We start from the raw sequence: 288,358 nt of genomic DNA on the forward strand, positions 1-288,358 counted from the left end.
GACTGGTGTGGCAATGACCTCAAGAGCAGCCATTCGCCATTTGACAGCTCCAACGCAGAACACCTGTAACATCGCCTAAACAAAAACAATTATATGCAATGCAGTCTGTCGGTTATTGCAGGTTAAGGCGAATCTGATTGAATTATGCTTGATTTTTACGACATTCTCCAAGACTACTTCTATTTTCAGTCCCCAAACAGTCATTCTGGCCACTATGAGGAAACCAAGTAAAAGTTATAAAAAGTGTACAGATATGCCATATATACATAAATATATTATAATTACAAATGCTACACTGTACCAATTCTTACTGTAGTAATTTAAATTATTTTTTATTTATTTTTAAGTGTGAATTGTAATATTTATTTAAAATGTTCAATGCAGCATCTGTGGTGTCTTGTCATTATTATAACTGTGCTCTACTCTATAGCTTAGCTTACCAATTACCCCAAACAATCCCCAAAATACCAGAGACAACCAAAAAACAGCTTCCCCAAAATACTAGAAACTTGCTACACGAAAACACTAGTTGTTTTGGGTAATTATTAGGACATGGTACAGTTATGGTCAACAGAAAGTTAATGTTTCAGTATTGTCAGAACGATCGTTGGAATGCATGGGTAACTGTACTAAGTATTTTCTTTCATTTAGGGATATATTTTAACAAATCAAACGTAATGTTTGAGGTGACTAAACTGCTTGGAGTAACCCAGAACTGTAAACTGCCATGGTCAAAACTAATGGATACAACAGTAGCTAAGATGGGGAGAAGTCTGTTCATAATAAAGTGTTACTCTACCTTCTTAACAGCACAATCAACAAGGAAGGTGCTACAGGCCCTAGTTTTTTCGCACCTGGACTACTGTTCAGTCGTGTGGTCAGGTGCCACAAACAGGGACTTAGGAAAATTGGAATTGGCTAAGAACAGGGCAGCACGGCACATAGAGCAAATAGAGCAAACATTAATAATATGCATGTCAATCTCTGCTGGCTCATAGAGGAGGAGATATTGACTTCATTACTACTTGTAATTGTGAGAGGTATTGACATGTTGAATGCAAAAAGCTGTCTGTTTGAACTACTCGGACACCCATGCACACCCAGCTCGGATACCCATGCCTACCCCACAAGACATGTCACCAGAGGTCTCTTCACAGTCCTCAAGTCCAGAACAGACTATGGGAGGCGCACGGTACGACATGACTACGGTACTACATGACTACATGGAACTCTATTCCACATCAAGTAACTGATGAAAGCAGTCAAATTAGATTTAAAAAACAGATAAAATAGACCTTATGGAACAGTGGAGACTGTGAAACAACACAAACATAGGCACAGACACATGCATACACACACATGATAACATACGCACTATACACACATACACATGGATTTTGTGTTGTAGATATGTGGTAGTGGAGTAGTGGCCTGAGGGCACACATTGTGTTGTGAAATCCGTTATGAATGTATTGTAATGTTTTTAAAATGTATAACTGCCTTAATTTTGCTGTAACCTAGGAAGAGGTGCTGCTGCCTTGGCATCCATAATAAATACAAAGAGGTCAAACTTTAGCACTGTTCTGTGGCACTTTGGCCATAGGGCATTTCAGAAATATTTTTCCGTTTGCACAGCTGGAATAAAGGGAGCAATACCTGGCGGTGGTGAAAAAGGGCTGGTGTTTTGATTAATGAATACGTTGGAGGTGTAGCGAGGGCTTGGTGACTCACTGGCCAATCAACTAGCTTCATCGCATAAAGAGAGACTGTAATGGCTGATTTCGACTCGGTTTTCCGCCTCCTCATGAAATGTATATATTTTTGTATTTAAACTGGGAACAATATACATTCCCCGCCATACTGTATGTATTTGGACAGTGAAGTTAAAATGTTTTATTTGTCTCTATACTCCAGCATATAAGATTTGAGATCAAATGTTTTATTTGAGGGTATTTTCATACATATGTTTTATCATTTAGAAATTAAAGTACTTTATATACGTTATCTAGTCCCCCCCTATTTCAAAAAGTCATGAGTGATAATTTCACTTATAGTGTATTACAGTAGTCAAAAATGCAGTATTTGGTCCAATATTCCTTGCACTCAGTGACTACACCAAGCCTGTGACTACAAACTTATTGGATGCATTTGCAGTTTGTTTTGGTTGCGTTTTTAGTTATTTATGTTTCTGAACACTTCTACATTAATGTGAATGCTACCATTATTATGGATAATCATGAATGAATAGTGCATAATGATGAGTGAGAAAGTTACAGAGGCACAAAGATCATATCCCCCAAAATGATAACCCCCCTGCTATTGGTAATGGTGAAAGGTTAGCTTGTTTTGTTGTAGCCTTTGTAAAATTCTCACTCATTATTATTCATGATGAGTGAGAAGGCTGTACCTCATGAGTACCTTAGGGATACATTTTCCTTTTTTTCCATTTTCCATATTCTCCTTTTCCTGTCCAAGCCATGGACATGTAACCATTGGGATCTGATACAATTACACACATCAGAGCACCACTCACCCTCACCGTGGGACCTATGCACCAGGAAAAGCTTCCCTTCACCACCACACCCGTACACAAAGTAATCCTCAGCCTCCCGTTGCTCCAACTTCATAACCCCACCATCTCCTGGTCGAGGGTGATAATCACCACCTGGGCACCAGGATTCCGGAGGACCTGCTTTCCTGCATCCTGTGGTTCCATGTTGGTGGAGTGTCCTGTGAGTGCACTTCAGCCTATCAATGTTGTTGTACCCGCGAATCGTTGGCCCTGTGTGTTGGATGTAGATGTGGACATACGCCAGGCTCTGGAGAGGGAACCCACTCCTGCTATCTGCCCTCCAGAGCGCATCTACATCCCCAAGGGGGTGAGAGATTGACTGTTGACCTGGACACAAACATCCCTTGCCACTGGACACACAGCTATCACCCGCACCATCCAATCTCTCTCTCTGATAAATACTGGTGGCCCACCTTGGCGCAGGACGTTGCCTACTATGTCAATTCATGCATCTAATCCAAATCTCCCCGGCACGCTCCAGCAGTGAAACTCCTTCCCATTCCCATGCCTCAGCGACCTTGGCCACATCTGTCCACAGACTTTGTAACTGATCTGCCCCTTTCTGATGGCTTTGTCACTATTATAGTCATTGTTGACAGATTCTCTAAATCCTGCCGTTTATCCCTCTCTCTGGTCTACCTACCACTCTCTAGGTTGCTGAGGCACTATTACAGCAGGTCTTCCGGCACTATGGCCTTCCAGAGGACATCATTTCCGACCGTGGTTTCTGACGTTGCGGGCCTGGAGAGCCTTGGAGAAGCTGGGGGCCATGGTCAGCCTCACATCCGGGTACCGCCCTCAGTCCAATGGGCAGGTGGAAAAGACAAACCAGGAGCTGTTGAGTTACTGCCAGGACCGGCAGGGGGAGTGGGCCCGGTTCATTCCTTGGGCAGAATACGCCAAGAACTCGCTTGTCACTCCTCCACTGGGCTGACTCCCTTGGGAGTCCTGGGATATCTGCCGGCCCTGGCGCCATGGATTCCGAATCAGATCGAGGCCCCTGCAATGGACGAGTGGTTCCGACACGTAGAGGAGGTGTGGAACACCACTCACGTGAGGTTCCAGCGCTCTGTCCGCTATCAGAAGGATCAGGCGGACCTCCACCGCAGTGAGGCTCCCGTGTTCCACACTGTTGATTGTGTCTGGCTCTTCACCAGGAACCTCCAGCTCCGCCTACCCTGCCGGAAGCTGAGCCGTCGGTTTGCTGGGCACTTCAAGGTCCTATGGAGGGTTAATGAGGTAACTTACTGTTTACAACTCCCCATCAACTACCGGATCTCACCCTCTTTTCATGTTTCCTTCATCAGGCTGGTGGTTCCTGGTCCCCTTGCTGATGCCATCCCCCGCAACACCCATCCTCCTCATCCACCCCTGAACCTCGATGAGTCCCCTGCCAATGCCGTCAAGACCCTACTGGATTCCCAACGTCGTGGGGGTCGGCTTCAGTACCTGGTGGACTGAGAGGGGGATGGCCCAGAGGAACGCTGTTGGGTTCTGGCGGCTGACATCCTGGAACACAAAATTGTCTGGGTTTCCATCTCTGCCATCCGGACTGGCACACTCCTCGCCCACGGGGCCGTCCTCCTGGCCGACATCCCCCTGTGGCTGGAGCCACACGTCGGGGGGTACTGTCACATGTACTCCCTTTCACTCTCTCCAGCGCTCAACATCGCCGATCTACTAACCACCGGTCCTGGCAACCCACATTACGCACACCTGGCAGCCATCATTACACATACCTGTTCCCCATTGTTATGCACATCTGGACTTCATCATTACCTTGATTACTTCCACTTTATTTAGCTCTCAGTAGCCTCAGTCTTCAGACAGTATTGGTTTTGTTCACAATCAGTATGCTTCTCCTGATTTATTTATCTGCTACTTCTCATTATGAAATTCACATTCTGCACCTGCTTCCTGACTCTTAGCATATACAATACATCAGCTGTGTGTCAGGGAATGCTGATGTGTGGATCACGTGTAGTAATTACTTCCAAGTTACGAACCGGTGCATGAGAGACACAGCATACTGCATATATTCTGCATACTGTATGTCACTGTTTCTAATCAATTGAATTAATGGTTCACCCCTGACATTTTTGTACATTATGCAATGTTTGGAATATTATGCTAAAAATGAGTGGGGGTGTCAGTTCAGAAACCATAACCACAGTATTGTCAACACAGGTTGTCATGAATCTTGCCCTGGAGGCAGCTCGGCAGAGTGGTCACTAGCTGGCAAAGCCACAAGTACTTAAATCAGATTTTAAACATAACCCTAACCTTAACCACACTGCTAACCCTAGCCAAATTTGACTTTCCAGCTGGCCCATCTAGCGGAAATAGGCCTATTTCTATTTTGCCCTGTTTATCAAAAGTGTTGGAAAAACTTGTCAATAATCAACTGACTGGCTATAGTAATCTTGCTGGTATGCAATCTGGTTTCCGCTCAGGTTATGGATGTGTCACTGCAACCTTAAAGGTCCCCAAAGCACACACATCCCTGGGTCGCTCATCTTTTCAGTTTTCTGCAGCTAGTGACTGGAACGAGCTGCAACAAACACTCAAATTGAACAGTTTTATCTCATTTTTTTCATTGAAAAGACTCAAATCATGGACAGTCTTATTGACAGTTGTGGCTGTTTTGAATTATGTATTGTTGTCTCTACCTTCTTACACTTTGTGCTTTTTTCTGTGCCCAATAATGTTTGCCCCATTATTTGTGCTTCTACCATGTTGTGTTGCTACCATTTTGTTGTCATGTTGTGTTGCTGCCATGCTATGTTGTTGTCTTAGGTCTCTCTTGTAGTGATGTGTGTTTTGTCCTATATTTGGTCGGCCAACACTGTAAATAAGAATTTGTTCTTAACTGACTTGTCTAGTTAAATAAAATAAAAATAGCTATGACAATCGGTTTGCATTGCTAGTACTCTATGGATTGGGATTATGGTTCATTTTTTAGCTAGTGTTAGAATTTGGATATGTAGACGGACGAGTCGGTCAAGGATCGATTCAGACAAGGTGGTAAATTGTATGACAAGCTACAGTTTATTCAGAGTGAAGATATCTAGAACAGCGTAATTACGGCTCTCCCGCTGGTTCGTACGGAAGCGCAGACGAAGAAGAGGCCGATACAATCAGTACACCACTTATATATAGAACAGAAAGTAGGTTGATTCTGGAAGATCGGATCTTTGGATTGGTTCAGCTGGGGTGTAGTCTGTAGTCTTCCGCCATTGGCTCAGTAGTCTGTCCGTCATCGTAGAATCCTCTTCGGGCATTCAACTTTCAGCTACAACGGAGATCATGTGTGTGTGCGCTGGTTTTGGCCATTAGTGTAATGCGGGAGCTATCCTGTAGGGGACCCCACAGGCTCAACTCTGAGTTGTAGCCCTTTATCAACAATAGTTTGGTCACCTGCATAAGAAATAGCATTTCTCTACAAAACCCTCTCTTCACGTCTCACCAGAGACGTGACACAACCTAACTGGATCCAGACACAAAGAGAAACTTCTCCCAAGGGGACTATGAAATAAGGCACAGTTTTAAACAGAAATAGATATATATGTATTACATCATGTTCTCCATTCAATCCCACTATGTACTAAGTTGGCTACCAGCCACCTAGGAACTTACAACCCTCATTTTACAGAGCGGAGAACAACAGCTCAAAATAAAAGTAAATGCTTGTCTACATAAGCCAACTTTTTTCCCGCAGGAAAAAGTTGTGATTCCCTCTCTTCACATCTCCAAAGAGATTGGCTACCAGCCACCTAGGAACTTACAACCCTCATTTTACAGAGCGGAGACAAAGAGATGTGACTTAAACTAGGCAAGTCAGGCGGAATGATCCACTTGCATAACACATACATACATCCCCATAAGGCAACAGCAGATATAATGTAAACCTAAATAGGCACTCTCCTCCTCATCCTCGAATTCAAGTAGGTCTTTATCCAGCAGAGGAAACATCTGGGAAGGGGAGGAAGGGTCAATGGCTCTAGAGATAACCCTAGTGGCAAGGGAACGGATGCATGGAATGCAACAGCATCCACAGAGAACTAAAATGGCAGCGAACACCGAAATGGATACCAAAATGGAGGACACCAGGGTTTTATATTTACCAAACGCACTCATCCAGGAGTCCCACATCGAGGTATCCATCCCAGAATGAGATTTCATTTTACCATTAAGCGTCCTCAAACCTTCTAGGGCCATGGTCAAGCTACCATCGGAGGCTGTGTTACTAGGGATGAAAGTGCAACACTGTTCACCAAACATAGTACAAGCTCCACCTTTCTCCGCCAGTAGCATATCTACTGCAATGCGATTCTGGAATGTCATAAGAGAAGTTGCAGCCAGGCTCTCATGCTCCATACCGTTATCACGCACCTGGCTCCTGTTATCTAACAAAAAACCGCTTGTTCTCGCAACCCCACGCTCTGAATGTGCCCTCCCTTCTGTATATATATTTTATTTTCCGCATGAGAAAGTCCCCTGGCCCTGACACTTTTAACAATGTTTCAAGTCAGCTATGTTGCATAACACTTGCATACATCAACACAAACCAACAGCAGATAATATTCAATCATATATATGGTAATGGCTATAATGTAAAACACAGGAACCAATAATCCCTCTTTTTCACACCCCCCAGGGTGTGAACAAAAATTCAGCAATGAATCATATAACAGTCACAGAGTTTAAAATACCTTCATGTCAAAAGAGAACAGCTCATTCAAAAACAGAACAAAAGAAAATGGTGTGAAATTTAAGTCCCCCTTTTGACACCCACAAGGGTGTCACTTAGCAAAAACAGGATAACACTTTATTGTTTATTGACATGTAAGATACCGGATAAAACTTTGGTCATGGAAAACAGAGTAAAGCAAAGCATTATTATAAACCATCTGGTCCTCTCAGCTACTCCTATCCTGCACCAGTTGGGCTTCATGCCACCCAGGGACTCAAAACCTTCACAACAGGGAGAACAAACATACTGGAAAGAAAACCCATCATAAAGATGTATAACAAGGAACTGTGGTGGTGTAAGATTTATTCTACTACCTCGCCCACAGCATACCATGGGTCATCCTCAGTCAGTCTCATCCTCCCCTGAAAGCATGCTTCAGTATCAGCATCTCCAACTGGAGCATCAAGCAAAGGCATCATCATGCCTGAAGCCTTCACCACATCTGTAACAGACTTCTTGAAACACGGTATGATGCAAGCAGCACACTACATCAAATAACAAAAATACAAAAATTAGGGTCAGAAATCCAGTAACCACCATTCTAGTGTACTTACCAAAATCAGGCTCCCACTCAAGAGAACAGGCCAGACTCCTCCACCCCCGCCATGGTCCTCATCTCAGCAGATAGTGCATCAAGCCCACTAAGGGCCTCTGGACTGGTGTTATTAGGAATATACGTGCAACATTGTTCACCGAACATCTTGCATACGCCCCCCTGACTGGCAAGAAGCATATCCAAAGCAAGTCTATTCTGTCTGCCAACCCTAGATGTGGCCTCAAACTGTTCAGACATACCAGTGAGTGCATCACGGGGGTAATTAACAAAACGCTGTTGATCATAGTAGATGTAATGAATCCATGCAGTCTGTCTTGCATCCACCATGGCTAGACCTATAATCCATCATTCCTGCCCAAGGCCTGAAGCTCATGAGGAACCCCCACCGGCACTCCCAACAGGTTAGTGTGTATGTCAACTACATCCTCTGTCCATGGAGCACTACTTCTATGTCTCCCATGGGATGGAATGTTTTCAGGTCCCCTGGATACAGAACCCAACAGCTGTTCAGCAGTAACATCAACAATGGTCAGTGGAATTATCAAACTGGTCAGAGCACACGTACCTTGCCAGTCTCCTCTAAGAATGGGTCTCAGCACTCTTTTGGGTCCACAGATCCACCACACATCAGCCAGACCACTAGTTTGGTTTAGGCCTGTAACTGGCCAAGTGGAATTAATGGTTATGTTACTACTGCAATCAGCTTCAGGCAATCTCCCATAATCAATGCCATTACCTGTACCCGTGATGCAACTGTAATTGCCCTCATATGCCTCAACACCCCAAGGGGCCCGATGAGGAGGTACTGTAGGAAACACAAGGCTCAGAGGAACAGAGAGTTGAATTGGCCTCAACCAGGTAAAAACCTCTCAGAATACACAACCACCCCTCCTTTTCTCCTATAGCAAATGGGTGTGTGGCCAGAACAGGTCTATCATGACCAATGTTTCATGTAACTCATGTAGTCCTTTCTTTTCAGGGTCTTAACTGTACCTCATATAAGAAAGCCACAAATTGTCCCTACCAATAACACCAGTCTCAGTGCCTAATTGATCAATAGCTGAATAGTCTAACATTAATTACCTGAATGGGATTTTTAACACAGTGGTGGCAGGTTCGGTCCAGGGGTGGTAGAGGAGTGTGTCTGGCCCTGGTTCATCTGGGACCTCTGGTTTTGGCAGCACCTTAATAGAAAACACACCCATCGTGTCTGTCCCGGTCCTTTGTAGTCCGAGGGTGTAATTGCCTGCATCAGAGAGCTTAATAGTTTTGATGGTTAGCAAGATTTCATCACCTTTACAAAGTTCAACAGTGCTCCCAGGTTTTCCCATATCATGGAAAACCTATCCACCTTTGTGGGATCCCATATGCTATAAGGGTACCCTCTCTTCCAATCCCAGAACTGTCCCAAGTCGGTTATCCTGTAATCCCCATACGGACACCCTCCCAATTTAATATAATTTCATTTATAATTTTCGTCCACTTGTTCTGTAGACATACATTCAGCATTCCACGGGTCAGAACCTGGAATCCGCTGGTACATCACCATCGATTTCTCCAGAGTCCTGGAAATAAGGCCTCATACACAGGGAGTTAGACAACAGCCCCATAAAACTAAAACAGTCACACAGGTGAATGTAGCCCATAGTACAGTGATCATAATATTTTCCCCATTTTCTAAACATACTATCAAACCCCATTAATCAGAGAAGTATCCACCCCAGTGTTTTCTGTCAACCCGTGAGCCAGGGTGGTCAAACCAGCTGAGGCTTCGGGTACTGATTCATCCGGAGCTGTGTTATTTGGGATGTCACCCACGATAAGACAGCTCAGACAAACAGCTTCCATGTGAAGCCCCACCCTTTCCCCGAGAACACATCACTTAGCAAGAGCCAGACACATCTTCACTTCTATGAACAAAAACAGGGGTGACAGGACAGGGAGGATTTTCTTCATTCGAGAGATGGCCCCCGGAATTCTGTTAATTCCAGTTCTCCTCTCGAACACTGTTTATTGTTCGATAGTGTCAGTGTGTCTTACCCTCCCGCCGTGCGATATGAATCCGGGTAGCTCTTTCAGCTAGCTGTCACCAGGAGACCTTGGTATGGTCCCCCCAACAAGCCTCTGGGACTGGATTGAGTGTCTTCACCTGCAGTTCACCTATAATGCATAAAATGCTGGACATACAGGCTTGGTTAACAAACAGTTTCTCATGTTTTATCTGATTCTATCTTTAACTTCTATGCCCATTTGTTATGGATCCAATAGGCCCCATCCTATCCTAGACCACAATTTACCTATCCCCCTTTTGATACCTGGCTATGCCCAGGTAACAACCTTACCTACTCTAAATAATGACTTAGGTAAGATTAGTATATTATCCTTCTGTTCTGACATTATCATGTAGGAGCGCCCCTTAAATTTCCCACATGTCCAATTCTCCCTTTTGTCTCCACTCAGTGACTGTTATCTACACACTCCGTTATCTTTGCTCGTCCTGGCTCCCTTCTAAAACTTCTCCTCTCTGCTCTCCAACCGTCAAGGTCTCTGCAGTGCGGGGGAGGGCTCATCTGTCTGCCTTTTCCCATGTTTCCACATTTTAACTAAATGTCTCACTGTTTGGCTTTATCTAAACTCATGGATTTTTATTTTTAGAAAAACATGTCTATGGTGGCAATTACTAAAGTCTTTATATAGGTTAAGTAAACTCCACTATAATTAAGTTACCTTAAAAAATTAAATTTCAAAAAACTTTAATTATTATTATTATTATTTTTTTAAACAGTATTACCCATGACCACAAATGTATTATTCAAATGGCACCCCCTTGTGGCTGATCAGACCACCCGAGAGAGCCATGAAATCCGGTCACGGGTTACACCATCCCCCCCCACATTCGTGTTCCATACCATATTAGACATATTAAAGAACCCTTTATCCTTAAAATAAAATAAAAATCGCTTGTGTAATTAAAACTCATAAAATAAAAAACTCATAAAGGTTCCATATGTGAGCGTGCCTCTTTAAAATATCATGTCTCTGGGAACATGGAAATCCCCTTAACCCAACCATTTACTACAAAAACAAAACCTAATAATTATGATAATCCCCTCAAACTCAAATAATTTGTCTCGATGTTTCATGTCTTATTCGTGTTTCTCCAAATTTTCTCCCAAAAATACTTCTTAAATACCCAGCCATTAGACAGACACACACAACTGTGATAAATGTGCACTGTCCCTTTAACATAAAAACCTCAGCCTGCAATCCACTCTGCGGGCCTTTCATAGTTCTCCATAATGAAAACAGATTCTAATGTTAGTATACCTTGACCTCCTGTTTAATTTCAATGATGTTATCTGAACAATCAAACCAAAATCAATACCCGGGAAGTACTTGTGTAAATGAATTAAAATAACTAAATAATTTGGTTAGAACACCACTCCCGTCTTACATCGACCACACCCTTCGCCCCGTACCTAGTGTACAGCTTATCTATTACTCAGTGGCTCAATTAATGTTTAACGTAAGTATGTTCAGATGTTGATTATGTAATTCTACAACATTAGTATAGTTCAAACCTCATAATATAAATCCGCAAAAATAATTTTGCGTTAATAGAGTTTAACACTCTTTCCAACAGTCATGCACCCCCCTCAATATTCTATGATATAACTCTCATCAGCAAGCCTGCGACTTTTTCAACATTCTCACCGGTTCCAGCTCCAACTGAAACACCTCATGTACCACACTCGCTTTGTCCCCGACCTCATTCATATCGATATTAGTCCCCGACTGAATATCAAGCGTGTTTCATGCACAGGATTTGATTCTTACAAATCTTCATTTACGCCAGTAAGCAGACCAGTGGGAGACGCAATGGCCCCGCCTTCTGTTCATTCTCTGTTTGGTCCCTTGGTTCTTAAATACATGGCTTTTATTTCTTTCAACTTCCTTGTCTCTGGCCTCCTGCTACGTCCCTCTCAACTCACATTCCATTGTTTTCAGCTGGGCCCCTGTTGGCGGCCACCCCCCTAGATAACCTGCTTGTGTCCATTTTAACTTCAATCCCTCCCAAACTTTCTTTATAGGCGTCCATCGTTCCTTTCCCCCTGATCTATATTCAATTTTTTGTTCTAGGAACTCATTAAACCTCAGCTTTGGAGTATTGGGAGTCGCCATTGTGAATTTGCTTTAAACGTAATTTAATTTAATTCAATCGGAATTTAATCGTAGTTTTAATCGAAATTCTCTCCTTCTATCTGAATATAGTTAGCATATACTTCGCCCGACGTTGATTAATACCCACGATGTATTCGAAGAGACACTATTGCTCGTACTCTGCCTTATCTCAGAGCTTCTCCTTCGTATATTCAGGTTGAGAAAAAACGCATGGGTTTGTATAGCATTATGGAGCGCACAACCAAGGGATCTATTCGACTATTTAGTCTCAATATTTAAATATTATATTCAGATATTATTTCAATTATACATCAGTCATTTCATTCCTGATTATACATTTATACATGTACCTATTAACATAGGTACATACAATATAGAAGTTTCGGATTTATCCAATATCCCTTATTATAATTCTCTCTCTCCCTCTATCTAACCACCAACAATCTTAATGGAAACAATTACAACCACATTGCATTTTAACATAACATAACATAAACAGTTACAAATAGACAAAACAAGACAAAACAGCACGTTATATCTCTGACCCCTGAAAGCCGATCCTTATCAGTGAATTTATATCAGACTGTGCTGACCGGGTCACGGGTCCCAAAATTACAATTTGTCCCCTCGGCGCCAGAGTTAATGAATAGTAATTAGCTATCCCCTACTGATCTCTATTCCTGATCCCTATCGAGCTGACCCCTATCAGAATTATTACACATGTCCGACCCCTATCGGTGAATCTCTATCAGACTGAACCATACCGGGTCACGGGTCCCAAAATTACAATTTGTCCCCTCGGCTGCAGATTTAATGAATAGTAATTAGCTATCCCCTACTGATCTCTATTCCCGACCCCTATCGGAACTATCAAAGACAAAACAGTGATCACTCATCATTGAAAGCTAGCAGACTGTGCTGACCGGGTCACGGGTCCCAAAATTACAATTTGTCACCTCGGCGCCAGATTTAATGAATAGTAATTAGCTATCCCCTTACTGATATCTCATCAATGATTTAAATCACACCGGCCGTCGCCGGTTCGTTACTACATATGTTCACATACACTGTTATTTCGACTCGTCAGCAAATTATAAATTTACACAAGAATTCATACTTACTCGGAAAAACTGATAAAATTTGGACAGACTACGACAATATGCAAAGTTTGATTTAACAGGCTTTTACTTACCTTATTTTTTTTTATGGTGCACCTTGAAATCAGTTTTCCGAGTTGAGCAGAATTGTTGCCCTCCCCCGAAAGTCTTCACCAGTCTTTTTTATTTATTTAATGAATCGTCCTTTCACCAACTCGCCCCTCCCCACACCCAAATCAACTCACTTCGACTGGATCGTTAGTAAACTATACTCTGCTACCATTTCTGTTAGAATTTGGATATGTAGACGGACGAGTCGGTCAAGGATCGATTCAGACAAGGTGGTAAATTGTATGACAAGCTACAGTTTATTCAGAGTGAAGATATCTAGAACAGCGTAATTACGGCTCTCCCGCTGGTTTGTACGGAAGCGCAGACGAAGAAGAGGCCGATACAATCAGTACACCACTTATATATAGAACAGAAAGTAGGTTGATTCTGGAAGATCGGATCTTTGGATTGGTTCAGCTGGGGTGTAGTCTGTAGTCTTCCGCCATTGGCTCAGTAGTCTGTCCGTCATCGTAGAATCCTCTTCGGGCATTCAACGTTCAGCTACAACGGAGATCATGTGTGTGTGCGCTGGTTTTGGCCATTAGTGTAATGCGGGAGCTATCCTGTAGGGGACCCCACAGGCTCAACTCTGAGTTGTAGCCCTTTATCAACAATAGTTTGGTCACCTGCATAAGAAATAGCATTTCTCTACACTAGCTAGCTATCTAACTAGCTACAAATCTAAACAAAATACCCCTAGTTAAAGCTGACTGTTAGCTAGCGAGCTGACGTTAAATAGCTGACTCGCTAGCTAACATTACATTTATGATCTGTGTAGTAATGTTGTCAGAATGCCATTTCGCATTGCTAGTTATAACCTAATGTTAGCTAGCTAACTAGCTAATATTGAACCTATTTGGTTAACTTTAGCTAGCTATGACAATCGGTTTGTACTGCTAGTACTCTATGGATTAGGATTATGGTTCATTGTTTAGCTAGCATGACTAAACAAAAGACTCCACTTCGCCAAATGATTTACATGACCCATGAAGTGAGCCAGGTGTGTCTGACAGTGTATAATAATTGTATAATAATGCCAAAATGTTTGTATCTGGAATTAGTCTTTCAGCATCACCTGCCTCTCCTCCACTCGTCATACAAGGAGAATGGTCTAATGCCTCCGAGAGCTGTCCTAAGCAAGCACAGGTTACACCTGAAGCATGAGGACTTGCAATTGAGTCGTGAACTTCATCAAAAACTACGCAGAGGATAATGCAATAGTATTACCAGGACGCCACTCAGGCCAAACAATTTGGTGGAAATCTGCTGCCATCCCATGTGACAAAAGCAGCATTATGGGGTCTCTACAAGGAATTGATGACAACACTTGGTATGTAAAGCATAAACAACACGTTTTGATTATTTAATTGACCTACAACATGATTGGCACTACTTTTATTGATCTCACATTATTTCTGTATTTTCCAGAGGTACGTGTGGTCGTGTTTTATCATTTTAACTTCCTGTTTCCAAGATTATGTTTCTGTATGCAGTGCTGCTGCTCTGCACATTTGTAGGTAAATGGAACTTACCTAATAATGATGCATTTAAAAATGATATGATTTAAGTTACATTATCTTTTCATTTACTTATCTTAATGTTATTGTGTTGTTTGCAGGTGCACTATCCTTCTGACCCCACGCAGCCATGTCCCATCTACTTTTTAAGTCCTCGCAACTGCAGTGGCCAAAACAAGAGCAAGTTTGTGCTCTGGTATTGTGCCTGGCGGACCATGCACAAGCTGCACCACAGTCTGGACCTTCACATCCTGATGACAGGCCACACCAAATTTGCCCCTGACTGGTGCTTCGGCCTCATCAAGCAGCGCTTCAGAAAGACCAGAGTGAACACTTTGTCTGAAATTGCTGGTGTTGTGAAGGACAACACTGTGACAGGGGTCAACATTCCACAGTTGGTTGGTCTGGAGGATGGTACGGTGCTCGTGGAAAGCGATGGCTGGCAACAACACCTGACTCCGTACCTCAGGCTGCTGCCACAGTTCAAGCAGTACCAGCACTTCAGGTGAATATAATTTTCATTGCATTGTATGAGGTTATTCTTCTTATCTAAACTTGGGAGATGAATTGATGTTGTGCAAGGTTGTAATGTCTTCTAAAATGTTTTTGTTATTTCCTGTTTTACAGCTTTGATGATCTGGAGCCTGTTGTTGTTGTCGCCAAGGAGTGTGCGGAGTCAACGCTGATATCCTTCCTCCCTTAGATGGTCTGCATGTACAAGCACCACGTGGACTGGACACAGCTAGACAAATGTATGTTTTTGAGAAGATCAGTGAGTTTAATGACGAAGAGGCTATGGACATCACATGCACCAAAGTGAAGGGCAGGACAGAAACAGGCTCTCCGAATATAGATTCCCTTGTTCATGCGGACCGGTCATCAGCACTATCTGCAGTGCCTTTATTCAAATGACTGTCTCCTAACACACACCATACGTTGCTGCTATTTTTTTTCTGCTGCTCAACCACTTTACCCCTGATAGTATGCATATTACTACATCACCTATATCGTTATTGGTATTGTTCTGGTACATACAGTATATTATTTGATTTATATTGAAACTATCCATTTCTGATATTGCAAGTAACCATTTACAGCCATCCACTTGGCAAGACTTTATTTTTTATTTTTACCAGGTAAGTTGACTGAGAACACATTCTCATTTACAGCAACATCCTGGGGAATAGTTACAGGGGAGAGGAGGGGGATGAATGAGCCAATTGTAAGCTGGGGATGATTAGGTGACCATGATGGTCAGATTGGGAATTTAGCCAGGACACCAGGGTTAACAACCTTACAATAAGTGCCATGGGATCTTTAATGACCTCAGAGAGTCAGGACACCCGTTTAACATCCCATCCGAAAAATGGCACCCTACACAGCGCAGTGTTCCCAATCACTGCTCTGGGGCATTGGGATATTTTTTAGACCAGAGGAAAGATTGCCTCCTACTGGCCCTCCAACACCACTTCCAGCAGCATCTGGTCTCCCATCCAGGGACTGACCAGGACCAACCCTGCTTAGCTTCAGAAGCAAGCCAGCAGTGGGATGATGTGGCTGGGGGTTTCTTCCACATGACCCATCAATTTATTGTATCTGGTTAAATGTCATCTAATATTTATAACATTTTTATCTGGACACTTTCTGTTTACCTGGACTTTTTCCTTATTGTAGGTTACTACTTTTAACACTTTTAGTCTTAATCTTTACTACACAACTCACTGTTGAGAAAATGACCTCACATGTGAATCCTTAAAAGAGATGACCTGGTTCTTCACAATCACCCAACCTCAACCCAATTGAGATGGTTTGGGATGAGTTGGACCGCAGAGTGAAAGAAAAGCAGTCAACAAGTGCTCAGCTTATGTGGGAACTCCTTCGAGATGGTTGGAAAAGCATTCCAGGTGAAGCTGGTTGAGAGAATTCCAAGAGTGTGCAAAGCTGTCATCAAGGCAACTGGTGACTAATTTGAAGAATCTTAAATATAGAATATATTTTGATTTGTTTAACACTTTTTTGGTTACTACATGATTCCATATGTGCTACTTCATAGTTTTGATATCTCACTATTATTCTACCATGAAGAAAATAGTAAAAATAAAGAGAAACGCTTGAATGAGTAGGTGTGTCCAAGCTTTATACTGGTACTGTAAGTATTCAGAACCTTACTCAGGACTTTGTTGAAACACCTTTGGCAACGATTAAAGCTTTGAGTCGTCTTGGGTATGACACTGCAAGCTTGGCACACCTATATTTGGGGAGTTTCTAATTTTCAAGCTGTCAGGTTGGATGGGGAGCATTGCTGCACAGCCCTTTTCAGATCTCTACAGAGATGTTCAGGTTCAAGTCCAGGCTCTGGCTGGGCCAATCAAGGATGTTCAGATACTTGTCCCGAAGCGACTCCTGCGTTGTCCTATTGGAAGGTGAACCTTCGCCCCAGTCTGAGGTCCTGAGTGCTCTGGAGCAGGTTTTCATCAAGATCTCTCTGTAATTTGTTCCGTTCATCTGTCCTTCGATCCTGACTAGTCTCCCAGTCACTGCTGCTGAAAAACATCCATACAGCATGATGCTGCCACCACCATGCTTCACCGTAGGGATGGTATTGGACAGGTTTCCTCCAGACTTCATATTGACACTTGACATTCAGGCCAAAGAGATCAATCTTGGATTCATCAGACCAGAGAATCTTGGTAGTTCCAAACTTCTTTCATTTTAGAATTTGAGGAGCTGAAATGCTGTAGGCATTTTTTTTGGTAACCTTCCCCAGATCTGTGCCTCGAGATCTAGGGAGAATTCCTTCGACCTCAATACTTGGTTTTTGCTCTGATGTGCACTGTCAACTTTGGGACATTATATAGACAGGTGTGTGCCTTTCCAAATTATGTCTAATCAATTGACTTTAACACAGGTGAACTCCAATTAAGTTGTAGAAACATCTCAAGGATGATCAATGGAAACAGGATGTGCCTGGTTGCTTTATCATTATGGGGTATTGTTTGTAGATTAAGGAGGAAAAACAATTGAATACATTTTTGAATAAGGCTGTAATGTAACAAAATGTGGAAAAAGTGAAGGTGTCTGAAAACTTTCCGAATGTACTGTAATGCACTGTAACATCAATTTACAGTTGAAGTCGTTAGTTTACATACACCTTAGCCAAATACATCTAAACTCAGTTTTTCACAATTCCTGACATTTAATCCTAGTAAAAATTCCCTGTTTTAGGTCAGTTAGGATCACCACGTAATTTGAAGAATGTGAAAAGTCAGAATAATAGTAGAGATAAGTATTTATTTCAGCTTTTATTTATTTCATCACATACCCAGTGGGTCAGAAGTTTACATACACTCAATTAGTATTTGGTAGCATTGCCTTTAAATTGTTTGACTTGGGTCAAACGTTTTGGGTAGCCTTCCACAAACTTCCCACAATAAGTTGGGTGAATTTTGGGCCATTTCTCCTGACAGAGCTGGTGTAACTGAGTCAGGTTTGTTGGCCTCCTTGCTCACACACGCCTTTTGAGTTCTGCCCACAAATTTTCTATGGGATTGAGGATTTTGTGAAGGCCACTCCAATACCTTGACTTTGTTGTCCTTAAGCCATTTTGCCACAACTTTGGAAGTATGCTTGGGGTCATTGTCCATTTGGAAGACCCATTTGAAAACAAGCTTTAACTTCCTGACTGATGTCTTGAGATGTTGCATCAACACATCCAAATAATTTTCCTCCCTCCTGTTGTCATCTATTTTGTGAAGTGCACCAGTCCCTCCTGCAGCAAAGCACCCCACAAATATGATGCTGCCACCCCCGTGCTTCATGGTTGGGATGGTGTTCTTCAGCATGCCTTTTTTCTCCAAACATAACGTTGTTCATTATGGCCAAACAGTCCTATATTTGTTTCATCAGACCAGAGGATAAAGAACAATCTTTGTCCTCATGTGCAGTTGCAAACCGTAGTCTGGCTTTTTTATGGGTGTATTGGAGCAGTGGCTTCTTCCTCGCTGAGCGGCCTTTCAGGTTATGTCGATATAGGACTCGTTTTACTGTGGATATAGACACTTTGCACCTGTTTCCTCCAGCATCTTGACAAGATCCTTTGATGTTGTTCTGGGATTTATTTGCACATGTCGCACCAAAATACGTTCCTCTCTAGGAGACAGAATGCGTCTCCTTCCTGAGTGGTGTGACGGCTGCGAGGTCCCATGGTGTTTATACTTGCGTACTATTGTTTGATACAGATGAACGTGGTAACTTCAGGCATTTGGAAATTGCTCCTAAGGATGAACCAGACTTGTGGAGGTCTACCATTATTTTCAGAGATCTTGGCTGATTTCTTTTGATTTTCCCATGATGTCATGCAAAGAGGCACTGAGTTTGAAGGCAGGCCTTGAAATACATCCATAGGTACATCCACAGGTACACCTCCAATTGACTCAAATGATGTCAATTAGCGTATCAGAAGCTTCTAAAGCCATGTTTTCATTTTCTGGAATTTTCCAAGCTGTTTAAAGACACAGTTATCTTAGTGTATGAAACTTCTGACCCACTGGAATTGTGATACAGTGAATTATAAGTTAAATAATCGGTCTGTAAACAATTGTTGGAAAAATTACTTGTGTCATGCACAAAGTAGATGTCTTAACCGACTTGCCAAAACTATAGTTTAACAAGAAATTTGTGGAGTGGTTGAAAACGAGTTTTAATGACTCCAACCTAAGTGTATGTAAACTTTCAACTTCAACTGTATGTAATTAAGCCTTTGCATGTGTAATTTTGGTCTTTCTAATAAAAAATATAATTAATTTGTGGAGCACATGTCACACGCTCAATGCACATGTGAAGGTTGTTGGTGCTTGCTTTGGTGTACAAATCATTTGACCGCCCTAATTTGAGATTATTCCCTTTTATTTATGAAAAGCTGAAACTGCCTTTTATTATTTATGATTTATTTCTGAAATTTTTGCTTAATTAAATTGATTTATATTATAGTGTTTCTGTTTCCCCAAAAACAAAAATGCATTTTCCAGTAGCCTATGTATTGCCTACCTAAAACATCCATTAATACATTTCAAGTCCTTCAAAATAGAAACTACATATCTGTCACGCCCTGGTCGAAGTATTTTGTGTTTATCTTCATTTATTTGGTCAGGCCAGGGTGTGGCATGGGGTTTTTGTATTGTGGTGTGTTGGTATTGGGATTGTAGCTTAGTGGGGTGTTCTAGTTAAATCTATGGCTGTCTGAAGTGGTTCTCAATCAGAGGCAGGTGTTTATCGTTGTCTCTGATTGGGAACCATATTTAGGCAGCCATATTCTTTGAGTGTTTCGTGGGTGATTGTCCTTAGTGTCCTTGTTCCTGTCTCTGTGTTATTTTACACAAGTATAGGCTGTTTCGGTTTTCGTTACGGTCATTACGTTCTTTGTTTTGTAGTGTTTGTAATTGATTCGTGTTTTACGTTTGTTTATTAAACATGGATCGCAATCTACACGCCGCATTTTGGTCCGACTCTCCTTCACCACAAGAGAACCGTTACAGAATCACCCACCACAACAGGACCAAGCAGCGTGTCAACAGGCAGGAGAAACATAATAAGGATTTCTGGACATGGGAGGAAATCCTCGACGGGAGAGGACCCTGGGCTATACTAGGGGAGTGTAGCCGCCCCAAGGTGCAGCAAGAGAAGGAATGGACATGGGAGGACGAACTGGACGGTAAAGGACCCTGGGCTCAGCCTGGAGAATATCGCCGCCCCAAAGAAGAACTGGAGGCGGGGAAAGCTGAGAGGCGCAGGTATGAGGAGGCAGCACTGCCCCCCCAAAAAAAATGTCTTGGGGGGGGGGGGGGGGGGCTCACAGGGAGCATGGCTACGCCAGGTAGGAGACCTGCACAAACTCCCTGTGCTTACCGGGGGGCTAGAGAGACCGGGCAGGCACCGTGTTATGCAGTGGTGCGCACGGTGTCCCCAGTGCGGGTGCATAGCCCAGGTGGGGTACATTCCAGCTCGGCGTATCGGCCGGACTAGAGTGGGCATCGAGCCAGGTAAGGTTGGGCAGGCTCGGTGCTCAAGAGCTCCAGTGCGCCTGCACGGTCCGGTCTATCCAGTACCACCTTCACACACCAGCCCTCCGGTGGCAGCTCCCCGCACCAGGCTTCCTGTGCGTGTTCTCGGTCCAGTACCACCAGTGCCAGCACCACGCATCAGGCCTACAGTGCGCCTCGCCTCTCCAGCGCTGTCGGAGTCTCCCGCCTATCTAGCGCTGTCCGAGCCTTCCTCATCTCCAGTGCTGCCGGAGTCTCCCGCCTGTTCAGCGCTGCCGGAGCCTTTCTCCTCTCCTGCGCTGCTGGAGTCTCCTGCCTGTTCAGCGCAGCCAGAGCTGCCAGCCTGCATGGAGCAGCCAGAGCTGCCAGCCTGCATGGAACAGCCAGAGCTGCCAGTCAGCGTGGAGCAGCCAGAGCCGCCAGTCAGCATGGAGCAGCCAGATCCGTCAGTCTGCCAGGATCCGCCAGTCAACCAGACTCTTCCAGATCTGCCAGTCAACCAGACTCTTCCAGATCTGCCAGTCAACCAGACTCTTCCAGATCCGCCAGTCAACCAGACTCTTCCAGATCCGCCAGTCAACCAGACTCTTCCAGATCCGCCAGTCAACCAGACTCTTCCAGATCCGCCTGAGCTTCCTCTCGGTGCCGAGCTTCCCCTCGGTGCCGAGCTTCCCCTCGGTGCCGAGCTTCCCCTCGGTGCTGAGCTTCCCCTCGGTCCCGAGCTGCCCCTCGGTCCCGATCTGCTCCTCAGTCCAGTGGGGTTCTGGGTGAGGACTACTAGGCCATGGTCGGCGGCGAGGGTGGACTATCCAAGGACACGAGGAGGAGGGACTAAGACATTGATTGAGTGGTGTCCACATCCCGCGCCGGAGCCGCCACCATGGACAGACGCCCACCCGGACCCTCCCTATTGTTTTGAAGTGCGTCCGGGAGTCCGCACCTTAGGGGGGGGGGTTCTGTCACGCCCTGGTCGAAGTATTTTGTGTTTATCTTCATTTATTTGGTCAGGCCAGGGTGTGGCATGGGGTTTTTGTATTGTGGTGTGTTGGTATTGGGATTGTAGCTTAGTGGGGTGTTCTAGTTAAATCTATGGCTGTCTGAAGTGGTTCTCAATCAGAGGCAGGTGTTTATCGTTGTCTCTGATTGGGAACCATATTTAGGCAGCCATATTCTTTGAGTGTTTCGTGGGTGATTGTCCTTAGTGTCCTTGTTCCTGTCTCTGTGTTAGTTTACACAAGTATAGGCTGTTTCGGTTTTCGTTACGGTCATTACGTTCTTTGTTTTGTAGTGTTTGTAATTGATTCGTGTTTTACGTTTGTTTATTAAACATGGATCGCAATCTACACGCCGCATTTTGGTCCGACTCTCCTTCACCACAAGAGAACCGTTACAATATCCTAATGTTAGAAAGTATAACATAAACAAGATATATACTATTATGGGTGGGGTAGGCTAAATAATTACAACCGAATAGGCATAAAACACTGTCAATTAATAATCATATCAATGGATAGAATCAGTGAATGAATGGTTCCAGCAACCATTACACGACCTGACAAGCTGCATAACAGATGAGGCCTAATAGAGACAAAACACCAATTATGTCGTTCAAACGACAGTTACGCTTTTTTTTCTTTTTATCCTTGGGTTTCAGGGCTTCCGTAAGATCTGCAGAGAGGAAGATCCATTGCTTCAAACTTGTGAGACAACAAGAAAAGTGTGTCACGCAGTTTATATTAAAAGATAGCAAAGGGGTAATTCACTACATCACACAACACAGCTTGTTAGTACTGCAGGAAATTCATTTAGTATTTTTCATATTTACACATTAAGTGACAACCAAACAAAGAAATCATAAATATCTCTTTTAGTTAACTTTACAACAGTTATATGTGACCATTATTAAATAACTGGCAGCAACCCTATCATTTACAATGTTTGGAAACACAGTGGTTAAATAATCCAGCAAAACAAAAATGTTCTTCTCCAGTGAGTAATATTAATACAAGTAAAAACAATAATGAAATCCCTTTGTACAAAATACTCTCTATACAACAAAATCAACACAATATATTTGACAATTTGTCTGCTTAAAATGCATGGTAAAATCTGTACAGCTTAGAAACCTTCGCTGAGTGGGTGGGATTCTGTGTGTTAGCGTAGTTAATGATTGAAGCATTGGTCAGATTGATGCGTCTGTGATCCAACCATCAGAGACCTCAGGTAAAATAGCTGCCAAGACCTTCTCTCATTGGCATCAGTGCTGTGGAATTCCTGTCTAGCAGCAAATCAGCATGTTGCTGAACTTGAAGTTACTTCAAGATACATGGTTTTGAGAACTCAAACTGATATCTGTCCAGAGCAATGCTCTATTTCCCACCCTATGCATTTCCATGACAGATTGTACAGTACAAAACAATGTTAAATCTAAGGGCTAAATTCAGTCCGTAATGCTGAAGATCCGCACTACAGCGCGATTGAAATGTAAAGGCAATGTTCCCAAGTTCACGGAGACTGCATTCAAGGTAAACGCTGCATATGTAATATATATTGTTTTTATTTGAATAATATGGATGGTTCCGTAAATTACCAGTGGTATATTCTTTGTCTAAGGTAACACCTCTGTGATATATGGTTCATGGTAATCTCATATACTGTACGGTGCATTCGAAAAGTATTCAGACCCCTTGAATTTTTCCACATTTTTATGTTACAGCCTTATTCTAAAATATATTCAATATTTTTCCCCCCTCAATCTACACACAATACCCAACAACGACAACACTAAAACAGTTTGACATTTTTGCAAATGTATAAAAAAAAACTTAAATATCACATTTACATAAGTATTCAGACCCTTTAATCAGTACATTGTTGAAGCGCTTTTGGCAGTCTTCTTGTGTATGACGCTACAAGCTTGCCACACCTGCATTTGGGTAGTTTATCCTATTCTTCTCTGCAGATCCTCTCAAGCTCTGTCAGGTTGGATGGGGAGCGTTGCAGCACAGCTATTTTCAGGTCTCTCCAGAGATGTTCGATTAGGTTCAAGTCCGGGCTCTGGCTTGGCCACTCAAGGACATTGAGACTTGTTCCAAAAGCCACTCCTGCGTTGTCTTGGCTTTGTGCTTAGGGTCGTTGTCCTGTTGTAAGGTGAACCTTTCCCTCGATCCAGTCTAGTATCCCAGTCCCTGCCACTGAAAAACATCCCCACAGCATGATGCTGCCACCACCTTGCTTCACCGTAAGGATGGTGCCAGGTTTCCTCCAGACGTGACGCTTGGCATTCAGGCCAAAGAGTTCAATCTTGGTTTCATCAGACCGGAGAATCTGGTTTCTCATGGTCTGAGAGTCTTTACGTGCCTTTTGGCAAACTCCAAGAGGGCTGTCATGTGCCATTTACTGAGGAGTGGCTTCCCTCTGGCCACTTCCATAAAGGCCTGATTGGTTGAGTGGTACAGAGATGGTTGTCCTTCTGGAAGGTTCTCCCATCTCCACAGAGAAACTCTGGAGCTCTGTCAGAGTGACCATTGTGTTCTTGTTCACCTCCCTGACCAAGGCCCTTCTCCCCCGATTGCTCAGTTTGGCCGGGCGGCCAGCTCTGGGAAGAGTCTTGGTGGTTCCAAACTTCTTCCATTTAAGAACGATGGAGGCCACTGTGTTCTTTGGAACCTTCTTCAGATCTGTGCCTCGACACAATCCTGTGTCTGAGCTCTATGGACAATTCCTCCGACCTCATGGCATGGTTTTTGCTCTGACATGGACTGTCAACTGTGGGACATTATAAAGACAGGTGTGTGCCTTTCCAAATCATGTCCAATCAGTTGAATTTACCACAGGTGGACGCCAATCAAGTTGTAGAAACATCTCAAGGATGATCAATGGAAACAGGATGCACCTGAGCTCAATTTTGAGTCTTATTGTAAAGGGTCTGAATACTTATGTAAATAAGGCATCTGTTTTACATTTTGTATAAAATGTGCAAACATTTCTAAAAAACAGTTCTCTCGTTGTCATTGTGGAGGTTGGTGAGGGAAAAAAACATATTTAATCAATTTCAGAATAAGGCCGTAAAGTAACAATGTGGAGAAGTCAATAAGTCTGAATTCTTTCCGAATGCACTGTATGTGCATGTATGTATATTTCACAGAGGGCAACCTTGTCAAATGACATAATACACTGAAGCTTATTCTATAGTTTAGACTAGAACAGTGGGCACTAAGTGTACAGTGCTTTACAGGTTCAGAGATGACAGATATTTGCCTTAATCAGAACAGCTAAAAGAATGTCAAGCACATTTTACGAACTCCAAGAGATATCAAACTGAGGAAAGAAAAAAATGTTTGGCACTTATACTTCATCGAGAATGCTATTCCACGAGGACCAGAAATGGTTTACTTGCAGTTTACTTTAGATTTTTAAAATTAATGGATTTCAACGATTGTTAATGCAGTTTCCAGTACCAGTCTAGAGTACCCATTTCCAGTACCAATCTAGAGTACCAGTTTCCAGGACCTGTCTAGAGTACCAGTTAAGAGAGACCAGATAGATAAGTCCATGGTTGGTTTTAGAAGAGGAGGTATACAATGTGAAACATGTTTGAAACAGATTGTCCCATTGCTGAGCTCTCCCATAGGTAACTGTCTGTCTGTCTGTCCTTTACGTGGCACATAGCCTATAAAATGTTATTCTAGTATAAATGTAGACGTAGCGAAGCTCCACCCTTTGGCACATAAATATAGAGGTTTGAATGACTGGGTCATACTGTAATACAGATCTACACAACACTCTCACCATTCTTTAAAATCAGTAAAAACCAACTCAAAGAACAAAAAGTTCATAAATAGAGTTCATAAGGACATGGTATATGATGAGTGGCATTATAGAGAGAGCGAGCAGTTTGTTACATAGTCTCCTGCGGGAGTATATCGTTTTTAGCTTTGTCAAAAACTTCACAAAAAATGCAATGTAATATACTAAGCGGTCCTCACCTTGAGGGGTTGCATTCTTTAAAAAGGCTCCAGATTTCTCTGTTTGTCATTTCTTTTCTCAAAGTGTATTTTTTTGCTTTCTTTTTCCAGCATGCTTGTAAATTGTAATTCAGTCTGTTGCCTGAAGTGGGTAGTGGTGAGTCAGTTTGTGGTTGTGAGAGGGTGGTGGTAAGAGTGCGGATGTGTGTGTGTAGGACGAAGTCCAGCGGGCCGAGGAGATGCCAGATTTGTATGCATGCATAAATGTGTGTGTAGCATGAAGTATGTATGTGACTGTAGTGTTTGTATGTACCACTTATCTGTGTGAGTGTCAGTTTGTGTATGACTCACTGTGGCCTGAATCATAAGTACGTATCGTTTACTGTATGTATGTATACTGTATACAGGTGTGTGTGTGTGTGTGTGTGTGTGTGTGTGTGTGTGTGTGTGTGTGTGAAAAAGGGTGTGTAGTTGAAGGGATCAGGAGGACTAAGGGTAAAGAGTAGGAATAGGGAGGCAGTGAAGCAAGAGGCCTCCCTTACACCTCGCTCTCGGTGGAGGGTTTGCGTGCGGGGGTCCAGCCGGTGTCGGGCAGGCTGTGTTGGGGGTGGCGTTGGGGTGTGACGGTGACGGGCGTCAGCGTGTTTATGGACGAACACTCCGACGTCTCCTCTTGGAGCAACTGCTCTGTCTCGCCGTCGTCCAGCGAGGCGCTGCTGGCCTGCAGGGACACAGTGTCCGTGCGCATGCATGTGTGCAGACCACCACGTGACGGCTTCAGCTGCTTCAGGTCCTCCCAATACAGCTCCTCGCTGGAGAGGAGACACACTCCTTCCACAATGCGGATCTTCTCCTTGGTGTAGCCACTGTCCCCGCCCCCCTGAGGAAGGAGAAAGAAGACACAGTAGAAGGGTTAGCTGTGCGCATGACGTAGACATCAACCACAATCACACATCTAGGGTCAGATGATCATATCCCTAAAAGCATATGAGGGGATGAAGAATATCTGACCCTACATAAGTTGTTAGTGGAAAACTAATCCTGTATCAGTGGTTAGAGAGCAGCCATTTTGGAACAACTCATCAGAAAACAACTACAAACACTCCAGAGCAGGATGTTGTTGTAAATCTCTACCCATGCACAGTAGTAGTTTCCTTTCAGTGAGATGTCCTCTGGTCTTTCAGTTAGTTTTGTCATCAGTGCTTATGCGTTGAGTAGGGAAACTATGGAATATCAAATGTGTCATCTCTTTACTGCATTTATGGAGAATCAATTTGTTAGATATTTTTGTGACTGGATTTTTTTGTGACTGAAACTGCTCCAGGTAATCAAAAGGTTAGAGTTGGGCTCAGGACTACATATGATAAACAGTGAATTCCCCCAAAATAAGACTGTGTAAAATGTCAGACATACAATACATAAAGCGAAACAAAGAACAGACTTTTCAATACCTCATCATTTGATATTATTAGGTCCATCCAAAGCCATAGATAGAGAAAGTGCATTCCAAAAGTATTCACACCCCTCAACTTTTTCCACGTTTAGGGTTATAAGGTGGAATTAAAATAGATAAAATTGTCATTTTTTTGTCAACGACCTACACAAAAATGTTGTATTATTTGCATATTATTTATTTTTTAATTCTCCAAACTGTCAAGTTGGTTGCTGATCATTGCTAGTCTTGCCATAGATATTCAAGACTATTTAAGTCAAAACTGTAACTAGGCCACTCCGGAACATTCAATGTCGTGTTGGTAAGCAACTCCAGTGTTCACCTGCATTACTTGCTGTTTGGGGTTTTAGGCTGGGTTTCTGTACAGCACTTTGAGATATCAGCTGATGTACGAAGGGCTATATAAATACATTTGATTTGATTTGATTTGATACACCGGCTTGCGAAAGTGTTCACCCCCCTTGGCATTTTTCCTACTTTGTTGGCTTACAACCTGGAATTACAATAGATTTTTGGGGGGTTTGTATCATTTGATTTACACAACATGTATACCACTTTGAAGATGCATTTTTATTTATTTATTGTGAAACAAACAAGAAATAAGACAAAAAAACTGTTTCACCCCCCCCCCCCCCCCCCCCAAAGTCAATACTTTGTAGAGACACATTTTGCAGCAATTACAGCTGCAAGTCTCTTGGGGTATGTCTCTATAAGCTTGGCACATCTAGCCACTGGGATTTTTGCCCATTCTGCAAAACTGCTCCAGCTCCTTCAAGTTGGATGGGCTCCGCTGGTGTACAGCAATTGGATTGAGGTTTGGGCTTTGACTAATTCCAATACATTTAAATGTTTCCTCTTAAACCACTTGAGTGTTGCTTGAGCAGTATGTTTAGGGTCCTTGTCCTGCTGGAAGGTGAACCTCCGTCCCAGTCTCAAATCTCTGGAAGACAAACAGGTTTTCCTCAAGAATTTCCCTCTATTTAGCGCCATCCATCATTCCTTCAATTCTGACCAGTTTCCCAGTCCCTGCCGATGAAAAACATACCCACAACATGATGCTACCACCACCACGCTTCACTGTGGGGATGATGTTCTCGGGTTGATGAGAGGTGTTGGAATTGCGCAAGACATAGCATTTTCCTTGATGGCAAAAAAGCTCAATTTTAGTCTCATCTGACCAGAGAACCTTCTTCCATATGTTTGGGGAGTCTCCCACATGCCTTTTGACAAACACCAAACATCTTTGCTTATTTTTTTTATTTTAGCAATGGCTTTTTTTCTGGCCACCCTTCCACAAAGCCCAGCTCTGTGGAGTGTACGGCTTAAAGTGGTCCTGTTGACAGATATTCCAATCTCCACCGTGGAGCTTTGCAGCTCCTTCAGGGTTATCTTTAGTCTCTTTATTGCCTGTCTAATTAATGACCTCCTTGCCTGCTCCATGAGATTTGGTAGGCGGCCCACTCTTGGCAGGTTTGTTGTGGTGCCATATTCTTTCCATTTTTTTAATAATGGATGTAATGGTTCTCCGTGGGATGTTCAAAGTTTCAGATATTTTTTTTTATAACTCAACCCTGATCTATACTTCTCCACAACTTTGTCCCTGAGCTGTTTGGAGAGCTCCTTGGTCTTCATGGTGCCCCTTGCTTAGTGGTGTTGAAGACTCTGGGGTCTTTCAAAACAGGTGTATATATACTGAGATCATGTGACACTTAAATAAAAATACACTTGTGTGGGCTCTTTGCTTGACATCATGGGAGAATCAAAAGAAATCAGCCAAGACCTCAGGAAAATAAATTGACCTCTACAAGTCTGGTTCATCCAGTTCATCGACGCGGTGGGCCTTTACGGCTGGGACTGCATATTTGTGTTCCTTTTTTTGGGATTCCGCGAGCGCTAGCTGCCTGTACTACAGACACCTGTCGTTGTCGTGGGAAAGACTCATTGTTATCTTTTCATAAAACAACTGATTGCAGTAAAGAGCCAATCTGGATACCAAGGAGACCCTGAGGGAAATCGCTGAGTACCAGCAGCTTTACGCTATGGAGGAACAACATACTCCTTCATGGAAAGATCCGACCACCTCACAAAAAAACTTCAACCCAACAAAAAAATAAAAACAGATTAATCTACAGATACGGACGATATACTTACCATTGCGGTAGAGGCTAGTGTGAGGAGGTAGCAGAGCTGAGTGGGGGTTTGGAGTTCAGCCAGAGTAAAATTCTCACGCTCCAAAGAGAAAACATGACACTCATAGCCAAGGTAAAAATCCACGATTCCAACATGGATTGTCTACTCAGGGAAAACAGGGTGATGAAGGAGCTACTAGACATACAAAGTCGTAGCATTCGTGAAAATACATTTTTCCCGGTGATTCCTGAAGACGCAGCCAATAATCCAGAGGGTGCGATCAGAGAATTCATGCAATCTGCCTTGAAACTTCCCATAGAGACTGTAAACAAGGTGGCTTCCCACGAGTACACAGACACAAAATTTGAACGCTACCAACAAAAGTGGCTGATCAAAAGCAGAGGAAGGGAGCTTAAAGGGATCAAATTCGGTCTCGATGACCAATTTCCAAGAGAGATAAACAAACACCATAAGAGACTGTATCCGTTACAAAGACAACAAAGGAAGGATGGTAGGTGTGCCTTTATCATTGTGGACAAACTCTTTATAGATGGACAGCTATTCCGAGACAGCTCCATAACACCGTTGCTGTACTAAATTTTACAGAGATTTCAGGTTACGAAAAAAAGAAGGTATGGGAACTGTAAAATTATCTGAACATTATCAAGTGGATATGAACACACACGTACTCAATTACATGCTTGCTTACACATAAGGACACACCTGATCTCGCACTCCTCTCTCACTCTTCTCTCTATTGTCGAGAACTCTTTTATAATTGATTGTGTTTATCGTTTGTCTATCTTTTTAGGTATTTGTCTACAAGTTTATATATGTTTACAACAAGCAGGAGGAAGATATCAGAATAGGGGAAGAATAACATATTGTATGGAATACATTTGTTCTGTTGTGAAGTCGTCTCTAGAGTAATGCAAGGTCTCTCATGATCATGTGAAACGTCAATTGCTATGGAAATGCTGGGGATGTGTTTTTCAATTATGTTAAAGGTAATTATGATTCAACTATGATGGTGATACGATATGGATTACAATTATCATCATGAATATGTTACACACAGACACTCAACCATGCAAATTGGCAGAGTTATTATTTATTTGGACATCACACATTATAGTCTTACTCTTATACAGACATCATACACACTCACTATATCACATCCAATATCATACACATCAACCTACTCAGATTTGCTACACACATAATATCTTGTCTCAATTTTCTAACATCTGTGGTATTGGCTCACAGGCAAACAGGCAAGGGAATAAAACACATATTTCTAGAACCTATTTCTTGAATTCTAAATATCAAACATTTGAAAGCTCTAGTTTTGACCTTCATAATACCTCGAATGGCAGTAACTTTACAAGCACTAATTATGGTCAATTTGGACTGAGAATAGTATCTAGTTATCGTAAGGGGTGAAATACGTATAGCCAGTTATATTGTAATCGTTTAGCAGATTATAAAAAATAAGATCAGTCTTTAAGAAAAGGAATATAACATATACATACTGTTTACAGGAAACTCACTCTACATCCTTAGATGAAGTTGTGTGGGAAAAGGAATTGGGTGGTGAAATAATTTTCCGTCATGGACAAAGGAACTCAAAGGGTGTGATGATATTAATTAACAAACATTTCGATCTGAATGTGCAAATAGTCAGGAATGATTCGCAAGGAAGGTGGATCATTTTGAATATGAAAGTGGACGAAAAAGAGATTTGACTCATTGAGTATACTACTAGCCAACATCCAGTCTCTTGACAACAAGGTAGATGAAATTTGAGCAAGGGTTGCCTTCCAGAGAGACATCTGAGATCGAAACATTTTCAGTTTCATGGAAACATGGCTCTCTCGGGACATGTTGTCAGATTCGGTTCAGCCACCGGGCTTCTCCATGCATCGCGCCGACAGAGATAAACACCTCTCTGGGAAAATGAAGGGTGGGTGTATGCTTTATGATTAATGACTCATGGTGTAATCATAACAACATACAGGAACTCAAGAGACTTCTGCTCACCTGATCTAGAATTCCTTACAATCACAAGTGCCGGCCATTTTACCTACCAAGAGAATTCTCATCAGTTATAGTCACAGCTGTGTACATTCCCCCTCAAGCAGACACCAAGACGGCCATCAAGGAACTTCACTGGACTATATGCCAACTGGAAACCATACATATCCTGAGGCTGCATTTATTGTTTATTGTGGGCAATTACCGTCGACCACTGCTACTCTAACTTCCGCGATGCATACAAAGCCATCCCCCACCCTCCCTTCGGCAAATCCGACCGCAACGCCATCTTGCTTCTTCCGTCTTATAGGAAGAAACTCAGAGGATGTACCGGTGACGTGAACCATTCAATGCTGGTCCAACCAATCGGAAGCCACACTTCAAGAATGTTTTGATCATGCAGACTATGATCATGCAGACTGAGTGTTCCGGTCAGCCTCAGAGAACAACATCGACCTATACGCTGACTCAGTGAGTGCATTTATAAAGAAGTGCATTGGAGATGTTCTACCCACTGTGACTATTAAAACCTACCTTAACCAGAAACCATGGATGGATGTCTGAATATAAACAGTGTAGCTATTCCCTCCGCAAGGCAGTCAATCAAGCGAAATGCCAGTGCAGGGACAAAGTGGAGTCGCAATTCAATGGCTCAAACATGAGACGTAAAATAAATCCAGCAATGTCACGGACCCAACGTCACTCTTCCAGACAAACTAAACACCTTCTTTGCCTGTTTTGAGGATAATACAATGCCTGTCGTGGTCCACTAACAAGGACTGCCCCCTGCCCCCCGTGGCTGACATGAGTATAACATTTAAATGTGTTAACCCTCACAAGGCTGCTGGCCCAGCTGGCATCCCTAGTCTGCACAACGCATCACTGGTGGCAAACTACCTGCCCTCCATGACACCTACAGCACCCGATGTCACAGGAAGGCCAAAAAGATCAACAAGGACATCAACCACCCGAGCCACTGCCTGTTCGCACCGCTATCATCCAGAAGGCGAGGTCAGTACAGGTGAATCAAAGCTGGGACCGAGAGACTGAAAACAGCTTCTATCTCAAGGCCATCAGACTGTTAAACAGCAATCACTAACTCAAAGCTGGGTACGAGAGATTGAAAACAGCTTCTATCTCAAGGCCATCAGACTGCTGAACAGCACTCACTAACTCAGAACAGGCACTTGCCACATCACAAGTCACTTTATACAATGCACTCTAAATAATGCCACTTTAATAATGTTTACATATCTTACATTACTCATATCACATGTTTATACTGTATTTTATACCATTTACTGCACCTTGCCTATGCTGCTTGGCCATCCATATACTTACATGTACATGTTCTCATTCAGCCCTTTAGATTTGTGTGCATTAGGTCGTTGTTGGGGAATTGTTAGATTACTTGTTAGATATTACTGCACTGTCGGAACTAAAAGCACAAGCATTTCGCTACACTCACATTAACATCTGCTAACCATGTGTATGTGACAAAAAAAAACTTGATTTGATTGTGTGTATGCCAGTGACACACAATCTTAATGTAATCAATTTTAAATTCAGGCTGTAGCACAACACATGTGGAAAACGTAAAGGGGTGTGAGCATTTTCTGAAAGCACTGTTTGTCTCTACATTTTAAAAATCATTAGTAAAGTCAGTCATCAGAAAGAGTCAGTTGTCACACATGACCAAGCAGAGCAACAATAGTAGACACATGAGAGAGAGAGAGCATGTACACATGTTAGGTGAAGGTGGGGACAAGAGAAAGAGACAAAAGGAGTGGGAGATACAAGAGGAGTGAAAAAGAGAGTGATAAGGTTGATTGATGGAGGGATTCCCCCATGGTGTGTGACTACCTCTGCGCAGGACAAAACAGGTCAAAAGAATAAAGGAGAGAGGCTGTTGTAAGGATGAGAGAGCTGCAGTGAAGGAGAGGGGAAGAGAAGAAAAGAGAGATGAGTGGTAGGGTCGGCCACCACTTGTGCCTCTTCATGTTTGGTTATAATAAAACTACTGTAAAGCAATCTATCTACAGCATAGGAGATAGAGACACACATTGAAAACTAGTATTTGTCTCAATGGTTACTTCTAGCCAAACCTTTTGAAACCCGGTCATAATAGGCATACAGAATCCCAATGGATTCACATAAAATGTATCCATTACTCTATTAAAACATTAGGTACTTTCTGATTCTCAACAAAGTCTGAAGTGAGTGCAAACGTTGCATGTTATTATATAAGAATAACATACATTTCTGTTTCACCTTCAAATCATGATTTCACATTTATGCTTTAGACCCTCCAGAAAAATATCTGCTGCAAATGCTTGCACATGAAAAAAGCTAGACTAGAACTCTGTCGTCATTTTCTTGAAATACTAAATAGGCCTGGGTAGTTACCTCTTTCTTATATCGTAGCTGGTTGTAAATGGGCGGCTTTTGAGAGGTCTCAATCTTGACCTCTTGCGTTGACGTCCTATATGAGGGGTTACTGTAGGTCAGGTTGCTCACCCCGGGGTCAGCAAACTTGGACTTTTTGTGTCTGAGGATAGAAAGATGGGTAAACACATTGTACACACAGTCCACTGGATAAAACTGTCCATGGGGTGGCTATCTAGGTTAGCTCCCACAACAGACAAATGTCACAGGTCTAATATAGCTTCCTCTCTGTGTGATCTTTATCTGCACTGACATGAAACAACAAGTTACATGACAGTAACATTGGCCAAATCTATTGGTGCTAAAATTGTTTGCACCTAATCACTTATTTCAGATCTGGGCAGATAAAGGGATAGAGAATAGACATATATACACTACCGTTCAAAAGTTTGGAGTCACATAGAAATGTCCTTGTTTTTGAAATAAAAAATAAAAATAACATCAAATTGATCAGAAATAGAGTGAAGACATTGTAAATGACTATTGCTGCTGGAAACGGCATATTATTATGGAATATCTACATAGGCGTACAGAGGCCCATTATCAGCAACCATCACTCCTGTGTTCCAATGTCACGTTGTGTTAGTCAAGTTTATCATTTTAAAAGGCTAATTGACCATTAAAAAACCCTTTTGGAATTATGTTAGCACAGCTGAAAACTGTTGTTCTAATTAAAGAAGCAATAAAACGGACCTTCTTTAGACAAGTTGAGTATCTGGAGCATTAGCAAGATCACTATGTAGATATTCCATTAAAAATCACAGTTTCCAGCTACAATAGTCATTTACAACATTAACAATGTCTATACTGTATTTCTGATCAATTTTATTAGATTTTAATGGACAGAAAATGTGCTTTTCTTAAAAAAAGGACAAAAGTGATCCCAAACTTTTAAACGGTAGTGTACATATACTTTTTATTACTAGCACTAACTTTGTTGATGACTTCTTAATTGAGGAGCATTTTACTTACTATGACTAATGTAGTTGTCTCACCTAGCTACTTTAAGATGAATGTACGAACAATAAATGGCTCTAGATTAGAGCTTCTGATAAATTACTCGAATGTAAATGTCAAATGACAGGAATTTTGAGTATTTAGAGAGGACTTGGTCTTACCTGTAAATAATGAAGGCAGTGATGATTATCAGGATGGCCAGAATGGTCAACGCTCCTCCAATCACATAGCTGATATGAAGCCCCTCCCCTGTGAAAGAAGCGTTGCAGATGAACAAATCAAATTGTATTTGTCACATGTGCCGAATACAACAGGTGTAGACCTTACTTACAAGCCCTTAACCAACAATGCAATTTTAAGAAAATACCAACAACAAAAAGAGAAGAATAACAAACAATTAAAGAGCAGCAGTAAATATCAATAGTGGGGCTATATACACGGGGTACCAGTACAGAGTCAATGTGCGGTGTCAAGGTAATTGAGGTAATATGTCCATGTAGGTAGAGTTATTAAAGTGACTATGCATAGATAATAACAGACAGTAGCAGCAGCATAGAAGGGTGGGGGGCAATGCAAATAGTCTGGGTAGCCATTTGATTAGCTGTTCAGGAGTCTTATGGCTTGTGGGTTGCAGCTGTTGAGAAGCCTCTTGGACCTAGACTTGGCCCTCCAGTACCGATTGCCGTGCGGTAGCAGAGAGAACAGTCTATGACTAGGGTGGCTGGACTCTTTGGCAATTTTTAGGGACTTCCTCTGACACCTCCTGATATAGAGTTCCTGGATGGCAGGAAGCTTGGCCCCAGTGATGTACTGGGCCATAGGCACTACCCTCTGTAGTGCCTTGCGGTTGGAGGCCGAGCAGTGGCCATACCAGGCAGTGATACAATCAGTCAGGACGCTCTCGATGGTGCAGCTTTAAAACCATTTGAGGATCTGAGGACCCTTGCCAAATATTTTCAGTCTCCCGAGGGGGAATATGTTTTTTTCATGCCCTACTCGCGACTGTCTTGGTATGTTTGGGCTATGTTAGTTGGTTGGTGATGTGGACGCCAAGGAACTTAAAGCTCTCAACCTGCTACACTAAAGCCTCGCCGATGAGAATGGGGACATGCTTGGTCCTCCATTTCCTGTAGTCCACGATCATCTCCTTTGTCTTGATCACGTTGAGGGAGAGGCTGTTGTCGGTGATCAGGCCTACCACTGTTGTGTCATCAGAAAACTTAATGATGGTGTTGGAGTCGTGCCTGGCCATGCAGTCATGAGTGAACAGGGAGTACAGGAGGGGACTGAGCACGCACCCCTGAGGGGCCCCCATGTTGAGGTGTTTCTGGCATAATGGTGTTGATGTGAGCCATGAACAGCCTTTCAAAGCACTTCATGGCTGAAGAGTTGAGTGCTACGGGTTTGTCGAGGTTTAGGCAGGTGACCTTAGTGTTGTTGGGCACAGGGACTATGGTGGTCTGCTTGAAACATGTTATTACAGACTCAGACAGGCAGAGGTTGAAAATGTCAGTGAAGACACTTGCCAGTTGGTTAACGCCTGCTCAAAGCACACATTCTAGTAATCTTTGTGGCCCAGCGGCCTTGTGAATGTTGACCTGTTTAAAGGTCTTTTCTCACATCGGCTGCGGAGAGCGTGATCAAACAGTCGTCCAGAACAGCTGATGCTCTCATGCATGTTTCAGTGTTACTTGCCTCGAAGCGAGCATAGAAGTTATTTAGCTCGTCTGGTAGGCTTGTGTCGCTGGGCAGCTCTCGGCTTTGCTTCCCTTTGTAGTCTGTAATAGATTGCAAGCCCTGCCACATCTGACGAGTGTCGGAGCCGGTGTAGTACGATTCGATCTTAGTCCTGTATTGATGCTTTGCAAGTTTGATGGTTCGTCGGAGGGCATAGCGGGATTTCTTATAAGCTTCCGGGTTTTAGTGCCAGTAATCCATGGTTTCTGGTTGGGGTATGTACGGTATGCAATTATTGATAAAGCCAGTGACTGATGTGGTGTACTCCTCAATGGCATTGGAAGAATCCCAGAACATATTCCAGTCTGTGCTAGCAAAACACTCCTGTAGTTTAGCATCTACTTCATCTGACCACTTCTTTATTGACCGAGTCACTGGTGCTTCATGCTTTAATTTGTGCTTGTCAGCAGGAATCCGGAGGATAGAGTTATGGTCAGATTTGCCAAATGGAGGGAGAGGGAGAGCTTTGTACGCGTCTCTGTTTGTGGAGTAAAGGTGGTCTAGAATTGTTTTTCCTCTGATTGCACATTTAACATGTTGATAAAAATGAGGTAAACTGATTTAAGTTTCCCTGCATTAAAGTCCTCGGCCACTAGGAGCGCCGCCTCTGTATGAGCGTTTTCCTGTTTGCTTATGGCGGAATACAGTTAATTGAGTGCAGTTTTAGTGCCAGCCTCAGTCTGTGGTGGTATGTAGACATCTATGAAAAATACATATGAAAACTCTCTAGGTAGGTAGTGTGGTCTACAGCTTATGAGATACTCTACCTTAGGCGAGCAAAACCTTAAGACTTCCTTAGATATCGTGCACCAGCTAATGTTTACAAATATGCATAGGCCCCCGCTCTGTGTCTTACCAGAGGCTGCTGTTCTGTCCTGCCCTGCCGATAGTGTATAATCCGCCAGTTGTCTGTTCTTAATGTTGTCGTTCAGCCACGACTCAATGAAACATAAGATATTACAGTTTATAAATGTCCTGTTGGTAAGATATATACGTGCTTTCAGTTTGTCCCATTTATTCCCCAGCGATTGAACGTTAGCTAGCAGAATGGAAGGCAAGGGCAGATTAGACACTCGTCGCGTGATCCTCACAAGGCACCCTGATCTCTTTCCGCAAAACCTCTGTTTCCTTTTCCAGCCAATCATGGGGATCTGGGCCTGGTCGGGTGTCTATAGAAGCATATCACTCCCGTCCGACTCAATGAAGAACTCTTCGTCCAATTTGAGGTCCCAGTTCTGATGTCCAGAAGCTCTTTTCAGTCATAAGAGACGGTAGCAGCAACATTTTGCACAAAACAAGTTACGAACAATGCGAAAAAACTAACAAAATATCATGGTTGGTTAAGAGCTGATAAAAACGGCAGCCCTCCCCTCCGGCGCCATTTTCCTCCAACATCAACCAATGAGTGGATTACACTGCTATGACATCTAAACAATTAGATATAGCCTATAAAATCAACACTGTACATTTGAAAGTGAATAAGTTATTATGATGATGCAAAGTGTGATGAAGATGCTACTGAGGGTAATAACCATGATAATGATGGTGAAGCTGACTGATCTTTATCTTACCGTGAGGAGCCGTCACCACGTTGCTCTCTAAGCAGCCCTCCACACTCAGGCTCTTGTCTGTGCAGCTACAAAACGGGATGTAAAAAAGACCAAACATTTACCATCAAACTGAGCCTATACTTTCTCACAAACTGAAGATATAAAAGTAAAGCATAGTGATACAAGGTATTTAGTCAATATTCATATAAGACAGCACTCATTATGTATCAATATGACCCTTCAGGTCATGGCCAATGAGGTAAAATGTCAGGCCTGTTGTTGTCATACTTAATCAGTGGGGGTCCTTGCTGAGGCGTGTCCGTGGGGGCTTCGGGGATCTTGTTAGGGGCTGGGGTGCTGGTGGTCTCTCTGTCTGGTGAGGTTGGCACATAACCTGAGACTAAACAGAGGAACAATGACTAGTGTTTTAAAGATAAATAAACAGATCACACACAAAACTGGAATGTTGCTTATCAAAACAAGTTGTTTCTCACACGCATGCAAGTACACACACACACACACACAAACTCACTTGTGGAGCAGGGCCTGCTGTCTGGTTCATCAGGGCAGGCACAGACAAAGCTGTTTGTATTAGCGAAGCAGAGATGAGTACATCCTCCATTATTCACCCCACAGTGGTTAGTGCCTGCATGGAAAAGAAAAGGCTTACTTTAACCTGTTCAACTTTTGTGCCATTTTCACAACGGCACATATAAATCAAATAACATTTTATTGGTCACATACACACTTAGCAGATGTTATTGTGGGTGTAGCGCAATGCTCGTGTTCCCAGCTCCAACAGTGCAGTAGTACCTAACAATTCACAACAATTCACAAATCTAAAAGTACAAGAATGAAACTAAGAAATATATAAATATTAGGACGAGCAATGCTGGAGTGGCATTGACTAAATACAGTAGAATATAATATATTATATACCTATGAGATGAGTAAAGCAGTATGTAAACATTATTAAAGTGACTAGTGCTCCATTATTAAAGTGGCCAGTGATTCAATGTCTATGTATATAGGGCAGCAGCCTCTAAGGTGAAGGGTTGAGTAACCGGGTGGTAGCCGGCTTGTGATGGCTATTTAACAGTCCGATGGCCTTGAGATAGCTGTTTTTCAGTCTCCTGGTCCCAGGTGTAATGCACCTGTACTGACCTCGCGTTCTGGATGGTAACGGGTTGAACAGGCAGTGGCTCGGGTTGTTGATGTCCTTGCTGGCCTTACTTTGACATCGGGTGCTGTAGGTGTCCTGGAGGGCAGGCAGTGTCCCCCCGGTGATGCGTTGGGCAGGCCACACCATCCTCTGGAGTGCCCTGCGGATGCGGGTGGTGCAGTTGCCGTACCAGGCAGTGATACAGCCCGACAGGATAATCTCAATTGTGCATCTGTAAAAGTTTGAGGGTCTTAGTGGCCAAGACGAATTTCTTCAGCCTCCTGAAGTTGAAGAGGCACTGTTGCACCTTCTTCACCACACTCCCTGTATGGGTGGACCATTTCAGATCGTCTCCACTGTGGTCCCATCGATGTGGATAGCGACGTGCTCCCGCTGCTGTTTACTGAAGTCCACGATCAGCTCTTTCATTTTGTTGACATTGAGGGAGAGGTTATTTCCCTGCCAATGCTCCACCAGGGCCCTCACCTCCTCCCTGTACACTGTCTCGTCATTGTTAGTAATCTGGCCTACTACTGTTGTGTCATCTGCAAACTTGATGATTGACTTGGAGGCATGCGTGGCCATGCAGCCATGGGTGAACAAGGAGTACAGGAGGGGGCTGAGCCCGCACCCTTGTGGGGCACCTGTGTTAAGGATCAGCGAAGCAGAGGTGTTGTTTCCTACCTTCACCACCTGTGGGCAGCTCGTCAGGAAGTCCAGGACCCAGTCACACAGGGCAGGGTTTAGATCCAGGGCCCCGAGCTTAATGATGAGCTTGGAGGTTACTATGGTGTTGAAGGCTTAGCTATAGTCAATGAACAGCATTCTGATGTAGGTATTCCTCTTGTCCAGATGGGATAGGGCAGTGTGATGGCGATGGCCTTGTCTGTGGATCTATTGGGGCGGTAAGCACATTTAAGTGGGTCTAGGATGTCAGGTAAGGTAGAGGTGAGGTGATCCTTAATTAGACTCCCAAAGCACCTCGTGATGACAGAAGTAAGTGCTATGGGGCGATAGTAATTTAGTTCAGTTAACTGTGCTTTCTTGGGTACAGGAACAATGGTGAACATCTTGAAGCAAGTGGGGAAAGCAGACTGGGATAGGGAGATATTGAATATGTCAATAAATACTCCAGCCAGCTGGTCTGCGCACGCTCTGAGGATGCGGCTAGGGATGCTGTCTGGGCCGGCAGTCTTGTGAGGGTTAACACGCTTAAATGTCTTACTCAAGTTAGCCATGGAGAACGAGAGCCCACAGTCCTTGGGAGCGGCCTGCGTTGGTGGCACTGTGTTATCGTCAAAGGGGACGAAGATGATTTTCAGATTGTCTGGGAGCAAGACGGTGTCCGCAACGTGGCTGGTTTTCCTTTGTAATCCGTGATTGCCTATAGACCCTGCCACATACGTCTCGTGTCTGAGCCGTTGAATTGCAACTCCACTTTGTCTCTGTACTGATGTTTTGCCTGTTTGATTGCCTCATGGAGGGAAAAACTACAGTCTTTGTATTCAACCATATTCCCAGTCATCTTGCCATGGTTAAATGTGGAGGTTCGCACTTTCAGTTTTACGCAAATGCTGCCATCGATCCACGGTTTCTGGATTGGGTAGGTTTTAATAGTCACCGTGGGTGACATCCCCTATACACTTCCTGATGAACTCTGTCACATGTTTGTGAAACATCAATGTTATTCTCAGGTTACCCGGAAAATATCCCAGTCCGCGTGATCAAAACAATCTTGAAGCATGAATTCCGATTGGTCACGCCAGTGTTGAATAGACCTTAGCACAGACCGTAGCACGATAAGGAAGGGAGGAGCAAATTGAGTCATGATCTGATTTGCTGAAGGGAGGGTGGGGAGGGCCTTGTAAGCATCTCGAAAAGGCACGTAGCAGTGGTCTAGTGTTTTTCCTAAGTAACTACAGTCAATGTGTTGATAGAACTTTGGTAGCTTTTCCCTCAAATTTATTTTGTTAAAATCCCCAGCTACAATTCATGTGGCCTCAGGATATGTTGTTTCCAGTTTGCATAATGTTCCTTGAGGGCCGTTGTGGTATTGACTTGAGGGGGAATATACACGGCTGTGACTAACATATATTTTATGCTTAATGAAAGACATTCATATTTCAACCAATACATGCTTAGTGCTATTAGAAATAGCAACAATGTGACTATTACAGAGCCAGAGCAACAGGAGGCAAAAGGAAGTAAAATGGTCCGTTTTGAAAGTCTAGGTTTGAAACAAAATATACCAAAAGGATAAAGAAAACAAAAAAACAAGTCAGATCTTTTACCTAATAGTGGCACTACAAACACGCATAAATTCCCCTAGAAACACAGCCATTTGAAAACAGCAGGAATTGTGCAACGGCTCCATTTTTCAACATATAGGAATAATATACATATGAGAAGCAAACTGACGTTGCTACCTTTCCACTAACGTAATTAGATTTCCTGTCTGATTCCCAGTTCGTCCGCTAAATAGCAGCTGAAGATCACGAGGTCTCCCGGCCACCTGAAGCCAGATGCGTCTGGTTGGGCAATGAGCTCAGCGTCAAAACTGAACAGATTTTGACACCTGACATCTTAAAACGAGTCAGATATAGCAATGGTACATACTGGAGGATACATGCAAGGTAATGAATTGAGAATGAAATGCATTGCATTATGCATTAACATTTTACATTTCAGTAATTTAGCAGATGTTATTTATCCAGATTTAACAGACACTCCTATCCAGAGCGACTCACATCTAGTGCACCTGAAGACAGCTATGCTTCGGACATTGCCAGCAGTAAGATTTGAGGTTGTTTTACGAAAAGACAATTGCTTTCGAATGGTATGTCATTTTGTATTTTTTTTTTACCGTAATTGACGGAATGGATATCCCTTAAGCTTTAACGGACATTTTATAGCAGGTGTACTCAACAGATGAAGAAGAGTTTGTAGAGATTCGCAATACAATGTTGAACACTTTTACTGTTGTTGAGTAAAAAAAAATGTTTACCTCCGCTCTAAACAAGGCATGTATTACATAACACACACTGTAAATAACCATCCTTGAATGTGACCAACAGTATAAGGTGAAAGCTTGAAAAACGTAAAAAACATCCCGAAATGCCTCGCTACCACTCAGTCACTGTGGCGACACCACAATGGGGGTTGAATCTGGCTCTAATCATCTTGGATCAGATTACCCTCAATTCTAATCTACGCCATAAGAAGATGAACTAATACTTGAACCGGTATCAGTAGTTAGGGGCAACTTACCGCTCGCTCAAGGGTGAAGATTCACCTTCGGTACAGGTCTAGGATCAGCTTCCCCTCCCCAATCTTAACCATTAGTCGTGAAAATGCTAAAATGACTCAAGATCAGCGTCTAGGGGCAATATCTCTCTGCTCCCTTACCGCTCTGCCTCTGTGGCGAGACTATGATGATGTCCATGAGGCCCTCCACATTGGCCAGGACCGTCTCCTTGCTGCGGCCAGTGTGTTTGTCTACACGCTGAATGGACTTAGTCTGCCAGTCCGTCCAGTAGATCCAACGGTCTTGCTGCGAGAGTCGGGAGAAAGGGGTTAGAGGGGAGGACACCGGCTTCAACTGGGGGAACAAAGTAGAGAAAAAGAGAGGAGAGAAAGAAACACAGACGAGGAAGAGAGAGAGGGAGGAAGAAAATGAAGGTCAGAGATGGAGGGAAGTAGAATGGTTCAGTTTTATGGTTCAGTATGAGTGGAGCAGGAGGGAGAGCAAGTGAGGCAGTGAACAAATAATTGAGTGACGGAAGAGTGAAAGAGCAAGTGAGTGGACATGGCAGCCAGGGGGAGGGGTCAGGTAGTTGATTGACAGCTGGAGGGGATACCTGTGTGAGGGCGAAGGGGTGTGACACAGGGCTGATGAGGATTTGCCGGAGCTTTCCGTTTAGGTCGGAACTCTCAATGCGGTCCAGGTGAGCATCCACCCAGAAGATCCTACACACACACACACACACAGGAGTTAAACACACACAATCATAGTACATATATATACTAGGCAAAATACTTTGCAGAGATATTAGACCGAGATGAGAGGGATTTAACAGGAATTGACATCAAAGCTATTTATCAAGAGGCTAGAAAACTCCTGTACTGTACTATGATTTACTACACACAGGATTCCCACACCTTCTTAAACATTAAATTCAAGGACTTTTCAAGGACTTTCCAGACCCAATTCCCTCAAATTCAAGGACCCAACATGGCATAGTTTGAGACACGGATCAAGGTTAATTACTGTTCCAACACTGTGAGAGCTAGCAGGCTTTACAGAAGCTCACAGACAACAATTAAAAAGAGAGAGGCTTGAATGTGTGAACACTTCTCAATTGTTCTGTGTTACAGTGATGGCAGACTATGTGGTCTCTTGCTTTCTCTAACACAGCAAAACAACATCTTGTGTAAGTTGAGCGATAGAGACAGAGACTTATTTACAAGTTGAAGAGCTAAGTAACTCCTCCTCCTTTATTTCATTAGCACCAGCTTAACACAAAACATGTCGCAGAGTAAACAAAAACACATGACCATGAATAAAAGGTTTGGAACAATAAAATATTAGATGAAAATGATAAATAAAACCTTTCCCCAATAAGACATTTCCCAGACCATTGTGTTCTGGGGTTGTTGGCCTTTTTGGTTCATTTGCTTTTTGTTGTTGTTGATCACTTACTCATTGAGAAGTGTTTTGCTCCTTCTCAAACTGTTAAAACAGTGCCTAACCCATGCTTTTTGTTGCTATACCCCTTCATTTGCTTTTCAGGACATTCACTTTTTTCGTTGAGTAGTGTTTCTATTTCAGCTATTTGTGCTTTTTTTTTATCTTCAGCACCCTTTCTCAGGCTATTAGACTTGGCAATAAGAGTGAGGTTTCCTGTGCTCTCCGCTTTGAGTGCAAATTTGTCTGCTGCGGTCTCGAGAGCATTTATGTCATCTGTCATTTATGTCATTCTTTTCTTCCCTTTAATTAAGTTAATCTATTTCGTCTTTTCTCTTTCTGTTTTTTTTGCTCATCCATTCTTCTCTGTCTGTTCTTCTTGATGTGTCACATACCTCTGCCTTGCAGATGCAAGGTGAGAGTAAGATAGTAAGAGGAGTTGGTGGCAAATTCTCCTTGATTTCTGAGCTCTCTGTCCTTTGACATATACTCGTAAAAATGTGTCCACGCTGTCTTGGACAGTGAGAGACAGAATAAAAACAACAAAAATCCAGAAAAACGCATTTCAAAAATGTTATAAATTGATTTGCATTTTAATGAGGGAAATAAGTATTTGACCCCTCTGCAAAACATGACTTAGTACTTGGTGGCAAAACCCTTGTTGGCAATCCCAGAGGTCAGACGTTTCTTGTAGTTGGCCACCAGGTTTGCAAACATCTCAGGAGGGAGATCTAATATTTCTGATTGGAGGGTAAAATACTTATTTCCCTCATTAAAATGCAAATCAATTTATAACATTTTTGAAATGCTTTTTTCTGGATCTTTTGTGTGTTATTTTGTCTCTTACCGTTCAAATAAACCTACCATTAAAATTATAGACTGATCATTTCTTTGTCAGTGGGCAAACGTACAAAATCAGCAGGGGATCAAATACTTTTTTCCCCCCTCACTGTACATAGCATGCAGTACACTGTCAGCTTTCCACTCTGTTTCTTCCACTCCCTTCTGAAATGCTCCTTGTACAATATGGAGACGGCAACTGCCAATGTTTATAAGGTGTACATTAAAATCTAGGAGGGCCTTCTCAACCTTTGAGTAAAATGACTGATTTACATTTGGTCCATCCAGGAGATCTGAACCATGTTTTCCTTGGTAGATCTTCGGTGCTCTTCTTATAGACCGCTTTAAGGTCCAATGTCCCATAAATTTAGAATCATAAAATCTCATCCCAACTTTGTCCTCATCCCATAAACGGACGTGAAAGTCACACTGCTTTGACTGAGTTTTTCTGTTCAGGCTCATCAAAGAGAAGTACATAGTCCTCCTCCCCAGCAGCCAGTTTTTTAGACAACAAGTGCTTGAAATGAGGAGCCAAGCTATGCACACACAGCTGGACTTTGCTGCCCTGCATGCGAAGGTCTTGGCTATTGCACTGTCTGGGAACATCGCTGAGAACAGCACACCTAAGAGTAAAAAAGAAGAAGTGAAACCAAACACTTATTTATGTTTATAGCCTGTATGTGAACCTGTGTGTGTCACAGAGAGAGAATATGAAATATGAAAACAAACATAACATGTTCCTAAAAAATAATTTAATGTTACAGTTGACAGTTTATAAACCATGTCACTCACCCCCATCATATTCAAACACCACAATGTCTCAGCCCTCAATTTGTCCTCTTTGGGAATGCCAGTTATTATGGAGGTGGTGACTGTGGTAGTAGTTTCAAGATTGAAGATTGTCTAGGTGGTGATGTCAATGATGACTTTTTCACATAGATCAATTGAGTGGGAGCTGTAAGAAAATAAGTGTCCAAGTCTGATGAATGACTAGCTAGCTGGCTAATGTTAGCTAGCATTAGTCATGAAACGTTGTCACTAACAACTCTAGTGAACGTCCTATAACTAAATGTAAACTTCACCTAACGTCATTTATTTTAAATGTTCACTGTCCAGCTCTGCTTGCTGCAAGTTGGCTAACGTAATGTTAACAAATTAGCTAACTTTAGCAAGCTAGCACTATTGTCAGGTGTGATTCTGTGGGAGAACTGACTGAGACATCTAGATAACGGTAGCTAACAACAACATAGAAAACGTTAATTTGACCGAATAATTCTGTAACGTTAAAGTTAATTTACACAACCATGAAGAGACAGAATAATCTAGCTAACTAATTAACGTTAATAACTAAGTATGGTTGTTGTATTCCTTTCTACATTACCAGGGGTAGGACCTACCTGCTTTTAACTTGCAGATGGCCGTCCTGTGTGATGCTCCAGCAGCATGGCTTGTCACAGCTGCTTCGTCCATGGCGTGAACTTTAATTGATTTGCTGCAGGCTCTGCATCGGGCCATATGGATGTCCCACTGATCATTAACAAGCCAGTCTTTGTAAATGTCTTTGGTGAGCCACGAGGCCTGGAATTGACATTTTCCAGGCATAGCTGAAGGTTCGCTTAACATTACATGGAAGTCAAACTTGCTGCGAGCGTGTGCCATCGTGCATACATTTATTTTGTCCCCCCACACCAAACACGATCACGACATGCAGGTTAAATTATCAAAACAAACTCTGAACCAATTATATTAATTTGGGGACAGGTCAAAAAGCATTAAACATTTATGGCAATTTAGCTAGTTAGCTTGCACTTACTCGCTAATTTGTCCTATTTAGCTAGCATGCTGTTGCTAGCTAATTTGTCCTGGGATATAAACATTGAGTTGTTATTTTACCTGAAATGCACAAGGTCCTCTACTCCGCAAATTAATCCACACAAATAGTTTCTAGTCATCCCTCTTCCTTCCAGGTCTTTTCTTCTCTTGACTTTATATTGCGATTGGCAACTTTCATAAATTAGGTACATTACCGCCACTGACCTCGTTTGTCTTTCAGTCACCCACGTGGGTATAACCAATGAGGAGATGGCACGTGGGTACCTTCTTCTATAAACCAATGAGGAGATGGGAGAGGCAGGACTTCCAGCGCGATCTGCATCAGAAATAGAACTGATTTCTATTTTAGTCCTTGGCAACGCAGACGCTCGTTAGCGCGCTCGAGCATTGTGGGTGCAATAATTGAATAACATAGATTTCTACGCTTATTTTGCAACTCTCGCACACGCGACGCGAGCAGTGTGGTCAGCCTGTTAGGTTTCTCGCTTGCTTGCCGCTGTTTAACCTGGATCATTCGACTTCAATCACTTATGCACGCAAGTGCAGACAGTTGAAGCCTAAAAAAAATTCAATTTCTATTCATGCACAAATTATATAAATTCAAAATAACCTTGATTTTTTCTCTCAAATTCACAAACTTTCAAGGATTTCAAGGACCCGTGGGAACCCTGTATACAAAACAGAATTTTCTGCAGAAAATAATTTGATTTTCTCGACTAAGATCTGCTTTGCATGCTGTTAGTTCCTAATATTTTCAGTCTTTCTTTCCCTGTCTGTCACACTCTTCCTCCCGCTCCCTCTGTAGGTTGACATTTATTGGGATGAGTCTTGTCCTGGAGGCAGAACTGAGCAATTTCTGCTAGATGGGCCAACTGCAATGTCAAATTTGTCTTTATTGTAAAAATTTATGAAAACAAAACTTTGCTTTTTGGTCTTAATTTAAAGTTAAATTAATTTAAGGGTTAGGCATTAGGGTTAACAGTGTGGTTAAGGTTAGAGTTAAGGCTAGGCAGATAATATGACTTTATGGCTGTGCCAGCTAGTGACCAAGGCTGCCTCCAGAAAAAGATTTATCATGAAAAACACTAACCTGCGCTCCCTCTCTCCCTCCCTACCATTCCCTCTCTCTCCTATATATCTGTCTGTCATTCCCTTATTCCCTCCCTACCACTTTCTCTCCTTTATCTCTGTCTGTCATTCCCTTATTCCCTCCCTCCCTACCACTCCCTCTCTCTCCTGTATCTGTCCCTCCCTCCCTCCCTTCCTCCCTCCCTCCCTCCCTCCCTCCCTCCCTCCCTCCCTCCCTCCCTCCCTCCCAGTCCCCTATTCCCTGCCTGTCTCCATTCCCCTCCCTTCCACTCTCTCGCTCTAACCTGCGTGTGTCGTAGTCCAGTGTGAGTCCGTTGGGCCAGCCCAGGTCTGTGTTAATCAGAACTTTACGGTCTGATCCGTCTAGGTGTGCCCGCTCAATCTTAGCAATGTGACCCCAGTCTGTCCAGAACAGGTACCTAGGGAGACCAATGAAACAATGACAAGCCAGTTCCCACACCCCCCCCCCCCACACACAAACACACTTACAAACACCCACAAAACCAATCTCTTCCACTATACCCTTCCACCCTCTTTCCTCAACCTTAACACTTCCCCACTCTATTCCTCCTTCTCTCCCCCTCTCACCCTTTGCTGGGAAACACAGCGATGGCCCTGGGTTCATCCAGGCTGTTGTTGACTAGTACTTTGCGGCTGGTCCCGTCCAGTCGGGCCACCTCAATGGTGTTGCGACCTGTGTCCGTCCAGTACATATTCCTGGTCACCCAGTCCACAGCCAGACCATCAGTAGTCTTCAGACCCTGGCTTATCACTGTCTCCATCCCTGTACCATCCAGGTTGGCCCGTCTGACCAGCACAGGAGAAGTTAAGTCAAACAATGAATCAATCAATCAGCAAATCAATTAGTTATATAATTTATTAAATCAAATCCTATTGCTCAAATACATTAATTGCAAAGAGTTAAAACCCCAAATAGTAAGAAAAAGTGACAGTGACAAGGATGAATTCCATGTGTGGGAATGCATGCGTGTGTGATTAAGAGTGTATTTATGGTGTGTGTGTATACACTGAGTATATAAAACATTAAGAACACCTCTTTACATGAAATAGACTGACCAGGTGAATCCAGTTGAAAGCTATGATCCCTTATTGATGTCACTTGTTAAATCCACTTCAATCAGTGTAGATGAATGTTTAAGAAGGATTTTTAAGCATTGAGACATGGATTGTGTATGTGTGCCATTCAGACGATGACTGGGCAAGACACAATATTTGAACGGGGTATGGTAGTAGGTGCCAGGCGCACCGGTTTGAGTGTGTCAAGAACTGCAACACTGCTGGGTTTTTCACGCTCAACAGTTTCGTGTGTACCAAGAATGGTCCACCACCCAAAGGACATCCAGCCAACAGCTGGGCAGTGGTCAAAAACAGGTCATTGGTGAAAGAGGACAAATGAGGCAGACACGAATTGTGCAGAGCAACAGACGGACTACAGTTAGTCAACTGACAGTTCAGTACAACATTGGTCCCCAAAGACCCATCAAATAATGCACAACTCGTTGTACCTTGACACGAATTGCGTATGGCAGCCGAAGACCTTGCAGAGTTCCACTTATTTCAGCAAAAAACAAGAAACCGCGGTTGCAGTGGGCTAAGGGACAAAAACACTGGAGAGTTAAAAAATACATTGCCTGGTCTGGTCTGATGCATCCATCATGCTGCTTTTTAACATTGCAGGCTGGTGGTGGTGGTGTGGGGTGTGTTTTCATGGCACACATTGGGTCCCTTGCGGAGCTACGTTTGAATACCACAGGATATCTGAACATCATTGCCAATCAGGTACATCCCTTCATGGCAGCTGTGTATCCATCTGCCCCATGCCACAAGGTTAGGATTGTCAAGGAATGGTTCCACAAACATGACAGTGAATTCAGCTTACTGCAGTGGCCTGCCCAGTCACCAGATCTCAATCCAATTGAGCATCCATGGGATGAGATGTAACAATCTATTTGGTGTAGAGATACACTACCAGCCAACTTGACACAACTGTGGGAAGCATTAGGCCAGCATCCCTGTGGAACACTTTTGACACCTTATAGAGTCAATGAATTGAGGCTGTTCTGAGGGCAAAAGGAGGTGCAACTCAATATTAGGAAGGTGTTCCTAATGTTTTGTACAGTGTATATTGTGTGTGAGCGTGTCTTTTTAGCATACCGGATAACATCAAGGCTGACATCGGTGTAGTACAGCTTCCCATCCACGCTGTCGTAGTCCAGTGAGATGACGTTGTGCAGCTCAGGCACGGGCACATGCACATCTGTGTGGTCATTTGTGTCCAGGGAGATGCGTCGCACGCTGACCCGGTTGGAGAAGAGCAGGTAGGTCTCGGGGGAGTCGTCACATGACCTGGCATCCCCCTTGAGGAGGATGCCGGTGGGACAGGCACAGGAAGTACCGTTGGGGCGGGGCAGACATAGGTGGCTACAGCCCCCGTTCCTTCTACCACACTTATTGAAACCTGGAGGGGGGGGGGTGTAAGAGAGAGAGAGAAAGAAGCAAACCAAGTCAAACTTTTGTTGCAGGTACACAAATAGGGGTAGCAGCAGCATATTTATGGGTTTCATTACATTGCCATTACATACAGGCAACTGATTCCATTGAAAGTGAAGTGAGAGAGGGAAGACTAACAATAAATAGATAATACAGGGGATAAAGGGAGGACAGCAAACATGTAAGTGCCACGCAATTGCAAACACACACCAACCAAACAACCTTCCCAGATTTTTCATTTAAAATGAAACGATCACAAGTAAGGTCACTCCCATATAATTCTATGGTCATGCCCACTAAGGCCAACTTTGAATGGTTGATGTACCAGGCTTTTATGCGACATGCGCAATAGCCTGGGGACGAGGTTAAACCAATGCGAACCCCTACCCACACCTTCCTCTCTGCTGTTCAGAGGCCAGTGTGCCATTCGTACACTCACCCAGTGGCTTCTCTCTATCCACGGCCTGTATGTCCATGAGCCCGGGCAGGTTGCTGCGCACGGTGATGGTGTTGGCGCCGGTGGTTTTGTCAGCCCGCTGGATGCTGCGGCTCTGCCAGTCGGTCCAGTAGATGTGTGGTCCTAGTAGGGTCAGACCGTACGGGTGCTGAACCGGGGATACCAGGGTACGGCGGTTCAGCCCATTCAGGTCTGCCGCCTCGATGCGCTACGGGAGGGAAAAACTTTGTTAATTCATTGACTCAATAGGCCGGTTTTCCAGACACAGAATAAGCCTAGTCCTGGATTTTTAAAACTTCTTCAATGAAGATTCTCCATTCTTCTTCTCCAATAAGAACACAGAATTGTCATTTCAGTGGCAAAATGCTTTTGCTATGGTGTGTTCTACTTTAAACATGACCCAGCTGTGGAACAAAAGCCTGCACACTCTGTATCTCTCAGGATTGGTTGACCTCTGCTTTAGCTTTTCGGGACAGGGCGACTGACCTCTGTGTGTGCGTCAGCCCACAGTAGCTGTGAGCCGGCACTGTCGATGGCCAGTCCGTTGGGCCAGCCAAGGTTGTTACTGATCAGAACCAAACGGTCTGAGCCATCCATCGCTGACCGCTCCAGCTTAGCATGCTCCCCCCAGTCTGTCCAGTACATATACCTGGAGGAGAGCGAGAGAGAAATGAATGTCACACCGGAAGTCATTAGTAGACTGACAAAGGAGGGCTAACTATTTCCCAATCTAGGCTGTTTAGAAAGTAAATTCCTTGGGTGTAATTCACGACGGGTCAACTTTTATTGACCTGCAAACAAAAATACCTAAATACCTAAAACACACAGGAACTAACTCTCTCACAGTCTGCATATGATTATTCAGTACATTGATAGTAAAAATTACATTTTAATTTAAAAACAAGTGCATAATCAGCACTTTGAGCTAAACACACTGCTGTGCACAGTGAACCTGTTAGTCTAACTCCTTACCCCATCTCGTGGTAGAGGGCGATGGCTCGCGGGCTGTCCAGGTTCTGCCAGATCAGAACCTTCCTCATGGAGCCGTCCAGGTTGGCCACCTCGATCCGGTTCGTTCCGGTGTCCGTCCAGTAGATCTTTCGACCCACCGCATCCACCGCCAGACCATCAGTGGTCATCAGACCTGGAGAGCGAGAGAAAAAGAGAGGAAGAAGGAAGAAAGGAAAATAAAGAAATAAAGAAAGAGTAGAAGAAAGGAGCGAATGAGATAAAGTTAGGGAGAAGAGAGAGGATTAGAGGAAGTGAGAGAAGGGTATGTAGAAGAATAGATGTTGAAATATTTCAGTGCTACAGGTAATTTGTTTTACAATATAGATGAATATTCCTCTGTAATACAGCAGATAGACAAAAAAGACACTAGCCTATCTGTAATATGATTCAGATACTGTATGTTTTGATTTATGAAATAAAGTTGATTGATTATTTCCCTCACCTGTAGCGATGATATCCTCATGAGCCGTCCCATTGATGTTAGCTCTACTCACCTTCTTCAGTGTGCTGTCTGACCAGTACACTTTACCTGCAGGGGGCAGTAGACACACACACATCAAGGTTACAAAGACATACTGTTAGTCACTGTTTCACCTCCACATTAGTGGAGGCTCCTCAGAGGAGGAAGGGAAGGATCATCTTCCTCAATGAAGTTCATAAAAATGTATATAGTGAAGCATTAAAAAGTTATCCATTATAGATAAAAGTATACTAACTATATTTACGTCACCAGTGAGGTGAATATAGTTAGTATAGTTTTTAATTAATAGTTCTAATAATAATTTAAAACACACAATGCAATGAAGGTCTACAGTCGCCTCAGAAGTACTCTCTGGGGTAGTACCATGGTTTAGCCGGAGGACAGCTACAGTAGATTCCGTCCTCCTCTGGGAACACGGACTTCAATTCAAAATCTAGGAGGCTCATGGTTCTCACTCCCTTCCATAGACTTACACAGTAATTATGACAACTTCTGGAGGACGCCCATCAACCTATCAGAGCTCTTGCAGCAAGAACTGACATGTTGTCCACCCAATCAAAGGATTAGAGAACAAATATATTTCTTCATAAATTAAGGAGAATTAAGAGAGCGAGCTAGCTATATTTTGTTGTATTTTTTTCCACTTTCTCAGCTAATGAATGCAGCTAGCTAGTTTAGCCTACTCAAACACCCGGCTCAAACAGAGGAGGATGCTATGTTAGCTTGCTGGCTATGGCTATCCAACACTGGAACTCTTCTAAATCAAGATAAGCTTTTGGTTTTATAAATGTATTGCCACCGGGACCCAGTGTAACTGCTAAACTGCGTGATTGTAGCATGTTTACTAACGCGTTAGTTCTATTAGCTATGTTGACTATGACATTAGCTAATATGGTGACAACGATGTAGACTGTGTGTCCCGATTAGCGTTAATGGTATGAAGGTTTGACTTGGAAAGGTTTTTTCACCTGGTCACAGACAGCTAATGTGTTGTGCAATGAAGTCCACAAGTGAAGGGAAAAGGAGACAGGAAGACAGCGTAAATGAGAGAAAGAATTATACAACGAGCAATGTGATCATGCTGTTTGTATGTGGCTGCTATGAAAGTGAACTGTGTGTGCGTGCGGGTGATCAGGGGTGTATTTTATTCTGCCGATTCTGTTGAAAAAGGTTTTTAAACAGAAGCAAACAGAACAAAATGGGGATCAACATACCTGAATTTGTCCAATAGAAACTCTTATTTGCAACTGCTTGACAAGTGATTACACCCTAGATCAGCTAGATGTAGGGAAGAGTGTGCAAGGCAGTATTGAATGTCATTCACTGTCTGTCACCTTGATTACTAAAACATTTATCTCAACCTATGTGTGGTAAACTTTCATTCATAGGATACATTGTAGCAACCTCATGATGGCTATTGGTAACATTTTTGTATCATGTACTAGCCTAAACCTATCGATGTTAAATTGAGCTGGATGAATGAAATATGAATGACAGTTATCCAATACACTGTAATAGAAATAAGGCCATGCTCAATGAAAAAATGTTTTGCTCCCTCATCTTAAATGGCACTGACCACTACTGGTGCACATTCAGATCACAATAAAAAAATGACACTTTTTTGTCAAAGGACACTGATGATGAAGCCTTTTCGGGCGAAACGTCTGGTCTGAAAGATTGAATACATTTGTATTTATATTTACTGCAAAACCTAAGTGCAGACCTTCCTCATTTTCCTGTTCATACCACAGAGATTACAGAAAACACACATACACACCCTCGATGTTAAATTGAGCTGGATGAATGAAATATGAATGACAGTTATCCAATACACTGTAATAGAAATAAGGCCATGCTCAATGAAAAAATGTTTTGCTCCCTCATCTTAAATGGCACTGACCACTACTGGTGCACATTCAGATCACAATAAAAAAATGACCACAGAGATTACAGAAAACACACATACACACCCTCTTTAGGGTCCACTCCGATGGCGATGGTGTTTTTCATGGATCTGTTGACAGCCAGCACCACATCAGCAAAGTAGGGGATGTCCAGAGAGACCATCCTGATATCAGTCCGCCGTGCAAAGATCAGGAAACTACTCATCCCTACAACCAAGACACAACACTGTCAGTATGGAGAGTACAGGTTATGGAATAAAACCACCTTATATTTTGGATTATGATGAGGTTATACAGTTGAACTAAGCTTATGAGGCATTTGTATGTGATATTCTTTAAGAATCAACGGGCTGTAAATATTGTATCGCAGCTTGGGCCTTGACGGTGAAGGTAGTAATTAAAGGGATGTCAGCAGTAATGTTTTCAAGATAGAGCACTTACAGTACAAAGAAAAGAGTGTGATGATAATGCAAAACACATTATTATCACAGTAAGACTTTTACTGAAAGTGCTCCATCTTGAAAACTTTACTGCTGACATGCACACTTGTTGGGACCATATCAACAGCGTACTAATGAACAAAATACTAAACTATGTTTTTTTTCTTCTCTCCTTTAAATCAAGATGAGACTATTTTTATTTTTTTATTATCAATCTTTTATCAATCTACTTGTGGTATCTTGGAAGACATAGTTTATTTACATCAATATCTATGTGGTTAATTGTGTTAAGGTGATGAGATACATGGTATAGTTTTGCTTTTGTTCTTGTTTTTTTTAACCTTTATTTGATCAGGTAGTCATACTGAGACCAAGGTCTCTTTTAAAGAGCCCTGAATTTCAGAAAATACTAAATGCAAAAGAAACAGAACAAGGTCATAAAACATAAACAAATTCTTCAGTAATAAGGTCCTCAATCAGGTGTCTAAATTGCCTGTGGGGCAATAAACATTAGAAAACATTTAAAAAACATCCAATGTACCATGGGTTGTTGTACAATGGGTGCTAGTAGTATAATAATATTATATTGTTGCTATGCTACCGTGTGTGCAGGTCTTTCCGTCCAGCTGAAGGTTGATGCCAGTAGGACAGGTACAGCTGGAGCCTTTTGTGGGTGGAGCCAACAGACACAGGTGACTGCAGCCCCCATTATTCACCGCACAAGGTGTCCGCACTAGAGAGTGAGGGACAGAGGGGGGAGAGAGCGCAATATATAATTATTCAACATAAAAACGTAAGATGATAGTATATGTTGCCCACTCACAAACTATTGCAACAATGACATATGTGTCTCACTCATTTAACAGTTGAGAGTTTAAAAAGGATCTCAAACACATGGCCATGGGTTCTGTGCAGCAGGCTGAACGTTTGACATCCATACTTATCAGTGCTTCTTCAGCCTGGTATGAGCCCCAGGTGCTTTTTGCCCTCTGAACCACATATCTAGGATCAGTTTACCTGGCCTCTAATCTCGCTAGCAACAGGGAGGGACACAGGTGGGTGGGGGTCTAGTATCTTGTCACAAAATACTCAGAGGGCCAAAAGGGCGCATGCACACACACACACACACACACACACACCGGTGGTGCGGTAGCGGTGGAACATGTGAATATCCATGAGGTTCTCCAGGTTCTCGGCGAGTGTCTGTCGTCCCAGGCCAGTCATTTTGTTGGCACACTGGATGCTCTTTGACTGCCAGTCTGTCCAATAGAGCTTCTCCTCATGCAGAGTCAGCCCAAAGGGGTGGGGCAACTGACTGCCAATCAACACCTGGACACCAATGGAGGGGCGGGGGGAATAAAAATATTAGCCAGTCTTCTGATTCACAGAGTAAAAAGTCTCACTTGATTAAATACCCATCCAACATACAAAAATAGTGTGAAAATAAGCTAAAACTTGTAAAGACTATCCCTTCAAGACCACCTCACCTGTCTGTCTGAGCCATCAAAGTTGCCAAACTCGATGGTCTTCATCCCGGCGTCGGCCCAGTACAGGCGCTGTGTTTGGTAGTCAATTGCCAGGCCGTTAGGCCATGTCAGGTTGGAAGAGATGATGACGATACGGCTGGATGCGTCCATCCCTGCCTGCTCTATCTTAGGACTCACACCCCAGTCTGTCCAGTACATATATCTATAGTACTCAGGGAAAATCATGTATCAGTAAACTGTACATGTATGTGGTATGCACAATTCATCTGTATATTGTATGTTCAGATAAGTTGTCAGTAAACAACAAACTTTTTGGGAGGACTCTATTGAACTACTGGAAAAAAAGGTGTGTTTACATGCTACTCTGTAAACTACTGTCAGAGGTGTCATTGGATATCTGACGCCTGATATTGACCCTTGACTTCTAACTCACCCTCCAATTGGGTCAACCACGATGTCCCTGGGTCGGTCAAGATTCTCCCAGATCAGAACAGTACGCATGCTCCCATCTGCATTAGATACCTCGATACGATCTGTACCTGATCTCACACACGCACACACACACAAGAACGCACACAGTCACACAATTAATTATTGTTTGTACAACAAATTACTCAATAAAGACTAGTCAAAAAAGACTTCCTGGTAGTCTATAGCTGACATGATACACATGGTACAAGCTTCAGTTTGTACCCCTACCCTATAGTAATTTAAATCTAGAACACGGGTACAGTTAAGGTTTCTTACCTGCGTCGGTCCAGTAAAGTTTGTTGGTCACCCAGTCAATAGCCAGACCGGCTGGACTTTCCAGACTGGTGTCCACCACAACCTGACACACAAAATAACAACTAATTTCAATACAGTACAGTAACTTAATTGAAATACTCCCCCATAGCAAAAGAAGGTCAAACAGCTGTAAAATGAACTGTGATACCAGACTCTAATCAATAGGTGGCGACATTTGGTTAAAAGTAAAGTGCAAGGGACTATAATCAATACTCTGATCTCATCAGCTAAAATGATTCCCCCAAACAATTGTATCTTACCAAGCATTAGACCAAACATCCACCACTATAACACTAAACTGTTTTCTTCTCTATTACTAGCTATTTTATTTGTAATGATCTTGATGGGTGGTTGTCTCACTTACTTTAGTTGAATGTACCTTCCATTGTACAGTAAGTGGCTCTGGATAGGAGCATCTGCTAAATTACTAACTAATAAGGGAAATAATATTGGGAAGAACTGACCTCCTGCCTTGAGCCGTCCCATTGGGCCCGGTTGATGGAGTCGGTGGTGACGTCCGTCCAATAGATGAAGCCATCCTCGGCATGCCAGTCCAGTGCCACGGCGTTGCGTACGTCTGCCAGCGGGATGACATCATCCGACATGTCCTCGGTGTCGAAGCTGATTCGTCGGATGTCCGTCCTTCGGGCAAAAAGCAGGAACTTGTCAAGACCTGATCAAAGACCAAAGGTCTTCTGTCAGTGCTCTAGGTTTACCAACAGGGTCATCACAACACACCAACATACACCAAGGCTCTGTTCCAATTATCCACACTAGCGTACCCCTTAGGATTAAGCAATGTATTGGGCATTCTAGTGTGGATAATTGGAACCTAACTAAACTAACACATGCTATTAAAGAGCAATTCTGCCACCTTTCAACCTCATATTCGTTACCTCCAGCACCAAACCAGTGTCTACATATGTGAAAACAGCTAGATAAGAAGCTAGATAAGAAGAAAGGACCTAAAAAATAAAAATAAATGCTACTCTGTGACTTCACAGGGTAGGATTAAAAGTAAGAAAAACGAGCTTCTAGCAATGTTTTAACTATTTTTTTTTATATAAAACGCAAAAATATGCCGTTTTCACATATGTAGACACTGGTATTGTGCTGGGGATAATGAAAATTAGGTTTAAAAGTGGTGGAGTTGCCCTTTAACATTAGCTAACTGGACTGAAAATGTACTTAGCAAACATTGAGTTTATATTTAGAATGAAGCAATACCTAAATGAACACAAAAATATTTACATTGAAATGTCAACAAATATTCTAGCATTCTACCTAGAGTGTGTTCATGTAGGCAAGTAAGTATACTCACTCAGCGCACAGTTATGCTGGTCCACTTTCTTGAAGCCCGTGGGGCAGTCGCAGGTATAGGTCTTGTTGCCAGGGAGACAGAGGTGGCTGCAGCCCCCGTTGTTGGTCCCACATCGGTTACGCCCACCTGGAGAAGAGGGGGAGAGGTTAGAAGCACTCTGTGAGTGAGTGTGCAGGTGTGTTACTGACTAACAGAGTGCACCTGTGGGTGGTGTGTGTGTGTGTGTTTGTATGTGTGTGTGAGTGCGTTTGTACGTGCACGAAGAAGCATGTGTGTGTATTAGATTGGATGTGCGTTCATGCATGCGTATCAGTGTGTGTTTGTGTGTGACTGACCTGCGGGCTGTCTCTGCGGGTGCAGTGTGTGTATATCCATTGGGAAGTGCAGCTTGTTTCTGATGATCTCCTGGTTCTTGCCTGTGAACTTGTTGGCACTGTTGATGCTCTTGGTGTGCCAGTCTGTCCAGTAAAGGCTATCCTCAAATACCGTGATGGCAAATGGATGGGGCAAGCCTGGATGGAGAGAGAGTTAGACAGAGAGAGAGAAAGACAGAGAGAGAGAGAGAAATAGACAAATATATGTATTTAAAGAAGCATATGTTGTCCTTATTACTGAAACACAAGAATATAATTGGAACATTCTCATTGACCCTTTAAAGGAATTAGACCAAGTGGTATAGAATGAGGGGGGGTTACATGATTTCAAACAACAAGCACCCATTGGAGCAGCAACAAAATCAACACACAGCCACACACAAATCCCTAAACAGTTCCTCCACAAACTAAAACAAAATACCAAATAAAACCAATCTGGAGTAAAGGAACAATTATCTTCAAAGCAAAATAGCACAAAGTTGGACAAGATCTGCTTCCTCACGCCATCAAATGAGGACGAGTTAATGTTGTTGTCTTTTCAATTGTGTCCCCTATTGTATTCAGCCTTAATCAGAGCTGGTTGGAGTTAGCCTGTTTCTTATTAGCCACTCGCTAATGACATAAGCTTTGGGAGTTAAATGCTAGCTCTATAGATTTCTTCTGAGAAGAAGTCCCTGTTTGACTACTTGAAGAAAGGAGGGAGGGATTGATCAAAGAAAGGAAGGAAGGGAACAATGATTTGGTCTTTAAACAGGGCCACAGTCTTGGTGGAGAACATATGTGGAACACTTCCATACCATTGTCCCTCTATTCATTCATTAGCCCAGCTGAAGTGGCCCTATTGGCCAGATTGCCTACATTTTTGGCGAAGCACAGAGAACCTCAGAGAGTGCTGAATACGCTCAGCTGATGGATGGAAAGAACATCGTTTTCACCTTGTTTATTTCTGTTGGTGGTGCACAGTTTGTAGTGAGCTTGCTGCCATAAAGGTCTTACACAGGTCTAGTATTTTATACCAGGGTTTTACAGTGGGGTGTAAATGAAGAGGGGTGAAAGACCAAACCTGGGGAGAGAGGAGAAGATATTATCTAACTCTTAATGTAAACGAATACTCAGATACATACTTAAAGTATCATACCCCTCAGAAAAAAAACGAAATAACATTAGCTTCAGGGAAAGATTGGTATTTTTCTCTCTCTCTCTCCTGTTTCTCCATCTGTCTATCTTTTTCTTTAGGTCTCCAGGTGTGTGTAAGATGATACTTGGTGTGTGTGTTACTGATGTTATCTTCAAGGAGACACATGGTTAGACATGAGTGTGAAGGGGAGTCCGAGTTGGGTTGACACTCTCCTCTCTCTTTCAAGGGCAGATAGCAGGAACACTGGTGGTATGTGGGTCTACTCTCTCTTTTCTGTCTCTGGTCTAAGGGATAGCTGGGCCAGCAGCTGTAAGGCAACAGGGAATCTCCCATGGGGGTCTACCCACCCACATGTAACCTCTCCCCTTTCTGTCCCCACTCTTCTCCTTATCTCCCTCACTCACTCTATTGTGTCCTTCTCTGTCTCTCCTCTACCTACTTTTCACCCCCCCCCTCCAAAAAAGCCCACATTTCTATCCCTCTCTGTCCCCACAACATCCCTCGCTATACACCCCTCTCCTATTGTCTCCTTTACTGCCCACCCCCACCTCGCCCCCGAAGGTGCACAGGTGTGCTCAGAGGATAAGGGTGTCACCCACATCACTCACTAGATACCATGACAAAGAACTGGCATGTCTCCAAATGTTTCTCAAATGACCACACACACAGAGATGCGCACATGCACACAAAAAAGGCATGCATGCGTTCACACACACACACACACACACACACACACACACACACACACACACACACACACACACACACACACACACACACACACACACACACACACACACACACACACAGGCATACACACACAGGCATACACACACAGGCACGCGTCCCATTTGTTCTGCCTGTTGTCTGAGCAAACAGAGGGCCTAGTGGAGGTACAGGGCCAATTACGGGTTTTTATCCCGAGAGCACACATCAATAAAGGCTGCTCACACAGGGCTGGACGGGCACCCTCTACACCCCTGTCCTCCTCCTCCTATCACCCCTCACGCACCCCTCCTCCTCTAATCAAACACTCACACAGGGCAGTGGGAAACCCTCCCTTTCCTCTCCTAAAAGACATTCCTTCTATTCTCCCCCCCACTAAATGCCACTTCTTCCTGTTTTTAGCTGATAGGAGTTGACCCAGGTGTAGTTGTTCGCGGTAATAGCCCATCCATGACAAGGATCGCCGAGTTGTGCGTTCCGTGATGCCAAAGTTGCTTAGGTCACAAATTTTTCCTATTCTAATGTGTTAAATAATTAAGACAGACAAATGACTCAAGAGGGAGCCAGAGATCAAGATAGCCTAACCAGAAGAAAAAAACCTGTTCCCGACCCTCCTCCTTCACTACTGCTGGCCTTTGCAGATTCTGCCATTAAGCTCCTGAAGTTGCCGGTAATAGGCTACACCAGGGGTCGGTAACCTTTTCCATTTGGAGTGCCAAGCTATCTTACCATTTCGAACCGATCTGCGTGCCAGTTACGATTTTCAAATGCACATTTTCATGGAACAGTTTCATTTCATTTATAATAAAGTCTTCGTATCTCAAAATCATTATCATGTGTTTGATCAAAATTCTAAAAGTAAATTCTATTGCCATTGCCAACTCTGTAAAAATATCCTACATAAAGCCCAAAAATAAAAACATTGCAGCCTGCAGGTAGAAAACATCCTGTATAAATCCCATATTGGCTATGCATTATATCAACTATCAACTTTGTCTGGACTGAACCTTGCACTAAAAAAACTCTTCTGGGCCCTCCGAGTTTTCTGCGCCAGTGAGCTCCGGACAGACACAGCTGTAGGCTATTTGCGCAACGGATAAGTAATCAAATCAAATCACATTTGATTTGTCACATGCGCCGAATACAACAGGTGTTACCGAGTCAATGTGCGAAGGGTAGAGGTTAGTCGAGGTAATTTGTAAAGTGACTATGCATAGATAACAATCAGCGAGCAGCTGTGTAAATAGTCCGGGTGACCATTTGATTAACTGTTCATAAATCTTATGGCTTGGGGGTAGAAGCTGTAGACAAGGAGCCTTTTGGTCCTAGACTTGGCACTCGGTACTGCTTTTTGTGTGGTAGCAGAGAGAATAGTCTATGACTTGGGTGACTGTAGTCTTTGACCATTGTTTGGCCCTTTCTCTGACACTGCCTAGTATATAGGTCCTGGATGTCAAGAAGCTTGGCCCCAGTGATGTACTGGGCCGTACGCACTACCCTCTGTAGTGCCTTACGGTCAGATGCAGAGCAGTGGCCATACCAGGGAGTGATGCAACTGGTCAGGATGCTCTCGATGGTGCAGCTGTAAAACTTTTTGAGGATCTGGAGGCCCATGCCAAATATTTTCAGTCTCCTGTTGTCGTGCCCTCTTCACAACTGTCTTGGTGTGTTTGGACCATGACAGTTTGTTGGTGATGTGGACACCAAGAAACTTGAAACTCTCAACCCTCTCCACTACAGCCCTGTCGATGTTAATGGTGGCCTGTTAGCACCTCTTTTTCTTATAGTCCACGATCAGCTCCTTTGTCTTGCTCACATTGAGGGAGTTGTTGTCGTCTCTTACCTCCACTTAATGATGCTGTTGGAGTTGTGATTGGCCACGCAGTCGTGGGTGAATAGGGAGTACAGGAGGAGACTAAGCACACACCCTTGAGAGGCCCCAGTGTTGAGGATCAGCGTAGCAGATGTGTTGTTGCCTACCCTTACCACCTGTGTTGAGACCCGTCAGGAAGTCCTGGATCCAGTTGCAGAGGGAGGTGTTTAGTCACAGGGTCCTTAGTTCAGAGATGAGCTTTGTGGTAGGCCTATTTTATGACATTTCCACCGGATCAGAGCATGACATTTTTTCCCCTTTCACAACAAGTAGAGAATGGAGTGGTTATCGAAAGAGAGCTTGAAATATGTTTTAAATAGGCTACGTTGAGGAACTATTGTAATTCTCAATGGATGTAAAAACTGACTTTGTTTACTTGCTGTTTGAGGTGAAGAAAAAAAATACTTTGATAAGATCCACAGTGGTGGTGAGTTAAGACAATCAGAAATACTATCAGATCCCCAAATGGGCACATTCATAGGACTACATTTGTAGTCTAGTCTATGCATAATCAGGAGTGCGTCCTTACTCAACATTGACCGGAGCCTTACAAATAAAATGCAATGAATAAATTGACAACTCGGAAATTAAATATATTAAAACTTGTTCCTCACAAGTGTAGCCTAGGTTTTGCAGTCCGCAAACAACGTGTCCACTCCGACAATGAGAATGGTAAAAGTGGTAAAATATTGAATGCATTAACAGAAATGACCTTAACCAAACAAACATTGTAGATGAGAAAGTATGGGAATTAACAACGGTAAATGTACTACTGGTGATACTGGTGTGCCATCATGATTAGCCCACTGAGACATGCGAAAATCAGACAGGTGCCATCAGAAATATATATATATATATATTTGCTACTGCTTGACTAAAAAATCTTGGTCGACAAAAAGCCTATCGACGAAACAACCGACCAGTCGACTAAATGGGGTCAGCCCTAGCCTCGATGCCCATCTGCCTGCATGCTTTATAGAACAAGCCACAGCCACACTGAACCTAATAAACTGGTCGGCGAGTGTATATGTCATTTAGGAAACACTTTTAACCAAAGCAACTTACAGTCATGCCTGCATACATCTTTTGTATGGATGACCCCAGCGAGAATCTAACCTACAGTCCTTGGCGTTGCTAACTAAGCCATACAGGACCAGGTTGTGACAACAAGCAAACATACCTATCTATCGCCTCTGTTTTTAGATGGACACTGAGGACACTGAGGAGGACCTCCACTCCAGTCTCCCTTTGTTACATCGCTTCAAGACTGTTTGATTTGCCTCTGCAGAGCTGGAATTCTCTCTGCCCAGTTGGAATACCAAGTGGAATTGTGGCTGTGGTGAAGCCAATGGCTATGTCCCAAATCACGCCCTATTCTCTACATTGTCCACTACTTTTGACCAGATTCCAATGGGGGAATTAGGGTGCCCTATATAGGGAATATGGTGCCATTTGGGACAAAGCTCATGGTTCCCGCTCACCCCATAAACAGAGGGTAGCTCAGCTTTGATTTCCAGATCGGGTGAGCCAGCAACGCTAGGCCCAATCAGCAGGCCGGGGGGAGGGTGAAGTGTGTCGGGAGTGGTGATGATCCACCACTGATCTGCACTTGTCATAATGTCTCCCACGGTCTTTCACACACACACACACACACACACACACACACACACACACACACACACACACACACACACACACACACACACACACACACACACACACACACACACACACACACACACACACACACACACACACACGCACACACACGCACAAACACCCACACCCTTGGTTCCAAGTCACAATATTTATGCATTCATTGCTGTGTGGATGTGAGTGTGACGTTTTTTTTTTGTACAATTTAATGGAAATTATTGATTAATTCCACAAGGTATGACAGAGCACTAGTTTTCCTCATCTATATCATTGCTGTTTGAACTGTCTGATTACTAATTTATTTTTGTATTAAATTATTTCCACCAAAGAAAACAAGTGATTGACAACAATACAGATTTTTTAAATGTTTTTTAAATAATGTGTGTGCAGGTGTGGTTGGAAGCCCAAAGGCTTATATGAAAACCACACCACAAAAAAACTATATACAATACAAAAAAAAAAAAAAGGTTTGTTAAAACTATTTATAAATGTATAAATTAATTGATCAGTAATCATGAAAAAAATATATATATTTGTTTTGTTTAAATGTGTGTGTGCATGAGAGTGTGTGAGAGTTAGGGTATATGGAGGAGATGACTAAGTAATTTGGTTCATCAGTCTTTACTTGAAGTTAGTTATTGAGGGATGATGATGTTTTGGCAATGTGAAGATAAGAATCCCAGAGTATGGTACCTCTATATCTGATGAAGAATTGACTGTGAGGTGTGGCAGTGGGGAGGGTGAAGGTTATTGCAGTGTCTTGCATTATATAGATGGATTTCAGAATTAACCTGGAAGAATCCATTGAAGGCTTTAGGTAAACTGTCTGGGAGGTATGACTATTTGTAGAAAAAAGTGCATAATTGGTGTACATTAATGTTGTAAATAGACAAGATATAGAGTATATTAACAAAGGTGCAGAGGAGTAATTTGTGTAGGTAGGAGCAATGTTCCCTCTAAGCTGCGTGCGTGCGTGGGCACAGAAGAAATATGAGCCTGCGCAGAGAAGCACGAGATTCAACTTCACTTCAACTTCGCTCTACTGTGGGAATTGTTATCGAATCTATGCAATATTAGCCACTTTCAATGTAATATACCGAAATAAAACGATCTACGCAAGACTTCGTATACAAAACTAACTGTACAAGAGATTTTCTTGTAGGCAGAGCGCATTGGAGTAGAATTCTACTGCATTCTCAGGCCCATACTCTACACAGACCAGTGTGCCATAACCAATCAGAGCTGCAGTAGGCCTATATGCAAATAACCATATGTATATGGATCTGTGCAATTCACTTTGAACTGGACTGTGTTTAGGCTACAGTATGAGTGGTCATGAGTAGATGCGCTTGTTTTGAGATTAGTGAGAGCTGCATGTAGCCACATGTTCACATTTGTTCATATTCTTTGCAAGTGAGTGAGTTATTACCCCAGTTATAGCTAATTTCTAGTCAACAATTTGGGAGTGGTTGCTTCCAACAAGAGCACAAAATGTGTGCATTTCTAGCCATCTAAAGAGCTTTTTTATGTCTTAAAGGGGAAGTGTTGTATTTCGAGAAGGTCTTAAATGAGATAAGTACCGAATAGGCAGAACGTAGCGTAATTTGTCTGATTCTTTGTAATAATGGTATGGGAATAATAATGAATTTTATTTTGTAGAGTGGTTTCTTCCATCAAACATTTTCAGTCCCCTTCTTGTCTGAAGGACAAGTGGATAAGCAGGTTAATGTCAAGCCCTGCATGTTTTTTTCCCCTCCAAAAGTCTCATGGAATGTAGGCATTGAACACAACACATTGGCTGCTACTGTAGGCTGAATGAGAGAACAGCTATTTCCATGTTGAAATGTTATGGCGTGCATTTTTCTCCATTGTTTTTTAAGGTAGGCCATTCAGGTAGGCCTACATGGTGATCAAATAGCCACAGTAGCCTACTTGACCACTTAAAACTGTAACTTAAAGTGGGTACAACCTCAGTGTTCACACTAAGCGTGTGCAGGGCGTTGCACAACATTTTCACAACTTTCAGTGCCGAAACAAATCTGAGGGACATTGGGTAGGAGGCATATGTACTTGCCCAGACAATATTACATAAATAAGATATGGGTAAATGAATCTATTGTATAAAGTTAGGAAGCAAGCCTGAAGAACCAAATCACTAATCTTTCTTATGATACCAACAGATTTGATCACTTTGCATTGGACAAATTGAATATGATCTTTCCAGGATAACTTTCATCAATTAGAACTCAGAGGAATTTAGTGGATGTGACTGGTTCCATTTAATTCACACACATTTTTTATTTTACAAAATGTATTATTCTTACTAGTGAATAGAATAAAGTTGGGATTTATTTTTACATTTAAAGATCATTTGTTTATCTGGAACCATTCAGTAAATATGACATTGTTAATTAGTGAGATAAAATTATTGTGTGATAAAATCAAATTGGTATAATCAGCAAAGAAAATGGGAAGTACAGTAGAAAACACAGCAGCAAGGTCATTGACATAGATTAGAAATAACAGGTCTAATTATTCAACCATGTGGCACGCCACAGGATATCATGGCCCTGGTAGATGCAAAGCTCAATGCATAACCAAATTGTTCACTATCATAAACTTAACTATATAGCCAATTACATGTATAATCATGAAAACCGTATTAATGCAATTTAGAAAGTAATATTTCATGATCAACCGTGTCAAACACTTTGGATACATTTAAAAAATATGCCGAGAGCGTATTCATTGTTGTTCAGGGCTGTAAAGATTTTATCCACAATGATGACGATTTATGTTAATTGTCAGTTAATTGTCAGTTACACGATTATATTATTATTGTGCCTGCCCTACTCCGCTACTTTCTCTTTTCTGTACCAGCTGCTAAGGCCACTTTCTATCACTATCAATTTCAAGCTTCTGCCTCCAACCCAGGGAAACACTTCTCCGACCTCCATAACCCTCTTTGCAAACAACTTTGAAAACAAAAGGCTGACGACGTCCACTACTCATTCATGAGCCCAAGGATCCCACTCACACAGAACTACCTTAGGCCTTGACCTCTTTCTTGCCTCTCTCCAGATGAAATCCAGCGACTAATGATATCTGGCCGCCCAACAACCTACCCACTTGACCCAATCCCCTCCTCCCTTCTCCAGACCATCTCTGGAGATATTTTCCCATTCACCACTTCCCTCATCAACTCATCCCTGACCACTGGCTGCTTCCCCTCTGACTTCAAAATGGCCAGTCGCTTCCCTCCTTAAAAAAACAACACTTGAGCACTGACTTCAAACTACAGACCGGTATCCATTCTTTCTTTTGTTTCCAAAACACTTGAGCGTGCTGTCTCTGACCAACTCTCTTGTTATCTCTTTCAGAACGATCTTATTGACCCTAACCAGTCAGGTTTCAAAACGGCTCATTTAACTGAGATCACTCTCCTCTATGTCAGAGGCTCTCTGCTATGCCAAAGCTGACTCTCTCTTCTCTGTTCAAATTCGCCTAGATCTATCTGCTGCCTTTGAAACTGTGAACCATTAGATCCTCCTCTCCAACCTCTCAGGGTTGGGCATCTCAGGCTCTGCACACTCCTGGATTGCATCCTACCTGGCAAGTCACTCAAAGAAGTGACTTGCTCCTGCAGGTTCATGCTCTGCAACATCCGTAGAGTACAACCTTTCCTCACACAGGAAGTGTCGCAGGTCCTAATCCAGGCACTTGTCATCTGTCGTCAGAGACCTGGCAGTGTGGTGCCAGGACAACAACCTCTCCCTCAATGTGAGCAAGACAAAGAGCTGATCGTGGACTACGGGAAAAGGCGGAACAGGCCCCCATTAATATCGACAGGGCTGTAGTGGAGAGGTTTGAGAGATTCAAGTTCCTTGGTGTCCATTTCACCAACGAACTATCATGGTCCAAACACACCAAGACCGTCGTGAAGAGGGCAAGACAACAACCTTTCCCCCTCGGGAGACTGAAAAGTTTTGGCATGGGTCCCCAGATCCTCAAAAAGTTCTACAGCTGCACTATCAAGAGCATCCTCACCAGTTGCATTCCCGCCTGGTATGGCAACTGCTCGGCACCTGACCGTAAGGTGCTACAGAGGGTAGTGCGTAAGGCCCAGTACATCACTGGGGCCAAGCTTCCTGCCATCCAGGACCTGTATACTAGGCGGTGTCAGAGGAAAGCCCATAAAATGGTCATATACTCCAGTCACCCAAGCCATAGACTGCTCTCTCTGCTACCGCACGGTAAGCGGTACCAGAGTGCCAAGTCTAGGACCAAAAGGCTCCTTAACAACTTCTACCCCCAAGCCATAAGACTGATGAACAAATAAACCCCCCCCCCACCCCTTTGTTTTTTGCTGCTACTCTCTGTTTATTATCTACGCATAGTCACATTACACCTACCTATATGAACAAATTACCTCGACTAACCTGTACACCCGCACATTGACTCGGTACCTGTACACCCTGTACATAGCCTCGTTATTGATATTTTATTGTGTTACATTTTATGATTTTTTATTTTATTTGGTAAATATTTTCTTAATTCTTTCTTGAACTGGTTACAGGGCTTGTAAGTAAGCATTTCACGGTAAGGTCTACACCTGTTTTATTCAGCGCATTTTACAAATAAAGTTTGATTGGATTTGTGAGAGTGTGTGTGTGTGTATGAATGGTGGGTAGCAACCCAATTGCACATTAGATGACGCTTTGGCAGTATGGATGAGCCTAGTATGTTGATATTTATTGCTTGGATGTTTTTCCTAAACAATATATGATTAGTTCACAGTATACACTTTTATTAAGCTGTAGGCAAGAACAATTTCGAACATGGCCTGTGTGTGTGTCTGTGTTTGGTTCCCTGGTGTCCTTACCTTGGCTGATGACGGCCTTACGGTTCCGTCCGTCAAGGTCAGCTCTTTCGATGACGTGATGCTTGGCGTCCACCCAGTACATACGGTGCCCGGCGTAGTCGATGGTCAGCCCGTTGGGCCAGAACAAGTGGGTGTCGGCGATGACGCGGCGGTTGGAGCCGTCCATGTTGGCATACTCGATACGAGGAGTGTTACCCCAGTCCGTCCAGTAGATCTTACTGATGGGGTGGGAAAAAGTCAGGGAAACTTAGGGTTAGGTTGTCATTGTCCAACAAAAAGATAGGTCACAAATCACAAGACAAACACTATTCAGACCTGGGATCAAATAGTACTTGTTTTCTTTTAAATAATTTAGCTGCTCTATAACAAGTTTTCCTGGCGCAATGGAACCAATGCAGTAGTCCCATAAGTGCAAACCCCGCCCATCTGTCACCCCATGCAGGCTTATCAAACTACGTTCAAAGTGATTTCCATGTGGAGTGGAAAAACATCAACAAATAGGGAACTGACAGTTCTCAGTGTAGCTAGCTAACATGCTAACCTTAGCGAGCTGTTTTGCTAAACTTATGTTTTTTTTACTACACCGTATTAAACTTCACCACAGATGGAACAAGTATCTTTGATCTCGCCATCTATTGTTATCTGCACATTTTTGACATCTTCCACAACAGACAAGCATTTTTCTACATTGTAATGGACACAGTGTAACATTTGATAAGCAGGCTTCGGGAGAGGTACAGCAAAGCCAAGTCAGCCCGTGCTCATGGTTCTCACAGGGGAAGTTAAATGATAGGCTATAATGATTTTGCTCATGATGCACGTTGCATCGGACACGAAACACCAATACAAATGTAACAACCGCACAACAAAATACAAAAACAAGTTCCTTGAATTTTCCTTCACGGGTGCCTGTTCATTATAGGACAGACACTGGTGGTTTAGCTGCACCAATCAAAGCAGTGAAGCATGTTGTGAAGCTAGACTTTAGTGGCAATAATATCACCCAATTATACCATTCATAAAATGGTCATGTATATACGTATATATACAGTACCAGTCAAAAGTTTGGACACACCTACTCATTCAATTTTTTTATTATTTAAAAAAAACTATTTTCTTATAATAATAAAGAGATCAAAACTATGAAATAACATATGGAATCATGAGATAACCAAAAAAAGTGTTAAACAAATTAGATTTTAGATTCTTCGAAGTAGCCACCCTTTGCCTCGATGACAGTTTTGCACACTCTTGGCATCCTCTCAACCAGCTTCACCTGGAATGCTTTTCCAACAGTCTTGAATATGTTCCCACATATGTGGTTGCTTTTCCTACACTCTGCGGTCCAACTCATCCCAAACCATCTCCATTGGGTTGAGGTCGTGTGATTGTGGAGGCCAGGTCATCTGATGCAGCACTCCATCACTCTCCTTCTTGGTCAAATAGCCCTTACACAGCCTGGAATTGTGTTGGGTCATTGTCCTGTTGAAAAACAAATGATAGTCCCACTAAGCTCAAACCAGATGGGATGGTGTATCACTGCAGAATGCTGTGGTAGCCATACTGGTTAAGTGTGCCTTGAATTTTAAATAAATCACTGAGAGTGTGACCAGCAAAGCACCCTCACACCAACACACCTCCTCCTCCATGCCTCACTGTGGGAACCACACATGCAGATATCATCCATTCACCTACTCTGTGTCTCACAAAGACAATGAGGTTGGACCCAAAAATGTCAAATTTGGACTCATCAGACCAAAGGACAGATTTCCACCGGTCTAATGTCCATTCCTCGTGTTTCTTGACCCAAGCAAGTCTCTTCTTCTTATTGTTGTCCTTTAGTAGTGGTTTCTTTGCAGCAATTCGATCATGAAGGCCTGATTCACACAGTCTACTCCGAACAGTTGATGTTGAGATGTGTTTGTTACTTGAACTGTGTGAAGAAATTATTTGGGCTGCAATCTGTGGTGCAGTTAACTCTAAGGAACTTAACCTCTGCAGCACAGGTAACTCTGGGTTTTCCTTTCCTGTGGCGGTCCTCATGAGAGCCAGTTTCATCATAGCGCTTCAAGGTTTTTGCGACTGCACTAGAAGAAACTTTCAAAGTTCTTGAAATGTTCCGCATTGAATGACCTTCATGTCTTAAAGTAATGACGGACTGTCGTTTCTCTGCTTATTTGAGCGGTTCTTGCCTTGGTCTTTTACCAAATAGGGCTATCTTCTCTATACCACCCCTACGTTGTCACAACACAACTGATGGACTCAAACACATTAAGAAGAAAAAAAATGCCACAAATTAACTTTTATCAAGGCACACCTGTTAAGTGAAATGCATTCCAGGTGACTACCTCATGAAGCCGGTTGAGAGAATGCCAAGAGTGTGCAAAGCTGTCATCAAGGCAAAGGGTGGCTGCTTTGAAGAATCTCAAAAATAAAATAGATTTTGATTTGTTCAACACTTTTTTGGTTACTACGTGACTCCATGTGTTATTTCATAGTTTTGATGTCTTCATTATTATTCTACAATGTAGAAAATAGCAAAATAAAGAAAAACCCTGGAATGAGTAGGTGTGTCAAAACTTTTGACTGATACTGTATACAGTGCCTTGCGAAAGTATTCGGCCCCATTGAACTTTGCGACCTTTTGCCACATTTCAGGCTTCAAACATAAAGATATAAAACTGCATTTTTTTGTGAAGAATCAACAACAAGTGGGACACAATCATGAAGTGGAACGACATTTATTGGATATTTCAAACTTTTTTAACAAATCAAAAACTGAAAAATTGGGCTTGCATAATTATTCAGCCACCTTAAGTTAATACTTTGTAGCGCCACCTTTTGCTGCGATTACAGCTGTAAGTCGCTTGGGGTACGTCCCTATCAGTTTTGCACATCGAGAGACTGACATTTTATCCCATTCCTCCTTGCAAAACAGCTCGAGCTCAGTGAGGTTGGATGGAGAGCATTTGTGAAGAGCAGTTTTCAGTTCTTTCCACAGATTCTCGATTGGATTCAGGTCTGGACTTTGACTTGGCCATTCTAACACCTGGATATGTTTATTTTTGAACCATTCCATTGTAGATTTTGCTTTATGTTTTGGATCATTGTCTTGTTGGAAGACAAATCTCCGTCCCAGTCTCAGGTATTTTGCAGACTCCATCAGGTTTTCTTCCAGAATGGTCCTGTATTTGGCTCCATCCATCTTCCCATCAATTTTAACCATCTTCCCTGTCCCTGCTGAAGAATAGCAGACCCAAACCATGATGCTGCCACCACCATGTTTGACAGTAGGGATGGTGTGTTCAGGGTGATGAGCTGTGTTGCTTTTACGCCAAACATAACGTTTTGCATTGTTGCCAAAAAGTTCAATTTTGGTTTCATCTGACCAGAGCACCTTCTTCCACATGTTTGGTGTGTCTCCCAGGTGGCTTGTGGCAAACTTTAAACAACACTTTTTATGGATATCTTTAAGAAATGGCTTTCTTCTTGCCACTCTTCCATAAAGGCCAGATTTGTGCAATATACGACTGATTGTTGTCCTATGGACAGAGTCTCCCACCTCAGCTGTAGATCTCTGCAGTTCATCCAGAGTGATCATGGGCCTCTTGGCTGTATCTCTGATCAGTCTTCTCCTTGTATGAGCTGAAAGTTTAGAGGGACGGCCAGGTCTTGGTAGATTTGCAGTGGTCTGATACTCCTTCCATTTCAATATTATTGCTTGCACAGTGCTCCTTGGGATGTTTAAAGCTTGGGAAATCTTTTTGTATCCAAATCCGGCTTTAAACTTCTTCACAACAGTATCTCGGACCTGCCTGGTGTGTTCCTTGTTCTTCATGATGCTCTCTGCGCTTTTAACGGACCTCTGAGACTATCACAGTGCAGGTGCATTTATACGGAGACTTGATTACACACAGGTGGATTGTATTTATCATCATTAGTCATTTAGGTCAACATTGGATCATTCAGAGATCCTCACTGAACTTCTGGAGAGAGTTTGCTGCACTGAATGTAAAGGGGCTGAATAATTTTGCACGCCCAATTTTTCAGTTTTTGATTTGTTAAAAAAGTTTGAAATATCCAATAAATGTCGTTCCACTTCATGATTGTGTCCCACTTGTTGTTGATTCTTCACAAAAAAATACAGTTTTATATCTTTATGTTTGAAGCCTGAAATGTGGCTAAAGATCGCAAAGTTCAAGGGGGCCGAATACTTTCGCAAGGCACTGTATATACAGACTAGCAAATACATAAGCGAAACATTTACAAAATAAGCAATTGATTATGTTAATTTTCTAGTAAAAAAGTTTCCCCCCGCCTAATTTAATTGGATCCATGGCTCAAGTGTAGGCTTCAGTGAAAGGCTGTTTGGCTCAGTTGCGACTTCAAGAGGAAGAACCTTTCAGGTTTATTAGCACATCATATAATAGGGGAAACACAAGGCATCCCCCACAATATGATACTTTGACTAAAATGATGACTTATTGACTTCAATTGTTGTGCAACAAGTCTATCACAGTGCCATCCGTTTTGTCACCAAAGCCCCATACACTACCCACCATTGCGACCTGTACGCTCTCTTTGGTCGGCCAAACCCACTGGCTACAGGTTATCTACAAGTCTCTACTAGGTAAAGCCCCGCCTTATCTCAGCTCACTGGTCACCATAGCAGCACCCACTCGTAGCATGCGCTCCAGCAGGTATATCTCACTGGTCACCCACAAAGCCAATTCCTCCGTTGGTCGTCTTTCCTTCCAGTTCTCTGCTGCCCATGACTGGAACGAATTGCAAAAATCTCTGAAGCTGGAGACTCACATCTCCCTCACTAGCTTTAAGCACCAGCTGTCAGAGCAGCTTACAGATCACTGCACCTGTACATAGCCCATCTGTAAACAGCCCATCTATCTACCTACCTCATCCCCATACTGGTATTTATTTATTTTGCTCCTTTGCACCCCAGTATCTCTACCTGCACATTCATCTTCTGCCGATCTACCATTCCAGTGTTTAATTGCTACATTGTAATTACTTCGCCACCATGGCCTATTTATTTCCTTAACTTACCTCATTTGCACTCACTGTATATAGACTTTTTTGTTTTCTTTTGTTCTACTGTATTATTGACTGTATGTTTTGTTTATTCCATGTGTAACTCTGTGTTGTTGTATGTGTCGAATTGCTACGCTTTATCTTGGCCAGGTCGCATTTGCAAATGAAAACTTGTTCTCAACTAGCCTACCTGGTTAAATAAAGGTGAAATAAATCAAATAAAAAACATCATGGGTAAGCTCTTTGTTAAAAAAAAGTGCATTTCCACATGTGGTACTGTAAGGCCGAGATAAAAGTGAAATCTGCACTTAGTTAAATAGTTGTTCCAGATATAAAGTGCCAGAGTCTAGCATCTAATCCCAAGATCAAGTCCCTGGTTTATTTTCCATCAACATGAAAACTCAAGGCTGCTACTGCAACCAGCAGAGCATTTCATAAGCAAGGAAACAAATTCAGACCTGCCAACCCTTAGCAGTTTCACTTTAGTGCTGCACCCCTAGCCCCGGACCCCACGACAGCCCATGTGCGACATTAACACTGCTCAAATCATAGGCAAATGCACATTTTATTTTTGCCTAATAATGATGTTGGCAGAAGACTGGCTCAGTAGGAATGGTAGGCTATAGACTGCTATGGGTACTTGGTAATTGGCTGCTCTTTAGTAGCTAACTAGAAATACACTTAAAGTTGCACTACGCATAAATCGCTCCACCATTTCCTGGTTGCTAAAATTCTAATAGTTCACCTAATTTCCATTTATGTGACAAAATAAGCTAGTATAGTGTAGAGAATCATTGTACCCTCTAAACCGCTGTGAAATATATTTTCCATAATCACAAATATTGTTGTTTCATCTGTTTGAAGCTGGTGTACATCGCCGAAGGTAAAAGACGCAAAAACAAGACTTAAGATCGGGAAGCATAGAAGTAGCACACATAGAAAAGATATACCGCTTAGACTTGCCTTCAAGTAGAATGCTAGATCTATAACTCACATCTCTATGTGAAATTGGTCAGGTCACCCAAAAAGTTACATATTGCCACTTTAAATGTACAATCAGGGCTCTCCTTAGGCTTTTCTGACCAGGTCATGCTGATGTAGGCCTAAGTTTGAGTAGGAGAGAGGTCTGGAAGTTGTGAAGTTGGAGAAGGAAATTAGAGCATTTAGCTTATTTTATTATTATTTTTACCTGTAACTGCCATTTACTGAAACCTTAAATGATATTAAACAATGCCGCCAGCAAAGTAGTCTAGTGTGTGATCCTAAATTAAATTCAGGTGGTCTCAATGACTCTCAAATTTTTCTAGCTTAAATTTAGGGGTAATGATCATTCTAATTCATAGGTATCTTAATGTGGAAATTCTAGTAGAAATGTAAACTGGCTTCTTCTTAATTTGTAGCTAACTACCTGTTTTGTATTGACACATTAGTTAATAAGCTATCTAAGAAATAATATTCATTCAGTGCTTAAATAACACATACAATTTTGGAAAACGTATTTGGCAAACAGTCCGTTCTCAATTTACCTCACACATCAGTGGTATCAACAGACGAGTGGAGAGGTGCCAACCAGCTGCAGGGAGGAAAATAGTACTACGACTACGGGGGGGGCGGGGAAGGCCGGAGTGGAGAGCTAGAGATTTTTTCTTCTCGTCCGAGTCCTATGATTGGTTCAGGTCCAACTTCAGACGGTTGAGTTAAAAACCACAATGTGCTCAGAAGTCTATTTTGGTCTATTTTAGGGTAGTTTTTTGTACCAGCGTACTTTGACCTGATATTGCGTGTATGGTACACAAAATGCGTGCAGGTTGGTAGGTAGGGATAGAGAAGAGAAAGAGAGAGATCCTACTTACCCCTCTATAGGGTGCAGTGCGATGGCTCGGGGTTTCTCCATGCTCTGCCATAGGAGGACCTTGCGGTGGGTTCCATCCAGATTGGCCACCTCAATACGGGACGTCCCTGAGTCAGTCCAGTATAGCTTGTCATGGATCCAGTCTATAGCCAGACCACCTAGAGGGAGAGACCAGGGTCATGTTCATTAGGTACCAAACAGAGGAAAATGGACTGAAACCGGGAGGGACCGTCTTGACTTGTCCAATTAAAAACACCATTTTTAGTTTTCCATTGCAAAAGTTTTAAAACATGTTATGTTGCATGCCCTAATAAAAACAACCCGGGAAGTCAACAGATGGTAATTTTAAAATGTGGCAAAATCATTTGGGGAAAAGTGTAGAAGCTAAATTCACATTTGGGATTAGAGGGTGGCAGGTAGCCTAGAGGTTAGAGCGTTGGGCCAGTAACCGAAAGATTGGTAGTTCGAATTCCTGAGCCGACTAGGTGAAACATCTGTTGATCTGCCCTTGAGCAAGGCACTTAACCCGAATTGCTCCATTAACCCTAATTGCTCCAGGGTTGCCGTCAATAATAGCCTATTCCTGGCCGTGATCCCACTCTCTGAGGGTGTCTCAGGGGGAGTGGGATATGCAAAAAAAAAACATTTCCATTTCACACCACACACAAGTTACACAGAACAAATATAAGCCCCCCTCTAATTGACCTTTTTGGATTAGAAAATGCCATCCATTTGTCTTCATCAGCATGGCCAGATTGTGTTGACTCGTCATTTGTCCTAAACCTTGAATTATGACTGTTGCAGTGCTGTACATTCTATATTGATACATGTTCTGACTGTAGTAAAACCATGTGTGGTCGTAGTTATAACTGGGCTTTCCTTTACATAATTGTGAGTGCACAGAATGTAGCATGAGCACTTGTGATTGTATCCATGCTGGTGGAAACCACCTGCTATGCATTCTACTGTGTGTGTTTTGACTCGAGTTAGACCATAAATGGTCATGTGCATACCTGGACTCTCTAAGCCAGTGGAAACCACTTCCTCCACATTGCTCCCGTTTAGGTTAGCCTTCATGATGCGATCGAGCGTGACATCAGACCAGAAGACCAGCTCCTGGTTGTGGTGGAAGTCCAGAGCGATGGCATTTTCCAGGTTGTTCAGCAGCAGAGTGTACTCTGACCGGTGGGGCAACACCTGGCGGATGTCTATACGGTTCGCAAACAGCAGCACTGGCTCAGGACCTAATGGAGGGGTATAGAGAGGAGGGAGGGAAAGGAAAGAGGGAGGGTAGTGACAAGAAAAATGAGGGGTTAAGAGAGTGAGAGAAAGAGAGAGAGAGGAAAAGACAGGAAAAACTCAGCTCTTGCAGAAAACTCCAGCCATCACTTTCAATAAGACCCAACATTAATATTATTCAGTCAGTCAAGTACATCCCCTGGGCACTGGAACCCAAGCAGAGATGCTTGAACGGGGTTCACCAGTGATACACATCAGATTTGAGGGGTGCTGTATTGGCAATGTAGTGGACCCTAGCTCAATATCCATATCTAAATCTGTAACAGACCAGGCCTGCCTTTTAAATGGCTCCCTATTGCTTTATAGTAAACTACTGTAAGATATAAGGTGGCATTTCGGATGCGACCAAGCACTTGCATTTCTGACCTTAAACCATGAGCTAACCTCAGCCACAGTCCAACTCCCCCAAGCTAAGCAAGGGATACGGTTACAATTAAATGCAGATGAAACATGTTTGCATGTTTTAAACACAACTATGACGCATATGGGTCACCCGCTACCCAGGGCAGAGTAGGGAAAATGGTTTTAATTCAATGCAGGCAAAACACGTTTAGGTAAACAACTTCCCCAGGTGCCCACAATCCCTCCACATGTTGAAGCCAAAGGTCTTAAATTGAAAGATTGTGAGTGAACTCACCCAGCGCCTTGCAGCTGCGCTTGTCAGGCCTCAGCTCATAGCCCTGCACACACCAGCACTGGAACCCTCCCTCTGTGTTGGTACAGCCCTGGCTGCAGTAGCCCTCCTCTGCACACTCATCCACATCTGGGAACGGTCCATATAGACAGGTGGGTGGGTGGGGGAGGGGTAAGAGAATATATGATGATGCGGCATGTGTAACCACCTCAAATATATACATTTTCAATCAACTCATTATAAAATCTGCAGAGCTCATATACATTGAATTTTTTCAGTCTCTCATCGCAAGCACACACACACGGGGTGTAGTCTCACCCTGGCAGGCCCTGCCATCCTCCATCAGTCTGTAGCCAGTATGACAGGTACACTGTACCAGACCTCTGGCCATCTGACATTTCTGAGAACAGCCTCCGTTATTCAGGTTACAGTTGCCATCACTGGACCGCGGGCCTACACTCAAACACACAGACTTGTTAGAGAGATGTTATGATGTGGAGCCTTACAGAAGTTAACGAATAAGTCCCCAAACACACACACGGCACACCCACCCCACACCCTTCCCCTTACAGTCAGACATAACTCACGGCAGTCCTGGTGAGGGTGTTCATCAGTCCCATCTCCACAGTCGCTGACCTCATTACAGACCTTCCTCTGGCCAATACAGCGGCCGTTACCACACAGAAACTGGTCTGGAGCACATGGAGGGGTGTCTGGTGGGGAGATAGATGGAGAAAGTTACAATGGCCTGGAAAAAAGCTGTGAAGAACAATGAACAACATCTGAAAACTCATTTGGCTGTGTCTCAAATGGCACCCCTTGGGTCCTGGTCAAAAGAAGTGCACTATATAGGGAATAGGGTACCATTTGGGGATGTAGCCTCTGACTTTTGAAGGATAGACACAAAAGGACTGTGGGGTAATGGTAACTGTTCTTTAGATTGACTGAATCTAGACTCCACCCTGGGTGGGGTGATCATCCAAAATCAAATCAAACTTTATATGTCACATGCGCCGAATACAACAGGTGTAGACCTTACAGTGAAATACTTACTTACGAGCCCCAAATCAATAATGCAGTTTAAAAAAATACCGCTAAGAAAAATAAATAAAAGTAACAAGTAATTAAAGAGCAGCAGTAAAATAACAATAGCGAGACTATATACAGGGGGGTACCGGTACAGAGTCAATGTGCAGGGGCACCGATTAGTTGAGGTAATATGTACATGAAGGTAGAGTTAAAGTGACTATACATAGATGACAACAACAGAGGTTAACAGCGGTGTAAAAGGGAGAGGCAATGCAAATAGCCTGAGGAGCCATTTGATTAGGTGTTCAGGAGTCTTATGGCTTGTAGAAGCTGTTTAGAAGCTTCTTGGACATAGACTTGGCACTTCAGTACCGCTTTCCATGCAGTAGCAGAGAGAACCGTCTATGGCTAGGGAGGCTGGAGTCTGACAATTCTTAGGACATTCCTCTGACACCGCCTGGTATAGAGGTCCTGGATGACAGGAAGCTTGGCCTCAGTGATGTACTGGACCATTCGCACTATCCTCTGTAGTGCCTTGACGCCGGAGGCGGAGCAGTTGAAATACCAGGCAGTGATGCAACCAGTCAGGATGCTCTCGATGGTGCAAATGTAGAACCTTTTGAGGATCTGAGGACACATGGGAAATCTTTTCAGTCTCCTGAGGGGGCATAGGTTTTGCCGTGCCCTCTTCACGACTCTCTTGGTGTGCTTGGACCATGTTAGTTTGTTGGTGATGTGGACACCAAGGAACTTGAAGCTCTCAACCTGCTCCGCTGCAGCCCCGTTGATGAGAATGGGGGCGTTCTCGGTCCTCATTTTCCTGTAGTCCACAATCATGTCCTTTGTCTTGATCATGTTGACGGAGAGGTTGTTGTCCTGGCACTACACAGCCAGGTCTCTGACCTCCCTCTGGCGGCCTCGTAGTTGTCGGTGATCAGGCATCGGCAAACTTAATGGTGGTGTTGGAGTCGTGCCTGGCCGTGCAGTCATGAGTGAACAGGGAGTACAGGAGGGGACCGAGCACGCACCCCAGAGGGGCCCCTGTGTTGAGGATCAGCGTGGCGGATGTGTTGTCACCTACCCTTACCACCTGGGGTCGGCCCGTCAGGAAGTCCAGGATCCAGTTGCAGAGAGGTGTTTTGGCCCGGGGTCCTTAGCTTAGTGATGAGCTTTGAGGGCACTACGGTGTTGAACGCTGAGCTGTAGTCAATGAATAGCATTCTCACATAGGGGGAAAGGGCAGTGTGGAGTGCGATTGAGATTGAGTCATCTGTGGATCTGTTGGTGTGGTATGCGAATTGGAGTGGGTCTAGGGTATCCGGGATGATGGTGTTGATGTGAGCCATGACCAGCCTTTCAAAGCACTTCATGGCTACAGACTTTAGTGCTACGGGGCGGTAATCATTTAGGCAGGTTACCTTCGCTTCCTTGGGCACAGGGACTATTGTGGTCTGCATGAAACACGTAGGTATCTCCCCGTTCAGGGAGAGGTTGAAAATGCCAGTGAAGACAATTGCCAGTTGGTCCACGCATGCTTTGAGTACACATCCTGGAAATTCGTCTGGCCCAGCGCCTTTGTGAATGTTGACCAGTTTAAAACTTCTTTGGGATAGGGGGCAGCATTTTCACTTTTGGATGAATAGCGTGCCCAGAGTGAACTGCCTCCTACTCAGTCCCAGATGCTAATATATGCATGTTATTATTGGTATTGGAAAGAAAACACTCTGAAGTTTCTAAAACAGTTTGAATGATGTCTGTGAGTATAACAGAATTCATATGGCAGGCAAAAACCTGAGAAAAAATCCAAACATGAAGTGGTGAAATCTGAGGTTTGTAGTTTTTGAACTCAGCCCTATCGAATACACAGTGGGATATGGGTCAAGATGCACTTCCTAAGGCTTCCACTAGATGTCAACCGTCTTTAGAAACTTGAATGAGGCTTCTACTGTGAAGTGGGACCGGATGAGAGCTCTTTGAGTCAGTGGTCTGGCAGAGTGTCACAGCCTCATGATGCGCGGTCACGAGAGAGTTAGCTCTCGTTCCATAGCTTTTCTACCGACAATGGAATTCTCCCGGTTGGAACATTATTGAACTTTTATGATAAAAACATCCTAAAGATTGATTCTATACTTAGTTTGACAAGTTTCTTCGACCTGTAATATAACCTTTTGAACGTTTCGTCCGACTGGACCAGATCGCGCGTTTGGATATGTTTACCAAACGCCCTAACAAAAGAAGCTATTGGACATAAATGGACATAAATGATGGACATTATCGAACAAAACAAGCATTTATTGTGGAACTGTGATTCTTGGGAGTGCATTCTGATGAAGATCATCAAAGGTAAGTGAATATTTATAATGCTATTTCTGACTAATGTTGACTACCCAACATGGCGGATATTTCTCTGGCTGATTTGGGCTCTGAGCGCCGTTCTCAGATTATGCTTTTTCCGTAAAGTTTTTTTGAAATCTGACAAAGTGGTTGCATTAAGGAGAAGTGTATCTAAAGTTTCATGCATAACACTAGAATTTTCATCAATATTTATAATGAGTATTTCTGTGAATTCATGTGGCTCTCTGCACAATCACTGCATGTTTTAGAACTACTGAACTACTAATGCGCCAATGTAAAATGAGATTTCTTTATATAAATATGCACTTTATCGAACAAAACATACATGTATTGTGTAACATGAAGTCCTATGAGTGTCATCTGATTAAGATCATCAAAGGTTAGTGATTAATTTTATCTCTATTTGTGCTTTTGGTGACTCCTCTCTTTGGCTGGAAAAATGTCTGGGTTTTTCTGTGGCTTGGTGGTGACCTAACATAATCGTTTGTGGAGCTTTTGCTGTAAAGCATTTTTGAAATCAGACACTGTGGCTGGATTAACCAGAATGTATCTTTAAAATGGTGCCTAATACTTGTATGTTTGAGAAATTTGATTTATGAGATTTCTGTTGATATGTATTTGGCGCCCTGCAATTCACTGGCTGTTGGCGAGGAGTTCCGCTAGCGGAACGGGGTTAGACAGGTTAAAGGTTCTAGACAGGTTAACTTCTTCGATATAGGGGGCGCTCTTTTAAAAACATTCCAGTTTTAAACAAGATATTTTGTCACGAAAAGATGCTCGACTATTCATATAATTGACAGCTTTGGAAAGAAAACACTCTGACGTTTCCAAAACCGCAAAGATATTATTTGTGAGTGCCACAGAACTGATGCTACAGGTGAAACCAAGATTAAATTTCAAACAGGAAATTTTGAAGGCGCTGTGTTCCAATGTCTCCTTACAGTGCCTTGCAAAAGTATTCGGCCCCCTTGAACTTTGTTGCCCTTTGCCACATTTCAGGCTTCAAACATAAAGATATAAAACTGTATTTTTTTGTGAAGAATCAACAACAAGTGGGACACAATCATGAAGTGGAACGACATTTACTGGATATTTCAAACTTTTTTTAACAAATCAAAAACTGAAAAATTGGGCGTGCAAAATTATTCAGCCCCTTTACTTTCAGTGCAGCAAACGGGATTGCTCGACGCAAGAAGTTAAAGGTCTTGCTCACATCGGCTACCGAGAGAGTTATCACACTGTCATCCAGAACAGGTGGTGCTCTCATGCATGCTTCAGTGTTGCTTGCCTCGAAGCAAGCATAAAAGGCATTTAGCTTGTCTGGTAGGCTCGCGTCACTGGGCAGATCACGTCTGGGTTTCCCTTTGTAGTCCATAATAGTCCTGCCACATTCGATGAGCGTCAGAGCCGGTGAAGTAGGATTCATTATCCTGTATTGACGCTTTGCTTGTTTGATGGTTCGTCTGAGGGCATAGCGTGATTTCGTATAAAAGTGTCCGGATTAGTTTCCCGCTCCTTGAAATCAACACCTTTAGCTCGTTGCGGATGTTGCCTGTAATCTATGGCTTCTGGTTGGGATATGTACTGAGGTGGTATACACTTCAATGTCATTGAATCCCGGAACATATTCCAGTGTGTGCTAGCAAAACAGTCCTGTAGAGAAGCATCCGCGTCATCTGATCACTTCCGTATTGAGCGAGTCACTGGTACTTCCTGCTTTAGGTTTTGCTTGTAAGCAGCAATCAGGAAGATAGAATTATGGTCAGATTTGCCAAATGGAGGGCGGGAGTGAGCTTTGTATGCATCTCTGTGTGTGGAGTAAAGTTTTTTTCCACTCTGGTTGCACATGTGTTATGCTGGTAAAAATGTGGTAAAACTGATTGAAGTTTGCCTGCATTAAAGTCCCCAGCCACTAGGAGCACCGCTTTTGGATGAGCATTTTCTTGTTTGCTTATGGCCTTATTGAGTTGCTTGAGCACGATCTTAGTGCTAGCATCGGTCTGTGGTGGTAAATAGACGGCTACGAATAATATAGATGAGAATTCTTGGTAGATAGTGTGGTCTACAGCTTACCTCAGGCGAGCAACACCTTGAGGCTTCTTTAATAGTAGACATCGCAACCCAGCTGTTATTGACAAATAGACATATACAGAGGAAAAGGCAGGTCGGGATGCCTCCTGAGAATCCGTAGGCGAGTGAGAGAACTCACACTGCCATCCGTTCTACTGGCTAACGTGCAATCATTCGAAAATAAAATTGATGACCTACGATTAAGATTATCCTACCAATAGGACATTAATAACTGTAATATCATATGTTTCACCGAGTTGTGGCTAAACGACTACACAGATATTATAGAGCTGGCGCGATTTTCCATGCACCGGCAGAACAGAGAAGAAGCTACGTCCAATGATTGCACGGTAGCCAGTAGAATGGATGGCATTCTCTCGCTCACCTACGGATTCTCAGAAGGCAGCCCGACTTGCCTTTTCCTCTGTCTTTTCTTCACGCAAATGACCGGGCCTGTTCCTGGGGCCTGTTCCTGGGTAAGCATTATCTCCTTCTCGTCGGATTCGTTAAAGGAAAAAGCTTATTCCAGTTCGAGGTGAGTAATCGCTGTTCTGATGTCCAGAAGTTATTTTCGGTCATAAGAGACAGTAGCAGCAACATTTTGTACAAAATAAGTTTAAAAATAAGTTACAAACAACGCAAAAAAACTAACCAAATAGCACAGTTGGTTACGAGCATGTAAAACGTGCCAATATGCTTTCCCTCTGACAGTTTCCTCTCAAATTATGCTTTTCAGCATGGAGAGTTGTCCTGCAATTGTTATCATGGATAGTAAACTATAGGGTGCCTGTCTGAGGTGTAAGATTTAGCTCATAGCCCGCAGATAAGAACTAAGTCCATGGAGCTCTTTCTTTCTTTTCACGCTTTTATTTAATTTTTACTGTCTAGATTAGATTGATGCCGATCTGCACACACGTACCAGTCTTCTCACAGTCATCTTCATCGCTGCCGTCAGAGCAGTCATCCTCTCCGTCACATCTCCATGACAACCTGACACAGCGTCCCGATGCACAGCGGAACTGATCCGCAGTACACATGGAGGTGGCTGGAGGGAGAGGACAGGTCGGTTAGACACACACACGTACACAATCTACATACATTATGTACACAAACACATATACACAAGCAGATACTTACTGCAGTTCTTCTCATCTGATTGGTCATCACAGTCAAACTCCCCGTCACACCTCCAGCCAGCGTTGATGCACATCCCACTGCTGCACATGAACTCCACAGAACGACAAGGCTGGTGGGAGGCTGCAGGACACACACAACCAATACCGTGAGATAAAATGAAAACTTTAATCATCCCTGACAGTGTAAAACAATTTATCTGAAGGTAATATCTGGTCATACAAAGATGCTTTTACAGGGACAAAACAGAAATAAACATTTGGGGCAGGACATGCATGTTTCAAAAGAATCAAACATATCTATCCAAGACCAAACAAACCCACACGAGCACACACACACTTTTATTAATGATCTAACAATAAGAGCCTGTTCACATGAGGTTGAAGGGCTGAGGGTAAAAGATAAGGACAGAGAGGTGAGGAATGAATAAAGCGAGGGAGAGTAAAAAAAGAGATAAAGCGTGAGAGAACAAGTGCTGTAGAACACCGTGTCTGCATGTGTCTGTGTGCAGTGTTATGAGTTAGACAAGAAAAGGGAACAGGGCCAATAGCACAGAAGAAAGGGAGAGAAGAATAAAGCAGTGCTGTGTGTGATGAGGGGATGATCAAAACACCAGGTGGTGAGAAAGAAATACACAAACACACATATATACACAGACATATATATATACACACACACACACATATATATATAGAAGCAGTGCGGCACATATATAATATATATATATATATATATAGTTGAAGTTGGAAGATTACATACACTTAGGTTGGAGTCATCACAGTTTTGGCAAGTTGGTTAGAACATCTACTTTGTGCATGACATGTACTTTTTCCAACGATTGTTAACAGACAGATTATTTCACTTATAATTCACTGTCTCACAATTCCAGGGGGTCAGACATTTACATACACTAAGTTGACTGTGCCTTTAAACAGCTTGGAAATGTCCAGAAATGGCTGTCATGATGTCATGGCTTTAGAAGCTCCTGATAGGCTAATTGACATAATTTGAGTCAATTGGAGGTGTACCTGTGGATGAATTTCAAGGCCTAGCTTCAAACTCAGTGCCTCATGGGAAAAGCAAAAGAAATCAGCCAAGACCTCAGAAATGAAATGGTAGACATCCACAAGTCTGGTTCATCCTTGGGAGCAATTTCCAAATGCCTGAAGGTACCACGCTCATCTGTACAAACAATAGTACGCAAGTATAAACACCATGGGACCACGCAGCCGTCATACCGCTCAGGAAGGAGACACGTTCCTAGAGATGAACGTACTTTGGTGCGAAAAGTGCAAATCAATGCCAGATCAACAGTAAAAGACCTTGTAGACATGCACAAAAGTATCTATATCTGCAGTAAACAAGTCCTATATCGACATAACATGAAAGGCCGCTCAGCAAGGAAGAAGCCACTGCTCCAAAACCGCCATAAAAAAAGCCAGACTACAGTTTGCAACTGCATATGGGGACAAAAATCGTACTTTTTGAAGAAATGTCCTCTGGTCTGGGGAAAAACAAATATAGAACTGTTTGGCCATAATGACCATCATTATGTTTGGAGAAAAAATGGGAAGGCTTGCAAGCCGAAGAACACCATCCCAACCATGACGCACGGGGGTGGCAGCATCATGTTGTGGGGGAGCTTCGCAAAATAGATTGCATCATGAGGAAGGAAAGTTCTGTGGATATATTGATGCAACATCTCAAGACATCAGTCAGGAAGTTAAAGCTTGGTCGGAAATGGTTCTTCCAAATGGACAATTACCCCAAGCATACTTCCAAAGTTGTGGCAAAATGGCTTAAGGACAGCAAAGTCAAGGTGTTGGAGTGGCCATCACAAAGCCCAGACCTCAATCCTATAGAACATTTGTGGGCAGAACTGAAAAAGCATGTGCGAGGATGCCTAGAAACCTGACTCAGTTACAGGTTTGTAACTCAGCTCTGCCAGGAGGAATGGGCCAAAATTCACCCAACTTATTGTGGGAAGCTTGTGGAAGGCTACCCAAATCACTTGATCCAAGTCAAACAATTTAAAGGCAATGCTACCAAATACTAATTGAGTGTATGTAAACTTCTGACCCACTGGGAATGTGATGAAATAAATCAAAGCTGAAATAAATCATTCTCTCTACTATTTTTCTGACATTTCACATTCTTAAAATAAAGTGGTGATCCTAACCGACCTGAGACAGGAATTTTTTACTTCGATTAAATGTCAGGAATTGTGAAAAACAGTTTAAATGTATTTGGCTATCGGACATCGGGCCCTCATACCACCCTCATGGAGTCTGTTTCTGACCGTTTGAGCAGAGACATGCACATTTGTGGCCTGCTGGAGGTCATTTTGCAGGGCTCTGGCAGTGCTCCTCCTGCTCCACCTTGCACAAATGCGGAGGTAGCGGTCCTGCTGCTGGGTTGTTGCCCTCCTACGGCCTCCTCCACGTCTCCTGATGTACTGGCCTGTCTCCTGGTATCGCCTCCATGCTCTGGACACTATGCTGACAGACACAGCAAATCTTCTTGCCACAGCTCGCATTGATGTCCCATCCTGGATGAGCTGCACTACCTGAGCCATTTGTGTGGGTTGTAGACTCCGTCTCATGCTACCACTAGAGTGAAAGCACCGCATTCAAAAGTGACCAAAACATCAGCCAGGAAGCAAAGTGGTCTGTGGTCATCACCTGCAGAACCACTCCTTTATTGGGGGTGTCTTGCTAATTGCCTATAATTTCCACCTGTTGTCTATTCCATTTGCACAACAGTATGTGAAATTCATTGTCAATCAGTGTTGCTTCCTAAGTGGACAGATTGATTTCACAGAAGTGTGATTGACTTGGAGTTACATTGTGTTGTTTAAGTGTTCCCTTTATTTTTGTAGGCAGTGTATATATATGAGAGAGAGAAATGGAAAGAAACATTAAATGGACAGTGTTCTCATGTTCAAAACCACTTATCAGCTGGTACCCTGTCGCCCACATTGACACCCACATACACAGAGAACTGTTTCATCTGCTTGTGTGTGCCCAACTCTCAGAATACAGACACACACCGAATACACAGATATATACATACACACACACCACTAAACACACAGAGAATCGTTTGATCTATTTGTGTGCCCAGATCTCTCTCCATTCTGAATACACAAGCCATGCCCATCTGAGAGTGTGCCAGTGTTTTTCTATCAAAGCGTCCAGCATACAGTCTATGCCAAGAAATGCAGTGAGGATGGCTAGTCTTATTCCTCTCTGGTATGTCTCCTCTCCCAGCTATAGTGTAATATCTTCTTTTCCTTTTTTTTTATCTCTGTCCTTGTTTCTTTGATGCTTTTTCCACTTTCCCAAAAATTCTAAATATCTCCAGGCAAGAGGGCAATTATCAAATCAAATCAAATTGTATTGGTCGCATACACATTTTTAGCAGATGTTATTGCGGGTGTAGCAAAATGCTTGTGTTCCTGCTGGAGGAAGGAGGGAGGAGAAAGGGATGATAAAGGAGAAGAAGAGGTGGGAGGGGGGACGAAGACATGCAACTAACATGACCTTACTGATCAGTCAGTCATGATGAAAGCCTTAAATAAAAGTTTATCACCATTGAAGACAACATCAAAGAAGAGAGGAGTTTGAGAATCACTGCTCTCTCTCCTCTCATCCTACTCCCTAGTCTGATGCATGCTAACAGAGCCCCATATACAGGCATTTGTGTGGGCTACCATGACAGAGAAAATGAGAGTGAGTGAGAGAGTGAGTGAGAGTGAGAGTGCGAGAGTGAGTGCGAGAGAGAGAGAGAAAGAGACTGTGGGACAGAGAGATAGTACAAAGAGAGACATGAAAGCCTGAGATAGAGATAAATTAACAGAAAGAAAGGACGTGAAAGCAGCGAGGTCTTAGCAGTAGTCTAACAGGGTATATTCTCTGGAGTGATGAAGAGAAATGTGATAGCCTGTGCTAATCGAAACACTGGCAAGCTTGTGTGTATTGGAAAGAAAAGGATGGGAAATGTTTTCCAATGCACGCAGACATGCACACACACAAGTGTAGTGTAGTCACACCGCGGAGCAGCAGGCTCTAGCACGACAGCTGTCAGCAAGGAGAGTGGGACAGGGCATTCCAGGAATCTGTGTCAGGGAACGCTCAGAGAGCCATAATGAGTGAGGGAGACAGACTTCTGCAGTGTAGCCATTTAACATGTCACTGCTCAGTGCTCAAGCTCAATCATTGCTACAATGGTAACAGCTGGATCTGCCATCACCAACTTGTCTCAATTCTGTTCAACCTCAGCTGAACCTTTTTATTTTTTACTTGTTCCATTTTTCTCCCCAATTTCGTGATATCCAATTGGCAGTTACAGTTTTGTCTCATCGCCAGAACTCCTGTACAGACTCGGGAGAGGCGAAGGTCAAGAGCCGTGCGTCCTCTGAAACACAACCCAGCCAAGCCACACTGTTTCTGGACACAATGCACGCTTAACCCAGAAGCCATCCACACCAATGTGTCAGAGGAGACTCCTTACACCTGGTGACCGTGTCAGCATGCATTGCGCCCAGCTGTGTCAACAGGAGTCGCTAGTGCGTGATGGGACAAGAACATCCCTGCCGGCCAAACCCTCCCCTAACCCAGACGACGCTAGGCCAATTGTATGCCGCCCCATGGGTCTCCCGGTCGCGGCCGGCTGCGACAGAGCCTGGACTCGAAACAGGATCTCTAGTGGCAAAGCTAGCTTGTCTTTTTAAGGCTTTGTCAGGTGAAAGCAATAGTGTCAACTGCTAGACCACTGCTCCACTCGGGAGGCCAATCTCAACCGATCCTATCCTTATCTCTTTTCTTTTATGTATACTTGACTGGAAGTATTGACACTATTGCTTTCACCTGACAAAGCCTTAAAAAGACAAAGGTTGTCAGTGCCACTTCCCAAACACTGAACTCTCTCACTCCCGTCCCTCATGATAAAGTTGTAGCCCAACTGCAATCCTCCCTGCCCCTAACCTACTAACCCCTTTGTTTACATTCCACTTGAGAAATAGGGTGCTTGGCATTCTGGGTAGAATTCCAACAGGCAGTCTGGCCACAACAGGTTCTGTGTGTGTGTGTGTGTGTGTGTGTAGCAGAGGAATTTGAGGTACTATATGTGTTTTCTGCATGGCAGTGTAGCAGCCTCTGATGTAGCATGTATGGTTCTGGCGTTAGTGCTGGGCGATATGGCCAAACCATCATATCTTAATATAGCTGGTATGATGGCATTTGACAGTATTTTATGTTTTTAAATTATAACATTTCTAAATTTGCTTTATAAGTAGTGCATGAACTCAGGGTGGCAACACATACATTCTAAGTGATTTCAATGGGTCTTTCTCCATTCTGATTGTTTATACTGTTCAATTCAACTTTCTTGAACTCATTTGAGATCATTTCCACTCTGCCATGTAGGGCTGCATGATATGGGCAAACAACAAAACCTTATTTTGAACCAAATGTTGCTGTAGCGATTTGACTTATGATTTAGAGCAAAACACTTGGGTCAAATGTTGGAATCATGGAAATAGAATGATTATTCCAATTCTATAATTAGAATATGATAGTGGGCACTTTAAACAGTGTTGTTTGACACAAAAATGAATAGAAATGCCAAAGAGGAGTGAAAACAGCATTGTTGTTATCAACATTGTTGCATATGCTGCATTGGCCATGCAGACTGAACGTAAGTGTCTTGTGGTTGAAGAACAACAAATGTGCTCCTTGAGTGAGAGGGGGTGGGGCTAGGTCTGGAGAGAGAGAGAGAGCGGAGAGATCTGGAGAGAGAGTGAGCGGAAAGAGATGACTCAAGTAGCGAAGTAAACTATAAAATTGGACGTTAAACGCGGCGTATCACATTTAACAAACCAAACATTCAAATACCGTTATAGAAGGTAAAGTAAAAACCTAAACCGGTCCATGCATCAATACCGGTATATTGTAAAATACAGCCTGCAGATGTTAATGATTAGCCACCTGAATCCGATGTGTGTGTGTACTTACAGCAGTCGGACTCATCAGACCAGTCTCCACAGTCGTCATCTCCGTCACAGTGGTAAATGTCCAGAATACAGCGTCCGTACGCACATTGGAACTCTTCAACACTACAAGTGGCCGTCATTACATCAGATGCTACAGAGAGAGAGAGAGAGAGAGAGAAAGGGAGAGGGGTACATATTTAACACACATTCTCTTTCACCCCCAAACTTTTCTGTCATAAACTATAAAGACAGTGTGTGGTTCTGATGTAACAGTATAGCTTTCGTCCCCTCGCCCGACCCGAGCACATCAACAACAGTCACCCACGAAGCATCGTTACCCATCGCGCCACAAAAGCCGTGGCCCATGCAAAGCAAGGGGAACAACTACTTCAGGTCTCAGAGCGAGTGACGTCACCGATTGAAACGCTATTAGCGCACACCACCGCTAACTAGCTAGCCATTTCACATCGGTTACACTCACCCCCCTTTTGACCTCCTCCTTTTCTGCAGCAACCAATGATCCGGGTCAACAGCATCAATAACAGTCCGTCCCCTCGCCCCGGGATCAAACCAGGGACCCTCTGCACACATAAACAACTGACAACCACGAAGCATCGTTACCCATTGCACCAGAAAAGCAGAGCAAGGGGAACAACTACTTCAGGTCTCAGAGCGAGTGACGTCACCGATTGAAACGCTATTAGTGCGCACCACCGCTAACTAGCTAGCCATTTCACATTGGCTACACTGACATTCAGTTTGTTTTACACTAGGGCAGTCAAAATAGGTCAGGGATGAGGAGAAGTTGGGAATGTTGACACACACACCCCTTGACAACAAAGGGACGATAAGGCTCAGAGTGTAGAGTCGTGGCCGAAAGATTTGAGAATGACACAAATATACATTTTCACAAATCAGTTTGCATGATGGCAATTTGCATATACTCAAGAATGTTATGAACAGTGATCAGATGAATTGCAATTAATTGCAAAGTCCCTCTTTGCCATGCAAATTAACTGAATCCCTAAAAACATTTCTACTGCATTTCAGTCCTGCCAAAAAAGGACCAGCTGATATCATGTCAGTGATTCTCTCGTTAACACAGGTGTGAGTGTTGACGAGGACAAGGCTGAAGATCACTCTGTCATGCTGATTGAGTTCAAATAACAGACTGGAAGCTTCAAAAGGAGGGTGGTGCTTGGAATCATTGTTCTTTCTCTGTCAATCATAGTTACCGGCAAGGAAACATGTGCTGTTATCATTGCTCTGCACAAAAAGGGCTTCACAGGCAAGGATATTGCTGCCAGTAAGATTGCACCTAAATCATCCATTTATCAGATCATCAAGAACTTCAAGGAGAGAGGTTCAATTGTTGTGAAGAAGGCTTCAGGGTGCCCAAGAAAGTCCAGCAAGCGCCAAGACCGTATCCTAAAGTTGATTCAGCTGCGGGATCGAGGCACCACCAGTACAGAAATTGCTCAGGAATGGCAGCAGGCAGGTGTGAGTGCATCTGCACGCACAGTGAGGCGAAGCCTTTTGGAGGATGGCCTGGTGTCAAGAAAGGCAGCAAAGAAACCACTTCTCTCCAGGAAAAACATCAGGGACAGACTGATATTCTGCAAAAGGTACAGGGATTGGACAGCTGAGGACTGGGGTAAAGTCATTTTCTCTGATGAATCCCCTTTCTGATTGTTTGGGGCATCCGGAAAAAAGCTTGTCCAGAGAAGACAAGGCGAGCGCTAAAATCAGTCCTGTGTCATGCCAACAGTAAAGCATCCTGAGACCATTCATGTGTGGGGTTGCTTCTCAGCCAAGGGAGTGGGCTCACTCACAGTTTTGCCTAAGAACACATCCATGAATAAAGAATGGTACCAACACATCCTCCGAGAGCAACTTCTCCCAACCATCCAGGAACAGTTTGGTGACAAACAATGCCTTTTCCAGCATGATGGAGCACCTTGCCATAAGTCAAAAGTGATAACTAAATGGCTCGGGGAACAAAACATCAATATTTTGGGTCCATGGGCAGGGAACTCCCCAGACCTTAGTCCCATTGAGAACTTGTGGTCAATCCTCAAGAGGCTGGTGGACAAACAAAAACCCACCAATTCTGACAAACTCCAAGCATTGATTATGCAAGAATGGGCTGCCATCAGTCAGGATGTGGCACAGTAGTTAGTTGACAGCATGCCAGGGCGGATTGTAGAGGTCTTGAAAAAGAACGGTCAACACTGCAAATATTGACTCTTTGCATCAACTTCATGTAATTGTCAATAAAAGCCTTTGACACTGATGAAATGCTTGTAATTATACTTCAGTATTCCCTAGTAACGTCTGACAAAAATATCTAAAGACACTGAAGCAGCAAACTTTGTGGAAATTAATATTTGTGTCATTCTCAAAACTTTTGGCCATGACTGTACACCTGTGTGAGGCCCTTTGAAATCCTGCTGCCAATCCTTTATCTATACTATTGAAATCCCCCTCGCCAGAGAGAGAGAAGAGAGAGAGTGTGGACAAACGTACAGTACGTGTCTCAGGAGGTTTTGGGATATGCAAAAAAACAAACCATTTCTATTTCACAACATGCGTATATATAATACGAGTCTGATGGTCCTTAATACTGAATAGTGTCTGTTCCAGGCGTGTAGGAGTCAAAATAAGAATACTGGAAGAGATGGAGACCCACACACTGTAGAAAAAAGGAATACTTTCAAAACTGAGGCTTGAATGCAATTACTAAAACATCATGGTGGCTGAAAAAATCATGTGAAAAGTGAAAACAAAAACGTTTTATGCAGAAACGTTTGTTTTGTTTTCACCTTTCATTTATGCACTGTTGATTTTTTGGGCATCAGGATGTTTTAATAAACATTTTTATTTTGTGTTTAAGCTTTAGTTTTGGATTAATTCCTCAGTTTTAGATGTATTCCTCTTTTGACAGTGTCAGGGTCTCCATCTCTTGTCCATGTGTGAAACAGGACAAATATAAGCACACACACACACACACACACACACAGGGCAACTCACGGCAGTTTTCCTCGTCTGATCCGTCCTTGCAGTCAGTGTCTCCATCACAGTACCAGTGTTCAGCAATGCAGCTCCCATCTGTACAGCGAAACTCCTTATCGGAACACTTACGCATGTCTGTGTGAGAGAGTGAGTGTGAGTGAGTGAGTGAGATAGAGGGGAGAAAGAGAGAGAAATTAAGAGAGAGGGAAAGAGAGATATTGAGTTATTAAAGTCAACGGATTGAGTTGTGACAAAGACAATAACTTTCTGAATATATGTGTATACTGTAGGAGTGAATGTATGGTGTGCATGTGTGTGTTTGTGCATGTGTAGCTCACCACACAGCTCGTCACTGTTATCCCCACAGTCATTGTCCCCATCACAGTGCCACAGGCTGCGGATGCAGTAGCCGTTCTGACAATGGAACTCATCCTCTTCACACTCTCTAGGAGCTACAGACAAAGAGAGAGAGACAGGATGTCAATGAAAGGACAAATCCCACAAACAACATCCTATACACCACTTGTATGATGTACAAGTGTGCACACACCGCATGCTCGCACACAACAGCTTAGTAACATTTCTCTTACATAGAAAATAGCTGTCTATTAACCTCCAGTGGACAACCTCCCATCAAATCAAAGTTGATTTGTCACATGCGCCGAATACACCACGTATTGACCTTACAGTGAAATGCTTACTTACAATTCCTTAACCAACAATACATAGTCTTATGGCTTGCGGGGTAAAAGCTGTTGAGAAGCCTTTTAGTCCTAGACTTTGCGCTCCGGTCTATGACTGGGGTGGCTGGAGTCTTTGCCCATTTTTAGGGCCTTCCTCTGACATCGTCTGGTACAAAGGTCCTGGATGGCAGGTAGCTTAGCCCCAGTGATATACTGGGCCTTGCAGTCGAAGGCTGAGCAGTTGCTGTACCAAGCAGTGTTGGAACCAGTCAGGATGCTCTCGATGTTGCTGCTGTAGAACCTTTTGAGGATCTGAGGACCAATTCCAAACTTTTTAGTTTCCTGAGGGGGAATAGGCTAGGGAATAGGGAATAGTGCCCTTCGGTTGCCTTTGTGTTCTTGGCCACAGGGACTATGGTGGTCTGCTTGAAACATGTTGGTATTACAGACTCAATCAGGGACATGTTGAAAATGTCAGTGAAGACACTTGCCAGTTGGTCAGCACATGCCCGGAGCAACCGTCCTGGTAATCCGTCTGGCCCAGCGGCCTTGTGAATGTTGGGCAGCCCGCGGCTGTGCTTCCCTTTGTAGTCTGTAATTGTTTGCAGGCCTTGCCACATCCGACGAGCATCGGAACCGGTGTAGTACAATTCAATCTTAGTCCTGTATTGGCGCTTTGCCTGTTTGATGGTTTGTCTGAGGACGTAGCAGGATTTCTTATAAGCTTTCAGGTTAGAGTCCCGCTCCTTGAAGGCGGCAGCTCTACACTTTGGCTCAGTAGGGATGTTGCCTATAATCCATGGTTTCTGGTTGGGGTATGTACGTACAGTCACTGTGGGGACGACGTCATTGATGCACTTATTGATGAAGCGGAACATATTCCAGTCTGTGCTAGCAAAACAGTCCTGTAGCTTAGCATCAGCATCATCTGACCACTTCTTTATTGACCGAGTCACTGGTGCCTTCAACTTTAGTTTTTGCTTGTAAACAGGAATCAGGAGGATGGAATTATGGTCAGATTTGCCAAATGGGGGGCGAGGGAGAGCTTTGTATGCGTTTCTGTGTGTGGTGTAAAGGTGGTCTAGAGTTTTTTTTCCCCTCTGGATGCACATTTCACATGCTGATAGAAATGAGTTAAGACTGATTTCAGTTTCCCTGCATTAAAGTCCCGGCCACTAGGAGTGCCACCTCTGGGTGGGCGTTTTCCTGTTTGCTTATTTCCTTATACAGAGTGCGGTCTTAGTGCCAGCATCCGTCTGTGGTGGTAAATAAACAAACAACCCCAAAAAATATAGATGAAAACTTTCTTGGCAAATTTTGTGCTCTACAGCTTATCATGACATACTCTACTTCAGGCGAGCAAAATCTAGAGACTTCCTTAGATTTCGTGCACCAGCTGTTACCAGCTGTCATATTATATATATATACACAGACCATGTTCCCTCATGCTGTTCTATCTTGCTGGTGCAGCGTACATCCCGCCAGCTGAATGTTATCCATGTCGTCATTCAGCCATGAATTGGCAAAACATATGATATTACAGTTTTTGATGTCCCGTTGATTGGATATTCGTGATCGTACCTCATCTATCTTTGGCAAGTAATATTGATGGTAAAGGCAGATTCCCCAATCGCCGTCGGCGGATCCTTACAAGGCACCTCACCCTGTGTCCTCTATACCTGCGTCACCTTCTCCTACCAATGACGGGGATATTGGCCTTGTCGGGTGTCTGAAGTACATCCTGTGCGTCTTTCTTGTTGCAGAAACAAATCTTTGTCTAATCCGAGGTGAGTGATCACTGACCTGTTATCCAGAAGCTTTTTTTTGACATAAGATACGGTGGCAGAAACATTATGTACAAAATTTGTTACAAATAACATGAAAAAAACCACATAATAGCACAATTGGTTAGGCGCCCGTAAAACGGCTGCCATTTCTTCCACCGCCATCTTCACACTGATGGTTAACCTCTGATCTAAAATACATTGTCATATCCACCACAACAACCCCCCAAAACCTCCTTACAATAATTTATCTGATGTTATCATTAGTTCCACTTACTAGCTCTCTTAGGCCTACAACAATAGTCCTGGCTAAAGGAGGGACAGGTAAACAGGTTAGTATCAGAAGGAAGTACCATGATTTCTGCCTGAATAGCCCCAGACCGGGGGTGATATATTATTTCAAGCATGTTGTTTGTGTGCATGTGTGTGTGAGGTGGTTTGCTGCCTTAGAAGGTTAACTAATTATGAAATCTACCTCAATTATACATGGACTGCGAATAAAATGCATACAGAGGCTCAGTCAAAGAAATCCACTTACAAATGTGACGGCAGTTCAGCGGAATAGAAAGACAGGAAAAAAGGGACGGCCGCAGAAATGTTTGAGGATAAAATTCTTATTTTTCATTGAGACTGTACTTCCTACCTCAGTGACTATTGCGACGGAACGTGACCCATATCTACTACCTCTCATCTCTTTCTCTTGTTTTCTCACACACAGGTATCCTGTGCTTTATGACCCAACAGAGTCCTCAGAACAGAAAAGACGAGATATATTCGTATTTTTATTTAAGATTACTCTCGCCCCTCTCCTATTCAGATGCAACAGAGTAGGAGAAGGACCCGGAACGGGAGCACAAGACAAAGCTAGCCCCTAGATTAGTCTTTAAACTACAAGTCTATTGCTGAATCTCATTCCAAAAACTCACTTGGCACACTTAGTAGAATTTAATGGAATCTCTCATCTGTCTCCCTCTTTCCCTCCCTCTAATTCCTAAGCCAGAAAGTTCAGAAGTCACGTGTCCTTAGGCAGATCATCAGTCAGAGAGTGGGCAGAGGATAGAGATGAAAGGTCACTGTGATTCATTACCAGGGTCATTATGCATTGAGGTGTGTTTGTGTATGTGTGAAAAAATAAATAAAACTAAATATATTCATTTTATAACTCGTTTTTTCCTTGAGTATTACCTATGCATTTTCAGGATTTGCCTTCCCTCCTTGCCCCTGCCTGCCTTGCATCCTCCTCTCATCCCATGTGTTGACATAGAAAAGAGCATAAGTTGTGAACAATCCCATCAGACTCCAGTCCTACCTACCTACCTACAGGTTATAAAAAAGAGCAGAAGCTCTGAATAGTATTTTAACCTAGGTCTGGTGTGTGATAACACTGTGGATATGTAGTTATGGGTGTTCTGCTGAATGTTTGACAAACAAACAAAAACATGATATGAACGTAGGAACACACCCATACCGGCACACTCACTCACTTTCTCACACACTCACTCACTTTCTCTCACACACACACACACACACACACGTCTCTTTTTCCAGTTTTGTTGTCTGAAACTTTGACAAGTCGCTAAGCTCAAGTGGAGCATGACGGATTTTCCCACGTCTTTCTCCTTTCTCTTCCCCTTCTCTCTTTAAATAATGGAATAAAACAACAACAGTGGTGGGAAAGAAACTAGGGAGGGGAACAGAAAGACAGAGAGAAAAAGGTCTGAAATAATAAGTAGGCCGAGGAGCGACGGAGGGGGAAATTTACAGGGCTGGGGCATGAAGATGAAAAATTAATGGCTGGCTCACGGCAGACGGACCCCCCATCAGGATGGGATTCTACGTCTGGCTCCTGAAATATGGGTCAGACAGGAGAGAGGGAAGCAGGGAATGAGAGAATCGGAGCGAGCGAAAGAGCGAGAGAGAGAAAATCAGAGAAAGAGAATCAGAGAGAAAGAAAGCCCACCTCTATACAGAGTTATCTGGGGAAAAAACGAGGGAACGAGAGAATCTGAGAAAGAGAGAAAGGATGAACTGAAGTACAAGCTGGCAGGGTTAGCTTGGATCAATTACATCAGAAATTCAGGAAATTCAATCCATGGAGTTGGAAATTAATCGTACCAAGTTTCTCATTCCGATCTATGTGGTGATCTCTGATAATGACTTAATGGGTGCAGAGGTGTGTGGACTGAAATCTATCTCAACCACAGGGTACTTATTGTGACACATTATTGTAATAGACAGTTGTGAATGTGTGTGTGCAAGCACAACCTTATAAATCCCTTTAAGCATTTAAAAATATGTTAATGAATCCAGAACATTATTTTGAAGGCTCCATCAAGAGCCATAGTATAGTTGAAATAATTTCCCGGCATACATTTCCACTCACTACACAGGGTATATAGCAGTATGATCAGGCCAATGGAAATACTCAGCCTCTACATGGATTATATTGGACACTTTCAACCCAGTGAGTCACTCTGGATCAAAGCAGTTGGACAAAGTCTTCATTTAGACTGACCACTAACTACATCTCAACCCAGAAACAACTCTGACACTGACAGCTGGAGTGGATAGGGAAACATCAGTACCCTGTGTATGGCTGCTTCCCAAATGGCACCCTATTCCATAGGGCTCTGCTCAAAAGTAGTGCACTATATAGGGAATAGGGTGCCATTTGGGATGAAGCATATAAGTACATGTAAGTAAAAATATGCACCAATTCCTGACGTGTGTAAGTACATGGCGATATAAATATGAGTGTATAAATATACACACTACCACTCTCTCGATGCCTTTCTACTGCTGCCAGCCAGCTGAAGCCTTTTCCAGTTTCTTTCCCCGGCACGTGCACACACATGCATACACAAATGCACACACACACACACACAGGCAACAGGAGAAAGCATGTGAACGGTAAGGTAAAAGGTCATCCTCAGAGTCAGGTGTGGTTGCCATGGGAGCAGTGACCTCCCTAATGGGAGTGTGTGTGTGTGTGTGTGTGTATACATACATACAAAGACACACACACACACACACACACACACACACACACACACACACTATTGGAAGAAAAGGTTCCATATCAGTGGATATCTTTACATTCCATGTTTATGATATTCTAGAGCATACAGACCATTTCAAATCAAATCTAAATTGTATTTGTCACATGCGCTGAAAACAACAGGTGTAGACCTTACTGTGAAATGCTTACTTACTTACCAACAATGCAGTTTAAAAAAAAGAAGTAAAGAAGAGACTGATAAGTAAAACTGATTTAAGTTTCCCTGCATTAAAGTCCTAGGGTACTAGGAGTGCTGCCTCTTCAGCCATGACACCGTGAAGCATAAGATGTTACAGTTTTTAATGTCCGGTTGGTAGTTTAATCTTCCTCGTAACTAGGCGATTTTATTGTCCAAAGATTGCACGTTTGCTAACAGAATGGAGGGAAGTTGGGGTTTATTCGATCGCCTGTGAATTCTCAGAAGGCAGCCGGACCTTCAGCCCCTCTTCCTCCACCTCCTCGTCACGCAGATCACGGGGATCGGGGCCTGTTCCAAGGGAAGCAGAGTATCCTTCACGTCGGGCTCGTCAGAGTCGTGAAAGGAAAAAGTGTCATGCCCTGGTCTTAGTATTCTGTGTTTTCTTTTTTAGGTTGGTTAGGCCAGGGTGTGACATGGGTGATTTTTGTGTCTTGTTTTGTCTAGGGGTTTTGTAGTCTATGGGGTTGTGTTCAGTTGAGTGTTCTAGGTAAGTCTATGGTTGCCTGGAGTGGTTCTCAATCAGAGGCAGGTGTTTATCGTTGTCTCTGATTGGGAACCATATTTAGGCAGCCATATTCTTTAGGTATCTTGTGGGTGGTTGTTCCTGTCTGTGTTTTGCACAAGTTAGGACTGTTTCGGTTTTTCCACGTTTTCATCTTTCATTAAAGATGTTTATAAATAACCACGCTGCATTTTGGTCCTCCTCTCCTTCCCAGGAAGAAAACCGTTACAGAACCACCCAACCATAACAGGACCAAGCGGTGTTGTGACAGGCAGCGGCAGCAGGAGCAGCGCAAGGAGGAATGGACATGGGATGATGTGTTGGACGGCAAGGGTTGCTACACTTGGGAGGAGATCCTGGCGGGAAAGGATCGCCTCCCATGGGAACAGGTGGAGGCAGCTAGGAGAGCAGAGGCAGCCGGAGAGAGGAGCCGGCGATACGAGGGAACACGGCTGGCAAGGAAGCCCGAGAGTCAGCCCCAAAAATGTATTGGGGAGGCACACAGGGAGTATGGCGAAGCCAGGTAGGAGACCTGCGCCAACTTCCTGTGCTTACCGGGGGTCTAGAGAGACCGGGCAGGCACCGTGTTATGCTGTGGAGCGCACGGTGTCCCCAGTGCGGGTGCATAGCCCGGTACGGTACACACCAGCTCCTCGTATCGGCCGGGTTAGAGTGGACATTGAGCCAGGTGTCATGAAGCCGGCTCTACGCATCTGGTCTCCAGTGCATCTCCTTGGGCCGGCGTACATGGCACCAGCCTTACGTATGGTGTCCCCGGTTCGCCTGCACAGCCCAGTGCGGGCTATTCCACCTCGCCGCACTGGCAGGGCGACCGGGAGCATTCAACCGGGTAAGGTTGGGCAGGCTCGGTGCTCAAGAGCTCCAGTGCGTATGAACGGTCCGGTCTATCCAGTACCACCTCCACGCACCAGCCCTCCGGTGGCAGCTCCCCGCACTCACCCTGAGGTGCGTGTCCTCGGCCCAGTACCACCAGTGCCGGCACCACGCACCAGGCCTACAGTGCGCCTATTCTGTCCAGAGCTGCTAGAGTCTCCCGCCTGTCCAGAGCTGCCCGTCTGTCCTGAGCCGCCAGAGTCTCCCGTCTGTCATGAGCCGCCAGAGTCTCCCGTCTGTCCTGAGCCGCCAGAGTCTCCCGTCTGTCATGAGCCGCCAGAGTCTCCCGTCTATCATGAGCCGCCAGAGCCACCAGTCAGCCAGGATCTTCCAGAGCCGCCAGAGTCTCCCGTCTGTCATGAGCCGCCAGAGTCTCCCGTCTGTCATGAGCCGCCAGAGTCTCCCGTCTGTCATGAGCCGCCAGAGTCTCCCGTCTGTCATGAGCCGCCAGAGTCTCCCGTCTGTCATGAGCCGCCAGAGTCTCCCGTCTGTCATGAGCCGCCAGAGTCTCCCGTCTGTCATGAGCCGCCAGAGTCTCCCGTCTGTCATGAGCCGCCAGAGTCTCCCGTCTGTCATGAGCCGCCAGAGTCTCCCGTCTATCATGAGCCGCCAGAGCCACCAGTCAGCCAGGATCTTCCAGAGCCGCCAGAGTCTCCCGTCTGTCATGAGCCGCCAGAGTCTCCCGTCTGTCATGAGCCGCCAGAGTCTCGTCTATCATGAGCCGCCAGTCAGCCAGGATCTTCCAGAGCCGCCAGTCAGCCAGGATCCGCCAGAGCCGCCAGTCAGCCAGGATCCGCCAGAGCCGCCAGTCTGCCAGAGCCGCCAGTCAGCCAGGATCTTCCAGAGCCGCCAGTCAGCCAGGATCTTCCAGAGCCGCCAGTCAGCCAGGATCCGCCAGAGCCGCCAGTCAGCCAGGATCCGCCAGAGCCGCCAGTCTGCCAGGATCCGCCAGAGCCGCCAGTCTGCCAGGATCCGCCAGAGCCGCCAGTCTGCCAGGATCCGCCAGTCCCGAGCTACCCCTCAGTCCCGAGCTGTCTCTCAGTCCGGAGCTGCCCCTCAGTCCAGTGGGGCCCTTTGTTAAGGTTACCAGGCCAAGGTCGGCGGCGAGGGTCGCCACTCAAGGGACGCTAAGTAAGCGGACTAAGACTGTGTTGGAGTGGTGTCCACGTCCCGCGCCAGAGCCACCACCGTGGACAGACGCCCACCCAGACCCTCCCCTATGGGTTTAGGTGTGCGGCCGGGAGTCCGCACCTTTTGGGGGGGGGGGGGGTACTGTCACGCCCTGGTCTTAGTTTTCTGTGTTTTCTTTATTATGTTGGTTAGGCCAGGGTGTGACATGGGTGATTTCTGTGTCTTGTTTTGTCTAGGGGTTTTGTAGTCTATGGGGTTGTGTTCAGTTGAGTGTTCTAGGTAAGTCTATGATTGCCTGGAGTGGTTCTCAATCAGAGGCAGGTGTTTATCGTTGTCTCTGATTGGGAACCATATTTAGGCATCCATATTCTTTAAGTATCTTGTGGGTGGTTTTTCCTGTCTCTGTGTTTTGCATCAGTTAGGACTGTTTCGGTTTTTCCACGTTTTCTTATTTTGTATAGTGTTCACGTTTTCATCTTTAAATAACCACGCTGCATTTTGGTCCTCTCCTTCCCAGGAAGAAAACCGTTACAGAAAGAGGATTCTGCTAGTCCGTGGTGAGTAATCGCAGTCCTGATGTCTAGAAGTTATAAGAGACGGTAGGGGCAACATTATGTACAAAATAAGTAAAATAATAAGTTACAAACAACGCAAGTAAGTGAACAAAAAACAAATCGGCTGGGGGCACGTAAAACGCCTGCTATCTTCTCCGGCGGCATCCTGCGCCTGCCATCCTCTGAATTGCCTTGTTGATAGTGTTAAGGCAGAGCAGAGCATTATTATGGTGAGACTTCTCCCCATTTTAGCTACTGTTGTACCAATATGTTTTCACCATAACAGTTTACTACAATCCAGGGTTATTCCAAGCAGTTTAGTCACCTCAACTTGCTCAATTTCCACATTATTCATTATGAGACATAGTTGAGGTTTCGTGAATGATTTCTCCCAAATACAATGCTTGCTTCCTTGCTACACATTCCGAAACGAACTGCAGCTCTTTGTTAAGTGTTGCAATCATTTTAGTTGCTGTAGTAGCTGACGTTACTCAAAGACAGTGGCAGGTCTTAACAAAAGACTCCTCTATGCAAGTAATCATTTCAACAGAATGTTAATGTCACTACGAAAACTTGTGTAGCAAAATTTGAAATTGTGTTTTTTACATTTGATAAAAGTAGAGACTTGGAGCTAGAAAATGGTTTATCATATTCTACGGTTGAGGAACAATGGGAAAGTAATTCTGCTTTGAAAGTTGTTAAAGTTATAACCTCACTTTTGAGAAAATGGTCTTTGAATGTTTTGGTACTACTACTGGAAAGCTCCTCTTTGTCTTCACCCATTCAGCATCGTTCACACCCTCTTAAGCTTTAGCCCCACCCATCTCTTTAAGGGTTGATCTGAGCGTTCTGTCCTAACAACAGCAGTTGTTGGCTAGCTTGCTAGCTATTTCCAGACACAAATGAGAGAACAGCTCACTGACCAAGTTTTCTCAACTTTACTATCGGGCCATAACCATGTCAATCAACGCTTGAATTGAAACATAGTTCCCACCCTGGATTCTGATGCCAATACAGTCCCAATTGTTTTCATTGCAGCCTTGTTTGAATGCCACAATTACCCACATTTGTAAGGAATGGGGTTAGTCAACAGTAAATGCTAACTGGTAGCCTAGCTAGCCAACAAATAATGACATTGCTATTATTTTACCCCCTATCAAGCTATGTGGTGACAGCTAATGTTTTAAAAGGTTTAGCCGTATTTTGTATTACAGGTTAATATAAGCTAGCTGGCTAACTCAGTAACTTGGCTAGCTAGCAACTTGGTTAGCTAGCAACTTGGTTAGCTAGCAACTTGGTTAGCTAGCTTGTTCTCGTCATGAAGGAAGCAGGTAGAGCAGCTACCTTGTGGTATGGTTAGTGAAATGACAATATTTTCTTTCAATATCGACACAATATTGATTCATGATTTATGCATTGACAGTTTGAAGTGGATCACAGACCAACACTACCACCACGTTGAGTCTGGACTGCGAGGGACCGCCGCTGACAACCAAATCTTGACCCATCATATCCATCGTCTATAACAAACAGGGCGGTCCCTTTTATCAGACATACAAGGATGAATATTACATATCATGTACGGATAACTATTGATTTTTATACCATTTTTATTATACAGATACCTGCCGGGGTGGCAGATAGCCTAGTGGTTAGAGTGTTGGACTAGTAACCAAAAGGTTGCAAGATCGAATCCCCGTTCTACCACTGAACAAGGCAGTTAAACCCACTGTTCCTAGGCCGTCATTGAAAATAAGAATTTGTTCTTAACTGACCTGCCTAGTTAAACAAAGGTAAAAATAAATAAATAAATTGATCAGGTAATGACTACAGGTATGAGACATTTCTGAAAGTATGTGGATTCGTTCATGCCCAAGTATAAAGGCTTAGATATGTCAGCATGTTGACACATATCCTTCCCGGAGTAAAATTATTCTACAAATATGTAAGCGTGCATCAGGTCTTACATGTATCTCACCCCAGATATCTCCCTGCACTCACATGATAGCAGGAAGATTTCTGAGGTCAGGACTGGATGCATGTAGAATTGTTTTATTTAACCTTCATTTAACTAGGCCAGTCAGTTAAGAACAAATTCTTATTTTCAATGACGGCCTACAGAAATTGTGCGTGTGTGTGTGTGTGTGTATGTGTGAGACTTACGACAGTCCTGTTCGTCGGAGTCATCCTCACAGTCGTTGTCCCCGTCACACACCCAGGAGCGGCGGATACACTTCCCATTGTCACAGTGGAAGTCCAGTGGAGAGCAGGTGGGTAGCACTACAGAGGAAAACACCAGCCATTAACACCGCCGAAGCAAAGCACGAGCATACACACACAAATGCATGATAGCGAACATGGCCCCATGGTCACAGCCAATACACAGAGTATACAAATGACATAGACTGTCCAGGTGAATCCAGGTGAATTCTAGGATCCCTTATTGATGTTACTTGTTAAATCCACTTCAATAAGTATAGATGAAGGGGAGGAGACGGGTTAAATAAGGATTTTTAAGCATTGAGACAATTGAGACATGGATTGTGTATGTGTGCCAGTCAGAGGGAGAATGGGCAAGACAAAAGGCAGGCACACCGGCATGTGTCAAGAACTGCAACACTGCTGGATTTTTCACGCTCAACAGTTTTCTGTATGTATAAGGAATGGTCCTCCGCACAAAAGGACATCCAGCCAACTTTGCACAACGGTGGGAAGCATTGGAGTCAACATGGGCCAGCATCCCTGTGGAACGTTCATGACACATTGTAGAATCCATGCCCCAACAAAGACAGAGACAGAATGAGAACAGAAAGTATAGGAAATAAGCAAAGACAAGGTGATGGCAGGGAAATACACTGGATGGAGGGGAGGTTGGTTATTTATTATCCCCCATATCCTATTCTATGTGTCCATTCCCTGAGTCCAGTACTCAGTGCATTCCTCACTAACTGCATATCCGCTGAGTCTGCTGTACCCATCGCAGAATGACTGGCTCTTTGTCATCAACAGATAATGAAATTACCAAGGAGAGGGGGAGGAAGAGGAGGAGGATGAAGAAGCAGAAGAGTTATCTTTCTTGTGGGCCTTCCGGCCACTAATATATACACACAAACACACACACGTACATGCCTGTTGATATGAAGTATGAAATATTGACCGTCCAACATGGACTACATGAAAAATGCATGACTTCACTGAGTAAAGCAGCCCATGCGGCAGCCAGCTATGAAGTCTGAACTGACTGAGTGAAGTAAGAACGAATAATGTGTGTGTGTGTGTGTGTGTGTGTGTGTGTGTGTGTGTGTGTGTGTGTGTGTCAGAGGCATTATGGAGTAACTGGGTGAAGAAAGCCCCACTGACCCATATAGTCCTGTATTATTAACAGAGAGAGAAAAAGAGAAAGCGAGAAAGAGAAGAAGAAATTGGAAATACAGACATTGTCATCCTACAAGAAACATGGTATAAAGGAGACGGACCCACTGGTTGCCCTCTAAGTTAAGAGCTGGTAGTCCCATCCACCAAACTACCAGGTGTGAAACAGGGAAGAGACAGTGGGTATGCTAATGTGGTATAGAACAGACCTAACCCACTCTATTAAATTAGTTAAAACAGGAACATTTTACATCTGGCGAGAAATTAATAAGGAAATTATCTCATCAGACAAAAATGTCCTCATGTGTGCTACCTACATCCCCCCAATAGAATCCCAATACTTTAACGATGACAGCTTCTCTATCCTAGAGGGGGTGGAGAAGGGATATGTACAAGTCTGTGGCAACCTAAATGCCAGAACTGGACAAGAACCCTCAGCACACAGGGGAACAAAAACCTACCTGGAGGGGACAACATTCCCTCCCCCACATGTCCCCGCCTGGACATAACTATGACAACATAACCAACAAAAACTGGTCACAACTCCTGCAGCTTCACAGGAGAGCTGTTTGAATGTAAAACATGTTTTGTTTGTTGCAAAATGCGTTTTTTGGCAGAAATGCCTTTTCGAACAAGTGAACTTTCATGTGGCTTAATAACAAACGTGTACACCATCTGTAAATACGAATACAACTCTTAAATTACAAGCCTTGTTGGTCAAGCCACAGAAAAAGCCAGCAACCTTCCCACTAGCCATGATTGGCTGAGATAATGAGTGGGCTGGACATGCCGAGAGAGGAGTTCGGATTGGTCTGCCATATAGAGGGCTTCAGCTTCAGTCTATTTGAGCTGGTCAGTCTGTGTTGGTAATGATATCGAACGCAGCTTTTTAAATATACACTGCTCAAAAAAATAAAGGGAACACTTAAACAACACAATGTAACTCCAAGTCAATCACACTTCTGTGAAATCAAACTGTCCACTTAGGAAGCAACACTGATTGACAATAAATTTCACATGCTGTTGTGCAAATGGAATAGACAACAGGTGGAAATTATAGGCAATTAGCAAGACACCCCCAATAAAGGAGTGGTTCTGCAGGTGGGGACCACAGACCACTTCTCAGTTCCTATGCTTTCTGGCTGATGTTTTGGTCACTTTTGAATGCTGGCGGTGCTTTCACTCTAGTGGTAGCATGAGACGGAGTCTACAACCCACACAAGTGGCTCAGGTAGTGCAGCTCCTCCAGGATGGCACATCAATGCGAGCTGTGGCAAGAAGGTTTGCTGTGTCTGTCAGCGTAGTGTCCAGAGCATGGAGGCGCTACCAGGAGATAGGCCAGTACATCAGGAGACATGGAGGAGGCCGTAGGAGGGCAACAACCCAGCAGCAGGACCGCTACCTCCACATTTGTGCAAGGAGGAGCACTGCCAGAGCCCTGCAAAATTACCTCCAGCAGGCCACAAATGTGCATGTCTCTGCTCAAATGATCAGAAACAGACTCCATGAGGGTGGTATGAGGGCCCGACGTCCACAGGTGGGGGTTGTGCTTACAGCCCAACACCGTGCAGGACGTTTTTCATTTGCCAGAGAACACCAAGATTGGCAAATTCGTCACTGGCACCCTGTGCTCTTCACAGATGAAAGCAGGTTCACACTGAGCACATGTGACAGACGTGACAGTCTGGAGACACCGTGGAGAACATTCTGCTGCCTGCAACATCCTCCAGCATGACCGGTTTGGCGGTGGGTCAGTTATGGTGTGGGGTGGAATTTCTTTGGGAGGCCGCACAGCCCTCCATGTGCTCGCGAGAGGTAGCCTGACTGCCATTAGGTACCGAGATGAGATCCTCAGACCCCTTGTGAGACCATATGCTGTTGCGGTTGGCCCTGGGTTCCTCCTAATGCAAGACAATGCTAGACCTCATGTGGCTGGAGTGTGTCAGCAGTTCCTGCAAGAGGAAGGCATTGATGCTATGGACTGGCCCGCCTGTTCCCCAGACCAGAATCCAATTGAGCACATCTGGGTCACTCCATCCACCAATGGCACGTTGCACCACAGACTGTCCAGGAGTTGGCGGATGCTTTACTCCAGGTCTGGGAGGAGATCCCTCAGGAGACCATCCACCACCTCATCAGGAGCATGCCCAGGCGTTGTAGGGAGGTCATACAGGCACGTGGAGGCCACACACACTACTGAGCCTCATTTTGACTTGTTTTAAGGACATTACATCAAAGTTGGATCAGCCTGTAGTGTGGTTTTCCACTTTAATTTTGAGTGTGACTCCAAATCCAGACCCTCCATGGGTTGATAATTTTGATTTCCAATTTTTGTGTGATTTTGTTGTCAGCACATTCAACTATGTAAAGAAAAAAGTATTTAATAAGAATATTTCATTCATTCAGATCTAGGATGTGTTATTTTAGTGTTCCCTTTATTTTTTTGAGCAGTGTATATATGTATATATATGGTGTAGTGGAGCTGCATAGCTAAGTGTTGCTCTCTACTCTCTGGAAGATCAAGTTTTGAAATCAGTGGAATTAGAGTATGATAGCTAAAGAGATGGAAACATGAACACACTCCTAGTGCCATACTTCAGGCGCCGACAGAGATGGCCGCCTCGCTTCGCGTTCCCAGGAAACTATGCAGTTTATATTTTATTTTTACGTGTTATTTCTTACATTTGTACCCCAGGTCATCTGGTTTCATTACATACAGTCGAGAAGAACTACTGAATATAAGAGCAGCGTCAACTCACCATCAGTACGACCAAGCATATGACTTTCCCGAAGCGGTTCCTGGGTTCTGCCTTTCACCCAGGACAACAGAATGGATCCCAGCTGGTGACCCAAAACAACGACTTCATAAAAGAGGGAAACGAAGCGGTCTTCTGGTCAGACTCCGGAGACGGGCACATTGCGCACCACTCCCTAGCATACTTCTCGCCAATGTCCAGTCTCTTGACAACAAGGTTGATGAAATCTGAGCAAGGGTAGCATTCCAGAGGGACATCAGAGACTGTAACGTTCTTTGCTTCACGGAAACATGGCTCACTCGAGAGACGCTATCGGAGTCCGTGCAGCCAGCTGGTTTCTCCACGCATCGCGCCGACAGAAACAAACATCTTTCTGGTAAGAGGGACGGGGGCGTATACTTTATGGTTAACGAGACGTGGTGTGGTCACAACAACATACAGGAACTCAAGTCCTTCTGTTCACCTGATTTAGAATTCCTCACAATCAAATGTCAACTGCATTATCTACCAAGGGAATTCTCTTCGATTATAATCACAGCCGTATATATTCCCCCCCAAGCAGACACATCGATGGCTCTGAACAAACTTTATTTGACTCTTTGCAAACTGGAATCCACATATCCTGAGGCTGCATTCATTGTAGCTGGGGATTTTAACAAGGCTAATCTGAAAACAAGACTCCCTAAATTGTATCAGAATATCGATTGCGCAACCAGGGCTGGTAAAACCTTGGATCATTGCTATTCTAACTTCCGCAACGCATATCCTTTCGGAAAAGCTGACCACGACTGCATTTTGTTGTTCCCTGCCTACAGACAGAAGCTAAAACAAGAAGCTCCCACGCTGAGGTTTGTTCAACGCTGGTCCGACCAATCTGATTCCACGCTCCAAGACTGCTTCCATTACGTGGACTGGGATATGTTTCGTATTGCGTCAAACAACAACATTGACGAATACGCTGATTCGGTGAGCGAGTTCATTAGAACGTGCGTTGAAGATGTCGTTCCCATAGCAACAATTAAAACATTCCCAAACCAGAAACCGTGGATTGATGGCAGCATTCGTGTGAAACTGAAAGCGTGAACCACTGCTTTTAATCAGGGCAGGTGACCGGAAACATGAGCGAATACAAACAGTGTAGCTATTCTCTCCGCAAGGCAATCAAACAAGCTAAGCGTCAGTATAGAGACAAAGTAGAATCGCAATTCAACGGCTCAGACACAAGAGGTATGTGGCAGGGTCTACAGTCAATCACGGATTACAAAAAGAAAACCAGTCACGGACCAGGATGTCTTGCTCCCAGGCAGACTACATAACTTTTTTGCCCGCTTTGAGGACAATACAGTGCCACTGACATGGCCCGCTACCAAAACATGCGGACTCTCCTTCACTGCAGCTGAGGTGAGTAAAACATTTAAACGTGTTAACCCTTGCAAGGCTGCAGGCCCAGACGGCATCCCCAGCCGCGCCCTCAGAGCATGCGCAGACCAGCTGGCTGGTGTGTTTAGGGACATATTCAATCAATCCGTATCCCAGTCTGCTGTTCCCACATGCTTCAAGAGGGCCACCATTGTTCCTGTTCCCAAGAAAGCTAAGGTAACTGAGCTAAACGACTACCGCCCAGTAGCACTCACTTCCGTCATCATGAAGTGTTTTGAGAGACTAGTCAAGGACCATATCACCTCCACCCTACCTGACACCCTAGACCCACTCCAATTGGCTTACTGCCCAATAGGTCCATTTTCATCTGGATCTTCACAACTAGCTAACCGCAATCCCGGATGACTACTCCTGGCTAGCGTTTCCATCCCCGAGCAAGCACCAATTTAACTTGAAGCTAGCCAGTGCTCCTGTTCTACCACCGAAGCATACTCCTGGGCTACAATATCGGCCTGCTAGCTACCTAGAGCTACTTGGAACCCTACTAATTCCACGACTGGTCTATCAACGTCACCGCACGAAGAGGAAAAAAACAGACTTACCCCCATCGCAACCCCCCCCCCCCCCCAAAGGCAAACTTTCTAGCCCCTGCTATCTGCTTGCTTGCTAACCCGGTCTGCTAACTGCTAAACTGCCGGGCCCTGGTCTGCTAACCGTTAGCTTGCCTTCCCAGTCTGCTAACTGCTAGCCCTTGCTAACTGCTTGCTTGCTAACCAGATCTGCTAACTGCTTCCTTGCTAACCCGGCCTGCAAACTGCTAACTTGCCCTGGTCTACTAGCTGCTAGCTTGTTTAGCTCCGGCCTACTAACTGTTAGCTTGTTAGCCTGCTAACACGGGAACAGTCATAGATATCATCCTAACTAATTCACCCTCCAAATACACCTCTGCTGTTTTCAATCAAGATCTCAGCGATCACTGCCTCATTGCCTGCATCCGTAATGGGTCTGCGACCAAAAGGACCACCCCTCATCACTGTCAAACGCTCCCTGAAACACTTCTGCGAGCAGGCCTTTCTAATCGACCTGGCCGGGGTATCCTGGAATGACATTGACCACATCCCATCAGTAGATGATGCCTGGCTATTCTTTAAAAGAGCCTTCCTCACCATCTTAAATAAGCATGCCCCTCTCAAGAAATGTAGAACTAGGAATAGATATAGTCCTTAGTTCACGCCAGACCTGTCTGCCCTTGACCAGCACAAAAACATCCTGTGGCGTTCTGCATTAGCATCGAATAGCCCCCGTGATAGGCAACTTTTCAGGGAAGTTAGGAACCAATATACACAGGCAGTTAGAAAAGCTAAGGAAAGCTTTTTCAAACAGAAATTTGCATCCTGTAGTACTAACTCAAAAAGGTTCTGGGACACTGTAAAGTCCATGGAGAATAAAAGCACCTCCTCCCAGCTGCTCACTGCTCTGAGGCTAGGAAACATCGTCACCACCGATAAATCTACAATAATTGAGAATTTCAATGAGCATTTCTCTACGGCTGGCCATGCTTTCCACATGGCTACCCCTACCCCGGTCAACTGCCCAGCACCCTCCACAGCAACCGGCCAAAGCCCCCACCATTTCTCCTTTACCCAAATCCAGATAGCCGATGTTCTGAAAGAGCTGCAAAATCTGGACCCCTACAAATCAGCCGGGCTAGACAATCTGGACCCTCTCTTTCTAAAATGATCTGCCGAAATTGTTGAAACCCCTATTACTAGCCTGTTCAACCTCTCTTTCGTATCATCTGAGATTCCCAAAGATTGGAAAGCTGCCGCGGTCATCCCCCTCTTCAAAGGGGGAGACACTCTAGACCCAAATTGCTACAGACCTATATCTATCCTACCCTGTCTTTCTAAGGTCTTCGAAAGCCAAGTTAACAAACAGATTACTGACCATTTCGAATACCACCATACCTTCTCCGCTATGCAATCTGGTTTCAGAGCTGGTCATGGGTGCACCTCAGCCACGCTCATGGTTCTAAACGACATCAAAACTGCCATCGATAAGAGACATTACTGTGCAGCCGTATTCATCGACCTTCGACTCTGTCAATCACAACATTCTTATTGGCAGACTCGACAGCCTTGGTTTCTCAAATGATTGCCTCGCCTGGTTTACCAACTACTTCTCTGATAGAGTTCAGTGTGTCAAATCGGAGGGCCTGTTGTCTGGACCTCTGACAGTCTCTATGGGTGTGCCACAGGGTTCAATTCTCGCGCCAACTCTCTTTTCTGTATACATCAATGATGTTGCTCTTGCTGCTGGTGATTCTCTGATCCACCTCTACGCAGATGACACCATTCTGTATACTTCTGGCCCCTCCTTGGACACTGTGTTAACTAACCTCCAGACGAGCTTCAATGCCATACAACTCTCCTTTCGTTGCCTCCAACTGCTCTTAAACGCAAGTAAAACTAAATGCATGCTTTTCAATCGATCGCTGCCCGCACCTGCTCGCCCGTCCAGCATCACTACTCTGGACGGCTCTGACTTAGAATACGTGGACAACTACAAATACCTGGGTGTCTGGTTAGACTAAACTCTCCTTCCAGACTCACATTAAGCTTCTCCAATCCAAAATTAAATCTAGAATCCTATATCGCAACAAAGCATCCTTCACTCATGCTGCCAAACATACCCTCGTAAAACTGACCATCCTAACCATCCTAGACTTCGGTGATGTCATCTATAAAATAGCCTCCAACACTCTACTCAACAAACTGTATGCAGTCTATCACAGTGCCATCCGTTTTGTCACCAAAGCCCCATACACTACCCACCATTGCGACCTGTACGCTCTCGTTGGTTGGCCCTCGCTTCATACTCGTCACCAAACCCACTGGCTGCAGGTTATCTAAAAGTCTCTGCTAGGTAAAGCCCTGCCTTATCTCAGCTCACTGGTCACCATAGCAGCACCCACTCGTAGCATGCGCTCCAGCAGGTATATCTCACTGGTCACCCCCAAAGCCAATTCCTCCTTTGGTCGTCTTTCCTTCCAGTTCTCTGCTGCCCATGACTGGAACGAATTGCAAAAATCTCTGAAGCTGGAGACTCACATCTCCCTCACTAGCTTTAAGCACCAGCTGTCAGAGCAATTTACAGATCATTGCACCTGTGCTTAGCCTATCTGTAAACAGCCCATCTATCCACCTACCTCATCCCCATACGGATATTTATTTATTTATTTTGCTCCTTTGCACCCCAGTATCTCTACCTGCACATTCGTCTTCTGCCGATCATTTCAGTGTTTAATTGCTATATTGTAATTACTTCGCCACCATGGCCTATTTATTTCCTTAACTTACATCATTTGCACTCACTGTATATAGACTTTTGTTTTCTTTTGTTCTACTGTATTATTGACTGTATGTTTTGTTTATTCCATGTGTAACTCTGTGTTGCATGCTTTTGTGTGTGTGTGTTCTCAAACAAGGAACAGTTGCGCTCTGATGTTGGTGGGATTTGGAGGATGATGGAGGCAACAGGGGAAAGCGCCTCAGATCCACAAATTCCCTTCCACCAGGTGGCTGATGAGATACACTACCGTTCAAAAGCATAGGGTGACTTAGAAATGTCCTTGTTTTTGAAAGAAAATCATTTTTTTTGTCCATTAAAATTACATCAAATTGATCAGAAATACTGTGTAGACATTGTTAATGTTGTAAATGACTATTGTAGCTGGAAACGGCTGACTTTTTTATGGAATATCTACATAGGCGTACAGAGGCCCATTATCAGCAACCATCACTCTTGTGTTCCAATGGCACATTGTGTTAATTTTAAAAGTCTAATTGATCATTAGAAAACACTTTTGCAATTATGTTAGCAAAGCTGAAAACTGCTGTTCTGATTAAAGAAGCAATAAAACTGGCCTTCTTTAGACTAGTTGAGTATTTTTCTTCTTTTTTCTTTTTTTTGTACCTTTATTTAACCAGGCAAGTCAGTTAAGAACACATTCTTATTTTCAATGACGGCCTGGGAACAGTGGGTTAACTGCCTGTTCAGGGGCAGAACGACAGATTTTGTACCTTGTCAGCTCGGGGGTTTGAACTCGCAACCTTCCGGTTACTAGTCCAACGCTCTAACCACTAGGCTACGCTGCCACCCCAGTATCTGGAACATCAGCATGGTAGTGTCAATTACAGGCTCAAAACGGCCAGAAACAAATAAATTTCATCTGAAACTCATCAGTCTGTTCTTGTTCTGAGAAATGAAGGCTATTCCATGCAAGAAATTGCCAAGAAACTGACGATTTCGTACAACGCTGTGTATGACTCCCTTCACAGAACAGCACAAACTGCCTCTAACCAGAAATGAAAGAGGGTTGGGAGGCCCCGGTGTACAACGGAGCAAGAGGACAAGTACATTAGTGTCTAGTTTGAGAAACAGACACCTCACAAGTCCTCAACTGGCAGCTTCATTAAATAGTACCAGCAAAACACCAGTCTCAACGTCAACAGTGAAGAGGTGACTCCGGGATGCTGGCCTTCTAGGCAGAGTTCCTCTGTCCAGTGTCTGTGTTCTTTTGCCCATCTTAATATTTTTATTTTATTGGCCAGTCTGAGTTTTGGCTTTTTCTTTGCAACTCTGCCTGAGGTAGATTGCTGCTATACCTTGATGACCCTTCACATACCAAACTATTTCTTTGGCTCTCTTGTAGATTGTATCCATTGTTTTCAGTGCCATGATGTCCTTGAGGAGCAGATTCAATGCATGCATAGCACAGCCAATGGATGTGATGTGAAGGTAGGACTCCACCACTTTAGACCAGTGCAAACACCAGTGCAAATAACTTCTGTGGTCCAAGGTCATTGATGACTGACTAACCTTTATTTAACTAGGCAAGTCAGTTAAGAACAAATTCTATTTACAATGGAAAGGAAAAAATATATATCGGTATCGGCCAAAAATGTCATATCGGTGCATCCCAAGTATTTAGTCAACAATCCCCTTCTCCCTCCTCTACCCAGAACCATCCCTTCTCTCTCCAGAATGATAGGATGGATAGTGGTCACATCTGTGCAGTGGTGGTAGTGTCAATTACAGTGAGTTGAATCAGTGACGTGGAGAATGAAACAGTTCAGTCACAGTTCAGTGAAGAGCTGTGTGTTAGTGTCTTAACAAGAGTTTGGAGAACTTGCCCGAACCACTGATACAGGGACAAAACTTTTTTAGCCTTTATTAGTGAATACGGTTAGGATAGGGTGTCGGGAAATCTGATCCAAGGGCTGTGTTTAGGGGCAACTTCTACCATGAGATTATTTGTATTAGCACTCTAGCACAGTCTTTGAGCTAGCACCGAACACTGAATTCCCCTTTCAACTTCGAATAATTCTACTGAATTGGCCGTCAGAGATCGCAGTGTAAATACACACGTATGTAGGCAGGGCACCCACAAGCATAAGTTAAACAAAGAACCACATCGCCATAAGGAATAAAAACCATTTGTGCTCACACAAACATGAGCAATCACACACAAACAATGTTGTAGTGGGGAGTAAATGCACACAAACAGCGCTTATGCAATGTTCATATTTTGTGTGTACGTTTACCCACCGTTTGCAGAAATAAGCATTGAAAGTGTTGCTTTACTCTCCCACCAATTTTTTTGCACTACATTACTGCACACACACATTTGAGAAATCTAACACACACACACCATGTCTTGGTTGTGGTATCAGATGGATCAGTTGGGAGTTGATGAGGTCTCCTCCTAATGCTTCGATGCCTGCTCAGCTCCTCTCATCCCACTACATTCCAAGCGCGCACAGGCACATGCACACACAAATCCACTTTTGCTCATCTCTCATCTCAGGTCTAAGAAGCAGAACGTGCTTCAACTTCACCATCTTTCCCAGGGTGTCGGAGTGTAAGCCACACACTCTGACTTTGCCTTTCCCAAGGCTATTCCTGGCAGAGCCACAGGATTCAAACTCACATTCCAACCAGTGTTCCCACACACCTGCCATTCCCATCACCACTATGCGCAGACATGTGCAAACACACGGGCCACTTGGTTTATGGTGTGTGTGAGTGGCAGCGAGAGAGAAATACTGTAGATAAAAAGGAAAGGTGTGTACAAGAGTCTCTTTTTCTCCCTCTCCGACCCTCTCTCCCCCTCTCCTAAGGAAGAGGGGGACGTTTTATGATATGAATGTAGGAGGTTTTTGGTGGCTTGGAGGAGCAAAGTTAATGGGCTCTCCTTTGCTGGAACAGAGCTACATCAAGTACCCCTAATGGGACCAATATACTGTCTGTGAAGAAAAATGTGGCTTTTCAATCACATTGTAACTACTTTACCTAGACCTATTTTATGTACCGCAAGAACATAATTGACTTTGTGTATTTAGAGGTAGAGGTTTATAGGTCATCTCAGGTGGCTGGCTCACCTGAGAAATGTCAGAATACCTGCAGGGACGGTCTCTTTGCCTCCGACTTGCTCTCTCTCTTCCTCAAACAAACTGTCTCGCTTTCTCAAACTGCCCTTCTCACTTTCTCTGTCTCACACATACAAGCCCTCTCTCTTACTCTCCTTCCTGATAACCGTCTCTCTCAATTCAATTCAAAGGGCTTTATTGGCATGGGAAGCATATGTTTATATTGTTTGTCTATTCTATTCTATTTGCTTTGGCAAAAGGGAAATAAACAATCAGTAAACATTACACTCACAAAGCATAAAGACATTTCAAATGTTATATTATTGGCTATGTACAGTGTTGTAACGATCAATGTACACTCTCAATTGAATTCAAGGGCCTTTATTGGCATGGGAAACATATGTTAACATTGCCAAAGCAAGTGAAGTCGATAATATGCAAAAGTGAAATAAACAATAAAATGAACAGTAAACATTACACACAGAAGTGCCAAAATAATAAAGACATTACAAATGTCATATTATGTATATATACAGTGTTGTAACCATGTACAAATGGTTAAAGTACAAAAGGGAAAATAAATCATCTTAAATATGGGTTGTATTTACACTGGTGTTTGTTCTTCACTGGTTGCCTTTTTCTTGTAGCAACAGGTCCCAAAATCTTGGGGCTGTGATGGCACACTGTGGTATTTCACCCAGTAGATATGGGAGTTTATGGATTTGTTTTCAAATTCTTTGTGGGTCTGTGTAATCTGAGGGAAATATGGCTCTTTAATATGGTCATACATTTGGCAGGAGGTTAGGAAGTGCAGCTCAGTTTCTACCTCATTTTGTGGGCAGTGTGTACATAGCCGGTCTTCTCTTGAGAGCCTGGTCTGCCTACGGTGGCCATTCTCAAAAGCAAGGCTATGCTCACTGAGTGTGTACATAGCCTGTCTTATCTTCAGAGCCTGGTCTGCCTATGGTGGCCATTCTCAAAAGCAAGGCTATGCTCACTGAGTGTGTACATAGTCAAAGCTTTCCTTAAGTTTGGGTCAGTCACAGTGTTCAGGTATTCTGCCACTGTGCACTCTCTGTTTAGAGCCAAATAGCATTCTAGTTTGCTCAGTTTTTTTGTAAATTTTTTTCCAATGTGTCAAGTTGGACACTACTGGATAACTTATTAGTATTGCTTTTAATCTTTTTAAATGAATTTATCTTATTAACACTTTGTTCTAGCTAGCTATTTGTGTAGGTAGCTATCAAGTAAACGCAATGATAATATCCATAATATCCATCCACTATTATCATTGCGTTTACTTGATAGCTACCTACACAAATAGCTAGCTAGAACAAAGTGTTAATAAGATAAATATCCATTATCTATTTGTTCTCTCAAGATTTCGTTGGGTCTAATTGTGTTGCTGACCTGGGGCTCCGTGGGGTCTGTTTGTGCTTGTGAACAGAGCCCCAAGACCAGCTTGCTTAGGGGAATCTTCTCCAGGTTCATCTCTCTGTAGGTGATGGCTTTGTTATGGAAGGTTTTGGGAATAGCTTCCTTTTAGGTGGTTGTAGAATTTAACGGCTCTTTTCTGAATTTTGATAATTAGAGAGTGTCTGCCTAATTCTGCTCTGCATGCATTATTTGGTGTTTTACGTTGTACACAGAGGATATTTTTGCAGAATTCTTCTGCATGCAGTCTCAATTTGGTGTTTGTCCCATTTGTGAATTCTTGGTTGGTGAGCGGACCTCAGACCTCACAACCATAAACGGCAATGGGTTCTATGATTGATTCAAGTATTTTATTTCCAGATCCTGATTGGTATGTCGAATTTTATGTTCCTTTTGATGGCATAGAATGCCCTTCTTGTCTCTCAGATCGTTCACAGCTTTGTGGAAGTAACCTGTGGCGCTGATGTTATAGTTCTTTGTGTGCTCTAGGGCAACGGTTTCTAGACTGAATTTGAATTTGTGGTCCTGGCGACTGGACCTTATTTGGAACATCATTATTTTGGTCTTACTGAGATTTACTGTCAGGGCCCAGGTCTGTCAGAATCTGGTTGGTGACAGTAGCACCAGATCATCAACAAACAGTAGGCATTTGAATTCAGATTTGAGTAAGATGAGGCCGGGTGCTGCAGACCGTTCTCGTGCCCTCGCCAATTCGATGATTTTGACAGTTGAAGTCGGAAGTTTACAAACACCTTAGCCAAATACATTTCAACTCAGTTTTTCACAATTCCTGACATTGAATCCAAGTAAAAATGACCTGTCTTTAGTCAGTTACGATCACCACTTGATATTAAAAATGTGAAATGCCAGTGGTTTACAAGTTTACATACACTCAATTAGTATTTGGTAGCATTGCCTTTAAATTGTTTGACTTGGGTCAAACGTTTCGGGTAGACTTCTACAAGCTTCCCACAATAAGTTGTGTGAATATTGGCCCATTCCTCCTGACAGAGCAGGTGTAACTGAGCCAGGGTTGTAAAGGCCTCCTTGCTCACACACACTTTTTCAGTTCAAATGTTCTATAGGTTTGAAGTCAGTGCTTTGTGATGGCCACTCCAATACCTTGACTTTGTTGTCCTTAAGCCGTTTTGCCACAACTTTGGAAAAATACTTGGGGTCATTGTCCATTTGGAAGACCCATTTGAAACCAAGCTTTAACTTCCTGACTGATGTCTTGAGATGTTGCTTCAATATATCCACACAATTCTCCACCCTCATGATGCCATCTATTTTCAGCAAAGCACCCCCACAACATGATGCTGCCACCCCCATGCTTCACGGGTGGGATGGTGTCCTTCGGCTTGCCAGCGTCATGGTGTGGATGTGGCTGGTGGTGTTGTGGTCTGGATGTAGGTCCTCTCGGCGAGGGTCCTCTATGTGTAGGTCCGGGGAGGGGGGGTTCCCGCAGGTCTGGGAGTGTCTCGGCAGGGTGTCTATTGATCTATTCCTGTGTGAATTGTTAGGGCTGCACTTGAGAGCGATGTCCTTTAGGGTCTAGACGAAGGTGGGTACTGCTGCCTTGTATAGGTGGACCTGGCCATAAAGGCTGTTCAAGTCCAGGGTGGAGTGGTGGGCCAGGTAAACATTTGGTTTTGAGGCACAGACCCTGGAAATACTTGCGTTTACTGTATGGTAGCAGGGTGGAAATATTTTCCTGGTAACAGGGTGGATATAACCACTTGTGCATTGGGTAAAGTAGAAGATGCTTTATCAATCACTCCCTTGAGGGCTGTGACCACCCTTTCTTGCTATGCTCTCAGATCGTTTGTGCCTGTGTGTATTATTATGTGGCTGGGTGAATCTAGTTGGTCCTCAGACATAAGGTGTAGGACACCAGATTATAGACCTGAGAGCATAGCAGGAACAGTTTTTTTTTTCTTGTATATATTTCCTGTTTGAGTCCATAAGGAGTACAATCTGTGTCTTGTGTATGTCCTCAGTGGGTGTGGGGGGGTTGTCAGGAGGGCTATCAGGGTGGCTGACAGGGGGGGTGCTCAGAGGGGGTGAGATCCCCTGGGCGTGGGGTTCGTCATTTGTCTGTCCCACTGTGATGTCGACGCTATGATCAGGGTCTAGGGTGGACTGTTCTGCTGTGGTGTCGAGACTTTGTCGGGAGCTGAGGTGGGCTGTTCTGCTGGCTTCTCTGCGGGGGTGGCCACCTCTCTAGTCGGTTGTTCTCTGTCACACGCCATCCCCCTCATCCTCTCCTCCAGCAGTCTGATCCTCTCTAGTGCTCTGTTCTTCTCCTGCTCCTGCTTTTTATCCTGTTGAAGTTGTCTCACCACAGTCCAGAGTGCAGATATGTCTCTCTCCAGTTCTCCGGGTCTGGTTAAAGGGGTGTTGTTGTGCTGGACTGTTGTCTGGGTCTGTGTTGACTGGAGTGTAATCACCTGCTGTTCCAGTTCCACCTGCCTTACCTCCAGCTGGGTGAATTCATCCCTCATTTCAATGAGGGAGTAGTACTCGGTGTTGGTTGACTTTCCGCTTGGGGTTGCTCGTCTGTGGGGTTATTTTATCAAGAGGTCTGGTCTGACACGCTCGGGGTGGGGGTATCTTTCTCTTTGGAGAGCTTCTCCTGTTGAGCCAATTCTTTGATTAGGTGAAAGTCCAGCTGAAACTGTTTGGGGTTGCCCTGTACCAATACTGTTCCAGACTTATAAAGATGTATATTAGCTAACTCAGAGTCCTCATTGTCTAATATCTTGAGTTTCCACCTCCCCCCTACTCCCTCTTAACAGAGGGATAGTGTGGTAATATAGCACTGTGCCATGCCAGGGTATGGTCTGTGTGGAAGATGAGGTTGCTGATGTTCCCATTTCTATAATAGTCAGCAAAAAGTATCTCTTGATTTTCCATAAGGAGTTTCATTGTGTGCTCTTTTCGTGTCGTATCATTCTTTACATACACAGGGTACTGTATTTTAATTACTTCTGAAAAATGGGAAGCAGCTTCTACGGCCTCTCCATTTGGTTGGCGTAGACTGCCATTGTTGGGCTAAAGGGCTTTGACACCTCTCACTTGACACTTCAGTGCTAATTGTAGTTGTATCAAGCTTGATCGCCTTAACATAGCATTCAGTCCATATAAAGTAATATAATGTATTTTTCTTCTTGGTTTTTGGAAATAAAATATACATTCAGACTAAACATTTCTCACAGTTCCAGGTTGGATGGTGTTTTCAGGTTTCTGTTATTTTCCGGAACATTTTCTGTATAGCTTTGGAAAAATTATCTTTGGTAGTTGTAAACCTTCCATGTGATTCTGTAATTCTGTCCAAAATCAGGTTGTAGGTTTTAAGTTTTGATTTGGAGTGAAGGTTATGTTGTAGAGGGTAGCATCCTGTATATGTCCCTGACAAAAAAATCTTTATCTAACAATAAATCTATTTTTAAGAACATCTGCTCAAGACCTCTCTGCTCTCTCTCACCCCCACCCCATTTACCCCTCTCGCTTTGTGTTTTCCTTTCATAACCTATACTGACAGAGGTGGCTTATGTGATTCTTGGCATGGCTCCGACCTAGCACATCATTTTATACCATCAGCAGAGAGCAGTGGTGCAGCAAATATAGTTTGTCTTGGCAACAGAGGCAGCTGTTGTGCCCGTCAGATATTCAACATCAGTAGGCTGAAGAAATTTGTCTTGTCACCTAAAACACTGACAAACTTTTACAGATGCACAATCGAGAGCATCTTGTCGGGCTGTACCCCTCCTGGTATGGCAACTGCACCCGATGTCACAGGAAGGCCAAAAAGATCATCAAGGACAACAACCACCCGAACCACTGCATGTTTACCCCGCTATCATCCAGAAGGCGAGGTCAGTACAGGTGCATCAAAGCTTCTATCTCAAGGCCATCAGACTGTTAAACAGCCATCACTAACATAGAAAGGCTAATGCCAACATACAGACTCAAATCTCTGGCCACTTTAATACAGTTAATATATGGATTTAATAAAGACATCACTAGTCACTTTAAATAACGTCACTTTAATAATGTCTACATGTCCTACATTACTCATCTCACATGTATATACTGTATTCTATACCATCTACTGCATCTTGCCTAAGCCGCACGGCCATCACTTATCCATATATATATATATATGTACATATTCTTATTCATCCATTTACATTTGTGTGAATAAGGTAGTCGTTGTGAATCTGTTAGATTACTTGTTAGATATTACTGCACTGTTGGAACTACAAGCACAAGCATTTCGTTACACTCGCATTAACATCTGCTAACCATGTGTATGTGTCAATGGTGGGTGCAGCTGGTGCATGGAAGTCAGGCGCATAATACAGAACACAACCACGTCACAAAACAAATGCCCAAGGAACAAGTGAGGCAGCAAAAAGTACAAAACACAAGTACAAAGTACCGGCTGCCAGAAAGCACGGGCATAAAACAAAACCCGGCGCAAACCAGCCGGAAGCGTGCCAACCTTGACAAAATAAACAATACCCCACACAGACATGGAGGGAACAGAGGGCTAAATACACATAGTAATGATGATATGTAAACCAGGTGTGCAGGAAAACAAGACAAAACAAATGGAAAATTAAAAGTGGATCGACGATGGCTAGAAGACTGGTGATGTCGACCACCGAACTCCGCCCGAACAAGTAGAGGAACCGACTTCGGCAGTCGTGACAGTATTTGACCAAGACGATTTGATAGGATCTTTCTTGGCCTCCTCAGCCCCACTACAGTAAATAGGCCTACAATGCTATCGAGCCGACATGCTCAATACGCTTTGACGTAGCACAGTGTGATTGAAGTGCTACTAGAATGGAGACCCGTGAGGAGTGTGGGTACTTGTGTGTACCAAAAGTTTTGAGAAAGACACAAATATTTTCAAAGTCTGCTGCCTCAGTATGTATAATGGCAATTTGCATATACTCCAGATGAAGAGTGATCAGATGAATTGCAAAGTTCCTCTTTGCCATGCAAATTAACTGAATCCCCCAAAAACATTTCCACTGCATTTCAGCCCTGCCACAAAAGGACCAGCAGACATCAAGTCAGTGATTCTCTCATTAACACAGGTGTGAGTGTTGTTGAGGACAAGGCTGGAGATCACTCTGTCATGCTGATTGAGTTTGAATAACAGACTGGAAGCTTCAAAAGGAGGGTGGTGCTTGGAATCAATGTTCTTCCTCTATCAACCATGGTTACCTGCAAGAAAACACGTGCCGTCATCATTGCTTTGCACAAAAAGGGCTTCACAGGCAAGGATATTGCTGCCAGTAAGATTGCACCTAAATCAACCATTTATCGGATCATCAAGAACTTCAAGGAGAGCGGTTCAATTGTTGTGAAGAAGGCTTCAGGGCGCCCAAGAAAGCCCAGCAAGCGCCAGGACCGTCTCCTTAAGTTGATTCAGCTGTGGGATCGGAGCACCACCAGTACAGAGCTTGATCAGGAATGGCAGCAGGCAGGTGTGAGTGCATCTGCACGCACAGTGAGGTGAAGACGTGGATGGCCTGGTGTCAAGAAGGGCAGCAAAGAAGCCACTTCTCTCTTATATATATCTTATATATATATATATATATTTGTAATAGAGAGTTGATAGGCTTGAAGTCATAAACAGCGCAAGTGACACAATTTCTCTAGTTAAAAGAAATTCATGTCAGCAGGCAACATTAACTAAATATGCAGGTTTAAAAAATATATACTTGTGTATATATTTTAAGAAAGGCACTGATGTTTATGGTTAGGTACACATTGGTGCAACGGCAGTGCTTTTTTCGCGAATGCGCTTGTTTAATCATCACCCATTTGGTGAAGTAGGCTGTGATTCGATGATAAATTAACAGGCACCGCATTGATTATATGCAATGCAGGACAAGCTAGATAAACTAGTAATGTCATCAACCATGTGTAGTTAACTAGTGATTATGTTAAGATAGTTTTTTATAAGATACGTTTAATGCTAGCTAGAAACGTACCTTGGCTCTTTGCTGCACTCGCATAACAGGTAGTCAAGCCTGCCACGCAGTCTCCTCGTGGAGTGCAATGTAATCCGCGTCCAAAAATGCTGATTACCGACTGTTACGAAAACTTGAAATCGGCACTAATCAAATCGGCCATTCCGATTAAATCGGTCGACCTCTAGTCTTAGGGGTTTGTTAAAAGTGTCCAAAAAAAGAGCCAGAAGTATACAGAAAGGTTTCGTCTGCGTAGAACTGGCTCAGAGAATCACCAGCAGCAAGAGCGACATCTGTATACAGAGAAAAGAGTAGGCCCGAGAATTGAACTCTGTGGCACCCGGTGTCATGCACAAAGTAGATGTCCTAACCGACTTGCCAAAACTATAGTTTGTTAACAAGAAATTTGTGAAGTGGTTGAAAAACGAGTTTTAATGACTCCAACCTAAGTGTATGTTAACTTCTGACTTCAACTGTATGTGCAAAAGTACTCTCGATGAAACCTTCACTCTTGCGCAGACATATAGAAACAAAACATGCCGAGTATCCTGCCTTGGCAAAGCTCGCTGTTAAGACACTGATGCCCTTTGCAACCACATACCTATGTGAGAGTGGATTCTCGGCCCTCACTAGCATGAAAACTAAATACAGGCACAGACTGTGTGTGGAAAAAGAACGAGACTATCTCCAATACAACCCACAATGCAAAGTTATGTGCATCCTTTCAAGCACACCCTTCTCATTAACCTAAGGTGAGTTATTCACAATTTTTGATGAACAAATAAGGTTTTAGATCTAAGATGGCAAAATAAACAGCAAAATTATTGATTATTATTATATGTGCCCTGGTCCTATAAGAGCTCTTTGTCACTTCCCATGAGCCGGTTTGTGACAAACTCACATTCATTCTTATGTTTAATAAATATATTGTATAGTGTGCGTGTGTGGAATGCTTACAATGATAGCAAAAAACAACATTTGAGAGTGCGCTGACCCTGGTGCTAGAGGTGGTATGCAGCTGGAGATTGAATATTTGAAGAGGTACAGGACTATAAAATGTTTTGAAACCACTGTATAAAACATTACCCTTTTACAGATCATACTGAAATGGGAGGGGAATGAGTCAGTGGTCTGGCAGAATGCCATTTCCTGGTTATGCAGATGTAGTCATAATATCGCCTGCGTTCCATTACTCTGTAGATAAAAACGAATGCTCCGGTTGGAACGTAAATTGGATATATATGAAAATAACATCCTGAAGATTGATTCTCTACTTGGTTTGACCAGTTTATTCGACCTGGATTATAGCTTTTTTAAGTTTTCATCCGAGTTTGCCTGGACCAGCGCCAGCTTTTGGACATGTGAACTAAAGGTGCTAGCAAAAGCAGCTAATTGGACACTAGTAATGGATATTATGGAACAAAACAAAGATTTATTGCGGAACTAGGACTCCTTACACTGCATTCTGATGAAAGATCATCAGAGGTAAGGGAATATTTATGATGTAATATCGTATTTCTGTTGACTCCAACATGGCGGAGAAATATATTTACGTCTGAGCGCTGTCTCAGATTATTGCATGGTATGCTTTTTTCGTACCGTTTTTTAAAAATCTGACACAGCGGTTGCATTAAGAACCAGTGTATCTTTAATTTTATGTAAAACATGTATCTTTCGTCAAAGTTCATGATGAGTATTTCTGTTATCTGACGTAGCTCTCTGTAATTACTCCGGATATTTTGGAGGCATTTCTGAACATGGCGCTAATGTAAACCGAGATTTGTGGATATAAATATGCATATTATCGAACAAAACATAAATGTATTGTGTAACATGATGTCATATGAGTGTCATCTAATGAAGATTATCAAAGATTAGTGATTCATTTTATCTCTAATTCTGCTTTTGTGACTATCTTTGGCTGGGAAAAATGACTGTGTTTTTTGGGATTTGGTGGTGATCTAACATAAATATATGTTGTGTTTTCGCTGTAAAACTTTTTAAAAATCAGACATGATGGGTAGATTAACAAGATGTTTATCTTTCATTTGCTGTATTGGACTTGTTAATGTGTGAAAGTTAAATATTTAAAAAAAATATTTTTGAATATCCCGTGCTGCCTTTTCAGTGGAATATAGAGGATATACCATAGACAGTAAACTTTTCAATGAATTGGCAGTCTTTTGTACTGTATAACTGGACTAGAAAGGGAGGGGACATTTGGCCAATAACCTTGCAAGGATAGTGGGGTGGAGGTACCGCCCTGCTTCTGCTCCCCGTTCTAGTATATTTTCTCATTTTGCCCCCAGAACTTAAATCGAGCATCTGAGGAATATTCCTCAATATTTTAGTTCTGGGTTTCTGCGATTAGGGAATGGCTAAAGAGTTATCTAGAAAAACAAGTACCGTACTAAATGAGGGAGGCCCTGTTCAGATCTCTGTATGTGTGCGAGTTCGTGATCCAAATACAACACAACTAACTAAACCTACACTATATATACAAAAGTATGTGGACACCCCTTCAAATTAGTGGAATCGGGCTATTTCAGCCATACCTGTTGCTGACAATTTAGCACACAACCATGCAATCTCCATAGACAAACATTGGCAGTAAAATGGCCTTACTGAAGAGATCAGTGACTTTCAATGTGGCACCGTCATACCTTTTCAACAAGTCGGTACTGAATCACACTTCATCATCTGGGAGTCCGACGGACAAATCTGGGTTTGGCGGATGCCAGGAGAATGCTACCTGCCCCAATGCATAGTGCCAACTGTAAAGTTTGGTGGATGAAGAATAATGGTTCGGGCTAGGCCCCTTCATTCCAGTGAAGGGTGATCTTAGTGCTACAACATGCAATGACATGCTAGATGATTCTGTGCTTCCAAATTTGTTGCAATAGTTTGGGGAAGGTCCTTTCCTGTTTCAGCATGACAATCCCCCAGTGCACAAAGCGAGGTCCATACAGAAATGGTTTGTCGAGATTGGTGTGGAAGAACTAGACTGGCCTGCGCAGTCCTGACGTCAACAGCATCAAACACATTTGGGATGAATTGGAATGCCGACTGCGAGCCAGGCCTAATCGCCCAACATCAGTGCCCGACCTCACTAATGCTCGTGGCTGAATGGAAGTCCCCGCAGCAATGTTCCAACATCTAGTGGAAAGCCTTCTCAGAGCATCTGGGAAGACTGTTATAGCAGCAAAGGGGGGACAAACTCCATATTAATGCCCAAGATTTTGGAATTTATTTACCTTTATTTAACTAGGCAAGTCAGTTAAGAACAAATTCTTATTTTCAATGACGGCCTAGGAACAGTGGGTTAACTGCCTGTTCAGGGGCAGAACGACAGATTTGTACCTTGTCAGCTCGGGGATATGAACTTGCAACCTTTCGGTTACTAGTCCAACGCTCTAACCACTAGGCTAGAATGAGATGTGCAGGTGTCCACCTACTTTTGGCCATGTTGTGTATGTGTGGATGAACCTGATAAAGACCACAAAACTACCCCTATAAACTAAGACTTCTTTAAAGTCCAGCTTCATTCGGCCCCACTGTTTCTAGCTCCCCCCAAAAAGCCTGCTGTTAAAGAAAAGCCAAAAGCAATGAGTTCTTTCTCTCTTTTTGTCTCTCCTCAATAACTCACTTATCGTGTCCCTTCTACCCGATCCTTGAGTCAGGGAGTAAATATTTAGGAAGGAGGGCAGAGGAGATTGGATCTCAGTGCCTTAAGAGGGTGGGCCCCAGCTAGAGTGAGAAAGTTGGAGGATTATGCTGTTTTGTCTGGACGCAAACAGAGAGATGGAGGGAGGGAACGAAAAGCAGAGGTGGTAGAGAGATTGAAAGGAGAGAGAATGAAGAAATGAAAGGATGAAACCAAACTACAGAAGGATAGAAATGAGAGAGAAACAGGGCCTCAGAGCGAAAGAAAGAGAATAAAGTTCATTCTGTCACTGCAGGTCACCCTGGTGAGCAGGCAGATATAATGTGGACTGGATGAAAAGCTCCCTCTAGATAGAGAGATAGAAGGAGAGAGCAAGTGGTGTTCTAATCTCTTCCTCTAAGGCCTGTTTTTGTCTCATGCTGTTCAACTCATCTCTGATTGGCTAGGACCGGTGACAACAGAGGATTATTGGGTGGGGGGGGGGGGGGGTAAAGTTTAATTTGGGGGGACGCCCCCTCAGGTAAAAACTTCCCCACAAGCACAAAACTCTGAGGTGGAGAGGAGGTGGTGGTGGGTATATCTCAAGCCACATTTTCAATCACTCCCACATTTCCTTTACAGCCCATGCCCACCAGCTACCTCAGTAGACAAACAACAACCTCCCCCCCACCCCAGAACCTGAGCCTTTCAACTCAGCAGGAGGCTACCAGAAACGTGTGTGTGTGTGTGTGTCTGTGTGTACCAGCTCATGTCCCGCTGGCCTGAATCTAAGCTGGCCAGCACAGAGAAAACCGAGGGATGATGAGAGAGAGAGAGGGGAAAAGGGATAAAGAATAGAAGGAAGGTAAGGGATGTGAGGTTGAGCAGTGAAGTGAGGGAGAAGAGCAGAGCAGATGGGGGAAAAGTCCAATAGAAATGGATAAGGAAGAGATGAAAGAAAGAGATGGAAAACTAATAAAAGAGACTGCCTCAAAAAGGAAGGAAATGTAGAAAATATTGATATTTAGGAGAAAGTGGTAGAAGGAATAGCTAATAGGATGGACTACACTTACGGACAGACAAAACTAACTTTCATCAAACTCTCCCTCCTCTTTATATCCATCCATCTCTCCTGCTCACCCTGTCATCTCTAGATCTCTCCTGTTCACCCTTTCACTACCTCTGTCCCTCCATCTCTCCTGCTCACCCTGTCATCTCCCTCTGTCGCTCCATCTCTCCTGCTCTCCCTGCTATCTCTCTGTCCCGCCATCTCTCCTGCTCACCCTGTCATCTCTTTATATCCAGCCATCGATCTCTCTCCTCTTCCTCCTTCCCTCTCTATTCTTCTTATAATGTCCATTACACCTACAGTATGTGCAATAGAAGATTCATATGGTTTAACCTTGCCATGCTTTCTTTAGTGTGTGTGTAGCTGCCCTCTCCCGCCCATCTAAGCCAGCTTCACAGCTGTACTGACACATCAGACATAGGAGTGGCGCAAACATACACACACCTTCACGCACACAAACTTTGGTGTGGAGGAGTGAAGCGTGGAGGAATTTTTTTGTCCGGTTCCAGCGAACACACCCCCGACAGAGCTTTAGCCCAAAGGCATACTATGAGAAGCTGTGCCCTACAATTTAATGAGCACACACATACAGCATAAACACACATAACCAGACACACACACACGCAAACACACTGTTTTTCAACATGCACATTGATGGACACCCCATGAGGACCACAGAGGTCCGCTCCCATAAACATTATTTGGCATCCACATGTGGGGTTCAGAGGAAGACTTGATGGGTGCTAAGTGCATTTTCTTATGTCATTTTCACCTTCCTACTGTGATAGAAAAATTCTGTATTTACCTGATTTATTCTATATTAACCTGATTTATTCTATATTAGAGGTCAACCGTTAATCGTAACGGGCTGCAATCCCGTTAACGGGATGATATGACAACAGCCAGTGAAAGTGCAGGGCGCCAAATTCAAAACAACAGAAATCTCATAATTAAAATTTCTCAAACATACATGTATCTTATACCGTTTTAAATGTATTCTTGTTGTTAACACCACCATAGTGTCTGATTTCAAATAGGATTTACGGAGAAAGGACCACAAACGATTATGTTAGGTCACCACCAAGCTACAGAAAAACACAGCCATTTTCCCAGCCAAAGAGAGGAGTCACAAAAAGCACAAATAGAGATAAAAATGAATCACTAACCTTTGATGATCTTCATCGGATTACACACATAGGACTTAATGTTACACAATACATGTATGTTTTGTTTGATAAGTTTTCATTGGCACTTTACATTCACTAGTTCCAAAAACATCCAGTGATTTTGCATAGCCACATCGATTCAATATAAATACTCATCATAAATGTAGATGATAATACAAGTTATACACATGGAATTATAGATATACATGTCCTTAATGCAACCGCTGTGTCAGATTTCAAAAAAACTTTACGGAAAAAGCTAACCATGCAATAATCTGAGACGGCGCTCAGAACAATCAAGTCAAAATAGCCACCATGTTGTAGTCAACATAAACCATAAATGACATGCTAAATATTCCCTTACCTTTGATGATCTTCATCAGAATGCAGTCCAAGGAATCCCAGGTCCACAATAAATGCTTGATTTGTTCGATAATGTCCGTTATTTATGTCCAATTAGCTACTCTAGTTAGCGCGTTTGGTATACATATCCAAACGCTCGTTCTGGTCAGTGTTACGTCAGACAAAAACTTCTAAAAGTTATATTACAGGTCAAAGAAACATTTCAAACTAAGTACAGAATCAATCATTAGGATGTTTTTAACATTAATCTTCAATAAAGTTCCAACCGGAGTATTCCTTTGTGTCTTCAGGAGCCATCGAACGCAGGTAGCTAGCATGTGCAATGCACGTGACCAGAAAATGAATGACTGCCAGACACCTGATTCATTCTGCTGTCATTCAGTCCCACAACACAGTAGAAGCCTCATTCAAATTTCGATAGACCGTTGACATCTAGTGGAAGCCCTAGGAAGTGCAACATCATTAATATCTCAAGGGGTTTTCAATGGGAACTGTTTTGAATACATCCCAGCCTCAGATTTCTCACTTCCTGTTTTGATTTCACCTCAGGTTTTTGCCTGCCATATGAGTTATGTTATATACATCATTCAAACAGTTTTAGAAACTTCAGAGTGTTTTATATCCAATACTAATAATGATATGCATATATTAGCAACTGAGACTGAGGAGCAGGCCGTTTACTTTGGGCACATTCATCCAGGCTACTCAATAATGCCCCCCAGCCATAAGTTAATTAGGGCCGATTTCAAGGTTTCATAACAATCTGAAATCGATATTTTTGGACACCGATTTGGCCGATTTAACAGTGAGTTCACTTTTTTTTTTACACCATTATTTAATCTTTATTTAACTAGGCAAGTCAGTTAAGAACACATTCTTACTTTCAATGACGGCCTAGGAACGGTGAGTTAACTGCCTTGTTCAGGGGCAGAATGACAGATTTTTACCTTGTCGGCTCGGGGATTCAATCTTGCAACCTTACAGTTAACTAGTCCAACACTCTAACCACCTGCCTCACGAGGAACCTGCTTGGTACGCGAATGCAGTAAGCCACGGTTAGCTGCTAGCTAGCATTAAACGTATCTTATAAAAAACAATCAATCAATCATAATCACTAGTTAACTACACACGGTTAATGATATTACTAGTTTATCTCGTGTGTCCTGCGTTGCATATAATTGATGCGGTGCGTATTCGCGAAAAAGGACTGTCGTTGCTCCAATGTGTACCTAACCATAAACATCAATGCCTTTCTTAAAATCAATACACAGAAGTACATATTTTTAAACATGCATTTTTAGCTAAAAGAAATCCAGGTTAGCAGGCAATATTAACCAGGTGAAATTGTGTCACTTCTCTTGCGTTCACTGCACGGAGAGTCAGGGTATATGCAACAGTTTGGGCCGCCTAATTTGCCAGAATTTTACGTAATTATGACATAACATTGAAGGTTGTGCAATGTAACAGGAATATTTAGACTTATGGATGCCACCCGTTAGATAAAATACGGAACGGTTCCATATTTCACTGAAAGAATAAACGTCTTGTTTCCGAGATGATAGTTTCCGGATTCGACCATATTAATGACCTAAGGCTCGTATTTCTGTGTGTTATTATGTTATAATTAAGTCTATGATTTGACAGAGCAGTCTGACTGAGCAGCAGCATGCTTGTAAGAATTAATTCAAACAGCACTTTCGTGCGTTTTGCCAGCAGCTCTTCAAGCATTGAGCTGTTTATGACGTCAAGCCTGTCAACTCCCGAGATTAGGCTGGTGTAACCGATGTGAAATGGCTCGCTAGTTAGCGGGGTGCGGGCTAATAGCATTTCAAACGTCACTCGCTCTGAGACTTGGAGTGGTTGTTCCCCTTGCTCTATATGGGGTAACGCTGCTTCGAGGGTGGCTGTTGTCGAGGTGTTCCTGGTTCGAGCCCAGGTAGGGGCGAGGAGAGGGACGGAAGCTATACTGTTTCACTGGCAATACTAAAGTGCCTATAAGAACATCCAATAGTCAAAGGTATATGAAATACAAATGGTATAGAGAGAAATAGTCCTATAATTCCTATAAAACTTCTTAAGTGGGAATACTGAAGACTCATGCTAAAAGGAACCACCAGCTTTCATATTTTCTCATGTTCTGAGCAAGGAACTGAAACGTTAGCTTTCTTACATGGCACATATTGCACTTTTACTTTCTTCTCCAACACTTTGTTTCTGCATTATTTAAACCAAATTGAACATGTTTCATTATTTATTTGAGGCTAAATTGATTTTATTGATGTATTATATTAAGTTAAAATAAATGTTCATTCAGTATTGTTGTAATTGTCATTACAAAAAAGAAAGGCAGATTAATAGGTATAATCTTTTTTTTTGGTCCTCCAATAATCGGTATCGGCGTTGAAAAATCATAATCGGTCGACCTCTATTCAATATTAATGGTTATCAATTCATATTTAACTAATAGTAAGACATTTCTGTCCTACTAGTGTCTGTGTTTTTATGGTCTCCACTCTAGTTCCCTGCAGCTAGTCTGGGTGTATGTTCACTAGAGATGGCTTGAGCTGACAAAAATGAGTTAGACTGCATTACATAGACAATAATGTGTTTTACTAGAGATAGCTTAGGAGTAGAACAATCCCTAATTGTCTCAAAATCATCCTTGCAACTGGGAAACTAAGCCAGGGTGGGGTTAAGACAACAACCCCGCGCAGATAATGACCGGATGAACCCAGAGTGCCTTATGATGCCTCTTGGTCTGCATGGGAGGGGTGGAACCAACCATGACGAAGCATTTTTAGTGTCAGCTATATATAGTACTCTGCATTTGTGTAAAGGTTAGGTTACTCGGTCCAACACTCAAGGGTGTGGAGTCGACCAGCCTCATTATTGCAATAATGAATCAATATTTTAAAAAGCTGAGTGTTTGAAGAAATGACAAAGTCTCTCTCAGTATGAATTTCCACGACACTACCCCTGCCTCTGTCCCACCTCTAAGATGATACCATCCACATTGATCAAGGTCAGTTTTGAGTCCTACATCCTAAAACTTATATACATGGATCCTTAAGGCGTCCGCATCCTTCTCAGCGGAAACAGTTCGGAAGAGTTCATGCATATATTATGACAACATTTTGTGAAGTTTTTGTTTGTTTTGGGCTGTTCAGGCACACAACATTTTTTTTCTGGAGTCAAGCCGAAGTTCAGAACTGAAGTTTACACCCCTTCCTCGGTCGGTATTCTTCAATAAAGTCTGTTGTCATTCAATGAGAGACTACTCGTTTTCATGAACATTTTTTCCCTTGAGAAATACTGCACCAAACATCGTAGTTAGACTTAAAATTGAATGGCTACTGTAAGATCTTCTCTGCAAAAACTTCAACATTTCTGACAGATTTCTGGAGTCATCGGAGATTAATTCGGACTATTTTGAGGACGTGTATACTGGCTTCGGTGTCTCAAAACAGACAAACAGTACTACTGCCACTTTTTTTTCATTTTTCAAGTGATTGTCTTTTAAGGGAGTACGCAAGCACACTCGTTCGTTTTGGCTAGGTGCCAGCCGAACTGAAGCATGCTGATGGCTTTAGTCTCTCCTACAGATGCCCTAGTAGATGGAAAGGTAATTAAAAGATAACTACAGTCCTCCAATTTCCCGGCGGCATCTTGTGTGGCCGTAAGGCCTCACCAAAAAACCCATGCCTTGCAGCTAAAGTGACAATTGTGCCCTTGGCCTGAATATGATAATTATAATTCCCTTCTGCCAATTGTCGTGCTCCGAAGCATCTCTCACTCACATGGCTCTCTCAGATATCTCAATTCTTCTTAACTAATGCCCGTCACGTGATCGGGTCCTTCTCACAGTGCCGAAGTACAAGTGAAGACAGACACATCGGGATGCAACGACATGCGTCCCTTATCGAATTCCGAGGCGCACTCTGAAGATGTTAGAAGAACTGTCCACATTTACTTTTCCTCAGCCAACAAGATGAGTAACGAACTGCAAAATCACTAGCTTATGTCAATCTACTATCCCCCATAGTAGAAAGGATGACCTATTCTATTGGTCAGCTTGTTGTTCTGTGCAAGAAATAAATATTCCAAACAGACTCTGGCACAGTTGTGCGGCGTATATGCCAAATTCATACAACCACTGTAGCCTACAAAAACAAAGCAAATGAGGCAACAGATAGATGGCATAAGGAAGTGGTATAAGAATCATGATTATTTGCATCAATCCAGTGGCCACTTGTTTTGAAAACACCATCAGAAGTGTGCTACTGAAACACCACTAGCCAAACACAACAGGCTGTTTGGTGCACACCTGGATTAAAGTGTTACTAGACAAAAAAAATCTAAATTTCTCAGATTTTTCAAGACCTCAAAAATGGTCCCCTGATGACTGGTTTAAGCATTGTATTGGATTTAGGGGGGGAATGGATGTTCTATTAATAAAAAGACGTGTGATCTTGAGAACCTCAAGTTGAGGGAAATCACAGTAATCACAGTACTCCCTGTTTGTATTTTTTTGCCGTGGTATTGTTTTGATCTCAAGTTGTGTTTTCAAATTCTGCCTTATTGTTTTTGCAGAAAATTACTCATGGCACTTAGAAACCTGCGAGAAATACATTTTGCACTTTATTTTAACATTCTCTTGCTTTGCTGTTTACAGTAAATCTATCCAAATCAATGTTAGAACATGAGGGCATCCTAATTTAAAAGATGGCTAGTCATTATTGGCCTGGTTTTGTACGGAATGCAGGCACATTATGGGACACAGGCCATGTCATTATCAATTATCTAAGGAAATATATAAAACAAATTGGTGCGACTAAATCATGTGCTGGTGCAACAAGAGTTAGTAGCACCAGCACCACCAGTTGAAAAAAGTTACTTTAAAACCTATTCATCTGGCATCCAAACATTTGCCCAGAAACGCAAACACTCAGCCCAACTCTGTCCCTTGGTCCCTGTGCTCGAAAGAAACACTATACGGGCCACCCTGTCCAGACAGACAGACAGACAGAGACACACACACACACACACACACTGGTGTTCTAAATTCCAGACCTTAATTAGATCAGGAGGTTTACATGGAATACTCTGACACAAACTGACCACATACACACACACCCACTCCTGCACAGAAAAATGTACTTTGCATGCCATTTCCAGGACAGAGTACTCTGCTTTCTCTGTAAATTGCTCAATTGATATAAATTGTGACTGGCTCCTCGTGGGGCTATCAGCACACACTTAAGTAAACCACTGCAATTTGTGTGTTTGTGTGTGTGTGTGTGCGTGTGCGTGTGGTCAGGATGCACTCAGCCACAGTCTACACCCTACAGCTGAATCATGGAATTCCATGTGTGTGTGTTCATTCAGATAATTCACCCAGCCAAACAGTATCCCCTATGCTACGGCAACATGTACAGTAATTCATTTGTGGCCCTACCCTGAGAGAAACTGACTCCATGAATTCAATTATTTGCCCTGTTTTGAGAATATTTATTAAAAAACATAACGTTGTTTTTTATAAGCCCGTCTCCACAAGCGCTCAGAGTTAATAAAATGTGTGTAATGGAGGCCCGGATCATATAACCTACACTTTCCTCCATTACCCACAACCCCATGCCATTTGATCTGCATTCTATTTAACTGCCTTCTCTCTGAATGGAAGAACATCATTATTGGCATGTCCAGAAACAACCCATAGCCCTTACTTCCTTGGGCAATTCAAATAGATGTGAAATAATGGGAAAAGTGTAAGCAATGTGGTTGTAGCTTGCTCCACCTTGCCCTCTGAGTTTTGTCAATAACATTTTTGATTTATTTTTTTATGCATTATTTCCATATTGCATATATACACAACTATTTAATTCATATCTACACATGCCTAGGGGTTGTTTCCGGACAGGGACATATCTTAGCCTATATGTTTGTGATAGACAAAACTCAGGTTCATAGGTTCAGTGTTGGATAGGAGTAAACTGATCCTGGAACAGTGCTTATGGGCAGCTTTACCTCAAGCCAGCCTCAGTGATCACAATGAGCGATCTTCCTTGGATCGATCAGACAGGGCTAAATGGATTGAAGAGGGCTAATTGAAAAGGCTAATATCTACTGCCTGCTTACATGTGTCTGCTTAAATGATCTCAGTACCAGCGGAGGGAGTATAGGGAGTGATCAGACTCCACACTGATTCAACTGGCCGGGATCAATAATGCTTAGTGCCTGGGGCAAGGCATCACCAATTACTTCCCTCCTCCCTTCCTTACTGGGAATGAGGTGGACAGATGAGAAGAACCGTACACGCACCTGTATGCATTATCACACACACACACATACATGCAAACATGCGCACACACACATCACCACCAACAGCTCTGGTGCCAGTGCTTCTCTCTGAAAGCTTAGCAGAGGCCAAAAGTCACTCAAGCATCCGTTAGTGAGCACAAAGAATATACACAGTCAGAGTGGACCACCAAATGTTATGGTTCTCCATTTCTGACCCAATGGAGCTCATTTCAGTGACCCGGTCACAGCAAGGCCAGGTGCTTATTGACTCCACCTGGACTAGGTTGGTACAAATGAGTACATATGGAACCAATGAGATCGATGATTGCCTGAATGACCCAGTGCTATGTGCCAATGTGGAGCTGTGGTATAGGGTGATAAGATCAGCTGTATTTAAAGAGTATGTCACTGACTGGGGGAAGTAGAGGACACACGTTTATTTATTTATTTAACCTTTATTTAACTAGGGAAGTCGGTTAAGAACAAATTCTTATTTACAATGACAGCCTACCCCGGCCAAAACCTAACGACGCTGGGCCAATTGTGCGCCGCCCTATGTGACTCCCAATCACGGCCGGTTGTGATACTGCCCGAAATCGAACCAGGTTATGTGTGACGCATCCTGCACTACCATGCAGTGCTTTAGATTGCTGCAACACTCGGGAGACCAAAAATCTGATTTTGACTAGCAAAATATACCACACATCTCAATCCTAAACCTTGATAGCAGTCTAAATACATATCATGTGATTGTTCAACAGTTTTAGTGCCATCACTTGGCCATCTAAAGCAGTGTTCACATTGGCAGTTTGAAGTGACTCAAATCCTATTTATTTCCATATCCGATGTGTTCTTTTTCCTGCAGTCTGAACATCCAAAAAGCACATGGAATCTGATATTTCATGTCACATTTCAAACCACCTTCATATCTTGTTGCTTGCTAGCTACTCTGTTGACAGTTTAAAAATAACATGTGGTAGCAAACTAGCTGGTTAATTGTTTACAAATAATTTACTGAATGTGCTAGAAAGCTTAATGGCTACCTAGCTAGCTAGTTGACTGCTGTGGCTAGCCAAAAATGAAAGTTACTTTGAGGCTTTAAACGTGTTCTTACCCTATGATTTTTAACATTTAAAGCAACTGGGAAACATCCATGGCAGGCATTGTTGCCACCATAGCTTGCTACAAACAGAAACTTCTGAGTGATAGGAAACACAAGCACCACCACCAATCAGCCTAAACCACTGAGCGCACACCAATCATTACTATGACAACTAGCATAGCTATGCCAGCAAATGACTGCTGTCTGAACACACACACAAATACGATTTGGTCACTTGTAACTTGCTGTTTGGACAGTCAGTAGTCCAAAACTGATTTGAGCAATAAGGCCTGCCGTATGAGCAAGGATTTACCAGAGCACAGGCGCCAAACTCATTCCATGGATGGCTGAGTGTCTGCAGCTTTTCACTCTTCCCGTGTACTTGATTTGTCCATTAAGGTCACTGATTACTTAAGAACTCCCCTCACCTGGTTGTCTTAGGCCTTAATTGGACACAAATTGAAAGGAAATAGCAACAACCAGCAGACACTCGGCCAGCCATGGAATGAGTTGGACACCCCTGAACTAGAGACTATCACCCTGCCCAGAGAAAACCCTTAACCCCTAGACCCCTTAACCCCAGTGTAAATCTCAAAATTGTAACTGCAAAGGATTGGATAGGTGTAACTGACCTGCTACATCAGACGCTAACTTTTCAGAGTGTGAGGTTGAATAGAGCTACTCAACAGTCATGACATGGGAGTTGGACTTGGGGAAGTCCCGGGGTGGTTTATTTACGCTCTGTATGGAGTTGCAATTTATAATCCAGTTCACCTCCTCCAAAAGAGGTCAACGACCAGAGAGCTAGGTATCAAACTATAAGACACATCTATTGGACACACGCACAAACAACCAACCAAAACATGTTTCAGAGTCAAGATGAGAAGTACTTTAAAATGGCAATAATGGAAATTTGTCCTCCATGCTAACTGATGGACAAATCTGACGATTTTCTTGTTTATATTCTTCAAAGCGTACGTGAATTACTGTACTAAATTTAGTCTCTGGACACTTGGGACATCAACATTTTGGAGGGTCTTTTTTTTTCAAAGTCATGAAAAGACATGTTCAAATGATCTGATTTTAATAATTTGGTATACAGATTGGTTGGACAAAATATCTACAAAAGGGAATATAAAAGGCATGAGCGATACACAAAAAAAAAAACACTCAAAAATAGTTTTTCTTGTGTGTGTGTTTGGTGCACGTGTGTGTGGATTCTGAAATAAATATTGCCTTTTGTAGATATCGGTCCAGCATAAATTCTGAAGATTTGAAGGGAAAAAAACTCCAAAAGATAAATAAATGGCCCATGTGTCCACAGACTAGTTGTCTATTCTATGACAATAATAAAATGTGTATGAGGCCTGTATAGCCACTTGTACTAGCTGTGCTAACACCACATTTAATTTACACCCAACAGCAAAAAAATTATGTGGCACATTTCGATATTGTACTAAATATAGTAAAGGACATCAAGCGAAAGTGAAAGACAAATGGAGATATTTAGGTGTAACTCACTGCATCCATCCTCGTCGCTGTGATCTCCACAGTCGTTGTCCCCGTCACACTGCCACTGGGCCGGGATACATGTACACTCCCCAAACGCGCTCACTGCACACGTGAAGTGGTTGCGCCCGCATGAACACTCAGCACTGCCCAACACGCCTGGAAAGAGACAGAGAGAAGACAGAACCGGGTTAGGAAAATGCTAAAAGAATACACTTAGAGGACATGCTTGTATAGCAGAGGTGGTTTGTTTGACTATCCCCTTGCGATGAGTAACCTTGCCTGAGATCTGGTTTCCCATGTACAGATTAAGCCTAATCCTGGGTTAAAAAGCATGTTCAAAAGTGAATCTCCAATGAAATAGATTTTTAGTCTGGGACTAGGCTTAATCTTTGTCCGGGAAACCAGCCCTAAGAGCTGTGGCCCTCGAGCCAAAAAGTATGCCCACCACTGCTTTAGTTAAATAGGCTAACACAGCCTGGAGTCAAACCATAACAACAACAAAAAAGTTACCTACTGCTCCTATGAGCACAGACCATATCAAGATCAATATATCGGAAGGAAAATATGCCATAGCAGAGCTGTGAGATATGCGTATGAAAGCCTCAGCAGCCTCATTCACTCATGTAGTCTGACTGTCATAAACCCAATGAGCTGTATGTTATAAGCCTGGTAGCCAAGACTGGTGCATTTATACACTTCATCTATCCTGAACACACACACCAAATAATGATATTACGCATACCAGAGGAGGATGTGTGTGTGTGTGTGCGCGCAATGGATATGTTTTCAGCTGGGACTGAATCACAGTCTTGTGTTAAAGTAGTACAATAAATATATCTGGCCTTCATTTCACTGGCTTCCATTATGTTAAGGCGTTTTGTGTGAACACTGTACGCAAGTGAGAGTGTGTACCCATGCGTTGTGTGTGTGTGTGTGTGTGTGTGTGTGTGTGTGTGTGTGTGTGTGTGTGTGTGTGTGTGCATATGGACATGAGAGTGAGGCTGCGATGCCTCCTGAGATGCTTTTAGCCCCTTTGAAAGAGGCTGACAGCTTCAATGAGAAATGGGTGAAGTGTGTGTGTGAGATGTTTTCCACTGTGAATCTTCAAGAGTGTGTGTAGTAGGCTACACTAAACAATATTAAGCAACAAAAAAAATACCCCAACTTTATATGAATCTCAGCAAATCGGGTCCAATTACAGGGAGTGAAAAAAGCCTCCCATTTCTATCTCTCTTTGAACTCAGTTAAAGACTGTGTGTGTGTGTGTGGTTGGTTCCTGGCCTCTTCACAAAGGCATCAGTCAACCCAGGAGAGCCTGGCACCAAACACACACTAACCTTCAGAAACCTCCCACAGCACTAAATTAATGGCCTCTCTTTTCATTTCTCTCCCTCTCTCCCTTCCTCTCTCCATTTGCCTACCCTTCTCTTCTGTTTTCTTTTCCTTCATTCTCGGTCTTGCTCTCCCACCCTCTCTTCCCAAAAGCTTCTAACACGACAAAGACAAAAAATGTCTGGCTCCTTCTCTTTCTAATCTCTCCCCTGAGGCGTGTGGTCCCTCCTTAGTGTCTCCAGTCCCTGTCCCTTTCAGACACATAGAACAATGGACCAAGCTAGAACTAAGGCCCTAATGACTGATGACAAAGACAGAAAGCCTGAAAACACTGTTCCTTTCTTACCCCTTAGAATCTAGATCAGACAAGGAATTATCTGGAGCATCATACAGACACACACACACGCTCACGCACACAGACACTACTCCTCTTAGACTTGATCAGGTCGTAACTAATACTGTTCATTTGGGTTGGTGCATGCCGATCAACAATTGAATCTATGCTAAATCTACATGAGTGTGTATGGGTTTCCATGAGCAGGGTTGTATATGCAGGTCTATATGAATGGCTTTCTAAGTGAGGGTTTATGTTGGACTAAATTAGACCCTTGTGTCTAGAGTTGGCAGAGCAGTCATGTCACATGGAGCCACATGAGAGAGGCTGCATTTGTCAAACATGCTTTAAACAGCACAGGCCACTTGCACTGAGAAGACCTATAAAATGACAGGGTTCAATACAAAAACACACACAAACTTGCGTGTGTTTTTGAATACACACACACACACAGAAAATGAAACCACAAGTTGAGTGGATTCATTAAACTCAAACCATATGAGTGAACCGTAATAGCTGTGGATAGACCTACAGGTAACTGCAAAAATAAAGAAAACACCAACATAAAGTGTATTAATAGGATGCCAGAACAGCTTCAATGCACTTTGGCATAGATTCTACAAGTCTCTGGAACTCTATTGGAGGGATTCTTCCACATGAAATTTCATTATTTGGTGTATTGTTGGAAACACGGTCTCAGGCGCTGCTCCACATTTGTTCAACTGGGTTGAGATCTGGTAACTGAGATGGGGCATTTGGTTTACATCAATTTCATACTCATCAAATCATTCAGTGACCACTTGGATGGGGCATTCAGTGCCCTGTGGATTGGGCATTGTCATCCTATGGGGGCATAGCCAAGGTACACAAAATAATGGCCTGCCCAGCATTTTTATATATGACCCGAAGCATGATGGAATGTTAATTGTTTCAATGTATCAAGTTTTGTATGTCACATGCACAATTACAGTGAAATACCTTTGTTTCAAGTTCTAACCCCAACAATGCAGTAATCAATAACAATGTAATACTAAAAACAACAAGGTAGAACAAAAACACACAATATATAGAAATAAGAAATTAAAATAACATGATAAAATAAGTAAGCATATTATATACAGGGTCAGTCAGTTCCAATACTATATTTACAATGTGCAGGGATACTGGAGTGATGAAGGTAGATATGTATAGGGGTAAGGTGACTTGGCATCAGGATATATAATAAACAGAGTAGCAGTAGCCTATATGATGATTGTATGTGAGTGGCATAGGGATAAAAGCTGTTCAGGAGCCTGTTGGTGTCAGACTTGATGCACCGGTACTGCTTGTCGTGTGGAAGCAGAGAGAACAATCTTTGGCTAGGGTGGTAGTAGTCTAACGATTGTCCGGGCCTTCCTTTCACACCACCTGATATAGTGGTCATGGATGGCAGGGAGTTCGGCCACAGTGATGTACGGGGCTGTCTGTACCACACTCTGTAGCGCCAAGTGATCGAGGGCGGTGCTATTGCCATACCAAGCAGTGATGCAGCCAGTCAAGATGCTTTCAATGGTTCAGCTGTAGAAATGGTTGAAGATTTGAGGGCCTATGCCATACCTTCTCAACCTCCTGAGGGGGAAGAAGCGCTGTCGTGCCTTCTTCACAGCTGTGCGTGTATGTGGACCATTTTATGTTCTTAGTGATTTGGACACTGAAGAACTTGAAGCTCTCGACTAGCTCCAATGCAGCCCTGTCAATGAGGATGGGGGCCCACACTGCCAGGTCACCGACCTCCTCCCTGCAGGCTGTCTCATCGTTGCCGGTGATCAGACCTACCACCATTGTGTCGTCAACAAACTTGATGATGGTGTTGGAGTCGTGCGTGGCCACACAGTTGTGGGTGAGTACAGGAGGGGACTAGGCACACCACTAAGGGGCCCCCGTGTTGAGGGTCAACGTGGCGGAAGTGATGTTGCCTACTCTCACCACCTGGGGTCCGGGCCGTCAGGAAGTCTAGGATTAAGTTGCAGAGGGAGGTGTTAAGTCCCATCGCCCTGAGCTTGGTGATGAGTTTGGAGGGGAAATTGTGCTGAACGCTGAGCTGTTGTCAATGAGCAGCATTCTCACATAAGTATTCCTTTTATCTAGGTGGGTGAAGGCAGTGCAATTAAGATTGTGTAGTCTATTGATCTGTTGGGGCGGTCGCAAATTGGAGTGGGTCTGGGACAGTAAAGTTAATGTGTGCCATAACCTGCCTCTGAAAGCACTTCATGATTACAGATGAGTGCTACAGGGTGGCAGTCATTGTGGCATAAAGCTTTCGAGTTCTTGGGAACAGGAATGATGGTGGTCATCTTAAAATGTTGGGATTACAGACAGGGACAAGGACAGGTTGAAAATGACTGAATATACCTGCCAGCATTTCTGCACATGCTTGGAGAACGGAAGTTTACATACACCTTAGCCAAAAACATTTAAACTCAGTTTATCACAATTCTGACATTTAATCCTAGTAAAAATTCCCTGTCTTGGGTAAGTTAGGGTCACCACTTTATTATAATAATGTGAAATGTCAGAATAATAGTGGAGATGATGTTTTATTTCAGCTATTATTTATTTCATCACATTCCCAGTGGGTCAGAAGTTTACATACACTCAATTAGTATTTGGTAGCACTGCCTTTAAATTGTTTAACTTGGGTCAAATGTTTTGGGAAGCCTTCCACAATAAGTTGGGTTAATGTTGGACCATGCCTCCTGACAGAGCTGGTGTAACTGAGTCAGGTTTGTCGGCCACCTTGCTCGCACACGCTTTTTCAGTTCTGCCCACACATTTTCTATAGGATTGAGGTCAGGGTTTTGTGATGGCTACTCCAATACATTGACTTTGTTGTCCTTAAGCCATTTTGACACAACTTTGGAAGTATGCTTGGGGTCATTGTCCATTTGGAAGACCCATTTGCAACTTGCTTCAATTTATCCACATAATTTCCCTGCCTCATGATACTATCTATTTTGTGTGCACCAGTCCCTCCTGCAGCAAAGCACCCCCACAACATGATGCTGCCACCCCCGTGCATCACGGTTGGGATGATGTTCTTCGGCTTGCAAGCCTCCCCTTTTTCCTCCAAACATAATGATGGTCAAACACTTCTATTTTTGTTTCATCAGACCAATGGACATTTCTCCAAAAAGTATGATCTTTGTCTCCATGTGCAGTTACAAACCGTAGTCTGGCTTTTTTATGGTGGTTTTGGAGAAGTGGCTTCTTCCTTGCTGAGCGGCCTTTCAGGTTATGTCGATATAGGACTCGTTTTACTGTGGATATAGATACTTTTGTACCTGTTTCCCCAGCATCTTTACATGGTCCTTTGCTGTTGTTCTGGGATTGATTTGCACTTTTTGCACCAACGTACATTCATCTCTAGGAGACCGAATGGGTCTCTTTCCTGAGCGGTACGATGGCTGCGTGGTCCCATGGTGTTTATACTTGCGTACTATTGTTGTACAGATGAACGTGGTACCTTCAGGTGTTTGGAAATTGCTCCCAAGGATGAACCAGACTTGTGGAAGTCTACAATGTTTTTTCTGAGGTCTTGGCTGATTCATTTTAATTTTCCCATGATGTCAAGCAAAGAGGCACTGAGTTTGAAGGTAGGCCTTGAAATACATCTACAGGTACACCTCCAATTGACTCAAAGTTTGTCAATTAGCCTATCAGAAGCAACTAAAGCCATGACATCATATTCTGGAATTTTCAGAGGTGTTTAAAGGCACAGTCAACTTAGCGCATGTAAACTTCTGACCCACTGGAATTGTGATACAGTGAAATATATGTGAAATAATCTGTGTGTAAACAATTGTTGGAAAAATTACTTGTGTCATGCACTTGCCAAAACTATAGTTTGTTAACAAGAACTTTGTGTAGTGGTTGAAAAACAAGTTTTAATGACTCCAACCTAAGTGTATGTAAACTTCCAACTTCAACTGTATTTAGCAGATGATATTGCAGGTGTAGAGAAATGCTTGTCGTTTAACCCGTAATGGACTGTAGCCCCTACCACATGCGGCAGGCCTGTGTAACATGATTCTTGCTTTTTCCTATATTGTACTTTTGCTCGTTTGATGACTCTGCGGAAGTCATAGCAGGACTTCTTGTACTTGTTCCTGTCCTCAGCCATAGCCTCAGGGTTGTCTGTGATAGCCCTGTGTGAGGTAGCCCTATTCTTTAGTTTAGCGTGAACCTCAGTGTTGATCCAGGTCTTTTGATTGGGGAAGCTTAACTGAGGGGATAACGTAGCCGATACAATTCCGAATGAAGCCCGGTGAGTGAGGTTGTTAGCTCGATGTTATCGGCGTTGTCCCGAAACATATTCTAATCAGGGCTAACAAAGCAGTCCTATGGGATAATCTCTGATTCTGGAGACCATTTCTCAACGGAGCAAGTTATGAGCAATTCAGGAGTACGGAGTCATGATTAGGAGTTCAGGAGTACGGAGTCATGATCTGATTTGTTGAATGACGGATGAGGGAGGGCATTGTATACTTGCTTGTGGGTAGAATAACAGTGGTCTAGGATTGTATCGCCCCTAGTAGCGAGGGAGACGTGTTGATGGAAGTTCAGGCATCACGTGTCAAATGATGCAGAATTCAAATTGCCAGTAACCGGAAAAGCAGCCTCTGCATGTTTTCCTGCTTGGTTATAGCCTCGTACAGTTTGTTAAGTGCAAGCTTATTTTTCTTGTCCTTGTGGAATTTATACAACAGTAACAATAAGAGCTGAAAACTCCACTGGGAGGTAAAAGGGTCGGCATTTTTCGGTCTCTCGATGTGCAAAACTGATCGAGACATACCCCAAGCGACTTACAGCTGTAATCGCAGCAAAAGGTGGCGCTACAAAGTATTAACTTAAGGGGGCTGAATCATTTTGCACGCCCAATTTTTCAGTTATTGATTTGTTTAAAAAGTTTGAAATATCCAATAAATGTCGTTCCACTTCATGATTGTGTCCCACTTGTTGTTGATTCTTCACAAAAAAATACAGTTTTATATCTTTATGTTTGAAGCCTGAAATGTGGCAAAAGGTCGCAAAGTTCAAGGGGGCCGAAAACTTTCGCAAGGCACTGTATATGATAAAAACATCCTAAAGATTGATTCTATACTTAGTTTGACAAGTTTCTACGGGCTGTAATATAACTTCTGAACACGCGTTTGGATTTGTTTACCAAACGCGCTTAGAAGCTATTTAGACATAAATGATGGACATTATCGAACAAAACAAACATTAATCGTGGAACTGGGATTCCTGGGAGTGCATTCTGATGAAGATCATCAAAGGTAAGTGAATATTTATAATGCTATTTCTGACTAATGCTGACTACACAATATGGCGGATATATTTTTGTCTGCTTTGTTGACTGAACGCTGTACTCAGATTATTACAAAAATCTGACACAGCGGTTGCATTAAGGAGAAGTATATCTCTAATTCCATGTATAACACTTGTATTTTCATCAACATTTGTGATGAGTATTTCTGTGAATTGACGTGGCTCTCTGCACAATCACTGCATGTTTTAGAACTACTGAACGTAACACGCCAATGTAAAATGATTTTTTTTTATATAAATATGTACTTTATCGAACAAAACATACATGTATTGTGAAACATGAAGTCCTATGAGTATCATCTGATGAAGATCAGCAAAGGTTAGTGATTCATTTTATCTCTATTTGTGTTTTTTGTGACTCCTCTCTTTGGCTGGAAAAATGTCTGTTTTTCTGTGAGTTGGTGGTGACCTAACAATCGTTTATGGTGCTTCCGCTGTAAAGCATTTTTTAAATCAAACACTGACTGGATTAACGAGAATTGTATCTTTAAAATTGTGTAAAATACTTGTATGTTTGAGGAATTTTTATTATGAGATTTTTGTTGTTTCGAATTTGGCGCTCTGCACTTTCACTGGCTGTTGGCGAGGTGGGACGCTACCGTTCCACATATCCCAGAGAGGTTAAACTGTACTTCAATCATATACCTTTGAATAATATATAATAATATAATTTTGGGGGGGATCGAAACATTTCTAAAATAACGTGTCGAAACTGTAATCTTTAATGGTGAAACTGCCACGTCCGTTTGGGCTATTACCACAACAAAGTTATTGAAAACAACAAACACTTTTTTCTCCGACATCATTGCACGCACGATAGAACAGCAGAATATGCACTGCAATTTCGTATTTTTTTTCTCTGCACGACACCTCACCGCTGTTTTGTCAACAAAACAAAAACAATAAAAGGTGCTGGGCAAACAGTGGTGCTGTTTCCCCTAATGTGGATTCCATCTTTAGAGGCGATTGTAAGATCAATACCTGAATAAACAGACTAGATGACTTTGTAAAAGACAGAAACCTCTCCAGGAACTTATCTTAAAAGGGAACACGCCATTCCCCCACAATTCATTGCCAGCCAGGCATTGTGGCACTGGTCTTTCAGAGGCACTGCCATGACAGACAGGACACAACGATCAGAGAGAGATAAGAGCTCACCTGGCTCTATGTGTGAGAGTGTTTGGGGGGTAAGCCAAACCCTCACTTCCTTCCAGGTAGTGAGGGTTTCATCTTTGCTGCCAAACGATGGGGTGTGTGTGTGTATATGTGACCTCCTGCAAAGAGAAAACAGACCACTGACCACACACAGCTTTGTCCACACCTTTGAACGTGGCGTGCATGTGTGTATATGAGCATAGAACCCCATAGGACCCTCAGCATGGCCAGAGCTAGACAGGTGGTCCTCCAGGGAAAACAAAACCCATCACACAATCTACCACTACCTACAGCAGTCCACTAACACATAATGGGCTATTCTAGAATTGGCTATTTCATCTTTGGTGGGACTACAAGTCAAGAAAAAAGTTATTTCTACGACCACCTGTTTTCTTTCACCAGCACCCAATGTTAACTCATTTACCTTCTAATGTACTACTATATACAGTAGGGCAAAAAACTATTTAGTCAGCCACCAATTGTGCAAGTTCTCCCACTTAAAAAGATGAGAAATGCCTGTAATTTTCATCATAGGTACACTTCAACTATGACGGACAAAATCAGAAACAAAAATCCAGAAAATCACATAGTAGGATTTTTAATGAATTTATTTGCAAATTATGTTGGAAAATAAATATTTGCACAATTGTTGGCTGACTAAATACTTTTTTGCCCCATTGTATGAGCGTATGTATGGGGAAATTACAGCAGAGCCAGCACCCGCAGGTCTACACCCACACAGGATCTTGGAAAGCTGATCATTGTAATATAGGGTCAACACACACAAACGATAACCCAACCCCCCAGGAGAGATAGAGAAAGGCATGGGCTTGAAAGATGGGCTTGGCTGAGGAAGGAGACAGAGAGATGGGCTTGGCTGAATTGGCTAGCTGAGTATGAACATTATGTGTGTGTGCGTCCGTGACCGATGTTTGGGGTGTGGAATTCTGATTCCAGCGGTCTTTCTCCACAGCATACAAGGAATGCTGCTGAAGCCACAGTGTTTAGGTGTATGTATGTGTGTGTAACCCTATCGTCTGGCCCAAGTCCAGTCCAGCACAAGATCCAGTACAGTAGTCTGCAATATAAGCCTCCTGTCTGGGCCAAGCCTCTGAACCCCTACGTGCAACCCAAACCTCTTCGGAGACTAGGGCCCCTCTCTGTGCCTTATCGATCACCCACTCCCCCTGCCTCAGACACGGACCCTGAAAATGAGTACACATGCTAACAGAGGGAAATCCACTCCAGCTATGAATCAAACAAGAATGAGGTGAAAGATGAGTAGAACTGGAAAGCGAGAGAGCCATGGCAAAATAATTGTATTCCTTTCTGACTGATGATTGGAGAACAGTCTGGGTGCATCTCAATAGTCTAGTTGATTCCTCTTCTACTCTCCTTTCCTTCATTGTACTGATATAAAATAACCTGGGTATGTACAGTTGGTGCATCCAGTAGGCATGACCCCACTATACCTTGCTCCACTTTCCTGTCTTTGTGGGTCAGCACACATGAAGGAAATAAGGAGACGAGGGGAGAAGGCTACTTTAGGCCATTGAGACATGTCCCCTGCCTATAGCTGCCAGTTGTTCACTAGCTCTGAACACTGCAAAGCACAGTGTTCTTGAACAGCCTCTAGGAGCAGTGTGGGTTGACAGATCCTTCCTCTGGCCTAGCCAGTCACTCTCAGCCTGCTGAGTCTGTGAATGTGATCTCAGACTGAAGGGATACGTGTAATAAAATGGGATTACTCCATCCAGGCAAGCTGTAACTCACTTTATGGGCTCAGAGTGAGGCTGGATGAAAAGAGCAGATAGGAAGACCCACACAGATCCAATATCCACCATTAGAGCCATAAAGAAAGCCATCTATAGGGTTTAAACATTTATAGTAAAAATAATAACTGGGATGCATCTTGTCTATTCTCAATGGCTTTTAGGGATGGGCATGGTTAATAGAATATCCAGATATCCAAATGGATGTTAATATTCATTTGTAAATCATTTTTGTAGGCCTATTTTAACAATGCAAAAGCTTTGTCTCAATGAAATGCAACGCTTATGTACGGCGCTCTGAGCTACTGCTGCTTAAGATGTCACGTGGCTTTGACAGTACATTGTTTATAGTTACTGTAAGTAACGCACAAAGTGGTTGTATTATTTCCAAGCTCATTTTCTCTCTCATGGGCTACGGGATATGGGTTGCGTTTTACATGAAAAGGCATTTTACTTTCATAGCCCATTTAGCCATCTAGTCAGCCCTGACAACTGTATACCATTTTCCACACTTTAAATAGCAATTGGCCTAGTACAGGCGCGCACCAATGGCGGGTCCACAAGACCTGACACAGATCAATCCAAAACACTCACCAGAAAACATATTTTTAAACATTTAAACATCAGACCGCTCTTTCACTGTTCCTGTTAGCCTAGGCTACTGTTAGCCAAAGACTACCGATATAGCACCCTGAAAACAACTGTGCACTGTCTGTCTGCTGTTGTGGCATTTCATTTTTTTCATTACTATCTGGATATCTGGAAAAAAAATGCAGGATATTATTCGAATAGCTAAATAATTTCAAATACCCATCCCTAATGACTTGTAATGAAAAGTGCAGAATGGCCATGTAGAGATAGAAGAGTAGAAGAGTCAGCAAGTCCACATATTCCATAACAATAAGACTTTAGTTCACGACACGTTTGCTAATATGAGTAGAGTTTGTATTTATTCAATCTTTATTTAACTAGGTAGGCCAGTTGAGAACAAGTTGTCATTTACAACTGCGACCTGGCCAAGATAAAGCAAAGCAGTGCGACACAAACAACAACACAGAGTTACATATGGAATAAGCAAACATACAGTCAATAACACAATAGAAAAGTCTATATACAGTGTGTGCAAATAAGGGAGGTAAGGCAATAAGTAGGCCATAGTGGCGAAATAATTACAATTTAGCCTTTTACACACTGGAGTGATAGATGTACAGATGATGAAGGTGCAAGTAGAGATACTGGGGCGCAAAGGAGACAAAAAAAATAACAGTATGGGGATGAGGTAGTTAGATGGGCTTTTTTAGATGGGCTATGTACATGCACAGTGATCTGTGAGCTGCTCTGACAGCTGGTGCTTAAAGCTAGTGAGGGAGATATGAGTCTCTAGCTTCAGTGATTTTTGCAATTAGTTCCAGTCGTTGGCAGCAGAGAACTGTAAGGAAAGGTGTCCAAAGGAGGAATTGGCTTTGGGGGTGACCAGTGAAATATACCTGCTGGAGCGCGTGCTACGGGTGGGTGCTGCTATGGTGAACAGTGAGCTGAGATAACGCAGGGCTTTATGTATGGCTTGCAGTAGGGCACTGCTATCAGTCCAACACTGACCTATAAAATAATTGTCTCAAACAAGCACACATACACAAACACTTGAGCACACACACACATCCTGTCTGTTCTGTCTTGTTCTGAAGAAGACCGCTCAGCAGAATGTTACTGGCTATAAGACGCCACCTTACAATGACCAATTTGTCATCATCCACCATGTTGTCACCCTGTCCTTTCTCCAGACACTGGAGAACAACATCTTAGAACTTGATAGTAGTTCCTAGAAGAGTTTGGGCCTGGGTCAAACACGTGTTTCAGCCAGGGAAGATTTTTAGAGTGACTCATTCTGTCCGCAAAACAGTTTTCACAGTGCGTTAAGTTGGACAATAGATGGCTGTTTTGTAGACAGATGATGTGACACTTAGTAGCTCAAGATTGATTGGTGTGGGTTTTTAGAGTCACAAACGCACCCACTCAAATGTGCAAAATTGCACGTGTGAGACACAACAACAAAACCCACATTAAATTGTTGACTTGAAGGCAATACCATGCTAGAACCGAGGCGGACACCTGTGGTTGTGGTTGAATTCTCTCTCTCTCTGGCTCCTTTTTGGAAAGAGAATAAAACAGAAAACACAGACTCCTCCATTCAGTGTGATTTATCCGTATGGCCGAGCCTTCTTTACCGGCTGCAAAGGCCCCCTTCCGGGGTGCCCAGCGGGATGCCTGAAAGTGGTGTGTGAACCTCTCCTGTCTCCTTTAGCTGAAAAGGGAGGGATGAACAATGGCCCTCGCAAGGCACTCACTCTGAACAATCACTCTCTTCGCTCTTTTTTTCCTCTAGCTCTCCTTTTCTTTCTTAAAACAACCCAATGCTAGAAAAGCCCCATATTACTCATTCCTCATACCTCACTCCATCAGAGTATCATAGTTAATAAAACTACTTCCTTTGCTTCCACCACCCTCTCCCTTCTTTTTGTCACTCCGTATCTCTCCTCTCACTGGTTCTTTCTCCTTTCCCATGTCCCACTCGCTCTCCTATGCCACCCTTTCTCCTCTCTCCCTGCTCCCACTGCCTTTCGTTGGCAATAGCGAGGAAAACAGACTGAATCGAAAGGAGGAACAGGATAATAGAGGAAGGAGAGACTATGAGAAAGCTGCGCCTCACATTTTTCGGGGTTCTCAGGACCCCAAATGACCCTCCTATTTCCCAAATTGTCAAAAAGTGGATGACCACCCCTCCCCCACAAGCTCCATCTGTCCTACCCGATCCAGTGAAAAGGATTGGACCGAGCAAACAAGCGAGAAATATTATAGAGAACTAATAACATAATTGTCATTGCTGCAATAATGACATCAAGGTTGATTTACAATGAGGCCCAATGTGCGATTTTAATTTATGGAATCAATCAACTAGGCCTACAGTGTGGACGCAGAGTTGGCTGTATGGATCATGATGGTCCACATTCACATCTCTCCCTCAGTGCAGGAGCTACTAGTGACCGCACACTGTCTGTGTGGAACGTGTAGCTAATCTGTTAGAACGGCGCTCTCACAACCAGGACAAGCCAAGAGACACAAAACCAAAGGCACCCATGCACGGGTAAGGGCACACACACACCTGGCATCAACAACAACCATTACTTATTTTAATTCTCCCCTTATATCACTGCAATCCTCACTTGGCCCCTTCTGTTGAAGGCTCCGGTGAGAGGACAGTTTAGACACAGGAAGTTACCACTGGAGGCCATTTTGTCCATTCACCGCTGGCTCCTACAGAGCTATTGAGCATTCACTCCGCACCTCCACATCCCCGACAGGCGCAACAAAAAGCATTTTAACGAAAACCCTCCCTGTGGTTCCCACACTATTTCACCTGTCAAACACTCACAAAACAGGAGGGGAATGCCAAACACTCCTCTGGGGCACCTCAAGCGCACCTCCCGCCAGCCCGGGACCAATAGAGACATTGTGGTCCCTCTTTCAGACCAGGGACACTATATCTTTGGACCGCCATACCTCCCTTTTCTCCAGGGTCCAAACAGCAAGGCCTGAAAGGGGCAAACGTTCTTTAGCACCGCTGTGAAGGGCATGACCACAACTGGCAGGATGTTGGGGGGAAGTTGGTGGGAAGTAGTTATTTCCAAATAGAAAAGGATGAAAGAATAAGAGTCTTCTGGAAAGAGGGGTAGAATAGCTTTAGTGGGCAAACATTCCAAATACAGGAATGCCTATGTACGACGGGAGAGAGATCGTGAAGAAGGAGGAAGCAAAGCAGGATATCTCCGCTGTTTAAGACAGTTCAGTAATCCCCTGCAAAGTCCAGGTCCGTCACAGATACTGTGTGTGTGATCATTCCTTTAATCCCAAAGAGCTTCAAAGCATATAGAGTTACCTGGAAACACATCCCTAAAACACAGCACTGACTTTAGAGAGCCATTTTCACAGAATCTCAGTGCAATCAGTACTAAAATAGAGATTACAATTTGTTCTATTTGTCCTTCAACTAAGGTTGGGCGATGTCAACCTTTGATTTAAGTTTTCCCTAAATCACGATAGGACAAAGTTAAATCAGTTTTACCAAATTTGTACCGGCATGTCACATGTGCATCCAGGGGGGAAAGAAATCCTAGACCACATTTACTCCACACATATAGAGATACATACAAAGCTATCACCCACCCTCCATTTGGCAAATCTGACGACAATTATATCCTCCTGATTCCTGCTTACAAGCAAAAACTAAAGCAGGAAGTACCAGTGACTCGCTCAATACAGAACTGGTCTGATGCTGCGGACCCTAAACTACAGGACTGTTTTGCTAGCACAGACTGGAATATGTTATTCAATGGCATTGAAAAATCCACCACCTTAGTCATTGGCTTCATCAATAAGTCCATTGACGACGCCGTCCCCAAAGTGACTGTACGTACATATCTCAACCAGAAGTCATGGAATACAGGCAACATCCGCATCGAGATAAATGCTAGAGCTGCCGCTTTCAAGGAGCGGGAGACAAATCCGGACGCTTTAAGAAATCCCGCTATGCCCTCAGACGAACCATCAAACAAGCAAAACATCAATACAGGATTAATATTGAATCCTACCACACCGGCACTGACGCTCGGCGGATGTGGCAGGGCTTGAAATCTATTACGGACTACAAAGGGAAATCCAGATGCGAGCTGCCCAAAAGGAGCAAAATGCCTTTTATGCTTGCTTCGAGGCAAGCAACATTGAAGCATGCACGAGAGCACCAGCTGTTCTGGATGACTGGGATAACGCTCTCGGTAGCCGATGTGAGCAAGACCTTTAAACAGGTCAACATTCACAAAGCCGTTGGGCCAGACGGAAGAACAGGACGTGTACTCAAAGCATGCGCGGACCAACTGTCAAGTGTCTTCACTGACATTTTCAACCTCTCCCTGACCGAGTCTGTAATACCTGTAATACTACATGTTTCCATCAGACCATCATAGTCTCTGTGCCCAAGGAAGCGAAGGAAACCTGCCTAAATGATTACAGCCCCGTAGCACTCACGTCGGTAGCCATGAAGTGCTTTGAAAGGCTGGTCATGGCTCAACATCAACACCATCCTCCCGGACACCCTAGACCCACTCCAATTCACATACCGCCCCAACAGATCCACAGATGACGCAATATCAATCGCACTCCACACTGCCCGTTCTCACCTGGACAAAAGGAACACCTATGTGAGAATGCTGTTCATCGTACAGCTCGGCGTTCAACACCATAGTGCCCACGAAGCTTATCACTAAGCTAATGACTCTGGGACTAAACACCTCCCTCTGCAACTCGATCCTGGACTTCCTGACGGGCCGCCCCCAGATGGAAAGAGTAGGCAACAATATGTCTGCCACGCTGATCCTTAACACTAATGCCCCTCGGGGCTGTGTACTTAGTCCCCTCCTGTATTCCCTTTTCCCCCACGACTGCATAGCAAAACATGACTCCAATGCCATCATTAAGTTTGCTGATGACACAACAGTGGTAGGCCTGATCACCGACAACAATGAGACGGCCTATTGGGAGGTCGTCAGAGAACTGGCAGTGTGGTGCCAGGACAACAACTTCTCCCTCAATGTGAGCAGGACAAAGGAGCTGATCGTGTACTACAGGAAAAGGCGGACCGAACAGGCCCCCATTAACATCGACGGGGCTGTAGTGGGCGGGTTGAGAGTTTCAAGTTCCTTGGTGTCCACATCACCAACGAATGATCATGGTCCAAAATTACCAAGACAGTCGTGACGAGGGCACAACAAAACATTTTCCCCTTCAGGAGACTGAAAAGATTTGGCATGGGCCTCCAGATCCTCAAAAGGTTCTTCAGCTGCACCATCGAGAGCATCCTGACCGTTTGCATCACCGCCTGGTATGGCAACTGCTCGGCATCTGCCCATAAGGCGCTACAGAGGGTAGTGCGAATGGCCCAGAACATCATTGGGGCCAAGCTTCCTGCCATCCAGGACCAAAATAGTAGGCGGTGTCAGAGGAAAGCCCATGAAATTGTCAGACTCCAGTCACCCAAGTTATAGACTGTTTTCTCTGCTACCACACGGCAAGCGGTATCGGAGTGCCAAGTCTAGGACCAAAAGGCTCCTCAACAGCTTCTACCCCCAAGAAATTTAACAGCTGAACAATTCATAAAAATCACTACCGGACAATTTACATTGATTCCCCCCCCCCCTTTCTACACTTCTGCTACTCACTGTTTGTTTGTTACCGATGCATAGATCACTACACTCCCACCTTCATGTACAGATTACCTCAACTAACCTGAACCCCCGCGCACTGACTCAATAACGGTACCCCCTGTATATAGCCTCGTTATTGTTATTCTTATTGTGTTACTTTTTATTGTTACTTTTTATTTTAGCCTACTTAGTAAATATTTTCTTCTTCTTGAACTGCACTGTTGGTTAAGGGCTTTATAAGTTCGCATTTCATGGTAAAGCCCATAAACATGACTCAGTTACACCAGCTCTGTCAGGAGGAATGGGCCAAAATTCACCCAGCTTATTGTGAGAAGCTTGTGGAAGGCGACCCAAAAATATTTGACCCAAGTTACACAATTTAAAGGAAATGCTACCAAATGCTAATTGAGTTTATGTAAACTTCTGACCGACTGGGAATGTGATGAAATAAATAAAAGCTGAAATAAATAATTATCTCTACTATTATTCTGACATTTTACATTCTTAAAATAAAGTGGTGATTCTAACTGACCTAAGACAGGAAATTCTTACTAGGACTAAATGTCCTAGTAACATTCGAGGTAAAAATTCCCTGTCTTAGGTCAGTTAGGATCACCACTTTATTTGGCCCACATGGATCATTTATTTCTTAATAAGCTTAAAACTTGATAAAACTTGTCATGAGATTTTTCTGTAGGCTATTGATACTGTTTGTTCTCTCATTATTAGTCCCCTGGCTACCTTGTGTTTTTAGGCTCTATAAACAACTTGTTGAGATGGAACTTCACATTGATTGTTTGATCGGGAGAAAGACATGCATAAAACTATGAAAGCGTAGCCTATAGCCCAAAGCCATATTCATAGCCTATCGAAGGGAGAGAAAAGGAAATATGAGCTATGTATGTATTTTTTACAGCTAGAAACAAGATAGTTAAGGAGTGTCTGTTAAAAAAAGATTGACAATAGCCTATCGTAATTTTTATGAATTTATTTCAAATCTTTAACAGCTGCCTTCAAAAATATGTGCATTTGTTGCACCTTGCACTTAAAAGTGCCTCTAGACAGTATTTGAGGTGTTTTTCCAGTCTCGCTGCATAATTATGAGTGATGAGACAGTGTTTCAGACATATTTATTGCTGTATTTTAGATGAATGAAGTCATTGGTTGATTGAACCTGCTGTCCAGTGTTGTGTTCGAGACCACCTAAAACGAGACCGATTCAAGACCAAGACCAGAGCAAATCGAGTTTGAATCAAGGCGAAGACTTGATTAGACCATAATTCTAATTGTCAAATCACCACCATAGTAAGAGTTCAGGCCTTCTTCAGGCTACAGATTTATAAAATAATTATAATAATATTGATAATTATTATTATTATTATTTTCAATTATGTTCTGATTTAATCTCTTCAGTTTTTGTTGCAAAGGAATGGGTAACACTGAAGTCTCTGGGGAGATAAATCTAGCTAGCTAAGTCAGCCATTGGCTAGGCCATCAGAAGCTAAATGAAGGCATCGGTCATTCAACTGTATTAGGGCAACATTTTGGAGTGACAGTGGAATCAACTAATCACATTTTGACTTAATGGGGAGGGACCATTTTTACAAAAAAGTATGGAAACTTCTGCCTTCTTGAAGGCCAACAGGTCACTGCGCAATAGCAATCAGTAGTTTTCCCACTAGCTTTTGTGTTGTCGGCTAGTTTGCAGCGGAAGCAGCAGGTGTTATCAAAGATGATGTTGTTGCTAATTTGTTAGCTTCTCCCTTTAAGAATAACTTTCAACAAGAAGCTAAGTTTTAAATGATCATCATCTGGTGAGTGGAACTGTTTTGTTATTGCAGTGCGTGTGCTGTTGGCAATCTTATTGAAAATAACTTCTGTGTGAAAAGTTGTTGTATTTAAAGTGGAACTGAAAGCATTCTAGCAACATGAAATCTTACTAAAATCTGGTAATTTACATCCCCAGGAAGAATATGACACTTTATTAACTTCTTATGGGCAGGTCCCACCTGGCCAACATCCAGTGAAATTGCAGAGCGCGAAATTCAAACTACAGTATTATAAATATTTAACTTTCATAAAATCACAAGTGTACATCAAAATAAAGCTTAACTTCTTGTCTTAACTTCTTGCCGCTGAGTCAGATTTCAAAAAGGCTTTACAGCAAAAGCACACCATGCGATTATCTGAGGACAGCGCCCCGCATACAAACACATGAAAAACATATTTCAACCAGGCAGGTGCGACACAGAATAAATAAACTTTTCCAAACAAGTCAAACAACGTTTATAATCAAACGTTAGGTACCCTAATACGTAAATAAACGATCAAATTTAAGACGGAGAATCGTTATTGTCTTTACCGGAGAAAAATACCAAAACGTCCACGCGCTTGGAAACACTACAGCCAAAATGGGAGCCACCTAGAAAAACTACAATTTCTGGCTCATTTTTCCAAAAACCAGCATTAAACTCTTTCTAAAGACTGTTGACATCTAGTGGAAGCCCTAGGAACTGCAATCTGGGAGGATTTCACCTTATAATAAAAGTGATAGCCATTGAAAACAGTGGTAGGCTGAACATTTTTTTTTTTGGGATGGTTTGTCCTCTGGGTTTCGCCTGCCATATCAGTTCTGTTATCCTCACAGACATAATTTTAACAGTTTTAGAAACTTTAGAGTGTTTTCTATCCAAATCTACCATGCATATCCTAGCTTCTGGGCCTGAGTAACAGGCAGTTTACTTTGGGCACGCTTTTCATCCGGACGTGAAAATACTGCCCCCTACCCAAGAGAGGTTAAACATTTTCTGACAAGTGACCACTTGGATATGGTCATTTTCATAAATCCTTAGAAAGTTTAGGAATTATGTATACTAAGGCATTTGTGAAAATTCTATAGCAATAGAGAGTGGGAAAGCAGCCGTTTGGGGAATAGACACTGCAACAAATAAAACCGAGTCTACACAGACCAGTGCCAATCAGAGCTACAGTAGGGCTTTATACAAACAATTATGCACATTAACAATTAATGCTAGCCAAAGCAAGATGAGCTAAACTCTAACAAAGATAAAAGATATACCCTCTCAAACTTTTTCAGCTCATTGGCCATCAAAATTACATTGCTAAACGATGGGGAACAGCGGCCTCTCGTTTTTCTGCAGCTTACCTGCCAATGCATGCTCGTCCCAACCAAGCAAACTGGCTAAAGTTGGCTAGCTTACTAGATAGCTACTTCCAAAACCACGTGAGAGAACACCATTTTACTCACCGCAGCAGAGCTGGTAAGGTTGTTTACATGTTATATAGAGCGTTCTTGACTAACTATCAATTTTTTTGCCTATGTTTACTGACACTAGTCATATTCAGCGGGTGTTGCGCATTCGTAAATTCATCAGTTTTACGCTCTGGCACAATCAGACGAGATTGCTCTAAAATCGGAGTAGATAGCCAGAGTGAATTTGCAAATGCAAGAGATATTCTGACTGGATAATAGTCGTACAAGTTCTTGCTAGCTAACCAAATGACACCTGCATCTCTGGCTGTATATAGCCACCGAAAAATTAAGAGGAGAAAGTCAGTCACTCACCCACTCCTCCAATGGCATGATATCCTCCAAGCAGCTAACTAACGTTAGGCTCCACCAAGACTCTTCCTAGAGCTGGCCGCCTGACCAAACTGAGCAATCGGGGGAGGTGATCAAGAACCTGATGGTCAATCTGACAGAGCTCTATGGTTCCTCTGTAGCGATGGGAGAACCTTCCAGAAGGACAACCATCTCTGCAGCACTCCACCACATCAGGCCTTTATGGTAGAGTGGCCAGACGGAAGTCACTCCCCAGTAAAAAGGTACATGAGAGCCTGCTTGGAGTTTGCCAAAAGGCACCTAAAGACTCTCAGACCATGAGAAACAAGATTCTCTGGTCTGATGAAACCAAGACTGAACACTTTGGCCTGAATGCCAATTGTCACTTCTGGAGGAAACTTGGCACCATCAGTACAATGAAGCATGGTGTTGGCAGCATCATGCTGTGGGGATGTTTTCCAGCAGTAAGGACTGAGAGACTAGTCAGGATCGAGGCAAAGATGAACAGCGCAAATTACAGAGAGATCCTTGATGAAAACCTGCTCCAGAACATTCAGGATCTTAGACTGGGGTGAAGGTTCACCTTCCAACAGGACAACGACCCTTAGTACACAGCCAAGAGAATGCAGGAGTGGCTTTGGGACAAGTCTCAATGTCCTTGAGTGACCCAACCAGAGCCTGGACTTGAACCCGATCGAACATCTCTGGGAGAGACCTGAAAATATCTGTGCAGCAACGCTCCCCATTCAACCTGACAGAGCTGAGAGGATCTGCAGAGAAGAATGGGAGAAACTCCCCAAATACAGGTGTGCCAACCTTGTAGCATCATACCCAAGAAGACTCAAGGCTGTAATCGCTGCCAAAGGGTCTGAATACTTAAGTACATTTGATATTTTAGTTTGTAACTTTTTAGACATTTGCAAAAATGTCTAAAAACCTGTTTTGATGGGGTATTGTGTGAAGATGGATGAGGAAAAAAATACAACTTAATGCATTTTAAAATAAGGCTGTAATATAACAATGTGGAAAAAGTCAACGGGTCTGAATACTTTCTGATGGCACTGTATATAGTGAAATGGAGCAGCGGTTAAATTTCCCTTTACGATCATTTGACTACACCCAAACCAAATAAAAAATTGCAATCTGAGGAACAGTGTGGTATTGAACGGTAGTGTTGTGTGTGTAATGTAATAATGTAGGCCTAATAATAGATTGAGCACAGCGCTCCTCCTTCTGTCTGGTCGGTATTAGAGATATGACGCTTCAGTGACTTTCTCTGTTACTGCTCTCTGTCTGATTAGCTAGATCTGTAGCACACGCACACTTCCCATTTTCCACTATGGGGGTGGGGAGTGTGTATGTGTTTTATAGACTAGTAGCGCTAACTGAACCTACATCGAAGAGAGGACAAAATACACTGCCGAAAGCTTACCAGCTTTACAAATTAAAAAACATATTCAAACTTTAACAGCACTGCAAAACAAAATATACACTTCAGCTCCTCTCCAAACCCACATTAGCTAAACACTCCCACAGTATTGGGGCAGAAGGTGAGTTCTCACTCTGTATTCTGACTGACTTTCTATACCATTTACTCTAACACAGCCTTTCAAAATGACTCTACAGCTGACACCAACATGCATTCAAACACTGTTTCAAAAGGATATTAGTGTTCAGTGTTTGTCTCTAGTTGCTAGTGTTATGATCGAGATTTCATGTCACGATGATGATCTCCACACACTCGATGTGAGGGATAATTTACATTTGTATGTCATTATGACTGTTTAGAGAATAGAAACATCTATGAGGAGATCGTTACACACTGCTCATTAAAAGTTGCATTAGAGACCTCAGCCTGCTAATTATTTAGTCATACCCTTCCTATAGCCCTAACCCCACAAGCCTCATCAAAATGATCTTACAAGACAACCAAGATCAGTTTTACCAGCTTTTTGTGGGTATGTGTGTGTGTGTGTTACAGGTCAGTTTGGAGACAAATGTGTGTGTGTGCGTGTGTGTGTGTCTTCCATAAGGCCTTTTCTCATTGGCAATCTGGTTGAGCCATTAATAACATGAATCAAGATTATAACTCAATGGAGGTAATTTGGCCCACGGCATTATGGTCATCCATCATTGTGTGACGTGTGTCATTGTAGAGCTTTACTATGGAGAAACACCAAACAGAGAGAGGAGGGTGGAAAGCAGTAGGTAAATGAAGAACAGCAATGTTAATCACAATTTTTATTCAGAACTTTTCACACACACACACACACCTGTCATATGAAATCCTTGACTTGTATAAAAAAAAAAAATATATATATATATATATATATACACACACACACACACACTGCTCAAAAAAAGGGAACACTAACAAAACAAAAAGGGAACACTAAAATAACACATCCTAGATCTGAATGAATGAAATATTCTTATTAAATACTTTTTTCTTTACATAGTTGAATGTGCTGACAACAAAATCACACAATTATCAATGGAAATTAAATGTATCAACCCATGGAGGTCTGGATTTGGAGTCACACTCAAAACCACACTACAGGCTGATCCAACTTTGATGTGATGCCCTTAAAACAAGTCAAAATGAGGCTCAGTAGTGTGTGTGGCCTCCACGTGCCTGTATGACCTCCCTACAACGCCTGGGCATGCTCCTGATGAGGTGGTGGATGGTCTCCTGAGGGATCTCCTCCCAGACCTGGACTAAAGCATCTGCCAACTCCTGGATAGTCTGTGGTGCAACGTGGCATTGGTGGATGGAGCGAGACATGATGTCCCAGATGTGCTCAATTGGATTCAGGTCTGGGGAACGGGCAGGCCAGTCCATAGCATCGATGCCTTCCTCTTGCAGGAACTGCTGACACACTCCAGCCACATGAGGTTTAGCATTGTCTTGCATTAGGAGGAACCCAGGGCCAACCGCACCGGCATATGGTCTCACAAGGGGTCTGAGGATCTCATCTCGGTACCTAATGGCAGTCAGGCTACCTCTGGCAAGCACATGAAGGGCTGTGCGGCCCCCCAAAGAAATGCCACCCCACACCATGACTGACCCACCGCCAAACCGGTCATGCTGGAGGATGTTGCAGGCAGCAGAACGTTCTCCACGATGTCTCCAGACTCTGTCACATGTGCTCAGTGGCGAATTTGCCAATCTTGGTGTTCTCTGGCAAATGCCAAACGTCCTGCACGGTGTTGGTCTGTAAGCACAACCCCCACCTGTGGACGTCGGGCCCTCATACCACCCTCATACCACCCAGTCTGTTTCTGACCGTTTGAGCAGACACATGCACATTTGTGGCCTGCTGGAGGTCATTTTGCAGGGCTCTGGCAGTGCTCCTCCTGCTCCTCCTTGCACAAAGGCGGAGGTAGCGGTCCTGCTCCTGGGTTGTTGCCCTCCTACGGCCTCCTCCACGTCTCCTGATGTACTGGCCTGTCTCCTGATAGCGCCTCCATGCTCTGGACACTACGCTGACAGACACAGCAAACCTTCTTGCCACAGCTCGCATTGATGTGCCATCCTGGATGAGCTGCACTACCTGAGCCACTTGCGTGGGTTGTAGACTCCGTCTAATGCTACCACTAGAGTGAAAGCACCGCCAGCATTCAAAAGTGACCAAAACATCAGCCAGGAAGCATAGGAACTGAGAAGTGGTCTGTGGTCACCACCTGCAGAATCACTCCTTTATTGGGGGTGTCTTGCTAATTGACTATAATTTCCACCTGTTGTCTATTCCATTTGCACAACAGCATGTGAAATTTATTGTCAATCAGTGTTGCTTCCTAAGTGGACAGTTTGATTTCACAGAAGTGTGATTGACTTGGAGTTACATTGTGTTGTTTAAGTGTTCCCTTTATTGTTTTGAGCAGTGTATATATATATATATATATATATATATATATATAAATTATTTCAGTCAGACACACACTTAACCAACCAATCAAATCAAATCTTATTGGTCACATACAAATGGTTAGCAGATGTTAATGCGAGTGTAGCGAAATGCTTGTACTTCTAGTTCCGACTGTGCAGTAATATCTAACAAGAAATCAAACAATTTCACAACAACTACCCTATCCACACAAGTGTAAAGGAATGAATAAGAACATGTACATATAAATAAGTGCGGCATGGGCAAGACGCAATAGAATACATTATATACATATGAGATGAGTAATGTAGGGTATGTAAACATTATATAAAGTGGCATTGTTTAAAGTGACTAGTGATACATTTATTACATCCAATTTTGTTTTTATTAAAGTGGCTACAGATTTGAGTCCATATGTTGGCAGCATCCACTCAACGTTAGTGATGGCTGTGGTGTTAAATGCTGAGCTGTAATCGATGAACAGCATTCTTACATAGGTATTCCTCTTCTCCAGATGGGTTAGGGCAGTGTGCACTGTGATTGCGATTCCATCATCTGCGAACCTACTGGGGCGGTAAGCAAATTGGAGTGGGTCCAGGGTGTCATGTTTTTGATAAAGGTGACCAAGACATTTCCTAATTTCTTGCCATCTAAATAAAAAAGGTTTAGACTTATGAACACATCAACAGAACTGACTTAATTCAAAGTGCCACACTATCCCCTTCTCTTTAACCCTCTCCCCTTTCTTTTTGTAGAATAGAACCAATCCCTCCTCCTCTATCCCTCTCCCTCCATCTCTGTGGTCTATCCTCGCCCCAACAGTGATGCCCCAAAGGTGATTAACAGCTCTTCCCGAGCCAGGCTGATGTTTACCTCCTGTCTGTTCACAGGCAGATGTGATTAAAAGGCTAGGCCTGTCTTTGTCTGCCTGACACACACACACGGCTCACCATGCGGGCAGAGCAGACACCCGTGGCAAGGCAAGGAGATTAGAGAGAGAAGACACACACACATAGGGAATGGCTGAGGTGTGGGTGTAAACACTGAGACACTGTGCTCATGCTTAGGGCCTGTTAGGACTCGTACCTAGGCTACCTAGCAGACACTACAAGCGTGTAGGTATAACTACGACCTCAGGGAACCCAAGTCCTAGGCCCCTGGGTGAGGAGTGAGTCTGGGTATTTTTATGTTTCAATTCAACCTTCTTTGATACAATCACTTAATCAACCAAAGAAATCCATTTACTTTCCGAGACAGGAAATCTAGAGGCACGATACTAAGGTTTGAGGAGAGGGAGGAAGATGAGAGCAGAGACTAATTTGATAGAAAGAGGGAAGCGGAGGTCGATCCAGTGGTATTGACAACCATAATAGAATTTGAACGTACACTATACAGTTGAAGTTGGAAGTTTACATACACTTAGGTTGGAGTCATTAAAACTTGTTTTTCAACCACTCCACACATTTCTTGTAAACAAACTAGTTTTGGCAAGTTGATTAGGACATCTACTTAGTGCATGACACAAGTAATTTATCTAACAATTGTTCACAGACAGATTATTTCAGTTGTAATTCACTGTATCACAATTCCAGTAGGTCAGAAGTTTACATACACTAAGTTGACTGTGCCTTTAAACAGCTGGGAAAATTCCAGAAAATTATGTCATGGCTATAGAAGCTTCTGACAGGCTAATTGACATAATTTGAGTCAATTGGAGGTGAACCTGTGGATGTATTTCAAGGCCTACCTTCAAACTCAGTGCCTCTTGGCTTGACATAATGAGAAAATCAAAAGAAATCAGCCAAGACCTCAGAAAAATTGTAGACCTCCACAAGTCTGGTTCATCTCTGGGAGCAATTTCCAAACGCCTGAAGGTACCACGTTCATCTGTACAAACAATAGTACGCAAGTATAAACAACATGGGACCACGCAGACGTCATACCGCTCAGGAAGGAGACGCGTACTGTCTCCTAGAGATGAACGTACTTTGGTGCGAAAAGTTAAAATCAATCCCAAAACAACAGCAAAGGACCTTGTGAACATGCACAAAAGTATCTATATCCACAATAAAACAAGTCCTATATCGACATAACCTGAAAGGCCGCTCAGCAAGAAGCCACTGCTCCAAAACCGCCATTAAAAAAGCCAGACAACGGTTTGCAACTGCACATGGGGACAAAGATCATACTTTTTGGAGAAATGTCTGGTCTGAAGAAACAAAAATAGAACGGTTTGGCCATAATGACCATCGCTATGTTTGGAGGAAAAAGGGGAGGCTTGCAAGCCGAAGAACACCATCCCAACCGTGAAGCACGGGGGTGGCAGCATCATGTTGTAGGGGTGCTTTGCTGCAGGAGGGACTGATGCACTTCACAAAATAGATGGCATCATGAGGGAGGAAAATGATGTGGATATATTGAAGCAACATCACAAGACATCAGTCAAGAAGTTGAAGCTTGGTCGTAAATGAGTCTTCCAAATGGACAATGACCCCAAGCATACTTCCAAAGTTGTGGAAAAATGGCTTAAGGACAACAAAGTCAAGGTATTGGAGTGGCCATCACAAAGCCCTGACCTCAATCCTATAGAACATTTGTGGGCTGAACTGAAAAAGTGGGTGCGAGCAAGGAGGCCTACAAACCTGTCTGTCTCAGTTACACCAGCTCTGTCAGGAAGAATGGGCCAAAATTCACCCACCTTATTGTGGGAAGCTTGTGGAAGGGCTACCTGAAACATTTGAATTTAAACATTTTGGATTCGGCTGTTTCAGCCACACCTGTTGCTGACATACAACTGAGCGCACAGCCATGCAATCTCCATGGACAAACATTGGCAGTAGAATTGCCTTGCTGAAGAGCTGTGACTTTCAACATGGCATCATCATAGGATGTCACCTTTCCAACAAGTCCGTTGTTCAAATTTCTGCCCTGCTAGAGGTGCCCCAGTCAACTGTAAGTGCAGTTATTGTGAAGTGGAAACGTCTTGGAGCAACAATGGCTCAGCCGCGAACTGGTAGGCCACACAAGCTCACAGAATGGGTGCGCTGAGTGCAGAAGTGTGTAGCGCGTGAAAAACGTCTTCTCGATTGCAACACTCACTACTGAGTTCCAAACAAAGAAACGTTAGCACAATAACTGTTCGTCGGGCAATGGTGTAAAGTACTTAAGTAAAAATACTTCAGCATACTACTTAAGTAGTTTTTTGGAGTATCTGTACTTTACTATTTATATTTTCGACAACTTTTACTGTACTACATTCCTAAAGAAAATGATGTATTTTTTATTCCATACATTTTCTCTGACACCCAAAAGTACATATTACATATTGAATGCTTAGCAGGACAGGAAAATGGTCAGATTCATGCACTTTTTTAAATGTATTTTATTTCACCTTTATTTAACCAGGTAGGCCAGTTGAGAACAAGTTCTCATTTACAACTGTGACCTGGTGAAGATAAAGCAAAGCAGTGTGACAAAAACAACAACACAGAGTTACACATAAACAAACATACAGTCAATAACAAAATAGAAAAAATAAAATAAAAAAATAAAAATCTATGTACAGTGCGTGCAACTGTAGAAGAGTAGGGAGGTAGGCAATAAATAGGCCATAGAGGTGAAATAATTACAATTTAGCATTAACACTGGAGTGATAGATGTGCAGATGATGATGTGCAAGTAGAGATACTGGGGTGCAGAAGAGCAAGAGGGCAAGTAATAATATAGGGATGAGGTAGTTGGGTGTGTACAGGTACTGTGATCTGTAAGTTGCTCTGACAGCTGATTTTTAAAGTTAGAGGGGGAGCTATAAGACTCCAGCTTCAGTGATTTTTGCAATTCGTTCCAGTCATTGGCAGCAGAGAACTGGAAGGAAAGGCGGCCAAAGGAAGTGTTGGCTTTGGGGATGACCAGTGAAATATACCTGCTGGAGTGCGTGATATGGGTGGGTGTTGCTATGGTGACCAGCGAGCTGAGATAAGGCGGGGCTTTACCTAGCAAAGACCACCTGGAGCCAGTGGGTTTGGCGACGAATATGTAGTGACGGCCAGCCAACGAGAGCACACAGGTCGCAGTGGTGGGTAGTATATGGGGCTTGGGTGACAAAACGGATGGCACTGTGATAGACTACATTCAGTTTGCTGAGTAGAGTGTTGGGGGCTATTTTGTAAATGACATCAAGAGAACATTGATCACTGTAATATAAGGGATTTTTTATGATTTACACTGTTACTTTGATACTTATAAGTATATTTTGAACTAATACTTTTAGACTTGTACTCAAGTAGTATTTTACTGGGTGAATTTCATATTTATTTGAGTAACTGTCACGTTCTGACCATAGTTCTTGTGTATTTTCCTTGTTTTAGTGTTGGTCAGGACGTGAGATGGGTGGGCATTCTATGTTGTGTGTCTAGTTTGTCTGTTTCTGTGTTTGGCCTGATATGGTTCTCAATCAGAGGCAGGTGTTCGTCATTGTCTCTGATTGGGAACCATATTTAGGTAGCTTGTTTTGTGTTGGGGTTTGTGGGTGATTGTTTCCCATCTTTGTGTCTATGCACCAGATAGGACTGTTTGCGGTTTTCACATTTGTTGTTTTGTCATTTGAAGTGTTCAGTTGGGATTTATTATTAAATAAGATAAACACTCGCTGCGCTTTGGTCCTCTCTTTCCCAGGAAGAAAGCCGTTACATTAACTTTCTATTAAGGGATCTATACTTTTACTCAAGTGTGACAATTGGGTGCTTTTTCCACCCCTGTCGTCGGGAGCTTCATGAAACACGTTTCCATGGCCAAGCAGTCGCACACATGCCTAAGATCGCCATGCGCAATGCCACACATCGGCTGAAGTGGTGTAAAGCTCAACGCCATTGGACTCTGGAACAGTGGAAACGTGTTCTCCGAAGTTATCAATTACGCTTCACCATCTGGCAGTAAGACGGATGAATCTGGGTTTGTCAGATGCCAGGAGAACACTGCAGAGTGCAAACTGTAAAGTTTGGTGGAGGAGGAATAATGGTGTGGGGCTGTTTTTCAAGGTTCGGGTTAGGCCCCTTAGTTCCAGTGAAGGGGAATCTTAACGCTAGAGCATACATTGACATTCTAGATGATTCTGTGCTTCCAACATTGTGGCAACAGTCTGGGGAAGGCCCTTTCCTGTTTCAGCATTACAACGCCCCCATACACAAAGCGAGGTCCATACAGAAATGGTTTGTCGAGATCGGTGTGGAAGAACTTGACAGGCCTGCACAGAGCCCTGACCTCAACTCTATCTAACACCTTTGGGATGAATTGGAATGGTGACTGCAAGCCAGGCCTAATTGCCCAACATCAGTGCCCAACCTCACACATGCTCTTGTGGCTCAATGAAAGTCCCCGTAGCAACGTTCCAATATCTAGTGGAAAGCCTTCCCGGAAGAGTTGAGGCTATTATAGCAGCAAAAGGAGGGACCAACTCCATATTAATGCCCATGATTTTGTAATGAGTTGTTTGACGAGCTGGTGTCCACATACTTTTGGTCCTGTAGTGCAGCTGTAATTATACTGTGAAAACGGAACAATGTTCTGTGGTCTCCTTCGGAACAGAACAGCCAGCAAGTCATCACTGCATGAAAAACTGTCAACAATAAGTGTAAGTTATAAGTTCCCAAAAAAACTTTGAGAAGAAGTTACACTCCGTGTGAACAACAAAATATAGAATAGAATGGCGCTGGGAGGAAATAGCGTCCGTTTTACGGGCTCCTGACCAATTGTGCAATAGTTTTTAGTTGTTTTACATAATGTTTCAGCCATTGTTTCTTCTGGACATCAGAACAGCTATCACTATCCTCAAATTGGACGATGACTTCTACTTCAATGAGTCAGAGGCGAAAGACATTGATTATGCCGGACCAGGTCTCAATCCCCGACACTCGAAGGAGGAGGCGGCGGCGCTATAGAGGCCAGCATGCGGGACACCTAATGAGACTATGTCGGCGAGTGGATAAATCACCTCCACCCTTAGTTCTATTGGCGTGCAATCACTGGAGAATAAACTGGATGAGCTCAGTTCAAGACTATCCTATCAATGTGATCTGAAGAACTATAACATCCTATGTTTCTCTGAGTCATGGCTGAACAAGGACATGGTAAATATAAACATAGCTGGCAGGACAGAACGACAGCATTAGCCCCAGTGGTGAGCTGATTTTATTTAATTTCTATTGTTGGGAAGAGCCTGTAAGTAAGCATTTCACTGTTACTCTACACCTGTTATTTGAGGCATGTGACGAATACAATTCTCCAAACTGGATCATCTTCTCTCCCCCAAAGTCCCCTGCCTCACTGTCTTCCACATCCTGATCCACTGAAGTTTAATACCACTATGCCTTTAAAAAAAAGAGTGAGGGAGGGAGGGAGAGGACCAGAAACAGAGAGCAAGAGGACGAGAGAGACAGAAAGAGAAATGGAGAAGGGGATGCAGAAGGAAAAAAGAAAGAAAGAGAGAGCTAAACTGTCCTGCTTCTGAGAGAACCTCTTAAGGATTGTACCCTTCTTTTTTTGTTGCCTAAAATGACATACCCAAATCTAACTGCCTGTAGCTCAGGACCTAAAGGAAGGATATGCATATTCTTAATACCATTTGAAAGGAAACACTTTACAGTTGGTGGAAATGTGAAATGAATGTAAGAGAATATAACACCTTAGATCTGGTAAAAGATAATGTATAGAAAAAAACATGCGGTTTTCTTTTTTTATAATATGGCTTTTAGATTTTGGCCACTAGATGGCAGTGTATGTGCAAAGGTTTAGACTGATCCAATGAAACATTGTATATCTGTTCAAAATGTTGTATCAAGTCTGCCAAAATGTGCCTAATTGGTTTATTGATACATTTAAGTACATAACTGTGCATTCTCCTCAAACAATAGCATGGTATTCTTTCACTGTAATAGCTACTGTAAATTGGACAGTGCAGTTAGATTAACAAGAATTTAAGCTTTCTGCCCATACCCTAAGAAAAGTTCTTGTTAGTTACGTCACGCTAATCACATTAGCGAATAGTAGCTCAACCGTCCTGTAGAGGAAGAGAAGCACTCCCCCCAATAAATAAATAAATAAATGACGGAATGCCACTAACGGAATATTCCAGACTTTGATTAAAGAGGGATCAGAGAGGACTCCCCCACCATCCCTCCCTCATGCTCTACTCCCCCTACCCCAGTTAGAGTTTACAGGGTGGGGGGGGTGCCAGCCCTTTAGAGATGAAAGAGGAAGGCTTTCATGACATGGCATTAGAGCAGAAGAACGTGTGGCACGCCGATTGTTGTTTCTTAGCAACGGCGTGGTAAAACAAGGTTAGGAGCAGGCACTAGGTAGAGCAGGAGAGGCAGACAGAGAGAGAAAGGAGGAGGGGACGGAGGGTAATAAACTCACTTTCTTTCAATGCGCTTGTTGTTCCTTTTCCTTCCCGAATGAGGCCTTTCAGAGATATTTTTGGAAAAGCAGCTTTGAAAAAAGAAAGAAAATAAGAAAAAAACGGGTATGCTTCAGCAGCATGGTAGCTCCAGCAGTAGTTGTGCCACAGCCTCCCTGGCTCATTGTAGCTGTGCTTCTCTCGCCCTTTCTCTCTCACACACACACACACACACACACACACACACACACACACACACACACACACACACACACACACACACACACACACACACACACACACACACACACGCGGCAGTGTCTTTAAGATCAGGAGGGAACAATTAAACGGGATGTGATGTAGTGTGAACTGCCCGCTGTTCCTTCTCGGGCCTCCCCCCCCCCTAATGGCCTCCTAAAGAGAGACAGATCAAGCCTCAAAGCTTTAGAGAAGTTCCCGGCTCCCCCCTCTGACATATCAGATGAAGAGGAGCTGTAACAAAAAAAACATTGTCCACGCAAGATAATTCCTTAACTTAAGAGACACCTAGTTAGGCTACTGTGCTACTGCAACTATGAATGAATGATGGAGGGCCTTTTGTTGATCATATGCAGATTGGGGGATAGAGTCGTTATTACTGGACCTTTCTTACTCGTCTGTCCGTCAAATCTTTCTGTCAGTCTCTTTTGTCTGTCAATCTCTCACTTTATCTGCCTCAAAGTATTTTCTCCATCTCTCCCTGTGCAGTTGTCCCTGGAGATGCTGATCTTGGGTTTAGCATTTTCCCCACTAATAGTTAAGTTTCTATTCGGGGAAGAGACGTTCATCCTAGATCTGTACCTATGGGAAACGTAGACAGAGAGCCATAGACAGGCCTCTCTTTCTTTGGGTGAATAAGTAAAGTGAAGTGGTTTCTGTTAAGAAGGGAGGGAACAAGAAGACTAGGATGTCTATGGTGTAGTCTTCATATGACATTGCCACTGCTGTTGAACATGGAGAAAGTCCAGTATATGAAGGGATATCGTAAAAGGAAGTTCAGGATTTTGGCAATGAGGCCCTTTATCTTCTTCCCCAGTCAGATGAACTCATTGATAGCATGCTAGCTATTCCTGTAGGCTTCCAGTCATTGCGCTAACGCTAGTTAGAAGTGGCTCGTGAAACTACCTAGAACTTTCTTCATACTAGACCAGATACATAAAAATGGTATCCACGAGTAAACTGACTATCAGAGCTGTTCCAAAGGTTCAACGATTCTTTGACTCACATACCGCTATCCCTCACTCCCTCCTCAGGGTTTTGTATGAGTGTGTGTGCTGTACAGTAAATAGCTCACATTATCAGCTGTTGGGCTGGCACAGTGTTTGCTCATGAGAATGTGTGTCAAAGGACAATCATGCACACACGTACACTAACACACACAAACGCTAAAATGGACAAATACTGACATTTCTTCAGGTCTAGATCACGACGATCTCTGGCACATTGATCCCACAATATTGGTATTGCCAGTACTGTGCTCTAACCAATTGAGCCATATGGAAAACACAAGGCAACAATATCTCTTGCACTCGCACACACACATATAGTGCCTTGCGAAAGTATTCGGCCGCCTTGAACTTTGCGACCTTTTGCCACATTTCAGGCTTCAAACATAAAGATATAAAACTGTATTTTTGTGTGAAGAATCAACAACAAGTGGGACACAATCATGAAGTGGAACGACATTTATTGGATATTTCAAACTTTTTTAACAAATAAAAAACTGAAAAATTGGGCGTGCAAAATTATTCAGCCCCCTTAAGTTAATACTTTGTAGCGCCACCTTTTGCTGCGATTACAGCTGTAAGTCGCTTGGGGTATGTCTCTATCAGTTTTGCACATCGAGAGACCGACATTTTTTCCCATTCCTCTTTGCGAAACAGCTCGAGCTCAGTGAGGTTGGATGGAGAGCATTTGTGAACAGCAGTTTTCAGTTCTTTCCACAGATTCTCGATTGGATTCAGGTCTGGACTTTGACTTGGCCATTCTAACACCTGGATATGTTAATTTTTGAACCATTCCATTGTAGATTTTGCTTTATGTTTTGGATCATTGTCTTGTTGGAAGACAAATCTCCGTCCCAGTCTCAGGTCTTTTGTAGACTCCATCAGGTTTTCTTCCAGAATGGTCCTGTATTTGGCTCCATCCATCTTCCCATCAATTTTAACCATCTTCCCTGTCCCTGCTGAAGAAAAGCAGGCCCAAACCATGATGCTGCCACCACCATGTTTGACAGTGGGGATGGTGTGTTCAGGGTGATGAGCTGTGTTGCTTGTACGCCAAACATAACGTTTTGCATTGTTGCCAAAAAAGTTCAATTTTGGTTTCATCTGACCAGAGCACCTTCTTCCACATGTTTGGTGTGTCTCCCAGGTGGCTTGTGGCAAACTTTAAACGACACTTTTTATGGATATCTTTAAGAAATGGCTTTCTTCTTGCCACTCTTCCATAAAGGCCAGATTTGTGTAATATACGACTGATTGTTGTCCTATGGACAGAGTCTCCCACCTCAGCTGTAGATCTCTGCAGTTCATCCAGAGTGATCATGGGCCTCTTGGCTGCATCTCTGATCAGTCTTCTCCTTGTATGAGCTGAAAGTTTAGAGGGACGGCCAGGTCTTGGTAGATTTGCAGTGGTCTGATACTCCTTCCATTTCAATATTATCGCTTGCACAGTGCTCCTTGGGATGTTTAAAGCTTGGGAAATATTTTTGTATCCAAATCCGGCTTTAAACTTCTTCACAACAGTATCTCGGACCTGCCTGGTGTGTTCCTTGTTCTTCATGATGCCCTCTGCGCTTTTAACGGACCTCTGAGACTATCACAGTGCAGGTGCATTTATATGGAGACTTGATTACACATAGGTGGATTGTATTTATCATCATTAGTCATTTAGGTCAACATTGGATCATTCAGAGATCCTCACTGAACTTCTGGAGAGAGGTTGCTGCACTGAAAGTAAAGGGGCTTAATAATTTTGCACGCCCAAATTTTCAGTTTTTGATTTGTTAAAAAAGTTTGAAATATCCAATAAAATGTCGTTCCACTTCATGATTGTGTCCCACTTGTTGTTGATTCTTCACAAAAAAATACAGTTTTATATCTTTATGTTTGAAGCCTGAAATGTGGCAAAAGGTCGCAAAGTTCAAGGGGGCCGAATACTTTCGCAAGGCACTGTACAGACTTAGATGTTCAGATGTTTATGGCCCCTCCTAGGATAATCCCCCTCCTCATGTCCAGATATACCACTCCTAAGGATTACCCACACAAAGCAGAGAGCTCTTTTATCCTGCAAGGCTCTACCCTGCCCAGTCCTGTACAGACAAACACACACCGCTGTAGCTGGAAGCAATTAGGTGTGTATTTCTCTCTAGTGGGACACACACACACACATATATACTCTCTGCCCACATACGTGGACACACACGCACCTCACAGCTATCCGATTACATTTTGGGATAGGGATTATGGTCAGGGGTTGGTTGCTGAAATGCACCTAACAGAGAGCAAGGGACACCTCTCAAACTCTTTAATTACTGCTCCTCCCTCTCACCTTCACTGCCCTTCGCTCCGTTCTTCCCCCTCTACCCCACACCGGAAACCGCACTCTCTTCCCAATGAACTTGAGCTGAAGCTAAACGCATGGTCGCTCTAATAGGCAGCCATGGTTGTGTGTGATCACTAACCACAACAGCCCATCCCCCTAAAGTTGCTCTCCTCTTCCCTTCTTTCCCTCCCTCCTGGCATTCCGAACTCAGAAGGGGACATCTTGGGCCACTGGGCTGGGACTGGATAAACAGCATCTCACTCACACACACACACACACACACACACACACACACCTCACTGTCTGAACATTGCAACATAATAAGTAGGGATGCAGCGTTTTGACATTTTTGGCCGATACCGATATCCGATATTTTCCTTGCCAAAAAAACAAACAATAACGGCATAAAAAAAATTGTGGCCTTTTAAGCATTCTAGTACAGTTAAATTGATAACACACACACAAACAGATGCAGCGGTCGAAGACACTGCATTTCAATGCAAGGGCATCACTACAGTCCCTGGTTCGAATCCATGCTGTATCACATCCAGCCGTGATTGAGAGTCCCACAGGGCGGCGCAGCGTTGTCCGGGTTTGGCCATCATTGGAAGTAAGAATTTGTTCTTAACATCCAGGATTTCATCATACATGTCAAGCAGTGAAGTTTCAGCTCTGTCTGTCCGTGGCCTCTCTTCCTCGGTGCGCACTGTCGCTGTGTCCGTTTCCATCTTGTCCAGCTGTGTATGTAACATTTCACATAAACCCTGTTTCTTGTCTGCGGTCCTTGTACCTATTATCGAGAATGCTGGCGACACAGTAAAGAGGCTCAGAGAGAATGCCACCGAATCGCTCGTTCACAGCTTCGAATAAATTTTAACCCTCACGGTCTGTGTCGGCAATTTTGTTGAGCAGGCGTTTCAATGTCATGACAGAGGGTATCACGTCTGCTGCAGATGCTGTTGATGAGCTTATTTCTCGAGTCAGTTGTTCGAATGGCGCTAGGAGTGTGTTCATGTTTCCAAGTTTCAAACATGTTCTCAAATGCCATTGAAATGACAGCAGTGGTATGAGAACCAGCACCTGTGTAATGATCATGCTGTTTAATCAGCTTATTGATATGCCACACCGGTCAAGTGGATGGATTATCTTGGCAAAGGAGAAATGCTTACTAACAGGGATGTAAACACATTTGTGCACAACATTTGTGAGAACTAAGCTTTTTGTGGGTATCGAACATTTCTGGAATCTTTTATTTCAGCTCTTGAAACATGGGACCAACTATTTACATGTTTGCATTTATATTTTTGTTCAGTATACTTCTATGCAAATTAAGTTGAGTAGGTTTTTCTTAAAAATTGTGTATGTTTTAGCACCACAAGAGAGACAGGACGCTCTAAAGCTGCTGCCAGCTGCCAAACGAAAGCACAGTGTATTGTGTGTTGCGCTTAAAACTCTCCGTGCAGAAACACACTATTGGGAAAAAAAACATTTTATGCGATTAAATGCGGAAACTTTTTTTTAAAGTTAAGTGTAATTAACGCGTCAACTTTGACAGCCCTTGTATATAGACACCATATTAGAATCCTCTGACAGTCTATCCAGATCCAGTTCTTTATATGATCCTTTACTGGATTCCAGTCTCTAGCGTCCCCTCTGCTAGGTCCAGTTTTTCCCACTGCTCAGTGCCTGGCTGGGGTCCTTGGAGTCCGTGTTTTAAGCTCTGGCCCTTTCATTTGTCAGCCTAGGCAACTGCTGGGCCCACAGCCTTTCTCACAATCCATTGCTGCTCTGCACCAATCCCACAATGCTCCGCAGGGGACCGCAGGACCCAAACAAAAGCCCCTGGGCAGCCCGGACCGCAGTTAAACGTGTTAAAAAAATAAAGAGTGGAGAATTGTTCCCTTCTTTTTTATATCCCGGCTTCCTCCTCCCCATCTACTCACTCACTTCACAGGAGGGAGAAGAGAAGAAAAAAGCCTACCCCAGAGATATGGAAGGAAGAAGAAAAACAGGCAGAGAAAGAGACGTTTTGATTGATTAGAGTCTGGGTCAGAAGAAATGCTACTGTCTCGCATGAAACACTGAGATAGAGAGAGACAGGTCTTTCAGTCAAGTTTAGGAGGTTTCTTAAAAGCCAGCCAGCCTCTTTATAGACACACCTCTAGAAGGCACTCTGTCAATGATTCAACAGTGTGCTTTTCCGTAAACAGTTGCTGTGTCCCAAACATCCCGAACCAGTGTCTGCCATCGACCAAGAGAAACAAAACACACAGCGATGCTAGTGAGTCACTGTGATTGCAGGAAAGCACCCAATCCACTCAGTTTTCCCCCTTTTAGTTGATCATAACCCAATGAACCCTTAAAAGGACAAAGTACTTATGCGGGCGAGACCTTTACGCTACACCTAACCATAACTACTTGGGTGCAACACTGCTTTTGAATGTCTCAACACAGGGACAACAGAAAATTGTGAAGTTAACCCTGGCCCTGTGCATTGGTGATGACAGAGGCGTGCCCCCACTCTCCCCTCCGCCCTCTTTCCTCCCCGCTGCCTGTCGTCCCCTTTTGATGATGAAGGAATGGGAACAGGTGGTGCAGTGGCTCCAGACACACAGACACGTGTGTAATTGTCATGACAGAGGGATTACTGGGCCTGGCCGTGTCACCTGTCGTTGAAACATTAGCCCCCATGACTCATACTGACTGGACACACACCAGACACTGGTCTGAAGACATATTGGACACACACACATACCATACACTGGTCTAAAGTGCATCCTTTTCTGAATCTCCATGGCTTACTGTGATGTCCATGTGAGAAGATTTGCCTGCTTGCCATGATCATGTAGCACAGTATTTCTGAAGGATATTGCTGACAGGTTCCTCAATTTAGTCATTTCTCAACTTAAGTGTTAGTTTTATGTGGCCATCCAAGAATGAAGAACCATCGCTTGTCAGTACCTGTATCAAACCCTTGATAAACCCTGATGTAGTACATATACACCAGGGAATATGCTTCACAACCAGATATCTGCAGCAAAGAGTTATCACCAGGACTCTATCCCATAACCTGTATCCCCCATCTAGTGTAGAGCTCTGGGGGTCTGTAAGCACTGCTAACTGAGATGCCAGAGATCTTGTATAATCCGGTTTGCAGCTAAAGTCCAGCTTTCCCTCTACTAATAGCCCTGCCAGATAACCACCACCTATGTCTATTAGCCTAACCCTTTTCCTCAATTTCTCACTCACTCCATCTTTTCTCCTTCCGTCCCTCACTTCTGTTCTAACACCTTGCCTTCCATCCCAACCTCTCAATCTTGGTTTCTCTTGTCCTGTCTCTCATCTGTTATCACACTTCTACCGCTCGGTGTTCATTTTTCCTCTGCCTTTCACTTCGCCTCTCAATCTCTGTATGCCTCTCTCTCTCTCATCTATGCACACCATTTTCCTGCTGTGGATGATTTCTTTTTTTACTCTAGCTGCTCTCTCTCTCTCTAACACACACACAGAACAGACAATTATTAAACCAGAGCCCAACAAAAATCTGCCTTCTTTACAAAGGAAGCCAGTTTCCTCTGCTCAACTGGACTACATGGGCCATAGAAATAGAATTACTAGAACGGACATTCTCAATTCATTTCCGCAATGTGTGGACTGGCGGCCATATCAAGTGTTCCCATAGGGTTAAAGCAGCAAGTAAAACTGCATTTTTATAAAATAGGGCAATTCATTTACAAGTCTTTTCTACAACATTATATTTATAAGACATCAAAAACTATACCTCTGCCTCACTCCTGTCCTGGTGCTTTGGAAGGGGACAATTATGTTTTTGTAATGGAGATATAATAGTGTCATTTGGGGGAGGACCCAGAGGCTGAAAGAACAGCCTGATTGTATGTGATGTTGTCGTCTATCATGTCTATTCCTGTCCACAATATCTATATCCTGTGAGGTGAATGTGCCAGGTTAGGGGTGAATCTCAGATTTATTGGTCAGGTACACAGATTTGCAGATGTTGTTATCGCAGGTGCAGTGAAACGGTTGTGTTTCTAGCTCCAACAGTGCAGTAATAATACAAACAAAATCCAAAAGTAAAAAAGAAAGATGTTAAGAAACATCCGAATGAGCAATGTCAGAGTCTGGAATATACAGTACATAAGGGCGGCTGTTGAGCATGAAAAACCCAGTAACGTTGCAGTTCTTGATACACTCAAACCGGCGCGATTGGCACCGACTACCATACCCCGTACAAAGGCACTTAAATATTTTGTCTTTCCCATTCACCTTCTGAATGGCACATAAAAATGCATTCCCAAATTCAACTGCATGCTTACTCATCCCCAGAAAATAGATATGCATATTATTAGTATCTATAGAAAACACTCTGAAGTTTCTAAAACTGTTTGAATCATGTCTGTGAGTATAACAGAACTTATTTAGCAGGCGAAACCCCGAGGACAAACCATTCAGATTTTTTTATTTTTAAGTCACTCTCTTTTCAATGGGTTTTCATTGGGAATCCAGATTTCTGGGACCTTCTTGCAGTTCCTTTCGCTTCCACTGGATGTCAACAGTCTTTAGAAATTGGTTGAGGTTTTTCCTTTGTGTAATGAAGAAGTACGGCCATCTTGAACGAGGGTCACTTGAAGTGTACTGTTAGATAGAGGCGCGTGACCAGAAAGCTAGCTACAGTTTGTTTTCCTCCTGTATTTAACACAGATCATCCCGTCTTCAATTTGATCGATTATTTACGTAAATAAATACCTAAAGCTGTATTACAAAAGTAGTTTGAAATGTTTTGGCAAAGTTTACAGGTAACTTTTGAGATACTTTGTAGTCACATTGAGCAAGTTGGAACCAGTGTTTTTCTGGATCAAATGCGCCAAATACATGGACATTTTGGATATACATAGACGGAATTAAATCGAGCAAAATGACCATTTGTGATGTTTATGGGACATATTGGAGTGCCAACAAAAGAAGCTCGTCAAAGGTATGGCATGAATTATATTTTTATTTCTGTGTTTTGTGTCGCGCCTGCAGGGTTGAAATATGCTTCTCTCTCTTTGTTTACTATGGTGCTGTAATAGCATTGTTTGCTTTCGCCGAAAAGCCTTTTTGAAATCTGACATGTTGGCTGGATTCACAACAAGTGTAGCTTTAATTTGTTATCTTGCATGTGTGATTTAACGAAAGTTTGATTTTTATAGTAATTTATTTTTGAGCTCTGCATTTTCCCTGGCTTTTGGCCAGGTGGGACACTAGCGTCCCACATATCCCAGAGAGTTTAACAAGGAACACCAAAAAGGGATCATAGCGTTCACATGGATTCACCTGGTCAGTCTATGTCATGGAAAGAGAAGGTGTTCCTCATGTTTTATGTACCTAATGTACCTAATAATGCAAAACGGTTGACATAAAAATGTGAGCGTGGTATGAACATCTGTGCCAGGTGCACCGTTCCAGAATCTCAGAAACTGGCAGGCCTCCTGGGCTTTTTAGGCACAGCTTGTTGATGAGAGGTCGAAGGAGAATGTCAAGAATTGTGCAAGCTAACAGGCGGGCCACAAACAGGCAAATAATGGTGCAGTACAACAGTGGTGTGCAGAACAGCATCTCGGAACATACAGCTCATCGGTTCGGTCACGGGTGGGCTATTGCAGCAGACGACTACACCAGGTTCCACTCTTATCAGCTAAATACAAGAAGAAGCGGCTCCAGTGGGAACGCGATCGCCAACCCTGGACAATTGAAGAGCGGAAAAACATTGCCTGGTCCAGTTCCGGTCGCGTCATGCTGATGGCAGAGTCAGGATTTGGCATAAGGAGCATGAGTCCATGGACCCATCCTGCCTGGAGTACAGGCTGGTGACAGTGGTGAAAATAATGTTTTCCTGGCACACGTTATGTCCTTTGATACCAATTGAGCAACGTTTAAATGCCAGACCTTGTAGAATTAATGCCCCAAAGAATTCAGGCTGTTCTGGAGGCAAAGGGGGGTCCGACCCAGTACTATATGGGTGTACCTACTAAACTGGCCACTGAGTGTATACAGTGGTGTGAATAGACAGTATATGAATAGGGTGGTGATCCAAGAAGGAAGGACCATAGCTGTGGCTCAGAGCACCTGCCTCCGGACACAAGAGCACAGGGACTTTAACCCTGATCTTATTTACAGGCGCACAAAGGGTCCTTCAGCTGGGGCTGTTCAAACAGAAGGCCGGTGCAGAATGCCCTTTGAGTGGGGAGGGCTGCATTGACTCTGGGGAAGAGAGAAGGGCTGACAGGTCAGTCTTAAAGCTAAAAAAATGGGGCCAGGATCAGAAGGAACTGAGAGAGGGGGACTAAACACCCCCTGTGCCCCTCCCCACTCTCTCCTCGGGGAATAGCATTTTGTAGAGACAATGACCCTCTGCTGTTGACTTGAGGGAAGAGGAGTGAGAGCTGGCTAGGGGGAAGTTGAGGGAGAGAGGTGAAGAAAAGGGGGGGCTCTCCCAGCTGTCACAGAGCATAGCAGAAGCGTGCATCTCTCTTCCACCTCTTGCCCCCATCCCCACTGGTGGAGGAAAAGGTGCTAAATCAGGGAATTATACAGCCCCGTTCTGAGCTCGGGGGCCAGGGGGGATGATGGGGGATCAAAGCCCTCCGGAGGGGAACACAACAGTTTCATCCAGCTGGACGCTTCCCTCTTGTTAGCTCTTAGAAGGGGTGGAGGGGTATGGGGTACAGGCAATGAGAGGTATGGCAGAGTAGGGGGTAAAGTCAGATGTGATGCTGTTTGAGCCAAAGAGCAGATCTGTCACGCCTGTCACGGTTGCTTAGGGATGAGGCGGACAGAGAGGAGCTGATGAGCTGAGAAAGAAGGAAAGACAGAATACTAGCTACAAAGAGAGCTGAGGAAGGAGACAGGAGAGGACTGGAAAGTGTCAAGAGAAAAGGACAAAGGGGTAGAGGTGTAAAAGGGTAGAGAGAGGCGTGAGTGTGTGTGTGTGTGTGTCATTGCACGTGTGTGTTGTGTGCACATTTGTGTTTTCAGACCCTGTGCAGACTGACCATCAGACTTCAAACACCATTAGAACAGCAGGAAAAAAAGATGCCCGGTCATCCAATTTATGGTCGGCTTGACCCCGCCATGGCCTTTCACTCCTTGTCCACTGACCTGGATGTTATGTCCATTTGGGGCGGCCATTTCCTGACTATAAAGCAGGGAGCGGAACTGAGGGAGACTAAGGGGTGTGCCGGGGTGGGAGATGGAGGAGCAGAATCATCGGCTACCAACAATGACCACAACTGTTTCCAAGTACAGCTCAAACCTTCACAGAGGTCAAACTCTGCTCCGCTCATAAAGACCCCAAGCCCTTCAGCCCCCAAACATAATGTTTTTTATTCTCCCTTTATTTTACCAGGTTAGTCTCATTTAGATTAACAATCTATTTTACAAGAGACACCTGGCCAAAATATCAGCACACAAAATTGCAGACACATTTACAATATAAAACACAAAGCACAACAGTTTAAAAAACATACATTTACACATTGAACAGCAAGATGGTTTGAGAAATTGTGGTGCAACTAGGGGTCAAAACATTGACAGACCCCCACTTCATTTTCCAGCATAGTGCTTAACCTATCTTTAAATTAATGTAAAGGGACAAGCTCCTGTAATTTCAGGACCTTTGAAAGTGGTTCCAAGTGGAAGGGGAAGAGAACTGGAAACCTTTTTGCTCTGTATGGGCCTTAGGCACAATCAACAAAACACAGTCATGTGAGCGCAGGCTATAGTTTTCATTTGTCTGCGGGACAATGTAGTTACACAAGTAAAATGGGAGCAGTCTCAATATGGCCTTATGAATAAAAACGTACCAAGGATTTAATCTCCGAAGAGCTATGGAAGACCAGCCCACTCTCAGATAGAGTACTGTGATGAGTGAGGGCTTTGGAGTTAGTAACAAACCTCAGCGCCCAATGGTACACGGTGTCCAGCCTACATAATGATGCCACAGGGGGATACATGTACACGATCTTACCATAAATCAATTACAGGCACAAAAGTACCTTATTACGGGAAAAAAAAGCTTTTTCACAAGACCTTCGGGGGGTTTAAGGTGACACTAGTCTATCAAGAAACAAGTACTTGTAAGTTGCTACTCTTTCTATTTGCTTATCCTGCATAGTGACTACAGTCGTAGCCAAAAGTTGAGATTGACACAAATATTATTTTCACAAAGTCTGCTGCCTCAGTTTGTATGATGGCAATTTGCATATACTCCAGAATGTTATGAACAGTGATCAGATGAATTGCAATTAATTGCAAAGTCCCTCTTTGCCATGCAAATTAACTGAATCCCTAAAAAACATTTCCACTGCATTTCAGCCCTGCCACAAAAGGACCAGCTGACATCATATCAGTGATTCTCTCATTAACATAGGTGTGAGTGTTGACGAGGACAAGGCTGGAGATCACCCTGTCATGCTGAGTGGGTGGTGCTTGGAATCATTGTTCTTTTTCTGTCAATCATGGTTACCTGCAAGGAAACATGTGCTGTCATCATTGCTCTGCACAAAAAGGGGTTCACAGGCAAGGATATTGCTGCCAGTAAGATTGCATCTAAATCAACCATTTATCGGATCATCAAGAACTTCAAGGAGAGCGAAAAGTCCAACAACCGCCAAGACCGTCTCCTAAAGTTGATTCAGCTGCGGGATCGGGGCACCACCAGTACAGAGCTTGCTCAGGAATGGCAGCAGGCAGGTGTGAGTGCATCTGCACGCACAGTGAGGGGAAGACTTTTGGAGGATGGCCTGGTGTCAAGAAGGGCAGCAAAGAACCCACTTCTCTCCAGGAAAACATCAGGGACAGACTAATATTCTGCAAAAGTTACAGGGATTGGACTGCTGAGGACTGGGGTAAAGTCATTTTCTCTGATGAATCCCCTTTCCGATTGTTTGGGGCATCTGGAAAAAAGCATGTCCGGAGAAGACGAGGTGAGCGCAACCATCAGTCCTGTGTCATGCCAACAGTAAAGCATCCTGAGACCATTCATGTGTGGGGTTGCTTCTCAGCCAAGGGAGTGGGCTCACTCACAGTTTTGCCTAGAAGTTAATTGACAGCATGCCAGGGCCGTTGTAGAGGTCTTGAAAAAGAAGGGTCAACACTGCAATATTGACTCTTTGCATCAACTTCATGTAATTGTCAATAAAAGCCTTTAACACTTACGAAATGCTTGTAATTATACTTCAGTATTCCATAGTAACATCTGACAAAAATATCTAAAGATACTGAAGCAGCAAACTTTGTGAAAATTAATATTGGTGTCATTCTCAACTTTTGGCCACGACTGTACATGGAAGAGTCAGTTATACATCTTAGATGTTGTGAAAACCATCAACGTTGTATGTTCAGCATTAAAAATCAACTTCAGCTGATTGAACCGAGTATGGACAATAGTAAATGCTCTTCAAAGGCCTTATTCAGTGTTGCTGCACAACAATAAATAACTGTCAGCATAACCATTTAAACTAGCATTTGACAAATTTCTACCAACATTATTAATATAGACAGTAAACAACAGTGGTCCAAGAACTGAGCCCTGTGTCACCCCATTCTGGAAAGTTAACATATCAGATGACTTGCCTTCAGTTCTATCTGACAGGTAGTTTTTGAACCATGAGAATACCTGACCATCCAATTCTTTGATGGCAAGTCTTTGAAACATTGTCATAATCAATGGAAAGGGAAATGGAAAGGGGGATAGGGGAACAGTGGGTTCAAATGCCCTTGACAGATCGATGAAAGGGCAGACACAGTGCTTTTTCTTGTCCATGGTATCAATTATATCATTCACAACTTGTGTTGCTGCAAAAAAAAAGTGCCATGCCATTTTCTGAAACCTGAATGAAACTGAGATAAAATGTAATGATTGTTCTCCCCACTGTATATTGAAGCAACAATCTCAAGACATCAGTCAGGAAGTTAAAGCTTGGTCGCAAATGGACAACAAAGTCAAGGTATTGGAGTGGCCATCACAAAGCCCTGACCTCAATCCTATAGTAAATGTGTGGGCGAGCAAGGAGGCCTACAAACCTGACTCAGTTACTATACTAATTGAGTGTATGTAAACTTCTGACCCACTGGGAATGTGTTGAAAGAAATAAAAGCTGAAATAAATAATTCTCTACTATTATTCTGACATTTCACATTCTTAAAATAAAGTGGTGATCCTAACTGACCTAAGAAAGGGAATTTTTACATGGATTAAATGTCAGGAATTGTGAAAAACTGAGTTTAAATGTATTTGGCTGAGGTGTATGTAATCTTCCGACTTCAACTGTATCATGTAAAAACCCTTGTTCAGAGAAGTGTTAAAAAAATGGGGGAGAAAACAGGGCCTGGTCTTAGGGACCTTAGTGTTTCTTAACATAGTGGTTACTCACAACATTAGAAAAGTCACCAATGGCAACATATTTGCGTGGGACATTAGTCAAGAAGAGCTCAATAAGGTTGATTTCTCAGGACACTACAGATTACGGCATGTCAGGGCATTTATCAATTGAGTTACACAGTAAGCCTTGACATTGTCAGAGGCAGGCTTTTACCAATCCCAGTCTAGATCCCCAACAATAATTATTTCACTGTACTTTAGGTTTTCCATGCAGTTTGTGAAAGATACCACGGTCTCGCTCAGGAACAGCTCCTGCACTGTGTAGACTGGTGCCTACTCTATAGGATGAGCGTAGGAGATAGCTCAAAGAAGCAGGACTTGGCCCAGGTATCAGCAGATAGCCATCCAGGCCCAAAGTTCACAGACGGGCCACATGAAAGTACACTGGAAATTTCAGAATGTTTTTGTAGCTCTTTCGACTCCTAGTTTTCTTGCCAAATCAAGACCATGGGATATAGGCCTCATTCAGTGGTGTGTTTCCATGTGACTGCATTCAGCAAAAAGTCCAGGAAAAAAATGTTTTGTCCGTCTTGGCCTTTCAAATGTATAAAATATATTTCTACCCTCTACAATAAAATACAATTTTGGGTTAGGGTGAGGCACTTTAAAACAGACACATTTTACTTAAACACCGGACAACGAACATTCCCACAGACAGACTGACAAACAGTCCGTCTGTGTGATAAAAAACACATCTCCCTTAGATTAGCTGAAGACAGACGGGGCTGAAAAACAGCTGGGCCTGTTCACAAACAAAAATAACCAGGGTCCTGGGTAAAATGGGATACGATATGGAAACATGTAACCACAGAGAGGAAACTACTTCAAGTGATGTTTTCTGACCGGATATGTAGGCTACACCATACTAGTTTCTTCATCGTGCCATTGTTATCAGTTCCAGGCACTCTGTGGTTTCTAGTCTAGCTCCAGGGGCCATCGGAATAGTGGTACCCATGAGACAGAGCTCTAAACTGGGCACGGCTGGATGGCACAGTGGCCCTAGTCTGGAGCCGGTCTGAAGCCTGCCGTCATTTTAGGCTTTGATCTCGAATCCTGTCAAGGTCAGAGTGGGCGACCAAACAGAGAGTCAAAACCAGAGATGGAGAGAGAACCAGACAACATGTAAAAATCAGGGAGAGAGCATTTAGAGTGTAGGTGAGTGTTTGGGAGCCTTCCAGTATCACGTGCCCTCCACCCTTATCTTCCAGACCCATATCAGCTCCCCATAATAGAGCCTCCAAAGTTCAGCCCAGGAGATAACACTCATGCCACACTATCATTGGAATGGTATCAAATACATCAAACACATGATTTCCAGGTGTTTGATGTCATTCCATTTGCGCCGTTCTCCCCTCAGCAGCCTCCACTGCTGGACACACATAACATTGGTATCCACAAGTACATCTGACTCTGAGGAAATAGATAAAGGGTCTCACTTCCAAAATCCTGAATTATTCCTTGAAACAAGGGCAACAGTGTGATTTACCAATGGAACTGTGTGTGTGTGTACACGTGTGTGTGTGTGTGTGTGTGTGTGTGTGTGTGTGTGTGTGTGTGTGTGTGTGTGTGTGTGTGTGTGTGTGTGTGTGTGTACACATGTGTGTATGTGGTGAATTACAGGACTATTTCATTGGATGTGGGAGTGTGGCCTTCACTGGAGAGAGTGATTGGGTGAGTGAGTGGGTGGGTGACAAAGACCAGTGAAAGAGTGATTAGATTCACACAGGAAAACACTGTCTACTGATTGTCTGGCTCCTTCTACTCCACTCTCTTCTCCTTTTCTTTTCTTCTCCTCCCCCCTCTAGAAACATGTCTATCCTGCAGGACATGAGCTCTGTAAGTGAGTTGGATGTCCCCCTGGTCCCCACTGAAGCCTAAGAGAGACTGGAACTTGGTCCATGATTGAGACTCAAGTTTATTAGATCCAAGTGTAAGCGTGTGTGAGTGGACTCACTTTAGTAGATAGAGAGAGGAGCAGACATGGCACAAAAGGTGGCAATTGACAGCATTGGATGACTGTTTTGTTCAAGAACACAATGACAATGAAGACCTTGGCATAAACTGAACCAGTTTTTGTGTAGACAAAGATGCAGCGAGAGATGTATTGGAGGCTTATATTTATCATTCTTTCATTTGATGTTCTCCTCTATTTCCCTCTTCCTCCTTCTCTCTAGCTGCCTTTCACACGTGTTTCTCTCTCTCAATGAGGAGGAGGCATCAGGGTGGTAACGGCATAAACAAGGCAAACCAAATATCTCACTACACCACCCAAACCACTGATGAAAGTCCAATCGACTACAGTGTGTGTGATGGGTTGTTGGGACTAGTATAATATGCCTATATAAACCTGAAGATTTCAGAAACTGGGTCAACAAGAATTTATTTGAATAAGGACAGGTAAACTGTTCAGGTAAACTATTCAACTGACTTCAGTTTGAGTTTGATTTATATGGCCAATAGATTTCCAATCAAGACTCAGCCAGAAGAGGCACCGACTGGAACAGGAAATTTGTGTGTTTTGAGTATGCTGTATTTGTGAATGACAGAGCTAGTTACTGTTTAGGGCCTGTCTCTCCCTGTAGTGAATGATGTCTCTGTGCTGGGTCTGTGTGTCTTCTGGCTGATCAGAAGCACGAGGCCAGGCCAGGTCTCATTGACTTAGCTCTGGGTCTTGTTGAATGAGTTGCTTCATAGAGAAAGTTGATGATAGAAATGTAATGTATAGAGCTGACATGATTCCCTACACAAGAAATAGATAAGGCCCTAACATTTCACCAATCATGTGATTGTCTGTGAATCCTTCGCTGTGATTTGTGCCCTAAAGGGACAGGGTTTATCAGACAACGGCACGTGATTCGACAATAAGAGTGTGTGTGTGTGTGTGTGTGTGGTTGTTTGTTTGTTTGTGTGGCATGAACAGCAACATCCACTCATGACAAACCACAGTCACAAGGCGAAATTGCCCAGACCTTTACAAGAGGCTCCTTTCAACAGGAGTCACACACGTACTTTCATAGGTACTTGGAGGTAAATAAGTGTGGTTGAGCTATAGATAAGATCTAAGCTGGGTGTACTATCCAAAATGACTCCTAAAAACAAATGCTGAACAGAAAATAGTTGTCTGTGCAAGGAACTAGCGTTCTGGAAATGAGGCTTGTAATCATGATGAGCTGCAGCTGCAGGTGTCAACATCAACACGCACCACACACAGAGACATACAGTGTGTATTTCCCTAATTCAAATGCAAATCAATTTATAACATTTTTGACATGTGTTTTTCTGGACTTTTTTGTTGTTATTCATTCTCTCACTGTTCAAATAAACCTACCATTAAAATTATAGACTGATCATTTCTTTGTCAGTGGGCAAACGTACAAAATCAGCAGGGGAACAAATTATTTTTTCCCTCACTGTAGCTGGTCAGCTTTAGTTCAAGGGTAAGGGGATAGTTTGCATTCCAGTTCTCTCCCCTGCATAACCAGACACTATTTATCTTTGTGTCCCTGCGTCCCCTCCCAGAGCAGTTGGTCCAGGGATGCCGCACAGTGAAGGGCTAAAGGCCATCCCCTTCTGACTGTAGAGTGTGATGGGGGGGGGGGACAGAACTGACCTACCAGGCTAAGAATAGCTTTCACCCAAAACCACCACAGGAGGATGCCAGGTATTAGCATATACATGTGTGTGTGAGAGTGAGAGAGAGTGTGTGTGTGTGTGTGTGTGTGTGTGAGAGAGAGAGAGAGAGAGAGAGAGAGAGAGAGAGAGAGAGAGAGAGAGAGAGAGAGAGAGAGAGAGAGAGAGAGAGAGAGAGAGAGAGAGGTTGACCAATTAAATCAGATTGGCCGATTAATTAGGGCTGATTTCAAGTTGTCATAACAATCGATAATGGGCATTTTTGTACACCGATCATGGCCGATTACATTGCAATTCACGAGGAGACTGAGTGGCAGGCTGACTACCTGTTATGCGAGTGCAGCAAGGAGCCAAGGTAAGGTGCTAGCTAGCATTAAACATATCTTATAAAAAACAATCAATCTTAACATAATCACTAGTTAACTATACATGGTTGATGATATTACTAGTTTATCTAGCTGGTCCTGCATTGCATATAATCGATGCGGTAATTTATCATTGAATCATAGCCTACTTCGCCAAACGGGTGATTTAACAAGCGCATTCGTGAAAAAAGCAATGTCGTAGCACCAATGTGTACCTCACAATAAACATCAACGCCTTTCTTAAAATCAATACACAAGTATATATTTTTTTACCTGCATATTTAGTTAATATTGCCTGCTAACATTATTTTTTTTAAACTAGGAAAATTGTGTCACTTCTCTTGCGTTCTGTGCAACAGAGTCAGGGTATATGCAGCAGTTTGGGCCACCTGGCTCGTTGCGAACTGTGAAGACTATTTCTTCCTAACAAAGACAGCCAACTTCACCAAACGGGGGATGATTTAACGAGACACATTTGCGAAAAAAGCATAATCGTTGCACGAATGTACCTAACCATAAACATCAATGCTTCTTAAAATCAATACACTGAGCGGTGGTAGGCAGCAGCAGGCTCGTAAGCATTCCTTCAAACAGCACTTTTGTGCGTTTGCCAGCAGCTCTTCACAATGCTTCAAGCATTGTGCTGTTTATGACTTCAAGCTTATCAACTCCCGAGATTAGGCTGGTGTAACCGATGTGAAATGGCTAGCTAGTAAGCGGGGTGCACGCTAATAGCGTTTCCAACGTCACTCGCTCTTATACTTGGAGTAGTTGTTCCCCTTGCTCTGCAAGGGCCACGGCTTTTGAGGAGCGATGGGGAGCGTGGGTGGCTGTTGTCGATGTGTTCCTGGTTCGAGCCCAGGTAGAGGCGAGGTGAGGGACGGAAGCTATACTGTTACACTGGCAATACTAAAGTGCCTATAAGAACATCCAATAGTCAAAGGAATATGAAATACAAATGGTATTGAGAGAAATAGTCCTATAATTCCTATAATAACCTCAACCTAAAACTTCTTACCTGGGAATATTTAAGAATCATGATAAAAGGAACCACCAGCTTTTATATGTTCTCATGTTCTGAGCAAGGAACTTAAACGTTAGCTTTTATACATATTTCACTTTTACTTTCTTCTCCAACACTTGTTTTGCATTATTTAAACATGTTTCATTATTTATTTGAGGGATGTAAATATGAATTTAAAATAAAAGTTAATTCAGTATTGTTGTAAATGTCATTATTATAAATAAATAAATAAATAAATAAATATATATATAAATCAGCAGATTAATCGGTATTGGCTTTTTTTTGGTCCTCCAATAATCGGTATTGGCGTTGAAAATGCATAAATCGGTCGACCTCTAGTGTGTGTGTGTGTGTGTGTGTGTGTGTGTGTGTATGTGTGTGTATATGTGTGTGGGTGTATATATTGTATTGGAAGAGCAACCAGCATAGCTAAATAAATTAGATTTCTGTTTTACAGGCCATAAATCCAATTATATCAGGCCCTGCCACTAGTCAGGCAGCGGACTGTCTATCTTATACCCCCAGAGGGTAGGAGCAGGGTCAGAGGTGCCAGAATCAGCTGTGGGAGGGTGTGTGCGTGACGGCCTGCCAGGGAGACCAACATTACATGACCAAAAGTATCTGGACACCTGAAGTCGGTGTTCCAATTCATCCCAAAGGTGTTCGATGCGGTTGAGGTCAGGGCTCTGTGATGGCCAGTCAAGTTCTTCCACACCAATCTCAACAAACCATTTCTGTATGGACCTGTCTTTGTGCACAGGGACATTGCCATGCTGAAACAGGAAAGGGCCTTCCCAAAAATGTTGCAACAAGGTTGAGAGCACAGAATCGTCTAGAATGTCAATGTATGCTCTAGCGTTAAGATTTCCCTTCACTGGAACTAAGGGGCCTAGCCTGAACCATGAAAAACAGCCTCAGACCATTATTCCTCATCCACCAAACTTTACAGTTGGCACTATGCATTGGGGAAGGTAGCATTCTCCTGGCATCCTGTCATCCGCCAAACCCAGATTCGTCCATCGTACTACCAAATTACTTTTATTAAGTACTGCCCAACGAACAGTGCTTCCAGAGGCAGTTTGGAACTAAGTAGTGAGTGCCGCAACCGAGGACAGACGATTTTCACACGCTACACGCTTCAGCACTCGGCGGTCCCGTTCTGTGAGCTTGTGTGGCCTACCACTTTGTGGCTGAGCCGTTGTTGCTCCTAGACGTTTCCACTTCACAACAGCACTTACAGTTGACCAGGGCAGGGTAGTCATTTTAAGAAATGGCTGGTTGGAAAGGTGGCAGACTATGACAGTGCCACATTGAAAGTCACTGAGCTCTTCAGGGAGGCCATTCTACTGTCAATGTTTGTCTATGGAGATTGCATGGCTGTGTGCTCAATTTTATATACCTGTCAGCAACGGTTGTGGCTGGGACCCATAAGTACACTAATTTGAAGGGGTGTCCACATACTTTTGTGTGTGTGTGTAGATACACTATAAATATATCTAAGTAAAGGTCTATGGGTGTCAGGCGCCAGCAGAGCCTCTATTCTGCCCACCGCTATGGCTACCCGGCAACTGGACTGCCACCTGTCACACACACACACACACCCAAGGATATAAACACTGACACGTGCACACAGACACACACAAATCAACACAAACACACCGGCAGAATATCAACTTTGGGACGACCTTCAAGAGCAGACCAGCGAAGCAGTACTCACAGTTTAAATATTACCCTATCCATGACACTATCCCTGACCTTGAATGCTATCCTAAACAGAGCCGTAACAGAAACACTTTACTATGGAGTAGGAGTGAGGCTGCACCAAGGAGGTAGCAAAAACAAAAGAAGTGAAAAGTGCTATTAGTGTCCCCTCTGCAACACTTATGAGACTGGGCCCACAAAGCATCCCTATTAAATGAGCAATTTCAGAACAAGGGTTTCCCAAACTAGGTCCTGGGGCCCCCCCTGGATGCACCTTTAGTTTTTTTTTTTGCCCTAGCACTAAACAGTTGATTCAAATAATCAACTCATCATCAAGCTTTGATTATATAAATCATCTGTGTAGTGCTAGGGTAAAAACCAAAAGGTGCACCCAGTGGGGGGCCCCAGGACAGAGTTTGGGAAACCCTGCTCTAGAGAAGTGTTTCCCAACTCCAGTCCTCCAGTACCCACTACAGTACACATTTGTATTGTAGCCCTGGACAAGTACAGCTGATTTACCTTGTCAACTAATCATCAAGCCCTCAATGGGCTACAACAAAAATGTGTGCTGTTGGAGGTACTGGTGGACTGGAGTTGGGAACCAATGGTCTAGTCTAGAGCATGTCCCAACCGCCTGCCTGCCAATGTTAGAGCAATCAATCTGATCTCTAGCAGACAGAAAGAAAGGGACCACTAACTGACATTGTCCAGGGGTGTGAGAGAGCAAGTGATCAAGCAAGTGTGTGTGAGTGTACACATGTACATGAGTGCATGATAAAGAGAAAGTGAGAGATAGTGTGCGTTTGGTTTAATTTCAGGGCGTGGGGCACACATGCCAAAGCCTTCAATACATACCAAAGCCTTCAACAGTCATCAAGTCACCTTACCTAACCTCCAATGCTACAATCCTGTGACCACAGCATCAAATGAGTCACGGTTCCAATTGGGAACCACCTCTGTGCATCTCATCCAGCTTTAAAGATGCAGTCCGGGATCATAAGCACTTACAAAGCATGTTAAAAATTCCAAATCGTACAACATCATAAGAATGACTTCAAATGATCAAATTTCTCTGAGCATCACTTTAACTACCAGCTAACCTGGTGTTTCTCTGCATCACAACAACAACAAATCCCCACCCCCTTAATCATCCCAATGAAAGCTGGAGATAAGAGCCAGGGATAATTATAAAAGAGTAGGGAGGGCCATCTCTCCACACTGTAAAAAATGTAATACGTTTTTTTTTTATCCTCTGCTTGCCTGCCGTCCCCTTCCTCACCTTGCTAGATAACTGCAGGAACAGAGAACCACTCTGCTGCTTTGTTCTGCATCACCTGGCTGATCAGTATGCCAGTCTGTCTCTACCCTGGGATGTGCTAAATATGCCACTACTACCCCACCACAGCATAAGAGTTCAAGAGGGAGAGAGAGAGAAAGGGAGAGATGATTTGCCTATATGATTCAGGGCTCTCTGAGGTTATAAGATCGATGGATTGGCAGTGGCAAGGAGTGGAAATAGGAAAGAGAGAAGGAGCAGATGGATGGTGGATGAAGAGAAGATGGATTGAGAGTGGCAGAGAGTGAGACAGATGCTTGCTATAGCACCCCTATTATTCGCCCCCACCTCCTCACGCCCCTGCCTTGGTGCCTTCTCTGGTCCGCTCCGGGCTTTGATCAGGCCTGGTTCTGATTAAGCTTTGCCCCAGATTTCCTCTCCCTCCAGGGCTAACACCTGGATGGGATCTCCGACCAGCAACAGCCTCCAGGGCCTAGCAAACAACATCCTAGCCAGCCCTAGTCCCCTGGGAACAACAACCTTCACCCCTTCAAACCCTTAATCTGATACAAGGTAAAAGTAGAAAACATGCCCTTAATCCAGCAGCAACTCAAGAAAGGAGGAAGGACGGGTGCTTTAATCTCTCATGGATTTCCTCCAATGTTTGTAAATGACTTGGGAAAGGCGGCTTCTATGATATTGAAATATTGAAAGTCGTTGCCTGTATTAAATGCTAAATGTATAGCCTATACATTTCTCAATATAGCGAGACCATTAGCAGCAAGTCCATTAGCTTCAGAAGGCCTCGACTGTTATGCACATGCTAGTGAGCTCAAGAGGCCGTCTACACTATGTCTTCCAAGAAAACAATTATCCCCACATGAGCATGTGGCAGCCCTGTTGTGTGTGACTGCGACAGTAAGCAGACACATGGGGCCAAGGACTCCCAGTTAAACACATTAATTCACATTACTCACAGAGCAGAGGAAACTAGCCTCCCAGAGAAGCCATTCTAGCTCATTACAGAGAATTTGAGTGGGCTCTCTGGACTAAAGGAAAAGACAATTAGGCTAGCATATTCAAGTGGGCTTCACTAAAAGAGAAAAATATGAAAATAGTGTTTTGAGAGGGCTAAATGTGTACAAAGACTGAAGGCAGCATAGCCTCAAGTGGATCTCAGGAGAAACCAAAATGATCAAAATGGTTTTATATCATCATCATCATTGTCGTCAGCACACAGCAACAACAACTACATCACCATGTTGCAATAACATGAGTGTTGCAGGTCACACTGCGACCTGATTACATCTCTCGCTCTCTGTATCCTCTCCAAGTTTGGGCTGTGTCCCGAATGGCACCTTATTCCTAATATAGTCAGAGATCTGTATATAATGACGAGATGTTCTCCCCCCTAACAATGGGAGTCCTTGTCCCAAAGGCGGGCAAGTAACTAGGCAAGTCAGTTAAGAACAAATTCTTATTTACAATGACGGCCTCCCAGGCAACAGTGGGTTAACTGCCTTGTTCAGGTGCAGAATGACATATTTTTACCTTGTCAGCTCGGGAATTAAATCCAGCAACCTTTCGGTTACTGGCCCAAAGCTCTAACTACTTGGCTCCCTGCCGCCCCATATTAAAGCCCATGATTTTGGAATGAGATATTCAACGAGTTATGAAGTGTATGTGTGAAGCTAATGAAGCTAATGCATCTTGAGTATAATATATAAATAAATGCTGAGACATGAAGGGGAGGGGTGTGTGGGGAAGATATACAGTGCCTTCAGAAAGTATTCATAACCCTTGACTTATTCCAAATGTGTTACTTGTGTTACTACCTGAATTCTAAAATGTATTAAATTGTATTTGTCTTCCTCCCCCATCTACACACAATACACCATAATGACAAAATAAAAACATACTTTTAGAAATGTTGGCAAACTTATTGAGAATGAAATAGAGAATCTTTTTTTACATAAGTATCCAAGTATTGAGTCAATACTTTGAAGAAGCACCTTTGGCAGTGATTACAGCTGTGGGTCTTTCTGGGTAAGTCTCTAAGAGCTTTCCACACTTGGATTTTTTGCAGTATTATTTTAGTGCCTTGCTGCAAACAAGATGCATGTTTTAGAAAATGTTTCACCCTGTAATTAGGTTAGTATTGTGGAGTAACTACAAATGTTGTTGATCTATCCTCAATTTTCTCCTATCACAGCCATTAAACTCTGTAAATGTTTTAATTGGCCTCGTGGTAAAATCCTGAGTGGTTTCCTTCCTCTCCGGCAAGTGAGTTATTAAGGACGCCTTTGTGAGACATTGGAAAACATCCCTGGTCTTTGTACCCTACACATACAGATAATTGTATGTGTGGGGTACAAAGATAAGGTAGTTATTCAAAAATCATGTTAATTAAACACCGTTACGATTACTTGTAAAGCAAATTTGACTCCTGAATATATTTAGGTTTGCCATAACAAAGGGGTTGAATACTTATTGACTCAAGACATAACAGCTTTTCATTAATTTGTACAAATTTCAAAAAGTATAATTCCACTGAAATAATGGATTATTGTGTTTGGCCAGTGACAAAACACAATTTAATGCATTTTAAATGCAGGTTGGAACAACAAAATGTGGAAAAAGTTCAAGGAGTGCGAATACTTTCTGAAGGCACTGCACTGTAAATGATCTAGCTTACAACTGTATGTCTTACCGTTTCAGCAGAAGAAATGCTAAATCTGGGCCGGTTTTGAATCCCTTAAACTCCCGTAGTTCTTTCCAATGTTTGAACGCAAATCCAAGGTTAACTCTCGTCTTGGCCCGGGCTCGATCGTTTTCCCTTTTTGCTTGTCTGTTCTCCAAATGTATTTTTCTTTGGCTTAGATGGAGTAGATACTGCTGGGTCAGGTCATTTGCCCCTCGCGTCTGACATGTCTGTCAGCTAGCTATGTAAGATAGCCAAGTACAGGCCATAGGCTCAGCTAGACAGCTAGCTGTCACGCCGCCTCCTCAATGAAGGAAAACAAGTCACTCATTTCGCGCACCACCAAATCTGTCAGGAAAATCCGACACGACAGGGAAAATGAAAACCAACGAATACAGCGGTTCTCAGGTAGGCTAGAGGTACGATATTGTTACATCACATTGAATGACCACTAGCGACTTATTGGAGTTTTTGAACATAAAAAAATATATACAAAAAGTTACAGTATTGCAGCTTTAATGCATGTATTAATTAGAGTCATTCACCATTCTCAGAGTGTGCGCTTTGTTTGCAGAGTTCACAACCTGCTACACTATATTTCATAACCATCATTTACAATATTTTTTTTGTATTTTTTTTGGGGGGGGGGGGAGTGCTCCATGTGAGTCTGGTTTCTCTGTCATGTTGAGGGAGTGTGCGCTCCTGAGTAAGCATCGAAGTACCTGGCCTGCTGCGCGGAAATGTAAAAAAGTGTTTAACATCCATTTCGAATGACATTAAAACTATAGTTCCTCACAGTAAGTTATTTGAAAAATATTATCAACAATCTCCTCATCAATAATCACCAATCTTTGTGTGAAAGAGCAATGGAAAATATAGGCCTGCTGCTGCATTGAGCTGCATCCATGGACCCATTTCTTTAGCCAAAAATGATCACGGTGTATCAATGTGTCCATGTGACAGGTGATCTCGCATTAGTTGACTTAACTTTCTATTATAATTTTAATTAGGATTTTATGATTAACCATGTGACAATGATTTTGAGAAATGAAAACATTATTTTTTAAATTAAACTGTGCATATGAAAATCATAACTGGCATGCAGAATGGTAGAAATGGAAGGCTAAATTGTAAGCTTACCCAAACTTGAAACTCATGCACCACATATGAAGTCTTTGTAAAATAATTGTCTCCACATTTCAATGGTCGGATTTTGCGAATAGCCTACTATGAAGCAAGGTAACACATTCCTCATAATATGAAATAAAACATCCCAGGTTACAAACAATTAAGTATGTTTTCAAAATGCATACTGCCTGTAGCTCACAGCTTGCATTTTAAAGTGGTGGGTGACGCACTGATAGCCGAACGCCTGTACTTCAGTGGTGAATGGGAGGCGAGCATCAAATACTACACTATAGTTGAGAAATAAAAACAGTAGCTCTTTTTTTAAATTGTGCGTAATGAATGGGCTTATGAAAGCACGTTTTACTCCAGCAGCAACCAGCTAAGGAGCTGCAGGAGAAATCCCGCTCAAAATAGGCTCTGTATGCTGTGCCCGTATGATAGTTGTTGGATAAATAAGACACGTGACCAAAAAAAATACACACAGGCCAATATAATTGTTAAATTATGCAAATTAACCTTAAGACCAATAAGCATGACGGTCAAATATATTTACATCAACTGAAATTTCCATCAATAAATAAAAAGCATTATTTTGCAATGGGATTTGTTTAGTCATTGGCTTATCATTTATTTGTCTAGGTTTTTTTGTGGGGGGGGGGGGGGGGGCAATTGGCGGCTAACAGAACCCTACTACCCAGCGCTCTTTACTTCAACATTGCCCTCTACATCCCTCTTTTTCTTTATTCTTCTCCATCTTTCGCTCTTTCTCTGGCTTTTCTCCTCCCTTGTTTATAGGCCAGATATCTCACCATTGTAGCCTCCAGTCTACTGCTCTCAGCAGGGCTGACACACACAGACCTGTGGCCATTTGTCACCATGGTGAAGTGACAGAGTGTGAGAGATGAGAGGAAACACATTTAGCATTTCTGCTCGCCAGTGTAGAGAGCGCAAGAGCAACAGAGGGAATGCAAGAAAGGATAAAGACAAATCTGTCACAGTCTCTGTCATGGACAAATGCAAACCAATCTAGGGACAAATCATGTGTTTAAAAAAGGTGAAAACAGTAACATGATCAGCACTTGCTAAGATTACTACAGCAGCACACAGAGAGTAGAGATAGTAGCATTTCCAATCACACCACCATAGACAAAAGTGACTAAGTAACACTATCTGCTAGTGGATTCCGTTGGCAGTGTTATGAAACAAGCGTGCGGACGAGTGATGTACTATTGTAGTCTCCAGCAGAGGCCAACTCTAATCAGTCAGTGTAATTGCTTGGATGGACTTTGAGATGCAGAAATATTTGTCTTTGCTCTTCATCCAACGTTGAACAAAAGCGGGTCGAGACGGTCTGGGAGTGGGCAGCTTTCTGCCCTCGCCCTCTGAGCAGCCAAGCAAAGAGGAGCAACAGAGGGGTCACAAACAGAAGAAAGTTTCAGCTGAAGGGGGAGGGGGAGAGTGACATGAAGGTACACAAGTCCCCAGTGGCAGACGGAGTGCTGTGAGTACACCGAATGGGGCTTTCCTCTGATTACTAAGGCCCTCTCGTAAGCACAACAACCACTACAGAGAGAACTCTAAACCAGTTCCTTTGAGACCCCTTAATATATTGGGCTTCAACCACTCGCCCAAGAGTGCCTCTAATTGGCAGTAGTGGCGCTGCCAGGATTGGGGGAGTAGAGGAGGCGAGAGGGGGAGGGAAAGAGGAGGGTGCTTCATTTCAATTTGAGAGTCCCATTGTTTTAATAAGTACATTCCACCACCCCCCTCTTTTCAACTCCCAGAGTCCCCTTCAGAAAGCCCACACTCCGCCAAGTCAAAAGGCGGTGTTTTGCCCGTGAGAGCGGCGAGGGGTTGGGGCTGTTTTGATACTTTGTCCTCCCCATCTCCTGTGAAAGGCCTGTCTGGATGAGCCACTCCAGTTCATTAGGGAGTGTATGCCTTTCAGCCGTGTCCCCACTCCAAACCTAGGCCTCAATGGGGCCTCCAGACAGAGCCCCCTCATTGTTTGTTTAATAGAGCTTGTTGCTCAGGGCCCCCAGCCCTCATCCAGAGTAATGCTGGTTAATTTAGTGTTCGCGGGGTGAGGGTCCAATGAATGTGGATGCGGAAGGAGAGGGGCAGACACCAATAACTCGCATGCATTTTTCAAGGCTACCAAAGCCCCAAAACAGGGCCTTGCACCACTTCAGTCAAAGGACGGGAGCGATATCTATAAAAACAAGGATGCAGTCAACTACCGCTGGCAAGGACACCAAGACGATGTGGTAGATGATTCTGTCTTCAGTCACATCCGCGATCACCCTACTGCTGAAGAACCAACCAATCTTGAAGTGGCCAAAGCTGTCAAGCGGATGAAAGAGAACAAGGCCAGCAGCCAGACCAGATACCTGCTACAGACACCGAGGAGAATTTCTACTAAAACACCTGCATGTCAGGATTTGGTCCGGATTTGGAATAAAGACCTTCCCAACGAACTGTAAGAAACCATCAGTCACCATCTTCAAGAAAGGGGACAGGGGAATCTCCCGCATTTCCACTGCATGCAATAACCCCTTGCCAAAACACTCCTCCCTGAATCCCAGTAGACCTGGCCTGTGCACCAGCCAGACAGTTGTGTTTGGCTAGCTGAGTTTCTACAGCGCACGGGATATAGTTTTCAAAACAAGTGGCCATTGATGCAAATTATTATGATTCTGCCATGTAGGCTACTTTGTATGTACCTTTTAATTGCCTTTCCATCTACCAGAAAGGCAATCATTAGCATCGCTAATGGCTACACAAAGTGGTAGACATTGTCGTAGGCCCTACGCGCACCGCACATAGGGCTCGACAGCAGGGCTCGACATTCAGGTAAATTTGCTTGTGGCACACCAGGCCAGTGCCAATTGAAAAACTATGGTCTCGAATTAAAAAATATATATACTGGCAGGGGTCAAGATCTGACAGGAAAGTGAATGATAAGTGCATCATTTCAATAGCAGGTGATTTTATCTTTCATTTTAGGGCTGAGAAAGTAGCCTATACAGGGTTTATTTTAGAGGTTGACCGATTAATCGCCAGGGCCGATTTTCAAGTTTTCATAACAATCGTTAATCGGCTTTTATGGACACCGATTATGGCTGATTACATTGCAATCCACAAGGAAACTGCGTGGCAGGCTGACCACCTGTTACGCGAGTGCAGAATCAAAAGGCCCTTGTGGCTGCAAGGAGCCAAGTAAGTTGCTAGCTAGCATTAAACTTAACATATGAAAACAATCAAATCTTCACATAATCAATAGTTAACTACACATGGTTGATGATATTACTAGGTTAACTAGCTTGTCCTGCGTTGCATATAATCAAAGCAGTGCCTGTTAATTGAAAACAGACCTGCTGTTTTCAACTCTCTAGAGACAGCAGGAGCGGTAGAGATACTCCTAATGATCGGCTATGAAAAGCCAACTGACATTTACTCTGGAGGTGCTGACTTGCTGCACCCTCGACAACTACTGTGATTATTATTATTTGACCCTGCTGGTCATTTATGTACAATTGAACATCTTGGCCATGTTCTGTTGTAATCTCCACCCGGCACAGCCAGAAGAGGACTGGCCACCCCTCATAGCCTGGTTCCTCTCTAGGTTTCTTCCTGGGTTTTGGCCTTTCTAGGGAGTTTTTCCTAGCCACCGTGCTTCTACACCTGCATTGTTTGCTGTTTGGGGTTTTAGGCTTGGTTTCTGTACAGCACTTTGAGATATCAACTGATGTAAGACGGGCTATATAAATACATTTGATTTGAACATATTTCTTACTGCTTTCCTACCCCTACCGGTCGGCGCTCCATGCAACAACCAGCTGTTTGAGAGCTGCATGCACTCTCTACCCGACAGATTTTAGGTGCAGTGCGTATGTGATAAAAAATATATAAAAATAACAAACAGCTCAGAGAATCCATCAGTATTTTTTTATCAATTATAAAGCCTAGATAAAAAAATAGCATTAAATTAGGCTACAATATTTTTTTTACTGGCCCATTCAGGCCACTGATGGGGATGACTAGCCCGGAGGGTTTCAAAACCTCCCCTGTATGTTGAGCTCTGACACACACAGAGGCATTCCCAAGCCGTTGTTGCCTCTTCAGAAAGTTGTATTATTTTTGGTCAATTGCACATCGATGTTCTAATAAATCACAATACAAAAAAAAGAAGCTAATTGTGAACCAAAAACGAACGTGACCAGGTAAAAAAAAAAGTCCACTGGCACTCTCGCGACCAATTCAAAATATGTGTCGCACTGCCAAGTCAAACAAATGTGACCGTTTTGGTCGCAGTATCGAACCCTGCATGGCCGCTATAAATGGCCTTCTTCGATCTGACAAAGTCATTTGACTCTTAACCGCGAGGACCTGTGGAGCATCCTCCTGAGATAGGGCTGCATGACGGTATGAAGACTGTCAATCTCTCTGGCAGTGAAACCACAGAGCCAATTGAGATAAGGACTGGAGTAAAGGAAGGCTGCATCATTGCACCAACCCTCTTCTCCATCTTCCTGGCACTAATGCTCCACCCGACAGAGACCAGACTATCCAGAGGCATACACATCACCTACAGGACAGACAATATCAACTGTTTCAGAGCCAAGTCAAGGACCACAACCACGTCTGTTGTAGAATTTCAGTATGCAGATAATTCCCAAGGGAGTGTCTGCTCATAAGCTGATCTCCAGGCCATGGATAACATATTTATAGAAGCATACAGCAGGATGGGTCTAACACTCAACACCAGCAAAACAAAGATCCTCTTGCAGCAAGGTCCGGGAGCACCCCTGCCAACTCCCAAGATAACTGCCAACAATGCATTACTTAAATGTTCCCAGTTTCCCATACCTAGGTAGCCACCTTTGCACCAATATCCAAATCGATGAAACCCAACATGGGATTGATGGAGCTAGTGCGGCCTTTGGCAAACTCAGAAACAGGGCCTTCGAGGATCACAACATTACCACCAGGACATGGACGTGCAACAACACCGTGATCACCCCTATCCTGCTATACGGTGCAGAAACCTGGACCGCATATCGAAAACACATCAAACCCCTTGAAGAATTTCACCAACGCTGCCTCAGGAAAATACTTATCAGCTGGGAACACAGACAAACCAACTCCTCCAGTATAGACGCCATTGTAATGAGAAATCATCTCCGATGGGTAGGTCACCTTATGAGGATTAGCGACTCAAGGCTTCCTAAACAGATCTTCTACTGCCAGTTCAGGGATGGATCCTGTGTCCCCTAGTGGTTAGAAAAGGTGTTTCCATGACAACCTCAAAGGACACCTCCAAGATTTTGATTTTCATTTCATTATTTTATTTGACCTTTATTTAACCAGGCAAGTCAGTTAAGAACAAATTCATATTTACAATGACGGGCTACTTGTAAAGCCCCCCGGCCAAACCCTCCCCTAACCCAGACAATGCTGGGCCAATTGTGCATCGCCCTATGGGACTCCCAATCACGGCCGGTTGTGATACAGCCCGGGATCAAATCCAGGTGTGTAGTGACGCCTCTAGCATTGCGATGCAGTGCCATAGATCGCTGCGCCACTCTGGACCCTAAGAAATGCCCTATGAATCCAAATAACTGGGAAATCCATGCCCTTGACAGATCTTCATGGAGGTCCAAAATCGTCAACAGAACAACGCTGAGGCTTAAAGAAGAGAACTAACAGCCGGAAAGAGAGCACGCCGCAAAGCACAAGACATCCCCGCCTCCACTGAGACAAGATCTGCAAGTCACGGATCGGCCTGTTCTGCCATCTCATGTGTGTGTGTGTGTGTGTGTGTGTGTGTGTGTGTGTGTGTGTGTGTGTGTTTGTGTGTGTGTGTGTGTGTGTGTGTGTGAAATAGGAGGGAGAGAGGGAAGGAAAGAGAGAGACAAAGAGAGAAAGAAACAGAGCTGTCCCGTCCCATTTACACTGAACAAAAATATAAACGCAACATGTAAAGTGTTGGTCCCATGTTTTATGATCTGAAATAAAAGATCCCAGAAATTTTCCACGCACAAAAATATTATTTCTCTCAAATGTGGTGCACAATTGAGTGTACATCCCTGTTAGTGGGCATTTCTACTTTGCCAAGATAATCCATACAACTGACAGGTGTGGTATATCAAGAAGCTGATTAAACAGCATGATCAGTACACAGGTGCACCTTGTGCTGAGGGAAATAAAAGGCCACTCTAAAATGTGCAGTTCTATCACAGATATCTCAAGTTGAGAGAGCGTACAATTGGCCTGCTGACTGCAGGAATGTCCACCAGGGCTGTTGGCAGAGAATTGAATCTTAACTTCTCTACCATAAGCCGTCTCCAACATCATTTTAGAGAATTTGGCAGTACGTTCAAACGGCCTCACAACCGCAGGCCATGTGTATGGCTATGGCGTTGTGTGGGCAAGTGGTTTGCGGATTTCAACATTGTGACTGAGTGCCCCATAGTGATATTGGCGTTATGGCATGGGCAGGCATAAGCTACGGACAACGAACACAGTTGCATTTTATCGATTGACAATTTGAATGCACAAAAATACCACGACAAGATCCTGAGGACAATTGTGAGGCACATTTTTTGTAAGGTATCTGTAACCAACAGATGCGTATCTGTATTCCCAACCATGTGAAATCCATAGATTAATTTATTTCAATTGACTGATTTCCTCATATGAACCGTATCTCTGTAAAATCGTGTTAATTGTTGCATGTTGTTGTTTTTGTTCAGTATATTTCAATTAATACATTAATACTGAACTTTTTCCAACCACACAAATCTTCCTCCCTTTCTGTCATCCACGCACACACGCCTCTAGAAGCCTCAAGGCTTAGGGTCCGTCCTACACACCCAATGTTGCATGCCTCCTCGCCATTTCACCCCTTAAAGCTGATCCCAGCTATAATGATATTATTCACCTACCGGGTTCCTGCGAGAGGGAGGGAGGGTGAGCGAGGGTCCTAGAGGGATAGAGGGAGGAAAGATGGGTTCTTCATCCTCAGATAAGCACTAGCCTCATATTAACCTCAAACTCCAGAGAGGTGTGAAAGAAACCCTCTATTTCAGCACAATTTGCAGGCAAGTAGAGAGACTGCTGTATCCATGTCAGGACTCCTCCAGGGTAGAGGGCAGAGATTGTGCATGAAGCAGCAGGAATACTTCTGGGTGAATAGGCAACAGAAAGACCTTTGGTTGATGTGAAGAGGGGTTCACAGGAGTGAGAAGGAGAGGTACGGAAAAAGCGATCCACAAGAAATGAGAGGAGCAGAATGGGGTATGATGGAAAGAATGACGAGGTTCAGACATTTATTGGGATATGATGAGGTACGGGTACACAATATTAAAGAGGACACTTTATGGGTTAAGCAGAGTGGAGGTAAATAGCAGTGTGTGTGCCTGCGGCCAGCGCTGGCCCAGTCATCAAGGAGCAGAGGAACTGCCCTGACACCAAATAAAGGAGAAAAATACTTATCCCTCTTTCTCTACTTCTCACTAACCCTTTCTATCCTTATGGGACTGACAATAAGGGGGGAAAGTTTGTAAACAGTTACGCAGAGTGCACAGAGCCACACACTCACCCTACCATCGTCGGGCTGTGTCCAGTCACCCAGTCTGTTAAAGGGGCCGCCTAGCTCTTGGTCTCTCCAGAGTTATTTATACACTGACCTCTTTGCTGTATGGCTCCACTGTATGGAGAGTTAGAGTTAGCCAAAGCCAAACCCACCCCCTCCCCCAAATCTCTGTACCCCTGGCCCTGTCCAATGTCCCCTACAGGGCCCCTGGCTTGTAGAATGCCCCTCACCCCCTCCTCAGATACCCCACCTCATGTGACATGTGGGGTGACCACATGTGACAGTGTTCCTGCGCTGACAAATTGCTCTGATGTTTTTATTTCCCTTTCACAAGGCCAATTTCCATGGTGCGTGTGTATGTGTGTGTGTGTGTGTGTTTAGCCCCCACTGTGTCAGTTAACTGAGTTCATTGGACACAATGATACACAATCTCCTGTACTTTCACGAGACAGAGAGAGAAAGATAGAGACTTAGAAGGACACTGGCATCAGACATTGCTCAATGTGTCTTGTTTCGGTCTCGTCCGGGGATCCCATTATGTTTTTTTATATGCTGTGACAAAGCCAAGGCATAAGTAGATTCCTTTCAATACGTGGTCGAAATGTGATTGAGATGCAGAGATGCCTTTTCCCGCAACAATCCGCCAATGTCCCTATCGTTTCACACAGATGTCTTCATCTGACACGCACTGCATAATGTCTGGACAATAATTACATTTTCTACACCATACCACCGTGGGAGAGAGAAACAACACCGAAGAGAAAAGGAAAGAAGTGCGTCATCCAACTGTCATGCGTTCCCTCTAAATCAGAGACACAGAAATGAAGCACCTCCAGAATTCAATTACCTCGCATGTGTGCTTGTGTCTCCCTTTCTCTCAATTCGCCTCTCCTACCCAAGCCTCTCTTCTACCCTCTCATCCACCTTGCCTATCCACCGATCACATTCACCCACACAGGCCAGGCCACAAGTACAATATGGGCAGTGCTTGATATCCACTGTTGGAGTTAGCTGTTAAGTTAATAAAGACAATATTCCAAATAGCTCATTCATAGTGACCAGGGCTAGCCTGTATTTCTGTCTGAGAGTGTTGTGTCTGGCTGTTTGCTTGTGTCCTCCAAAAGGGGGACATATGTGAAGAGCTTCTAGACTGCCCCTGCAAGGGGTAGAAATTGAAATACACCCGGGGGCGGGTGTTGTGCAGCGGTGTGTACCGAAACCAGACACCACAGAAGAAGAGACTCAGCCTCACAGAGAGGGAGCACGGCATCGCAGGGAACCCAGGTGATTTATGGGAAGGTGGAGGAATGGGAGAGGGTTTAAGGGGGAGGAAGGAGGCATTAATACACACAATGTGCAGCAGTCTAGGGGTGTAGTTTTACACTCATCTTCCCCCCCCTTGCCCTCAACCTCAAAATCAGGAGAAGGAACATGGCCCCTGGGGCAGGTGGGGAGCAAAGGGAAGGGGGTGTGCTGTGTAGCTCTCTGAATCGTAAAATCATAGGATACCTCTATACTACCTCCGGGGTGCAATTCCAGAAAGCACACAGGGGGTATCAAATACCCCATTCTACTTTCCCCTAGTGAAAGCTAAACCCAGGACTGCACCAACCTAACCAGCTAGACCAGCAGGGAGTGTTCACACACAAACACACCAGACTTGGGTGCAAATACATAGTACTTGTTATTTAAATAGTTATTTTCTGTGTATTTGAGTATGTTCAAATAATGTGGCAAAACAACTACTTCTATTTGAGGTATTTTCAAATAACTGCCAAATAGCCAAAACTATTTTCAAATACTTGTATCGAAATACATCATTTCAAACCCCCCCCTAGGACCAAACAGACCTGGGTTCAACTGCATGAGTATTTAAATATTTTGAATTGAGTATTTTTCAAATACATATATTTAAAAGGCTAGGGGGCAGTATTCGGAAGTTCGGTTGACTGACGTGCCCAAAGGAAACTGCCTGTTACTCAGGTCCAGAAGCTAGGATATGCATATAATTGGTAGAATTGGATAGAAAACACTCTGAAAATAATGTCTGTGAGTATAACAGAACTGATATGGCAGGCGAAAACCTTATTTTTTTAAATGTCCTTTCAAATGCTTGCCTCTGGGATATTCAAAGGAATTCCTCCCAGATTGCAGTTCCTACGGCTTCCACTAGATGTCAGTCTTTAGAAAGGGTTTCAGGCTTGTTTTTTGAAAAATTTATTAGTAGCTGTGGTTCTCATTTGGACGTGTGGTCTTGTGGCTTGCGTGGATGAGGGCGCGCACTTCGTTATTTATCTCCAGTATTGAACATACTACATTCCGTCTTAAATTGTATCGTTTATTTACCTATTAGGGTACATGAGGATTGATTAGAAAACATTGTTTGACTTGTTTCGACGAAGTTTATTGGTAACTTTTGGGATTCCTTTGTCTGCATGTTGAACGAGTGGAACTGGTGGATTACTAAATCAAACGCACCAACTAAACTGACTTTTTTTGGGATATACAGAAGGACTTTATTGAAGAAAACGACATATGGGTTGTGTAGCTGGGACACTTGAGATTGCAAACAGAGGAAGATCTTCAAAGTGATTTATTTTATCGCTATTTCTGATTTTTGTGACGCCTCTGCTTCCGTCGATATATATCCAAAATGTCCATTTATTTGGCACATTTGATCCAGAAAAACACCGGTTCCAACTTCCGCAACGTGACTACAAAATATCTCAAAAGTTACCTGTAAACTTTTAAATGTTTTGTCAAACTACTTTTGTAACAACTTTATGTATTTTGTGACGTAAATAATCAATCAAATTGAAGACGGGATGATCTGTGTTCAATACAGGAGGAAAACAAACTCTAGCTAACTTTCAGGTCATTCGCCTCTAACAAAAAGAGTCCTCTTCACTGTAGCCTCGTTCTGAACAGTGTTACTTCTTCATTACACAAAGACTGTTGACATCCAGTGAAAGCGGTAGGAACTGCAAGAAGGTCCTTTAGAAATCTAGATTCCTAATGAAAACCCATTGAAAAGAGAGTGACCTCCAAAAAAAAAGATCTGAATGCTTTGTCCTCTGGGTTTCGCCTGCTAAATAAGTTATATGTTATAGTCACAGACATGATTCAAACCATTTTAGAAACTTCAGAGTGTTTTCTTTCCAAATCTATTAATACTATGCATATCTTATCTTCTGGGGATGAGTAGCAGGCAGTTTAATTTGGGCATGCTTTTCATCTAAAATTCCTGAATGCTGCCCCCTATCATAGAGAAGTTAATAATATACTAAATCAAGATTTGGCACATCATAGCGCATGTTAGGCTACACATCATGAAATATATTGAGGCAGTAGCCAAATAAAACTCAATTGAATGATCATGAAATTTATTTCAATATATAGGCCTATACTGTAGGTAGGCTATTTATATATTTAAATGTAGTCATCTTTTCATTCTTCGCTTGATTGTCACAATTGCAAAGACATTGGCAACTTTGTTGTTGGAGTCATCCTCATTGTGAACAATGAACTTAGCCTTAAGATGCATTTGGGAAACTGGGCCTAGTCCGATATGGGATGTAGCCTAAATCTTAAATCAAAGGAAAAGCGTAATGTTTACGCTCATATGAATGAGCGTGTACATGCTAGAATTAGAATGCACGGAGGTGAATGAGAGAAAACAGATGCACCCAAGTGTCAAGGCCATCAAGCGCTTCAAATTACAAAGCAATTTTTTTCTCGCGTTTATGCAAGGAAAAGCTGATCAAGTGAAAGTATAAATTGCCAGAAAATAAACTGTTTGTGCATTGTTATGTCTGGAATTGTGAAATGTAAAGTTAAGTGTCTGTTCAGTGTTGATATGTTTAGCTGCCAGTGCCAATAATATATATTTGAGAACACTAACTTTATACTTACCTTTGTTGATTTCATGTCCTACAGCTGGGGAACTCCGTTCAAGAGAAAATACTGTTATGTAGAAAGACTAGCTAAATTGTTTATATACAGCTAGGTGTATTAACTACAACTCTCCTCACGTTCGTGAGCCAACATAACAGGAAACAGGAAGTACGGTGGCTCCAAAAGGACATACCAGGTGAGTCAAAAGGAGCAGTAGTTCACAAGGGCTGCACAGCGAACATAACAAATACAACTTCTTATTATGGATTTTCATGACAATTAAGTTGGCATACGCTACGAAGTGTATGTGTATTGACGCTCTCTACTCTCGCATGCATACTGACGCCGTTTCGGGTTAACTGCTATTTTCAAACCCAGTACACCAGAAATTCTACCAAGGGTGTTATCAAAGACTTTGCATGACTTTGAGTTGTGGTGTTGTCATATGTTACAGGCCAGGGAGTAATCAGACACACGCACATGGGACACTGGGGTTGAAGGGAGCAGACATAATAAAAAGGTCCAGCTGCCCCAAACCCCAGAGGACTGATCAGAACCAGTCAGGCAGCCTAACATTTCTTTAACTGCTCTCCTCTCACTCAATTTCTTCCAACCGCTTGCTTATTCCTTTCCTGCCATCTCCTCTCTTCAGTCTTCTCTTGCAATCTCCCCCCTTTCCTCCCTCTGAACATGTACAGTCCTCTCCCCCATCACATTCACTCTTCCTCCCCTTCCATCGTCAAATCACTAACTAAAACATGGCAGAAAAAATTGCTTAATCGATAAATATATTTTCATATCAATTGGCCTCCTGATACTATTAGACGAATCCAGACTGAGGACTTCTTGATACACAGAAAGAGGATTATTTAACCTCGGCCCTACACACTTCATATGTATATACCGTATTCTCGTCTAGGCCTATCCTATTTAACTATTTCTGTACATATACTATTCTACACTACGTATTCATAAACAGTTGAAGTCGGATGTTTACATACACCTTAGCCAAATACATTTAAACTCAGTTTTTCACAATTCCTGACATTTAATCCTAGTACAAATTCCCTGTCTTAGGTCAGTTAAGATCAACACTTGATTTTAAGAATGTGAAATGTCAGAATAATAGTAGATCATTATTTATTTCAGCTTTTTTTTCTTTCATCACATTCCCACTGGGTCTGAAGTTTACATACACTCAATTACTATTTGGTAGTTTTGCCTTTAAATTGTTTGACTTAGGTCAAACGTTTTGGGTAGCTTTCTGCAAGCTTTCTTCCCACAATAAGTTGGGGGAATTTTGACCCATTCCTCCTGACAGAGCTGGAGTAACTGAGACAGGTTTGTAGGCATCCTTGCTCGCACACACTTTTTCAGTTCTGCCCTAACATTTTCTATAGGATTGAAGTCAGGGCTTTGTGATGGCTACTCCAATACCTTGACTTTGTTGTCCTTAAGTCATTTTGCAACAACTTTGGAAGTATGCTTGGGGTCATTGTCCATTTGGAAGACCCATTTGCGACCGATCTTTAACTTCCTAACTGATGTCTTGAGATGTTGCTTCAACATATCCACATCATTTTCCTCCCTCATGAAGCCATCTATTTTGTGAAGTGCACCAGTCCCTCCTGCAGCAAAGCACCCCCACAACATGATGCAGCCACCCCCGTTCTTCCTTCGGCTTGCAAGCCTCCCCCTTTTCCCTCCAAACCTAACAATGGTCATTATGGCCAAACAGTTCTATTTTTGTTTCATCAGACCAGAGGACATTTCTCCAATTAGTACGATCTTTGTCCCCATGTGCAGTTGCAAACCGTAGTCTGGCTTTTTTATGGCGGTTTTGGAGCAGTGGCATCTTCATTGCTGAGTGGCCTTTCAGGTTATGTCGATATAGGACTCGTTTTACTGTGAATATAGACACTTTTGTACCTCTTTCCTCCAGCATCTTCACAAGTTCCTTGGCTTTTGCTCTGGGATTGAGTTGCACTTTTCGCAAGTACATTCATCTCTAGGAGCGGTATGATGGCTGTGTGGTCCCATGGTGTTTATACTTGCGTACTATTGTTTGTACAGATGAACGTGGTACCTTCAGGCATTTGGAAATTGCTCCCAAGGATGAACCCGACTTGTGGAGGTCTACAACTTCTTTTCTGAGGTCTTGGCTGATTTCTTTTGATTTTCCCATGATGTCAAGCAAAGAGGCACTGAGTTTGAAAGTAGGTCTGAAATACATCCACAGGTACACCTCCAATTGACTCAAATTATGTCAATTAGCCTATCAGAAGCTTCTAAAGCCATGCCAACATTTTCAGGAATTTTTCAAGCTGTTTAAAGGCACAGTCAACTTAGTGTATGTAAACTTCTAACCCACTGGAATTGTGATACGGTGAATTATAAGTGAAATAATCTCTCTAAACAATTGATGGAAAAATTACTTGTGTCACGCACGAAGTCGATGTCCTAAGTGGCTTGCCAAAACTATAGTTTGTTCACAAGAAATTTGTGGAGTGGTTGAAAAACAAGTTTTAATGACTCCAACCTAAGTGTATGTAAACTTCCGACTTCAACTGTATATACTAGGCAGTGTCAGAGGAAAGCCCATAAAATTGTCAGAGGCTCTAGGCAAAGTCATAGACTGTTTTCTCTGCTACCGCACAGCAAGCTGTTCCAGAGCGCCACACTGACTCGGTACCGGTACCCCCTGTATATAGCCTCATTGTTATTTTATGTTACTTTGTATATTTTTTTTCTTCCGTTTATTCTGTAAATATTTTCTTAACTCTTCTTGAACTGCACTGTTAGTTAACTTCTTGGTGACTGGGGGGCAGTATTGAGTAGCTTGGATGAATAAGGTGCCCAGAGTAAACTGCCTGCTAACACTCTGAAGTTTCTAAAACTGTTTGAATGATGTCTGAGTATAACAGAACTCATATGGCAGGCGAAAACCTGAGAAAAATCCAACCAGCAAGTGGGAACTCTGAGGTTTGTCGTTTTTCAACTCATTGCCATTCCGATATACAGTGTCTGTGGGGTCATTTTGCACCTCATACGGCTTCCACTAGATGTCAACAGTCTTTAGAACCTTGTTTGATGCTTCTACTGTGAAGTGGGGCCGAATGAGAGGGGATTGAGCCAGATGTCTGGCAGATTGCCACGAGCTCGTGAAGCGCGGTCATGTGAAAGTTAGCTTGCATTCCATGGCTTTTCTACAGACAAAGGAATTCTCCAGTTGGAACATTATTGAAGATTTATGTGAAAAACATCCTAAAGATTAATTCTATACTTAGTTTGACATGTTTCTACAAACTGTAATATAACTTTTTGGACTTTTCGTCTGACTTTTCGTCTGGACTTGGACGCGCGTTTGGATTTGTTTACCAAACGCCCTAACAAAAGGAGGTATTTGGACATAAATTATTAACTTTATCGGAAAAATCTAACATTTATTGTGTAACTGGTATTCCTGGGAGTGCATTCTGATGAAGATCATCAAAGGTAAGTGAATATTTATAATGCTATTTCTGACTAATGTTGACTCCACAACATGGCGGATATCTCTTTGGCTGTTTTGGTCTCTGAGCGCCGTACTCAGATTATTGCATGTTATGCTTTTTCCGTAAAGTTTTTTTGAAATCTGACACAGCGGTTGCATTAAGGAGAAGTGTATCTAAAGTTCCCTGTATAATAGTTGTATCTTTTATCAATGTTTATAGAGTATTTCTGTAAATTGATGTTGCTCTTTTCAAAATCGCCGCATGTTTTGGAACTACTGAACATAACATGCCAATGTAAAATTTGATTTTTGGATATAAAATATGCACTTTATTGAACAAAACGTACATGTCTTGTGTAACATGAAATCCTATGAGTATCATCTGATGAAGATCATCAAAGGTTAGTGATTAATTCTCTCTCTATTGTGCTTTTTGTGACTCCTCTCTTTGGCTGGAAAAATGTCTGTGTTTTTCTGTGACTTGGTGGTGACCTAACAATAGTTTGTGTTGTTTTCACTGTAAAGCCTTTTTGAAATCAGACACTGTGGCTGGATTAACGAGAATTCTATCTTTAAAATTGTGTAAAATACTTGTATGCTTGAGGAATGTTAATTATGAGATTTTTGTTGTTTTGAATTTGGCACCCTGCACTTTCACTGGCTGTTGGCGGAGTGGGACACTACCATTCTGAATATCCCAGAGAGGTTAAGGGCTTGTAAATAAGCATTTCACGGCGCATGTGACAAAACGTTTGACTTGATTTGGACCTCAGTTCATCTTGCTCCAAAAAAAAACAATGAGGAGATGGGAGAGACAGGACTTGCAGAGCGTCACAAACAGAACCAAGTTCTATTTTATCGCCTGGCCACGCAGACACTCACTGACGCACGCGTGCAGTGTGGGTACATGATTGAATAACATGTATGTGTACATTTGTTTTGCTTTGCCCGCAACACATCCAGTCTGGTCAGCATGTCAGACCATGAGAAACAAAATTCTCTGGTTTGATGAAACCAAGATTGAACTCTTTGGCCTGAATGCCAATCGTCATGTCTTGAGGAAACCCGGCACCATTCCTACGGTGAAGCATGGTGGTGGCAGGATCATGATGTGGGGATGTTTTTTAGTGGCAGGGACTAGGAGACTAGTCAGGATCGAGGAAAAGATGAACGGGGCAAAGTACAGAGTGATCCTTGATGAAAACCTGCTCCAGAGCGATCAGGACCTCAGACTGGGGCGAAGGTTCACCTTCCAACAGGACAATGACCCTAAGCACACAGCCAAGACAACGCAACAGTGGCTTCGGGACAAGTCTCTGAATGTCCTTGAGTGGCCCAGCCAGAGCCCGGAATTGAACCTGATCGAACATCTCTGGAAAGACCTGAAAATTGCTGTACAGCAACGGCTCCCCATCCAACCTGACAGAGCTTGAGAATATCTGCAGAGAAGAATGGGAAAAACTCCCCAAATACAGATGTGCCCAGCTTGTAGTGTCATGGCCAAAAATACTCGAGGCTGTAATGGGACTGGCAAAGGTAATTCAACAAAGTGCTGCATAAAGGTCTGAATACTTATGTAAATGTAATATTTCAGTCATTTTTATTTGTAAATCATTTGCAAAAAATTCTAAAAACCTGTTTTTGCTTTGTCATTATGGGGTATTGTGTGTAGATTGATAAGGTGAAAAATGTTTTCATACATTTTAGAATAAGGCTGTAACCTAACAAAATTTGGAACAAGTCAAGGGGTCTGAATACTTTCCGAAAGCACTGTATATTTATACTCCGGACTCTAATATTTCTATATTACTTAATACTTTTTAGATTTGTGTGTACTGTTAGGAAGACAGGCATTTCGCTACACACGCTATAACATCTGCTAAATATGTGTATGTAACCAAAACAATTTGATTTGCGAAGACATACCCAGGACAGTGTGGGTTATATTGAACTTAGTTCAATATGTTCTCCATAATAAAGTGCTTAGCATGATGGAGCTTTGGGATTCATCAGAATCATCACCACATCACTGTGATTCACTATGCAGTCATAATACAAACAATAGTACAAGTATTTACATAGTACAAACGATATTAAACTGGCGGGGGGGGGTGTGATTAACTGAAATCTGAAATACAAAGAAATGGCGCAGTGGTTGAAGGTGCTTGAGGCAGCACTACAGCCCCTGGTTCGATCCCAGCCAGTGTCACCGCTGGCCGTGACCAGGAGACCCATGAGGCGGCGCACAATTGGCCCAGCGTCGTCCAGGTTTGGGGAGGGTTTGGTGTGTCAAGAAGCAGTGCTTGGCAGGGTCGTGTTTCAGAGGACGCATGGCTCTCGACCTTCGCCTCTTCCGAGACCTATGGGAGTTGCAGCCATGGGACAAGACTAACTACCAATTGGATATCACACATTTTTAAATGCTAAGAAACAAGAAAATAATATTCAATCACTAGGCCGACTTATAGCCATGGATATGTCAACAATAGACACAATGTCTGTAAATGAGTTACAATATATGGGGCTCGTAGATTTCATAGTTTTATGATCGTCAATAATCAAGCAAAGCATGACCTGAAACCTCCCTACTCAAAGATAATGGAATAGACCACAGTTGACAATGACAACTTCACTCTAAGGACAGCAGACTTCACTATAAATAGGATCAGGCTCATCCGAGGGGCCTTTGTTTTCAGCTAGATATCAAATCTTATCTGGCTGGCATTTGGGAGCCAGTCTGCCGCTGACATTTAGAATTCTGTCACAATTACTGCTGGGTCGCATATCAGAGCACAACATGAGCAACAGCTGTAGAGGCACACTTTTTGCCATTTTGTCAGATGAATTGATTCATGTCAGCAGAACGATACACTGCAGGCAGCTGTTTGTGTGTGTGTGTGTGTGTGTGTGTGTGTGTGTGTGTGTGTGTGTGTGTGTGAAATAGAGACAGAGAAAGTGACAGAGAGCGAGAGATGCCTGCCATAGCCTAGAGTTTCTTTAAAAAGGAGTTCCCGGCATGTCGGTGAGGTCCTCACACATTCCAGCCCGCAAGGCGGCTGTTCTGACATGTTGTAAGCTAAGGTGTTCGTGGAAACTCGGATGATGAAAAAAAGCACTGGCCAAACCAATTACTGGTGGTCTGACAGGGGGTGGGGGTGTAGCCTAGCAATGCTAACAATCACAAGGCACTTAATTGTTACCCAGAAACAAAAAGGCAACCCAGAAAATGGCTAAAAATAGCCAACATTAACATAAGTAGCCTGAGAAACAAGGTTCATGAAATTGATAAACTTGCACTGATTACATTCATATACTGGCTCTGAAATTTACAATATATGGTTATAAGGTCGACAGAAGAGACGGGAATGCTAATGGAGGTGATTTTATATATGTATATATCACAAACACTCTACCGGTCCAAAGTTTTAGAACACCTACTTATTCAAGGCTTTTAATTTATTTTTACTATTTTCTAAATTGCATTAAAACTATGAAATAACACATATGGAATCATGTAGTAACCAAAAAAGTGTAAAACAAATCCAAGTATATTTTATATTATTCAAATAGCCACCCTGTCACGCCCTGGTCTTAGTATTTTGTGTTTTATTTATTTATTTGGTCAGGCCAGGGTGTGACATGTTTTTTTTTATGTGGTGTGTTTTGTCTTGTTTTTCTTTAGTAGGTATTGGGATTGTGGCTTAGTAGGGTTATCTAGTAAAGTCTATGGTTGCCTGAAGTGGTTCTCAATCAGAGGCAGGTGATTATCGTTGTCTCTGATTGGGAACCATATTTAGGCAGCCATAATCTTTGAGTGTTTGTGGGTGATTGTTCCTGGGAAATATACACATGTGGAGATCATCCGTTCACCCACACCGTGTCTTACAAAGCTGCCCACCCAAGAAAAGGCTTCAAACTGTAACCAATGCCTGCTACCTACCAGGGTACTTACAAACGGCATAGGAAAAATATAATCAAATCAAACAGGTGTAGACAATGTGACATCCTTACTTACAAGCCCTTAACCAACAGTGCATTTCAAGAGTTAAGAAAATATTTACCAAATAAACTAAAGTAAAAATAAATAAAAAAGTAACTTAATAAAATAACAACGAGGCTATATACAAGGGGTACCGGTACCGAGTCATAGCGCAGGTTAGTCGAGGTAATTTGTACATGTAGGTATAGTGACTATGCATAGATAATAACCAGTGAGTAGCAGCAATGTAAAAACAAATGGGGGGGGGGGGGGGTCAATGTAAATAGTCCGGTGACCATTTGATTAATTGTTCAGCAGTCTTATGGCTTGGGGGTAGAAGCCTTTTGGTCCTAGACTTGGTGCTCCGGTACCGCTTGCCGTACCGGAGCGCCACATGTATGGATCACAGCTTTACTAATGCCGCAGAAATCTGCATCCACACCCATCGGATGTAGTGATCATAATATAGTAGCCATATCTTGGAAAACCAAAGTTCCAAAAGGCTGGGCCTAAAATAGTGTCGCCTAAAATCACATACCCAAATCTAACTGCCCGTAGCTCAGACCCTGAAGCAAGGATATGCATATTCTTGGTACCATTTGAAAGGAGATACTTGTTTTTGTGGAAATGTGTATTGAATGTTGGAGAATATAACACAATAGATCTGGTCGAAGAAAATACAAAGAAAAAAAACAACCCGTTTTTTTTGTTATTATTTTTCTACCACCATCTTTGAAATGCAACAGAAAGGTCCCACATCTAGCCATCAACCTGGTTGTAATTCCACTGGTGTCCACAAGATGGCAGCACTGTATGTGCAAAGTTTCAGACGGATAAGTTGAAGTATGAGCAAACTACATGACATAGGCAAATCGTGAAGGAGACATTTACATTCACATTACATTTTTCTGCAAGAATATCACCAAATCTGTTTTCTTGGACTTTGATTCAGCTTTTCCAGTATTCGTAGCCATATTATAAGTTCAACATTTGCAAAACACCCATTTTTCATAACTCTCCATATTCTTATAATTTTTGACAGATGAAAAATGTAGCCCAGCTCATTGGCTATCTAACTAGATATGTTTGACTGCGATTGGTGCCTTTTTGACAAAGTCACAGTCGATCAAGTGAACACCGCCCACGTCATGTGTGCCATGAAGGCGTCGCTCTCTGACCAAATTTAGTGTCCTATAGGATATACTACACCCCTTATGATATAGTGAAGTCTGGTTATGTTCTAGGATCTCTGAGGAATAAATTAGATTAGAGATTTTCACAGATTGCTTTCTTTGCAAATTGAGTGAGTGGAAATACAAAATCGACATGCATGCTATATGGACCTTTTAGTGGAGGTCGACCGATTATGATATTTCAACGCCGATACCGATTATTGGAGTACCAAATAAAGCCGAAAGCGATTAAATCAGCCTATTTTTATATATTATATATTTGTAATAATGAAAATTACAACAATACTGAATGAACACTTATTTTAACTTAATATAAGACATCAATAAAATCAATTTAGTCTCAAATAAATAACGAAACATGTTCAATTTGGTGTGTGTTGGAGAAGAAAGTAAGTGCAATATGTGCCATGTAAAAAAGCTAACGTTGAAAATCCTTGCTCAGAACATATGAAAGCTGGTGGTTCCTTTTAACATGTGTCTTCAATATTCCCAGGTAAGAAGTTTTAGGTTGAAGATATTATAGGACTATTTCTCTATATACCATTTCTATTTCATATACCTTTGACTATTGGATGTTCGAAAAGGTACTTTAGTATTGCCAGCCTAATCTCAGGATTTGATAGGCTTGAAGTCATAAACAGCAATGCTTGAAGCAAAGCTAAGAGCTGCTGGCAAATGCAGGACAGTGCTGTTTGAATGAATGCTTACGAGCCTGCTGCTGCAGACCACCGCTCAGTCAGACTGCTCTATCAAATCATAGACTTAATTATAATATAATAACACACAGAAATACAACCCTTAGGTAATTAATATGGTCAAATCCGGAAACTATCATTTTGAAAACAAAACGTTTATTATTCCAGTGAAATACAGAACCGTTCCGTATTTTATATAAAGGGTGGCATCCCTGAGTCTAAATATTGCTGTTACATTGCACAACCCTCAATGTTATGTCATAATTATGTCAAATTCTGGCAAATTAATTACGGTCTTTGTTAGGAAGAAATGGTCTTCACACAGTTCGCAACAAGTCAGGCAGCCCAAACTGCTGCATATACCCTGACTCTGCTTGCACAGAACGCAAGTGATACAATTTCCCTAGATAAAAATGTATGTTAGCAGGCAATATTAACTAAATATGCAGGTTTAAAAAGGTATACTTGTGTATTGATTTTAAGAAAGGCATTGATGTTTATGGTTAGGTACACATTGGTGCAACGACAGTGCTTTTTTTGCGAATGCGCTTGTTAAATCACCCGAAGTAGGCTGTGATTCGATCATGAATTAACAGGCACCGCATTGATTATATGCAACGCAGGACAAGCTAGATAAACTAGTAATATCATCAACCATGTGTAGTTAACTTGTGATTATGTTAAGATTGATTGTTTTAATAAGTTTAAGATAAGTTTAATGCTAGCTAGCACCTTACCTTGGCTCCTTGCTGCACTCGCATAGCAGGTTGTCAACTTGCCATGCAGTCTCCTCGTGGAGTGCAATGTAAATCGGCCATAATCCGTGTCCAAAAATGCTGATTACCAATTGTTGTGAATACTTGAAATCGGCCCTAAATAAATCAGCCATTCTGATTAAATCGGTCAACCTCTACTTTTTAGGATATGAAAATGTATTTTATCAAACAAAACGACACTTCATGTTATATCTAGGAACCTTTGGATGCTGAAGTAGAGGAAGATTTCAATATGTACATGCACATTTCACCTTCAGAGGTGAATTTATCAAACCTATCAGGCTGAAAAAAAGTGTTGTTGTAGGAGCTCTCCTCAAACAATAGCATGCATTTCTTCGCAGTAATAGCTACTGTAAATTGGGCAGTGCAGTTATATTAACAAAAATTTAAGCTTCAGCCGATATAAGACGCTTATATGTCGTTTCTTTAAAATCTGTGATCGTGACCCAAGGCGCTGTATGATTTACAACTGTACCATACCTGATCGCCACATGTTTTGATCACATCTTTACTAATGCTTCAGAAAACTCCTCTGAAGCAGTATACACGCCCATTGGATGTAGTGATCATAATATAGTAGCCATATCTTGGAAAAACAGTTCCAAAGGCTGGGCCTAAAATAGTGTATAAGATATCATACAAGAGGTTCTGTAGTGAATGAAGGTTGAAAGATATTTACTGGTCTGTTGTGTATAATGAAGAGCAACCAGACGCCACACTTGATGCTTCTTCCAGGTACTAATGAGTATGCACCCATTAAGAAAATTACTCAAAAAACTGCTAAATCTCTGTAGATTTATGAAGTATTTAAAAATGGTATGGTTGAAAGGGGCGAGGCAAAGGAATGGCAAATAAGTCTGGCTGGACAGCCGATTGGTATATTGAGAAATCATGTGACTAAAGGGAACAAAAAAAAAGAAACTGTACTATGAAAATTATATGAAGAATGATAGTAAAACTTGAGCACCTTAAATGAAATTTGGTTAAAAAAAAGCTAACTAAGCTCCAGCCATTGAGGCTGATGGCTCATTCATCACAAAACCCTCTGATATTGCCAACTACTTTAATTACTTTTTTCCATTGGCAAGATTAGCAAATTTATGCATGACATGCGAACAAACTCTGAAACTTCACATTCATGTGTTACCGACCAAATTATGAAAGGTAAGTTTTTTTTAACAAAGGATCAAAACTTGATCATTAGTTGATTATTTGAATCAGCTATGTTGTGCTGCGGGAAAAAAACAAAAATGTGCACCCCTTGGGGTCCAGAGGACAGAGTTTGGGAAACACTGCTGTAGGCTTTGATTAAAGAGATGGAAAATACGAGTGCTCAGAATTAAGATTCAAAGATGTCTGCAGAAACAATGGGGTGTCAGCTATGACATGGTACCTTGAGTATGAAAAAATATATTTTGGTTATTTAACTAAAGTAAGTGAAGTGGGTTTACACTTGATAACTGAATTACATGATGGGTCCCTGATCTGTACTACACAGAAATGCATAATTATGGATATGAATGTCATTCTCCTCATGTTTTACAAGTTTGGACAAGTTTGGAAATCACAGCGCAGCAGACCAGAGCACAGTAGTTTTTGCCCTCGCATTGTTTTTTTTGCCCCAGTACAATACAGCACAACAGAGTGGTGTAGAGTACAGTGCAGAATAGTAAAGTAGGGTTCAGTAGAGTATAGTACAGTACAATCTACTGTAATGTACAATCCAATGTGCTCTACTCACTCAATTGTCCTATCATGTACTAACGTGTGAAACATACAGTACCAGTCAAAAGATTGGACACACCTAATCATTCAAGGGTTTCTTTATTTATACTATTTTCTACATTGTATAATAATAGTGAAGACATCAAAACTATGAAATAACACATATGGAATCATGTAGTAACCAAAAACGAGTTAAACAAATCAAAACGTATTTTAATATTTTAGATTCTTCAAAGTAGCCACCCTTTGCCTTGATGACAGCTTTGCACACTCTTGGCATTGGCATTCTCTTAACCAGCTTCATGAGGTAGTCACCTGGAATCCATTTCAATTAACAGGCGTGCTTTGTTAAAAGTTCATTTGTGGAATTTCTTAATGTCTTTGAGCCAATCAGTTGTGTTGTGACAAGGTAGGGGTGGTATACAGAAGCTAGCCCTATTTGGTAAAAGACCAAGTCCATATTATGGCAAGAACAGCTCAAATAAGCAAAGAGAAATGACAGTCCATTACTTTAAGACATGAAGGTCAGTCAATGCATACAATTTCAAGAAATATCAAGTGCTATGATGAAACTGGGTCTCATGAGGACCGCCACAGGTACACTTAACCAGCATGGCTACCACAGCGCTCTGCAGCGATACGCCATCCCATCTGGTTTGCGCTTAGCGGATCTATCATTTCTTTCTCAAAAGGACATTGACCCAAAACACACCTCCATGCTGTGTAAGGGCTAATTGACCAAGGAGAGAGATTGAGTGCTGCATCAGATGACCTGGCCTCCACCATCACCCAACCTCAAACTAATTGAGATGGTTTGGGATGAGTTGAGCGAAGGAAAAGCAGCAAACAAATGCTCAGCATATTTTGTAATAATTTTTTTATTTCACCTTTATTTAACCTCTCTAGGGTACGTGGGACGCTAGCCAGTGACGCAAGCCAGTGAAACTGCAGGGTGCCAAATTCAAAACAACAGAAGTACCATAATTAAAATTCCTCAAACATAGAAGTATTTTACACCATTTTAAAGATAAACTTCTCGTTAACCCAACCACAGTGTCCGATTTCAAAAACGCTTTTCGGCGAAAGCACAACGTATCATTCATTATGTTAGGTCAGCAACTAGTCACAGAAAGCATTCAGCCATTTTCCAATCAAAGAGAGGAGTCACAAAAAGCAGAAATATAGATCAAATTAATCACTAACCTTTGATGATCTTCATCAGATGACACTCAAAGGACTTCATGTTAGACAATACATGTATGTTTTGTTCGGTAAAGTTCATATTTATATCCAAAAATCTGAGTTTACATTGGCGCGTTACATTCAGTAGTTCCAAAACATCCAGTGATTTTGCAGAGAGCCACATCAATTTACAGAAATGCTCATAAAATGTTGATGAAAATACAAGTATTATGCACAGAATTACAGATACACTTCTCCTTAATGCAACCGTGGCGAAGTAATGGTGGCGAAGTAAATACAATATAGCAAGTAAAACACTGGAATGGTAGATTTGCAGTGGAAGAACGTGCAAAGTAGAGAAAGAAATAATGGGGTGCAATGGAGCAAAATAAATAAACAAATACAGTAGCGGAAGAGGTAGTTGTTTGGGTTAAATTATAGATGGGCTATGTACAGGTGCAGTAATCTGTGAGCTGCTCTGACAGCTGGTGCTTAAAGCTAGTGAGGGAGATAAGTGTTTCACTGGAGCCAGTGGGTTTGGTGACGAGTATGAAGCGAGGGCCAACCAACGAGAGCATACAGGTCGCAGTGGTGGGTAGTATATGGGCTTTGGTGGCAAAACAGATGGCAGTGTGATAGACTGGATCCAATTTATTGAGTAGGGTATTGAAGGCTATTTTGCAAATGACATCGCCGAAGTCGAGGATCAGTAGGATGGTAAGTTTTACGAGGGTATGTTTGGCAGCATGAGTGAAGGATGCTTTGTTGTGAAATAGGAAGCCGATTCTAGATTTAATTTTGGATTGGAGATACTTAATGTGCGTCTGGAAGGAGAGTTTACAGTCTAACGAGACACCTAGGTATTTGTAGTTGTCCACATATTCTAAGTCAGAACCGTCCAGAGTAGTGATATTGGACGGGTGGGCAGGTGTAGGCAGCGATTGGTTGAAGAGCATGCATATATTTGTAGTTGTATTTAAGAGCAGTTGGAGGCCACGGAAGGAGAGTTGTATGGCATTGGAGAGTTGTATGGCATTGTGGCTCGTCTGGAGGGTTGTTAAAACCTGTTAAGGCTAGGGCAGAATACTGCCCCCTTTGGAGGAATGCGTGCCCATAGTAAACTGACAAGAAATCTGTCAAAAATTGCATATAATAAATATTATTGAATAGAAAACACTCTAAAGCTTCTAAAACCGTTCAAATTATGTCTCTATGTAAAGCAGAACTCACAGGGCAGCCATTCTTCCAAACTCTTTCTGTCAGCAGAAAAGTTGGCCCAACTTTGATGTCATCGCCCCCACCCTTCCCAACCAGCTACAGATCTGGGAACAGTTCATATCTCTTCAGCGCGATGTCCTCTTTCAATGGGGCGCTTCATTGTGAAGATCGCGCGCTCCCTCACCCTTTGGCGGGAAGAAACCCTCGGGTCACGCAATAATACGTGCGCGCCTCGGTGTTTGGCTCTCTTTGTTCCAAGATCCACCAAACGATATAGGCTTGTCCTTTCGGGCTAAGGATTTTTATGTATGTTTATAACATGTTTTAGCTCGATTCTGAACTTAGTTTGACCAGTTTAGTCGACATATAATATGTAATTTTGAAGTTTTGATGCGCAACCCATAGAATTGTGGGTGCATTTCAGCCGAAATTAGTCGCGTTTGATAACCCAAAGACACACATTTGAAAGGCAAATGCTGGTTTTGGTAAGTATGACTTCTTCCACGACTTCTGATCGAACAACGGCAAAGGTAAGGGAATATTTATGTGGTTATTATGTGTTTCTGTGGACTCCGAAATAGCGGAGCCATATTGCTAATCTATGAGCGCCGTCTCATATTATTGACAAGTGAACGAATTCTGTAACGTTAAAAATAAATGTAACACAGCTGTTTTATTAAGAAGAAGTGTATCTTTCTAACTATATGTAGAACATGTATATTTAGTCAACGTTTATGATGTGTATTTCTGTTATCTGGCAGAGTTATCATAATTTCTCCGGACATTCTAGTAGCATTTTTTGAACATGACGTTCAATGTAAACAGTGATTTATGGATATAAATTGCATATTATTGAAAAAAACATAAATGTACTGTATAACATGTCCTATTCCTGTCATCTGATGAAGATTTTCAAAAGGTTAGTGAATTATTTTTCTTTTAATCCTGCTTTTGTGATTGCATCTATTGTTCTACAAATATGGCTATGTAAATTAGCCTATCTTTTGGTGGTGGTTTGACATAAATATGTGCTATGTTTTCGCCGTAAAACATTTTAGAAATCTGACTTGCTGGCTAGATGGACAAGGTGTTTATCTTTCATTTGAGCTATTGGACTTGTTAATGTGTGGAGGTTACATATTTCTAAGAATATTTTTGCCTTCTGTGCGCCACTGTGTCAGTTGAGCAGGAGGGATGGTACCCCTAGAGGTACGTGTGGGCACAGTGTCCATAGACTAGCCAGAAGTATACAGAATGGTGTCGTCTGCGTAGAGGTGGATCAGAGACTCACCAGTAGCAAGAGCAACATCATTAATGTATACAGAGAAGAGAGTCGGCCCAAGAATTGAACCCTGTGGCACGAGTCTCGAGTCTGCCGATGAGAATGTGGTGATTGACAGAGTCGAAAGCCTTGGCCAGGCCAATGAATACAGCTGCACAGTATTGTTTCTTATTGATGGCGGTTTTGATGTCGTTTAGGACCTTGAGCGTGGCTGAAGTGCACCCATGACCAGCTCTGAAACCAGATTGCATAGCGGAGAAGGTGCAGTGGGATTCGAAATGGTCGGTAATCCGTTTGTTGACTTGGCTTTCGAAGACCTTAGAAAGGCAGGGTAGGATAGATATAGCTCTGTAGCAGTTTGGGTCAAGAGTGTCCCCCCCTTTGAAGAGGGGGATGACCGCAGCTGCTTTCCTATCTTTGGGAATCTCAGACGACACGAAAGAGAGGTTGAACAGGCTAGTAATAGGAGTTGCAACAATTTCAGCAGATAATTTTAGAAAGAAAGGGTCCAGATTGTCTAGCCCGGCTTATTTGTAGGGGTCGAGATTTTGCAGCTCAATGTATGTGTGGGAACTCCTTCAAGACAGTTGGAAAAGCATTCCAGATTAAGCTGATTGAGCATGAAAATGACGCCGACAGAGAGGGCCGACTCAATTCTAGTCCTTTGGAACCTAACACATCACTGGGGGCAAACTACCTGCCCTCCAGGACATCTACAGCACCCGATGTCACAGGAAGGACAAAAATATCATCAAGGACAACAACCTGCCTGTTCAACCTGCTACCAGAAGACAAGGTCAGTACAGGTGCATCAACAGCTTCCATCCCAAGGCCAACAGACATCACTAGCACAGAGAGGCTGCCTACATACAGACTTGAAATCATTGGCCACTTTAATAAATGGAACACTAGTCACTTCAATAATGTTTACATATCTTGCATTACTCATCTCATGTATATACTGTATTCTATCCTATCTATGCAGTCCCTCCAGGATTCCACGATCTCATAATTCAATGCATAATCAACCAATCAGCGCATGTTATGCGAGAGCTCGCAATTTTGACCAATCCCCGCACTTTTAGTGCATAAAAGGGTCCAATCAAAAGCAGGTTCATAATGTTGACCAATTACTGCACTGATACTGTGGAAAATGGCACAATCCAATCACACGTCAAAAGTTTTTTCCCCCTGGCCTGTCAGCGTATTCACGTGCGAAGATGATGGCTGATTGTTGATGGCTGATAACAGAAATAATTTGCCAACAAAAATCATAGCTAAACGTGCAAAACAATTTCCAAATGTTTTACATGAAAGTGGGGGGAAATTGTTTTGCACTCTGTGCAACGTTGTGCTGGAACACAAGAGAAAGTCGACAATCAGTCACTTCGAAACAGCAAAGCATATGAGAATGTCAGAACAGTACCCACAGCAGATCACCATGACTGAAGAGGTATCAGGGAAGACTGTGGCAAGCGCTGAAAGAATCAAGGCGAGTAGCATTCCACTCAAACTTTTAATCTGCTAACCTTGGCTTTAGTAGGGTGGCCGGCACTCTGCTCTCCTCAGTCTGTCTACGGAGAGCGCTGCTCAAAGCACTGAGTGCAATTGGTCAGCTTTGCTGTTTTAAACTCTTTAAAACTTAATGTACCACAACCAATGACTCTGCAGTGGAGCAATTGATATGGAGGAGGATAGGGAGGATGAAATGGATGATTACATTGAGATATAGGCCTAGATGAGCTAGGCCCTTGGTCACCCCCCACCTCTCGTTATGTTCAGAAAAAGTGCTGTGTTTGTTCAAAAAAAGAAACAGCCCAAAAGATAACTTTTTCTCCAATTGTTTTCATGGAAGATTAACTTGAGATATAACATGTCTTAATTGCAGATTGGACCCCAGGTGTTTCTTTTGTCTTAGTTTAATATGTTTTAGTACCTACAGATTAAGGGGGCATGCATTTTTTTATGATGGAACTTTAAGCTAGCTTCCACCCCTTTTTTGTTCAGAAAAATAGCTGCTTGTTCAGGCAAATAAACAGAATGTAGCACTTTAAATGCTTCTAATTGTTTTTGTATTATGTATTCTGCTTAAAATCATCCTAAAACTGAGCACAATACTTTTTATTGGTTTATATGAAATTAAAATGGGAAAGAAACATCACAAAATGTATCGCAGAATTTCAGAAAAGCTGCCGCAAAATCACCATTTAAAAAAAAAAAAAGTTATTTATTTATTGCAGAATCCTGGAGGATGGCATCTTTTGCATCTATTGCATCTTAGCCTATGCCGCTGTGACATTGCGCATCCATATATTTATATATTCTTGTCCCATTCCTTTACTTAGATTTGTGTATATTAGGTATTTGTTGTGGAATTGTTAGATATTACTTACTAGGTATTGCTGCATTGTCAGAACTAGAAGCACAAGCATTTCACTACACTCGCAAAAACATTTTCTAACCATATGTATGTGACCAATAATATTTGATAATGCCAAGAGTGTGCAAAGCTGACACCAAGGCAAAAGGGTGCCTACTTTGAAGAATCTAAAATACACGTTTTTGGTTACTACTACGTGTGTTACTTCATAGTTTTGAGTAAAAATGAAGACAAACCCTTGAATGAGTAGGTGTGTCCAAACTTGACTGGTACTATATGTCTATGATAGGTTCAGATTTGGTCCAGTACGGTCTGTCTGTGGATGTTAAAAATGTAATTTTCCTGTGTTTTATATACATTTCCAAGCTATATAATTAGAATAATACTGTGAAATTGTGAAAAATTATGATAATGCCCTTTTTGTGAAAGAGCTGTTTGAAAATACTTTTTTGTGGGATGAAGTTTGGCATGCCTGGAGACAATAACCAGGCGGTGTAAGTAAATAGGCCAATAATAAATAGCTAAACCGCTCTGCCAATAACAGCTAGTTTTCAGGTTCCCCTATCCCTCCCATTAGGCCCCTCACTCAGACCAGTCCCAGACAGTCCTAGGCAAAATTATTGCTTGAGAAATGGATCTTTGCTAAGAAGCTATTTTTGTTTCTTTTTGACCATTTTAATTTAAAACAATCACAGTAAGATAATGAATTGTTACACATAAATGTGATATTGACACAAACGGCTACATCGTACCTTTAACATCAAAGCTAGGGTGGACTGACCAAATTTCAACTACTTCCATGGACGTCCGATGTCGATCGGTGCTCAGTGGGTGAGGATGCTGGTTACAGTAAATAGAAAGAGAGGGGGCTCATGGGTAGCTGTCAGTAAGAGCTAGAGCTCCATTAACTTGAGAGAGGAGCAGAGAGAAATTGATGGGCGGCCCAAAATAACTTGTAACACTCTTGGTTTAACCACACTTATGAGCAGCAGGTAGCCTAGTGGTTAGACTGTTGGACTAGTAAATGAAAGGTTGCAAGATCAAATCCCGAGCTGACAAGGTAAAAATCTGTTGTTCTGCCCCTGAACAAGGCAGTTAACAAACTGTTCCTAGGCCATCATTGAAAATAAGAATTTGTTCTTAACTGACTTGCCTAGTAAAATAAAAAAATATTTAAAAAACAGTATGCCAGTAGAAGCAGGTGACCCAACTGTGGTTTGTGACTATTATGACTTCACAGTGTTGCTAATTCAGTTGCAGTAATACTTTTTTTGTAATTACATTACTAATTTGGTAACAGAATTGGGGCTGGGTGGTATTTAGATTTTCATATCGTCAATCTGGGATTGGGAGTTTACCAGAATGCCTACAAAATTAGCACAATTAATAGCAAATTTCCATAGAGGCTGCTAGCTAAATATATATGCTAATGAGCGAAACTAAAATAAACAAATTGCAAAGACAGACAATCCAGCTCAAAAAGTTATACATATATAGGCATATATATATATATAGGTTACCAAATAGAATTTTGGGTGAGTTGACATTTACAAGTGAATGTGAACGAGAGACATGAATTTCATATGTTGGTGCTCAAGTTCCTTCTTGATGGAAATGCCCGAAAGCAAAAGTGATTCCGTTACCAAAGAAAAGCAAAGCAACCTTTACTGGTTTAAACAGCCGACCAAGCAGCCTGCTACCGACCAAGCAGCCTGCTAAACAAAACAAAAAATTGTGTTTGACCAGAGACAATGCTTTTTCACAGTAAACAAATTAACAACTGACTTTCAGCACTCTTATAGGGAAGGGCATTCAACATCTACGGCACTAACACAAATGAATGATGATTTGCTGAAAGAAATTGAAAATTAAAAGATTGTGGAAGCTGTTTTGTTAAGATTTCAGTACAGCTTTTGACATTATCAATAATAGTCTGCTGCTGGAAAAACGTGTGTTATGGCTTTACATTCTCTGCTATGTCGTGGATCGAGAGTTACATATCTATCTTTAATGGAATCCTCTCTAACATAAACCAGGTAGAGTCTGGCATACCTCATGGTAACCGTCATGGCCCCTTACTTTTCTCTATTTTTAATAAATACTTACCACTAGCACTGAGTAAAGCCAATGTGTCTACAGTATGTACGGTGATGACTCAGCATTATACACGCCAGCTACCACAGCAAGTGAAATCACTGCAACACATAACAAAGAGCTGCAGTTAGTTTTAGAATGGATGGCAAGTAATAGCCAATGCTAGTCCAAAATACACTATATACACACATACAAAGGTATGTGGACACCCCCTCAAAATAGTGGACTCGGCTATTTCAGCCTCACCCATTGCTGACAGGTTTATAAAATCGAGCACACCACCATGCATACTCCTTAGACAAACATTGTCAGTAGAATGACCTTACTGAAGAGCTCAGTGACTTTCAACATGTCAATGTCATAGGATGCCACCTTTTCAACAAGTCAGTTCATAACATTTATGCCCTGCTAGAGCTGCCCTGGTCAACTGTAAGTGATGTTAATGTGAAGAGGAAAAGTCTAGTAGCAACAATGGCTCAGCTGCGAAGTGGTATGCCACACAAACTCATAGAACGGACCGCTGAGTGCTGAAGCGCGTAGCATGTAAAGATCACCTGTCCTCGGTTGCAACACTCACTACAGAGTTCCAAACTGCCTCTGGAAGCAACGTCAGCACAAGAACTGTTCATCGGGAGCTTAATGAATTGGGTTTCCTTTGCCGAGCAGCACACAAGCCTAAAATCACTGTGGGCAATGCCAAGCGTGGGCTAGAGTGGTGTAAAGCTCAACGCCATTGGACTCTGGATCAGAGTTAACAAGTTCTCTGGATTGATGAATCACGCTTCACCATCTGCCCCAATGCATAGTGCCAACTGTAAAATTTAGTGGAGGAGGAATAACGGTCTGGGTCTGTTTTTCAACATCAGTGCCCGACCTCTAATGCTTGTGGCTGAATGAAAGCAAGTCCCCAGCAATGTTCCAACATCTCGTGGAAAGCCTTCCCAGAAGAGTGCAGGATGTTGTAGTAGCAAAAGGGGGACCAACTCTATATTAATTTCCATGATTTTGGAATGAGAAGCAGGTGTGCACATGGTGATGTAGTGTATATCCAAAACTAAAATAATTGTATCTGGGATAAACATTAGTTAAACCCTAAACCTAGGGCTGACCCCCATCTGATTTGCACCTGTCTCAGTGGACTAATCCATTGTGGAGGCCGTGGGGATGCTATGGTTCAAGAAGAAGGGGAGTGTGGCCAAGATGCACAAGGCACTTCTCTCTACAGAATGCGCCATTTTGTTTACATTCATTGTTTCATAACTTCATTGTGTGAATTGTTAGATTGTTACTGTCTATCAATTTCCCATTCCATATACTGTATCACCAGTAGTAGCCTACACTTACCATTAATTACCATAATTTGTAATCTACAATGTTTGTTTGGTTATGGTAATTCCTGTTAATGCATTCAATACATTATTAGTCATTTACCGTTGTCATTATTTGAGTGGAAACATTGTTTGCAGAGCTCACAACCTATGCTACACTTGTGAGAAACAAGTTTTGCTTTATTTCATTCCATTTACGAGTTGTCAATTTATTCATTGCTTTTTGTTTGGAGCGCTCCTGTCAATGTTGAGTAAGGATGTGCACTTGATTCCGCATATAGAAGTAGGCCTAGGCTATCTGGCCTGCGTGCAAATGTAGGCCTATAAATGTGCCCATTTGGGGATGTCTGATAGTATTTCAAATTTTCTTAACTCACCACAACTAATGAGTTATGGACCTTCTAAAATTTTTTTTTTTTTTAACCTCAAAACAGCAAGTAAAACAAAGTTTGTTCTTAGAATCCATTGAGAAGGACGATAGTTCCTCAATGTGTTTTAAAAATATGTTCAACTCTTTCCCTTTCGATAGCCACTCGTCATGAAAGGGAAAAATGTAATACTCTGATCCGATGGAAACGTCATAAAATACCCGATTACTTCTTATCCCTTGCAAAATAACCTTCAGCTTTGTCTGTCTCGAGCTCACTGGCGTGGGACAACTCTGAGGGCCCAGAACATTTCATACAACGTGGCAAGTTTGCTAGCGTGGTCGGACCGGACACAGTTGATAGTTTATACAATGTTTCAAGTTTGTTGCAGACAGGCCATGCATAGCCAATGTGATTTATCGGATATGTATTCTTATCAAGATATGTTCAACCTGCAGGCTGCAATTTTTACATAGCTGGCAATGGCAATATTTTTGTATCATTTTCATGTAGATTTAGATAGAGTTTAGATTAACCACATGATAATGATTTTTGAGAAAGACTATTATAAATTAAAATGATCCATGAAAATGTGCAAAGAAAATAATAATTAAACCGCAAATCAGTAGAAATGGTAAGACAAACTGGCACTCCCCCTGGTGCAGCCTATTTCCACATAGGGTGTGGCTATATGTTAAAATACAGCTTTGAACATTTCGACCAATCAGTTGGTTGAAAGAAAAGACGACTCGCAGTCTACAAAGATTTTTTGTAGTCGGGGACAGCTCTACCCGAAACCTCAACTAAATATTGTAATGAATAATGTGGCAATTGAGCAAGTTGATACTAAACTGCTTGGTGTAACCTTGTATTTTAAACTGACATGGTCAAAACATATTGATGAAAAGGTAGCTAAGATGGGGGAGGTCTGGCAGTGATAAAGCACTGCTCTGCTTTCTTGACATCACAATCAACAACAAAAAGTCCTACAGGCCCTAGTTTTATCAGACCTGGACTACTGCCCAGTCATACTGCCACAAAGAAAGGCAAACAACAGTTGTCCCAGAACAGAGCAGCATGGCTGCCCCTTAAATGAACACGAAGAGCTAACATCAATGACATGCATGTAAATCTCTCCTGGCTCAAAGTAGAGGAGAGATTGACTGCATCACTGCTTGACTTTGTGAGTGGTATTGACATGTTGAACACTTAACACACAGTTAAGACATCCATACATGACCCACAAGACATGGTCTCTTCACAGTCACCAAGTCCATAACAGACTCTGGGAAACACACAGAACTACATAGAGCCATGACAACATGGAACTCTTCCACATCAAGTAACTCAAGCAAGCAGTAAAATCAGATTTTAACAAAAAAAAGATAAAACAACACCTCATGGCACAACGTGGGCTGTGACACACACACATTGTAATATTGGTGTATTGTAGTATTGTACATTTGTAATAATAGTGTAATAATGTAATAAATGTCTTGCATTATGATTTTTTTTAGGATGTAGGCTGTTATGTTTCGTCGTGATGTAGGCCTACTTGTTTTAATCCTGTTTGGACCCCAGGAAGAGTAGCTGCCGCCTTGGCAGTGGATAATGGGGATCCTAATAAATATAAATACATGATGTTCTGTAGATGGTTAAATATGATACATTCTAAACATGTCCATCATTCAGACATCCACAGTCATATGATCGGTATGCGGCTGATTGAACGTGTAAAACGTATACGCTTCTGCTGTTTTAAATAGCGGCTGTCTGGAATTGAAGGCAAATTGAAGACGTGCATACTCTCGTTAAATTAAACCTGTGCCGAGGATGAGTAGGTCCGTGCCAAGGATTTAATCTTCGCTCAAGCATAGGCTAGCGGCAATGTGTAAACCGACAACAAAAACATTGACAGACTGTAAACAATGCGAGTGATGCAGAAAAAAAAGTCTGCAATAGCCTATAATAGGCTATTTTTTGGTCATTCAAAAACAATGCAAGCAAAAATCACTATTCCACCAATGGCCTAAAATGTACGTATTTGCCTTAGGCTTCGCATTGTCAGGCTAGAAGGCTAATGTGACGCCTGATTGACGGACCCATCAGTCTTTGTGCAATGAGATCCATTATTCCGATTGTATTTTGATAGGGCTGCATCATGTCACATAAAAAAAGTTATCCCCACAATTATTCTGTCTAAATTTATGCAAAACATTAACTTTTGTTGTTATGAAACTCATGCGTATTTCAAAGCAATGGACTAGAATTGAGGGCTGAAAGAAAACAAACAACGACACGGTTGTTTGGATATCATAACATTCACTCTTCGAATCATCCTCCCGCAGACGGATATTAAACAGTGGCTCCAAGATACGGTGACGTTTTTTACGAGATGACATGTTAAAATGCAACTTACCTTGACTGCGAAGAAAGAAAGTTATCATGCTACACAGCACCACAGAGACCTGCATCTTTGATTCCCTTCTCTCGCTCGCTCTCGGTCAGTCTTTTTCTTTCTTATTTGCTGCAAATATTTCGGTATTATCGAAATATCAAAGAAGAGCCTTCAAATCAACAAAGACTGAACTCATAACTATATTCATAGCATGGCTGTATTTTGGTATTTAGTCCCCGCTGATACGACGAGCCAAAGTTAAAGTTTCGCTCTGCGCCCTGGAACATACGGTCTTCAACATGTTGTGCTGTGCTCTAGATCCGATACTGGAGTGATCAAAAGGAGCAGTGGACTGTACCAAACGCAACAAGGGGGGTTCGGCTAGAAAACGCACCGTTTCGACAAGAAACAGACAAGCTAGTTCATTTTACTTTGATATAAGATATGCTTTCACTTCAGCAACAGTATTTCGGTGTGTGTGTCCTCCTAAATATAACTGTGTTCCCTAAGCGAACACTATATTGTTGCAAATCAACCCAGTGATTTGTAGTTTGCGTTGCCCTTGGTTTCTCCTCGGTGTGTCATTTCTAAAGTTGCAATGTATTTTTAAAGGTTGGCGGTCAGCAAATCAAAGGGTGCTTTCAAGTAACCTAGAAAGGAACTGGACGCATGAGTAGCCTAACTGTGCGCCCCATTTGCAGCACATGTTTCTCTCGGTTGAAAATGCAGACGAAAACTTGAGGCTATGGGAAATCTGGTCAGTTTCCTCTTCGATGTTGCCAAAAGGATTGCAATCCCAAAATGGTCAGGAACCGGTATGCTCTAGGAAGTTTGGAAGTCATATACAACGTGTTGCAATACCACGCACACAATGTTTGGTTTGAATGGAACTTAGCAGTTCACCCCGGAAGGCAAAAGCAGCATGCTTTGGCTATAGAACTCAACTCCATGGTTTGGGAAGTTTACATTAACTCTTGAGTCGAGTAGTGGCGAGGGTTTGTGGAATTCATATGGAGCCAGATAGCTGCCAAAAGGTTGAACGTACATATCGTAAAGGATCAGAAGAAAAGCCATGCATGAAACGTTAAATTAGATCTGTAAAATGTACAAACCCTAAGTTATGAACATTTATACTTTAAATTCTTACATCTCCCTTTACTCAGTTACAGATCTTTTTTTATATTTATTTGTTGTTTATTTAACTAGGCAAGTCAGTTAAGAAATAATTCTTATTAACAATGCCGGCCTATCCCAGCCAAACCCTCGCCTAACCTGGACAATTGTGCGCCCGGTCACGGCCAGATGTGATACAGCCTGGGATCAAACCTGGGTCTGTAGTGACACCTTAGACCGCTGCACCACTCGGTCCCCAAACTATGTACAAACTTTTGTCAGGAATGTGACATCTGCAAAGGACATGAACCGAACGTAGCTTGTCAAAGTTAGCTAGTCAATCAAGCAACTCAAGCCCAGACGTTAGTGTTGCTTTGCAGCTTCTGGTTTCATTTCCAAAATAAATGTCGAGAGCTTGTTTCAGAATGGCATTCGATAACAACGTTGTACCAGCAGATGGCATGGTATATAGGCTTGGGCCAAATGACTTGTGTGAGAATGATACTCTAAAGATCCAGACGAGCCTTGTCTAGAATAACCACCTGAGCTGCAAAATAGAAAGTAAATATGATTTATGCTTATTCCACTATCTAAATATGCCATGCTGTTGTGTTATTTAATGGCAATATAATTGCATAATACATTTTTATAGCAGCGTCGGGCTACTGTGGTGATCATGTAACCTAATGAATCACACTTTTCCCTGTATTTGGGAGCACGTACTGTAGGCCTTATATTAGGCATTTTGACTGTTGTATTTGCAAATTCCACTCTGTATGTAGGCTTGTAAGAGCCAAATTAAACATTGAAATATTAAAGTGGTAGGCTAAAGAACTTCGGAGAATTTAGATAATTTCAAATACACACATGGCTTTCAATAAACAAATGGATGAGACTGTTCTATTCTCTTTGATTTAGTTCCTATTGCATCTCAGACAAATGACAGAATGGATGACATACTGACTGAATGAAGGATGAATTAAATGTTCAAATATGTTGGACTGATGAGTTGCACGCCTCATGCATGCTCTGCACTTTATTTTGGCTAGTAGGCAAATATGTCTACACTAGGGTATAAAGACTATGGCTGCATACCTCTAGAAGGGAATCTTCTGAGGCTGAGGGGTGCTTTTCCAAAGGCGCATGGTGCTGCATGAAGATCACAAGCTCTTCAACTGGGTAGCAGTATTGCGATGGAAGGGATAGCCTATACGGAGACCACCAAAGACCACTGCAACAGAGTTATTGTAAAGCGTGAGAATAAACTTATGCCAGACTTAGCCTACGTTTAACCTCACCCTTGTTAATTTCAAAGTCCATATGTTCATGTCGACGTCACCCAGAGATATTCCCATGCTGTAGATGCACCTAGCGGACTGAAACTTCACTGTTGTAGGCAGAATACAGCGCATGCTATCCAGACTTGCACTGGCAAACAAATCAATTACATTAGCTACCTAAATGTGAAGTAAACTCAACTGTGGAGTAATAGAGAAAGGAGACTTTTAACTTGGAAAAAGTGCAGAATACCTCTTTACGGTTTCTCTGACTTAAATGTTTTTTATACTGTGTTAAGCTTGTTTGTGTAGCACTCCTCACAGGGAGTTTGGTGTACGTTTTTTTTGTTGGTGAAATGGAACTACCAAAACTCTAAAGGTATTATTGTATGTTAGAATTGCAACACAAGATTTGTTCACGCCTAAAATGTGAGTCCGTAATCGTAACATGGTGTTTGAATGTTCACAGATGAAATTTCACGTTTACGTTTCATGTTTCAAGTATGGCTTTTATTACGATCCTAACCATTTATGTATGGATTTTCTTGTGAACCTAACGATACGTGCGTTCAACCTTTTGGCAGCAATATGGCTACATAAATTCAGTTCTGACTACAAGGTGTGGCCAAAAGTTTTGAGATTGACACAAATATTATTTTCACAAATTATGCTGCCTCAGTTTGTATGATGGCAATTTGCATATACTCCAGAATGTTATGAAGCGTGATCAGATGAATTGCAATTAATTGCAAAGTCCCTCTTCATGCAAGTGAGCTGAATCCCCCAAAAATCATTTCCACTGTATTTCAGCCACATAAGGACCAGCTGACATCGTGTCAGTGATTCTCTCGTTAACACAGGTGTGAGTGTTGACGAGGAGATCACTCATCATTGCTTTGCACAAAAAGGGCTTCACAGGCAAGGATATTGGTGCCAGTAAGATTGTACCTAAATCAACCTTTTATCGGATCATCAAGAACTTTCAAGGAGAGCGGTTCAATTGTTGTGAAGAAGGCTTCAGGGCACCCAAGAAAGTCCAGCAAGCGACAGGACCGTCTCCTAAAGTTGATTCAGCTGCGGGGTAGGGGCACCACCAGTACAGCGCTTGCTCAGGAATGGCAGCAGGCAGGTATGAGTGCATCTGCACGCACAGTGAGGCGAAGACTTTTGGAGGGTTGCCTGGTGTCAAGAAGGGCAGCAAAGAAGCCATTTCTCTCCAGGTAAAACATCAGGGACATACTGATATTCTGCAAAAGGTACAGGGATTGGACTGCTGAGGACTGGGGTAAAGTCATTTTCTCTGATGAATCCCCTTTCCGATTGTTTGGGGCACCCGGAAAAAAGCTTGTCCAGAGAAGACGAGGTGAGCGCTACCATCAGTCCTGTGTCATGCCAACAGTAAAGCATCCTGAGACCATTCATGTGTGGGGTTGCCTCTCAGCCAAGGGAGTGGGCTCACTCACAATTTTGCCGAAGAACACAGCCATGAATAAAGAATGGTACCAACACATCCTCCGAGAGCAACTTCTCCCAACCACCCAGGAACAGTTTAGTGATGAACTTAGTGATGCCTTTCCAGCCTGATGGAGCACCTTGCCATAAGGCAAAAAAAATAACGAAGTGGCTCGGGGAACAAAACATCAATATTTTGGGTCCATGGCCAGGAAACTCCTCAGACCTTAATCCCATTGAGAACTTGTGGTCAATCCTCAAGAGGCGGGTGGACTAACAAAACCCCACAAATTCGGACAAATTCCAAGCATTGATTATGCAAGAATGGACTGCCATCAGTCAGGATGTGGCCTAGAAGTTCATTGACAGCATGCCAGGGCAGATTGCAGAGGTCTTGAAAAAGAAGGGTCAACACTGCAAATATTGACTCTTTGCATCAACTTCATGTAATTGTCAATAAAAGCCTTTGGCACTTATGAAATGCTTGTAATTATACTTCAGTATTCCATAGTAACATCTGACAAAAAATATCTAACGACACTGAAGCAGCAAACTTTGTGGAAATTAATATTTGTGTAATTCTCAAAACTTTTGGCCACGACTGTACATCAATTTCCCCAAGGTCAATCATTTTTTTAAAGTATTAAATACTTAAATGCTTACCTTGTACCAAGTTTTTCCTCTGTAGTGGTGTACCTTTCTTTGTTTGCATTATTGTGAAGGTCTATACACACACTGAACAAAAATATAAATGCAACAATTTCAAATATTTTAACGAGTTACAGTTCATATAAGGAAATCAATCAATTGAAATAAATGAATTAGGCCCCAATCTATGGAATTCACATGACTGGGAATGCAGATCTGTATCTGTTGGTCACAGATAAAAAAATATATAAAAAATAAAGTTAGGGAGGTGGATCAGAAAACCAGTCAGTATCTGACGTGACCATCATTTGCCTCATGCAGTGCGACATCTCCTCAGCATAGATGTGATCAGGCTGTTGATTGTGGCCTTTGGAATTTTGTCCCAATCCTCATCAATTTCCGTGCAAAGATGCTGGATATTGGTGAGAACTGGAACACGCTGTCGTACACATCGATTCAGAGCATCCCAAACAAGCTACGTAATTTTTTTTATTTAACCTTTATTTAACCAGGTAGGCTAGCTGAGAACAAGTTCTCATTTATAACTTCTACCTGGCCCAGATAAAGCAAAGCAGTGCTACACAAAAAAACAATACACAGTTAAACATGGAATAAACAAACATACAGTCAAAAACACAATAAATAAAAAGTCTATATACAGTGTGTGCAAATTAGGTAAGATCAAATCAAATCAAATCAAATCAAATTTATTTATATAGCCCTTCGTACATCAGCTGATATCTCAAAGTGCTGTACAGAAACCCAGCCTAAAACCCCAAATTAAGGGAGGTAAAGGCAATAAATAGGCCATAGTTGCCAAATAATTACAATTTAGCAATTGAACACTGGAGTGATAGATGTGCAGAAGATGAATGTGCAAGTAGAGACACTGGGGTGCAAAGGAGCAAAACAAAATAACAGTATGGGGATGAGGTAGTTGGGCTATTTGGGCTATTTACAAGATGGACAATGTACAGGTGCAGTGATCTGTGAGCTGCTCTGACAGCTGGTCCTTAAAGTTAGTGTGGAAGATATGAGTCTCCAGCTTCAGTGATTTTTACAATTCGTTCCAGTCATTGGCAGCAGAGAACTGGAAAGAAAGGTGGCCAGTGAAATTTACCTGCTGGAGTGCGTGCTATGGGTGGGTGCTGCTATGGTGACCAGTGAGCTGACATAACGCGGGGCTTTACCTAGCAAAGACTTATAGGTGACCTGGAGCCAGTGGGTTTGGCAACGAATATGAAGCGAGGGCCAGCCAAAGAGAGCATACAGGTCACAGTGGTGGGTAGTATATGGGGCTTTGGTAACAAAATGGATGTCACTGTGATAGACTGCATCCAATTTGCTGAGTAGAGTGTTGGAGGCTATTTTGTAAATTACATTGCCAAAGTCAAGGATTGGTAGGATAGTCATTTTTATGAGGGTATGTATGGCAGCATGAGTGAAGGATACATTGTTGCAAAATAGGAAGCCGATTCTAGATTTAATTTTGGATTGGAGATGCTTAATGTGAGAATGGAAGGAGAGTTTACAGTCTAATCAGACACCTAGGTATTTGTAGTTGTCCACATATTCTAAGTCAGAACCGTCCAGAGTAGTGCTGCTGGACGGGCGGGCAGGTGCTGGTAGCAATCGGTTGAAGAGCATGCATTTAGTTGTACTTGCATGTAAGAGCAGTTGGAGGCCACGGAAGGAGAGTTGTATGGCATGGAAGCTCGTCTGGAGGTTAGTTAACACAGTGTCAAAAAAAGGGCCAGAAGTATACAGAATGGTGTCGTCTGCATAGAGGTGGATCAGAGAATCACCAGCAGCAAGAGCGACATCATTGATGTATACAGAGAAAAGAGTCGGCCTGAGAATTGTACCCTGTGGCATCCCATAGAGACTGCCAGAGGTCCCGACAACAGGCCCTACGATTTGACACACTGAACTCTGCCGATAAGAATGTGGTGATTGACAGAGTCAAAAGCCTTGGTCAGGTCTATGAATACAGCTGCACAGTATTTTCTCTAATCGATGGAAGTTATGATATCGTTTAGGACCTTGACCGTGGCGGAGGTGCACCCATGACCAGCTCGGAAACCAGATTGCATAGCGGAGAAGGTAAGGATTCTAAATTGTCGGTGATCTGTTTGTTAACTTGGCTTTCGAAGACATTAGAAAGGCAGGGTAGGATAGATATAGGTCTGTAGCAGTTTGGGTCTAGAATGTCTCCCCCTTTGAAGTGGGGGATGACCGTGGCAGCTTTCCAATCTTTGGGGATCTCAGACGATACGAAAGAGAGGTTGAACAGGCTAATAGGGGTTGCAACAATTTCAGCTGATAATTTTAGGAAGAGAGGGTCCAGCCCTGCTGATTTGTAGGGGTCCAGATCTTCAGAACATCGGCTCAGAACATTTCAGAACATCGGCTCTCTGGATTTGGGTGAAGGAAAAATGGGGGAGACTTGGGCAAGTTGCTGTGGGGGGTGCAGGGCTGTTGACCAGGGTAAGGGTGACCAGGTGGAAAGCATGGCCAGCCGTAGAAAAATGCTTATTGAAATTCTCAATTATCATGGATTTTTCGGTGGTGACGGTGTTTCCTAGCCTCAGTGCAGTGGGCAGCTGGGAGGAGGTGCTCTTATTCTCCAATGGTTTTACAGTATCCCAGAACTTTTTGGAGTTTATGCTGCAGGATGCAAATTTCTGTTTGAAAAAGCTAGCCTTTGCTTTCCTAACTGCCTGTGTATATTGGTTCTGAACTTCCCTGAAAAGTTGCATGTCGCGGGGGCTATTCAATGCTAATGCAGTACGGATGTTTTTGTGCTGGAAAAGGCCAGTCAGTTATGGACTGAACCACGGCTATATCGGTTCCTGGTTCTACATTTTTTGAAAGGGGCATGCTTATTTAAGAATGTGAGGAAAGCACTTTTAAAGAATAACCAGCCATCTTCTACTGACGGAATGAGGTCAATATCCTTACAGGATACCCGGGACAGGTCGACTAGAAAGGCCTGCTCACTGAAGTGTTTTAGGGAGCGTTTGACAGTGATGAGGGGTGGTCATTTGACCGTAGACCCATTACGGACGCAAGCAATGATGCAGTGATCGCTGAGATCCTGATTGAAGACAGCAGAGGTGTATTTAGAGGGCAGGTTGGTTAGGATGATGTCTATGAGGGTGCCTGTGTTTAAGGATTTGGGATTGTACCTGGTAGGTTCATTGATCATTTGTATGAGATTGAGGGCGTCAAGCTTAGATTGTAGGATGGCCGGGGTGTTAAGCATGTCCCAGTTTAGGTCACTTAACAACACGAGCTCTGAAGATAGATGGGGGGCAATCAATTCACATATGGTGTCCAGGACACAGCTGGGGGCAGAAGGTGGTCTATAGCAAGCGGCAACGATGAGAGACTTGTTTCTGAAAAGGTGGATTTTTAAAACTAGAAGCTCAAATTGTTTGGGCACAGACCTGGATAGTAAGACAGAACTCTGCAGGCTATCTCTGCTGTAGATTGCAACTAGCCCCCCTTTGGCAGTTCTATCTTGTCGGAAAATGTTATAGTTAGGGATGGAAATTTCAGGGTTTTTGGTGACCTTCCAAAGTCAGGATTCAGACCCGGCTAGGACATCTGGTGTCGCAGAGTGTGCTGAAGAAGTGAATAAAACAAATTAACCTCTTGAAACTAGGGGGCACTATTTTCATTTTTGGAAAAATAACGATCCCAAAGTAAACGGTCTATTTTTCAGGACCAGATAATAGAATATGCATATAATTGGCCTCCCGAGTGGCACAGTGGTTAAGGGCCACCAGAGACTCTGGGTTGGCGCCCAGGCACTTTTGTAAACGGCCGTGACCGGGAGGTCCGTGGGGTGACGCACAATTGGCCTAGCGTCGCCCGGGTTAGGGAGGGGTTCGCCGGTAGGGATATCCTTGTCTCATCGCGCACCAGCGACTCCTGTGGCGGGCCGGGCGCAGTGCGTGCTAACCAAGGTTGCCAGGTGCATGGTGTTTCCTCCGACACATTGGTGCGGCTGGCTTCCGGGTTGGATGCGCGCTGTGTTAAGAAGCAGTGCGGCTTGGTTGGGTTGTGTATCGGAGGACGCATGACTTTCAACCTTCATCTCTCCCGAGCCCGTACGGGAGTTGTAGCGATGAGACAAGATAGTAGCTACTTAAAAATTGGATACAACGACATTGGGGAGTAAACGGGATAACATTTAAAAAAAATAAAAGAATATGCATATAATTGACAGCTTAGGATAGAAAACACTCTAAAGTTTCCAAAACTGTAAAAAAATTGTCTGTGAGTATAACAGAACTGATATTGCAGGTGAAAACCTGAGAAAAATCCAATCAGGAAGTGACTCTTATTTAGAAACCTCTGCGTTCCTATGCATCCCTATTGAGCAGTTAAAGGGATATCAACCAGATTCCTTTTTCTATGGCTTCCCTGTGTCTAGTGTCACAAGACATAGTTTCAGGCTTTTATTTTGAAAAATTAGCGTGAGCGACAACATTGCATAAGTGGTCACTTGGTGGCTCTCAGAGTGATTTGTGCGTAATATACAAATGCGGCCATTGTTTCTCTCGCTCCTACTAAGAAGCCAACTGACCCGGTTGATATATTATCGAATAGATATTTGAAAAACACCTTGAGGATTGATTATAAAAAACTTTGACATGTTTCTGTCGATATTATGGATCTAATTTGGAATATTTTTCGGCGTTGTCGTGACCGCAATTTCCGGTCGATTTCTCAGCCAAACTTGAAGAACAAACGGAGCTATTTCACCTACAAAAATAATCTTTATGGAAAAAAGGAACATTTGCTATCTAACTGGGAGTCTCGTGAGTGAAAACATCCGAAGCTCATCAAAGGTAAACCATTTAATTTGATTGCTTTTCTGATTTTCGTGGCCAAGCTGCCTGCTGCTAGCTAGGCATAATGCTATGCTAGGCTATCGATAAACTTACACAAATGCTTGTCTTGCTTTGGCTGTAAAGCATAATTTCAAAATCTGAGATTACACGGTGATTAACAAAAGGCGAAGTTGTGTTTCAATACATTTCACTTGTGATTTCATGAATATTAATATTTTCTAGTAATATTTTGTTGTCTGTTGCGTTATGCTAATTAGTGTCAGTTGATGACAATTCTCCCGGATCCGGGAGCGGTAGTTCCAAGATTAAAGTAATGATGGACTGTCGTTTCTCTTTGCTTGTTTGAGCTGTTCTTGCCATAATATTGACTTGGTATTTTACCAAATAGGGCTATCTTCTATAAATCACCCCTGCCTTGTTCAAACACATTAAGAAAGAAAGAAATTCCACAAGGCTAACCTGTTAATTGAAATGCATTCCAGGTGACTACCTCATGAAGCTGGTTGAGAGAATGCCAATGTCAAGAGTGTGCAAAGCTATCAAGGCAAAGGGTGGCAACTTTGAATAATCTCAAATATAAAATAGATTTTGACTTAACACTTTTTTGGTTACTACATGATTCCATATGTGCTATTTCATAGTTTTGATGTCTTCATTATTACTCTACAATGTAGAACATAGTAAAAATAAAGAAAAACCCTTGAATGAGTAGGTGTGTCCAAACTTTTGACTGGTACTGTTTATATAAGCCTTCATAATAAGGTAGGCCACCTATAGTCTGATATATTTTCTGTTAAACATAACTTGTTGATAAGAATTTGTTCTTAACTGACTTACCAAGTTAAATAAATGTTACATTTAAAAAATACAAATATAAAAACTTCCATGAAACTGTTGAAACCAATGATGTTTACACTGAGTGTACAAAACATTAAGAACACCTTCCTAATATTGAGTTTGGATTTGACTTCGCACCAACGCAAAACTTGATTGTTAGCTTCTGGTCTGTGTCCTGGTGTAGCTAGCTATGGATGGAGAAGGGAATCTAGCGTTTCTAGTTCAAAATGATTGAGTAAAATTGTCATTTGAGCAGCTACTGAAAATCAAGGGAATTGGAGGCGGACTCCAAAATTGTGCAGGGGAGAGGAGCCACGGGGTGGGTCACATCTTTCAACACTGAGAATAGTAAGTTAAAGATGCTGTTTTTCTGGCCATGCCTTCTATTTGACGAGAGCACATATTTGCTCAACAACCCTGAAATTAAAGCTCTTTGGTCAAGTCCGGATCAACAAGGTTTTCGACCAGGCCGCAGTAATCAGAAGCACAACGAACAGGTGAAGAAACATTCTGTTTAGCTCACATAAAATAATTGTAAAGTATGCAGGAAGGTCTGTAATTATATTAACTTGGCAAAAACACATGTAGACATTAATAATTTCAATTCAATAGCTTCCCAAAACATTTTTACACTGGTGGGGGAGTGCCAAGATGGAGGTGCGGTGGCTTCAAAACAGCACATGCCAAACATTTTCTAGGAATCTTTTCCGTAAATAGAAAATATTAATTAATCACACGCATGAATCTGCTTCACTTTTCATAGGAGGTGCGTAATAGGCTCAGCCTAACCACCACGCAACATTTTCCATGAACTTCGCTTCATCACCATTCAGATGAATGCCAATGTTCCGATTCTAGATCCAGATTACCCCATCCCTGCGCCTAGCTTCAGATTATTTGAATGGCCGTAACAAAGACAGTACAGTATGAAGATAGGCAGAAATAGCCTCTCCAATAGAAATCCTTGTTCACATTTGCCATGGCAACGTTGGCTAGCTAAGCTCATGAACAAAAACACGTCATTGGGTCTAACGGTCGTCTTACGTCAAACTGCACATGTGCAGGCTGTCAAATCGGTTTAACTTGGTTGTTAAACAAACAAATACTGAGCAGCGTAATTACTGTGTGTAAAAAAAAACACTTCACATATCCTGAACCTCCCCCTATGATGGTGTCACACACCACAACAAACTCAGTGTCACACCTTCCAGACCCACCAGGTAGCGCTCCTGTTTGACACCTTTTGGCCATAGAGACATGGCCGGTGGCAGAGGAAATGTGTGTGTGTGTGTGTTACAGTGCCTTCATAAAGTATTCATTCCCCTTGACTTATTCCACAGTTGTTGTGTTAGAGCCTGAATTTGTCACATCCTGATCTGTTTCACCTGTCCTCGTTATTGTCTCCACCCCCTCCAGGTGTCGCTTTTTTCCCCCAGTGTATTTATCCCTGTCTCTCTGTGCCATATGTTTCCAAGTCAACCAGTGGTTTTCCCTGTTCTCCTGCTTTTTGCATTCCTCTTTTTCTAGTCCTCCCGGTTTTGACCATTGCCTGTTTCTGGACTTTGTACCCGCCTGCCTGACCATTCTGTCTGCCACTTTTAAACTCCTGGACTCTGGTCTGGTTTTGACCTTTTTGCCTGTCCCCAACTATTCTCTAGCGTACCCATTTGGATTAATAAACATTGTAAGACTTCAACCATCTGCCTCCTGTGTCACCATCTGGGTCTCGTCTTGTGCCTTGATAGAACAAACTGGCCATGACAGGCTCAGCAGACTTGGTCCGCCACGCTGACCAGCACCGCCACACTGTCTCCCTGCAGGGAGCCACCATTAGGAGACGTGAGGAGTTGGTACAGGGCCTTTTGGAAGGGCTCAGGTCCTTGACGGAACACAACGACCATGGGTTAAAGGCTATTATGGAGAAAATCAGGGAGTTAGCTCAGAGGCTGCCTGCCACCTCTGAAAAATTCCAGTCACCCCAGTAATTTTTCCCCTATCTGTGGAGTTTGTACAGCCTACCTCGGCTCCCCAAGAACCCTGCTTACCAACTCCGGAGTGATATTCGGAGAATCCTGGTAACTTCCGGGGTTTTCTTTCTCAATGCACGCTTATTTTTGAGCTATAGTCATCTTCGTTTCCTTCAGATCGATCGAAGATAGCGTTTATAATTACGCTATTGTCGGGAAAGGCGCTTTTCTGAGCTACGGCAGTTTGGGAACAACAATCTGCCATTTGTGGTCATCTGGAGGAATTCATGGCAGAAGTGAGAAAGGTATTTGAATCTCCGGTTCCCGGGAGAAAGGCAGCCAGTAAACTGCTTGTCTTACATCAAAACTCCCCTAGTGTGGCAGACTATGCGGTGGACTTTCGCACGTTGGCCGCCGAGAGTGCCTGGAATCTGGAGTCTCTTTTCGATACTTTTATGCACGGATTATCTGAGGAGGTTATGGATGAGCTAGCTGCTCGGGAACTGCCGGTGGACCTCGACTCCCTTATCGCCTTGACCATTAAAATTGATGGACGCCTAAGGGAACGCAAGAGTGAGAGGAGGTCTGGTCTTGGGCACACTTGTGCACCCGATATGGCACATTCACCTCCTATGAAGATCTGAAGGCAGCTCTTCCGAGATGAGTCAAGGCCACCCGAGTTCTCTCGTGAATCTACGATGGGTGAGTTGGACACTCCTGAGCCTATGCAGTTGGGAAGAACTAGGCTATCCGTTTGGGGGTGCTCACTGAGGATGAATAATAACTGTTGTCTGTACTGTGGAGGGGCAGAACATTTTATAGCTACCTGTCCTATTAGGAAACCCCTGTCTCTAGTGGGTACCAATACTATGGTGAGTTAGACTGGGAGTTCACTAATTCCCATTACCCGCACACCCCTTTTTGCTCTTGTGCTGTGGGGAGACCAATCTAAGTCTCTCCAAGTGCTCGTTGACTCAGCTGCTGATGAAAATCGTATGGATGCCATGATAGCTTCGGCGCTTGATATTCCCACTCAGCCTCTTTCTGTGCCCATGAATGCTAGGGCACTGGACAGCCGCTCTACAGGGGAAGTCACCCATAGTACTGTGCCCGTTCAATTACGGGTTTCTGGTAACCACAGTGAGACAATACAGTTCCTCCTCATTACCTCTCCCTATGTTCCGGTGGTTTTGGGATTTTCCTGGCTTCAAAAGCACAATCCAATGATTGGACCATAAGCTCCATCATGGATTGGATCCCATTTTGCCATTCCCACTGCCTTCAAGCAGCACAGCCTTCCTCAAGTCATCTTCCTCAGGATGTTAGCAAGACTGTGGAGGTCTCTGCTATCCGCACAGAATACCATGACCCCCTGGAAGTGTTCAGTAAGGCCCGTGCTACTTCCCTTCCCCTGCACCGTCCCAGGCACTACACCACCTCAGGGTTTATTGTATTCTCTGTCTGGACCAGAGACCAAAGCTATGGAGGAGTACATAGAGGAGTCTCTGGCCGCTGGGGCCGTCCATCTGCATATCTTTGTGGAGAGGAAGGACAAGACCCTGCGTGCGTGCATTGACTACCGGGGACTTAATGACATTACTGTCAAGAATCATTACCCCCTACCTCTCCTCGGCGTTTGAACCTCTCCAGGGGCCCAACATATTTTCCAAGTTGGACCTTCGAAATGCCTACCACCTGGTTCGGATATGCGAAGGGGATGAGTGGAGGACAGCCTTCAACACAGCCAGTGGACATTATGAGTACCAGGTCATTCCATTTGGACTCACCGAAATCCCCGCTGTTTTCCAGGCTTTGGTCATTGATGTGCTTCGGGACATGCTAAACTGGTTAGTGTTCGCGTACCTTGACGAAATCCAGTTTTTTCCCAATCTGCACAAGAACATGTTCTACAGGTCCTTCAGCACCTCCTGGAGAACCAACTGTCCGTGAAAGCCGAGAAGTGTGAGTTCCACCGCTCTACAATCACCTTTCTGGGATATGTCATTGCTGAGGGCAATGTTCAGAGGGATCCTGGAAAGGTGAAAGCAGTGGTGGATTGGCCTTGACCAACGTCCAGGGTGCAGTTGCAATGGCTTCTTGGTTTTGCAAACTTCTACCACCGTTTCATTTGGGACTACATCACCCTGGCCGCCCCCCTCTTGGCACTCACCTCTCCCAAGGTACCGTTAAAATAGTCTCCAGCTGTCTACAAAGCATTTGTTGACCTGAAGCATCGGTTCACAGCAGCACCCATCCTCATCTATCAGGACCCCTCGCATCAATTTGTGGTGGAAGTGGATGCTTCGGATGTTGGAGTGGGGGCCATCCTGTCCCAGCGATCTGCCCAGGACCAGAAGTTTAATCCCTGTGCCTTCCTGTCCCATTGTCTCAATCCTGCTGAAAGGAACTAGGATATTGGCAACTGGCTCAAAGGAGCAGAGCAGCCATTCCTGGTCTGGGCCGACCATCAAAACCTGGAATATCTCCGTACAGCCAAGCACCTCAACTCCAGGCAGGCCTGGTGGGCCCTCCTGTTCACCAGATTTAACTTCACCATCTCCTACCACCCAGGGTCAAAGAATGTGAACATCCTTGACCTCTGAAACTATTCTCGATACCTCATGCCTTGCTGTCACTGTGGATTGGGGTACTGAGAACCTGGTTTGCGAGGTACAACACTCCTAGCCTGGACCTGAAGGGGGCCAGGTCCTGGAATGGGCTCATTCCTCCAGGCTGACCCGTCATCCAGGGTCCCGTTGTACACTAGCCTTCCTTCAACAATGTCTCTGGTTGCCCACAATGGTCCCTGATGTCTCTGCCTTCATCACCGCATGCACGGTGTGTGCTCAAAACAACTGTCCGCTGCAAGCTCCTTATGTCCTCCTGCAGCCCCTACCGGTCCCTCATCGTCCCCTGTCTCATATGTCACTGGGCTCCCTCCATCTGATGGCAACACTGTTATTCTGACGGTAGTCGACCGGTTTTTCAAGGCCACCCATTTCATCCCTCTCCACAAACTACCTTCTGCCAAGGAGACAGCCCAGCTTATGGTGCAGCATGTCTTCCGGATCCATGGACTCCTGGTAGACATGGTCTCCGATTGGGGTCCTCAGTTCTGGAAGGCATTCTGTGCCCTTATTGTCGGCCAATCTGTCATCCGGATTCCATCCCCAAACTAACGGTCAGTCGGAGCAAGCCAACCAAGACCTGGAGACCACCTTAATGTGCCTGGTCTCAAACAACCCCACTACCTGGAGCCGTCAACTGGTCTGGGTGGAGTATGCCCGGGACACTCTTCTCAGTTCTGCCACGGGACTGACTCCATAGAGCACTTGAAAGGGGAATCAGCCTCCACTCTTCCCTGAACAAGAGCAGGAGGTCAGAGTACACTCGGCCCAGATGTTTGTCCGCCGCTGTCGACGTAGCTGGAGAAGAGCCAGGGCGGCTATTCTCAAAACCAACTCCAGGTATCGTCGACAAGCGGACCGTCGCCGGACCCCAGCTCCCCGCTACCGCAGAGGGTATGGCTGTCCACATGGGACCTGCCCCTTTGGGTAGAGTCCCGCAAACTGCCCTCTCATTTCATTGGACCTTTTTCCATCTCTAGAGTCCTGAGTTCCACTGCTGTCCGTCTTGTGTTACCCCATACCCTCCGTATTCACCCTACCTTCCATGTGTCTAAGATTAAGCCTTTGTCTCACTGTTCTTTGTCTTCTGTCCCAAGGCCCCCCCTCCCCGTGTCATTTACCGGCCTACACGGTAAAACAACCACGGGGCAGGAGTTTCCAGTACCTGGTTGACTGGGAAGGTTAGGGTCTGGAGGAGAGGTGCTGGGTTCCCGCTAGAGACATCCTGGATCCAGCCCTCATCACTATCTTCCACCGCCGACACCCCGTTCTACAGTATGCGTCCAGGTAGGACGCCAGGTGGGGTTGCTGGGGGGAGGTAATGTCACACCCTGATCAGTTTCACCTGTCCTCATTATTGTCTCCACCCCCTACAGGTGTCGCTTGTTTTCCCCAGTGTATGTATCCCTGTGTTTCCTGTCTCTCTGTGCCAGTTTCTCTTGTATGTTTCCAAGTCAACCAGCGTTTTTTCCCGTTCTCCTGTTTTTTGCATTCTCCTTTTTCTAGTCCTCCCGGTTTTGACCCTTGCCTGTTTCTGGACTCTGTACCCACCTGCCTGACCTTGACCACGAGCCTGTCTGCCACTCTGTACCTCCTGGACTCTGATCTGGTTTTGACCTTTTTGCCTGTCCACAACTATTCTCTTGCATACCTCTTTGGATTAATAAACATTGTAAGACTCCAAACATCTGGGTCTCACCTTGTGCCTTGATAGGATTCAATATTTTTTTCCCCACCCACCTACACACTACCCCATAATGACAAAGTGAAAACAGGTTTCTAGAATTGTTTGCAAAATCTACTGTAGTAATAAGACAGCTGTGGGTTACAAAAGAAAGAAACAGGGAATTTAGTCTTATGACCACCAGTATTAGCATGCGCACGAAGTGACCGGAGACAAGACACACCATAATGAACGTTGGCCGTGCATAGTAGATCACCTGTTGGTGTAGATTCTTCAGGAAATTAAAATAAAATGAATACCAATGTTCTATGGTCAGAGGAGATAGGACAGCTATCCTTTGCTTTAAACTGTTCATCGGCACGTTCTGTTTTGTCCTTAACTTCCACAATCAGTCAGTGTACAGATTTGATCACCCTGTTGCAGGAAAACTCTAGGAGAAGAGCAGCCTGCTGGTTTTAGTGGGTGGGTAGAGATATTAACCTGATTAAGAAGGGATATCACACATGGCAAAAATTGTCTAGTCCAGTTTCTTCTTCAAGCAGGTGCCCTAAACCTGCCCCCGGAGGGGAGTAGTTCAAAGTCAAGGTGCAGGCCGTGGCTTGGGTCTGAAATGGTTTTGTGAGCCTTGCTGAGGGCCCTAACCTTGAAGATTTCATCCAAGCCTGTATGATTGACTCCAAGTACCTTGCTTGCTGTGGTGATAATCTTTCTCAGCCTGTTCTTTTGGCTGACAGTGGCATGACCAAACCAATGCAAAATGTAAAAATACTCTCAATTAAAGATTTGTAAAAGTCCGTATAGTACAGTCAACATGGAATGAGATCCATGAAAAGAGACTGGTGGACAGAGCTTGTTATAGCTGTATGACTGCTTTGTCGTGTTTAGAGGGCTGGTGTGTAATAGAGATATGACCTTTTCTGCATCGACTTGCAAAAGTACATTCCTCCCTGGGGTCGGCTATTAACACAGGAGCTTTTTCATTTCCTGGGCCTGAGAGGTAGCTAAAGTAAATAAGACTCCGTACACACACATTGGAATTGCTGAAAGTTGATTAGCACTAAATTGTTTTCAATTCTCACTAATCTTGCTCAGTATAATAATGCCTTTATTGTGTGTGTGTATACTGCAAATAAATTCATTACAAATCCTAAAATGTGATTTTCTGGATTTTTTTAGTTGAAGTGTACCTATGGTGAAAATTACAGGCCTCTCATCTTTTTAGGTGGGAGAACTTGCACAATTGGAGGCTGACTAAATACTTTTTTGCCCCACTGTAAGTGATGAAAAAGAGCGCCACCAACTCATGATCAACTCAGAGAGGTGCCAGTTTAGAATAGAGACAATCAACCCCGGTGTCCCCGCTCAGAGGGATAATGACATAACAGGAGACATACTCAAGTCAGTCATTTATCGCTTTAAAACACACACACACACAGCATTGAACAGTAGATAGCGATGGTGATAATGGTGTAGTAGAAGTGGTTGTGATAGTGGTAATTTTATTGTTAATAAAGCATAAGAATACACAGGCTATAGTGATTACTAAAGCAGTGTAGACTTTATTTTTTTAACTAGGCAAGTCAGTTAAGAACAAATTCTTATTTTCAATGACGGCCTAGGAACAGTGGGTTAACTGCCTGTTCAGGGGCAGAACGACAGATTTTGTACCTTGTACAGCTTGGGGTTTTGAACTTGCAACCTTCCGGTTACTAGTCCAACGCTCTAACCACTAGGCTACCCTGCCACCCTGTATGCTAATGTATTAGCAGCAATGTACATAAGGTGCTATACAACGAGCAAAGCAATGGAACATAGCCGCTAATAAGGTGATTAGCATAGCATACACAGTTGATAAGAAAGGACAAATCATCAACAGCAGTGCAATTGTAACTGGTGTGAAATGGCTAGCTATTTAGCGGTGCATGCAAGTAGCGTTTGAATCGGTGACGTCACACACTCGGAGAACTTGAAGTAATTGTTCCCCTTACTCTGCAAGGGCTGCAGTTTTGTGGAGCGTTAGGTAACGATGCTTCGTGGGATGCGGTTGTTGATGTGTTCAGAGGGTCCCTGGTTCGAGCCCAGGTTGGGGCAAGGTTAGGGATATAAGCAATACAATTACACAATGTTAACAGTAAACAGTAGATAAATACCAATAAATAGAGTAGAAAGTGCAGTAAGCAGCTAATAGCAAAGGCACACAAAGCTACAGTAATAATATTTAGCAGACACTTTTATCCAAAGCGACATACATACATGTGCATAAAATGTACAAATGGGTGGTCCCGGGAATCAAATCCACTACCCTGATGTTACAAGCGCCATGCTCTATAAAGGACCACAGTAAATAAGCACTATACAATACAAATCAAATCAAATTTTATTTGTCACATACACATGGTTAGCAGATGTTAGTGCGAGTGTAGCGAAATGCTTGTGCTTCTAGTTCCGACAATGCAGTAATAACCAACAAGTAATCTAGCTAACAATTCCAAAACTACTACCTTATAGACACAAGTGTAAGGGGATAAAGAATATGTACATAAAGATATATGAATGAGTGATGGTACAGAACGGCATAGGCAAGATACAGTAGATGGTATTGAGTGCAGTATATACATATGAGATGAGTACGTAAACAAAGTGGCATAGTTAAAGTGGCTAGTGATACATGTATTACATAAGGATGCAGTAGATGATATAGAGTACAGTATATACGTATACATATGAGATGAATAATGTAGGGTATGTAAACATTATATTAGGTAGCATTGTTTAAAGTGGCTAGTGATATATTTTATATCATTTCCCATCAATTTCCATTATTAAAGTGGCTGGAGTTGAGTCAGTGTGTTGGCAGCAGCCACTCAATGTTAGTGGTGGCTGTTTAACAGTCTGATGGCCTTGAGATAGAAGCTGTTTTTCAGTCTCTCGGTCCCAGCTTTGATGCACCTGTACTGACCTCGCCTTCTGGATGATAGCGGGGTGAACAGGCAGTGGCTCGGGTGGTTGTTGTCCTTGATGATCTTTATGGCCTTCCGGTGACATCGGGTGGTGTAGGTGTCCTGGAGGGCAGGTAGTTTGCCCCCGGTGATGCGTTGTGCAGACCTCACTACCCTCTGGAGAGCCTTACAGTTGTGGGCGGAGCAGTTGCTGTACCAGGCGGTGATACAGCCCGACAGGATGCTCTCGATTGTGCATCTGTAGAAGTTTGTGAGTGCTTTTGGTGACAAGCCGAATTTCTTCAGCCTCCTGAGGTTGAAGAGGCGCTGCTGCGCCTTCTTCACGATGCTGTCTGTGTGGGTGGACCAATTCAATTTGTCTGTGATGTGTACGCCGAGGAACTTAAAACTTACTACCCTCTCCACTACTGTTCCATCGATGTGGATAGGGGGGTGTTCCCTCTGCTGTTTCCTGAAGTCCACAATCATCTCCTTAGTTTTGTTGACATTGAGTGTGAGGTTATTTTCCTGACACCACACTCCGAGGGCCCTCACCTCCTCCCTGTAGGCCGTCTCGTCGTTGTTGGTAATCAAGCCTACCACTGTTGTGTCGTCCGCAAACTTGATGATTGAGTTGGAGGCGTGCGTGGCCACGCAGTCGTGGGTGAACAGGGAGTACAGGAGAGGGCTCAGAACGCACCCTTGTGGGGCCCCAGTGGTGAGGATCAGCGGGGTGGAGATGTTGTTGCCTACCCTCACCACCTGGGGCGGCCCGTCAGGAAGTCCAGTACCCAGTTGCACAGGGCGGGGTCGAGACCCAGGGTCTCGAGCTTGATGACGAGCTTGGAGGGCACTATGGTGTTAAATGCCGAGCTGTAGTCGATGAACAGCATTCTCACATAGGTATTCCTCTTGTCCAGATGGGTTAGGGCAGTGTGCAGTGTGGTTGAGATTGCATCGTCTGTGGACCTATTTGGGCGGTAAGCAAATTGGAGTGGGTCTAGGGTGTCAGGTAGGGTGGAGGTGATATGGTCCTTGACTAGTCTCTCAAAGCACTTCATGATGACGGAAGTGAGTGCTACGGGGCGGTAGTCGTTTAGCTCAGTTACCTTAGCTTTCTTGGGAACAGGAACAATGGTGGCCCTCTTGAAGCATGTGGGAACAACAGACTGGGATAGGGATTGATTGAATATGTCCGTAAACACACCAGCCAGCTGGTCTGCGCATGCTCTGAGGGCGCGGCTGGGGATGCCGTCTGGGCCTGCAGCCTTGCGAGGGTTGACACGTTTACGTTTTTTCCTCACGTCGGCTGCAGTGAAGGAGAGTCCGCATGTTTTAGTTGCGGGCAGTGTCAGTGGCACTGTATTGTCCTCAAAGCGGGCAAAAAAGTTACTTAGTCTGCCTGGGAGCAAGACATCCTGGTCCGTGACGGTGCTGGTTTTCTTTTTGTAATCCGTGATTGACTGTAGACCCTGCCACATACCTCTTGTGTCTGAGCCGTTGAATTGAGATTCTACTTTGTCTCTATACTGACGCTTAGCTTGTTTGATTGATCAATCCACGGTTTCTGGTTTGGGAATGTTTTAATCGTTGCTATGGGAACGACATCTTCAACGCACGTTCTAATGAACTCGCACACCGAATCAGCGTATTCGTCAATGTTGTCGTCTGACGCAATACGGAACATATCCCAGTCCACGTGATGAAGCAGCCTTGGAGTGTGGAATCAGATTGGTCGGACCAGCGTTGAACAGACCTCAGCGCGGGAGCTTCTTGTTTTAGTTTCTGTCTGTAGGCAGGGATCAACAAAATGGAGTTGTGGTCAGCTTTTCCGAAAGGAGGGCGGGGCAGGGCCTTATATGCGTCGCGGAAGCTGGAATAGCAATGATCCAAGGTTTTTCCAGCCCACACACTATTTACAAAGGTGAGTTGGCATTCTAACAATGCTAGCCTGTAATTAACATGAGTTGACTGGTGCCCAATATCGGGGGCCAAACTTGATTTTTTTAAATGTATTTATAAAAAAACTATTATTGATTAAAGCAAACACTATACAGTACATCTGACTGCATCAAATAAGGTATCATTCGATAGGCCTGTCCTGTGCTTCAAATTAGTGAACTTGCTACACCCAACTGTACTACATAGCAAAATGACATCACCGTCCATGTTAAAGTTTATTTGGCTCATGAGATCTAAATGTCTCTATATGGACTTCCGCATTACTGTCTAAAAACCCTTACGTTTGGTACCAATGTTTTCATCTTGAGCAGGGGATTATTAAAAAAACTACTTTCGGCACTGTAGGTCCTGACAGCAGCTTACCAGACATGAAAGCTAAAAATACAATACATTTTTTAATAGATATGTGTGTGTTTGTCTGATTTAGACACAGATTATATCAAACAAAAAGGCTGATCAATACATGTCTTTGGTGTATTGTTTGTCCGTGTCCAACAGAAGGGGCCACACCACAGTCAAATTCATATAAGTAGAACATGTAAGGGTCCCATGTGGTTCAGTTGGTAGAGCATGGTGCTTGCAACGCCAGGGTTATGGGTTCGATTACTATGGGGGACCAGTATGAAAAAATATTAAAATGTATGCACAGGATGAGACTGCTAAAATAAAATATGAAAATACAACATGTAGGAGTAGTACTGCAATTTGCAGATTTTCTTTTACCATTGCTCATAATTTCATGATACATTTGAACAGTATAAGACAAGTAAACCTTTTTGTGCTGTCATGCAGCCTCTGTTTGAAGCAACAGTTGGAAAGGATTCACAGGGTGAAAGTTCATTCACAAATTACATTTTCATAAACAAAATGATGTGATTCAAAAGATTTTGTAAAGCAAAAATAATATTTGTATGATGTATTTGAGCCTGTGCTATTGTAGCAGTGTGATGTTGTTCCCCTAGATTATGCACCAAGTTGCACACAAGGACCATTTCAAATAGGCCAGGTCAAGAGGGGATGTTAATAATTTGATAATAATAATAATTCTGTGTGTTTTTTTATTTAATTACAGCTGCATAGCTAATGTTATTCTTTGGTGTACAAACACTTTTTCATATCAATATTGTACATACATGTGATTGTAAAAGTTTTGTATATTTTGGTTTGGCCCATCACGGGTTATCTGATATTTCCGTACCCCCTTAATGTTCTCTTTTGCCGGAACTTCGGCATAGCAAGGTATGTTGTCCATCCGTCGGAATGTTACACAATATACTGTTATGCTACCATAAGTTTGTTACAATGTGGACAATATAAAGATTTATGTTAACAAGTTTCACAGAGCTCGCTAACTAGGGTACCTATGTTAACTTGTGAGTTCTTGGGACAGTGTTTGTGAGTGTCCATGTGCTTGCGCAGGTGCCGGAGAGCTGTGACTGCGCCAAGGGCTAAAGTATTGTGTGTTGTTTCTTCGTGTGCAGGTATGTATTTTATTTTGTCCAAATTATGTTCTATATCATTTTACTTGTATTGTATGGTGTGCTGTTGAATGTGTGCACGCAGCACCTGTTATTTCTTTTTGACGGTCTCTTTTGCCGGCATAGCAAGGTGCCGGAGAGCTGTGACTGCGCCAAGCGCTAAAGTATTGTGTGTTGTTACGTCGTGTGCAGGGCAAATAAAAATAATTAAACTAGCAGACCTCCAGTTGTGTCAGCGTCCTAATTAAAAGTACACAACGCAGAACGAACCACGCTACACTATGACAATTAAGTAAGTCTGACATGGAAGTGAGGAACCGCTGCGACTCTTTGTAGTCTTTTAGTGGTTCTGGAGGCAGAGGCCCGTTTAGCTCCAATAATATCCTATGTTATGGGGATACCACATGAAATACACTGAAAACTCTAAGATCATTAATGTAATGGGTAAACTAATAGAACCCGCTAACAATATGCAAAGCACAAAAGAGGGCCATATCAATAGTTTACTGACACACGTAATTATAACACAATAACAACGAAAATATTTGCTAATTACACAAACATTGCAAGCATGACATGGTTGGCTGGAATAGGGCTCTTATATGTCATGCAATAGGACAACACCATGTTGGGGAAAAGTGTCCAGTTTATAGTCCAGTGTTGTACTCTTCAGCTGAAATATAATCCACCTGTCTGAAGATCTTGGCCTGTGGCCAGGTGGGCCAGGTCAAAGGTGGCGACGGACAGGTCAAGAGTTCCAATGAGAGGTCACTGGGGAGACCTGCCCCATGGCAGGCCATCTCATAGAGATGGAAAGAGGCCTCATCATTGTATCTGTGCCATTGTGGTGTCTGTGACAGCATGGGCAGCACCATTGAGGCAGAATTAGTCCATTTTCTTCTTCACGATTGGCTGATTCCTCCTGATGACAGGGACAACAGGAGGGATCAGCTAATGAAGTTGTACGTCCCACCCAGTTGACTACATTAAAATGATGGATGTCCTCAATGGCTCTGCCTATGCTAAAACAGCCTTTTGGCCACTAGAGGCCTCTATTTTTGTATTTGTATTTATTAGGGATCCCCATTACCCGCTGCCAAGGCCACACTCCTGAACAGTAGTCTAGGTGTGACAAAACTAGGGCCTGTAGGACCTGCCTTGTTGATAGTGTTGTTAAGAAGGCAGAGTAACACTTTATTATGGACAGACTTCTCCCTAACTTAGCTATCTTGTATCAATACGTTTTGACCATGACAATTTAAAAAAAAGTATTGTTACCTTTATTTAACTAGGCAAATCAGTTAAGAACAAATTCTTATTTTCAATGACAGCCTAGGAACAGTGGGTTAACTGCCTGTTCAGGGGCAGAATGATAGATTTGTACATTGTCAGCTCAGTGATTTGAACTTGCAACCATTTTGGTTTACAAGTCCAACGCTCTAACCACGAGGCTACCCTGCCGCCCCTCAGGTTGTAGTTGAAGTTTAGGGTTTAGTGAAGGATTTGTCCCAAATACAATGCTTTTAGTTTTAGAAATATGTAGGACTAGTTTCTTCCTTGCTACCCATTCTGAAACGAACTGCAGCTCTTTGTTAAGTGTTGCAGTCTTTTCAGTCGCTGTAGTAACCGATGTGTATAGTGTTGAGTAATTTGCATACATTGACCCAGTGGCATGTCGTTAGTAAAGATTGAAAAAAGCAAGGGGCCTAAACAGCTACCCTGGGGAATTCCTGATTCTACCTGGATTATGTTTGAGAGACTTCAATTTAAGAACACCCTCTCTGTTCTGTTAGACAAGTTACTCTTTATCCACATTATATTTTGATCCAAAGCCACGGATGAGTGAGTCACTCAGCATTATGCTGACAAATGTAGCTTTATGCTGCGAAATAGCCTACTAAATAGGACAAGCCTAAACAAATATATTAAATTGCCTAAATAAACTAGTACATTTTATAAATAAATGTCTTGAAAATATGGGAAACCTTTGTCCCCTCCCTATCCTCGCTGGACTCTCTTTCATTCCGTTTCATTCAGTTTCTTCTTCACATCAGCAAAGAAGGACTCCATGTTTCAGAAACTCACTTTATATCACTCTTTCACACTGTGGTAAATAAAGCCAGTTTGCTATTTATAATTATTTCTGCGGGTTTTTAGAAGGAGAGAAACCAAAAGCCCACGTGCCTATTTTTTTGAAAATCGCCAGTCCACATGTCAAGTGTAATCAACTCCGGGACCACCCGTCAGCAATTTACCACAATCTGCCACCTCATCACAAATGGACGCGGCATAAACTCAAAACTTTTAATTGAGGAATCACTGTAAGTCAGAAGGATCTGTGTAGGGGCAGGACGTGTGCCGCTTTCCAGATCTTATGGATAACACAAGAAACAATCGTCAAGTTAAAAATACAGGTTAAAGATTCAACATTTAGTAGAGCAGAGAGCTGTAGTAAGAAGGGATCAAGTGAATCAGCCCCTAAGGATTTTTTTACATCGATCTTTAGCAAGGCACTTAGTACATCATAGACATAAAACGGTTGGAATGAAAATAAAAAATGTGTGTCTAGGAGTACAGTATATCATTCTCTACAATATGTTTCAAGTTGAATAAAAGACTCCCTCTATTGGAATTAGAGGAATTTTCAGAAACATTTATTTTCAAATAGGTGGCCAGCTGAGGCATAATGTTTATTAACCAAATGAGTCCCACTGTAACGCTGGCACTTTTTGGACTTCTAAACCCTTTAAACATTGTGTCTTTGAGCTACACACTTCTGTGTGATTAACGGGGGCTGAGCTAGAGCGATGTTTGTGAGACAAGGGCATATCTCGAAAGGGCCCTGGGCAGGGACTTTTTACAAAAATGTCTGTTAGAGTCTGGTTTGAGCTACAAATTATTAAATGCTATCTATGAATCACTGAGATTCTCAAGAAAACACACGTAATATGTTGTGCACTATGATGCTCACAAGCTACACAAGAGCCATTAGAAGGTAAGGGGTTCTTCTACATACAAGATCATAGAAAATCCCAGGACATCGTGTTTATAATAAGCTCACATAGTCGCTGCCACAAACTACAAACTCAACACAGTTGTCACTGACTAGTTGGATATAAATTTTCCAGGGAGTAAACCATTTCTGTACTTACAGCATTCATATAAATTCATTTTTATCAGGTTTTGCTTTTGCGGACCTTGTGAATGCAACCATTTTTGTAAAAAAAAATTGTAAAACACGTCATTGTGAGGCTAATTATAAGGGCTGGACAATCAGATAAATGGAAAGCCTATTTTAGCTGGGGTCTCGAGGCTGATAGTGTTAAAAGCACCACACATTTATATTTAGTCTATTATGGGAATGGAGGCTGTAATAACCTTCTGGAGCAATAAGGGGGGTGGAGTTTTGTTTAAAAGATTTGACCACTTTCCAGAAGTTAGCTGGATTTAAATGACTCTCAGATACACAATTCAAGAAGTACTGTATGTCGATTTTGCTTTTCTAACCAGAGTTAGACCATTATTTCTCAAATGTCTGAAGGATGGCAGTCAGATGTAGAATCAGTCAATCTTGCCTTAGCCCAAGCTACATTTCTTTGCCACTAAGCTAACTTTGCTATGTAGAGAAGTTTTGAAGTTGAGGACTCTACTCCCCTCCTGACTGAATCGCAATCTCAAGATGGTCAGACAATTCAGTTCTAGGTATAAGCTGAAAGCTGACAGTAACAGCAGCTAGCTAGGATAATTTGGGATAGCTGTGGCTGGCTAGCCTATCAAGCAAAATTATAGTTCTCTGTCAAATCACAGTTATGCCAAGATAGCAAAAACCAATGTGTTTCATGACACTCGTTCTACAACACTTTGCTATGAAAGTACCTTGCAACTTAGTTTCAAAGTTTCATCATGTCATGTAAAGACATGTTGCCGTGGAAACCAACTACAAGTTGAATGCTCCAGTCTTCAGTCAGCTCAGCTGTCCTACAACCCAATATTCTAATTCTATAACTTGCTAGTTTCATCCGCTGTTTACATGTATATCTTTCCCAGGGGCCAAATCCCAGAACTACTAATATCCCTACAGGTGTAGGCTACATGTGGACATTGCACAAACGTTGCCCAGCTTGAGTGTACATTTATCAAACCCAAAAAATTGATTGGTGTTTTTGTGTTACAAAAACAAATGCTGTAAATATATATATGTGCTTAAAGACAACATGCTGTTTATTATCTATGCATAGTCACTTTACCCCTACCTACTTGTACAAATTACCTCAACTAGCCTGTACCCCTGCACATTGACTCGGTACCGGTACACCCTGTATATACTGTAGCATCGTTATTGTTATGTGATTTTATTTATAAAAATACATTTGTTTATTTATTAAATATTTTCTTAACTCTATTTGGATTCGAACCAGGGTGTCTGTAGTGACACCTCTAGCACTGAGATGCAGTGATGATATGCCATCTGATTCAATGAATTATGGAGCCGAGTTGGCTTTTTGCTTACTTTTTAAATAGATTGAATTGTGTAAAAATGCAGGAAATTAGCTTTAGATGCCCAAAACTGTTTTTATTCTGTCAGAGCAGCTTACTCACTGTACCTGTAGCACAGCCAATCTATAAATAGCACACCCAACTACCTCATCCCCATATTATTACTTACCCTCTTGCTCTTTTGAACCCCAGTACCTCTACTTTGCGCATCATCATTTGCACATCTATCACCCCAGTGTTAATGCTAAATTGTAATTATTTTGCCTCTATAGCCTATTTATTGCCTTACCTCCCTACTCTTCTACATTTGCACACACTGTACATATATTTTTCTATTATTTTATATTGTGTTATTGACTGTACGTTTGTTTATCTGTAACTTTGTGTTGTTGTTTTTGTTGCACTGCTTTTCTTTATCTTGGCCAGGTCGCAGTTGTAAATGAGAACTTGTTCTCAACTGGCCTACCTGGTTAAATAAAGGTTAAATAAATAAAATGTTTTTTTTAAAGAAGCAAAGAGGCAAAATACAATTTGGTTTGTTTTTTTCTCTGTTCTTTTTGTTGTTGTACTTTAACCATAGGAATTTTGTTTGCATAGAGTTTGCATAGACCCTGGCATTTTTATGGGGAAATATTTAAGCTAGAATATCCATTCAGACTGTTCAGCTAATTGGGTCATTGTAGAATTAACAGTTCACAGAGTTCATTTAGACAACAGGTGTTGCAAATCACTCAACAGGTATACACACAGACATTTTCACACACTCACGTGCACACAAACACAGCCACAGATACTCACACACACACACACTTAGGCACATGCACAAGCATACCCATACATGTAAGACTTTTAAAAGAGAGTAATCATGCAAATCCAAAGAGCAAATACCCTGTTCATTTTAGCCAGAAGCTGAACATAAATGGCTGTAGCCAAGGTTTGGAGGCTGCTTTATGACTGCACGGTAGCGTATTGACACAGCTGCAGGCCCCACCCTCTACAGATGTCCATATCGCTAACAGAAAGGAGGGTTGCATTAAAAGGAAACCTGCACAGCAACCAACCGGGGAGACATTATGGGGGCCCCTATAGAAAACAAGCAGGCCTCACACGATAGCGTGTACTGGGCTATTGTGTGTATTGCTGTACATTTACACGGTGGAAGAAAAATATAAATAAATGCCTTTCTCTCTCTCTGTGTGTGTGTGTGTGTGTGTGTGTCACAGCTCTCTGGCTGTTGCAGGGCGGGGAGTGTCATTCCCTGGAAAGATGCATAGTAATTCCAAGTTGTATTTTGGAGAAGACAAAGACTGAGAGACGGGTGGAGAGAAAGAGAGAGCAGAGGACAGAACAGAGAAATAAACGTTTGTCTATTTATGGAGACTCGCTGTGAGAGACTGACTGGCTTTGTGTTTGAGATGGCACACGTGGATGAGAGAAATTGTCACATTATGCCTTGTGAAGACTCTGGCTTGTCATTTTGTCATATTCAGACAGCAGAATTTTTTAAAGGAGAAAGCCTTGGGCTGAAGTCAAGCACACATCAATCAGTGGGTGATTCAGAGAGTAAACACTCAGGTGTGCACACATACACACAAGGACAAACATACGCCCTTACACACACAGCCATACACACACACACACATGCACCTACCTCTTAAAAGGTAATGATTTTCAAATCAAGAAACAAAGTGTGTGGAGGGTTCACAGAGTGACCTTGACCCCTCTTTTCTAATTTTCTTTCAAATAAACAATTGAACGAGGGAGTATGTCAAATCAAATCAAATCAAATTTATTTATATAGCCCTTCGTACATCAGCTGATATCTCAAAGTGCTGTACAGAAACCCAGCCTAAAACCCCAAACAGCAAGCAATGCAGGTGGAGAAGCACAGTGGCTAGGAAAAACTCCCTAGAAAGGCCAATACCTAGGAAGAAACCTAGAGAGGAACCAGGCTATGTGGGGTGGCCAGTCCTCTTCTGGCTGTGCCGGGTGGAGATTATAACAGAACATGGTCAAGATGTTCAATGTTCATAAATGACCAGCATGGTCGAATAATAATAAGGCAGAACAGTTGAAACTAGAGCAGCAGCACAGTCAGGTGGAAGTTGAAACTGGAGCAGCAGCATGGCCAGGTAGACTGGGGACAGCAAGGAGTCATCATGTCAGGTAGTCCTGGGGCATGGTCCTAGGGCTCAGGTCAGTTGAAACTGGAACAGCAGCATGGCCAGGTGGACTGGGGACAGCAAGGAGTCATCATGTCAGGTAGTCCTGGGGCATGGTCCTAGGGCTCAGGTCCTCCGAGAGAGAGAAAGAAAGAGAGAAGGAGAGAATTAGAGAACGCACACTTAGATTCACACAGGACACCGAATAGGACAGGAGAAGTACTCCAGATATAACAAACTGACCCCAGCCCCCCGACACATAAACTACTGCAGCATAAATACTGGAGGCTGAGACAGGAGGGGTCAGGAGACACTGTGGCCCCATCCGAGGACACCCCCGGACAGGGCCAAACAGGAAGGATATAACCCCACCCACTTTGCCAAAGCACAGCCCCCACACCACTAGAGGGATATCTTCAACCACCAACTTACCATCCTGAGACAAGGCTGAGTATAGCCCACAAAGATCTCCGCCACGGCACAACCCAAGGGGGGGGGGGCGCCAACCCAGACAGGATGACCACAACAGTGAATCAACCCACTCAGGTGACGCACCCCCTCCAGGGACAGCATGAGAGAGCCCCAGCAAGCCAGTGACTCAGCCCCTGTAATAGGGTTAGAGGCAGAGAATCCCAGTGGAGGTAGAGAAAGAGAGGTATCCAGCAGAGAAAATTACAGATTATGTTTTGGAGAGACCAAATCGACAGTTAAACGTGGAACTGTCGCCAGAAGTCCTTAAATTCAATGGTGGATCACCAGTTTATTTTAAGAATGTGAAATGTCAGAGTAATAGTTAAGATAATTATTTATTGCAGCTTTTATTTCTTTCATCACATTCTCAGTGGGTCAGAAGTTTACATACACTCAATTAGAATTTGGTAGCATTGCCTTTAAATTGTTTAACTTGGGTCAAACGTTTCGGGTAGCCTTCCACAAGCTACCCACAATAAGTTGGGTGAATTTTTGCCCATTCCTCCTGACAGAGCTGGTGTAACTGAGTCAGGTTTGTAGGCCTCCTTGCTCGTAACACACTTTTTCAGTTCTGCCCACACATTTTCTATAGGATTGAGGTCAGGGCTGTGTGATGGCCACTCCAACACCTTGACTTTGTTGTCCTTAAGCCATTTTGCTACAACTTTGGAAGTATGCTTGGGGTCATTGTCCATTTGGAAGACCCATTTGCGACCAAGCTTTAACTTAAGGTTAAATGTAAAAAAAAAAAAATGGGTCTGTACGGGGCCACCTGAAATACGGAGGTCAGATTTACGAGGCTTAGCAGTGATCTAGAATGATATTTAAATACAAGTATCAGACTAGATCAGTAGACCAGTTATGGATAGATGGGCCTCTAGGGTGTAAGAACGTAAATGGAGGAACAGTAAATCACAGTAATGGTTTGGTAAACATGGCAGTGTTTCTAACTGGTCAGGCTGGAAGGAGTGGATGTCAATATTTGTGGTCTGTGCTATGACAAGTTCTAGCCAAGGAAGGGTTATTAACAACAGATTTTGAGAACGGCCTAAAATCAGATGTGTTCTATCCATAATCATGTAAACAACATAAGTGAATTTTAAAACCTCAAATATGGAGTGTCTCTCAAATGGTCGGATAGAGCGTTCCATAGGCGAAGGGCAAGGGAGCAGAACGCTCGGTCCCCCATGGTCGGGTGATGTGTCTTGGGTACCTGAAGCAGAGGGGAGTGGCTTGTGGATGGGGGTAATGTGGGCTGACTCCTTTATCTTGGTCAGAAGTCTGGCAGCACTGTTTTGGATTAACTACAATGTGTTAACTGATTTGTCTGTTGACCAAAACAAGTGGCGGGCAGACGGCTTGTTGTTTTTAAAATCCCAGACTGTAGCTTTAATATCTGAGATACATAAAACATTGGGTTCCCGCTTCAGGGTACCAGCACAATACATTTAGCCCGTCTGGTATGCTCGCGTCACTGGGCAGCTCGTAGCTGGGTTGTCCTTTATATTCTGTAATAGTTTTCAAGCCGACGAGCGTCAGAGTTGGTGTAGTAGGATTCATTCTTAGTCCTGTGTTGACGCTTTGCCTGTTTGATGGTTCGTCTGAGGGCATAGCAGGATGTATTATAAGCTTCCGCTAAAGCGGCAGCTCTAGCCTTTAGCTCGGTGCGTATGTTGCCTGTAACCCACGGCTTCTGGTTGGGATATGTACTTACATTTAAGTATTTACTAGTTCCACATTTTGTTATGTTATACTTTTTCTGAAATGTATTAACTCGTTTTTTCCCAGATCAGTCTTCACACAATACCCAAAAACAGGTTTTAGAAATTTTTGCAAATGCATTAAAAATAAATCACTGAAATATGACATTTACATAAGTATTCAGACCCTTTACTCAGTACTTTGTTGAAGCACCTTTAGCAGTGATCACAGCCTCAAGTCTACTGGGCACACTTGTATTTGGGGAGTTTCTCCCATTCTTCTATGCAGATGCTCTCAAGCTCTGTCGGGTTGGATGGGGAGCGCTGCTACACAGCTATTTTGAGGTTTCTCCAGAGATGTTCGATCGGGTTGAAGTCCAGACTCTGGCTGGATCACTCAAGCACATTCAGAGACTTGTCCCGAAGCCATTCCTGTGTTGTCTTGGCTGTGTGCTTAAGGTTGTTGTTCTGTTGGAAGGTGAACCTTCACCCCGGTCTGAGGTCTGGAGCAGGTTTTCATCAAGGATCTCTCCATACTTTGTTCATCTTTCCCTCAATCCTCTCTAGTCTCCCAGTCCCTGCCACTGAAAAACCTCCCCACAGCATGATGCTGCCACCACCATGCTTCACCATTTCCTGCAGACGTGACGCTTGGCATTCAGGCCAAAGAGTTCAGTCTTGGTTTCATCAGGCCTGAGAATCTTGTTTCAAATGTTTTGCCAAACTCCAAGTGGAATGTCATGTGCCTTTTACTGAGGAGTGGCATCTGTCTGTCCACTCTACCATAAAGGCCTGATTGGAGGAGTGCTGCAGAGATGGTTGTCCTTCTGGATGGTTCGCCCATCTCCACGGAGGAACTCTGGTGCTCTGTCAGAGTGACCATCAGCTTATTGGTCATCTCCCTGACCAAGGTCCTTCTTCACAGATTGCTCAGTTTGGCCAGGCGGCCAGTTCCAGTTCTAGGACCACCGTTTGTGGTGGTTCCAAACTTCTTCCATTTAAGAATGATATACGCCACTGTGTTCTTGGGGACCTTCAATTCTGCAGCCATTTTTTGATACCTTTCCCCAGATCGGTAGCTCGACACAATCCTGTCTCGGAGCTCTATGGACAATTCCTTCGACCTCATGGCTTGTTTTTTTTCTCTGACATGCACTGTCAATTGTGAGACATTATATAGACAGGTGTGTACCTTTCCAAATGTCCAATCAACTGAATTTACCACAGGTGGATTCCAATCAAGTTGTAGAAACATTTCAAGGATGATCAATGGAAACAGGATGCACCTTGGCTCAATTTCGCATCTCATAGCAAAGGGTTTGAATACTTATGTAAATAAGGTATCTGATTTAGATTTTTAATAGATTTGCAGATGTTTCTGAACCTTTTTTTGCTTTGTCATTATAGGGTATTGTGTGTAGATTGATGAGGAACATTTTTTATTGAATCCATTTTAGAATCAGGCTGTAACGTAACAAAATGTGGAGAATGTCAAGGGGTCTGATTACTTTCCGAATGCACTGTACAGTCACTGTGGGGCCGGCGTCGTTGATGCACCTATATATGAAGCTGGTGACTGAAGCCGTGACCATTGGATGAATCTCTGAATATATTCCAGTCTGTGCTAGCCTGTAGCGTAGCATCCTCGTCAACTGACCACTTCCCCATATTGAGCGAGTCACTGGTACTTCCTGCTTTATCAGAATCAAGAATCAGGAGGATAGAGTTATGGTCAGATTTGTCAAATGGAGGGCGAGGTAGAGCTTTGTACGCATCTCTGTGTGTGGAGTAACGGTGGTGTAGAGTTTTTTTCCCCCTCTCGTAGAAATTAGGTAAAACAGATTTAAGTATGCCTGCCTTAAAGTCCCCGGCCACTAGGAGCGCCGCTTCTGGATGAGCATTTTCTTGTTTGCTTATGGCCTTATATAGCTCATTGAGTGCGGTCTTAGTGCCATTGTCCGTTTGTGGTGGTAAATAGACGGCCAAGAAAAATATAGATGACAACTCTCTTGGTAGATAGTGTGGTCTACATCTTATCACGAAGTACTCTACCTCAGGTTAGCAATACCTTGAGACTACCTTAATATTATACATCGCACACCAGCTGTTATTGACAAATAGACACACACCCCCACCCTTCGTCTTACCGGAGGCAGCTGTTCTGTCCTGCCGATGCACTGAAAACCTGGCCAACTGTATATTCCTGTGTCGTCATTCAGCCACGACTCAGTGAGACATATTATATTACATTGGTAGGAAAGTCTCAGAACCGAGCTCATCCAGCTTATTCTCCAGTGATTGCACGTTGGTCAATAGAATGGATGGTAGAGGCGAGTTACCCACTTGCCAACAAATTCTCACAAGGCACCCTTATCTGCGCCCCCTGTATTTCCTTATTTTCTTCATGTGAATGACGGGGATTTGGGCCTTGTCTGGGAGCAACATTATATCCTTTGTGTCAGACTCTTCGTACAGTTTGAGGTGAGTAATCGCTGTTCTGATATCCAGAAGCTCTTTTCAGTCATAAGAGACGGTAGCATCAACATTATGTTCAAAATAAGTTACAAACAATGCGAAAAACACACAAAATAGCACAATTGGTTTGGAGCTCGTAAAACGGCAGCCATCCCCTCTGGCGCCATTCTATTCTGATGTCTCGGCGATGTGCAAAACGCTCTCCACACTACATATTCCCAACACATGTTGATATGTCAGCCACATATTCAAATTACTGAGAAGGGAGCACATGCACAAAAGAGCTTGTGATTTTACATGAACTACTTTTATTGTATGCTGGCAGTGGCAATGTCCCCAAACAACATGGTTATAATGAAGTTGATAGTGACAACCTATCTCACATTCCATATGACAACCATCACTAGCAACTGATCTCACTTTTAAATCTTAATCTTGCCCTGAGAGGTAATTCTACTCTACAAAGCCATATCAAAGGGTTTCTTCTGTATATACATTTCACTGGGATTTTACCAAGAGCACAAGTCTCACCCCCACCCCGCCCCAACCAGAACCCTCAGAGCCACCCCAGCGCCTCGTGCTCTCTCTCTGGGTATGCTCTGGAAGTTGTGGCTCTCTGAGCTTGGAGCCTCTGGCGATGTGAGTCATGGAAGATCTAATGGCTTTCTCTCATCGGCTTCTCTCTCACGCCGTAAAGTTCAAAGACAAGATGCCAATGGGCCAGGTGCTGGAGTGTGTTTTTTTAAAGGAGTGAGTGGATATAGGTGTGTGTAAAGGAGCGTAAGTATTTGTGTATTGTGTGTGTGTGTGTGTGTGTGTGTCTACACTGTACCGTAAAGGTGAATGTTTTTGTCTGTTTGCAGTGTTGAACAAGTCCCATGAAAGAGTAGCATAAATGTTTGTGTGTGTGTATGTGTGTGTGTACGTGCGTGCGTGCGTGTGTGCGTGTCTCTTGAAAATACAATTGGAAACACTGGCTATTTTAGAACACTAAACACTAAAGTTATGTTTTTGACAGAAAAATACAATGTACAATTGCAGAGAAAGCCCTTCTCATTTTTGATGGAACAACCCTGCTATCAAAACCAGTCTTCAAACTTCAAACAGCATGCGAAACAAGCAGAGACCCGGAGGCGGCAAAGCTGTGTGTGTGTGCATTTTTGTGTATATGTGTGTGTCCATATGTAAATGAGGCCATTGTATGAGAAGAACATATAGAGCTGAGCATCCACAAAATTAAACCCTAAATAGAAAAGCACTGTACTTAGCCAACCCACATGCCAGCCTCCCGGGCCCAGACACACACCACACCAGCGTGTGTGTGTGTGTGTGTGTGTGTGTGTGTGTGTGTGTGTGTGTGTGTGTGTGTGTGTGTGTGTGTGTGTGTGTGTGTGTGTGTGTGTGTGTGTGTGTGTGTGTGTGTGTGTGCGGAACAGCCCTGCACCAAGCTGCTGGGCCTAGATCCAGAACTAACCAGCACAAGAGAAACCATAGAAGTAAAATAGTATAGAATATGCTGTTATATGCTGTCATAGCCCAGACTATGAGCTCTTCTGTTATTGCAACGCTATACAAAAAAGAGCATAGTTGTGGTAAGCAACTTAAGTGTAAATAGGATAATTTTGGTCATAAAGTCAGAAACGTCCAAAACAAAATTTTGAGAGATTTGTGAACAAGTTAAAGGGAAATTTCACACTGGCTCGGCAGATAGTCATTACTATATTAACAAAATTATGTTTTTGTCATAAACATTATCCAAATCACAAGCTATTACGAGCGCATTTTAATTTCACTGGTAGAAGTGGGATGTTTCGACTTACTGTATATTCTTCTGATCATAGTGAACGACAAAGTCCGGCATTCATAGCGAATGCAGATACTGACCTGCTAGGTAGATAGAGCGTGCCCACAAACTTAGTTGGTGGCATTTACTTCGATCGACCAACACATAGTAATCTCAGAATAACCTCTATTTTTTATTTACATTTGCTTTTCACTAATGTTTGCCATCATGTCAGTGTGGTGTTCTGTGTCTGGCTGTGCTAATAACACAGAAGTGTGAAAATGATCTTTCACCGTTCTACCTACCAGACATTTACCCCGATGCTGCCAGTGGCTTGCGGCTATCAAGAATGATGCTTACAGTGACCAAAGATCATAGGGATTTTCAGGCTGACTAGATGGGGATCCATTTAGACGACAGCTGAGAATTGATGCGAAATGATCGTTTTTTCCCTTCACAACACTGAAGATTCTCGATTAGAGGTAATGTAACGTTAGCTAGCTTGCTAACCTAGTTGGACTAGGCAAGTTATCTTGCTAGCTAACATCACAGTCCTGTATTGAACTCTGAAAGACATCAGCTAAATTATTTAGCTAGCTAACTATCTTTTGGATACACTCTGTCAATCAATTTAGCCTATGCCAATGGTTGTGTCAAGCACCCAAGCTAACTGGCTAACGTTGACTAGCCTGCAAGCTACTTCCGGACACAAATGAGGGAACAGCTCACTCTGACAATTTTACTTGCCCTAGCAGAGCTGGTTAGACAGTTTGTATGTTATCAAGGGCATGGGTGACTGCAACTGTGCTGCTGGAAACAATTTAATTTAATTATAATTTTTTTGCCAAAGTTTACTGACACCGGCCATATTCACCGGGTGTTGAGCATTGCTAAATTCATCAGAGAGAAAAGCAGGCCTGAGAGAGAAGCCAATGAGAGAAAGCCATTTAAAGTGAATTTACCAGCTACATTTATCAACAGTTGTCGCATTGGCATCATGAACATTCTATTGAAATGGTTACTTGCATAATAGAGCAAGCAGCAGTCCCTCGCAGTCCAGACCCAACATGGTGGTAGTGTTGGTCTGTGATCCAATCCAAACTGTCAATGGATAATGAATTGTGTCGATACTGCAAGAAAATATTGTAATTTCACATAACCATACCATAAGGTAGCTACTCTACCTGCTTTATTCTTGACAAAAAAACTAACTGGAACAAGTTTCTAGTTAGTTATCTTCCCAGCTAGCACAGTGGATCTGGGCCGCTCCCGGCTGAGAGTCGGGCACACGGCTGAGAGTTGGGTACTCGGCTGACGTCACCAGGTGTATGGTGTTTCTTCTGACTCAATTAGTTTTTTTGAAGATGGGTATAATTGTATAGATAAAATATATAATAGTAATATTAATAATGACTAAATCGGGTAATTTTGTATACATTTAAATTTGCATCAGGCCACTTCTGGAGCGATTCTGGTAAAATGCCGGCAAAGTCAGCTGAATTCCAGTAGACAGAAACGGCCCGATGTACTTGGGCCGATTCTATGCAGTCATGATTCCGGGCCGAGTCTGACACCAGATTCCGGAACGATTCAATCAGTTCCCGGCCCCCCGAAAGAGGGCCACTTCTGGGCCGATTCTCATTGCTAGCTGGATTATACAGTATTAACCAGAAATACATAACATGCCCAAACGTTTCAAAATGTTAGCTGTCACCTCCCTGAAGGGAAGGAAATATTGTTATTTGTTAACTAGCTAGGCTACCAATTAGCTTTTACCCCTACAGCTAGCTAGCCCTACTGGCTGCTGGACAAATTAGCTAACGTTCTTGATTCTAGTTATCAAGATAAATAAAACATTTCAAATTAGCTACTAATTTAGCGTTCTCTACTTTAAGGTATTTTCCGAATAGCTTCTCACTTCTTTGTTTCTCCAGTTGTCAGTTAGACCACACATTGTTTACAAACTCATTTGTGGCGCCTAAATTCAAAAATGGTAGATGGAACTCCACAGCAGAAAATATGTCATTTTTGTTGCTAGGTTACCAGTTACAGTGCTTCCAGCTAGCCGTTTGCGTGTGCCTTTATGCAGATGGAATGCAAAAAGTTTAGCTAGTGTGTCACATGTGCTCCCTCTCTGGCCTCTATTCACCAGGATGCTTGTTATGGAGCACATATGTCACCATCGTTACGCGCACATGCGCATCGTCAGACTCACCTGGACTCCATCACTTCCCTGATTACCTGCCCTATATATGTCACTCCCTCTGGTTCCTTCCCCAGGCGTCATTGTTTCTGTTTTTGTTTCATGTCTGTGCTTTGTTCGAGGTTCTGGGTTTTCTATTATGTTCTGTTTATTTTATTAAAACACTCACTCCCTGAACTTGCTTCCCGACTCTCAGCGCACATCGTTACATAGTGTCAGAAATAACTATATGGATTTAATGTTTGTGAAGTTATTGAACATGTCCTCAAAACTCAAATATGCATCAGAAATTGTCCTTATTTAGCATATCAAAAATCATATCAAGACCCTGATATGGACCTTAGCCAAGGGAAAGCGTATCTGGAATCAATATACACTACATGACCAAAAATATGTGGACACCTGCTCATCGAACATCTCATTCCAAATTCATGGGCATTAATATTGAGTTGGTCTTCCCTTTGCTGCTTTAACAGCCTCCACTCTTCTGGGAAGGCATTCCACTAGATGTTTGATCATTGCTACGGATCATTGCCATTCAACCACAAGAGCATTAGTGAGGTTGGACACTGATGTTGGGCGATTAGGCCTTACTCGCAGTCAGTATTCGATGGGGTTGAGGTCAGGGCTTTGTGCAGGCCAGTCAAGTTCTTCCACACCGACCTCAACAAATAATTTCTGTATGGACCTTGCTTTGTGCAATGGGGCATTGTCATACTGAAACAGGAAAGGGCCTTCCCAAACTGTTCCCACAAAGTTGGAAGCACAGAATCGTCTAGAATGTAATTGTATGCTGTAGCGTTAAGATTTCCCTTCACAGCCTCAGACGATTATTCCTTCTCCACCAAACTTTACAGTTGGCACTATGCTTTGGGGCAGGTAGCGTTCTCCTGGCATCCTCCAAATGGCAACGAGCTTTACACAACTCCAGCCAACGCTTGGCACTGCACATGGTGATCTTAGGCTTTTGAGCACCTGCTCGGCAATGGAAACCCATTTCATGAAGCTTTCGAAGAACAGTTCCTGTGCCGACGTTGCTTCTAGGGGCAGTTTGAAACTCGGTAGTGATTCTTGCAACTGAGGACAGACGATTTTTACATGCTACGCACTTCAGGATTCTTCCCAATCTGTGTGTGAGCTTGTGTGGCCTATCACTTCGCGGCTGAGCCGTTGTTGCTCCTTGACGTTTCCAATTTACAATAACAGCACTTTCAGGTGACTGGGGCACATCTAGCAGGGCATAAATTTGAAAAACTGACATGTTGGAAAGGTGGCATCCGATGACAGTGCCACGTTCAAAGTCTCTACACTCTTCAGTAAGGCCATTCTACTGCCAATGTTTGTCTATGGAGATTGCATGGCTGTGTGCTCGATTTTATACACCTGTCAGCAACGGGTATGGCTGAAAAAGCTGAATCCACTCATTTGTATATATAGTGTCACTTATTATTTTGAATGTGCTGAAAAAACAAAGATATGTGATGATTACAGTCAGTATTTGTCAACATGTAGAGAGAAAATAGGATGTCCCATATCTCAGGATATTGAAATAGTCCATATCCGGCCATAGGAAATGTCCATGTGTGATATTCAGAGAAATCCCAATATCATATTCAGTACGTCTAAAAGACACATCTGGATTCAGAATTTGTCAGGATGTGGTGCAAATCCACAAAACTCTAAATATGCATTGGAAATGGTCTGTCAAAAACATGTAATGTAAAGATATCCCCTTACTTGGACCCTTTTCGCCCAGTGGTTGCCCTACGTCCCTTCCACAAAAAGTTTAAAATGGTAAAACCACAACCATGTCTTTCCAGGAGACGTGCAGTACCAGCAAATCTGCAAGAGGTCCACACAGTTGGTGGTGAAGGTCTATGAGCCCTACACCACTTCCGGTAGGGTTCTCCAGCTGGCCATACACCGCAGACAGGACAAGACCATTCGCTACAAGCACAAAGAGTCTCAGCTTCCACAGCCCAGCATGCCAAACAACATTGCCAGTGTACTGAAGCTGGATAAAGGACAGTGTGTCTCAGCATTAGACCATGTAGAACCAACATAAAATAAATATGTATGAACAGTTCAGTGTGTCTGAGTGTGTATCAGCTACAGAGAATGTAGCTACAGATTGTTACAGATTTTTGGTATCCATTATTGGGAGTTGCAGGATAGGTACTGTTTGGTGTAGCACAGATAGGGCTCCATCCCATAGTGCCTCATGTCATTATGACAGTCACCTGTTTTGATCAATGAGATAATGGATTTTCTCATTTCAAACTGAACCCCTGCAACTGGACCCAGACATTTTACGAGACTCCTGTTTCCACGAATCGAGAATTCTCTGTGCTACTCCAAACATGACCTATTCTGTAACTCCCAGCAATGGATACAAAATAATCTTTGGTTAAATCAGATCATCTGGTGTAACAATCTGTAGCTAGGAGAACTGGTGCTCATGATGAAATTGCCATTAACCCTTTCACACCTACCATCACACGGGTGTGATCGTTCTACAGTGGTCCCTGAAGCGTACGATCACACCCCTGTGATTAGAACGCTCATTTAGAACTGCCAGTTTCGAATGACGCAACAATCAGCATTTGAGCTGGCCACACTTTTTTCAGAAACTATTTACACAAACACAGTCCTTACAAATTTATGTCAAAAAAGTGTATTTTTAGATGCAATGTTCAGATATTCACAGAAGTATCTATAGCATAACACTATCATCCTAACCGGAAAAATGTAGGCTACATTTGTCCTAGCGCTAACTGAGGAAAGATTGACGCAACACAAGCGGCCATATTTTCTAACTCTCAGCTGACATAAACTACAATAGGAACTAGCTAATAGCATTTACTATATATAATTAATCACATCAAGGGTGAGCTCACCGTTGATCAAAGTAATTGAGTAAAACACTTTCTAGAAATCGAAAGTAATCCGATGATTAGTGTCAGCGTGCAGCCATGCTTTATTTCCTCACAGAAACCAAAGATATTAAGAGAAGACAAGATGAGTTTGGTCTGTTATAGTATGGATATTGAGAAGGAGTGTATCGTCTACAATCGTTCACATCCCACCATTCACTTCCTGAAGTTATCAAAAAATGAGTGAACCCTTACTCACCTCATTTTGTTATAGCATCTTTCGTACGATAGACGATCACGTGAAACCCAGAATGCATTGTATGTCAACCAACCTGGCTCCACACACATACCTGAAATTAGCTTAGCTCATTAATCAGTACAACCTTCAAAAAATTATTTTACACACATACTATGTGCCCATTACAATCTATGCAAATGCATGATGCATGATTTATCACCCGAAAATTGGAAAATGTGAATAAAATAGTAAATATATCAATAATTACCACAGAAAACATTTTCTGATAGTGATTTATTGATACAAATGGCATGTGCAGGCAGTCAATCATGTAACCTCTCACTCCCACTCTGAGCCTTCCAGTGTTGTTGTTAATGTATGTAGCTAATGAGCTAAGCTGTAGCATTAGCAATGTCTTTCAAAAGGATAATTTTGGGGGGAGATTTGTTTTGTTTTGACAATTAGTCTGAAAGTCAGGAATCAGATTCTGACAGTGAGGAGCTGCCCCCCAGCCATTGAGAACCCTGAATCTGAGGACCCCTTGTCCAGTGACAAAGTCCTAGTTCCATTTGAAGATGCTGGTGGTAGAGGCAGACCGATAGTGGATGAAGTACCGGAGTTCTGTGTGCCATTTCACCCTCCTAGCCCTGCTGTTTGCGTTGATGAGTCCCAGTCTGGAGTGCAACGGCCCTTGCCATTTCCATCTGAGACAGAGTGCTTCAGGTTGTTTCTGACAGAGGAGCTGGTGGGAGACATAGCAGAGACCAATCGCTATGCCTTGGAGCTACAGGAGAAGAGAGAGCCAGGAATGGGGGGAACAACCACAATTTGTGAAATGTATACCTTCCTGGTGACAGTCCTTCTCATGGGGATAGTAAAGAATTACTCCCTACTTTGCCACCCTCTTTTCCCAAGACTGCTTCCTAGTTCTGCTGCTATGACTGCATTTCATCAACAACGCTACTGCCATCCTAAATGACCCGTTTTACAAAATAAGAAGCGTTAACAGCTGGCAGTAAAGTGCCATGACTAATGAGATGTCCATGTCCTCTCCACTGCCATACAGCAACCATGTTAGCCACAGGAAAGGTGGACCACCTGACGGGAGAGAGAAACATCAAACCAGACTGTGTGCTTGACTATAACCTCAAAATGGGGACAGTGGATAAGGCGGACATGATAAACAGCTTTGTGGAATGCACTCAGAAAATGACCAAGTGGTATAAGATATTTTTTTAATTTTCCCAGGGTAGCTTCAAAATACAACAAGCCAATAGTTCTGACGCAACTAGCATAGTTTTATAGAGCTAATGGAAGAATGTAACTAGCTACATAAGCACGATTGAATATAACACCATGAAGGTTATGAAATGAGTAACGTTACCTTGCGTGTCCGCGGTTATAAGGAATATACACAAATATTTTGCTCCATACACACAGTGAGCTACAGTAGAAATGGTATAACACGAAACACATGAACTATTATAACGTAATAAGGCACTTACTTTGATAGAAATGCAGTCTGGATTTGAACATGGGTGTCTGTAGTGACGTCTCTAGCACTGAGACGCTGTGCCACTTGGGAGTCATAAGGCCAGGGTAGCTTCAAAATACAACACATGCTAATACTTCTCTAATGCAGTTAGCATTGTTTACCAGAGCTAATAGAATAATGTAGCTAGCTACCTAAGCATTGAGTATAACACCATAAAGGTTATGAAATAAGTAATGTTACATCGCGTGTCCGCGGTTATAAAGAATATACACAAAAATATTGTGCTACAGTAGAAACGACAACACGGAATGCAGAAACTATTATAACGTAATAATGCACTTACTTTGATAGAAACTCACACATTTCCAAAGTTATTATTGGTAACGAAAACAACTTTGATTGTGATGCAGGCAACAGATGGAAAATGTGAATCAAATCAAATCAAATCAAATTTATTTATATAGCCCTTCGTACATCAGCTGATATCTCAAAGTGCTGTACAGAAACCCAGCCTAAAACCCCAAACAGCAAGCAATGCAGGTGTAGAAGCACGGTGGCTAGGAAAAACTCCCTAGAAAGGCCAATACCTAGGAAGAAACCTAGAGAGGAACCAGGCTATGTGGGGTGGCCAGTCCTCTTCTGGCTGTGCCGGGTGGAGATTATAACAGAACATGGCCAAGATGTTCAAATGTTCATAAATGACCAGCATGGTCGAATAATAATAAGGCAGAACAGTTGAAACTAGAGCAGCAGCACAGTCAGGTGGAAGTTGAAACTGGAGCAGCAGCATGGCCAGGTGGACTGGGGACAGCAAGGAGTCATCATGTCAGGTAGTCCTGGGGCATGGTCCTAGGGCTCAGGTCCTCCGAGAGAGAGAAAGAAAGAGAGAAGGAGAGAATTAGAGAACGCACACTTAGATTCACACAGGACACCGAATAGGACAGGAGAAGTACTCCAGATATAACAAACTGACCCCAGCCCCACGACACATAAACTACTGCAGCATAAATACTGGAGGCTGAGACAGGAGGGGTCAGGAGACACTGTGGCCCCATCCGAGGACACCCCCGGACAGGGCCAAACAGGAAGGATATAACCCCACCCACTTTGCCAAAGCACAGCCCCCACACCACTAGAGGGATATCTTCAACCACCAACTTACCATCCTGAGACAAGGCTGAGTATAGCCCACAAAGATCTCCGCCACGGCACAACCCAAGGGGGGGGGGGGTGCCAACCCAGACAGGATGACCACAACAGTGAATCAACCCACTCAGGTGACGCACCCCCTCCAGGGACGGCATGAGAGAGCCCCAGCAAGCCAGTGACTCAGCCCCTGTAATAGGGTTAGAGGCAGAGAATCCCAGTGGAAAGAGGGGAACCGGCCAGGCAGAGACAGCAAGGGCGGTTCGTTGCTCCAGAGCCTTTCCGTTCACCTTCCCACTCCTGGGCCAGACTACACTCAATCATATGACCCACTGAAGAGATGAGTCTTCAGTAAAGACTTAAAGGTTGAGACCGAGTTTGCGTCTCTGACATGGGTAGGCAGACCGTTCCATAAAAATGGAGCTCTATAGGAGAAAGCCCTGCCTCCAGCTGTTTGCTTAGAAATTCTAGGGACAATTAGGAGGCCTGCGTCTTGTGACCGTAGCGTACGTGTAGGTATGTACGGCAGGACCAAATCAGAGAGATAGGTAGGAGCAAGCCCATGTAATGCTTTGTAGGTTAGCAGTAAAACCTTGAAATCAGCCCTTGCTTTGACAGGAAGCCAGTGTAGAGAGGCTAGCACTGGAGTAATATGATCAAATTTTTTGGTTCTAGTCAGGATTCTAGCAGCCGTATTTAGCACTAACTGAAGTTTATTTAGTGCTTTATCCGGGTAGCCGGAAAATAGAGCATTGCAGTAGTCTAACCTAGAAGTGACAAAAGCATGGATTAATTTTTCTGCATCATTTTTGGACAGAAAGTTTCTGATTTTTGCAATGTTACGTAGATGGAAAAAAGCTGTCCTCGAAATGGTCTTGATATGTTCTTCAAAAGAGAGATCAGGGTCCAGAGTAACGCCGAGGTCCTTCACAGTTTTATTTGAGACGACTGTACAACCATTAAGATTAATTGTCAGATTCAACAGAAGATATCTTTGTTTCTTGGGACCTAGAACAAGCATCTCTGTTTTGTCCGAGTTTAATAGTAGAAAGTTTGCAGCCATCCACTTCCTTATGTCTGAAACACATGCTTCTAGCGAGGGCAATTTTGGGGCTTCACCATGTTTCATTGAAATGTACAGCTGTGTGTCATCCGCATAGCAGTGAAAGTTTACATTATGTTTTCGAATAACATCCCCAAGAGGTAAAATATATAGTGAAAACAATAGTGGTCCTAAAACGGAACCTTGAGGAACACCGAAATTTACAGTTGATTTGTCAGAGGACAAACCATTCACAGAGACAAACTGATATCTTTCCGACAGATAAGATCTAAACCAGGCCAGAACATGTCCGTGTAGACCAATTTGGGTTTCCAATCTCTCCAAAAGAATGTGGTGATCGATGGTATCAAAAGCAGCACTAAGGTCTAGGAGAACGAGGACAGATGCAGAGCCTCGGTCCGATGCCATTAAAATGTCATTTACCACCTTCACAAGTGCCGTCTCAGTGCTATGATGGGGTCTAAAACCAGACTGAAGCATTTCGTATACATTGTTTGTCTTCAGGAAGGCAGTGAGTTGCTGCGCAACAGCCTTCTCTAAAAATTTTGAGAGGAATGGAAGATTCGATATAGGCCGATAGTTTTTTTATATTTTCTGGGTCAAGGTTTGGCTTTTTCAAGAGAGGCTTTATTACTGCCACTTTTAGTGAGTTTGGTACACATCCAGTGGATAGAGAGCCGTTTATTATGTTCAACATAGGAGGGCCAAGCACAGGAAGCAGCTCTTTCAGTAGTTTAGTTGGAATAGGGTCCAGTATGCAGCTTGAAGGTTTAGAGGCCATGATTATTTTCATCATTGTGTCAAGAGATATAGTACTAAAACACTTGAGCGTCTCTCTTGATCCTAGGTCCTGGCAGAGTTGTGCAGACTCAGGACAACTGAGGTTTGGAGGAATACGCAGGTTTAAAGAGGAGTCCGTAATTTGCTTTCTAATAATCATAATCTTTTCCTCAAAGAAGTTCATGAATTTATCACTGCTAAAGTGAAAGTCATCCTCTCTTGGGGAATGCTGCTTTTTAGTTAGCTTTGCGACAGTATTAAAAAGGAATTTCGGATTGTTCTTATTTTCCTCAATTAAGTTAGAAAAATAGGATGATCGAGCAGCAGTAAGGGCTCTACGGTACTGCACGGTACCGTCCTTCCAAGCTAGTCGGAAGACTTCCAGTTTGGTGTGGCGCCATTTCCGTTCCAATTTTCTGGAAGCTTGCTTCAGAGCTCGGGTATTTTCTGTGTACCAGGGAGCTAGTTTCTTATGAGACATTTTTTTTGTTTTTAGGGGTGCAACTGCATCTAGGGTATTGCGCAAGGTTAGATTGAGATCCTCAGTTAGGTGGTTAACTGATTTTGTCCTCTGGCGTCCTTGGGTAGGCAGAGGGAGTCTGGAAGGGCATCAAGGAATCTTTGTGTTGTCTGTGAATTTATAGCACGACTTTTGATGTTCCTTGGTTGGGGTCTAAGCAGATTATTTGTTGCAATTGCAAACGTAATAAAATGGTGGTCCGATAGTCCAGGATTATGAGGAAAAACATTAAGATCCACCACATTTATTCCATGGGACAAAACTAGGTCCAGCGTATGACTGTGACAGTGAGTGGGTCCAGAGACATGTTGGACAAAACCCACTGAGTCGATGATGGCTCCGAAAGCCTTTTGGAGTGGGTCTGTGGACTTTTCCATGTGAATATTAAAGTCACCAAAGATTAGAATATTATCTGCTATGACTACAAGGTCCGATAGGTATTCAGGGAACTCAGTGAGAAACGCTGTATATTATGGCCCAGGAGGCCTGTAAACAGTAGCTATAAAAAGTGATTGAGTAGGCTGCATAGATTTCATGACTAGAAGCTCAAAAGACGAAAATGTCATTTTTTTTTTTTGTAAATTGAAATTTGCTATCGTAAATGTTAGCAACACCTCCGCCTTTGCGGGATGCACGGGGGATATGGTCACTAGTGTAGCCAGGAGGTGAGGCCTCATTTAAAACAGTAAATTCATCAGGCTTAAGCCATGTTTCAGTCAGGCCAATCACATCAAGATTATGATCAGTGATTAGTTCATTGACTATAATTGCCTTTGAAGTAAGGGATCTAACATTAAGTAGCCCTATTTTGAGATGTGAGGTATCATGATCTCTTTCAGTAATGACAGGAATGGAGGTGGTCTTTATCCTAGTGAGATTGCTAAGGCGAACACCGCCATGTTTAGTTTTGCCCAACCTAGGTCGAGGCACAGACACGGTCTCAATGGTGATAGCTGAGCTGACTACACTGACTGTGCTAATGGCAGACTCCACTATGCTGGCAGGCTGGCTAACAGCCTGCTGCCTGGCCTGCACCCTATTTCATTGTGGAGCTAGAGGAGTTAGAGCCCTGTCTATGTTGGTAGATAAGATGAGAGCACCCCTCCAGCTAGGATGGAGTCCGTCACTCCTCAGCAGGTCAGGCTTGGTCCTGTTTGTGGGTGAGTCCCAGAAAGAGGGCCAATTATCTACAAATTCTAACTTTTGGGAGGGGCAGAAAACAGTTTTCAACCAGCGATTGAGTTGTGAGACTCTGCTGTAGAGCTCATCACTCCCCCTAACTGGGAGGGGGCCAGAGACAATTACTCGATGCCGACACATCTTTCTAGCTGATATGCACGCAGAAGCTATGTTGCGCTTAGTGATTTCTGACTGTTTCATCCTAACATCGTTGGTGCCGACGTGGATAACAATATCTCTATACTCTCTACACTCGCCAGTTTTAGCTTTAGCCAGCACCATCTTCAGATTAGCCTTAACGTCGGTAGCCCTGCCCCCGGGTAAACAGTGTATGATCGCTGGATGATTCGCTTTAAGTCTAATACTGCGGGTAATGGAGTCGCCAATGACTAGAGTTTTCAATTTGTCAGAGCTAATGGTGGGAAGCTTCGGCGTCTCAGACCCCGTAACGGGAGGAGTAGAGACCAGAGAAGAATCGGCCTCTGACTCCGACCCGCTGCTTAATGGGGAAAACCGGTTGAAAGTTTCTGTCGGCTGAATGAGCGACACCGGTTGAGCGTTCCTACAGCATTTCCTTCCAGAAACCGTGAGAAAGTTGTCCGGCTGCGGGGACTGTGCCAGGGGATTTACACTACTATCTGTACTTACTGGTGCCACAGACGCTGTTTCATCCTTTCCTACACTGAAATTACCCTTGCCTAACGATTGCGTCTGAAGCTGGGATTGCAGCACAGCTATCCTCGCCGTAAGGCGAGTACAGCGGCTGCAATTAGAAGGCATCATGTTAATGTTACTACTTAGCTTCGGCTGTTGGAGGTCCTGACGAATCGTGTCCAGATAAAGCGTCCGGAGTGAAAAAGTTAATAAATAAATAAAATAAATAAATATATGAACGGTAATTAAAAAGTGAAAACCGTAAAGTTGTCAGGTAGCAAAACAGGTTAGCAACAAAACGCACAGCAACTCGAAAACAAGCCTGCAAGAATACGTGTATGCAGGACGGGAGATAATGTCTGCAGACTTGAACTGCACAATTGGTAAGTGTTTAGGGAATTTTGTCCGGGTCAGAAAATTAATTGGTACGTAAAAGTAAAAATCACTACTTTTAAGTGAATGAATGAGAAAATAGAAAACTCGTTAGAAAATAATTTGAAATTGACAAGTTGAAAACAGCCTATAAATATAAAAAGAGTCTGCGTGCTTTGGTTTGAGGGCAGTGCAGATTAAATGTACTGTTGCGTAACAATCACATTCTGGAATGGAGAGAATGTTCTAACATCACGTCCATAAAAAACTCAAGCTGGGGCGACCGTTAGAGATATTTGGAACTCACGCATGAAAGGGTTAAAAAGAAACAGAGTAAGAAAATACATTTTGATCAGTGTACTAAAGTTCAGGGAATACTTGTACGGCTGTGGGAGGAGTGTCATGATCAATCTACCATTCAGTCGTGTTCTGCTTAAAATCCAGCATAATGTCCAATCCATTGAGAGGGATACAGTTCGACTACAATGACACACGCAGGCAAAGGAATTCTGTTTCTCCATCTAGAAGCCCAGGCACCACACGGTATTGTCTGTAAGACAAAAATAAATAAAAAATTCTGCTCTATTGTACATTTTCAACGACAGTTGAAAATTGCCAGCATAACATCAACATTAGGGTAGACTAGTTTAACATGTATACATGTGCATAGGCACATATATTACATTTAGAATAACATTTAGCCTATTAGAAAGAAATATGGCAGGACCCTCAACCATTGCTCGGTGACCAGACCATATAAATGTACCTACAGTTGAAGTCGGACGTTTACATACACCTTAGCCAAATGCATTTAAACTCAGTTTTTCACAATTCCTGACCTTTAATCCAACTAAAAATTAGCTGATTTGTCCTGGGATATAAACATTAGGTTGTTACTTTACCCACTGCACAAGGTCCTCTACTCCAACAATTAATCCACACATAAAACGGTCAACCGAATCGTTTCTAGTCATCTTTCCTCCTTCCAGGCTTTTTCATCTTTGAACTTATATGGTGATTGGTATCTAAACGTTCGTAGTATTACCATGACAACCAACAACACAGTTCGTCTTTCAATCACCCACGTGGGTTAAAACCTCTTAGAGCTCCCCCCCCCTACTTTGTGCAATTTCCACCTGAAGACATACCCAAATCTAACAGCCTGTAGATCAGGCACAGAAACAAGGATATGCATATTCTTGGTACCATTTGAAAGAAAACACTCTGAAGTTTGTGTAAATGTGAATTGAATGTAGAATAATATAACACAATAGATCTGGTTTAGATAAAACAATGAAAAAAAACATACGTTTTATATCATCATCTTTAAAACAAACATTCAGATAGGATGAACACAAGAGGGCAACAGTACTTGTGCAAAGTTTCAGAATGATAACTTCCAAAATGAGTGTGCTACATCACATTTATCATGAAGTCACCCAGGTGTCCCACACAAGTAGCCCAAATGTACCCAAGTGGCCAAATTGGTGAAGGTATACATTTTTAAACAAATAACTATATACAAAATACCAAAATGGTATTCTAACACACACCCCACCCAAAAAATTGAGTAAAATAAATGAAAGAAGAAAAACAATTGGGAAAAAAATGTTATTGATAAAAAAATATGAAAAAAAAATATATATACACATTTACAAAATAACATGGGTAACTATTTACACACTTTCAATATTTGGAAGACCCTCAGTCCTCTATCAAATCAAATCAATTTATATAGCCCCAGCCTAAAACCCCAAACAGCAAGCAATGCAGGTGTAAAAGCACGGTGGCTAGGAAAAACTCAGTAGAAAGGCAAAAACCTAGGAAGAAACCTAGAGAGTAACCAGGCTATGAGGGGTGCCAGTCCTCTTCTGGCTGTGCCTGGTGGAGATGACAGTGGTTGTAGAGGGTGCAACAGGACAGCACCTCAAGAGTAAAAATGAACAGTTTAGGGTTCCATAGCCGCAGGCAGAACAGTTGAAACTGGAACAGCAGCAAGGCCGGGTGGACTGGGGACAGCAAGGAGTCATCATGGCAGGTAGTCCTGAAGCATGGTCCAAGGGCTCAGGTCCACCGGATAGAAAGAAGGAGAGAAAGAGAGAGCAGACTTAAATTCACACAAGACACCGGATAAGACAGGAAAAGTACTCCAGATATAACATACTGACACTAGCCCCCACCCACTTTGCCATATAACCCCACCAACTTTACCAAAACTCTAGATACTATTCTGCAGCTGATGCCAGATGCCATAGCAGTCTCCTTCTGATGTAAAGCAGAGGGTCACTGAGCATGTGGTGCATGTGATGGGAGACTTCATCTTGCAAACACAGCAACGCCTCCATAATGTGCCCTTTTGGCCCTTAGGCACATCCATGCCTGCACAAATATATTTGGGCAGATGAACACTTGTGGCAGGAGAAGAAGGGACAGGGCTTGGTGCAGTGGTGTTGTAGCCAGCAAGCTCCTTGATGCTCCCTCTAATGTAGACTGATTGGAGGAAGCATGCTGGCTGTGTTGAGATGTATGGGTTTGTATTCTACACATTACCATTTCATATATATATATATATATATATTTTTTTTAAATATAAATATATATATTTTTATATATAAATATATATATTTTTATATATAAATATATATATATATATATATATATATATATATATATATATATATATATATGCTGGAAGATGGACGTTAACACTGCTGGACTGGTCTCCTGGTGCTGGCCTCATTACTGCTTGGGGTGCCTGCTGTGGAGTTGAAGTCCCTGCTGCATCGAGCCTTTGTCGTCCTGGTGTTGGAAGACCCAATCTTGGGCTCTCACTGACGAGTTCCGCCTGATGGGTGAGCTGCTGACTGAAGGAGCAGTTGGGGGACCAGAACCACACCCAACCATGGTAACCCTTTTTCAGCAACTTTTCACCTGCCTTGAGAGGAGGGACGAAGACCTCAAGCAGGAGTTACGTGGCCTACACCAATCTATCCTCACAGCTCCCCACCAGGCGGAACTCGTCAGTGAGAGCCCAAGATTGGGTCTTCCAACACCAGGACGACAAAGGCTCGATGCAGCAGGGACTTCAACTCCACAGCAGGCACCCCAAGCAGTAATGAGGCCAGCACCAGGAGACCAGTCCAGCAGTGTTAACGTCCATCTTCCATCATTCCTGAGGAAGGAGCCAAAGATGCCCTCATACCAGCAGGGGGAGGACATTGAAAACTACCTGGTGAGGTTTGAGCGCATGGCTAAGACGTGGCAGTGGCCTGAGGTAGAGTGGGCCTGCAGGCTTGTCCCATTGCTCACGGGCAAGGCCTTAGAGGCTTACACAGCAATGGATGAGGGGCTGGCCAATGTCTACAAGGGCTTGAAGGAAGCGCTGCTGGTGAAGTTTGACATCTCACCGTCAACGCTTCAGAGCTGCATCAACGCCATCGGGTGAGTCGCCGACAGAGACGTACCACCGCCTCAAGGGTCTCTACCGACGATGGGTTCGACCGGGGGAGAAGACACAGGACGAAATCGGGGAGGTCATCATCCTCGAGCAACTTCTACAAGTTCTACCACACGACATTCGAACCTGGGTCCGAGAGCACGAGCCCAAGGACGGGCTTATGGCGGCCAAGCTTGCACTGCAGTATCTTAATGCACGTAAAGGGGGCCCACCACAACCTGCAGCACCCGCTCCAAGGAGTCTCAGAGACACAAGGGACATCAGAAACGCCAGAGATGGTGGAGGTAACTCTGGGGGTTATGTGTCTGGGAGGGAGGTAAGGGATCATGCAGTTCGCTCTGATGGGAGGGGTCTGACCTGTTTTTACTGCCGGCAGCAGGGGCACAAAGCTTCAATGTGTCCGCTACGTAAATCCAAGCTCTCAGGTTACTGTTATGTACACAGAGAGGGGGATGGTGTTCAGAATAGACAGACTCGGGAAGGGTCATGCTTGGTACCTGTAAAAGTGAATGGTAAAAGTCTTACTGCAATGATTGACACCGGCAGTTCCCTGTCATTGATCAGAAAAGGTAATGTACCTGTTAATGACATTGATTATGGTCATCAGACACTGATCCAATGTGTCCATGGTGACCAGTCACAGCAGTCCACAGCTGAGCTCACAGTTGAGATTCAGGGTCAGAAATACCTCCTCAAAGTTGGGGTAATGGAGAAGCTACCTTTTGAGATGATTTTGGGGAGGGATGTGCCTGTACTCTCTGATCTATTGGGAAGTGTGGGGGGTCAGCTATATGAGCAGTCAGTTTGCCCGTCTGATGTTCAGATGGCATGTTCAGTTGTCACTCGTGCCCAGGCCAAAGCTGGTTTACAACCTCTGCCTGGCTTGTGTGATAGTCTGTGCGAGGGGGGAACCAAAGGGCCCAGAAAGTCACGCCGCCAGCGGCGTCTTGAGAAGTATGTGGGAACCCCTGTACCTGTTGCTGATGTGTCTGGGTTAGAGGTGCAATGGGATGTTCCACAAAATTTTGCTACACTGCAGAAGTCTGACGCAACCTTGAAATGTTTGTTTGACAAGGCCTTAGCTGGGGACAGTCAATCTTCATGTGGGGGGATTTACACAGTAGACAACCACATACTCTACCTTGGGTCAGAGGCAGATAGCAGGAAGTTGGTGGTGCCATCTACCTGTAGACCACTTGTTCTCAACCTTGCACATACAGTTCCATGGGCAGGCCATCTAGGGCAACATAAGACCTATCTTAGGCTAGGCTCCCGTTTCTTTTGGCCCTCCATGTATACTGATGTACAAAAATACTGCAAATCATGCCCCACGTGCCAGAAAACCAGTGCTGTCCGTATGTCTGAACGGGCTCCTCTATGTTCACTGCCAGTTATCTCTACCCCATTCAAGAGAATTGCAATGGACATTGTTGGACCCTTGGAGAAGAGTAGTGCAGGTTAAAAGTATATATTGGTGATCTGTGACTATGCCACCCGGTTCCCAGAAGCCTTCCCACTCCGTTCCATAACCACTCCAAAGATAATCAGTGCTCTTGTTCAGCTCTTCTCTCGTGTAGGAATCCCAGATGAAATCCTGACGGACCAAGGGACAAACTTCACCTCGCGACTGATGGTTCAACTCCACCGACAGCTGGGCATTAAAGGCTTGAGGACTACTCCCTACCATCCCCAAACGGATGGGCTCGTAGAGAGATTCAATCAAACGCTCAAGAACATGCTGAGGAAGTTTGTGGCTGACACTGGTAAAGACTGGGATAAGTGGTTACCCTTTCTGCTTTTTGCTTACAGGGAGGTGCCTCAGGCATCGACAGGTTTCTCGCCATTCGAACTCCTCTATGGATGGCCAGTGCAAGGACCACTGGACCTGCTGAAGAAGTGCTGGGAAGGTTCCCCAGTAGCTACCTCAGGACAGGGGATTGTCCAGTATGTCCTCCAGATGCGAGACAGGTTGGAACGGTACCGAGAGGAAGCTAGAGCAAACCTTCAGCAAGCCCAGAAGGCCCAGAAGAGAGGCTATGACCAGCACGCTCGCCACAGAGAGTTTGAGCCAGGACAGAAAGTCCTGCTCCTCCTTCCCTCATCTACCAGCAAGCTCCTTGCGCAATGGCAAGGACCGTACCTAATCGGGAGGAAGATGGGCCCAGTGACCTACGAGGTGCTGCACCCGGACAAGGGTAAGAAGAAGCAAACCTACCATGTGAACCTTCTCAAGGCCTGGGAGGAGAAAGAGGAACTCTCCAAAGGAAAGTCCTTTCTGGTCCGCAGAGTAGAAGAGGATGAGTCGGATGGGGTCACAGAGGCATGGAAAGAACGAGCAGAAGTCATACTGGCTCACCTGGAAGAAGACAAGCAAGATGAGCTGAAGCAGCTGTTTGGCAAGTATCCGGCCCTCTTCAGTCAGAGACCAGGAAGAACCAAAGTCCTGGAACACGTCATTCGTTTGAAACCTGGCCAGAACCCTGTCCGCCAGCATCCTTACCGTGTGCCTGAGAGGCTGGTGGTAGCCCTCAAGGAAGAGGTCCACACCATGATAGAGATGGATGTTGTCGAGCCATCTTCAAGTGAATGGAGCAGCCCTATTGTCATTGTCCCAAAGAAGGATGGCTCTTTGCGCGTCTGCATGGACTTCCGTAAGGTGAATGCCATCTCCCAGTTTGATGCCTATCCCATGCCCCGCATTGATGACTTACTGGAGAGAATAGGTAGAGCTCATTACATCACCACATTGGATCTCTGCAAAGGGTACTGGCAGGTGCCCCTGGATGAACAATCCAAGGCCTACACTGCATTCCGGACGCCAATGGGCCTGTTCCAGTTCAAGGTCATGCCGTTTGGCCTTCATGGGGCCCCTGCGACTTTCCAGAGGCTGATGGACAAGGTCCTCCAGGACTGTGACAATTACTGTGCTGCTTACTTGGACGACGTGGTGATCTACAGCCACTCCTGGGAGGAGCACATACAGCATCTTAGCAGCGTCCTGGGGAAGATCCATGAAGCAGGCCTCACGCTTAACCTCCTGAAGTGTGAGTGGGCGAAACAGGAGACAAAGTACCTGGGTTACCAGCTGGGTAAGGGTGAAGTTCGGCCTCAGGTGGAGAAAGTGGAGTCCATCAGGAATAGCCCTCAACCCAGAACCAAGACACAGGTGAAGTCCTTCCTAGGTCTGGCAGGGTGGTACCGGAGATTCATTCCACAGTTTTCGACCATCGCTGTCCCTCTGACCAACCTCCCTTCGAAGGGGGCCAGCAACCCTGTGAAGTGGACTGAGGAGTGTGAGGAAGCCTTCAGGACACTAAAAAAACGACTGTGCTCATTCCCTGTTCTCCAGACCCCTGATTTTAAGAAGAGATTTCTCGTGCAGGTGGACGCTTCGGCTGTAGGAATTGGAGCTGTACTGGCCCAAGGGGAGCCAAGAGAAGAGCTTCCTGTGCTGTACCTGAGTCGGAAGCTGTTGCCCAGGGAAACCAGGTATTCTACAATCGAAAAGGAGTGCCTGGCTATAAAGTGGGCCCTAGATAGCCTCCGTTACTACCTTCTTGGGAGGGAATTTGACCTGCACACGGACCACAGAGCACTGACCTGGATCCAGACCATGAAGGACCGGAATTCTCGTGTGACCAGGTGGTATCTGGAGCTCCAGCCCTTCAGGTTCTGTGTCCGTCACAAGGCAGGAAAAGAGAACGTTACTGCGGACTACCTATCAAGGCTCCCGAACATGGTCGCTTCAGGAGAGGAGGAAGGTAATGTGACGTAGAAGTCCGTCACTGGCCGCGGGCAGCATTTGGTTCTTATATATACACATATTCATCACTCCTCCCTGCGCCATTATACCATAAGTTAACAATGTGGGTCGACACACAATTTAACTTCTGTCTTGGTGCATGCATTTCACACTTGTCAATGTTCATATTTGAGAGATACATAATTATTATACTTATCAATGTTGTGGATGAGCGCATTGTTTGTTTGTTCTGTTCCTCTCTCTCCATCTCTGTAGCTTCTGGGTATGCTGGAAAAGGACCCGAGTTAAGGGAATTGGGTTGGCTTTATAGTGCCTGTCCCAAATGGCTCATTAATGCATATGGGCATATTGAAAGATATTATCAGTAGTGATGTAATGTTGTAAATGTTATGTTGTGATATTGTTTAAAACCGTGTTGCAATGTATATCCTTTAGTATGTTTAGTTCATGGAAAATGTAGGTTTGTATTGTTAATTGATTAATTAATTAGGGTTAATTGTTCTGAGGGGAGGGGCTAGCCCTACAAAAGGAGCCTCTCTCCAGTCTCTAAGGGGGATTTTTTGGATTGAGCTGTGGATGGGGCAGCATTGTTGTTAAGCTGTCCCATAAGGTAGACGTTGATGGCAGTACTGTTGTTTTCTGTTCCGGAATCACTTGTAAATAAACACCTTTGCACAGAAGAACTTTTGCGGTTCCGCCATCTTTTTATTTTTATAGAGGTTAGGATATCCAGTTTAGCCATCTGGCCTACTCTACGTGACAATGCTCCTACCACAAGTGTTCGTCTGCCCAAATATATTTGTGCAGGCATGGATGTGCCTAGGGGCCAAAAGTATATATATATATATATACATGTACATACATACATACACACACAGACATAGGCTATGGTCGTTCTCATACAAACAAACAGACCCTCACTCACAATGACTAGCTAACGTGTACTTTACCCATTTCATTACATCTTTATATATTGCAGATAAAATGTAAAAACAATCACAAATAATATTTTATATTAATTTCAAACAACGGCATTAGCATGAGTGCAATTTACCAGTCCAAAACAATGTTCTCTCAGTTCAAAACAATATGCCTCAGTTTCAGTCTTCAAAATGGAGTCTTAAAAAAGCAGATCTGTCTCCTCTAAAATTGTTTCTACATTCGTATATCTAGTCTTAGAATTAGCTTTCCTTGACTTCCATGATGTTGGATAAATAAACAGCTGAAGATGCAAGTCACCGAAATACTACTGTGTGTAATAAGCTTTGCTCCTTCATGGTTGAATTAGCAATGGCGAAAAAACGGTCTTAAGCCAGCGTTCAATGGAAAGGTTTGTCTTACAACAAAGAATCATGGGATATTGCCGTTTACCTCTGCTCATTGGCTGTCTACCCAGCTAGATTTCAAGACGATCAGTGGTCATTGGGTTAAAAGACAGTCAATCAATGAGACAGTGGTCATATAATTGGTGCACAATGGGCTTGTCACTTGTTGTCTTCCAATCGTTTTTTCCGGGTCAATACGTCCCGCAAAATGTCCCATCATGTTTGGTTGTGTTACAAACAAACAGTTGATTGCAAGGAAACCAAACATGACTGGATAAAGTCAGGGAAAGTCTGTCTATTTTACGGTTGGATGTTACGTCGAA

General features: G+C 43.1%; 1 protein-coding gene across 3 annotated transcripts; it reads right to left on the reverse strand.

The window, feature by feature from the left end:
* Positions 1–22,541: 22,541 nt before the first annotated feature.
* On the reverse strand, positions 22,542–231,344 carry lrp4 (low density lipoprotein receptor-related protein 4). 3 transcript variants are annotated; one of them, XM_031808017.1, is made up of 39 exons: positions 231,055–231,326; positions 138,513–138,659; positions 104,149–104,265; positions 93,519–93,632; positions 93,199–93,315; positions 90,191–90,319; positions 84,180–84,299; positions 83,962–84,087; positions 78,176–78,301; positions 77,907–78,041; positions 77,592–77,717; positions 76,669–76,899; positions 75,657–75,813; positions 68,755–68,972; positions 58,441–58,617; positions 58,106–58,231; positions 57,249–57,457; positions 56,746–56,827; positions 56,432–56,537; positions 55,999–56,200; positions 55,651–55,840; positions 55,113–55,244; positions 54,138–54,278; positions 52,129–52,215; positions 51,648–51,819; positions 51,162–51,324; positions 50,658–50,883; positions 49,883–50,186; positions 48,296–48,514; positions 47,992–48,126; positions 43,119–43,227; positions 42,667–42,859; positions 38,632–38,745; positions 38,388–38,499; positions 38,121–38,185; positions 34,974–35,061; positions 33,817–33,958; positions 33,274–33,336; positions 26,562–26,673 (listed from the first exon to the last, which is right to left on the reverse strand). In XM_031808017.1, the coding sequence occupies exons 1-38, from the start codon at positions 231,107–231,109 to the stop codon at positions 33,295–33,297; spliced, it is 5,454 nt and encodes a 1,817-aa protein (XP_031663877.1). In that variant the 5' UTR covers positions 231,110–231,326; the 3' UTR covers positions 26,562–26,673; positions 33,274–33,294. The 3 variants fall into 3 exon arrangements, with proteins under 3 accessions (XP_031663871.1, XP_031663867.1, XP_031663877.1); XM_031808011.1 differs by lacking the exon at positions 33,274–33,336 and having other exon boundaries at positions 22,542–26,673; positions 42,667–42,811; positions 231,055–231,344; XM_031808007.1 differs by lacking the exon at positions 33,274–33,336 and having other exon boundaries at positions 22,542–26,673.
* Between the last annotated feature and the right edge of the window lie 57,014 nt (positions 231,345–288,358).

The sequence above is a fragment of the Oncorhynchus kisutch genome, linkage group LG3 (assembly GCF_002021735.2).
Source record: "Oncorhynchus kisutch isolate 150728-3 linkage group LG3, Okis_V2, whole genome shotgun sequence".
NCBI classification, from domain to species: domain Eukaryota; kingdom Metazoa; phylum Chordata; class Actinopteri; order Salmoniformes; family Salmonidae; genus Oncorhynchus; species Oncorhynchus kisutch.

What these genes read in the sequence shown, in the direction of transcription:
- lrp4 (XM_031808007.1), bottom strand. Translation starts at nt 231,109, where the DNA reads ATGCAGGTCTCTGTGGTGCTGTGTAGCATGATAACTTTCTTTCTTCGC. An exon ending in GGGACGGCTCAAGGCAGGAG is followed by an intron (nt 56,828 to 57,248) that starts GTCAGTTCTTCC and finishes TTTGTGTGTCAG; the next exon opens with GTTGTGGTGGACACCAGTCT. An exon ending in TGAGGATATCATCGCTACAG is followed by an intron (nt 51,820 to 52,128) that starts GTGAGGGAAATA and finishes CTCGCTCTCCAG; the next exon opens with GTCTGATGACCACTGATGGT.